This window comes from Pelobates fuscus, chromosome 2 (assembly GCF_036172605.1).
Source record: "Pelobates fuscus isolate aPelFus1 chromosome 2, aPelFus1.pri, whole genome shotgun sequence".
Classification (NCBI taxonomy): Eukaryota; Metazoa; Chordata; class Amphibia; order Anura; family Pelobatidae; genus Pelobates; species Pelobates fuscus.
In genome coordinates this window covers 53,993,223-54,281,580 of record NC_086318.1, presented here as the reverse complement: position 1 = coordinate 54,281,580, position 288,358 = coordinate 53,993,223, and the positions used below count along the sequence as shown (strand labels likewise).

At 42.8% G+C, this 288,358-nt stretch overlaps 3 protein-coding genes across 5 annotated transcripts in view; 1 reads left to right on the top strand and 2 right to left on the bottom strand.

The window, feature by feature from the left end:
• The window catches only part of ROCK2 (Rho associated coiled-coil containing protein kinase 2), a 176,085-nt gene extending 175,471 nt beyond the window's left edge, over window positions 1-614 (bottom strand). For all 3 annotated transcript variants that reach the window (XM_063442154.1, XM_063442156.1, XM_063442157.1), the window contains exon 1: window positions 174-614. In XM_063442154.1, the coding sequence (XP_063298224.1) occupies window positions 174-272 (99 nt within the window). In that variant the 5' untranslated portion in view covers window positions 273-614. The remainder of the gene's footprint in view (window positions 1-173) is intronic.
• Window positions 615-28,234: 27,620 nt separating this feature from the next.
• E2F6 (E2F transcription factor 6) lies at window positions 28,235-39,340 on the bottom strand. Its single transcript, XM_063440873.1, has 7 exons — window positions 39,199-39,340; window positions 32,691-32,736; window positions 32,180-32,396; window positions 31,541-31,699; window positions 31,109-31,223; window positions 29,436-29,583; window positions 28,235-28,325 (listed from the first exon to the last, which is right to left on the bottom strand). The coding sequence occupies exons 1-7, from the start codon at window positions 39,280-39,282 to the stop codon at window positions 28,318-28,320; spliced, it is 777 nt and encodes a 258-aa protein (XP_063296943.1). The 5' UTR covers window positions 39,283-39,340; the 3' UTR covers window positions 28,235-28,317.
• A 49,256-nt stretch (window positions 39,341-88,596) lies between these two features.
• Window positions 88,597-250,162, top strand: GREB1 (growth regulating estrogen receptor binding 1). The gene is made up of 33 exons (XM_063442160.1): window positions 88,597-88,666; window positions 150,154-150,310; window positions 154,185-154,298; window positions 160,309-160,485; window positions 174,969-175,151; window positions 175,556-175,699; window positions 176,062-176,172; window positions 177,971-178,096; window positions 179,095-179,235; window positions 181,508-181,693; window positions 181,868-182,218; window positions 183,603-183,731; window positions 188,146-188,253; window positions 190,843-191,040; window positions 196,697-196,877; window positions 199,799-199,991; window positions 201,785-201,921; window positions 204,425-204,764; window positions 204,963-205,078; window positions 206,149-206,348; window positions 207,484-207,573; window positions 208,263-208,858; window positions 213,588-213,690; window positions 216,876-217,037; window positions 233,070-233,212; window positions 233,408-233,569; window positions 234,638-234,842; window positions 239,051-239,225; window positions 240,667-240,885; window positions 243,675-243,810; window positions 244,040-244,240; window positions 244,845-244,983; window positions 249,455-250,162. Exons 2-33 carry the CDS (start codon window positions 150,154-150,156, stop codon window positions 249,616-249,618), a joined length of 5,787 nt encoding a protein of 1,928 aa, XP_063298230.1. The 5' UTR covers window positions 88,597-88,666; the 3' UTR covers window positions 249,619-250,162.
• The last annotated feature ends 38,196 nt before the right edge of the window (window positions 250,163-288,358 follow it).

Below are 288,358 nucleotides of genomic sequence, written 5' to 3'. Positions count from 1 at the left end.
AAGGAAGGGAGGGCAGTAGATCTCCTGTTCTTGTGAAACTACAACTCCCATGATGCTTTACTTGCCACTGGGCTAGGGCAGCATCAGAGGGGTTCTTCAGCAGCAGAGTGTCTACTTCCTGGCCACCCCTGTCAGAAGTTTGTTGGCCCTATGTGAGAGCCACACTCACTCACCATCAGGCTCTCCACATTGATGGGGGAGCGTGGGTTCCTCAGGATCCCCTCCAGCTTCTGCTGCCGGCTCATCATAGAGTCCTGGATGGAGGAAGACATCTTCCCAGCACTTTATAAAGTCCTCTGTAACAAGTCCTGATTCCTGCAGGAAAAGTCCAAGCAAAGGGGATCAGCAGGAGCCAACCTCAGCCCCAGCAGGAGAAGCAGACAGGGGGAGTGAGTGCCATGGGAGCCCCCCAGGGAGGCATAGACGGAGGAGGGTGTGTGCACTTCAGGAGAGGGTGACCTTCCTCCTTCTTATCATTATCCACCTCCGCCTCCTCCTGGGCTCCCAGCCGACGTGTGGCTCTCCGGAGAATGGAGCCAGCGGCTCTGCAATGTGTAACCCGCGGCTCTTCCCTTCCTGTTCAGGGCTGCCTGTCCCACACTCCGGGTGCGCAGGCGCAGGATGGAAGGCGTCCCGAGCGCTCTGTGCGCATGCACTGGAGGGAGCGCTGCGCTGGCTCAGTGCGCATGCGCAGGAGGGTAGCTGTCCGGGGCAGTAAGCAAATCTGCCAGGTAGCGGAAGATTCCGTGCAGCCACTGCGCATGCGCTGAAGGAGGAGTCCCTGGCTCCTAGAGTGAAAGACGGAGTGTGTGAGGAGGGGCGGGGCCAGCTTGTCCTTAGGAATTGGATCCTGGCGCCAAAAATGGTCCGGCGAGCAAACCCCCCTCTTGTTGATGATTGAATTGTTCCGGAGCGCTCTTCCACTGCAAGTCGGTCGCAGAATGTCTGTTCGCCAGGGGGAGCCACTGAGGCGGCTGCTGACCCCGCCTCTCGTTGTAGACCCACAGTGTTTATTGTAAAGTTATAGAATTATAAAATCTTCAAATAGGCTGCATTCCTCCCAGCATTTCACATAGACAAAGAGAGACACTTTAATGTTAGGGGTGGGGCTGCTCTAAGAAATGTTAGACTACTTGCTAATAAGTTGTACAAATAAAGTATTTAGAACAAGAACAATGTATCTAATTGACACAGACCGATTTCTAAACACATTTATTGCAGTTTAAAGACACATTACTGGGAGTATTATTGCTGTGGAGCTCTGTTATACACTCAGACACATTACTGGGAGTATTATCGCTGTGGAGCTCTGTTATACACTCAGGCACATTACTGGGAGTATTGTTGCTGTGGAGCTCTGTTATACACTCAGACACATTACTGGGAGTATTATCGCTGTGGAGCTCTGTTACACTCAGACACATTACTGGGAGTATTATCGCTGTGGAGCTCTGTTATACACTCAGACACATTACTGGGAGTATTATCGCTGTGGAGCTCTGTTACACTCAGACACATTACTGGGAGTATTATTGCTGTGGAGCTCTGTTACACTCAGGCACATTACTGGGAGTATTGTTGCTGTGGAGCTCTGTTATACACTCAGACACATTACTGGGAGTATTATCGCTGTGGAGCTCTGTTACACTCAGACACATTACTGGGAGTATTATCGCTGTGGAGCTCTGTTATACACTCAGACACATTACTGGGAGTATTATCGCTGTGGAGCTCTTTTACACTCAGACACATTACTGGGAGTATTATTGCTGTGGAGCTCTGTTACACTCAGACACATTACTGGGAGTATTGTTGCTGTGGAGCTCTGTTATACACTCAGACACATTACTGGGAGTATTATTGCTGTGGAGCTCTGTTACACTCAGACACATTACTGGGAGTATTATCGCTGTGGAGCTCTGTTACACTCAGACACATTACTAGGGGTATTATCGCTGTGGAGATCTGTTATACACTCAGACACATTACTGGGAGTATTATTGCTGTGGAGCTCTGTTATACACTCAGACACATTACTGGGAGTATTATTGCTGTGGAGCTCTGTTATACACTCAGACACATTACTGGGAGTATTATTGCTGCGGAGCTCTGTTATACTCTCAGACATTACTGGGAGTATTATTGCTGTGGAGCTCTGTTATACACTCAGTCACATTACTGGGAGTATTATTGCTGTGGAGTTCTGTTATACACTCAGGCACATTACTGGGAGTATCATTGCTGTGGAACTCTGTTATACACTCAGGCACATTACTGGGAGTATTATTGCTGTGGAGCTCTGTTATACACTCAGACACATTACTGGGAGTATTATTGCTGTGGAGCTCTGTTATACACCCAGACACATTACTGGGAGTATTATTGCTGTGGAGCTCTGTTATACACTCAAACAGGCCAAGATCATGGAAAAGAGGGACATTGGGATAGAAGAGAGGGATTTGGGCCCAAAATAGGGACTGTTCCTCCTAGATAGGGACACTTGGGACTTGGGAGGTATGATGCTCTGATATAAGAAAAGACGATGAAGTATGAAGGGTAAAGACAGCTTGGTTTTGAGAGGTGTAGCGTGAAGCTCATTACTCATAATTTCCACATGATTTCCTGACCTATAAATAACTGTTTATGTAATGTATTTTGAGCACATTCAGTGCAACAGATGAACAGACACGTGATGTAATGAGTGATGGCTGGCTGTTTATTTTGTACTCATGCTTTCTAGCAATCGCCGTCATGCTTCTGGGGTGCTTGGGTGTGTATATTAACATTTCCTGGGGGAGTTTATTTGCTCTCTGTAGGCGTTGTCACTATCAAAGGAAGGAAAATTTCAGGAAGGCCATTGCCCCCTCTTTCCACAATTCTTTGGACGCCCGTATTGACAAACCAGACTGCCTGGGTGCCAACAGTGGCCGACAGTATGGTAGGGATCATTTACCACTTTTCTAGGTATGTAGGAGTGACAGGACCTCGACATAGAATCAAGACTTGGTATACTATGTTCTCTGTTACACCATGTTGCCATATTGTGTTAAGCCCAACTCTTTGTCACAGTACCCCAATACCTTTGGGTCTTACACCATTTTTTTTACACGAGATATCAACATATCAACTGCAATACTTACTGCTTAAACTGCTTCCAGAGACTCCACATAATGTATGCTTTCCTCTGGTCGCTTTCAAAGGGGCATTCATAGTGTATGGGTAGGTTGCTCAACCCAATAGGAATCTCGTATGGATTCCAAATCCATACAGGGGATGGGGGGGGCATACAAGACTTTTTGTAGTATGGATTAATACTCAATAATATGTACATATCAAACAAACAGCATCCAATAGGTAGAATAATTTTTCATTTTAAGTCCTGCATCAGGTATATGACTAGTTCTAGAATATACTTTATAATAATGGTTTTTATATTGTATTCTAAAACATGTTGGGCGTGTGACAGCAGATTGCACAGTGTTTGACATTTATAGCATCTTATTCCTATAGATACTCGGATAATAAAAAAAAAAACTGCAGTTGAAAGCAGCCCAGCAAAGTCAACAATGCTACCAACAAGACTGGTGATGATGAAGCAGAAAAGGCTGAACTTGCCTTATGAGGAAAGAGTCCTGCAGGCACTGAATACGTTTAAGGTACTGGAGGCACCATTAATTGAATGCAAACCATGATTTTAATGTGTGACATGAGGTGCAAATTCACAATTCTATGTTCTTCATCCTACTTAACATAAAATAATGAAGTTGAGTGATGCCAGCTTCATGGCCAACAGGCAAGGATGAGCATCTCTGTTCACTGATGTCTGGTATATATAATAATACCACATTTCTCTCTATTAAGTCATTAGTACAAAATAGCAAACATATATCTGTTTATGTTAATAAATATATTTGAGTTTTGTGGCTTCGTTGTCGCTGTTTGACTTTTATGCCATGTTTTTGGAATGCCCTTCTATGTGTAAGTTATTTTGTGATTTTGCATGCTATATTTTGTTACGTGATTATTCACTATACCAACTCTTATGTCCTGCCGCAGAAGCTTTTAAGATTCACCTTGGTTTCCTGGACTTCCAACAAAAATATACGGGTTGGCAGGACCAGTCATGTACCTCCAGGCAGCATTTAGGAACATTATAATGTTAGGAATACAAACCTGTGTGCAAAACGCTATAGTGCCCCTGTCCATTTAAAAAAAAAAGAAATAAAGAAAAATCTAAGTTTTGCTTACAATTTTTTTCAGCGCAGAGGCAACCTTGTAGCTGCTCACCTCTCTGCCTCCCATGATATCTCAGATAAGGCATTGCCTCCTCCACCAAGGTCCCATCCAATGCTCGTCACGCACACAAATTTAACTTCCCCAAAGGAAAGCTTTGAGTCAATGCTTTGCTGCCGGGGGCTTCCACATCATGTTAACGAGATTTACTCGGTCAACCCTGCGGAAGCTCTCATACTGACAGCCACTAGATGCTAACCCTGCAATCTAAACATAGCAGCTTTTTAAAAAATCCATGTGTTACATTGCAGGGTTAAAAGTACAGGACCGAACCGCTTAGCAGACCAGACGCGCCTTACTAGGGCTCCTGCATCTGGGGACACAATCCGGGGTAATCCAGCCCCAAAAACGACATTTGCCTACCGCAACCTATCCCACAAGACCCGGGAGAGGCTGCCGAATCGGACGGTACCTTTCCCGACCAAATCGTTGCTGAAAAGAGGTTTGCGGCCTACACGTGGAAGAGGCCTGGGGAGACGGCCGCTCCCCGGACTCACTAACAGCGGCTGGACACCTCGGAGAACACCTCCCCCCCCCCCTGGACCGACCCGACGGGGGTTATCTCGGTCCGCACCAACACACCTCACCTACCGCACAGCCTGCTGATGGCTACATCTAGGGTCGTTAGCCGTCCAGTGAGCCCTCGCAACATGGCGGACGCATTTACCGTCAGAACCAGGCAACAGCCCAGTCTAGACGGGAGCACTATACTAGATGGCTTGCTACAACGCATCGATGAACACTTCACCCGATTCTGGGAGAAACTAGAGGAACATATGAGGACAGCAACTGGGGAACAGAAAAGTGTGCAACCGCAAGCGGGTAAGAGGGAGAAGGGGACCCCACAGGGCATTAACTCCCTCCACATCCCCAACCCACGTAAATATGGCCCACCAACGAAGTTGACCAAGCAAGCATACTTCTCAAACCACCCCCAAAGGGGACAGTGGTCAAGGGCTAACATACAACGCTCGACCGCCCAGAACCCCCTGTACATTACAGCGGCAAATGGCAAAGGCCGCCCCACAAGCCTTCCCGGGCCGAAGACCAATAGGAGCAACCCTCCCAAGCACCGACCACACCGCCGGAGAGCAAGCCACCGCAGGCGGTGGCGAAACACCCAAGCTCAACACAGCACCCGACTGAGGATCAACCCGGCCTCACAGAGTTACCGAGTTGGTGGATTAATGGTGCAGGCCTTCACGAAAGCCTGGGGCCGGCAGGCGGCCGCCACATATCCGCAACCTATTGCCACCAGAGGCGATCCCCTGACCCTGGGGGCCAACATATACAGCACCTTTGACCAGCATGCCTACACTCTGAAATCCCGGAACACAAAAACCTACCAGTCCACAGTACAGCTTCTTGCCGCACGCGAACAAATCGGAGTGGAGCTGTGGCCTTCCCCAGTTGCAGAGACTGTCTCTCCCACATGGCCCTTGTGCGGAGTCGGCTGACCCGGGACTGGAATTGATACACTAGTAGGAGACACTGGCGGACGGCCCAAGCTCGAGAACAAACCTGCATTCCTATAATCTGTCGTCGCTGGTTTACCTACACCAGGTCTGAAGCACCCACCTGCTGGCAACCACCCCTTTCGGGGCAATAACTGAACTATTTAAAGCTTGGACTGCATTTGACTTGCAGGTTTACTACACAACCCTGCAGCCACTATGCCGTACAGACCCTGCACACTGCTTTTCTTATTTTGTATAGTGACTCAGTTCCTATTTCTTTTTTGTCCTAAGCCTTCACCTAGCCTAATCAGCTCCTATTGATTTGCATGCCTCCCAGCCTGTTCGGCAGGTAAATGTATTACTTTACTGTAACTAAGCACCGCCTGAATGAAGCAGATAGGTGTAGATGAGCAGGCAATGACCCCTGCCAAAACCAAAATGTATAGTAACCTACAGCGACTGCTACTACTCACTTATGCAATTTATTATGAAAGATATAGTCATGACGTGTACCTAGCCTGTACAGTTAATTTAACTTTCACATGGGGCCTACTATATGTCACCAAACGTGTACCTATTCAGAACTGTCATACATATTCACAGTTGAACCCCGCTTAGCATGTAACCTACTCTTAACATCAACTCAAACGCTCTGTTAGCGATGTTTAGCCTATTTACTGTGACTCACGGAATTGTTGGTTTAGATTGCTTCTTAACACTGCTTGTTTACTAAACGTTTCGGTTCAAAGCCGCATAAAACTAAAAAATGAGGCACGTCTACTATGGAAATGTAGAGAGCATTGTTACAGCTGTATTGACCCTTATCTTTTGTGGAATATCTTTGCGCTTCCCTCTCTTTATTCTGTACCCTTCTTATTTGCCTCAATAAAATAAATATTGACAAAAAAAAGTACAGGACCACAGCACCCATTGAGATAGAGAGGCCCAGGTGACTATAATGTCATTTAATGTTTCTAAGAAAAACTGGTCATCTATTCTGACAGTTTACAAACCGTCCATAACTTAGCAATGAGATATATTAGGAGAAATCACCACCCCACGCTGTAATCACATAGTTTTAATATTGTGCTATTCAAGTAAACAAGGAGAATGGATTTAATAAAATATATAAACGTGTTGACATTAAAGTGTTAGAGCTGGTTTAGTATCACATAACCTTGTTGAACTTAATTAAACTTCCTGTTTTCCCCCCCTCATCTATACAGAGGCCTCTCTGCAATATCAAGAGAATGAAGAAAAATTCAAAGCAAAGGATCATTGTAATGGAACATCTGACTCTAGAATCCTCATGTCCATGCAAAACTTTCTTCCAGGGCTGGCATCAAGCTTGCTCTCAGTGGTCTTTTTTTCTGATAGACAGGGACATCTTATTGTACTCTTACAGACAAATATTGCCTACAAGAGGACACTAATTGAGATAATAAAGCGGTACAAAGGTTTTATGAAGTGTAAGGATTACCTTTTGGTGTGGCTGTCCTGTGTCAACAGTGTTCCAGATTATCTCACTCTTGTTGCCTTGAGTTTATTTATAGTGAACACTTAACCATGCTGAACTTGCCTACTTGTATGATTTTCTGGGTCTAACCTGCCATATTATCACTGCATTGGCCCTGGCTAGTTGTGTGATTCACTGTATCTCCTTAATCATGACCCTGGTAACAATTTTGTAAAACTACTCAAAAATGGTCTGACTAAAACAAGAGGAATTACACCCTAAGACTTCTTGCCACATAACCAGTACAATAAGCTGTTGTGGTTACAGTTCTTGGAGTATTCAACAATCGTGGACAAATCCCATTTCTCAAGAATATCACAATATCGTATAGTAACATTATTTATTTCATCTTCATTAAGATAATGCCTTACAAATACAAAACATATGACAGCCAACTTCAACCCTGAGGTAGCAGGAGGGCTCCTACCCCGGGATATGGCAGCCTTTGGCGGAGCGAGCCGAACCCACATACACCAATGGTGCACCACGGTTACCCTCAAACAACTACCGGACTTAATGGAGAACGAAACCCCAACAGGGCTAGAGAGATTTCGGTACATCCAAATCAAGACCTACTATAATACCCAACAAGGGAGACATCTCTTTCACAGACCCCTTACAGAGTTCGAGAAATATTGCGATAACGGGACGCTCATCCCCCGGGGGATCTCAGCCCTTTACTCTATGCTCAGATCGAAGGTCCCGCTCGAACCAGCGAAACACGCAGCACGGTGGGAGAGAGCGATGGGAACAGAGCTCTCCGATGACCAGTGGACCAAAATATATATTCTCACGCACCAGAGCTCCATGTGCTCCAAACTACAAGAATTAAACTACAAATTACTCATCGGCTGGTACCGCACCCCGGAAAGGCTCCACTGCATGCTGCCCGAAGTCCCAGACACATTCTGGAGATGTGGGGAGAGACCAGGAACAGACCTCCACATATGGTGGTTGTGCGAAAGGAGAGCCCCCTACTGGCGAGAGATCCACGGAGCTATCCGTGAGATACAGGGCACGGAGCCCCCATTTCAACCGCTCCAGATGCTGCTCCACCACACCCAGACGCCTCTCTCGCAGTATAAAAAATCCTTGACAAAACACCTCCTCAACGCGGCAAAGGCTCTGATCCCGAACAGATGGAAATCAGAACAGACACCCACACTCCAGCAGTGGATGGATAAAGTCGAAGAGATACACGAGATGGAAAGGCTCACGGCGGCAATAAGGAACAACATGGAAAAATATCAACAGTGCTGGACCCCCTGGATCCTCTATCTGGCCGGAAGGTAACTGGAGAGGATACAACACAGGGCGGACGGAGGTGGCGCGCCTGACCTGGGCTGCCTGGGGCCTGCGGGTGGAGATGGAGACCGTCAGCCCTCCCCCCCCACCGCTACATCCACCCGTGATCCTGCCCCCCCATCCACACAAGCGGCGAGCCGGGCAGTGGCGGCCGGAGGCAAGGCGCCAGATAGACACCAGGCTTAGGCGCGCAGGGGGGTTCATAGATAGGCATAATGACAGTATTCCCATACAGGAAACACTAGATTAGGAAGAGTCGACCCCCTCCCACGGACGTTAGAGAAACAAACCACACACGACATCTAGCGCACACCTAACATAAAGAGACAAAAACACAAAACAAAACAACAACCAGCTCGCAGACACGAAAGAACGAAATGGGACAACCGACTTCGTCAGGACACGGGCACCAACCACCACCAGACAGACAGACGGAAGACAAGCCTTACACTACCGACACGGAATATGTTTAGGGACACTAGACAGTCCATTGCCCCCGAAGGGATATCTTAACGACCAAATTAATGCAGAAACTCAGAGTAGGCTTTATAGTGGGAGTCACATCTCGACTGATTTCCACATACATCAGCTCACAACCCAGACAACGGAGCATGGGTATTACCAAGCTATTAAAACTGGGTTCAATACGAAATCCACAGCAATCTGACGAAAAGACCAATAACACTATGACTTTCTAAAGGACATTACAGAGGCCAACAAATCATACATAAGGCATTACGAAACTTCAAACACAAATAGTTATGACTCACTAAGCCGATCATTTTGTACAGCTCACGACATGTATGCGACCAAGAATATGACTAGGCAATCTCGGTATAAGATGTGTCAATAGGTTTTAACTTAGCAGTATCTCTGTGTTAACTACTGTCGACCTATATTGGTAACAAAAGTAAGCTGATTGTTATACGTTGAAACAAACATTCAATAAAAACAAAGTATTTAAAAAAAAAAAAAACGTATGACAGCCAAAACATTATTTTATTTATTTTTTCTCTCTTGTTTTTTGCTACCTATCCATTCCTCTTCCCTCCACTACCTTATCCATAATTTTTCCATACTTTTCCTAAATGCTTTCATTTTTTCAAACCAAGATCAACATTTTTCCCATCACATTTATGGCTTACAGAGTCACATGTTTTGTTTTTTTATAGGACTGATACTTTCTTATATTAGTGGAACAGATACTTTTCCTTGATTGATGATATATTTGCTTTAATCATGTAAATGCTGTTTTTAATGCAATTGTCAATAATACATATTACAAAAACTGACTCTATAAGTTGTAAAAACCTTTTTGTCTGAGTCTCTGTTTCCTATTATTTTGAAGGGCAGAGCCGGGTCATGCTATTTGTATGGGATGTTTGCTATTACTATTTGCATTAGACATTTCATACAATACACTGGCAATAGATATTGTATAGTCAATATTTAATTTACTTCTCCAGGGCTGTTGTTGACACACATCATTCCAAAGGTGGCAATGCTTGGTTAAAATGAAAATAATTCAGGAAAAAAACTATTGTAAAACTCGATAAATACTGCTTCTCGACAGGCCATTAGTTGGCTATACTGCTGCTTCTGTCCTTATAGAATACTGTCGGCTAGAATTGTGAACAGTGAAAATAAATGTGGTTTCAGCCAATTACTTTGTCCGAAAAAAATGTTTTATTCCGTCAAACGAATATTGTGCAAACCTGGTTCAGCTTGTATGAATTTCATCTATGCAAATTATTCAAAAAAGCCAGCTCAGACGAATAGCAATTCGGGACGAACTGAACGCACAAGCCTACTGTTTGCTAAGTTACTTTACTACCACAACTAATTATAGTAAAAATAATACCAGGGCACCACAACTCACCTCAATACCACTTGTATGTTTAATTCCTGACCTTAGTACATTTTTAGCTGTGAAGCCTTTATTGAATATTTGAATTTATATTTTTTTGATTCTCATTGATAATTATTGGATTCTTATCACCAAAACTAAAAAAAAAACCTAGAGACCACATTCAGCTGACACCATAAAATACAATCAGAAGCTCCATGAAAGGTGGTGATTTATTGAGAAATGATGCTATAAATACAAAGCTTTCTATTATAACATACATTTTCAATATATTATTACTTTTTATGAAGCTTCTGCATGGACTCTATGGTATCCGTGCTGAGTGCAGTCTGTCGGTTTTATGCTTTTTTTTTATGGTTTTGGCTGCTAAGAATCAGGCCATTATTGAGTAAGTAGAAAGTTAGGCACAACGCAGCACTTAGTGCTAGTCAAAACATTGATAGATCCCCCTGTAGGGCCATCGATAATTGACAGAGCTGCCATCAGTACTCTTGGGGCCCCTTATTAAACCGTTGTGTGGATCCTTCCCCATAGCACACTACCATCAGACACAAACATGCACACACACTCACTCACACAGATGTGCATACCTGCTCTCATGGATTGCGACATGCACACACTTGCACACTGAAGCTTCTGCTGTAGCTTGCTAAATGACCAAGCTATGGAAGCATCAAGCCTTTCAGAACCATGGAGTAGGCCATAACATGTACTTATTCCCTGTCTAAGCTTGGAAAGGGCTAACGGCACCTTATTACTGTAGGCCAGTAAGGAACTATACAACACTTAAGGGATCACTTAATGCTAATTTAACTCCTAAAGATAAAGATGCATTTACTGCATTATAATCCCATGGGTGTTATTTGTATAAACAGAAAGACTTCAATCTATTGTTTCCCGCTGGCACAAAGAATTAAATAAATTGAGTGGTTAATTAAACGTAACCACTCAGCGTATTTCATTCTTTCCATCTCATTGGCTGTCAGCATGGGATCAATACAGTTTAAGTTCATTTACGTGTTGAGATTACATTATGTGTGGGAATAGTCCTTCCCCCATTATGGTTTTTGTGGTCATGCACTTAAAGCACTTAAAGTGCAATTCCTGCCTGGTGATGATCACCTGGGAGTAACCTAAAATTAAAAGCACTCTCTGCCTGATAAGATGTGTTTGACCTTTAGGACATTTCTGTATAACTGTATCTCGCTTATTCTATTGAGCTATCAGTTCTATGCCTGTAGTGCTATCATAGAAAGGAAATCTGATAATGAAACTGTGTTTTTTCCAGGGTCAATGTATTCTATAAATCTATTATCATTCAGATGGAAGAACAAATGTATAGAGTTGAGCGGACACCTAAATTTAGAAAAAGGGGATAAGGGGGGCCTATTGTCCTCTCCCACGGCCCCCACCCTTGAGCGGTGGGTGGGGGTCCTAAGTTAGAATAAGAGGGGGGACCTATTGTCCTCCCCCTGGCCCCCACCCCTGGGCGGTGGGTGGGGGCCCTAAATAAAAATGTAAACCTCTTTGGAATTTTCCCACGCTGTGTAATTGGACTTATAACTCTCTTATTGGTTACTTTCAATCCACCAATCAGAGTGTTGTTATGAGTCAAATTACACAGCGCGGGAAAATTCCAAATAACCTTCCCACGCTGTGTAAAATGACACAGAGCACTCTGGCTGGATTTCAAGTTAACCAATCAGATTGCTGTGACAGGTAAATGTAGAGACTTACCTGTCAGTCTCTTCATTTACCTGTCAGAGCACTCTGATTGGATGGCTTAAACCCACCAATCAGAGTGCTCTGAGCCTAATTGCAGGGTGGGGCAAGGCTTTATAAGCTAAGTTTGCACGGAGCCCTCCATGTGTGAAAATTGATTTCCTTTTTTTGCGCTAGTTTTTAATTTTTTAAAAGTGTGTCGGTTATTATGGATTTTTATTTGGCCCTTTTTGGGGCTGAAAAAAGAGTTTACTAGAAAGAAGACATCAAATGGTAAGTTTATTTATTTTTATTTTTTTTACAGGTATTTAGATAAGGTTCCCCCCTCATTATTTTTAGGATGAGGGGGGTAGGTAGGGGTTATATGTTTTTGGGAGGGGGGTGACTAGGGGTTTGGGGACCCCTAGTCATCTGAGGGGGAGTAACATTTTTATTTATGGCCTCCACCCACCACTCAGGGATGGGGGCCAGGGGGGAGGACAATAGGTCCCCCCCCTTGTTAATATTTAGGGCCCCCACTCGCCGCTCAGGGGTAGGGGCCCGGGGGAGGACAATAGGTCCCCTTATTGATATTTAGGGCGTCGTGGGTGGGGGCTCAGGAGGGGGAATGTTTTGTTTTGTTTGTTTTTTAACAGTGAGCAGACACAGGCTGCTCACTGTTTAATAGACATGCCCCTACTCACGGTATAGCGAGTAGGGGCATAATTTAATAATACTAAGTAACCAGCTTATATAGAGGCTGGGTCTCATGCTGCACTGGCCAATCACAGCCATGCCATTAGTAGGCATGCAGGGCCGGTGCTAGGATTTTTGACTACACAGGCGAAGATGCATTTCGACGCCCCACCCCACACCTCCACCCCAAAAAAACAATGCATCTTCACCTCTGTGTCTCGTAGCCCCCTTTTGAATTTCTTACCCCCATTAGTGTTGCATATCCAACCTCTTCAATGTCTTACCCCTTTGGCCCCTTTGTGCCCCTTTGCGCCAGCCCCTTTCTGTCTCTTTCTTCCCCCCAGCCCCTATCTATCTCTCTTTTTCTTCCACATAGACATGGATACAGGCAAAAATACATACATGCACAAATACACAAACATACAGACACACAACCATACAAGCACACAGACATAATTATTCAGGCACACAGTCACAAAGATATTACAGACACACAGTCATAAAAGGCACACAATCAAACAAACACAGTCATACAATCTACACATACAGGTACATTGTCGTGCAAACACAGACATACATTCATACAGACACAGGCACACACAGAAATACAGACACAGACATAAAGAAACAGGCATATAGAGACATACATACACAATGATACAGACAGACATACACACATACACTGACAGTCATATACACACACACTGACAGACAGACATATACACACACACACACTGAGACATATACACACACACTGAGACATATACACACACACACACACACATACTGACAGACAGATATACACACACACTGACAGACATATACACACACTGACTGACAGACATATACACACACACACTGACAGACAGACATATACACATAAACACTGACAGACATACACACACTGACAGACAGACACATACACACACAGAGAGACACACACACACTGACAGACATATACACTCTCACACACACAGACAGACAGACACACATACACACTGACAGACAGGCACACGCACACAGACAGACAGACACACACACACACACACTGACAGACAGACAGACACACACACTGACAGAAATACACACACACTGACAGACAGAAATACACACACACTGACAGACATACACACACTGACAGACAGACACACACACACACTGACAGACAGACACACACACTGACAGACAGACACACACACACACACACTGTCAGACAGACACACACACACACTGACAGACAGACATACACACACACACAGACAGACATACACTGACAGACAGACATACACTGACAGACAGACAGACACACACACACACACTGAAAGATAGACATACACACACACACTGACAGACAGATAGACATACACACACTGACAGACAGGTTCAGGAGGGTGGCTTACCTGGGATCCAAAGTGCTGCCTGAGGTAGTTGGGAGTTGGAGGAGCTGGTCCTGCCCAGCCCCCCTCCTCTCTGCCTCCTCTCTGCTCTCTTCTTGGGAGGACTTCCTCCCATGCTGACGTGAGGGGGTCGGCGGTAGCTCCGCCCCTGCTGGGCGGCAGCCGCGCTGTGTGCTACAGAGGGAGCAGGGATATGACGTGTTCATATCCCCGCCCCCTCCACACAGTCCGCGGCACTGCCGGTTTGCGCTCGGCCTCGCTACAAGAAGTGACCGGCAGGAGAGGGGAGCTGTGCGCTTCCCTCCTGCTAGTCACACAGACTTTTGCGCCCCCGGGCCGGTGCACCCTAAGGGGGCCGCCTGAGCCGCCTTATGGATGCGCCGGCCCTGTAGGAATGGCTGTGATGGCTTCTAAGGGCACACGAGTCAAACGCTTGTTGATTGGCTGCCCTGCAGCCTTTCAAAACACGCCATTAAATCGCTGAACACAGAACTCCAACCCGAACATACACTGAAATGTCCATGTTCTGGACCGGGGTCCAAAAACCGTAATGTTCAGTACGAACCTGAACTTTGCGGTTCGGGTTCGCTCAACTCTACAAATGTATTCCCGATTTTACAAAATTATATCTTATTTTACTTCATAAATTGTTCAGTATGAATTTAGTCCAATCCCCATCATGTAAATCAGGAATTAAAACTGAGGCTAAATCACTAGTTAGATGGAAAATTTAGCAAAATTAACTATGAAAAATAGCATTGTGTTTATGATTCTTATTTTGTCCAGAATATGGTGTGTGAGAGTGCATGTGACTTCTTGTGTGCGTTTGTGCATGTGTGTGTGAATGAGTGCAGGGGTTTATATGTGTGGAAGCCCAGTGTTCCCTCATCATTAGAGAATGACCATCAGTGTTACAAAGGTTTATTATATGGTTATATTTTCACACTTATTTAACAACAATTTTTACCATAACTTATTTTTTTTTAAATAAAACTATTGCTTGTGTTAGAGATGAACTCCCTAGCCATCTCCCACAGGATCCCAATAAATCAAAGAGCCGAGTGTGCTTACTGTTATGGGCTGCAGAGATCCATGTGTGCTGAGGCATTAATGACCCTTTCATTATCTACCTCAGTGAATGGGTTCTACGTGGATATCTACCCCAGCACTAATTACCCTTTTATTATCTATCACAGTGGATGGGTTCCATAAGGATATCTACCACAGCACTAACTACCCTTTCATTATCTATCTCAGTGGATGGGTTCCATGTGGATATCTACCCCAGCACGACCCTTTCATTATCTATCTCAGTGGATGGGTTCCACGTGGATATCTACCCCAGCACTAATTACCCTTTTATTATCTATCACAGTGGATGGGTTCCATAAGGATATCTACCACAGCACTAACTACCCTTTCATTATCTATCTCAGTGGATGGGTTCCATGTGGATATCTACCCCAGCACGACCCTTTCATTATCTATCTCAGTGAATGGGTTCCACATGGATATCTACCCCAGCACTAATGACCCTTTCATTATCTATCTCTGTGGATGGGTTCTACGCGGATATCTACCCCCGCACTAACAATGCTTTCATTATCTATCTCAGTGGATGGGTTCCACATGGATATCTACCCCAGCACTAGCGACCCTTTCATTATCTATCTCGGTGGATGGAATTCACGTGGATATCTGCAGCTCATAACTCTACTAGCACTATAAAACCACAGCACACTGGAGTGGGTATGGTGCCGAGTGCCATGACATCCTCCCATGTTAAGTAGTCAAACCATTTGTAAATGGACCTGGGATCTACTGAGCGATTGTCACAACCTTCTTTGGAGCTGAAAGCACCTGCGTTGTGTTCCTTTACACCTGAAAAAAAGACAATGATATGCAACAGTTTATAATACAAGCTACATGTAGACCTTAGGCTATTTAGCAAAAAAAAAAAAACAACAAAACAGATTCAACACTTATCACCGTTTTATTATTATTATTATTATTATTATTATTATTATTAATGATGGAGATGAGCAGGTGTCAGCATTATGTCTTCCTTTTCTCCAGACTGACCTTTATCCATGTTTATCACCGTATTGACGTAATACATTCATATTAGATAAGCAAACCAAACAAAACAATAGGAATGGGAACTGTGTGTACTTGAGAATGTTATGAGGGGTACTCATTAACCCCTTCACTACCAAGGAAAAAAGAAAGAATCCGAGTATTTTGGGTGTGCTGAAAAGTAAGGTTTAAATGTACTAGGTAGCATATTATTTCATGGAAACAAAAAATGACCATTTCAGTTGGACAGAAAAACTTAAAAAAATTAAATAATTTATGAAATAATGAAGTTAAAGATAAGGAAACAGTATTGTAAATAAATATATACGTATTGTATAATTATAACATATGTTATTGCATTACCATAACATTACCCATACCATATAACCATCACGTTGCAGCCATCTTTCCTCTTTGGACACAAACACTAATACATGCACACACATACACACTGATACATCCATGTATGTGTGCTCTCTCTCTCTATTCGCTGAATGCACTGGAGGATGTAATGTCATGTCACATCCTCTCATCTCCATCTGTGAATACAGGGTGAGGAGAGAAGGTGCTGCTACAGCGCTCTCTGCCCACCCTTGGGAATGCTCATCACCAAGGATCAATGTATACAGAGAGGTAATCTTTCTGTGTTCAGCACCTCGATGCTCACAGTGTGGCTGCAGCACCAAGAGCTGTCAGACTGTTTTTAGTGGATAATTTGCAAACAAAATATGTTTGCAATAAGTTAATTTTGTGTGCAACTGCCCAGACCTTTTATAAATTATGTTGAGGTATGGATACATACTTAGGTAATCGTTTTTACACGATTCCCATATTTAGGGGTTATAGTGTAAATTGTTGGGAATACAAACTGAATTTCAACTTTTGAGGCCAAAATAGCTGCACTGGAAAAAAAAAATAATCGCATCAGCTGTGTTTTCATTTTAACTATTTTGATCAAAAAAATTAAATTCACTTAAAATTCACTTTCAGATGTTAACAATTCACATTTTAGTAAAAAACATTGTACAGCAAAAAACAAAAAACAAAAAAACATCCCGCATATAAACACAGTGTAAATATAATTATGAATGTCATGGTCTATTAATTTAATGAGGAATCGTGGAGTTGGTAAATGATACCTATGATGGCTTTACTGAACTATAAAATGCTTTGTCACTTCTTCACAGTTCTTTGTTTAGTGAATAAACCAATCTAGAGCGGAACATCTAGAGCAGCCATCAGCAGGAACTAAGGAATTGCAGTTGGCTACTCAGAACGTTCAGGAATAACAATGTATTTTCAGTGTTAGAAGTCATAACTGTATGTGGACTGCTGACTAAATACAGTAGCTATGGGGATGGAGTGACTGGGAGCCCTATATAATCTCAGACTATGCATCATCAGTCATAGCTGCCCCTCACGCCTGTTTTGGTGTCGGTTCCCCTCTGATTTCTTTTCCTGTCCCGGAGCAGTGAAGGGATTCATCTGTTCTGATCTATTTTTAGCCCAGATTCCCAACACTCTGCATTCTTTTCTCCTTTCAAGGGAGGAATTTGTCATTATTCAGCGCTCTGTAAAAAGCAATAGAGCCACTTAGCAAAGTATGGTGATGATGCAACAATGTGAAAGCTCTATATCAGACAGATCAGTCACTATTAGCAGCAATAACACTCAGAATGGAGAACTAAGTCTATTGATTTTCTTCTTTTTTATTTGAATATTTATAGGAACGAACACTCGTTTAATAATAACAAGTCGTAAAATGGGGCTGATGAGGCCAATACACTTAATGTCTCTGACCATCAATGCTTCAGACTTCCTGTCCTAGTACTAATTCGTTCTTTGGCATTACCTCCTTAGATCGACAGTCTAAGCACCAATATTACTTTATCTTAATAAATAACATTTTATTTTGGGGCATAGATGCTGCCTCTACAGCCTTACTGTTGTTATAAGTACCAGTACTCACAAACAACAATGTTTCCTCGGACCTGTGTTGGAGGTGTGGAGAAGAGAAGGGAACCATGATCCACGTATGGTGGGCATGCAGGACACTTTGCCATTCTGGAAACAGGTACCCAAAACACTGACAGACTTGACTGGAAATGACCTGGACTTTGCCCCAGTCAATATAATACTGGCCCACACAACAATGCCCATCTCCAAATACAAAAAGTCCCTGACACAACACCTACTGACGGCGGCTAGGTCCCAGATCCCGGCCCTGTGAGGGCTGCGCGAAGCCCCAATATTCCGAAATTGGGTGGAGCAGGTAGAAGAGGTCAGGGCGATGGAAAACAGCCGCCCTACATGATAGGTCAGTGACAGTTGTTGAAACGTGAACCACCTGGCTACAGCATGTAGCCACCTTGGAAGGAGGACAACTAAGTGAAAACAGCGAGTAAGACATAGGCAGTAGCTTGGTTAGCGGAGGGGTCTGCGCGCAGCCAGAATGAGAGTGGTAAGCAAACAGAAGGGGGCGCTGCATAGATGGGGGCACTGCCAGCGAGGGGACGGAACCAACCCAGTATAATAATTTATTTTTTTCCTTTTCTTCTTCTCTCTCTCCTCCCCTACAAAGCAGGGACCTGGTTAAATCCAGAGGGAACCACATATGGTTAAAATACACGGTTAAGGGGTTCATGGGAGGGGGGGGGGGGGGGGCAACAGTTGAGGGACTTATTGACAACAGCCTAACCACAGAAGATACGACTATACAGTTATAACTCGGTGTACGGTGTTTAAGCATGGGCATATAGCAGTTTCTTCGGATAGATTACAAGGTACACAAATAAGGAAAAAATAACATGACAAAGAAAGGGAAAGGACAGAGGAAAGAAGGGAGAAAGAACCAAGAGATAAAAAGGAAGAAGGGAGATGGAAGAAGGTAGATAGTGGAAGGATGGTAAAGGAAAATGGTAAAGATAGGCTACTATAAAGTTGAACTGTATCTAACACACACTTCTTAAACACTGTTCGAATTTTTGTTAATCCGATTTCCCAATAATTCGTGTTATTTAATTTCTTTATGTACGGATTGAGAGAAAATGGAATTGAACTGTTGTGCATATTGTATCAAAATAAAGATAGTAAAAAAAAAAGCCCCAAAAAACAATGTTTCCATTTTGCAATTTCCACAAATACTAAGGGCTATTAAACATATAGCTACTAGTACAGGGGTGCCCAAAATGTAGGTCCCTAGATGTTTTAAAACTACAGCTCCCATGATATTTTGTCGTTCTAAAAGCATTCTAAAGGCATGCAAAGCATCATGGGAGTAGTAGTTCTACAACATCTGGGGATCTACCTTTTGGGCACCCCTATGCTAGTGGCCTCTGATAGAAATAGATTCAGTTACTGAATCTCTGTGATGTTTGACGTCAGCATGCAATGTATATGCTGATTCTGGAAAGTGGCTGCAACAGCAATTTCGCCTCATGTGCTGTTTGTCCTCAAAGCTTCTCTATGGGAAGAATCTGGTTGGACAATAATGAGAGGAGGGGGATTGAGTCATACTGGGGAGATATAGGTAAGTACCACAGATTTTTTTTATGAGTTTTAATAAAGCAATTCTAAAAAAATAAGAATCACATTATACAGGCCATAAAAAGGCTATTATATATATATATAAAGGCCTTTGGTGTCCTGATGAAAGCTCCGATCGGGAGCTGAAACGTTGACCTAGCAGAACTAACCTACAATAAATTGGATGAAAGAAACCCAAGAGTGCCGGTATTGTTTCATATTTTTCATATTTTATATTTTGGGGATTTGGCACCTGGTACTACTTATTTGAGTAGGAGTGCAAGAGGCTTAAATTTGTCTTTATATATATATATATATATATATATAAACAAACAAAGAGAGAGCACTCACAGGATGAATTTCAGGATAAATATAACTGCATTATTGAAGCAGATTCTGTGTCATAGCAACAAGTTCAATGTTTCAGTCCTATAGTGTACTTTTATCAATATATACATTTCTTAAGCCCAACAAACAGGCCATAAAAATGCTTTAACTGCAACACAACTAATGCATTTTTTAAACATATAAAAATACCATAAATGAGTAAGAAGCTGCTCTTACTTAGTGAGACTTGCCTGGAGTTTGTCTTTTTTATTTTTTTTATCATTATGAGAACCAAGTGACTGGGCATTCCCTTCAGGACCCGCAGTTAGCTATCAGTCATTACCTTGATGTAGGAATGGGGGCCGGGGGAGCGAGCGGGGTGGAGGGGGGACGTGTTCTGCGACCTTGTGAATCCAGAACTTCCCAAAAATTCTGATGACGAATAACTTGGTAACATTACTGTTTATATGCTCCATTCTATCTCAGCCAAGCAGTTTCCAAATACAATTTTTTTTAAAAAGGATTAAAATATCACATTCTAAAAAAGCATATATTATAGTCTTACATCTTTAGATATCAGTGTCTTTTAATTGTCCTGACACAGTATCATCTTAAAGACAAGGAAGGAATGGACTTTAGATCCCTGAAACCACAAACAGCCTTATCAGTAGGCATGCACATATTGCAAAGTTGTGGTTACCATAGAATGCCTATAAATAGACACATGCAGGGTTATAACTAAAGTAGATTCAAAGAGAGTTTCAAATTTAAGGCCAAAGTAGGCAAACTGAAAGCATAGGTAACTTATGGAATTATTCCATTTTGGCTATTTCTACGTTAAATTTGAATTGACCCAGTTTATTGAAAAACCCAGTAATATACGAAATAAAGTATGGACGAACATTAATACACTTTCTTAGCGATGCAGCCTGTTAAAGGGACACTCCTGGCACCGAGACCACTTCTGCCCATTGGAGTGGTCTGGGTTCCAACTCCCACTACCCTTAGCCCTGCAAATGTAAATATTGCAGTTTTCATAAACCGCAATAATTACCTTGCAGGGTTAACTCCCCCTCTAGTGGCTGTCTACTAGACAGCCACTAGAGGGCACTTCCTGGTTTATAGCACAGATTTTTTTTATAGTTTAGCTGAAATCACTATAGGAAAGCATTTTCAATGCTTTCCTATGGGGAGGTCTAATGCGCGTGCGCGACATTGCGGTGCGTGCGCATTACGTCTCCCCCGTCGCCGGCAGCACATGCGCATTAGGTGTCCCCTGCCGAATGACGTCAGCGGGGGAGGAGCGTGGGCGGACCCTGAGGGACATCGGCGCTGGATAAAGGTAAGTCACTGAAGGGGTTTTAACCCTTCAGCACTTGGGATGGGAGGGAGAGGGGACCTGCAGTGCCAGTGTTTTCATGGCACTGGAGAGTCCATTTAATATCTGGTGTGTTATAAAAAGTCAGGAGAATAGTTTTGCAAGAACTTTTCATCTGTCCCTAGTCTTGCACTCCTTTACTAGCTATTAGATACAGGTGCGCGTCGGGACGTGTACCTGTATCTAATAGCTAGTAAAGGAGTGCAAGACTAGGGACAGATGAAAAGTTCTTGCAAAACTATTCTCCTGACTTTTTCTAGCTTAAAGGACCACTCTAGTGCCAGGAAAACATACTCGTTTTCCTGGCACTAGAGTACCCTGAGGGTGCCCCCACCCTCAGGGACCCCCTCCCGCCGGGCTCTGGAGAGAGGAAGGGGTTAAACTTACCTCTTTTTCCAGCGCCGGGCGGGGAGCTTTCCTCCTCCTCTCCATCTTGATCGCGACGTCATCGGCTGAATGCGCATGCGCGGCAGGAGCCGCGCTCGCATTCAGCCGGTCGCATAGGAAAGCATTTACAATGCTTTCCTATGGACGCTTGCGTGCTCTCACTGTGATTTTCACAGTGAGAATCACGCAAGCGCCTCTAGCGGCTGTCAATGAGACAGCCACTAGAGGATTTGGAGGCTGGATTAACCCTCATTATAAACATAGCAGTTTCTCTGAAACTGCTATGTTTATAAAAAAAAAAGGGTTAATCCTAGAGGTACCTGGCACCCAGACCACTTCATTAAGCTGAAGTGGTCTGGGTGCCTAGAGTGGTCCTTTAAGTAAATTTGGTTGTAACTTGTAACGCTTTGAGTTCTAGCAGCAGGGACAGACAGCCAGAAAGATCGTGTAGCTACTTTAGGATCTTGGAGTTAGATAGCGATCACTCTCTTCCTCTCCAGAGTTACGTTGTTTTTATTTAAAATTGTAGCTAACCTAACGATCTCAAGCAGCTTACACTATGAGGTCCTTTAGCCACTAGGACTCTAACTGCAACTAACAAGGGGATTTGGCGATTTTTTTTGCTATGTGCATTTTTCACTACAGTATCCCCGGGGTGGTGTAAAGATTGGGGTTTGAGGATCCCCATTTAGGGACAACGGACGCTTATACTACATTATTTCGGTATGGAAATGGTTCCATTACCTAATATTGTTTATTGATTTTGTTTTTTTCTCCTCTACCCAAACCATTTTTAGTTGCAATTGGACAAAGGCAATTCAGCCTCTTTACATATTTTATTTAAAACTCAGACGGCCTACTGATTGCAGCCCCTATTCTATAATTTATATTACTTAACACTTTCGATACATATACTTTTTAAGTTTTCCTATTAAAGGTTAGATTTTATTCACTACTGTTATATATGTGTATGTGAGGGTTGCTTCAATTACACTAGTTCCATGTTAGGAATTGAGAATGATATATCCTTTTGTGGTAATTCTCCTCCTAAATTATAGAGAACTAGTATTGTTTCGTTTCTTTTCTTTGTAACATATTTACACTTTGTTTTTTTACAGTCATGGAAAGAAGGGTTGTACTGGGAGTTATATTTTACATACAGTATCGCTTCAGATTCTGTAGGTATTCTTTTTACAAAGGCCTAGATGTATGGGTTTTTTTTTTTCTTCCAAAAACAGAATACTCAAGGATATGATAAAAATGATTATCCAGACCCCTAAAACAGTTTAGCCTGCTGAAATGCTTTATGAATGAAGAGTGTGTCCTAGTTTTTTCATTTTACAAACAATGTAGATGTCAATAGAAGTTGGCACTTTTATAAATTACCCTGGTAACACCCAACTGGCTGTCAGTCAGACAACTGGTCTTGTTACTTCCTGGTTGTTCAGCTCATTTAAAGAGGCAGGATTAGACCAGAGCACCTGACTTTTTATTGAGCTGTATTGGGAATTCTGTGATTGAATATCCACAGAAAGTCGACTGGGTTAGAAGGGGAAAGCTGGCAAAGGCTTCAGACAAGAGATTTTTTTTTTTTTATACACCCCCCCCCCCCCAAAAATAATCCATAATTAAATTAATGCAGATTTTAATTGTGGGTTGTTGATCAAAGTCAAAATTTGACTGCCATTATGGAAACAAGATGGAATTTTTTTGTGGCATAAATGGTGTGACAAACTCCACTGTCCTTGTGAGTTTGCCACGAGCTCCTGGAGAAGCCTGCTTGCCAGCCTACTGCACACAGACTATGGGCCCTGTAATATACACTCAAAAGACTCCGTTCTTGTATTTTGACTATATGGTTCGAGAACCAAACAGCCGCATGAACCGGAGACCTCCCTGGAGCCTGTTAAGCCTAACTGCTACTTTGTAGCAATTTCCACCGCAGTGTTCTAAGTGTTCGTCTGGATGGCCGCATTTCCTATGGACGACCATGAGGTGGGGGCCATCTTGTTCACACGAACACAGACAGCGGTGTTTGGTCGTCGAGTTCTTGGAACTGAAAACGACACAGAAACTCCCGAACAACTCTGGACTTTAGCATTACCGGTGTTCTGTTCTACAACACATAGGAAGACACTGTTCAGTGGAAATGTTTCCACGAACAAGGGAAACAAGCTCCAGGGTAAGGATATTGACTATGTTCAGTAGTTTGTTCGGTTTTAAACTACCGACCGCTAGCCCTGATTTTATGGAACTGTTTTGGGAAGTAGCCTCGTGTGCGGTCGGTCAAATTAAGACTTCCAGGAAATTTCTGAACCCGTGAACCGATCTGGGTGATTTTTGGATAGGTTAGTCACTTAGATCGGGACTATCAGGGGATGTAACTTTTAGGGTTTTTTAAATATATTTTTACTGTACGTTTGGGTTGTTTGTGAAATGTGTGTTTTTTGTGCCTGGAGATAATGGAGTTATGTACAGTTTCCGACTCAATTATCTCCCAGGCACAGGGGAGGGATTATCCTGTTTTGTGTGAGAGTGTCTTGGGCGGGTTTACTGTGACTCCAAATTGTATAAAAGCAGGCTATCTGGCCAGACTAAAAGCAGGAACGGATTTCAACCTTAGTCTTTCCAGGATTGACTTCTTCCTTATTTACCCTGAACTAGTTCACAGTCAGATGCACCTATTGACTTGATCTTGAATTTGGGTTCACCCCTCCCCTTTACCCCACAGTGGCAGTTCTGGCTTATCTAATGACACAAGACTCCTTCATTAACATGCTGCTGGGGGCCTGGGATACTGCTTAGGGCCATGGGCAGTCTTAATCCTGCTCTGATTAAATTGTCTGTGAGGAATTGTGGTACCCCTCATTGGCAAGAGCATCTGGACATAAAATGATTGTACTGAGACTTTGGGGTTTTGTTGTCACAAATCCCTCCATACCTGGGTAAAAAAAAAAACCTCCCTACATACAATACATTATGCAAAACATCTTATGGCTTCCCTTATGTGAAAAATTAAAGCATTATCACTACAGGGGGAAGACTTCATGGTGGAAACCAATCAATTTTTTACTGTGAACACATTAATAAACATCTGACTTCATAACACAATATTCAGTGGAAAACATTAAAGCTTGTAGAAATATGAAACAGAACAAGTAGAACAGATTTTAGTAAATACTATTTAATAGAGATTACAAAAAATACATCTGTACAAATACTGTGGAATATAAAGATGTAGGAGAAAAAAAAAAAGAAAATCAGAAAACTGCAAGACAGTCTTCACACTTTATTTAAATGAAAAGCTGCATAATTTAGGAGTGCATATTATCAGCTAAGTGAATCAACACTCTGTGAGACAGGTGTCTCCCCGCCATATGACCTTCGGCATACCAGTGCTTGTAGACATTTATAGTATGGCTAATCATTACATATAAAGTACTCCACACAAACTGGAGAGCTAAAAGGCCAACCATCATGGTTTTATTATATTTAAAACCAAGATTACTACTTCTTTCTGTATTACCCAGTGGACTGACCAGACAACAAATAAGTGAAAAATCTATATTTCTTGTCATGAATGATTGGTCTGTTTTTTTAACTATATATTTAAATTAATGCAATTTCTATCTGATATCACATCCACTTTCTAAAAAGGTACATTAAAGGGACACTATCATCACCAGAACAACTTTAGCTTAATGAAGCAGTTTTGGTGTACAGGTCATACCCCTGCAGTCTCACTGTTAAGTTCTCCGCCATTTAGGAGTTGAATAACCATTTTATACAGCCCTTGTCACGACTCCCTGCATGTGACTTACACAGCCTTCCTGAACACTTCCTGCAAAGAGTTATCTAATGTTTACATTACCTTTATTGCATTTTCTGTTTAGTTTAGAATTTCTTATCTCCTGCTCCGTTAATAGCTTGCTAGACTTTGCAGGAGCCTCCTGTGTATGATTAAAGTTCAATTTACAAAGCAGGTGATAAAAACGTCTGAAGTAAGTTACATCTTAATGAAAATAAGACAATTTTTGGTTTTATGCAGGTGTGTCAGTCACAGCCATGGGATGTGTAGCTAGGGTTGCATAAAGTGAAACAAAAGTGATCCTAAATTGAAGATTGAACAGTGAGACTTCAGAGGCATGGATCTATACACCAAAATTGCTTCACTAAGCTAAAATTGTTTTGGTCACTATAGTATCTCTTTAAGAGCATTTAATGCACAACACCATCATGTTTCCTTATCTGCATAATAACATTGAAGTTATTATGACGTAGGTCACATTGAAATCGGTCAGTCCAAAAGCAGGGGAATTAAAAAAAAATCAGCAAATGTAAGAATCTTCTATACAAGTCCCTTGATCACTTGACAAACTCATATTATATGTTAGTAGTGTTTACTATATATTACACAACCAAAAATATCACAGTTTCTCTCATTATATGTACACACCATTTCTTTTTACAGAATTGTTAATATTATGGAACACTTCCATTAAGACTGGGCAAGACCAAATTCAAAGAGTTTTTTTTATACTAACGAGTATTATTGTTACATGGTATTTTGCACTCATCCATTGTTTATTCTGCATAATTGGAATCTCGTAAACTTGCTATCGTTTAAATGTCTTCCCAGTGCCAAAGGAAAATACTTGTGCAAAGTTTAATACATGTTTTCAGACTCTGCATTACAATTCCTAATATCAGAAACATATTAATATTGTTATAATAAATACAAAATTTGTGGTGCATGTGATTTAATCTCACACGATTCATTCTTTGAACTTGATTTGGTGAAAAAAAAAAAACACACAAAAAAAACAAAACAAGACTGTTCCAGGACACACAAACTGTCCAGTATTGTATTACAAGAAATGAATACCACAAAAGGAAAAAAAGAAATAGGTTTTGCAAAGTGGTATACAAAACTAAAGCAGTTACCAGAAAGTCTACAATACTTTCTAAAATTAACCCCTTAAGGACACATGACATGTGTGACATGTCATGATTCCCTTTTATTCCAGCACTTTGGTCCTTAAGGGGTTAAACATACAGAAAGAAGGCTGAGACACTGATAAGCCTCTCTCAAAAAATAAAAGAGCACTGATTACTCTTCATAAAGAAATCTACAAACTATATTACATCTTTACAAAGCTGCCGGCATACATAATTGGGAACAATTAATTCCTTTCCATTTAAAGGACACCAGAAGAACTAATTTTCCAGCCCCTGGAGAAGAACATTAACCAAGATTTTAAATGCTTGATTCTTTTTTATACAAAGATCTCTTCGTTAGTGCAAATTTTTGGGAACTAGTAAGGTAAAAAGGCAGGTGTTCACTAAACAAATTCACAAACTCTACAGCAGGGGTGGTGAAAACTGGTCTTCAGGACTCCCGTCTATAAGAGAATGATGGATATATTGTCTGAACTGCTTGTCCAGGTGAAAAAAAAACAATACGGTTTGTAATCCAGACTAGTAATTATTCCCCTGCCAGATATTAAAGACCAACAATATTCCGGATTTTACCACTATTGTGGTTTGGAAGAAAATTGGTTAACAACCAACTCTGTGCGGTTTGGTGGTCCCAATGACCTGTTTAACAAATACAGCATGTTTACAATGGGAAACACATTAATAATTACATTGACTATCAGCTTGATTACAAACAAAACAAATCAAATATTTTCTGATGGTATGAAGGTTAATGTATCGGCATCCACTTGTCAATAATGCAGAATATTGGGAACTATGCTGTAATTACTTAGATTAAAAAAAAAAAAATCTATGTAGTTAAATGGTTTATGATTTGAATGTTTTAGAAAGAAAAATTGAAAACAAAATGGATCTATACATTAAGCTCGAAGGTGCTTGTATTTTGATTACAGAAGTTCTGACTGCAGTTTACAACGTTGTTATTTAACAACCTGTAATGTTTCTCTATGAATACTGCAGAGTAAATTCAGAGGGTTTATTTTTGTTGTTGCTGAAATCAGAGGATCTTGGTTTGATAGAGCAGGAAATGTAACCGTCCATTGCTGATTAGTAAACATATCCATCAGAACCAAGAAATCCACATTTCAGTATTCTTCTGTCAGTTGAAGAGGACAAGCAAATCATGATCACTCTACTGCTCATTATTATACAAAAAGAAGAAACAACGTGTCTTCCAGTTCCATAGCACACGTGCAACATACGGATTTAAATTCTGTTAGTCTACACAGACATTTAACTGTGTGTCTTTTCCATGATTTAAAAAGGTCATCTCTGTAAAGGACTTGATATTGTTTAAACCGAAGTTCAGAGGTATTTACTGCAATTGATAAAATAGTGTATCCAGGAAAGAGTCTGTGCAAAGCTCACTGCCCAAAGAAACAGATCTTCTACTTCTACTCGTCTGTAAAATAAAGAATGGAATGTTAGACATAGTATCATAGTAACATATAAAAGGAGTTATTCCCTAAAGTGAGTACTGGCAGGAAATTAAAGTAAATTAAAAAGTTAGATTAAAATAGCTGAATTGAAAACGCAATTGACTTGGAGAATTTTTCAAATTCAGTCTTTGAGGCTAAAATTTTTTTAAACTCGCTGAATATCGACAGGTTATATTTTGGTATAAAGTGAGTTGTGGTGCACTTACAGTTGCCATGCAGAATTCAATGTAAGAAAGAAGTGAAGAGTCTCAATGTGTTTTTTGTTTTACCAAAATTTAGCAACTCCAATGTCAACACACAATTCACTTTATTGAAATCTCCTGGAAGGCAGCTAAACCCCAGGTATCAAGGTATGACATATCGACTTCTGAAAATAACTTGTAGGGTGTTTTCCAAAACCCATTACCAGCAGATCACATCAAGAGAGTATGTTTTAAAGGGATATTCAAACTATGATAACCACTTACACTCCCTGTAGAGGTTATGGTGTAAAGAGGTACCCTAAAGCATTCATTCATCCTATTCATCACATTTGGTACAGTTTGCTACCAAACTGTACCAACTGTGATGAATAGGATGGTATGGCTAAGGCAGAGTATAACTTGACCTTAAACATGTCTCTAGTGAGGGCTAGAGACCAACATTCAGTGTTACACTGTTTGAAAATAGTTTAACATTAACGGTTCAGCAGGCACCAGAAGTCCTCCGGCATCATAAGTACTTCAATGGAACAAAGCGATTATTGTGCCTATAGTGTGCCTTTAAACAGTGCTAATTTGTTTATGTTCACTGCTTCCGTTGTGATCGCATAGATGACATGTAGCATTATCAATAATCAATATGCTTACCATGCATACTGAATTTAATATACAGGTTACTTGCAACATTTAATGTCCGACTCATTTAAATGTAGGCCTATCTATAGCTGCTCAAGTTAAAGAACAAGGACAAATCATGGTGCATAGTCTTTAAGGACAAAATTGTAAAGCAAATGAACATTATTGTTTCTTAAGGGGTTAAAGCCCAGACTTCAGCAGCTCTGTACAGATTTATGTGGTTCTTCATTTTTTTACCGTCGTCAATTAGAATTGGGTCTGGCTCCATTTTAAGGGTCTTCGTCAAGTGTTCGAAAGGTTTCTGGTTTGTGCTTTCCTGTTCCACTTCACATAAATACACATCGATGGGGCCCTTTCTACTCTTGATATGAATTTCTATGCATTCCTTTTAAAAAAAAAAAAAAATTAAATTGATTTTTTTTGGTGTGTGTGTTCAGGAACATAAGGTAGTAACATTTATTTTTTTAAAAAAACATGTACTTGCATGTTACCATATTTTGACCGTCTTTAAATATGGAAAGCTATAATTTTAACAATGCAATTAATTTTCTTTCGTTTAGTAGCAAGGAAGTGCCTCCTTACATTCTTCTTGTCCAACAATATTTTCAAAATAGATTTGAAAAACCCACAAGTCTAGTAAAACATTTTCCCCGCCATCTTCTTTTCCGGTCTTTCACAGTATCATACTAAAAACAGCATTGGAGCAATGTAAAACTACTGCCCCCTACTGGCTACATATATATAGACAAATTGAAAATGTAGGCTGCACTCACGGTCTTTTGATATCAATGGTGTTTTATTTCATCAAAAAAGCAGATCAACGTTTCGGTCCTCGCAGGGACCTTCCTCAGGATAAAGTAACACCATGTCACTTGATCCTGAGGAAGGTCCCTGCGAGGACCGAAACGTTGATCTGCTTTTTTGATTAAATAAAACACCATTGATATCAAAAGACAGTGAGTGCAGCCTACATTTTCAATTTGTCTATACAAATATCCCTAAAAGGACTGGCACCCGGCAAGCCTACTGGCAAAGTACAAGGAACTTTGTATTGTGTGCGCATATATATATTTATTTGCACCTAGTAACTGAAAAATAATATAGTTTGTAAAATGAGATTCCATATATTCCATTCCATATATTTACTTTTTTTGTCACATGACAAGTAGTATAAGGAAAATAAGATTAACTAGCAAATTTTGGTTAGATAAAAATCAAGAATGTGACCGCTTTTGGGTGATATCATATGCTTTATGTGAGCAGAATGCTAAAATGAAAGGAATGTATTAAAAAATCCTTAGGGAAATAAATGTAGAATAAGCAATGCAACACATGAGAGTGGATTAAATCCCACAAAAGTTACATGTGATGTTAGGCTGTCAATTGTTCCAGATATCGAAACACATAGACAGAACAGAGATGACGACAAACAAGTCGGTGATCTTTGAAGAGCGCGAAAATTGTATCGGCAGAACTGTATTACTAAAGCAGATTCATCAAAGTGCGTTCCGTGAGCAGCAGCCCGTTTTATCCTCGCACACGAGAACTTGGAAGAGGTATTTATTTTTATATGCTTTTATGGGTTGGAGTAAAATAAAAAAACTTTAATGCATGAAACATTATGTTCTGCGAATTCATATGTGATACTGAGCCCGTGCCTGAAAAGTCACTAACACATGAATATTAGAATGGATATCACAGCTCCCAGGACTGTGAGTGAAATTTCAATTGACTGATGACAGCATTGTTTTCTAAACAGAGTTGCACTATTATTTTAGTCTTTTATGTACCTTGAGATCATAGAGATGGCAAAAGTATATGAAAGCTATCAGAAAATGTTGATAATTATCCAATAACTGAATGTGATCAACCCCAGTGTTTGAGAAAATTGTGTCCAAAGAAATACCTACTTCATTCGGTGTTGGAACTTCTAATCTTGTTTCTTCAGGAGCTTTGACAGCCAAGACAATCTGTTCATGGTAGTCTTCAATTCTGTGGATATCTTGAAAAGACACATACGCAAATGTTTGACAGTTTAAGTTAAGGAGCATTAAGTTCTAAGTAGAATAAACGGTGTTATTTAATAGCAACTGGAATTTAAAATCAATGAAATAATAGAATTGTCCGAAATAAATAAAAACCTTAAATGTCTACAATTTTATAAAAGGCAATTGTTAGTACAAACTATCCACTGTTTCTGAATATGGAAATTCATATCTGTTGGAAAATATAAATATTCAGAAATTTATCAAAACAGCAGTACAAGGAATGCAAAAGATATTCATGAGCTAAAAAAAAAAAGAAAAAAAAGAAGAGATTTAAACAAAACAAAAAAAGGATATTTTTTGTTTGAACGGTCTTCTGCTAATTGAAATAACTGGTGTGCACAGTCCCGGATTAAATCATCCAAAGCTTCTTCCATGGCTGTGAGGTCGCTAATATCATTTCGAAGCCTCTGCTGCAAGGGTATCTCCGTTCCACTGTGATTGAAATCTGTTCCCCTGCAAATTAAATCCTAAATATCATATCGGTCAACAGAATATAGGCACAATCTACCCAAAAAAGAATATAAATATGGAACACCAATAACACAGAAACATATGCACTAAAGCACGGTTTGTAAAATGTTTTTCATTTTAAGAACTAGAGCCATGCACTTAGCAGAAAGGAGTGAAATTTATAGTCTGGGCCTCTTTGTGAAGCATTACCAAAACACAGATCACTTTATTAATGTACCTTTGAATGGACAGATGTGACCCAGGTTTGAATTCCAGCCACACTACCTTACCTGTAAGTGCCCTTGGGCAAAACACCAAACGATATACACCCATCTACTTTAAATTGTCATAGATCGTAACCTCATTTGAGCAGGGCCTTCTCCACCCTCAAATATTCCCTTTCTATAAATGTAAAGCACTTAAGTATATGGTGACACTATATAAATTATAATAACAATACAAATTGCTTTAGAATGCACTTACACCCACTGGACCAGGTTTTTAGACCTCTTTTGGATTAGCTGTATCCCGTCTAGCACATTAGTGATATCATATACTCGTCTTTTCCGCACCCCTAGAACTTTGGCAACCTCATTTAGATCCACAATTCCATCTGGGGCAGCCTTAATGATGTCCATGAATTTACGGGTCAAATAGAACAAAGACACATCAAATCTAGGTCTTGGCAACCTCAAAGACTCTGTAAAGTAGAGCAGCATAGAGACAAGTTAATGCACAACTAAGAACGAAGTGCAATGTTATGCAACAAAAGATGGAGACAAAAATAAATATCACTCTCACATCAGCGTTCAAAGACGTTTATCTTTCTAGACACATGTTGCTTCTAACAAGTGTGGGTACCCATTGCACCTCTTTAATGGCAATAGTTATTGGGGGTCTTGATACCAGTTGGAGAGTTCTGGTTTTCATAACTCTCAAATCACATATTTCTGACTATATGACTGATACAGCAAAATCATACAGGAGGACTTACTTTTCATCTTCATTTGAATTTCATCATTGGCAATGCTTGGCTTTCCCTACAAAAAGTAGAACGAAACACAAAAGTTAGAAATTGCATAACACAGTGAAGCGTGTATAGTGAGAAAATAATGCCATTTAGAGGTTCTGGAGACATAAATGTTGTGTGTGATCTTCCATTCAGCATTATTTAAAAATTTATATATACATATCCTGGCCTGCCAAAGATTAATGGGGTTCAGTTAGTATTTGAAACTGCAACTATTAATTCAGTCTTCCACCCCTTCCTAACTTGCTTGGAGAGGTGCTGGACAAGAGAGAGACAATATCTGTCTCTATCCCTATCCCCTCCACCAGCCTCTGAATACAAGGAAGGTATAATTCATTGAGGCAGTTACTGAGGCCTGAGATTATCACTCCCATCTATTCCGCGCAGAGCAGGAGAGTGCTACACTGTATCAGCCACATCTAAGCAATGCAGTTTTTGACATCATAAAAGGTGCACCATGTGAGTTGAAAACATGACTCGTCCAGTGATATAAAAGATCATGTAATATAGAAGAACAATACAACTATCATATCACTACAGAGAACTAGAACTAAGAAGGATGTAAAGTTATATAAAAATAGAAAGTGTTGCAATTGCAATTCACTATATATTTTATAGAGTTCTACAAAATGATACAAACCATAAAAACAATGCTTAGTAAAATACAATGAAGCATTCCAAATACAAAGAAAAGTATCATAGTATACACACAAAAAAGGAAATGGTGACATGTGCTCGAATCACAAGTAGGACAATAGCACACAGGTTATAATTATACAATATGAATCTCAGTATAGAAGAAGGTATCTAAACGCCACCTAGAGCATTAAGAGGAAATTGGTCCAGGGATATCAAACTTTGTCAAGCACTTTCTTCTAAGATAATGAGATATTTTTTCATAAGTATGAATAAAATTCAGTTTTTCCACCAACCACGAAAAAGATACAGCAGTAGTCTGTTTCCAATTAAAAAGCTATGAGGATATGGGCAGAGAGGAAAGATTCTTGGAATAACAATAGCATTTAAATGGTCAGATCAAATGAGATTTGAGATATGAGAAGATAAATAAAATCACTGTGTTACTAGCTACTAGATTGATTGAATTTTTTTTATTAAATTTGTATTTTATTAGTGTTTATACACTTAGTATACAGCTTTGTCAATATCAGAGAATGTTAATATCAAAATATACAAGACACGTTATGGGAATAGAGAATTTAAACATTATACGTGAATTGAGATTAAAGGAGATGGCTAACATTGCCTGTGGTAAGATGATCGGTAACATAACGTGCATACCAGAGATTCCAAAACGCGGGCTATAAAACTATATATAGTTGCCTGGATGTCATTGGTCCACTAAGGCCTTGTGGAAAGCCTGCATATGGTACCACCACCCAGTCCCTTAACAGGTCTTGAGCTGCCCTTTTCAGGATTTTTAGCCCTTGTTGGCGGTGTCTCTGGTGTTTCTTTTCTCTTTCTTGGTAGGGTCATCAGGCCAAAAGTACAAAAGAGCGTATTGCGTCTTCAGTGAAAGAGTGAGTGTTTCTGCACCGCGAGGGATCAGCGATATTTAATGGAATGGTCACGTAGACTCCTGGCAAACGGAGCAAACCATTTCCTTTTTTTTTGAGAAAGGTGAATGGAAGGTCACTCTAAAGCACTGCAGAATGCCCCTCAAAGTGCACTGTGCCCATTTCTCTGGAGCGAATCATTATGGCAGATCTCGCTGTTATGTGTCTAGTAACTACTATTATGTCTGTCTGCACCCGCAGGAGTGGTAGCGGGTTTGTGAATGAGGAACATGCTATGATACATGGCAGATCAGCATTCTCTCTGAGACCCATAGATGCTATCAACCTCTGCACAAACTGCAGCAATTCCTCCCCGCCCACCTCCTCAGGTATTCCTCTTAGGCATACATTTTGGCATTGGAGTCGAGTCTTTCTTTAGGACCACTGCCTGATTCAGCTGTCAGACCTGGTCTTTGAGGTATTCCCGCTGACTCTTAGTCTTCTGGAGTTGGGCGTCTTCAGAGGTTTCTCTCTCCTCCACTGCCTATACTCTAATTTTTTTTAATTTTTAGATTTCACCAATCTCTGCCTGAGTCTTCTGGAAGTCTGCTTTCCACACCTGACTCAGATCAACTAGCAGCCTTCTGATGTTGTCCTTTGTGGAGTGACAAGTGCTGCCAGGATCAGGTAAGCGACTAGGCTCCTCTTCCTCAGAGATCTCTGAGCTGTGTTGAGCCTCGGGCGCCATCTTGGAAGGCACCAGCAGGGTAGGCCTCTCAATGGAGAGCCTGATGTCCGGCTGTATGTTTGTCTCCAAGCGCGGGTGTCGTTTATGCTTACACCCCATGATATTCTCTATTGGAGGGGAGGGGGGGGGGGGGGGAGGGGGATGTGTGTGGTACCTGACAATGTATTATTTTAGACAAGCTTTTCAAATGATAAATTGACGAAGTATTACAAAGAAAAGGTCTTTGGTCAACTGGTATTCATCTGACTAACAAACATTGCTATTTCTCTATGTGATAATGTAACAAAATGATGTATGTTCCATTGATACTATATTATTATTTACCAAGTTACTGGATCTGTAACACTGGGACTACATCCTTTTTTTTCCCGGTCTATAATTCCAATAAAAAAAAAAAAAAAACATTTTTTAAAACATTGAAAGGAAAATATATACACTTTTTAGTAGTCTGCAACGTTTGCCTTCTTTGTACAGAAGATTCCCAAATATGAACGTGATTAAATCACATTATGCTCAGGTTTACTACTGAGAAAGGCCAGAGCTGGCTTAGAGCACTAGCTGGTCTAGTAAGAGCTCACATTTTCTTTATGTTTAGTAGCCCAATAAACTTTTTGGATTTCAAGTAACAGTTCATTAATGCAAATTTAATGATATTCTTGAGCTGAAAAGAAAGTTTTACATAAAAATATAGTATGCTTTATACCATTTCTATCAAATGGCCTTTAACATGTTCAACTCAAATATCCATGTAAAGTAATTCTACCATTGTGGATCTTTAGGTGGTATTTCTAGTCACAGCTAGAGTTGGGGCAGGTGTACGTTACTCCAGTAAAATGTAACGTATGCTAGCACATCAGCCTTTTATGCAGTTACCTTTTCCCCCCTTTAGTTCAGACTAGCATAATGTGTTAAACAATTAGCACAGAAGCAATTAATGATGTTTTGCATTGCGGATGGCTTCAGACAATAGACAAATTGAATGAAAGGAGCTCAGATACATCTTTACAACATAGCTTTGTTTACAGCAGATGTGCAGAACAAGGCTCTTCAAATGAAAGGACTTTGGGCAATGTGACCCGATTTATTAGATTAAATGCTTCGCTGGCAAGGACACTCACAGCAGCACCCCTGTGACGACTTTCACATTTCAAAAGTTAATAGACAGTAAAAGGAATCTGACAAACGCTTGAGAATTTTCATGAAGATAGAATCTTTATGAAAACTTCATTTAGACTGTTCAGGAATGTAATTGTTTTGCCAGTAGCAGAGCTTGAATTGGATTATCTCTGCCATTTCTCTCATTTACTTTTGCCATTTAGGCACTGAAATACAACTATTGCTAAACATCTCACAATGAGGTAGTTCAGATGGTCTCCTTGATGTTTACAGATCTATCTAATTATACCATTTCCCCACATCATTTTTTATAATATATATCACAGAACTTGCAAACTTTAATGGTCTTGGATCAATTCCAATGTGTTAAACAATCTCAGAGTAAAAAATAAATAAATAATAATTTTACTTCCAAGGCGGTATGCATACAATACTTGAAAAAGTCATGTGTGCAAGGAATTTTGAAGTGATTAAAAAAATAAAAAACAGAAATGGATAAATATACACACGTCCCAGGACATACTTGAAAACGAGAGAAACCTCAATGTATCCTTCCTGGTAAAATAGTTTATGAATAAATAAATGTGAACACATTTAAGAAAAACCAAAACAAAAACATAGCTAATTTTATTTTTATTTGGGAAAGCTATATTACTGAGGTAAACAGAATGATGCACGCAAGACACTCAATTAATAGCACTCTTCATTTGCCCACCCAAAATGACCGCTTCCATCTTCAGACTACCCAGCCAGTCAGGAAATGCACCCTGTTCAACATTAAGTGTTCCCTCCTATCCTAAAACAGTCTGGTCACAAATTACCTCTATTCACAACCAAGTTGCTCAGTCAGAAAGTGCCCATTCCCATCCTCACAGTGCCCAGCAGTCAGTAATTACCCGGCAATGAATACTAGAAAGGCAGGCAGTAAGTACCAGACAGGCAGTCAGTCATTAAGCGAATACCCGGCAGGCAATCAAGCAGTGTGTACCCGACCGGCAGTGCGTGCCCGGCAGTCAGGCAGTGAGTGCGTGCCCGGCAGTCAGTGAGTGAGTGCGTGCCCGGCAGTCAGTGAGTGAGTGCGTGCCCGGCAGTCAGTCAGTCAGTCAGTGCGTACCCGGCAGTCAGTCAGTCAGTCAGTGCGTACCCGGCAGTCAGTCAGTCAGTCAGTGTGTGCCCGGCAGTCAGTCAGTGTGTGCCCGGCAGTCAGTGTGTGCCCGGCAGTCAGTGTGTGCCCGGCAGTCAGTGTGTGCCCGGCAGTCAGTGTGTGCCCGGCAGTCAGTGTGTGCCCGGCAGTCAGTCAGTCAGTCAGTGTGTACCCGGCAGTCAGTCAGTCAGTCAGTGTGTACCCGGCAGTCAGTCAGTCAGTCAGCCAGTCAGTGTGTACCCGGCAGTCAGTCAGCCAGTCAGTGTGTACCCGGCAGTCAGTCAGCCAGTCAGTGTGTACCCGGCAGTCAGTCAGCCAGTCAGTGTGTACCCGGCAGTCAGTCAGCCAGTCAGTGTGTACCCGGCAGTCAGTCAGCCAGTCAGTGTGTACCCGGCAGTCAGTCAGCCAGTCAGTGTGTACCCGGCAGTCAGTCAGCCAGTCAGTGTGTACCCGGCAGTCAGTCAGCCAGTCAGTGTGTACCCGGCAGTCAGTCAGCCAGTCAGTGTGTACCCGGCAGTCAGTCAGCCAGTCAGTGTGTACCCGGCAGTCAGTCAGCCAGTCAGTGTGTACCCGGCAGTCAGTCAGCCAGTCAGTGTGTACCCGGCAGTCAGTCAGCCAGTCAGTGTGTACCCGGCAGTCAGTCAGTCAGTCAGTGTGTACCCGGCAGTCAGTCAGTCAGTCAGTGTGTACCCGGCAGTCAGTCAGCCAGTCAGTGTGTACCCGGCAGTCAGTCAGCCAGTCAGTGTGTACCCGGCAGTCAGTCAGCCAGTCAGTGTGTACCCGGCAGTCAGTCAGCCAGTCAGTGTGTACCCGGCAGTCAGTCAGCCAGTCAGTGTGTACCCGGCAGTCAGTCAGCCAGTCAGTGTGTACCCGGCAGTCAGTCAGCCAGTCAGTGTGTACCCGGCAGTCAGTCAGCCAGTCAGTGTGTACCCGGCAGTCAGTCAGTCAGTCAGTGTGTACCCGGCAGTCAGTCAGTCAGTGTGTACCCGGCAGTCAGTCAGTCAGTGTGTACCCGGCAGTCAGTCAGTCAGTCAGTGTGTACCCGGCAGTCAGTCAGTCAGTCAGTGTGTACCCGGCAGTCAGTCAGTCAGTCAGTGTGTACCCGGCAGTCAGTCAGTCAGTCAGTGTGTACCCGGCAGTCAGTGTGTACCCGGCAGTCAGTGTGTACCCGGCAGTCAGTGTGTACCCGGCAGTCAGTGTGTACCCGTCAGTCAGTCAGTGTGTACCCGTCAGTCAGTCAGTGTGTACCCGTCAGTCAGTCAGTGTGTACCCGTCAGTCAGTCAGTGTGTACCCGTCAGTCAGTCAGTGTGTACCCGTCAGTCAGTCAGTGTGTACCCGGCAGTCAGTCAGTCAGTGTGTACCCGGCAGTCAGTCAGTCAGTGTGTACCCGGCAGTCAGTCAGTCAGTGTGTACCCGGCAGTCAGTCAGTCAGTGTGTACCCGGCAGTCAGTCAGTCAGTGTGTACCCGGCAGTCAGTCAGTCAGTGTGTACCCGGCAGTCAGTCAGTCAGTGTGTACCCGGCAGTCAGTCAGTCAGTGTGTACCCGGCAGTCAGTGTGTACCCGGCAGTCAGTGTGTACCCGGCAGTCAGTGTGTACCCGGCAGTCAGTGTGTACCCGGCAGTCAGTGTGTACCCGGCAGTCAGTGTGTACCCGGCAGTCAGTGTGTACCCGGCAGTCAGGCAGTCAGTGTGTACCCGGCAGTCAGGCAGTCAGTGTGTACCCGGCAGTCAGGCAGTCAGTGTGTACCCGGCAGTCAGTGTGTACCCGGCAGTCAGGCAGTCTGTGATTCCGTATGATAGGGTATCCGCCCCCGCCCGGCTGTAAGGCCCACCCCTGGCTGCACACTGCCGCCATGTGGATCCAATGAGCTGACTGCTGGTGGTTCCTCCCCCTCCTGTGATCCCGTTGGGCCCCGCACCGGCTCCCGGCATGCTCCGCTCCCACTCACCGGCTCCGCTCCGTGCTCCTCCTCGCCCAGCTCCCCCAGGGCCTCGCTCTGCCCCTCCGGACTACAGGGCTCCGCCACAGACATGTTTACCGCACCCGGAAAGCCAGTCACATGACATCACTCCGGGACGGCCAGCAGCCAATCGCCGAGCTCGGCTTCCGGCGGCCGACACAAACAATCCCAGAATGCCGCGCTCCAGGCATGGTGTGATGCATACGCTAGAGACATAAGCTGTGGCGACATATTGCAGCGGCCATTTGTTCGGAGTCCTGTTTTGCTTGAGTGCCATAGATTTCATACCAGGCCGTATGTTTGAACTCTAGTGTGTAGAGCTGAAGTTATATTTCGCTCAGCCTGGCACTGTTACCACCCCCCCTTGAGTATGAGCATTTCATAAACAAAACATCTTTATTAACCCCTTCAGGACGGAGTCAATAGTACACGTTCTGATCAAAACAAAATGTAAACAAAAACTGGCATTTGCGCTATATGTCTGTTCACCCGTAGTTCCCCTCTTTCATATTAAATGCACCCACACTTATTATATATCATTTTATTCAGGGGAAACAGGGCTTTCATTTCATATCAAATATTTATATTTGAAACATAATTTATTATGAATAAAATAAAAAAACTGTGAGAAATTAAGATTTCTAAAAAAATTTGTAGACATTTTAGCTGTAAATGTCACAATACTGTTACCTTTCACTGCAAAAAAAAAAGCCCATATCTGGATTCAGCAAAGTCTCACAAGTACAACAGTACCCCCCATTAACAGTTTTCACTGTGTTTTGGAAAGTTAAAGGGTCAAATATAGCATGTTACATTTTTCAGTTTTTTCAAATTGAAATTTGCCAGGCTGGTTATGTTGCCTTTGAGACTGTGTGGTAGCCCAGGAATGAGAATTACCCCATGATGGCATACCATTTGCAAAAGTAGACAACTCAAGGTATTGCAAGTCAGGTATGTCCAGTCTTGTATAGTAGCCACTTAGTCACAAACACTGGCCAAAGTTAGCGTTCATATTTGTTTTTGTGTGAAAAAAAGCAAAAAAACTAATATTTGGCCAGTGTTCGTGACTAAGTGGCTACTAAAAATGACTGGACATACCCCATTTGCAATACCTTGGGTTGTCTACTTTTTCAAATGGTATGCCATCACTTTTATTAAATATATCATCGTTGTAATACAATTTATCATTTTGAAACACTAATATTTGTCTCCCGAGTAAAACAGTAACCCCCATGTACAGGTTTTATGGTGTCTTGGAAAGTTACAGGGTTAAATATAGCGCGTGCAAATTTAATTCTCTGCACTTGCTGTCTGGGTTGTCAGGCACGTCAATCAAATTTTAATTAATTAAATCACATATTATGTTAAAATATTACTTACGCATACACGTAGAATTTTTATATATATACATATATATGTATTTAAATTCCCGTGTATACTTATGTAGTTATTTATGTAATTATATATATTTATCTATATATAAATATTTGGAGTTCTTTGTATTTTATATATAGATAGATATATATAGAATGTCATTCTAAGTGTATTTTGTTACCAATATATATGTATTAATAACAAAATACAGTTAGAATGAGATTACATATGTATATATAATTTATTAAAACATTTTTAAAAATATTTTATTTATTTATTTTATTATTTTATTTATTTACTATTGTAATTATACATATATATATAAACATAAAATATACATAGATGTATTATATATAATATATATATCTTATATATATGTAACGTCATTCTAAGTGTATTTTAAGATTAATATAGGTACTTATATTAACATTAAAATTCCTTACGTGTCACCAGGCCCGGACTGGCCATCGGGCACACCGGGCAAATGCCCGGTGGGCCGCGGTGGCCATGGGCCGAGGCCGGCAGGGGAAGTCCCAGGATCTCCCCTGCCGGTCTATGCAGGGCCGGCACTATCCGAGCGCCGGCCCGCTGTGTGCCATGAAGGGCCGGTGGGGAGATCAAAGATCTCCCTCACCGGCCCACTTGAATAGATCTGCGGCTGGGGAGGGAGGGAGAGGACCCGGCGGAGCTCTATCTTGCAGCTCCGCTGGGTTCCTCTCGCGAGATCCGGCGCGTTGCCATGGCAACGACCGGATCTCGCGAGCGTGAACTCTAGCCTCGCAGGCTGGAGTTCACTCACCCACTGGACCACCAGGGATGGTGTGCGAGCGCCGGTCCCCCCTCCAAGATATGCCGGTCCCCCCCCTCCCAGGCTAAAGGTAAGAGGGGGGGGGGGGGGGGACATTATAACTGCTATTATAACATTATAACTATTATTTTTTTTTTTACCCCCCAAACATACACACACAAAATCCCTTCTAATATTCACACACATCAGTCTCAACCCATCACACCCAGCGCACTCACACCCAGCGCACTCACACCCAGCGCTCTCACACCCAGCGCTCTCACACCCAGCGCTCTCACACCCAGCGCTCTCACACCCAGCGCTCTCACACCCAGCACTCTCACACCCAGCACACCCAGCACTCTAATACCCCATCACACACAGCACTCTAATACCCCATCACACACAGCACTCTCTCACCCCATCACACACAGCACTCTCTCACCCCATCACACACAGCACTCTCACACCCATCACACACAGCACTCTCATACCCCATCACACACAGCACTCTAATACCCCATCACACACAGCACTCTCTCACCCCATCACACACAGCACTCTCTCACCCCATCACACACAGCACTCTCTCACCCCATCACACACAGCACTCTCACACCCCATCACACACAGCACTCTCACACCCATCACACACAGCACTCTCACACCCCATCGCACACAGCACTCTCGCACACAGCACTCTCACACACAGCACTCTCACACACAGCACTCACAGCACTCTCACACCCATCACACACAGCACTCTCACACCCATCACACACAGCACTCTCACACCCATCACACACAGCACTCTCATACCCCATCACACACAGCACTCTCATACCCCATCACACACAGCACTCTCATACCCCATCACACACAGCACTCTCTCACCCCATCACACACAGCACTCTCTCACCCCATCACACACAGCACTCTCTCACCCCATCACACACAGCACTCTCTCACCCCATCACACACAGCACTCTCTCACCCCATCACACACAGCACTCTCACACCCATCACTCTCACACCCATCACACCCAGCACTCTCACACCCATCACACCCAGCACTCTCACACCCATCACACCCAGCACTCTCACACCCATCACACCCAGCACTCTCACACCCAGCACCCTTACACACATCATACACAGCACCCATCACACACATCATACACAGCACCCATCACACACATCATAAACAGCACCCTCACACACAGCACCCACACACACATCACACACAGCACCCCTCAAACACAGCATTCATCGCACACACATACTGCACCCTTCACATACACACTACATCCCTCACAGACACCCACTGCACCAAACACACACACAGGGGGCGGGGCCGGGCCGCCGGGCCGACCAGACGCCATCTACATGAGCTCCGGCGTTGCTCAGAGCAAAAATGCTCAAAATACAGTTCCGAGGCACCCTAACGCCGGGTAACCTGTCAGCAGAGGAAGAGGAACTACCCCGGCTATCGTTGGAGGCCGACGGGACGACATACCGTAAACAGGGTGAGCTAGAGAGGCCATGCCAGGCCTACACGCGGCTGAACACCCGACCCGCCCGCAGTCAGCACCTGCGGCACAATGCCACAGCCCCGAGACATCAGCACGGGGGACAGAACTGCCTAATGTGGGCTATCCCGGCCACATGGCGGTGACCGGCGCCTCAGGGGGAGTTCCCACATGGGGCGCATGATGGCCGCCTATACTGGCAATAAGCTGTATGAAGAACAGCAAGCCAGCAGGAGTGGAATCTGGAGGAGAAACCGGAGATATCCTGGGGAGACACGCAGACCCTGAACTAGCAGGGACAGCTTACCACTGGCAATACAGCCCGCAGACAGCATGGGCGAGATGGCCCTACAACCAACACGAGGAACATCACCTGCACCTGCATAGAGCCACTTCAGCATACCACATCACATCCTGAGGGACACAGCAGAATTAAGCACAGGGGACTGACGTGGAAGGCTCGTGCAGACCCGGAGGATGCCGGACACTAGATGGACGATCCGCGCGGTCCACAGGCTGGCTAGAGCAGTGAGTACCCCAGTCTCTGGGTATGGGGGGTCCCCGGAGAAACATGTCCCCACTGCCGCGAGCCCTGTGAGGCGGGAGTGCGCTACCCACCCGGCGGACCGGTGGCCGGGGGGGCGGAGTACCAGCCTTAAGCGTGCGGCCAGCACTGGGAGAGACTTGGGGATACTCGTGTCAGGGGGAACAACGCGACGCTGGGGAGGTGCAGGGGGCAGGAGAGCTGCGGACTTTGTGGTGGGGTCCAATCACTGCCCCTGAGTGCCCACGGTGCCGCGGAGGACCCGGCCGGTGAACTGGGGCCAGCGCGGGGAGGACGGCGAAGGTTCGGCGACCTGAGGGCTGCACAATAGCAGAGACATGGCTTTAACCTGGCTTCATCCCGCCACTTTAACCCCGTATGTCATGGTATTGCTTTGGATATGCTGTACCTCAGTAGCCATAGCAGCAGAGCAGCATATACCTTCTGAGAAGCAGAGTATCTATGGTTATATGGAGTACATGAACGAGCAGCAGTTATACAAATACTCACCCACGTCTCTTGTAATCGCTCACGACAATCCCGAATCTAGTGAAGAAGCAGGACTCTCCCTGTAAAAGGGAACCTTTCACAGTCTGCTGGATAAGCTCAGTGGTTCAACTGCTTAAAATTTAGACCCTGCTCCGCAAGGGCCTACCATGTTAATGTTCCTTCGTACATGAGCTCATATACACGGGACATGATCTTTAATATGTGTACGTTTAAGTTAAGGCCACACTGCTAATAGCTAAGCTTTATTATAGCCTCATGCTACCAGATGGAGGCACCGCTTTTACCATAAAGGGATTTACAGTTCTCCCGTTTGAAACAGCAATCACCTGTTTATATATTCCTTCACTTACTTTGCATATTATTATCAGCTCAGCTTTTATTATGTTCCTACATTTGATGTTCATCTCTCCTGCGTAGATTGTTGTCCCAGGCCTACGCCATAGTTCGCTGGCCGTGACCTACCACAGCCTTGTGATGCTTCTACGACACATATACTTAGATATATTAAGTCAGGTCGCCGTACATTAACTGACATGATAGACGTGCTTATGCACGGGTGACAACTGGCCTAGGACAAGTGTTTACACCGCGCTCATGCAACCATGCTACTAGATATAAAAAGAGCTTTTGAGCCAGGCGCAATATTATCAGGCGCAGTACTGACATAAAGTAGGTGTTATCTGAAACAAAAAAAAACTTGGGAAGTTTCTATACTCTTGATTTACTTATTTGCATGTTTATTAAATTACATATGTGGCTACACACGCTGAAAGCGCCATCACACACGTAGTTAGACATGGGTATTGCCCAAATGACTAATAAGCCAGTAAAATGCATTAATATACATGTCTAATGCCTTTGATATACCATATGATGCAAAGTCAATGTACATCCAAATTATTCTTTTGCTTGATTACTCCGATTTATATGCCTCTGCGCAGGCAACCATTTGTTATTTTCAGATTCATAAAAAGTCTGCTCACGCCTTTTTATTTGCGACATCAATAAACATATTTAAAACAAACACACACACAATACTTCTGAATATATATATACACACACACACACACACACACACATACTGCACTCCTAAACACATTACGTCCCAGACACACACTAGATCCCTTACCCAACTCTGGATTATAAACGCACACTAGATCCATTTATACACTCTGAATCCTTATATACACACACTCACTAGATCTCCTACACATTCTGGGTCCTTCAAACACACACTAGACTCCTGTATACACACACACTGTGCCATCTACACACACACACTTCATTCCTAAAATACACACTCTGGATCCCTTATAAACACACTAGATTCATTGTAAACAAACACATACTACACCCTAAAACACACACTCTCTACAACCCCTACAAACACTACATCACCTATATACACACACACTTACTACATCCCCTATACACACATTCTCTACAGCCCCTAGCCATATATGCATTACATTACACCAAATACACAACACTACTAAAACCGACCTTGTTACACAATACCACACCACAATCAGCTCACTCTACACACACGCAATACCACAAGCAGGCTCCAAACACATGCACAATACTCTTTCCTGGCCCTTTTGTCTCCTGGTATCCATTTATAGAGACACCAGAGACAAATTGCAAGGAAACACAGTGCAAGCATGTTATTAAATTTGCTTGCGCTGTGCAGAACAAATACAGGGCTTTTTTCTCATGCTAGAGCTCTTTAGCAGAGCTCTGCACATGGTCTGCCCTGGAAGAGTATTGAACCAACATGCTCACTTTGAGAGGGGGCGTGTTTGTCATTGGTGATGACGAAACACACCCTCTCTGCCCCGCCCCCTTCTCAGTGGGCCGCTGTGATAAAAAAATGCCCGGGCCGAATTTTTCTCCCAGTCCGGCCCTGCGTGTCACGTTACATATATATAAGATCGCGGCGGAGGTAAGTACCGCGGATATCCAGGGGCTGCAAGCCGTTACGGCGTTCTATGCTGCCGCAACGGCTTTAAAGCCCATTTAATGCAGGACGGCATAGAACGCCGTAATGGCGTTAAGAGGTTAAATACACTGAGTCAAAAGATAAACAATCAACGAAACAGAGTATAAATCCTAGAGAAAGTAGTTACCAAGAAAATTAAACAACCTACATTGTTACTACTTAAAAGAGAATTATAATTTAAAAAAAAAAAAAGTTTCATGCTAGCAGCTATGGAAAAACAGATACAAAAAAATCTGTTGTGTATCTATAGTGCTCTTGATATAGAGTAACTCAGTGATAGTATACACCCTGTTCCAAATTATTATGCAAATTCTATTTAAGTGTCACAAAGATTAAATATTTTGTTTTTTAGTTTTTTTTTTTTTTTTTTTTTTTTTTAGACAATCTTAGTTTTTATTTCAAGTTTGAAACGTAACAATGACATCAGTAGTGTTAACAGATTCAACAGGTAGTTAGAGTATTCGAGGTTGTCTCGGTAGGCATAACATTCTTCGCGAAATCAGTATTGCGATTTAACAGTAAAACATGTGAACAAATCCTATCTATTATGCATTCGTGTATAAATAACTATGTCTTAGGAGTACAGATGAACCTGGGTCGCCTCCGCGGCCACCTTCGTTTGTCGTGCTACGGGAGCACCTTCGCGCTGAAGACTAGTGTGGACTAACCTCCCCTTTCTCTTCAGTCATCCATCCCTTCCCACCCATCCTTCATATTCTTTAGCTCGTTACTGCTTATCCTTAAGTCTTGCCTAACTATGCGTCAGGAAGCGGGTTAAGGTCGGTAGGTCCCTACATGTATGCTTGGTTTTATTAGGGTGACTGCCAGTGGTTACTCTACGGTCGGGGTCCTCGTGAGGTGTCCGCCGTCTTTGTTTGTGTGCGGTCTACGTCTTGTGTTATGGGGATCCGGTGCGGCAGAGTCTATCTCCACAAAGTCTGGGTCTTTGTGGCGCGTTCGGTGATCGCCCTATCCAGGTCTGGTGCGTCGAAGTTTGGTTAGCTGGGTCACAGTGTCCCGTGATCCATTATGCCTCTTTATCGCAGCTCTGCTGCCTCTGCCTGTCTGGCTAGGTGTTAATCTCTGTCTCGCTCAATCCTCGTGTTGTCGTCCTATGATCTGTCGGGATTTACTTCCCGAGTGGTCTGTGTCTAGTGTGTATTTGTGTGTGTGGTGGGCAGGGAAAGGGTGAAGTGGAGCGAGCGTGTGCTTGTATCCATGCGTTGAGTGGTCTGGATGTGAAAAGTAGCGGGGGCAGGGAGAGAGGTAAGGGTAGTAGGGCGAGGGGGAGGGGTAGAAAGAGACCTCCTCGTCTTCGTTCTCCCTGTAGCGGCCCATCCCGTCCCTCTCGGAGTCTCCCCAGCCACACGTGTGTCCGCGGATCCTCTGGGAGTCGCTGCCACGTCACTGCATTTAGTCGCTAGTGAGTCCTGTGGTAGTCATGCAGAGGCTCCATTTGCCTGGTGACTACGCTGTTCTACCCGAGATGAATTCGAGCCAGGGCGTCCAGGTCTGAAGATAGCGTTCCGTTGTTCCCCTTAATGAGGCAGTGAGCTGTTCCATGCCATGGATCTCCTCCACTTTTTCCATCCAATGTTGCAGCGTGGGGATTTGCGGGGTCCGCCAGCGGACCGGGATAAGCAATTTAGCCGCATTGAGGAGTTGTTTTGTGAGAGATTTTTTATACCTCGAGAGGGGCATGTCAGTGTGATGGAGGAGCATATGCAATGGCTGGAGAGGGAGGTCCGAGTCCACAATATTTTTTATCTGTGTGTGGATTTGTTTCCAGTATGGGGCGATGTGTCTACAGGACCACCAAATATGGAGGTCCGTGCCCACCTCTGACCCACATCTCCAGCATAAGTCCGGGATGTCTGGTAGCATGCGATGTAGGCGCTCCGGTGTTCTATACCACCCCGTTAGCAGTTTGTAGTTTAGTTCTTGGTGTTTAGAACTCAACGTGCCCTGATGTGTCAGTATATGGATCTTGTCCCATTGTGGATCGGTGAGCACTGTTCCCGTAGCTTCCTCCCATCTCGCCAGGTGTTTCAGGGGAGTATGTTGGGTAGAAGTTTGTAACAGAGCGTACATGGTAGATACTCCTCGGTGTAGTGGTCTCCGGGCTGTGCATATTTTCTCAAATTCAGTCATAGACCTGTGGAACAGGTGGCGTCCAGTGTGCGATTGGTAATATGACTTAATCTGGAAGTATCTGAATCTGTCTATGCCTCATGGGGCTCCTTCCCGTATGAGTTCCGGTAGTGGTTTCAGCGAATTCGCTGAGCACCATCGTTGTATATATGACCACTTTTCGTCCGTGAATGCACTGATGTCTTGGGGTTTGAGGCCCCCGGCCACATCGGGGTTGTGTGTTATCGGCGTCATTGGACCTGGTGTGGTGGTTAGAGAGAGCTTAGTCCGTACGGAGTACCAAACCTTCAGCGTTGCTCCGATGAGCGGATGGTTCCTGGCAAGTTGTCCTCCGTGGTGGTTGTCTAGCCATACTACTGCCGGGATCGAACCCTCCATTTGTGTAGTCTCCATGGTTATCCATGACTTCCCAGCTCTAGGGATATGCCAGTCGACAATACGGTGTAGGTGGGTAGCTCTATGGTAGTCCCGCATGGATGGGAGACCCACTCCACCTTTCGCCTTTGGTCTGCGAAGATGTAGTTTGCTCAGCCTCGGTGCTTTGGCCTGCCAAACGAACCTAGAGATCGCCTTGTCAATTTCGTGGAAAAAGGACGCCGGGAGGTTGATCGGGATAGTTTGAAACAGATATAGTAAGCGGGGAAGGAGGTTCATTTTAATTGCGTTTAGCCTCCCAAACCATGTAATACACAGACCCGCCCATCGAGCCAGGTCGCTTTTCAGGGTTTGTGCCATTGGGGCGAAGTTGTGGGCATAAAGCTGGGAGAGGTCCGTGGGGAGCCAGATTCCCAAGTATTTAAGCCTGGCTTGGCACCATGTGAAAGCGAACTGTGCTCTCAGGTGAGCGACGGAGTCCGAGCTCAAGGTTATGGGAAGCGCTTCAGATTTGTCCGTGTTCAGCTTTAGGTTCGATAACTGACCATATTCCTTGAAGGCCTTCAGAAGATTAGGGAGGGAGACCAACGGATTGCGAATGAAAAATAGCATATCGTCCGCGTATGCGGCCACCTTATGTACCTCTCCCCGTAGGGTGAAGCCCTCTATTCCCCCGTCCCGTCTGACCGCCCCCAGGAAAGGTTCCAGGGAGAGGGCAAACAGGAGGGGCGAGAGAGGGCACCCCTGTCGTGTACCATTGTGAATGCGTACCGGCGCGGAGAGAGCCCCATTAATTCGGACTCTGGCCGTAGGCGTGGTGTACAGGGATGTGATCCAGGTCATCAGTCGGGGGCCAAATCCCATGGCTCGTAGTGTTGCCGTCATGAATCGCCAATCCACGCGGTCAAAAGCTTTCTCCGCGTCCGTGGACAGAAGAAGGATTTTTTGTGTGGCTTGTTTCGCCGCGTGGATGACGTTCAGTGCGCGAGTGGTGTTATCCCTCGCCTCCCGTCCCGGGACAAATCCCACTTGGTCAGGGTGCACCAACTCCGGCAGTACACTACCTATGCGTGTTGCTATTATCTTCGTGAACAGCTTTAGATCTGCATTCAGTAGCGAGATCGGCCTATAGCTTGCGCAGATGGCCGGGTCCTTGCCCTCTTTAGGGAGAACTGTTATCGTTGCCGTCAGGGAGTCTCTCGGAAACGTTCCTCCGTCCAGTATCGAGTTGAGGCCTAGTAGAAGCCGTGGTAGGAGCACATCGCTAAACTCCTTCAAGTATCGTACCGGCAAACCGTCCGGACCAGGCGCTTTGTTCAGCTTCGAGCCTTTTAGAGTTAGTTGTAATTCTTCCAGTGTTATAGCGGCCTCCAGCTCCTCCGCCGCCTCCCGGCTTAGTGAGCTAGTGATATGTTGTTGTAAGTAGTCTGCGATCCGTCTGTCCTTACGAGGCCCTGCCTCTTCCGACTGTTCCGTGGGTAGGTTGTAGAGGTCTTCATAGAACCCTCGGAATGCTTCTGTGATTTTCTCTGGCAGTTGCGTCACCTGCTGTTCTTTGGTCTTGATTTTAGTGATGTAGCACATTCTCCGTTGTTTTTGTAAAGTCCTCGCCAGCAGCCGCCCGCACTTACCCGAGTATTCATAGAAGAAGCGTTGGGATTTTCGGATCGTGTACTGCAGCTTTTGGTTTAGGATATCACGCAGCTGTTTCCTGTTCTCCAACAGTTCTTTGAAGCTATCATCCGATTGTGTGGCTTTATGAAGACCCTCAAGGTCCGCTATCCGTTGCAGCAGTTCGTCCGTGCGTCGTTGCTGCTCCTTCTTTCTTCTTGTGCATACTTTGATTAGGTGTCCCCGAATGGCGCATTTATGTGCCTCCCAGATCGTCAGAGCCGGCACTTCAGGGGTGTCGTTCTCTTCAAAATATGTGACTAGCGCCGCCCGGATGTCCGCCGCCGTGGGCCCGTCGTTAAGAATGGACTCGTTCATCCTCCATTGTCGGTCTCTGGGTCGGAATAGTGGGGACTTGATGCTTGCCACGACGGGGGAGTGGTCCGACCAGCCCTGCAGTCCAATCTCCGTACTGAGAAGCAAAGGCAGGAACTCCTGGGCCATGAAGATATAGTCCAGCCTGCTATAGTGCCTGTGCACCGCAGAGAAATAAGAGTAGTCCCTATCTGTGGGATGAAGGACCCTCCAGCAGTCTGCCAGTCCGGCGCCGCGTAGGTCTATCCGGACAGACTGCAGACAGTGAGCCGAAACAGAACTTGTCCCCCGGGATGTGTCCACTCGTGGATCAAGGGCCAAGTTCAGGTCACCCGCCACGATTAGCAATCCCTCCCGGAATCCTTCCAGCTTACGGAGGGTCCCCCTCAGGAACTTATGCTGTCGGGTGTTCGGAGCATAGATGGTGGCTAGCGTGTAGGTGGTACCAACTATAGAGCCCTTGAGGAAAAGGAAGCGACCCGAGTCATCGGCCAGTGTATCCTTACATTCGAACGGAACCGTACGGGCAAATAATATTGCTACCCCCGCTTTCTTGGCTGTCGGGTGATTGGCAAAGTATCCTAAGGGGAAACCTGTGTCCCTGAGGGCCGGGGCTGAGTCTCCGCGGAAGTGAGTTTCTTCCAAAAACGCGATGGATGTTCTTGCGGCCCCCAGGGAACGCAAGAGATGCGACCTACGCTCCGGCACGTTCAACCCCCGGACGTTATTTGACCAGAGACGGAGAGGGGCGGGATCGAACCTCGAGCCCATGGTCTCTAGGGATGAAGGAAGATAGGGTGGGTGCAGGAGTGTGATAGGGGCGGGGAGGGGGGAGGGGATAGAAAGCGTGTGAGGTCTGTGTGTATGTGAATAAGTGTGTTGTAAGGTAACTGAGGTGACTGAACACCTAAGGTAAGGGTGGCGTGTGGGGCACCACAATAAGGCGGCCCACACCCTCCGTACCAAATTCACAGTGGTGTGTGTCACTGGGGTCGAGACCCGTGGAGCACTAGCAAGGTGCCAGTTGTGTCCGTATCCCTTGTTGTTGTGTGTACCCAAGGAACTACAGTGGGTGAACCGTCCACCTCGTCCACCCCAGGCCGAGGCATACAGAGTGCATTGGGAGGCACAAGGGAAACTAGGCTCATTTGTGCTGGGGGTCTGGGCTGTCTCCTCAAGGTTTGCGGCCTCATGGGGCCCCTGTCAGTGGGTATCGCTCTCTGATCCGGGTGTCGGTCGGGGTCAGGGGAAGGGCAAGGGGCAGGGGGGGGAGGAGTCCCAGGGGCAAGGTTTCCACAGGGCGTAGGCCGGTAGTCGGGACGGGTCAGTTCCGTAAGTCCGGGGGAGGGTGGGGAGGGGCGCCAGGCCTCTTTGTCCGGTCTACACACTGGCGCTAGGGCGTCGGGGGGTAGGGCCACCTCCATCATGGTGTCGTCTGCATCTCTAAGTGCATTGTGGGTGCGGTCTAGTACGTTTAGTGTGGAAGAGCATGGTGTCGTCTGCATCTCTAAGAGCATTGTGGGTGCGGCCTAGTACGTTTAGTGTGGAAGAGCCGTGCAATTGCTATCGCCCGCCATGCTGTCAGATGGATACGCTCAGACCCCGGGGGGGGGGGGGGGCAGAGCGTCAGCCGCATGCGCGTTGTGTTCCCCCATCCCCCTCCCTGTAGCGGTTCCCCTCCCTCCCTGTACAGAGTTTGTCCCGGTGATTCCTGGGTCTCCACCCCCCCACCCCACCCCCCCCCAGCGGTCCCGGGTGCACTGCAGAGGGACAGAAAGTTAGTTAGGCAAGTACATACAATCATACACAGTTTACAAAACCCTTAATGCAATATTCAAGACTTCCGCCCCCACCTCCCCGGCCCGCCCCCAAAAACCCCGGCACTGCAATGTTTATTATGCTTACAGTCACTAGGTTGGTGGGTGGCCTCAGATTATGTCCTGGATGTCCTTTTGGAGTTGACCCCCATCTGCACCTCCTTTGTTTGCAGGCTAGGGTCTGGGGCACTGCGTGGGAACTCAGGATGCGCCCTCCCCCAACCCCCCCAAATAAGCCGTCGCTGTGGTGTCCCAGTCAGGGCTTTCCACTATCCCACCCGTGCCTCTGGTTACAGATCTTTCAAATACTGGACTAGCCACCGTGTACCCATAGCCATGGTCCACAGGTCATCCCCTGGGGGTTGTTGCTCTTAGTAGGGGTATTGGTCCCGTGTTCCCCGTCTGGCTTGAGCCCTTCATCAGCTCCATAACCCTTGCTTTCCTCGCCCATGCCCCCCCTCCCAACAAAGTCCCGAAATCTCCCCCCCGCAGCCGTCTGTCCCTGCATGTGCGCTATCAGCCCGTCCCTAAATATTCTCTTCCCCGCCTTACCCATCACTTGGCGGTCTGGGCCATCTGCTAGAATGTCATTCTTCTGCGCCGTTTGGACCCCCCCTTCGGTGTGGCCGGGCGGCCCGTTCCGTAGGTGGGACCGCTGGGCTGGAGGCGTTCAGCGGGTCTCTCCGTGCTGCTATTGCTTCGTCCAGGATCCAATTACGCACTCTCACCTGTGGCAGGTTAAGGGTCCTCATAAGACGTGGGACCTCTTCTGGCCAGCGGGCTGTGAGCCATGTGTTGCCATGTTTCACCTGGAGGCTGAAGGGGAAGCCCCAGCGGTACGGGATCCTTTTGTCTCTTAACATACCCGTTACTGGGCGCAGCGCTCGCCTGGCATCCAGTGTTAAACTTGATAAGTCTTGGTATAGGGATATTTCCCCTCCGCGGAACGATATGGAGGGCCTATCCCTAGCCGCCGCCATGATCCTGTCTCTTTGTTCTTGCAGGGCCATACAGCAGATGACATCCCTGGGGCTGCCGTCTCTTCTCGCCGGTCCCAGAGCTCTGTGAGCACGTTCCATGCGGATTTCCTCAGGTGCAGCGTCCCCCAGTACCTGGGTGAATAGGGCGCGCAGGCAGGCGTGGAGGGGTTCATCTTCCGTCTCGGTTTCTGGCAGGCCACGTATTCTGAGATTCTTACGTCTGCTCCTGTTTTCCAGATCCTCTACCTGCCTGCGGAGGGTGATCAAGAGGTTACCTTGTCTAGTTACTGCAACCTCTGTAGCCCTATGTTGGTCCTCGCAGCCTTGAGCTGCTGTTTCCACCTCATCCACTCTCAGCTCTAATGCAGTGAGGTCTGTCCTCAGGCCCACCAGCTCCTCTCTCAGTGCTGCACGCAGCTCCTGAGCTATTGTGCCTGTGTCCGCCTTTGTAAGCATATTCGCCGAGATCCGGGTAAGCTCGGCTCGTATCTGGGCCAGGTCACTAGATTGGGTACCTGTTGCAGAGGTTTCTCCTGCACTCTCCGAGCCCGGAGACGCGGGCGCCATTTTGTCAGCCGGTCGCGGCCCTCTCTGATCCGACGGCGTGGCGATAAACTCGTCCATCGGTCCGGTATTGCGTTTCGGGGAGACAGTCCCCGCCGGTCCAGGGGTGTTGGGCCTCTTGGTCCGGACCATGTTCCACCTGTATGCCGCTGGTGATCGCTAATTTGTCGGCCTGGGGTGCGGAGCGAGTTTAGTCTGCGTCCTGCACCATGCTCGTCCAGGCCACGCCCCCCTTGTTTTTCAGTTTAACCCCTTAAGACCGTCTGCAGCCAAATGTACAAGTTGTGATTCAAAAAAAATGTAAACAAACCACAGAATTTTACTATATGTTGTTCAACAATAATTTACCTCTTTCAGGGGAAACAGAGCTTTCATTTCATATCAAACATTCATATATGGAACTCCATTTTATATGAATAAAATCTAAAAAACTTGAAAAAATTAAGAAATCTTGTTATTTTTCAATTTCAGCATGGCAATTTAACTGTTAATGTCAGAATACTGTTCGGTTTTCCTGCAATAAAACATAATATTTGTATTCAGAAATGTCTCACGAGTAAAACAGTACCCATTTATAGGTTTTATGGGGTTTGGAAAGTTACAGGGTCAAATATACGGCTTGTCCATTATTTTATTTTCTACATAGAAATTTGACAGATTGGTTTGAGTGGCCTAGGTTGCCTTTGAGACCGTATGGCAGCCCAGAAATGAAAATTACCCCCATCATGGCATACCATTTGAAAAAGTAGACATCCCAGGGTATTCAAAATGGGGTATGGCCAGTCTTTTGTAGTAGCCACTTGGACACAAACCCTAGCCAAATTTAGCGTTCATTTTTTTTGTTTGCATTTTTCATATAAAAACTGTAATTTCACTGATAATATTATTGTTAGTGTATCATTTAATGCCCTGAAACACTCCTAGTTCTGTTCAGTGATGTCTCACGAGCGCTATGGTACCCCCCATGTATAGGTTTTATGGGGTTTTGGAAAGTTACAGGGTCATATATACGGCTTATCATAGGCGTGCGCAGCCTATTGCATTAGGGTGTGCACCCTAAAGCACAAACACACGCCGCATGTATGTGTATGTGTGTGTGTATATATATATATATATATATATATATATATATACATACACACACACTGCTGTTTGTGCGCTGTGTGAGGGTGCTGTGTGTGTAAGGGTGATGTGTGTGTGTGTGTGTGTGTGTGAGGGTGCTGGTAGTGTGCTATGTGGGTGAGGGTGTTGTTAGTGTGTTGTGTGTGAGGGTGCGGTTTGTGTGTGAGGGTGCTGGTAGTGTGCTGTGTGTTAGGGTCCTGTTAGTGTGCTGTGTGAGGGTGCTGTTTGTGTGATATGTGTGTGTGTGAGGGTGCTGTTTGTGTCGTGTATTTGTGAGTGTGCTGTTTGTGTGAGGGTGCTGTGTGCTTGTGAGGGTGCTGTGTGTGTGTGACGGTGCTGTATGTGTGCTCTGTGTGTGAGGGTGCTGTATGTGTGCTGTGTGTGTGAGGGTGCTGTATGTGAGCTATGTGTGTGGGTGCTGTTTGTGTGCTGTGTGTGTGAGGGTGCTGTATGTGTGTGTGTGCTGTATGTTTGGAGGGATTGTGAAGGTGGGGGCAGATTAGTAAATATCCCCCCTCCCTTCTTACCTTATGTAGGGAGGGGAGATCCTTGCTGCCATGTGCCATCCCTGGTGGTCCAGTGTAGAGTATACTCTAGCCTGCGGGGCTAGAGTTCACTTTCGCGAGATCTGAGCGTTGCCATGGCAACGCTCAGATCTCGCGAGAGGAACCTGGCGGAGCTTCTGTCTAGAGCTCCCCGGGTCCTCTCCTGCCTCCCTCCATGCTACTGTGGGCCGGTGAGGTAGGTCTTTGATCTCCCCGCCGGCCCATGGAGGCTTAGAGCAGAGCCGGCACTCAAATAGTGCCGGCTCTGCATGAGCCGAGAGGGGAGATCCGGAGATCTCTCCTGCCGGCAGGGGTCAAGTCCTGGGAATAAAGTGTAAGAACTCTCCCAAGATTCCCAACCCCCCCCCAAAAATAATATACACTTGTGTGTATATATAAGTGCACACACACACTGACACACACATATATATACGTGTACACACACATACACTCACAGACACACACATACTCTGACACACACACCCACACATACATACACTCACAGACACACACACTCACAGACAAATACACATACACTCACAGACACACACACACATACACTCACAGACACACACATACACTCACAGACACACACACATACTCAGACACACACACACTTACAGACACACACACATACACTCACAGACACACACTCACAGACACACACACACACATACATACTTAGACACACACACACTCACAGACACACAAACATAATCAGACACACACACTCACAGACACACACACATACTTAGACACACACACACTCACACAGACATACTTAGACACACACACACTCACACAGACATACTTAGACACACACACACTCACACAGACATACTTAGACACACACACACACACACACAGACATACTTAGACACACACACACACTCACAGACACACACAGACATACTTAGACACACACACACTCACAGACACACACAGACATACTTAGACACACACACAGACATACTTAGACACACACACACACACACATACTTAGACACACACACACATACTTAGACACACACACACACACACACAGACATACTTAGACACACACACACACACACACACACACACTCACAGACACACAGACATACTTAGACACACACACAGACACACACACTCACAGACACACAGACATACTTAGACACACACACAGACACTCATAATTTTTTTTTTATTAAAAATTGTCCACCCAGCCTCCCTACCTGGAGTGCTGGCGTGGACTTGTCCCTGGGATCCAGTGGGTCGGGTGCCGGTCTCCATCTCAGCCGCGGCGAGGGAGCTGTGTGCTCTCTGCTCCCTCTCACCGCGCGGGCTGTCTGCTGTAGCTGGGAGCCGGAATATGACGTCATATTCCGGCTCCCGGCATAAGCAAACAGCGCGCGGCGAGAGGGAGCAGAGAGCACACAGCTCTCTCGCCGCGGCTGAGATGGAGACCGGCAGGGGGAGGTCCATTACCTCTTGCCTCCCCCCCCCCCCAAGACAGGGGGAACTCGGAGGTGGCAGAGTGCCTGCAGGAACAGTGGGAACATTGTTCCCACTCGTTCCTGCAGGACTCACAGGCGTGCCGCGGTGATTAGGGTGTGCCTAGGCACACCCGGCACACCCGGCACACCCCGTGCGCACGCCTATGCGGCTTATCCATTTATGCTTTTTCATCTTGAAATTTGTCAGATTAGTTTACAGTGTCCAGGCTGCCTTTGAGACCGTATGGCAGCCAAGAAATGAAAATTACCCCCATCATGGCATACCATTTGAAAAAGTAGACATCCCAGGGTATTCAAAATGGGGCATGCCCAGTCTTTTGTAGTAGCCACTTGGGAACAAACCCTAGCCAAATTTAGCGTTTGGTTTGTTTTTTTGCATTTTTCACATAAAATCTGTAATTTCACTGATAATATTATTGTTAGTATATAGTTTACTGCCCTGAAACACTCCTTGTTCTGTTCAGTGATGTCTCATGAGCGCCATGGTACCCCCCATGTATAGGTTTTATGGTTTTTTTGAAAGTTACAGGGTCATATATGAGGCTTATCCATATATGCTTTTTCACATTCAGTGAGTCTGCTGTGACAAGGCCGCCTTTGACACCGTATGGCGGCCACAAAATTAAATTTACCCCCATCATGGCATACCATTTGAAAAAGTAGACATCCCAGGGTATTCAAAATGGGGTATGGCCAGTCTTTTGTAGTAGCCACTTGGACACAAACCCTAGCCAAATTTAGCGTTCATTTTTTTTGTTTGCATTTTTCATATAAAAACTGTAATTTCACTGATAATATTATTGTTAGTATATCATTTAATGCCCTGAAACACTCCTAGTTCTGTTCAGTGATGTCTCACGAGCGCCATGGTACCCCCCATGTATAGGTTTTATGGGGTTTTGGAAAGTTACAGGGTCATATATACGGCTTATCATAGGCGTGCGCAGCCTATTGCATTAGGGTGTGCACCCTAAAGCACAAACACACGCCGCATGTATGTGTATGTGTGTGTATATATATATATATATATATATATATACATACACACACACTGCTGTTTGTGCGCTGTGTGAGGGTGCTGTGTGTGTAAGGGTGATGTGTGTGTGTGTGTGTGTGAGGGTGCTGGTAGTGTGCTATGTGGGTGAGGGTGTTGTTAGTGTGTTGTGTGTGAGGGTGCGGTTTGTGTGTGAGGGTGCTGGTAGTGTGCTGTGTGTTAGGGTCCTGTTAGTGTGCTGTGTGAGGGTGCTGTTTGTGTGATATGTGTGTGTGTGAGGGTGCTGTTTGTGTCGTGTATTTGTGAGTGTGCTGTTTGTGTGAGGGTGCTGTGTGCTTGTGAGGGTGCTGTGTGTGTGTGACGGTGCTGTATGTGTGCTCTGTGTGTGAGGGTGCTGTATGTGTGCTGTGTGTGTGAGGGTGCTGTATGTGAGCTATGTGTGTGGGTGCTGTTTGTGTGCTGTGTGTGTGAGGGTGCTGTATGTGTGTGTGTGCTGTATGTTTGGAGGGATTGTGAAGGTGGGGGCAGATTAGTAAATATCCCCCCTCCCTTCTTACCTTATGTAGGGAGGGGAGATCCTTGCTGCCATGTGCCATCCCTGGTGGTCCAGTGTAGAGTATACTCTAGCCTGCGGGGCTAGAGTTCACTTTCGCGAGATCTGAGCGTTGCCATGGCAACGCTCAGATCTCGCGAGAGGAACCTGGCGGAGCTTCTGTCTAGAGCTCCCCGGGTCCTCTCCTGCCTCCCTCCATGCTACTGTGGGCCGGTGAGGTAGGTCTTTGATCTCCCCGCCGGCCCATGGAGGCTTAGAGCAGAGCCGGCACTCAAATAGTGCCGGCTCTGCATGAGCCGAGAGGGGAGATCCGGAGATCTCTCCTGCCGGCAGGGGTCAAGTCCTGGGAACAAAGTGTAAGAACTCTCCCAAGATTCCCAACCCCCCCCAAAAATAATATACACTTGTGTGTATATATAAGTGCACACACACACTGACACACACATATATATACGTGTACACACACATACACTCACAGACACACACATACTCTGACACACACACCCACACATACATACACTCACAGACACACACACTCACAGACAAATACACATACACTCACAGACACACACACACATACACTCACAGACACACACATACACTCACAGACACACACACATACTCAGACACACACACACTTACAGACACACACACATACACTCACAGACACACACTCACAGACACACACACACACACACATACATACTTAGACACACACACACTCACAGACACACAAACATAATCAGACACACACACTCACAGACACACACACATACTTAGACACACACACACTCACACAGACATACTTAGACACACACACACTCACACAGACATACTTAGACACACACACACTCACACAGACATACTTAGACACACACACACTCACACAGACATACTTAGACACACACACACACACACACACACACACACACACACAGACATACTTAGACACACACACACACTCACAGACACACACAGACATACTTAGACACACACACACTCACAGACACACACAGACATACTTAGACACACACACAGACATACTTAGACACACACACACACACACATACTTAGACACACACACACATACTTAGACACACACACACACACACACACAGACATACTTAGACACACACACACACACACACACACACTCACAGACACACAGACATACTTAGACACACACACAGACACACACACTCACAGACACACAGACATACTTAGACACACACACAGACACTCATAATTTTTTTTTTATTAAAAATTGTCCACCCAGCCTCCCTACCTGGAGTGCTGGCGTGGACTTGTCCCTGGGGTCCAGTGGGTCGGGTGCCGGTCTCCATCTCAGCCGCGGCGAGGGAGCTGTGTGCTCTCTGCTCCCTCTCGCCGCGCGGGCTGTCTGCTGTAGCTGGGAGCCGGAATATGACGTCATATTCCGGCTCCCGGCATAAGCAAACAGCGCGCGGCGAGAGGGAGCAGAGAGCACACAGCTCTCTCGCCGCGGCTGAGATGGAGACCGGCAGGGGGAGGTCCATTACCTCTTGCCTCCCCCCCCCCCAAGACAGGGGGAACTCGGGGGTGGCAGAGTGCCTGCAGGAACAGTGGGAACATTGTTCCCACTCGTTCCTGCAGGACTCACAGGCGTGCCGCGGGGATTAGGGTGTGCCTAGGCACACCCGGCACACCCGGCACACCCCGTGCGCACGCCTATGCGGCTTATCCATTTATGCTTTTTCATCTTGAAATTTGTCAGATTAGTTTACAGTGTCCAGGCTGCCTTTGAGACCGTATGGCAGCCAAGAAATGAAAATTACCCCCATCATGGCATACCATTTGAAAAAGTAGACATCCCAGGGTATTCAAAATGGGGCATGCCCAGTCTTTTGTAGTAGCCACTTGGGAACAAACCCTAGCCAAATTTAGCGTTTGGTTTGTTTTTTTGCATTTTTCACATAAAATCTGTACTTTCACTGATAATATTATTGTTAGTATATAGTTTACTGCCCTGAAACACTCCTTGTTCTGTTCAGTGATGTCTCATGAGCGCCATGGTACCCCCCATGTATAGGTTTTATGTTTTTTTTGAAAGTTACAGGGTCATATATGAGGCTTATCCATATATGCTTTTTCACATTCAGTGAGTCTGCTGTGACAAGGCCGCCTTTGACACCGTATGGCGGCCACAAAATTAAATTTACCCCCATCATGGCATACCATTTGAAAAAGTAGACATCCCAGGGTATTCAAAATGGGGTATGCCCAGTCTTTTGTAGTAGCCACTTGAGCACAAACCCTAGCCAAAGTTAGTGTTTGTGTTTTTTTTTTTGCATTTTTCACATAAAAACTTAAATTTTACTGATAATTTTATTGTCAGTATGTAGGTTACTGCCCTGAAACACTCCTAGTTCTGTTCAGTGATGTCTCACAAGTGCCACGGTACCCCATGTATAGGTTTTATGGGGTTTTGGAAAGTTACAGGGTCAAATATACGCCTGTCCATTTTCGGTTTTAAACATTGAAAATTGGCAAGATGCCTTTGAGAGAGCATGGCAGCCTTGGTAATAACAGTTCCACTATTATGGCATACCATTTTCAAAAGTAGGCAACCCAGAGTATTTCAAATGGTGCATTTTAAGATGTTTGGTCTAACCACTTTATCAGAAATGAAGGGCCCACATAGCGGTAATAGATTTATTTGTGCTTTTTTCCCACACATGAACTCATTTTTTACAGGGCATTTCCTATTCCTGGTATGAGTTATTGCAACAAAGCCTCACTATTTTTTTTAACATTGTCTCCTGAATGTAACAGTACCCCCATGTACTAGATTTTCTGTTTTTTGGGGAGGTCACAGGGACAAATATATTAGATGTCCATTTCAAAGTTGGAAATTTGGCAAAGTGATATTCTGGGCCTATGTGGCTATTCAGAGAGCATGGCAGCCTGGGTAATAACAGTTCCACTATTATGGCATACCATTTTCAAAAGTAGGCAACCCAGAGTATTTCAAATGGTGCATTTTAAGATGTTTGGTCTAACCACTTTATCAGAAATGAAGGGCCCACATAGCGGTAATAGATTTATTTGTGCTTTTTTCCACACATGAACTCACTTTTCACAGGACATTTCCTATTCCTGGTATGAGTTATTGCAACAAAGCCTCACTATTTTTTTTAACATTGTCTCCTGAATATATAACAGTACCCCCATGTACCAGATTTTCTGTTTTTTGGGGGGTAGTCACGGGGACAAAATATTAGATTTCAAAGTTGGAAATTTGGCAAAGTGATATTCTGGGCCTATGTGGCTATTCAGAGAGCATGGCAGCCTGGGTAATAACATTTCCACTATTATGGCATACCATTTTCAAAAGTAGGCAACCCAGAGTACAACAAAATGCAGACCTTGAGATGTTTGGTCTAGCCATTTTAACAGAAATGCTGGGCCCATGTAGCGATATCTACTTTTAGTTTTGTCTTTTTAATCACATAAATTGGATTTTCACTAGAAATGTCATAATCCTGGTATTAGTTAGTGCACTAAAACCTCAGTATTTTGATTGAACAGGGTCTTCTGAATAGAACACATGTACAATGTTTCAAGGTTTTTATTATATCACAGGAATAGAACAGTACCCCCACATACACTTTGATCTGGAGGCAGAGAGATTTTTCATCTCACATAGAGAGTTACTGTGTGAAAAGCTGAGAAGTTAAGAAAAGAAAATGTGATTTTATTAACCCTTTCAGTGCTAATCGCAGCATTAACCCTGTGATAATTTTTTTTTTTGCTTTTTTTTTTGTGAAGGCACATTTCAAATACTACAATTGTAGTATTTTGATTTGTTTGGTGTAGCCACTTGGCTAGCGTAAACAGGGACAGGCCAAGGTCAGGGGAATCCAGAAGTTAGAGTAGTCGGTAAAGCAAGCCAATGGGTCGGTACAGGCAGCTAACAAAGCGTAGTCAGGACAAGCCGAGGTCAGTAATCCAGGGAAATCAAGCAAACAAACTGCCAAAGTCCCATACAGAGTGATTTAGTTCAGCTCTGTATGGTAGACTTTGAAACAGTCTGTTATGCAGAGGCCGGGTTGAGATGGGCAGGTTGGGCAATAATAACTAGAGTCCTTTCGGACTCCTTTCTTGTAGCAAACACGGCACTTTTTGGGGGAATTTCTTTTACTGGCGGTTTCAGGGATTCGGGAAGGGAAGTGTTTGCCACAAAGTCTTTGGAGATCTTCTGATCCCAAAGTGGGATTGGGGGGGCTGGGTAAATAATAAATGAGACAAAAGGCTAAGAGTGAAGTCTAGGAAAGGGCAGGGCTTACCTATGACCTCTTTTTTATAGAGGACATAGGCATTGAAAATTGCAATCTGGGTCACGTAGATTGCAATTTTCTTGTACCAGGTCCTAGTTTTCTGGTTCACTAGATAGGGCTGTATGCATTAGTCAGCCAAGTCTACTCCCCCCATAAACTTGCTGTAGTCTACAATGCACTTCGGCTTTTCCAGACGCTCAGTGCTACCTCTCAAAGACACTGGCACGGTACTTTCGTCATGCATTGTTTTGAATATTTTTATTGTTTTCACAATATAAACGCAGATATCAAACTGAGTCGTAGTAAAGCAAATAGTTGCCCGCGCAGGGGCATAAGCATCAGTAAATAAAGGTGCACACACATTGTCGCTTACGTAGAAGCAGATTTGTCATAACTGGTATAACAGAACATATTGGTTCATATTATCAACTGATTCATGTACTTAATTTGGATTAGCGCTTCATGAGCTGATTGTGTACTCTATGCAGTTAATCTAACTTATAAGATCCGTGCAAACATTATAGATCCTTACGTAAGTGAACGCTCCAGGGTATTCCTGTGCACTGTTAAACTAAAGGCTGCATGGTCCGACGTATAGCGCAGGTAATCAACTGAGCCTACACTCTGTATAATCGTTAGAAGCATAGTTAATTTCTGGCCGAGGCGTGAGGATGTAATTATCTATGTATTAACCATGCTATTTAATATGTAAAAAAACATAAGCATCATTTAGGATAAACAGTATGCTCCTCTGTTGGCTACATATCTAGTTAACCCCTTAAGGACACATGACGTGTGTGACATGTCATGATTCCCTTTTATTCCAGAAGTTTGGTCCTTAAGGGGTTAATTTAATTAGTGTTGCTCTGGCTGGGCCTCATCAAAGACTCAGTAAACAAAGATAAACTAATGAAGGAATTAAATAAAGGTAGGTCTCAATTTGCGTCAGAGAATTATAGTATAGCGCGTATTAACCATATGCTCCCTATAGAAGCTCAGGTAACCGCTGAAACGTGTAATACTGTAGTCATACATGACAGAAGCACGGTATTAGTCTAGCATCTTGAGGCATCAGTAAATCCCAGCTATTAACATGTTTGCAGCAGTTAGGCACGGGCAACGTAAGCACGCCATAAAATGGGAGTGCAATCACTTATGTAGCTATGGAGGCAGTTTATATGCTTAAAGCACGCCATAAGATGGGAGTGCAATCACTTATGTAGCTATGGAGGCAGTTTACATGCTTAACTAGCCAGCTATCGTTCCCTGAGTTCTTAAAGGACCTGTACAATGATGCTAACCGTTTAAAAATTAAATGCTTGCGTGGAAATAATAATATAAAGAAAGATACATAAATTTAAAAATGTAAATAGCTAATGACGTGTAGTTACAAGTGTACGTGCGTCTTCCTATTGGGATATGTTAGCATTGTAACTTACATCCTGTTTTACATCTGTCTGGCTATCTAGTCAACAAGAATAAATGGCCTTTAGCGGGGGCCCATAGGAGCTTTCGAAATGTGAACAGCTAATGACGTGCAGCTACACGTGGACGTGCGTCTTCCTATTGGGACATGTTAACATTGTAATTTACATCATGTTGAAATAAGCAAAAAACAAGGAAAAACCAAAATTAAATAGAGAACAGTTTCTCAAACATATTATCTAAATACTGTCCCTATATCCTTATCTGTCTTTCGTTGCGTTATTTATTCCTTGTTTGGGACAGAGCTCAGGCGAAGTAAATAATAATAAAAAGTCTCTCCGCTGGAGGTGGCATAGCTGTGCCTGGTTCGGAACGGTGCATCTGTGCAGGCCGCTCCCCACTTTGGCCTCTGGTGCGCTCTTGCCAAGGGTGCTCCTACGTGTCCAGTCGGTCGGTCGTTGCAGGGTCTCCCTAGCACCTCCGGTGCATCCGTCCCCCCCCATTTCTCCATCCAGGCCTGCTCTGGCCGTGCAGCCGGGTACACCGCAGTGCTGTGGGCACTCAGGGATGTCGGCAGTCCGGCAGACTCCCACCCCTGAAAAGTCCTCGGCCCCTTATCCCCTGCACCTTCCCAACTCCTGCAGTACCCCGTCGGAGCTCCAGCCCCATGGTGCCTCACCCTCCTCCGGTCACACGCTTGTCACCGGTGCTCGCCTCCCCGGCTACCGGTCTGCCGGGGGTCCAGCGCGCCCCTGCGACACAGGGCTCACAAAGTTGGGGGCATCCTTCCCTGGTCCACCACCAAATCCTGGGGTAAGGGCCGGCTCTGCGCCGTCCATTCTGCCGCCTGGAGGGGTCTATCTGTGGGATCCGTCGCCCCGGAGGCCCAAGCGACCCTGCGTACCTCCCTGCAGTTAGCACATTCTGCGGCCATCTTGGCTCTCCATAAGGAAGGGTTCCCCATAATGTAGGCCCCTCTCCTCCAGGCTCCGGAGATGTGACTTATGGGCCGGGATCACCCCCGTCGGCGCGAGGGGGGGGGAGCATGGCCGGGTCCCCCTCTCTCCCTCTGCCGTGTTGTCTCTCGTCGCCACATGTGCATGGGCCCCGTGGGCGGATTTTCAATCATGATCCGGCTGAGGCTCACGTGATGTGTTCCCGTTCCATCTCTCACTCGATGCCCGTATTTGTCTCGGGTCCAGGTGGGCTTTTAAAGCATTATTTTTTTATATTTAGGCTGCTCGTTGCCGGAGCTAGCTCGGATGGCTCGGATGGCATCCCCCCCCCCGACCGCGATTTGCAGCGGGAGATTACCGCCGGCCACGTGGGCGGCCATTATAGCGAGGGCGTACGATTACGCCCGCCGGCGTTTAGAGCCGGCTCCTGCAGGGCGTAATTGTACGCCCTCCGGATTTAAAGGGTTAACTCATGGATGGCATTGTGTCTCAGGGCTCTTTTGATCACTGAAAACAATCTCGGACACCTGTGATAGATTGCCAGATGAGCCCAATTTAAGGAAAAACTACTAAAGGAGGGTGTTCCACATTATTAAGCATAGCACCATTTTCATGCTATATGGGGAAGAAAAAGGATCTCTGTGTGAAATAGTTCAATGCCTTGGACGAGGTATGAAAACATTAGATATTTCACGAAAACTTAAGAGTGATCATCGCAATATTAAGAGATTTGTGGCTGATTCAGAGCACAGACGGGTTCGTGCAGATAAAGGCACATTGAGGAAGATTTCTGCCAGATCCATGCAACGGATCAAGAGAGCAGCTGCTAAAATACCATTACATAGCAGCAAAGAGATATTTGAAGCTGCTGGTGCCTCTGGAGTCCCACTGACATCAAGGTGTAGAGTCCTCCAGAGTCTTGCGACTGTGCATAAACCTTCTATTCGGCCACAACTAACCAATGCTCACAAGCAGAAACTGCTGCATTGGGCAGAAAAATACATGACTAATTTTCAAACAGTCCTGTTCACTGATGAGTGCCGTGCAACCCTGGATGGTCCAGATGGATGGAGTAGTGGATGGTTGGTGGACGGCCACCCTGTTCCAACAAGGCTGCGACGGAGTCATGTTTTGGGCCCGAATCATGGGAAGAGAGCTGGTCGGCCCCTTTAGGGTCCCCGAAGATGTAAAGATGACCTCTGCAAAGTATGTGGGGTTTCTGTCTGACCACTTTCTTCCCTGGTACAGAAGGAAGAACTATGCTTTCCGTAATAAAATCATCTTCATGCATGACAATGCACCATCTCATGCTGCAAAGAATACCTCTGCATCAATGGCTGCTATGGGGATAAAAGGAGAGAAAGTCATGATGTGTCCTCCATCCTCCCCTGACCTCAATCCTATTGAGAACCTTTGGAGCATCCTCAAGCAAAATATCTGAGGGTGGGAGGCAGTTTACATCCAAACAGCAGCTCTGGGAGGCTATTCTGACATCTTGCAAACAAATTCAAGCAGAAACTGTCCAAAAACTCACAAGTTCAATGGATGCAAGACTTGTGAAGCTGCTATCAAATAAGGGGTCCTATGTTAAAATGTAACGTGACGTGTTAAAATGTTTAAAAAGTTAAAATGTTGTTATAAGTTTGATTGATTGAAATAGCTTTTGATTTCAGTAAATATGCTGCAAACACAACAAATGACAATTTTCAGTTCTTTACAACCTATAAAGTGTTTTGAAACTTACTGTGCGTAATAATTTGGAACAGTGCATTGTAAGTTTTTTATGTTTAAAAAAAAATACTGTTGTCATTAGGAGGTTTGTTCAATAAAATTTGAATTGTACTCATAATAGATGATAACATGAGAATTATGCTTACTTTTATTTACATCAATTATTTAGGTATATGAGAAAAATATCATTTGCATAATAATTTGGAACAGGGTGTAGTCTGCTTAAAGGGACACTCGTATCCCTCTGAAACTGCTATGTTTACAGCTGCAATGTTAAAACCTGGGGGACCTGGCACCCAGACCACTTCATTGAGCTGAAGTGGTCTGGGTGCCTATAGTGGTCCTTTAAATATCACCAAAAATGTATTTCATGTGATGTTCTGTTTTCTTTTGGTTTTTTTTAGTTATGTTAAAGGAACTCTCCAAACATTATAACCATAACAGCATGCTGAGTCCGATTCGAACTCTGATGGAGTAACCATATCCTGATGTGAGATTGTTTCCTTTTGAACGTCCTTTTATATATTTCGATTCCTCGTTTTTTGTTTTATGCCAGAGATAAACATTTACTGTCTGATAATCATGGTGATCTCTTTGAAATTTAACTCCTTTCCTGTCTTCAATTTGCATTTGTAGAGATGCCACATTGCCTTTTCATTTATTTTGCAGTATTATTATTTAAATAGTGCCAACACATTCCGCTGTGCTTTACAATTAAAGAGTGGGGGTGTGGCGAAACCAACCTCGCCACTGGGTATTGGAGAAGCCTGTTTGCTCGCCTCCTGCCTGCTGACCATGGCCCCTGGGAGATTTGCCCCTTTAAATACAGTATTTGGGCATATTGTATTTTATTATGCTGCTGCTGGCCCTTTAAGAACCATCTGGGGACATACTGTGACTTTTGGGAACAATGCCCCTTTAAGACTATGGCCTGTTAAAGACTATTTTAGCAAATTGGATTTTAAAAGACTTGCTGCCCCTTTAAATTGAATTGGAGCAGTTCTGCAGCTTTAAATTGGCACTTCGGATGCAGCCGAAGTGCCGAAGTAGTCGAAGTGGCCGCCATTCGACAAACGAACACGTGGCGGCGGCCATCTTTGTTCATTCGAACGAGGTCAGCATTATGTGTAGCCAAATCCATGGAACTGAAATCGGCTTCACATTTCAACGAACACCGCTGACCCTTACCTTCTCCTACACTCCGTTTTCAGCTGCAGAGACTAAGTCCCATTCGGCAGTTGGAACTCACTGCTATAAAAGCTAAATGCACGAACGACCCCGTTCGTGAATTCAAATGGGACTTAGTCATTTTTCTGTGTAAAATAGACCGACCGCACAGCACAAATCTATGGAACTGTTTTGGGCAGGAAAATGTGCTTGCGGTCAGTCATAAAGGACTCACAGCTAACTTTTGATCTACTGGATAGATTTGTCTGATTTTTGAGAGTGTTTAAAGTTTATGAAGATCGGATGTATATTTTCAAAGTTATAGTACATGTATAAAAACTGTATTTTTCCTGCTTGTGATAAATATGTTAACCCATTGTGTACCATAATTAGATCACAGGCAGAGGGGAGGATTTTGTGTGTAATTGCTGAGAGTGTTTTCTGTAATGTACGTGTGTTATTGGTTGTTCTGTAAAACCCTGTGGGCAGTACTATGTGTGTAGATTGTGAATAAAAGAGGCTGTATGTGCCAGTACAGTCAGTTCTGCTTGACCTCAAAACGAAGTGTCGTCTCGTTATTGGGTGAATTGGATTGTATGCTGATTGCCAGGAGTGTAAGCTGATTGTATGCTTTTCCTGTTCAGCTGTTTACAGCATTCTCATGCTTGAGAGCATCCATATGCTTCTCTGGTTTGGTGGTTGTGGTGTCTGCTGCAGTGCTTGGAGTCCTCAGGAAGTGCTAGGAGCATCCTTCAACTGAGGTACCCAGTCTGGGTGCCCGTCAATCCGTTACAGGGGGTATTTGATAAGTAATTGACATATAACAATTAAAGGACCACTATAGGCACACAGACAACTTCAGCTCACTGCCAGGTCCCTCTAGGTTTAACCCTGCAGCTGAAAACACAGTTTTCAGAGAAACTGCTATGTTTACACTGAGGGTTAATCCAGCCTCTAGTGGCTGTCTAACTGACAGCCGCTAGAGGCGCTTCTGCGATTCTCACTGTGAAAATCACAGTGAGAAGACGCTGGATGTCCATAAGAAAGCATTGAGTAATGCTTTCCTATGGGTGGTTTGAATGCGAGCACTACTCTTGCCACACATGCGCATTCAGAGACTTCCCCAGCACAGAGGGAGCCCGGCACTGGAGAAAGGTAATTGGCTGAAGGGGTTTTAACTCCTTCAGCCCAGCGGGAGGGGGGCCCTGAGAGGGAAGGGGGGGGGGAGGGGGGGAGGGGGAACCTAATGACCCTATAGTGTCAGGAAACGAGTTTCTTTTCCTGGCACTATAGTGGTCCTTTAACAAGACAAGCCTGAGGTAAAAAGTTCCCCCTCAAACAAGCTTCCAAGCTATGAGGAAGGGATGCAGCTGCACAAGAGAAATAACAATGCAGAGAGGAGGATGGACTGATAGATAAGATGCCTGTGCCAAAACAGGCTGGTAAAAGTGGCGTGTGGAACAAGGGAACAGTAGAGAGTGAGCTAGGCTATGGATAATCTATATAAGGTACACAATAGCTTCATCCAGGAAATTGGCAAGCTTTCCTAACAAGATGTGTTTTCAGTGACTTCTTAAAGGCTAGGGGTAAGTCTGATGGCACCGTGTATGGAATTCCAAAGGGATGGGGTAGCCCTTGAACAGTCCTGCGGGTGAGAGTTGGCAGTGCGGGAATGAGCGGATATCAGGGGAAGGTTATTCACAGAAGGAAGGAAACAAGTAGGGGTATATTTGTTGAGTAAAGAGGGAATCTAGTGAGGAGTGGAGTTAGTGTGGGCTTTGTAGGTTAGTGTTAACAATGTAATGAGTGGCAGAGGGGTGAGGTGTGGTAGCAGCGGTCAGTCAGGAAGGTGATCATGGCAGCTGCATTCATTAAGGCAGATGATGAGTAGTGAGTGGCAGAAGTCAAGTTGGGAAATTATGATGTCATGAGCAAGTGCCTTAGCTGTGTCTTGAGTTAGAAAAGGGTGAATGGGGCAATATGTTTAAGGTTAAAATTACAGGATTTTGAGACAGACTGGATGTGAAGAGACAAGGTAACACCTGAGTTAAAAAGGGGGGATGAGGAACATTATGAAGTATATAATAATTTGTGGAAAGAGTAAAGCTTGTGTAGGAGAGCTGCTAGTGGTATGTGGGATTATCAATAACAGCATATCGGAAGAGGGCTTGTGTTTAATCCAAATTTGTACATATAAAAACCAAAGAACTGAAAAAAACTTGGGCTTGATGAAACAAATAAATATAAGGCCTGGTTAGAAGCTTAGGAAGCCCTAACCTAAAGCCCTCAACATGTCTGTGTGTGTAAAAATGTCTGTGTTTCTAGGTGTAGAGATAATTAAATATGTTTGCATGTCACTAATTAGGAATGTGTGTATTGAATACATACGGCTTATAAACAGTACATGTATCGTGAATTCCAAACAACTTTGATTAAAGAAATAACTCCAGTAACAGTGGATGTCGTTCACAATACACAATGTACAGAATTCTCAACACCATTTCTTCACATCAGTGAAGTAAAACTGACCCCTGGCTTGTAGGTCAGCAATTGTACAACCCATACCTTCTCTTGTAACCACGACACCGGAGAGTCTAACCTTTATTGTCGTATTCCAAAGACATCTTACAGAGCACAGGTGTTCTATCCACAGGATTCCTTATAAAAGGTGCTTCATGTGATAGTGGAATAACCTTTCATAGATTCCACAGATTCCGCAATGGCAGTAACCCATAGCTACTTCATTTTCAATGAATACAGAAAATTACTATTTTAATGTCTATTAATTGTTTTTAGACGATTTAAAAAAAATCTGATTTACATTTTAACTCAACACTGTATCTCATTATTATGATATTGTAAAACATTTGTCTTTGCAGCCTTTGGGGACAAATATTATCATTAAACGATTCGACAAAGGGAAACGTATTAAAGGAGCATTTCAGCTTTAAAAAAACGATATTCGATTTTAACATTTGGAGTGTTTGTTTAACTCTATCTATGCCTGGTGTAAGTTCTTCCTCGTCGCTGCTCTGCTCCACTCACAGGAGATTGTCAGTGATGACAGTATCCCCTTCCTGCCTGGAGGAAATTAGGGCTTACATGGTAATTGGGGCAAATGCACCAATCAAATTCTGTGATCATAGAGATTGCCCACTATAATTTGCTTGGAGCCCTCCTGGCTGTCAGCTTGACTGAAAGGGGCATACTCCTAAGTTAGTTTATATTATTTCAAGACACATTGGCACTTTTATGAAACTAGACAAAAGGAACCTTGCTGTTAACCCCTAAAGCACTTCAGAAAGATGGAGTATGTATTTAATTACACGTCTGCATGTACAGCATGTAAGCGCTGTAAATGGGAAGATCATGAAGCATACAGAATTTAAGGCTTACTCTAATGCCTCCATTACACAATATTGAAGACCACCAATAGGTTACAGGTAAAGAAATCAAGGTGCATTCTACTTTTATACCAGCAGATGGAGATCTTAGTCAGTAATGTTGATCACTCATGCTCACAAATGACTATTTTCTCAGGTAAGGTTTAACAAAACTTGTCTTTACTTGAAGGGTACAATTGCTAGTTCCTTCACCCCAACAAACACTATTAAAACGTTACTGGGATGAATATTGCAGCAGTGACCAGGGCAATTCTTACAATTTGCAGGGCCGGAGAAAGAGACACACACAAGCACATTGATAATTAGTGACATACACAACTAAATTCTCACGCACCCAAGCTAATTAGGAATACAATCACTATCACAGACAAATACACAGATATACTATATTGCACAGACAAACACTAGCACACATCAGTCAGAACTATCAGAGAGAGGGCCCTGGTGCAAGAATTATTTTTATTTTTTTTAATTCTTTATTTTTATTGTGCATAGGAGATATTTATTTATTTTATTTATTATTGCCATTTATATAGCGCCAACAGATTCCGTAGCGCTTTACAATATTATGAGAGGGGGATTTAACTATAAATAGGACAGTTACAAATAAACTTACAGGAACAATAGGTTGAAGAGGACCCTGCTCAAACGAGCTTACATTCTATAGGAGGTGGGGTGTAAAACACATTAGGACAGGAATTTACAATCAAATAAGGTGGGCTGCCCTTTCGGAGAGGGCAAGAGACAGGTATGTGAGGTAAGGGTTAGTCTTGGAGGCCATAAGCTTTCCTAAAGAGATGGGTTTTAAGGCACTTCTTAAAAGATGCAAGACTAGGGGAGAGTCTGATGGCGGTAGGCAGGCTATTCCATAGGAAGGGAGCCGCCCGCGAGAAGTCCTGCAAGCGCGAGTTGGCCGTACGAGTGCGGACAACGGACAGGAGGTGGTCACGGGCAGAACGGAGAGACCGAGAAGGGACATACCTATGGATCTGTGAGGAGATATAAGAGGGGCTAGAGTTGTTCAGTGCTTTATAGGTGTGAGTTAGTACCTTGAATTGACTCCTATAGCATACAGGAAGCCAATGTAAGGACTGGCAGAGGGGTGAGGTGTGAGAGAAACGACTAGAGAGGAAAATCAATCTAGCAGCAGCATTCATTACGGACTGTAAGGGTGCAGTACGGCTATTGGGGAGACCAATCAGGAGAGGGTTACAATAATCCATGCGGGAAATTACTAGAGCATGGACAAGCTCCTTGGTAGTATCTGGTGCAAGAAAGGGGCGGATGCGGGCTATGTTTTTAAGATGGAATCTACAGGATTTGGCAACATGCTGGATGTGAGGCTCAAAGGTGAGACCAGAGTCAAGTATGACGCCAAGACAGCGCGCTTGCAAGGATGGACTGATGTTGGTACCACAAACTTGGAGGGAGAGCGAAAGAGGAGGATCAGTATTAGGAGAAGGAAAGACAAGGAGCTCAGTTTTTGAGAGATTGAGTTTCAGAAAGCGGGAGGACATCCAGTCAGAGATGGAAGAAAGGCAAGCAGTGACACGTTGCAGGACGGCAGGGGAGAGGTCCGGGGAGGAGAGATATAGCTGGGTGTCATCAGCGTACAGGTGGTAGTGAAATCCAAAAGAGGTAATAAGTTTGCCAAGAGAGGCAGTATAAAGAGAAAATAGAAGGGGACCAAGGACGGAGCCTTGGGGAACTCCAACTGAGACAGGGCAAGGGGAGGAGGTATCATTAGAAAAGGAGACACTGAATGAGCGTTGGGAGAGATAAGAGGAAAACCATGAGAGGACAGAGTCACAGAGACCAAGCGATTGAAGAGTTTGAAGAAGGAGAGCATGATCAACGGTGTCAAAGGCCGCTGAGAGGTCAAGAAGAATTAGTATGGAGTAGTGGCCTTTGGATTTAGCTGCGATTAGGTCGTTAGTAACTTTGATAAGGGCAGTCTCTGTAGAGTGGAGAGGGCGGAAGCCAGATTGAAGAGGGTCAAAGAGAGAGTTGGAATTGAGGAAATGAGACACACGGGTGAAGACAAGTCTTTCCAGAAGCTTTGAGGAAAAAGGGAGCAGGGATATGGGACGGTAGTTAGAGGGGGTGGATGGGTCGAGGGATGGTTTTTTTAGTATAGGTACTACAGTGGCATGTTTAAGGTCAGCAGGGACGATGCCAGAGGAGAGCGAGCAGTTGAAGATGTGTGTTAGAGAAGGCACGAGACAAGTGGAGAGAGATCTAATAAGGTGAGATGGGACAGGATCGAGCGGGCAAGTGGTGGGGCGAGAGGAGCAAAGAAGAGCAGCCACCTCTTGGTCAGTAGCTGGGGAGAATGTCTGAAGGGTAGGAAAGGCATGATCTATGTGTGATTGAGAAACAGAAAGGCAAGGAGGGGAGAATTCTTTCCTTAGCTGTTCAATCTTGTCAGTGAAGTAACATGCGAAGTTATCAGCAGTAAGGTTAGTTTTGGGGGTGGCCACAGCAGGGCGAAGAAGAGAATTAAAGGTGTGAAAGAGACGCCTGGGGTTGCGGGAACATGAACTAATGAGAGTGGAAAAATAGGACTGTTTGGCAAGGGCAAGGGCTGCACTGTATGAACACAATATGAATCTATAATGGAGAAAGTCTGATTGTGTACGAGACTTCCTCCAGGAGCGTTCAGCACAACGGGAGCATCTTTGCAGGTAGCGCGTTGATTTAGTATGCCATGGTTGGGGGCGGGTCCTCCTCGAGGTGCTTGTTTGGAGTGGCGCTGCAGTGTTCAAGGCAGATGTAAGAGTAGAGTTATATATGGAGATGGCCTGTGAAGGACAGGAGAGGGAAGGGATGGACAGCAGTTGTGAATCAATGTCAGCTGACAACTGTTGGAGATCAAGAGAATTAAGGTCCCTCCTGAGTTGAGGGGGGTTAGGCTGAGGTTTTTGGGTGAGGGGGTACGCGAGAGCAAATGATAAGAGGTGGTGATCAGAGAGTGGATATGGAGTGTTGCAGATATTAGATACTGTACATGCATAAGTGAAGATTAGGTCAAGGGTATTGCCAGCTACATGGGTGGGAGAATCTGCCCACTGCGATAGCCCGAGGGAGGAAGTCATGGAAAGTAGTTTGGTGGCTGCAGAGGTCAAAGGTGGGTTTATAGGAATATTGAAGTCCCCGAGAATTAGGGATGGAATGTTAGAAGAGAGGAAATAGGGTAGCCAGGCAGCAAAGTGGTCAAGGAAGAGAAGAGGGGAACCAGGGGGGCGGTAAATAACAGCAATGTTAGCAGAGAAGGGTTTGAAAAGGCGAATTGAGTGTATTTCAAATGATGGGAAAGAGAGAGAAGGGGGGGGTGGGAAGAGGTTTAAAAGAGCAGTGAGGGGAGAGGAGAAACCCAACACCACCACCTTTACATTCAGAGTTTCTTGGGTTGTGGGTAAGTTGGAGACCACCGAAGGACAAAGATGCAGGGGTGGCAGTGTCAGAGGGGGAGAGCCAGGTTTCTGTTATGGCTAGTAAATAAGAAAAAACTGAGAATATGAGAATAGGCAAAAAAGTGTTTGGTCTCAAAACCATTTTTGCTCACTTGTGCAATCACAGCGAGAATATATACTGTTTGCATATCAGGCAGATTCCACTCATAAGAGCAGTCCAGGTGTGAAATGCTAGTATGTTCCCACTGCACGAGAGATTCAGCCACCCCAGACAATCATTGCGGCCTTCTTTAGGTCTGACCATTGAGGTGTAGCTGATTCCAGACCTGAATTACCCTCTTAACTTAGGGAGACTCTAAATCTAAGCAAATGTAACAACATTGCTTGTATAGCCACAACAGCCCTTACAAGCACGATATTCATAAAGTGATATACATATGTGGCATAACTAGAACTTGCACATTTTTAGCAATTAGATGTTTCATGCAATTGCGAACGCGTGTAGCGTGAGAATAGTGTAGGTAGTTGAACATAAGCTTAACATCGAATATGATTTTATCAATTGTGTGTCATGAGGATCAGTGCACTTTACCTGCTAGTGTGATAGAGTATCCTGCCGGCACATTTTTAATAAGGACGGGTGTCCCTGACATGGTTAGACTATAGTAGTGGTTTAGGCTGTGCAGGAGCATACGGTGGGTGCCTTAGTATTAGCGCGTAACAGGTCACGTCATGGTGAGGTAAACAGGTTTTAAACACTTCGTCCGCAAATAATATACCTTAAACTGATAGCGTAAGTGCGTATAGAGCCTAACATACAGTGCTGTAAATTATGGTAAGTACAGTGTTAAGACAATAACGAGCCGTTAACAGCCATGAATTACCTGCTGAGATTCTTATATGAGCCGCTGGGTAAGGAGGCAGGAAAGTTGCGGTAAGCGAAAAGTTTACCTAACTTAGGCGGCCACAGGTCGTATTCTATGTGACAAGGTCTCACAGGGTCTGGTAAGACAGGTGGTAAAGGTTATAACATGCTAGGCGTCCTAATGAGCCTATTAAGTGTTGTGCCACAGTGGAATGCTAGTGTCACCTAAAGGAATGCCAGTGTCACCTAAAGGAGCTGTCAAGTGCTTTGCCCTTTTGTCAGCCGATACCACACATAGTCCAGAATCGGTAGGGCAGCTTGGTACCGAGCTCCTCTTCCCTCTCTGCTCTCTTCTGGGCTCTCTCCCCAAAGGATCGTGGACTGTGGGGTCGTCTGCCGTCTGTAACCGATCAGCAGATCCAGGATTCCTTCCAGCCCCGGCTGGTATAGAAAGCCAGCTCCCGTGTTCCACTGACCTGAAGACCTTGTGGCGCCAAGTCTTTCCCCTGTTTGAGGTTGCTGTGGCGTCTGATAGGAGGTGTTCGCTTTTTGTGGGGGCTTTTCAGCCTACTTGGTCGACGTGTGGAGGCTATGCCTCGGATTGCTCTTGGCCCAGGTAAGGTGATCACATAGCGAATCGCCGCTTGTGATGGCTGTTTCTCCCGAGGGAGTCCGCTCTGCCCCTTTTTTGCGGGTGAGGTGGGTGGGCTGTGATGCGGTCTTGGAGTGTGCGCCAAAAGGCTTGGAAGATCTCATCCAGCCTCTGTAAAATGTTTGGGGTGGTGCTATGCGGATTTTTCCCTGGCGGGCCATGGTCCTCTGTGGTAGTTTGGCGTTCATCCGCCATTTTGGAGCGTCGCAGTAGCTTGGGAGCAATTGGTATACAGCGAGGAATAGGTGTCGGTTTAAATTGCTTGGTGACACGTCCAGGCTAGGACCGGGATATCCCCCACTGGTCCCGAGGGGGGTGGGGGGAACAGGGCTGTATTACAGGCTTGGGAGGGCACTAGGTCGCACAGAGCAGGGGATCGGCCGCCTCACCCGTCCGGCTATACTACTAGGCCTTACTCCCTGGACCCTCGACAGATGCTCCGTGCACCCGCGGGCGGCAGGCAAGAATTATTTTGCCCCTTAATTGCGAGGGTGGCCGAAAGGTAGATCCCCACTTGTACAATTCTAACAATACTTTGCCAGTTGAGGATCTATTATGTGCCCATCCCTGCAGAGTTGTCTTTAGCACTGAGCAGTGTTTGCATGTTGGATTGTAAGCATATTTTTGTATGGAGTATGTGAATGTGAATGTAGGGATGTGTTTGTATGTAGTTCTGGTGTTTGAGTGCAGACATGCATTTGTTCAGCATAACAGAGATCATTTACCAATTGGAACATTGATATAACAGGAATTTTGTACAAGGTAATGCAAAAGTGATATAAGAGCAGATACAGACAAATGAAAAATTGTCTGACATACACACACATACATGTTTTACTTCATGTTATCTTACCTTTGTGTCCAGGATCTGTTCTTATATCACTTTTGCAGAGTTGCTTAAACATTATACTATGATGCGGGTTGTCGTAATTCACGTATGACTTCAGCAGTAACATAATATAACATATTGGTTACATTTTTATACAGTGTGGTTTCTTTATTCAAAACATGGTTACATTATATATACGTGAGGTTTCCAGTATGGAGTCTTGTTTGGCCAGTGACAATGTCTAATCGCCATGGAAGAAAAACAGAGCCAATGAACTCACAAAAAATAGCTGACACTCTTAGCTCAGTGGGGTGATACGAGATGTGTCGGATACTTAACTTCTTGTGCGTCTTTAGATTGTTCTAAATATCCTAAAGTTTACACCCCCAAGTTTTATAATCGTGTTGTATGAACGTATTGTCTCAGGTTCCTGATGGGGGGCATTCTGTGCCTTCTCGTAGGAAGGTGTCCCATGGTTCCCATATTCGGGTGTAGGTGGCGTAATTTTTCACGATAGCATAGGTTATTCCCCCCATCTGTTTTTATCCATTCTACTCTATGCAACCATTCCCTTACGGACAAAATTCTCGTATGTTTCCAATTGAGAGGGATTAGAAAATTAGCGTCTGTTATCATGTGGGAAAGCAGAGTTGCTCCTTGTTTACCCAAGTGTGGAGGACATATGAGAAACAGAAACACTTCTAGTGTAAATGGGAGTCGTGTTTCCAGAATCGTTTGAGTTAATGTGTGGATGTGTCTCCAGTTTTTTTCTATCCTTGGGCATTGCCACCAAATGTGTGCTGTGTGAGCGTTTTCTACACCTCCAGCACTTGTCTTGACCGGAACTTTGTATCTTATGTATTTTAGCTGGCATGTAATTCCACCGTTTGAGGCGTTTATAGTTACTTTCCTGTGTCGCTGTCGTCGAGGTTGCTTTATACATTCTCTTGAAAATTTTCTTCCACTGGACTGCGGAGAGATCCAAATTCAGTTCCGCAGCCCATTTAAGTGCAAATGGAAGGATGTCCTGAATTTCGGCCCTTTGTATCTGGGTGTATATGGTGGAAAGCACTTTAGTTTTTAGCCGGTTAGATAAAGATAATTGTTCAAATTGCATGGGTTCCCGTCCCCCTGGTAGCAGTTTCATGCTACTGATAAAATGGGAGAGTTGTGAATATTGTAATTGCTGTATTCCTGAAGGTGTGTCCGTAGAGTCGTCTATTGGTATCAGTTTATGGTCTCTAGTAACGTCCTGTAATTTTAAATAAGTGGCTTTGTAGTGTTGTTTTAATGAGTACCCTGAGAATCCAACGGGGAATAGAGGGTTATGTGTGATAGGATACAGTGGAGATGGATAAGGAGATACGTCTGTGGACTGTGTGAGTTGTGTCCATACTCTAATAGTGGCTGCAATTGTTGGGTATTTTTTGCGTTCTAAAAACAGCGAACCCGATTTGTGCCATGCCTGGTCCATTCGTAAATCCTTAGTAAGTGAATGGCCTTGTGATAGTTGTCGATGTCTGGCAACCCTGCTCCACCCAATTCTCTGTGTCTGGTGAGTATGGAGTTCGCTAGACGGGGATGAGTGTTTGACCAGACAAAGGACATTAGTAGTGTCTTGAAAAAAGAAAAAAAAATTCTTTGGAAGCTCTATAGGGAGAGTTTGAAGTGGGTAGAGTATACGTGGCAGTATATAAAAAATGTTTATGTTGATTCTACAGAAGCAGCCGTAGCATGGTTTGTGCCATTGTTTGATATCTTTTGTAAGAGCTGCTATTAAGGGGAGGAAATTCAGTTCATATATGTGGTCTAATTTGGTTGGCAGATGCGTTCCTAAATATTCAATGGAGGTGCTGATCCAATCTTTGGCGCAATAGGGTGTCTATTTCCGGTGTGGTGTATAAAGGAAGTAGTTCACATTTGGTCAAGTTCGCTTGAAACTTGGACACCGTGGTATATATGTCCATTTCTTTGAGAATGTGTGGTATAGTATTAATGGGGTCCGCAATTGTGAAAAGAAAATCGTCTGCAAAAGCAGAGACCTTGTATTCTGTGTTTTTGATTGTGAAGCCCTGTATTTGAGGGTTTTCTCTAATGCCCTGAAGAAAGGGCTTGAGTACCAGGATAAATAAAAGTGGCAAGAGGGGACACCCTTGCCGAGTGCGTTGGATATCGGTACCGGGTCGGAAAGCTGGTTAATTTGCAGCCTTGCAGTGGGTGTCGAGTAAATCACTCTAAAGCATTAATGCCAACGAGGATTAAATCCTAGATATTGCATAGATGTTAGCATTAGGGACCAGCTTTATCGAAGGCTTTTTCTACGTCGATAGCCAACAGTGCACTTTGTATTTTGTTAGTTTGGGCCCAGTGCATAACATATAGAGAAATATGTGATAAATTAACCCAATGTTTGTCTGATGCCCACTGTATGTGATAGGGCTGTTGAATATTAGTGCTTACTATATACATTCCCCAGTTTGTTCTCCCCCTTTCCTTAGAGAGGAAAGGAAACTGCGTTTGTGCTGTTCCTGATGCCTGTTGAGAAGCCGGAAAGTCACGCACAATGCAGCACAATATTCTATCCTGCTTATCCTCTGATCTCTGTATATTAGAAAGGCATTGGGTGAAAATCACATACAATATCCCGGAAATCACTCAACATAATCCGATGTACGATGTATATTAGAATGTTTGTGCTTGTGATTTCCAGGATATTGTATATGATTTGCGCATTCCGCAAACAGTGGCCCAGTAGGGTGCCACGGACCTAAATAGCTGACCAGGCCCCTGTAATATTAGCTGGCAGGTGGAAGAGGGTGGACAGCTTCACAGAGAGCCGCCCAGGAGGAATGGAGGGAGCAGCTATGCAGGCAGCATTGAGTCAGAGGAGAGGCTGTAATGAGCTGCTGCTGTATGCACACTCCCATCAGCCTCAGCCATGACCAGGACTCTAAGCAAGCCACCCTCCTGGACACAAAGGTAAGATAACATGAAGTATAACATGTATGTGTGTGTATGTCAGATTGTGTCAGTGTATCTGTGTGAATGTCAGTATGTGCCAGTGTTTGTGTCAGTGTGTGTGTATGTGCCAGTGTGTATCTGTATGCCAGTGTGTGTATCTGAGTATGTGTCAGTGTGTGTGTATGTGCCAGTGTGTGTATCTGAATGTGTATGTATGTGCCTGTGTGCGTATCTGTGTGTGAATATGTATCTGAATGTGTGTGTGTGTGTGTGTGTGTGTGTGTATCTGAATGTAAGTGTCAATGTGTGTATCTGTGTGTCACTGTGTGTGTGTGTGTGTATCTGTATATTCCAGTGTGTATCGCTATGTCAGTGTGTGTATGTGCCAGTGTATGTGAGTGTGTGTGTGTATGTGCCAGTGTTGGTATCTGAGTGTGTATTGTAATGTGTGTATCTGTGTTTCAGTGTGTATCTGAGTATGTGTGTATGTGCCAGTGCATGTATCTGTATGTCAAGGTGTTTGTACATGTTTGGTGGCTGTGTGTGGTGGAGAGAGGGGGGCAGTAGTTTTTGAAGCCACCTCCCTGAAATGCATTGTTGCATGTTGGGGTGTCTTCTATATGAAATAACTATATACCTTTAAATAATATAGCACACCTAACAAAATTCCAAACTGACAGAAAGGGACACTTTAATCTTAAGGATATGAGTGGCCAGGAATAGGCTTTTCTGATAAATTTTAGGTGACACAATTTATGCAACAAAAATTAATCTAGAACACGAACAATGTATCTTACAGTTGTGCTCAAAAGTTTGCATACCCTTGGAGAATTGGTAGTATATGTACCATTTTAAAGAAAACATAAGTGAGCAGGCAAAACACATTTCTTTTATTTCTTATGGGATTCATATTCAACTGAAGTTATAACAAAATGGCAGAATCATAAAACAAAACATGGAAACAAAGAAAACAATGAAATGACCCCTGTTCAAAAGTCTGCATACCGTTAGTTCTTGAAACTGTGTATTGGCCCCTTTAGCATCAATGACAGCGTGCAGTCTTTTGTAATAGTTGTCCACGAGTCCTCTAATTCTTGCAGGTGGTAAAGCTGCCCATCCATCTTGGCAAAATGCCTCCAGGTCAGGCAAAGTCTTTGGTCGTCTTGCATGAACCGTATGTTTGAGGTCTCCCCAGAGCGGCTCGATGATATTAAGGTCAGGAGACTGTGATGGCCACTCCAGAACCTTCACCTTTTTCTGCTGTAACCACTAGAGGGTCAATTTGGCCTTGTGCTTAGGGTCATTGTCATGCTGGAAAGTCCAAGAGCGTCCCATGCGCAGCCTTCGAGCAGAAGAATACAAATTGTCTGCCAGTATTTTCTGATAACATGCTGCATTCATCTTGCCATCAATTTTCACAAGATTCCCTGTGCCTTTAGAGCTCACACACCACCAAAACAGCAGTGCACTACCACCATGCTTCACAGTGGGGATGGTATTCTTTTCACTATAGGCCTTGTTGATCCCTCTCCAAACACAGCGCTTATGATTGTGACCACAAAGATCTTTTTTTGGTTTTGTCACTCCAAATTACAGTGTGCCAGAACCTGTGAGGCTTGTCAAAGTGAGGCCGGGCATTTTGTAACCAGACTTTTTTGTGGTATTAGCTCAATATTGTTCAAGCATTGTTTTATTGTGCGCCTTAAAACCACCCCACAGTCTTTTTCAAGAGCAGCTTGTATTTCTCCTGAGGTTACCTGCGTTTTTTTCTTTGTATCCTGAACAATTCTTCTTACAGTTGTGGCTGAAATCTTTCTTGGTCTACCTGACTAGTGATGTCGCGAACACAACATTTTCGGTTCGTGAACAGCGGACGCGAACTTCCGCAAACGTTCATGAACCGGCGAACCGGGTGAACCGCCATAGACTTCAATGGGCAGGCGAATTTTAAAACCCACAGGGACTCTTTCTGGCCACAATAGTGATGGAAAAGTTGTTTCAAGGGGACGAACACCTGCACTGTGGCATGCCGGAGGGGGATCCATGGCAAAACTCAGTTTTACACAGTTGATGCAGAGACTGGATTTAATCCATAAAGGGCATAAATCACCTAACATTCCTAAATCACAATGGATATGGATTGACACCTGACATATGACATATTGACACCTTGACATATGGAGTGACACCTGTCCTCAGAGACCCTGATACACACTGACACAGAGCAGAATAGGGACTGTTCCCCCTACATAGGGTCACTTGGCAGATATGGATTGACACCTATCCTAAGGATCCCTGATATACACTGACACAGAGCAGAATAGGGACTGTTCCCCCTACATAGGGTCACTTGGCAGATATCGATTGACACCTATCCTAAGGATCCCTGATACACACTGACACAGAGCAGAATAGGGACTGTTTCCCCTACATGGGGTCACTTGGCAGATATGGATTGACACCTGTCCTCAGGGACCCTGATACACACTGGGGGGGACCTACTGTCCTCCCCCCGCCCCCACCCCTGCGTGGTGGGTGGGGGCCATAAATCACAATGGGGGGAGGACCTACTGTCCTCCCCCCGCCCCCACCCCTGCGCGGTGGGTGTGGGCCATAAAAATAATGAGGGGGGGGACACCTACTGTCCTCCCCCCTGGCCCCCACCCCTGCGCGTTGGGTGGGGGCCATAAAAATAACGAGGGGGGGACCTACTGTCCTCCTCCCCTGGCCCCCACCCCTGAGCGGTGGGTGGGGGCCCAAAAAAAAACAATAAGGGGGGGACCTACTGTGCCTCACGAGCCCTCACCCCTGAGTGGTGGGTGGGGGCCCTAAATAAAAATTCCCCCCCCAATCAAAGGTGACTAGGGGTCCCAGCGCCCCTAGTCACCCACCCCCCCACCCCAAAAAAGTTACCCCCTACCTACTCCCCTCACCCTAAAAAATAGTAAAGGGGGAATAAAATAACTAACCTGTAAAGAAAAATTCAACTTACCATTTGACATCTTCTTTTTTCTAAAATCTTATTTTTTCAACCCCAAAAAAGGGCAAATTAAAAGCCATAAGAACCGACGTAATAAAAAAAAAACAAAATAAAAACGAGCGCAAAAAAAAATAATCCATCTTCACCCATGGAGGGCACAGCGCAGACTGAGCTCTGCAGGGCGGGGGAAGGCTTATAAAGCCTTGCCACGCCCTGCAATTAGGCTAAGAACACTCTGATTGGCTGGTTTAAGCCAATCAGAGTGCTCTTTGTCATTTTTTTTTTTTTTTTTTTTTTATTTTTTTTAATTCTTTATTTTTGCAGTGCTTATAATGGTTACAGGCATACATATGGTACCCCAACGGCATTCCATACGTTGAATTCAAAGCATCAGTTACAGTGGGTAGTAGATAGACAATGCACCTTTTTTTTTTTTTTTGGTAGTACATAGATAACAAGCTGATAAGTATTGCATTATTGTTTATCATGCTAGGTTAAGTTTGCGTTTAAGATTGCGTGTAACTCAACCAGTCACCCATCGGGTTGTAGTTATGGTACAATGACGGCAAGTTATGACACAGAGATTGCTGATCCATGTATAGAGATAGTGTGAATAGGTTAAGCTTATGCTACTAGGTCTGGTCGTATACTAAACATAAGAATATCTTATTGTGATTTGTGGTTAGCAGAGTAACAGGCTCTGGTTGAGTGGTAGTATGTGAAAGACTGCTTAAAATTAGGAACGTGTTATGAAACAGGGAAAACAATTACAGTGTTCAAGACATCCAGCTATGCATATTGGTGTACAAATATTAAGAAAAAGTAGATAAAGCAAGAAGAGAGAAAAGAACAGAAAAATGTGAGGTATCAAGCATTACTGGTTCAGTCCAGTCCACCCCTCTCAGCCGATGCCGGCTCTGGAAGCTTGACAGGTGGGCCGGGGATAGTAGCAGTTCTTAGTGTGTACTGGAGTTGCCGCTACCCTGCCGTGGACATGGTGGTCGCCAAGCTTGGGTCGTATGCCGGAATTCCAACCCAGCTGTGGGGGAGCGTGGCGTCCAGTTGTCGGGTCTCCTCTCCTGCCCCGGAGCCTTGTGAGAGCTGGTGCCCTCCTGCCACGAGCCTGGGATCCGTATTGGTCCAGGGTCGTCCCTTTCGGGATAGTGCGGTGAGTTTTGGTCGCCCAGCTAGGTCGTCGTTTCACTGCTCTCCGCCTGTGTGGCCGGCACTTTTGGGTATTGTGCCCAGTTACTCTCGGCCCGGGAAGGCGTGTAGTGTGGGATTCAGTAGCGTGGAGCTTAGTAGTGCCCTGAAGAGGAGGGGGGTCTTGCTGGTGTGGGGATTTGCGCTGGGTCTTAGGGCGGCCTGCTTGGTTGTCTCGCTCCAGTGTGGGCGAAGGTGGGTGTGTGCACCCAGTACGTGTGGCCTTGCGGCCTGCCATACCGGCTATCGGTGGCTGCGCGGCCGCCTGAAAGGCCAGAGGTGGGCGCTCGTAGTGGCGTCGGCGGGTGGTTGGCCTAATCCACGAGGCCACAAGTTGTGCTGCTCGCTGGTAGGTCACCCCTCTGTCCAACAGTGTTGTGCAGAAAGTCAGACACAGCTGGTCTAGGGCTTCCAGAGGATGGGGTGTAGTATGGCTGACCTCTTTCTTTTTCCATGCTCCCCGCTGGACGGCCATTTTGGCTGGGCCTCAAGTGCTTTGTGGGATTGCGAGTTGTGTGGTCGGTACAGCTCGCTCACAGTTTTAGGGTGCTTGGTACAGTCGCTTGATTGATTGTGCCGGGATATCCCTCACCGGCCAGGGGGGGTGAACGGGGTCTTGGGGATTACAGCGCTTTCCGCCGAGCCGCTGGCGGGGAGGTCGGCCGCCTCTCCCGCGCCTGCACCCGTTGGTAGGCCGCAACCCTATCTCCGCAGCAGGTCGCCTCTCCGAGTCCGGCGATCCGGCTAACTGAGCCTCGGGGGTCTCACCGCTACTCTGCTGTGTCAGATTGGTAGGTTCGGTGGGATATTTTCAGGTACACGTCGTTTATTTGCCGGTTCTCGTACGGAGCTCCGGTTTGGTGCGACCAGTCTGTTCGGCGACCAGGCCCCGCCCCCCTGGAGAGTCTTTTAATCTCAATGAAGTGTTCTGGTGCAGTTGCCCTGTCCCCCTAACTCTGCAATGTTGCACTTTTTGAGACACTACAATGTTTACATTGCATGGTTAAGTCTACCTCTAGTTGCAGTCAGTTTGACTTTATTGACTCAATGCTTTCCTATAGGTAATTTTGAAATGCAGCACTTGTGCATTAGGCCCCCAAATGGTCCTTTGTGAGGTGCATTGGATTGGACTGTTATGGAGGAGGCCTTGGCAGAGACACAATGGCATTAGGAATACAGATTTGCACTTATAACACTATCGTATTCCTTAAAGTAATGCGTTTTCCGACTTTCAGACACCTGATCTGTTCATTTCTGGATTTATATGGGTCATAAACAGGGCAAGCACTGTTACAACGTGTTTAGTTCCTTCAAATAAAAACTGAAACATTATATAAACAGAGGAAAAAAGAATGTAAAAAAAGAAGGCTGTAGGATAGATGGAGCCATCAGAATTACGTTGGTGCCGAGTCCCAAAACCTCTGATGGAAGTTCAGAGAAGACATCTACGTTTTCCCTGTGTAGCTAATACCGTTCTGTTGTCCAATGCTCCAGGGCTGCAGAGAGATCTAATACATCTTCTTCTAACAGATAGGTTATGTCATCACATTCTGTTGCCAGAGCTATTTTGACCTAAACTGGACTGGAGAGAGAATCTGGGATGGTATGGTTGGACAACCCAACAGGAATACACAAGGCACCCAAGGCTGGAACAGGTAGTAATGGACAGATACGGTGGATTGCAAGCCCTTTGTATGGTTGTGTATGGTTGTGTATGATTGTGTTTAAAAGCACATCTAAGAAAGCTGAAAATCTGAGTGGTCTGACAAAATTAGGGACAGGCAGAAGTGAGGGCAGGCCAATCCTTGAGCATATATTGGCAAAGTCCCTGGACCAGGCCCGTGCCCATGCTTTCAGGGGTTGAGAGGTCTGTGCATCAGGAAACAAGCCCCTCACAGAGGAAGAAGGTAGCCAAATGGAGGGGAGATTGTGATAAGACATGGGTTTAAAAGGCTCTACAAATACCAGGGAAGGAATTGAGTCAGGGAATCCCAGCATAATCATAAACATGTCAAGGGTCAGAATAGGCAGCACACGGAATATTAGTCATGAAAGATGAGGTCAGCATAACAGAGGTGACAACAAATTAGAATACAAGTCAAATAAACAAACACAGTGAGTTAGCTATCTAGGAGGCAAGATCGAAATGGGTGAGGTTGGGTCTAAGGGTTAGGCTTATATAGGTTGTTTGATTAGGAGTATAAAAAAACAGTGCCATTGGTGCCGACATGACACTCGTGCGTCATAAGTACTAGCATGTGTCTGCTGATCATGTGCTATTTGTTGCCAAATGTTGTTGATAACAAAACAAGAAGATACTCTATAGGCCATTGATCTATACCAACTTGCTGCTAATAAATATTATTAGAAAGTAAAAATTTGCTCTGCAATATTTTCTGATCTCTACATCCACTCATTGGTGTGAATGGCAGATATAATGGGCAGAGGCTATGTGCCTGCCCTGCGGCAACCCTTTATGCGTTTGGATGGGGATAAAGAGTTTCAACAAAAGATTAGGGCTTCTCTAAGAATCCTGATGTATAAAATGGTTCCAATTAATTGAAACCAATGTTCTACCTGAGTATTCCCTCTGATGTTCCCAAAAAGTACAGCTTGCGCGGTGCTCTATGAATTGCCAATCCAGAATGGCTTTCAAGAAGGGTTTCATAAATGCCATTAATGCTTAGTTGGCAGACATTCGTTGTTTTTCTTGCTCCACACACTGTGTCACAGGTTGCCCCCCTCATCCCATAGGGAGTTGTGCTCATGCCCTGAATGCTAATTCTCCTTGTACATTGCTAGGACCAGTGATCAAAATTTCACCACTGGCAAACAGAAATCCACCTCTGTTGAGTATGACATGAACCCTTTTGAGGCTTGTTTAGTATCATAGGACTTGAATTTTTAAGCCCTGGCTAAGATCAGGGAGTTCTCAAGCTCTCTGGTCCAAAACCTGCATACCCAAACAGGATTGTTTAAATAACCTGACTTAATCTGTGGCCAAACGGCTCTGAATCATAATGTTAAAATAAATAAATAAATATATATATATATATATATATATATATATATATATATATATATATTGACACTACCTTTAACTTGACTGCTGCACAGGTCCTCGCAGCCACCCATGGTCACATTGGTCCCTTCAACCAGAAAAACACCATAGAACAACAAGTGATGACTCCCTTGCAGACACCATTCTACACCACTTGCAATAGCTGTAGTGTTGTGGCATTGTTTTCAATGAATGCATATTTTACTATTATATACTCTTTTGTTCATTACAAATGTCTTAAATACATTGAACAAATGTCTTAAATACTTTTAAGAGGAGAGCATATGTGTACTTTAAAAAAGTTAAATATTAAAAGGTGTTAACTTCTTTCTATTTTGTACAATTATTTCCCTTGATCATTTGTTTATTATTGTATAATTATTGGTACACACACACACACACCAATGTGCCATTGTTTAATTTTATTTCTTTATTTTTTTTTAAAAACATACTATTCATTCATTAATTTTGGGCAAACCAGTGGTAGCAAAGGAATGTATCATTCTGAAATAGTTGTGGTGTCAGTGCATTCTGCTTTAAATGAAATGTCAGCAGCTGTCTGTGGTCCTTACACTGAGCACTCTGCCTCTTTTTTTCAGGATGCAGACCCCAGAGTGCTGACCTTGTTCCCTTGCTGTGTGAAGCCAGGTGGTCACTTTATATATCCTCTTTTTTTTCTTCTAATGATAGCCCCTTGTCTGGCTCTTTTCACTCCTCCAGTTTCTAATGGTGGGAATGGCTGGGCTGTCTCGTATTATGCTGAGAATACTATTGTCACACAGTAGGATGTGTCACAGCCTCCCCTGACCCCTGGCTGCAAGGTCTCAGCCTGCCCCTGGGGGCAGCCCTGTTCTGGCCTCTCTCTTTATCCCTCTTTACACCTTTCCAAACCCTACCTCCTCCCTCTCCTCCACTCCCCTTACAGACTACTGCATCTTAAAGAGCAAACAAGGCTGGCAGTTGGGGAGGGGGATATCCTGGGCAGGAGGGGATGTGTCTGTAAAGAACATGAGGACAAGGGGGAGGGGAGACCCACAGCAACAGGAGAGGAATCATCTACTGAACTGGAAGCTCAGATCACCTCTGCAAACTAGGGTCTGACCCAGCTGCAACAAAGTATCCCCTTTACCTAAGGGATCAGTCCAGCCAGGATACATCCCAGAGGTAAGTTTTCTCAGTATGTAACTAGGTTCTTTTAGATGGTCTCTCTCTCTCTCTGTGGGAGTTAGCCTTGGTTGGATTGTGCTTTATATAGTTTCTGTGATAAGGGATACCTTAGCTCCTGTGCTGGGAAAGTCTGCAGCTCACATGTGCTGTGCATAATAGCAGCTACAGGCACAATTTGGGGGAGTTTAGGACATCCTGCAACTGAGCAGGATATAGCTTAAATTTAAAATATATATATATTTTTTGTTCATTATAATATAGTAAGTATACCCCTCCTCCCTTTGGAAAACTTATCTGATGTCTTTTTATGTGCTGGGAAAAGGAAAATGTTTGATTGGGAAGTATATTTTAAATATGATTGGTAGAAAATAATTGTTAATATGTAACAGCACTACGGAATTCGCTGGCGCTATATAAATAATGTAATAATAATAATAATAATAATAATAATAAAGGTTTTAGCGTAAATTCAGGGTTAACCATTTCAGAGCCAGTGACATGTCAGGACTGTCACTGTAGCCAGAGATGAGCCTCACCCGTGCTAGAAGGTGAAACATGCAATATGTTAATTGCTAGCTCTTCTGTGCTGTCTTTTGTTTTGTTTTTTGTTTGTTTTTTAATAATACTTTTAGAGTTATGCACTAAGCTGCAAGTTGCAAAATGTGATATTTTATGTACTGAAGGTGACGTGGATACTAATTTTGTGATTGCCCACTGATTTGTAGATTTAATTTAAGAACTGCAGCAATTTCTGTTTATGAACATAAGAATAGCAATGAATTCAATGAATTACCCTTGATTTCATAATCTAGGGATTTTTTTTACTTTTTTTTAGGTAACAAATTGAACTTCCCCAAAAATGAATTTGTTCCACTGACTAGCTAAGGAAGCAATGCAAATAAATACACAGAAAAGATAATTAAGTACCATATTTTTAAATAGAAATTTAGAATATATAAAAAAAAAAGCAACCGGCTGAATGTCTTACCCCCTTTTGTGTATCTTATCCTCCATTTAGTTTTTCTTATGCCCCTTTTTGTATATTATCCCACTTTAGTGTTTCTTACCACCTTTAATGTCTCTTCTTCCCTCTTTAGTGCATCATATCCCCCCTTCAGTGTCTCTTGTGCTCCCTTGTATCGCTTACCCCCTTGTGTCTCTTGAACTCCCCCTCTTGTGTCTCTTGAACTCCCCCTCTTGTGTCTTTCTCTCACTCCCTGTGTGCCACTATCAGACTGATTAAAGGGTAGATATCCTCACTTTAAACCGTGAGTCCATGCCACTTGGAGTGACTTTTGGGAGGACTCACGTCAATTGATGTCTGTGTTATAATAATTATTGGAATTTATATAGCGCCAGCTTATTCCGCAGCGCTGTACAATAATTCCCCTAAAACATTACAAAGTCACTCTAAGCACTACAGCCACTACATCTTTACAGCCTCCCCTTAAATAAAGTGTCAGCAAACACACCCCAGTTACAGTGTTAATTGGGTTCCTAATACCCTACAGTTTTTAGTGCCCACTACTCACCAATATAGTTCCAGGGTTTGCCCAATCCTCCTGAATTAGTTGCACCAACTGCCCCCATGCTGTGCTAATATACATTTTTAACACCTAGGGACCACTGTCCTGTCTTCATTTATTGTTGCCTTCGGACCTATTTCTTTTATTTGTTCATTCTGGTTGATTCGAGTATTGAATTCTGGAGTTAATTGGACCCCGTTAATCCTGGCATTTTAAACTGATGATGATCCAGTTTGGTTTTGCTCAGTTTCCATTCAATTTTGTTCAAACTGTGTTCATTGTAGATGATATAAAGGTATCATGCATTTTAGCTTTATTGGAGGAATCGTATTGATCTAATTGAAAATACTTTTTCGTTTTGTACAAATGCAATAAATAATGTAAATAGTGTGTATATCAATAGCTTTAGCATGTAAGCTCATTGAGCAGGGCCCTCACCCTCTCTGCTCCTGTGTGTCCAACTTGTCTGGTTACAAATACATGTTTGTTAGTCCATCCATTGTACAGCGCTACAGAATTTGTTGGCTCCATATAAATAATAATAATAATAATAATAATAAAGATGTCCAGAACCATGCGGAAGGTTATTGGGAAGTTCAGTACATATTAGATGCCAGCACCAATATAACGTTAAAATATACATTATAGACTAGAATGTGAGTGAACTGTGTGCTGAAAGCCAGAGATATCTCTACGTAATCTTCCTGTTGAAACACTTAATAAATACTTTTTTTTCTGGAAGCGTATCTATATGGTTATTAAATATATTACTGGGATTTTTAAAATGCTAACATGTAATCATGAATATGACTCATTCTACTTGGCTCTTGTGAATACTAGCCTTTTCCCTCCGTGAAGCAGATTCTGACCCTTGTCATCAGCAGAGGAGATGTAAAAACAGCTTTTATAACCTTCCATACGTGGCCTTTCATGTTCTGTTTGATACATTTCTTCTGCACTCTGATGACATCTCAATGGGGTACACAAAAAAGGCAAAAGAATCCCACACAAAATGCAAATGAAATGACCTTGTGCCTTTTTTCTTTCTCATTATAAACTGTTCTCTCTGTGTCTCAATGTCGTTTGTTTATTTTTTTTTTGCAAATCCTTATTTAAGAATTTTAAACTGTGTAATACAAAGTTATACGAATAAAATACAAGTGTACAGTAGAGAATAACAACAACTTGGGGCGAGTACACCCCCACACAAGCCATGGGCCCCGCAATTCTACATCAAAATCCAGAACATAACCATGCTCCCAGTGGCTATATACCAAGAGCTGTGTCTCTTTCTAACCTGTCTATCCATTCATAATTTTTTTTTAAATCCAGCTTAGTGACCTATTGACTAACAGGTATTCATTGCAAATAGTTTGCTGATTTGGAACCGACTTTTAGCATATTTGATGCTAATTGGCAGCTGAGTAATTCTCATTAACAGACTGCCTGTCAAAGATAGAGGTTAAGGGTCACTACTCAGCAGTCACTCAGCATCAAAGCTGCCATTACCTGGGTGAAAGCAAGAAGAAAGGCATGGATCTGTCAGTGGGGAAAAGTTAAAACATTTTGTTACTGGGTTAAAGGGACCTAGCATGGTGCAAGTGACCATATAATTCAGGAGGCAGATCACTTTCAGACCAGGAAGAGTCTTCTTCAATTGGAAGTCACTAATTCTGGCTTATAGTTTTTTTTCTCTTGTCCCAACTTTAGCTTAATGAAGCAGTTTTGGTGTATAGACCATGCCCCTGCAGTCTCACTGCTCAATTCTCTGCCATATAGTTGCTTAATCACTTTGTTAATACAGCCCTAGTCACACCTCCCGGCATGTGACTTGTACAGCCTTCCTAAACACTTCCTGTAAAGGAACCTAGATAGTTTAAGTACCTTTATTGCATTTCCGGTTTTATTTAGAATTTCTTCTCTTGAGTTGTTAATATCCTTGTAGATGCTGCTGGAGTCTCCTGTGTGTGATTAAAGTACAATTTACAGAACTTCTAAATTAAGTTAACATCTGATAGAAAAAAACAAGAACATTTTTTATTACAGGCTGTGTATCACAGTCAGGGGAGGTGTGGCCAGGGCTGCATAAACAGAAACAAAGTGATTTAACTCCTAAATGACAGTGAATTGAGCTGCAGGGGCATGATCTATACACCAAAACTGCTTAATTAAGCTAAAGTTGTTTAGCTTAATTAAGCCTAGGGTATTATGGTGCCTTTAATATTTGTTATGGTTAGATGCATACCTCCCAACATTTCAAATGGACAAAGATGGACACTTTAATTTTAGGGGGTTGACTGGGGATATGGCCGGGGCAACGTTGTTCTGAGAAATATTAGATGACTTACTGATAACAATTGATGTAATTTGGAAGAAGAGCAATGTATCTTACTTACACAGACTGATTTCTAAACACATTTGTTGTAGTTTAAAGACACATTACTGAGTATTACAGCTGAATTGTGCAAGGAACTATACTCCACTTCCTGTGAAAAATTAGTGAACATGTGCGCTTACTATTTCAAATAGTAGCATATTCTTAGTGATCCTATCATATAAAGATATGGGAATCCATGGATTGGTTAAAATGTCACCTTGTTCCTGGTTCAGATTGTTCGGAAAAACTGTTAGAGAAGTGAGTTATTTTTTAAATGTATTTATTCAAAAGTAAATGCATGCATTATCTATTTAAAGGAACTTTATAGGCACCCAGACCACTTCATCCCATGGTCTGGATGCAGTGTCCCTATATCCCTTGGCCCTGCAATGTAAAACATTGCTGTTTTAGTGAAACTCCCAGTGAACACTAAGACTGCCTCTAGTGACTGTCTATCAGAGTTTTACTCCATGAAACGATGCTGGACTTCGTCACACTTTGCATTAGGTCGTCCATCTTCTTCAAATCCCCCATAAGAAAGCATTGATTCAAGGCTTTTCTCTGGGGAGAGTATAATGCATGCGCAGTGCTTGACGCACACTACGTTCCCCCATTACCACTCACGTCGGAGGAGGTGGAGACGTAATGTACATCAAAAAAAAAATATATTCAGTTTAATTTTCCTTTTTTTTTTTTTAAATGTTTAATTTTTTATTTTTTATTTTTTTCACTGTTTTCTGTTTTTGGGCAACTTGTTCCACTGCAAGAGTAGTTTCATAGAGTACTTACTCTGCAAAATCTATATGGTGATTCTACTAAACAATGTTTTATGCATAGATCATGCTAGCTAACATACCAGCAAACATATAGCTATTCCTATTTATACCGGTATGAAACACGTGCACTGAGAACCATTGTTTATCTATAGTTGGTAATAGATCCCCAAGAGCCTTATGTTGATTTTGATGACCTAGTTTAATCAAATTCACTTTAAATACCTTCTCTGATTTTATAGCCGTAAAGTAAAATGAATGTCTCACTGCTACTTAAAATTCTGGTGAATATTTTCCATGTGAATTTGGCCAATATTGGTATCTTAGTGACTATAATGTAGAATTCTCAAGGATGAACCAGCAAATCATACACTGTTTTCTTTTTCGGCAACTTGTAAAGTTAGGAAAGTATGAAGCAAGTTAATGAAATAAAAGCTAATTAGTTTAACCGCTTCCCCTTTATATATGATTTGTTCCTCTATTTTTTTGGAACGTAATTATTAGGACAGTCTTAGCGAGGGTCTCTCAGAAAGTGAGGGGTGCATGACGGCTGTACTTATTAAAATTAAGTGTGAATGCACTTCTTTCAGCCACTTCAACTAAAAAGCGATCGTGGTTCTAAATCTTATGTATTGTAATTTATTGCTTTTGGCAAAACAGAGCTGGATTGGGAAAACGCAAATCCTCTATTGTGATACATTTATAATAAAGAACTATAACATCTTATTAAATCTCAAAGTATGGAATTAAATCAAAATATATCTGTCTATCTATCTATCTGTCTATCTATTATTGTTATTATTGCCATTTATAGATTCCGTAGCGCTTTACAATATTATGGGGGGTGGGGGTGGATTTAACTATAAATAGGACAATTACAAGAAAACTTACAGGAACAATAGGTTGAAGAGGACCCTGCTCAAACGAGCTTACAGTCTATATATCTGTCTGTCTGTCTGTCTGTCTGTCTGTCCATCCTTCCATTGTTAAATTAATTATTGTTAATTGCCACATTAAATTAATGCTAATTATAAGTACTCTATAAAGTTCCAAGTCAGTGAATTGAACTGAACAAGGATCATTTCTCATTAAGAAAATGTTTGAATTTAAGCCCAATTTCTATCTTTGCATGATTACTGTCTCAGTGTGAGTTGTAATGAGAATGAGGTGTCCCTTAAAGTTATTTAGCATTTTAGGATTTTACTGTAAAACTAAATGACACATCTTTGATGTATCTTTAACCTCTAGACACACATTTCTAGAGGCAATTTTTCCTGTTTTGCAAACTCTTTATACAAACTCGTTACTTATCTTCAAAATCTGAGAGTGAGGAATGTTAATGGTTTGTTTTCTTATTTAATATATACATGTCTAATATTTCTTCTTATCATTTGATTGAAGTATAACAGCAGACTGCAGAGCTAGGTATATATGGAGTAAAGGGATTAACGCAATTTAATGTGAGCGAATTAAACTGAGACAGTAGTTTATTACCCTTATGAGACACAAGGTGCAGATAAGGGTGTGTGCAAAGAGACTAGTGCCGTTGGTGAAAGGGAAACTTTTTTTGACTAGATTGTAGATGATATGGGCTCGGAGTTAGTAGAATGATTAGTATTCATGTTTAAGGAGAGGAAAATAGTGAGGGATTCAAAGATCACATTCAAATGGACACTCATCTCAATAAAGTGGTCTAGATGCAATGCCTCTGTACTTTTGTCTCTGCAACGTAAAGAAAACATTGTTTATACTGCAGGGTTTAAATGCCTCTACTGGCTGTCACTCAGTACAGCCACTAGAGGCGCTTCCCACCACCTCTATTTCAATCAAATGGTCTCAGAGTTCATCCGATTGAGATCATTGATATTGATAATCTCAGACAAGAGGCTGGTCATGCCGTAGAGAGAGAGCATCGTGGTGTGGGAGTAAAGATAAATAAAATACTTTTTTTTACTTCTTACAGGGAGGGGGGGGGGGGGGGGGGTCACATGACCTAATGCTATAGTGTTCATTTAAGTACTAGAGATAAGGGACAGTTTGTACAAACTTGTAAGTGAAAAAATTTTCTTTTTCTTTTTTTCTAACAAGAGATATGCCATGAGCTACCCATTACTTGGTAACAGGGACTGAGATGTCAGTGGGAGTAGAGTTATTTGGGAACTTGGTGAGTTAAGGTAACGGCATGGTTTGTGAGGTGAGCAGTAATATGTTATATAGACTGGGCTTGATTTAGTTTGGAGTCAGAATGACTTAAGAATGAAAATTGCCATGTTTGAGACAGTAAAGAATTAAAGATTTGTAGTATCTTGAGTGAGACATTGATTTATAGCACGTTGAATGTAGAAGTTGCGTGATTTGGATTTTCTCACAGTATCTGTTTAGAATGTTAGTTCAATATGAGATCTTTTAATAATTCAATCTAGAATGTCCGTATCAATGTTAGAATGGTGCTTCTTAGTGTCATGAAAGGGATGAGTAACATTCTTTGTGCAGCTGGTGTCCATTAAATACTCAGCATGTTTTTCGGTCTTGGTTTGATCATTACACTCCCTTGTGGTCAAGGCAGCCTGAGTATACTGGGAGTTATATCCAATGCCAGTTTGAAATACAAGGATGCTTGACGAGAATGGAACTAGTGTGGATGTTTTACTTTTTGTGGTGGAGAAAAGCACATTTTATCACTAATTAAAAAAATAAATAAATAACGAGCTACATTGAATGGATTTCAATTCTAATAATTTCATTAATTGCAGATACAATTTGGTTTGTGAATAAGATGTGGACCAAAGTGTTTTATATTCTTTGTCAGAAATGCCAGTCCCAAAAAGCAATAAAAGGACTGATTTTATACCTGGCGTTTGCTTTAAACCGGCTAGAGACTAATGATATGTCATTGACACCTCATCACAATCCAAAAAGCTTGTTCATTTCCTGACCACTTGTAGTTTCTGGGGATAATTTCTTACTAGCGAAATGGCATTCACTCTCACTAACACATGATGTCAATAGAATTCAACAAACACACTCACAGCACAGACCAATTTGTGTATATATATATATATATATATGTCTAGTGGTGGACGGTGCTATACAAATATACTCATTACTTATTTACATAGATTAGACTATAAATCAAAAGAAAAGGGTAACTGTGTTCAAAACGAATGTTTATTCGATTAATCAGATATTGTAGAAACAAGATATAGATCAAATATTATAAAGTAGACAGTTTTTCAAAACACTTTATTTTTCTGCGGGGAGGTGAGCTAATAAATATGTTATAAAAGTAGATTAGCCTATTCCATCCATTGCCTACATGTGTGTGAAATAAAACAGTGGCTCAATAATTCTACGGTATGTTTCAGTACAACGGGCCCCGTCCCCTGTGATTGGAAAACTTTCTTGAAAGCAAGTGAGCATGTAAAAAATGGACAGGTAGGAATTAGTCCTGTTTCACCAGATTTTGCACTTGCCCAGTATACCCTGAGATGAGATTTTAGGGGTCTTCCATTAAGTTGTTATTTGAGCCACAGAGCCAGCTGCCCATGAGATTAAGCATGGTATTGGCCTCTCTATCCAGGGGCCATAAATGGCTCGTCGAACCAGGCAGTGCGTTTACAATGCCCACAGGAGAGAGAGAAGCAAGAAGCCATATTGGCAGATGCTCCTGTAAAGGACTGTTTAAACAGGGGGATTTATTAAAATCTATAATTAATATCTATAATGTCAGAAAACCCCAGAGAGTAAAAGGGAATCAAGGAAAGTCGTGCTGTCTGTTACTAATAGTTTAATAACTCCTACTGCACATTGCATAGTGTAGGCTTAGCTGCCCGGTTCCCACCAGTCACTCTGTAGCTGAGACCTGAGATACTCATGCTGTGGCTAGTTGAAAAGTTGTGAAGCTTCCAACCGCAGGACTGGGGCTGTGACTCTGATGACTGATCTGATTACAGATTTCAATCTGTAATGGTTGTTGCTTTTGGCAAAGCAACTGTCTCACCTCCCTCATCCAAAATTAAAATTGAATTAAGATAAAATTTCACTGAAATTCTAACCCAGTTAAGAGATATACTAACATAAAGTAGGGACTAGAAGAGATTAGTAGCATTTTTCTTGTGTTTGAAAAAGCTTGGCAAAATGGTGGAGCTACATTTTGTCAAGGCCTATTTATGCCCTCTGCTGTAACTAGTTGGTAGAAAGACCATATTAAAGGCCAAGTATGATACGCTGCCTGTTGTATGGTTATCTCTGTATTCTACCCATCTCTGTATATTCTATAGGTATCTTTGTATTGTGTCCAGCTCTGTGTATTAAACGGGTATCTCTGTGTTATGCTCAGCTCTGTTGTATTGGTATCTCCTAATTTTACTGGATTATTTGTATTGGATGGGTATCTCTGTATTGTACCTGGCTCTGTGAATAGAGTATTTAATATGGGTATCTCTGCACACAGAGTTTTGTATGGGTATCTCTGTGTTGTACCTGGCTTTGAGTATTGTATGCATGTGTCTATATTATACCTAGCTCTGAGTATTGTATGCAGCTCTACAATGAGGGGTTGAGTACATGAGGTTAAATGGTTACTAAAACTCTTTACTTTTCTTTATCTTTTAAAAATAATATTTATTCTGGTCTATTGGGAACTATTGATTTTGTCTTACCCCCTTATTTTATTAAATACATCTATTAAATAGATTAAAACTTACCTTGAATGCGATGCTGAGTGAGGTCCTCCTCTTTTCATTTCCACGCCCCATCTGTTATCACATCGCGTCACCCGTGGTCCAATCAACGTAATTTTTGCACAGAATTGACAATAGTGTGCCAGCATTGAACTAGCCCCTGGCATAAAAGTATAGACTTCTCTCTATGTGACCGTTCCAAGCAGAAACGCTGCATATACAGATTCCTACTGCCATGACCATTTCTAAAAGGTGGTTTGTATGACAGACAGGTGCCACAGGTCAGAAGTTATTTACTACAAAGTAAAAAGGTTACTCCAACGTCCAGAGTACTTCTGCTTTTTTAAGTAGCCTTGGAGGACGCAGTGTGTGTAGAGTGGATGCAATGTGTTTGTGTAGTGAATGCAGTGTATATTTGTGAAGTGGATGCAGTGTGTGTAAAGTGGATGCAGTTTGTGTGTAGTGCGTGTGTAGTGGATGCAGCTTGTGTAGTGGATGCTGTGTATGTCGTGGATGCGGTGTGTGTAGTGGATGCAGTGTGTTTAGTTTTTGCAGTATGTGTAGTGGATGATGTGTGTAGTGTTTGCAGAATGTGGGCGTATATATGTGGGGTAGGATAGGGGCTGCGTTCTGTGGGAACATGTTTTTTTAAATTTTCTTTTATTTTCATCATTAATTTATTCATTTTATTCCCTCCTCCATACATGTAGCCAGGGAGGAGGTACATTACATTCCCTTGTGGTCTGGTGTAAAGAGGGGGCCCAGCCACCATGATATTCAGCTTTCGGCAGCACCTCTCTCCAACTCTCGCAAGTCCAGTCTGCATGTTGCGAGGAGCTTTGCCATGGTAACCCGCGGCAACGCCCTGACAGCTGGGGGCTTGCTAGAGTTAGAGAGAGCTTCTGGAAGCTGACAATCGCGTGAGCTTGGCCCCCTCTTTACTATACTGGCTGCCAAGGGCCTGCAGGGGCAGTGGTGCAATAATTTGGGGGGATTGCAGGGGCAGTGGTGCAAGAATAGAGCAAGCATTTTTTTTTTGTAGATCCCCTAATATTGTACAAGTTCCACAATGCTTTGTCAGCTGTGGATCTACAATTTGCCCATCCCTGCAGGGTTGTATCTAGCACTGAGAATGTTTTTGTATGGAGTATGTGTGTGTATGAATGTTGGCATTTGAATGCAGGTGTGCACTTGTGTGTAGTGTATACACTGCCACACATACTGATACACACACACTCACACGAACACACACTGACACACATACACATACAGATACATAGACAAACACACCAACGTACATGCAAATATACAGACACACAGATACACACACTGGCACATACACACACACTGATACATACACACAATGACACACAGATACACACACTGGCACATACACACAGCTTGACACAAAGACACACCAGGACACACTCTGACATACACACTGACACACACATGTCATAACTGCTATATTTGCAGTCACACTTCTGTTAGCATACCTTTTGTCTGCATGAGGCTAGCTCCGCCAGTCTCCCCCTCCCCTCACCGGCACACTTGACATCAGACGGGGGCTACTGATTTAAACTTTATTCGTTTTTTTAGCGTATGAGGGAGGTGGCTAAAGAATATTACCCAACAGGGCATTACTCATTTTGAAAAAGTTATGTAAGAAGGGTTGGAGTTACCCTTTGAAGGGGTTTTGTCAAATTGCAAGAGAGGAGTCTTACAGACCACCATTTTACAACTTCACCAGCGGTCATTGATCAAGTAATAGTCCATAATGTGACTTTGCAAATGGTAAATGTCTTTCAACTTTTTTTCAACTCTTTTTTTTTTGTGATTATTAAATGTGCGCACCGAGGACACAGCTGTTTGACTATTACTGAAATGTACACTTTTTATGGATACAAATGTAAAATCAGCTTGTATTGTTTTTTCCTCAGTGAATTTGCCGTATCACAAAGGGAGTCTTTTTCATTGGACAGGCAGAAGGAAACAGACTTTTGACTTGTTTGGTTCTCACGCAAACAAGGGCTTTGTGTGCGGGTTAGAGGTCGCTCTGTGAAAACCCCACAGTATATTAGGAAGATGCAGAGAAGAATTGCATCCGTTGTCATGAATGATCCCTGCCAGACATCAAAGACATAGACTTAACACTTATCTAAGAATGTCCTATGGCCTATGTCACGTAGAAGGCCTTTTGGTACCAAACAGAGATGTTTCAGTGGTGAGCTTTTAATAAACATTAAAACATTAAAAAAAATACTTTGTTGATAAAACATCAATTTTCTGTTAAATCACCAAATCCCTTTTAGTATACATAAACCAAATGAGCATTGCAATAAGGACTATGTATTACTTTTATTAGAGTCTCCCGTCTATAGAGTAATCTGACAGTGGCCTCGATGTATTTTTTGGAGACGTTTTTCAAGTGATTTAATATATTTGGCTAAACTTTTTAAAAGATGTAATTGGCCTGGATTGGCCGTGATTTTTTCTATGGAGATATCTGACTTTTCCTACAGGAGAAGACTAGTTGTCTGCAGGCACATGGGGGACCCAGAAAAGTTGTAAAAAACGTACTAAAAGACTTTGACTATTTACTGTGGGACCATGCTATATTACGACGCCACTACAGACTATACTACTATAACAAAAACCAAGAAATCAGCTTTGAGCAATATTACCTTTGGAGTCAGATCATGTAAACTAGAAGATACGCCAATATATTAATGATGTGAAAGTTGTTACAGGGGAAATAACAGGAAAAAACCGCAGAAGCCACACATAGAGATATGGACACAGGTCTTCAGGAAGTATTATTCACATACCGATCGGGTCTCAGATGAACTCCTGTTCCAAAATATCTGAGCGGCAGAAAGCATTGTGTACAGGACTTTTGTTAACAGCAAATCCCCTCCCATACAGTCAGCACCATTCACATTCCAATTTGGATCGACATTTGGATAATGGGCTGCAGCCCATGCAACTGGATTGGCCTGATTTTGAGTCCGGGCCGTTTCCTCAAGCACTTTAATAGCCGCTTGATTAATCCGGGTCCTTTCCTCACAATTAAATAAAGTTAATAATAATTGCTGGCAATCGGCCCAGGTGGGATTATGTGTTTGGATAATAGAAGTAACCAAATCTGTCATGACTTGAGGTTTGTCAGTATATGAAGAGTTATGAGTCTTCCAGTTAAATAAATCAGTCGTAGTGAAGGGGACATATACAAACACTGGATCTACCCGTTGTATTTGGCCATTTTCATCCACGTGTGTTGGGCCCGGTGTAAGTCGGAGGGGCATTTGGTAATGTCGGGGTTGAAGGGCACCAGTCATCTGTCGGGTTAATATGGGACTTCGGCAAGACTGTTTTATAATAAGATCCGGTCTAGGGGTAGTAAGGTAAGGGGAGTGAGGCGGATTAATTTTACCGGACGGAAGTTCAGTCAACAGGATATTGCGGGCCGGGCTGGGAGGAGCCTGACCAGGGACCAGAAATGACGTTAGTTCCGGATATATAGAACTAGTGGAGGTAGGTACCGGAAGGGGAGGACTCAGAGCGAGTGGGCTTGGCTCTGAACTAGATGCATGAGTGGGCAGGGACAATGGGAAAAGGGGAGTGGCAACTCCAGTAGCACCTCCTCTAACCTTAGAGGAAGTGTAAGGGGGTGGGGAGGGAAGTTCAGTCTCAGAGGGAGAGTCTAAAATGGTCGGGGTTGCGGCCCTGATGGAGAGACGAGTCCTAGCCACCATGAGGCGACATTGCTCCTCGTGGCATACCTTAATCCATTTAGGCAATTCTTCCACAATCTGTTTCCAACAATCAATATACGGAAACTGATCATAAAATTCAGGCCTACTAGATACAGCCGCGTGCACACATTGTACCAAAATTAGATCAAGGCTACCACGTGCTGGCCATGCGGTCTCCAAGATAGGCCACTCTCTACTACATAATGTAGTCAAACGTTTTGGGGACAATTTTACCCCCAAATCACAAACATTATATCCCTTTGCAAAATTGTTTAGCATACATGACAAGGGATCAACGATCTTTGAATCAGACGCACCCATACTTAGCAACGAAGTGTTGAATACAAAGAAACACAATACTCCAAACACACTTCCAACAGTCACACTCGTTTCCCTGGCAACAGCACCACGTGGCATAGTTGCTAGGCCAAACACACACACACACAGGATCCTCACACGCTCAACAATATCACGACGTCGCACACACAAGTAAAATCAAGACCCACCAAACACTATGTACTAATCAATGCAACTATTAAGCAAACCATACAATTATCCACACTATTAATCCACATAAACTAACTGATCACATAACATTCCAACAATTTTGTCACTACATTCAGTGGTTATGGTATTTTGAAGTAGTTATGGTATTATATAGTAGTTATGGTATTATAAAGTGGTTATGGTATTTTGAAGTTATGGTATTATAAGTGGTTATGGTATTATAAAGTGGTTATGGTATTTTGAAGTAGTTATGGTATTATAAAGTAGTTATGCTATTATAAAGTGGTTATGGTATTACAAAGGGGTTATGGTATTATAAAGTGGTTATGGTATTTTGAAGTAGTTATGGTATTATAAAGTAGTTATGATATTATAAAAGGGTTATGGTATTACCAAGTGGTTATGGTATTATAAAGTGGTTATGGTATTTTGATGTAGTTATGGTATTACAAGGTGGTTATGGTATTATGAAAACAGAGTAGTATACAAAATAACCACAGATAATAAATCTGCTAAATTGAAAGGGTCCCAGGTGAACCTCACTAATCACCCAAAATAGTGAAACAAGAAACAACAAAGTGGAGACCACATTCAATAAGCATACAATATATATATACAACCTGGAAATATAACCAGAGTAGAAATATTCTATATAAGAATATGGTAGAATCTAGAAAGATAAAAATATACAGATCATAGCATAACACTGTGATATGATGTAAGTGAAATTGTGATGTTGGTAATAAACTCACAAACAAAGGTGAAAATCAGGCCTCTCACCCCCTTGGGGTATGTGAAGTATAAAACTTGATAGTAGATCCAAATATTGGGATTCAGATAGGTATATGTCTTCAAAGAAATGGATAAAGAAAACCATACATGGTGAAGTATGTAGGAAATATACAAAAGAGATTTATTGGTTACACTTACAAACATAAAGATGTTCTGAGCATGTCTCCACTCTCAGTGGAACTGGAAGGCAGCATGGAAAATACAGCACAATTCCAACTTTGAAGCAGCAGAGCAAGTGGAGGCAATAAAAGAAAATACAAATAAAATAGATACTAAAAACAATCAGAGTCCAATATCCAATGCGTTTCGTCCAAAATAATGTGTGAGGGACTTCTTCCTGATGGACAAAGAAGTCCCTCACACATTATTTTGGACGAAACGCGTTGGATATTGGACTCTGATTGTTTTTAGTATCTATTTTATTTTTATTTTCTTTTATTGCCTCCACTTGCTCTGCTGCTTCAAAGTTGGAATTGTGCTGTATTTTCCACGCTGCCTTCCAGTTCCACTATTAGCGAACTAGTGGGCGGAATTTACACCAATATCCATTTAGTCTATCTACTCTATCAATAATCTAGTGGCTGGATTTACAAAAGAGCACACTTAGCCAAGATAGGGTGAGATCTAGCGGACGGAATATACACCAATATCCGCTAGTCTTGCCGGCCTCCCCGACCTAGCAACCAAAATTTACACCTAGCATGCTAGTCAAGACAGGACACCGGTGTCCGACATGAAGTATGTACACTAAGTTTCAGTCTGACCCAATACCACCTATATTAGACGGGCTGACTACAGAGCGTCTAATGTCCAATAAGCAGTGCGCCTTTGCTTCTTCCTTCCAGAGGGAAGGGGCCAATTCCAATAACCGGTTCCAAATATAAAACCCCTTGTGGGTCTACCGCTCTAACAGTATTAATCTTACCTTTTAGTTTCTGGACCTGGGCTTCACACTCATTGATGGGGCACCCCGGTACTCACTGCGCAGAAGCCGATGATCTCCTGGACAAAAGGCCAGTGGTGCCGAGACGAAAGGAGGTCCACCAAGTAGAAGTCCAGGGGTGCAGCATAGAGGATTTGGTAAAAGATTACAGTCTCAAATCTCTACACAGGCTTCCATGCAATGAGGTTCCCGGCCAATGCACCAAATGTTACAGGGGAAATAACAGAAACAAACCACAGAAGCCACACATAGAGATATGGACACAGGTCTTCAGGAAGTAAAAGGCCTTTATTCACATACCGATCGGGTCTCAGGTGAACTCCTGTTCCAAAAATATCTGAGAGGCAGAAAGCATGGTGTACAGGACTTTTGTTAACAGCATATCGCCTCCCATACAGTATAAGCCCTCCTATATTCCTCAGACCAATTAGCACACAGGACATTCAGGATCACCTTATATGGCAGACCACATGGCTTGTTGAAGACAAAGGATTTTACTATCCACTTCCACACATGCTCAGTATACTGATGACTCATCCACTGTTTGTAACCAGATACTAATTACATATGCCATGTGGAGATTTCGGCCTACTAAATTTTGACCATGCTGGATTCCCATCACAAAGTGTGTTTCCTGCTTTAGTGATGTAGACATAGGTGGGCAGGGATCCACTGTATCAAAATGGTTTGATAAATAACTAGGAAGAATGCACCAGGGGCACCATAACCACTACAGAGAGTGGTAGTGGTAGTTGTTGGATGTGTTTAAATCTAAATCTCGTAAAATCGTACAGACAAAGCCGAGTGTCACATAACAAAATTTAGTAAATGAGTTCTACAGTCTGGCTATAGATAGAACTCATATTAACGAAGGGGAGTGGTCTAACTGTTTAACCTGTGTATACTGATAAAGATTAATAAACCATTGTGAATTGGACACAAGTAGCTAGCATTTTGAAAAACACTATTCTATGCGCTACATAAAGACCACTGAAAGCCCGCCTCCTCAGTATTAATAAAAGTATGTGGACACAGACCAGGAAAAAAAAACCTATTTCTGAGTAAAGGGTCTAAGGGAGCGTCCAATGTATATAACTTGTATTTTTCACATAGTACCTTAAATAGCTGTAATGATTGAAGTAACTCTGGACATGTAGGGTGTAGAAAGGGGTGCTGTTTGTAGCTAGCAAAAAATTAAACATCAGGGAAATAGTTTAATCGACCCACCTGTGCTTTTTAGGAGGGGGATATAGGTCTCTGAAATGGGACGGTTATGCAGCATGATAATATATCTTTATCGAAGGAGTTTTAAACCCCTTCCACTTCTGGGACCATAAAAACAGGCCTCCCGATTTTGGCAGGGCAATCCTGATTTTGGGTCCTGACTAGTCACACCTGGAGTTACACCTCAGGTAGCTTAGGGGTTAATTGCCGTATGTGCAGTGTTTCAAAGTGAAGTGTACGCCAGACACCATGACCACTTCAAATCATTGAACACAACACAATGGCTTTTGGACCTCAATATAAAATATCTACATCTTGTGGTAGAGGAAGAGCCCGAATCAGTAAGAAGCTGGGATGTTCGTTCATCTTAATACTCTGGATCCATAAGATCAGGAGAATTAATCGCCCGATATTCTGTTCACATCATTTCTGATCTCCATTTGTCTCAGTAACCATGTGTGATGCATTATGCTTTTCTTTTGTTCCCTCTATATATTGATCTGTCGGTTCAGAGGGTCAGTCTGTTAACAATAGAATTAGCAGACTGAATCTCTGGGGACTTGTGCCAACAGGGCACCTGGGGGCTAAGTTGTTATATTTGTCATGTTAATGGTTTTCTTTATTCTGTTTGTGGTGAAAGTAACAGGACCAAATATCACATTTCACGTGGAAGGGGTCTATCTGCTCGTTCCCACGTATCAATTAGAGACCAACTGTCTGCTCCTGTCTTTCCCATGAGCAGTGGATTAGATATAGCTTTAGTCTCTGCAGTTATTGAAAGCCGTCAGCACACATGGGAATATGTAAATACAATTATCAAATGTGGAGCAGTCACTATGGAATCAGCTTTGGCTGTGAGATTTTACCAGATCTAGATGTAAAAAAATCAATAACTACAGCTCTCTGTAGTTGTTATGGTGCCAGGATGCCCCTGGTTATATATGAAACTGTTTTGATGCAATGTAGGGGTTCTCTGGGGGACCACACCACGGCCTTTCTATGCCCATGTCTCTAGAGAAGTAACGCTTTCACAATACGTATTTTGTCCTGTTAAATTCCTTGTAGTTTGTTTGGTCTGATTTTATAAGAAATATTGCTCAAAGCTAATTATTATTTTGGTCTTTATCATATATTTTTGTTGTAGTCAAATATTTTTTTTTCTCTGTTGTATTTGGACCTGCTTTGCACTCTACAAAAACGATGGCCAGTGTTGTTCCTGCATGTCTCATGATGCTTAGCCATTCACATGCCTGGGAACCATATTTCCCGTATGCAGTCGCCAAAGGATAAATAAAAGATAGAAAGACCAAGTTATTCACTAAAGTGAGAATTGTTGGGAATTCAAAATTGATTAAAATTAAATTTCAAATTAAAGGCCAAAGTATATCACTTGAGAATTTTTTCAGCCTAACTGCTTTACATACTCTCTAGAAGGGGGCAGAATAGTGATGTCAATGGCGCCAACCAATGAACTGGCATGCCGTGAACACACACCGCGCTGCCTATCAATCTTTCAGCCGAGCGTGGAGGGACAATGCGCTGCTATAGTGCTCTTTGCAGGTCCTAGTGCCCTGAGCGTAGCACAAGTGTTCCCTGGTGTCCCCTATAAATGGGACACTCTAAAACAAACTCTGGACGACAGGACAAACTCACCTTTTAAACCCTCACAGGAGTTGGGGCACTTTGAATTCCTGTAGAATTTTTGACAGTTCTTGATTTATTTAATAACCCTGTAATATTAAAGTATGTTATTGTAGGATTGCCTCAGCACACTGTGTGACCTCTGCCTCTGATATTGATATTCATTTTCAGAAATTCAGACATAACAATTAATACTGAAGACATCACAGCAGTTTACATACCCAGCTATTTTTAGTGTTTTAGCTGTGATGCAGTATACCCTTTGCTAAGGATTACCGGATACAGGATAACTTGAAAAAAATCGAACAGTGTATTATAGCAGCAAGTAAGGAAAGCAGACTTTTAAAGGAACACTCCAAACACCATAACCACTTCAGTAGTAGTTATGGTGCCAAAAGTCCCCTGGTGGCCCCAATGTGAATAGTTAAATTATTCTAAAACTTACATGGGCTCCTCTGATAGGTGCTCCCCGCCTCTCTGCAGCCCCCAGGAGTGCCGTAAGCTCTTAGTTAGGAGCTTCCTTTACCTCTCCTGAACTAAGCCTTGCTAAGTCTCAGCCAATGAGCTCAGACAGCTAGAGAGGAAGCAATGAGAGGTACCGGCAGGCCCAGATAAGAAGTCAAACCATTTTAAATTGGTTTTACTACTTACATTGGGATGGTGCCAAGTCCCCACTGGCACCATAACTAGGGTCACCATATTCACCATGTTTTCAGGGACAAGTATTATTTTGTCATTCATGGGTGCACATGAAAAGGGCTGCCATGCAGTATGTATATTCTGCAGGATCCTTTATTGCTTAATTATTTAATCTTATACAACATCTTCTGAGTTATACATACTACAGGGCAACCCTTTTCATGTGCTGCTCATCAATATGTATATGTAATATGTGTCCCTGAAAACATGGTGGATATGGTAACCCTAACCATAACCACTGCAGCATGATGTAGCTGGTTTTCCTGCGGTTGCTTATCTTCCATTTTTATTCCTCACAGAAATCTTGTACTGGCTAGATGATGTCAAAGTTCCTGGATTTTCATTTTAACTGTTAAATGGAAAGGAAAAAAAAAACATAACCACAACGCAAAACAATAAATGCAACTTCGTTCCACGATGTCTCTGTGCAGAATGAGAATTCAAGGAGGAAAAAACTTTATAAAGGCTATCCCGCGCTTTGAATTCTCATTAGATCGCTCTGATTGGTTGGCTTGGAATATTCCCATGGCAAGTCTTGAGAACAGTGAAGTTTGCCTGTCAAAGCGCTCTGATTGGTTGGCTTAGAAGTCAACCAATCAGAGCGCTGTAATGAGAATCAGTGTGCTCTGACAGAGAAGTCTCACTTCGTACTTGCTGTCAGAATAGTCTCCAGAAAAATTAGACTTTCCTGTCAGAGCAACTAATTGGTTGGCGACTGCTGCAAATACGGACAGACAGATAAAATTCCTATCGGATTTGTCTGCAGTAAACATGAGAATTGCCATAATGGTCATTTCAGTCATTTTAGTAAATAACCCTGAATGTCTATTATTGGCCTATGGCTATTAACGAATTGAAGAAAGGCCAAGGATAAACATATGTCATAGCCGTTTCAGTTAATATCCTGCACTAGATGCTGCATACATTTTTTAATTAAAATGGATTGGTTTTATTAGAGGCTTACAGTAATGTAATAAAGAAAGCAATGCACTGTAAACTAATAAATCAATGAATACACTGCTTGACATTGACTGCTGTATTACGTAAGGGAACATGTTGATTAAAAAAAATAATACAAAAAATATATATATTTAAAGGACCACTCTAGGCACCCAGACCACTTCAGCTTAATGAAGTGGTCTGGGTTTCAGGTCCCTCTAGGATTAACCCTTTTTTTTTTTTATAAACATAGCAGTTTCAGAGAAACTGCTATGTTTATAATAGGGTTAATCCAGCCTCCAAATCCTCTAGTGGCTGTCTCACTGACAGCCGCTAGAGGCGCTTGCGTGATTCTCACTGTGAAAATCACAGTGAGAGCACGCAAGCGTCCATAGGAAAGCATTGTAAATGCTTTCCTATGAGACCGGCTGAATGCGCGCGCAGCTCTTGCCGCGCATGCGCATTCAGCCGAAAGGGAGGATCGGAGGAGGAGAGCTCCCCGCCCGGCGCTGGAATAAAGGTAAGTTTTAACCCTTTACTCTCCCCAGAGCCAGGCGGGAGGGGTTCCCTGAGGGTGGGAGCACCCTCAGGGCACTATAGTGCCAGGAAAACGAGTATGTTTTCCTGGCACTATAGTGGTCCTTTAAAAAAAAATAAAAAAATAATTAGGCATTAGTTCACACAAAGTTTGATGTGTTCCCTTTCCCTGTTAGATCGCTGCCCCCTTTGTTTTAAATAAATGCAGGTGCCGCTCCTCCTTTTCTGAGACTATCAGTGATTAATCTTAGTCCAAGTGAGTGTGCGCCACAGAGAAACATTGAGGATCTACGGCGCATGCATGACTTTTGCTGCACTGCACCAATCCGATGCATTTTTTTTTCGAGAATTGTTAATTGCGTTTGGAGCAATTATGCCGTGCATGATACAGAATGTGGAGACCTTTCAAAAGCGAACATTGATTCCACATCGGTTACCGGTTGGCTGTTTACTGTTTCCAGCATTCACCCTTCGTTTTTTTTCTTTCTATCTCTGTTTTGTCGGACTCTTTTTTTTTTTTTTTGTTAAGCGGTAAAGACAAAGTACAGACATGTCAGTAATAAATTAATAAATTAACAGTGCTTTCTTCTGTCCGTACTCCCACCTCTGATGCTCGCCTTCAAGACTTCTCGAGGGCTGCACCGTTCCTGTGGAACTCGCTTCCCTCCTCCGTTAGATGCTCACCCAGTCTCCACTCCTTCAAAAAATCATTAAAAACCCACTTCTTCATAAAAGCGTATCAATTAAACTCTTAATAGCTCCCAACTGATTCCTCTTCTGCAACTGTCACTAGTCTAATACTATCCTTACCTTTTGTGTCATTTTACCCCACTCCCTCTAGCATGTAAGCTCATTGAGTAGGGCACTCAACCCCTCTGTTCCTGTGTGTCCAACTTGTCTGGTTACAACTACATGTCTGTTCATCCACCCATTGTAAAGCGCTGCGGAATTTGACGGCGCTCTATAAATAATATAATAATAATAATAATAATAACATAACATAGTATATTATAGCCTGAACATGAGAGATACTTTTTTTGTCATTCTTAATTTTTTCAGTGCTTAGAGTTACAAACAAGCTTGTATTGCCACAACAGCAGGTACAAGCAAATAAAAAAGATACAGAGTAAACAATAGCATGGCATTTGATAATGGCACAATTTTTAGTTAAAGCGGCACTGTCATGCCGAATCCCGTTTTTTTTTAACCCCCCTCCCGCCTCCACTACATCCAATTGACCCCCTAGTCACCCCCAAATGCCCCTAAGCCCCCCAGATTACCTATTTTTAAATCTGTATCTTCTGCCCCGATCTTTATTCAGGGCGCCGCCATCTTTGTGTGGGTAGGTGAAGTCCCTGTGGGACACGTCATCTACCCACACTAGACAGACTGTGAGATTCCCGCACATGCCCAGTGAAACACCTGGACATGCGAACGGGAATTTCATCTATTCATTCATTCATCAGACAGACGAATGAATGAATAGAAAAAATCAGACGAACAAACTAACACTGAGTATCAGTGTTCGTTTGTTCGATCAGTTTACAACAAGGAGGGAGCTACCGACGTGCAGCTCCCTCCTTGTAATATGTAAAGACAGAAGCGGTGGGGAGCTGTGCTCCCCACCACTTCATAAGCCCCCCAGGTCCCCCCCTCACTCTATGGGGGTCAATATGACCCCCATAATAGCACAAGGGAGATTAAAATCTCCCCAATGCCCCTACTCGCTATACCGCGAGTAGGGGCATGTCCACTAAACAGTGAGCAGCCTGTGGCTGCTCACTGTAAAATCATAAATGGTAATAAGAGGGGGGGGGGGACCTACTGTCCTCCCCCCTGGCCCCCACCCCTGCGCGGTGGGTGGGGGCCCTAATAAAACAATAAGGGGGGGGACCTACTGTCCTCCCCCCGGCCCCCACTCCTGCGTGGTGGGTGGGGGCCCTAATAAAACAATAAGGGGGGGGGACCTACTGTCCTCCCCCCCCCTGGCCCCCACCCCTGCGCTGTGGGTGGGGGCCCTAATAAAATAATAAGGGGGGGGACCTACTGTCCTCCCCCCCTGGCCCCCACCCCTGCGCTGTGGGTGGGGGCCCTAATAAAATAATAAGGGGGGGGGACCTACTGTCCTCCCCCCTGGCCCCCACCCCTGCGCGGTGGGTGGGGGCCCTAGTAAAATAATAAGGGGGGGGACCTACTGTCCTCCCCCCCTGGCCCCCACCCCTGCGCTGTGGGTGGGGGCCCTAATAAAATAATAAGGGGGGGGACCTACTGTCCTCCCCCCTGGCCCCCACCCCTGCGCTGTGGGTGGGGGCCCTAATAAAATAATAAGGGGGGGGACCTACTGTCCTCCCCCCTGGCCCCCACCCCTGCGCGGTGGGTGGGGGCCCTAGTAAAATAATAAGGGGGGGGACCTACTGTCCTCCCCCCCTGGCCCCCACCCCTGCGCTGTGGGTGGGGGCCCTAATAAAATAATAAGGGGGGGGACCTACTGTCCTCCCCCCCTGGCCCCCACCCCTGCGCTGTGGGTGGGGGCCCTAATAAAATAATAAGGGGGGGGACCTACTGTCCTCCCCCCTGGCCCCCACCCCTGAGCGGTGGGTGGGGGCCCTAAATGAACCCCCCCCCATCAAGGTGACTAGGGGTCCCAAGCCCCTAGTCACCCCCCCCCCCACCCCAAAACATTCTAACCCCTACCTACCCCCCTCACCCTAAAAATAGTGAGGGGGGAATAAAATAACTAACCTGTAAAAAAAATAATTAAACTTACCATTTGACGTCTTCTTTTTTCTAAATTCTTCTTTCTTCAGCCCCCAAAAAGGCCAAATAAAAATCCATCATACCCGTCGCACTTTAAAAAAAAAAAAAAAAAAAAACGAGCGCAAAAAAAAAATTAATCCATGTTCACCCATGGAGGGCACGCCGCGTACTGAGCTCCGCAGGGCGGGTCAAGGCTTATATAGCCTTGCCCCGCCCTGCAATTAGGCTTAGAACACACTGATTGGTTGGTTTAAGCCAATCAGAGTGCTCTGTGTCATTTTACAAGCGTGGGAAAATTCCAAAGAACCTTCCCACGCTTGTAAAATGACACAGAGCACTGTGATAGGATGGTTTTCAAGCCATCCAATCACAGTGCTGTGTGTAATTTTACAAGCTTGGGAAAGTTTTTCCCACGCTTGTAAAATGACACAGAGCACTGTGATTGGATGGCTTGAAATCCATCCTATCACAGTGCTCTGTGTCATTTTACAAGCGTGGGAAAGTTCTTTGGAATTTTCCCACGCTTGTAAAATGACACAGAGCACTGTGATTGGATGGCTTGAAAACCATCCAATCACAGTGATCTGTCATTTTACACAGCGTGGGAAAGTTCTTTTGAATTTTCCCACGCTGTGTAAAATGACACAGAGCACTCTGATTGGCTTAAACCAACCAATCAGTGTGTTCTAAGCCTAATTGCAGGGCGGGGCAAGGCTATATAAGCCTTGATCCGCCCTGCGGAGCTCAGTACGCGGCGTGCCCTCCATGGGTGAACATGGATTAATTTTTTTTTGCGCTCGGTTTTTTTTTGTTTTTTTTTTTTAAAGTGCGACGGGTATGATGGATTTTTATTTGGCTTTTTTGGGGGCTGAAGAAAGAAGAATTTAGAAAAAAGAAGACGTCAAATGGTAAGTTTAATTTTTTTTTTTTACAGGTTAGTTATTTTATTCCCCCCTCACTATTTTTAGGGTGAGGGGGGTAGGTAGGGGATAGAATGTTTTGGGTGGGGGGGGGGGTGACTAGGGGCTTTGGACCCCTAGTCACCTTAATGGGGGGGGGGGGTTCATTTAGGGCCCCCACCCACCGCTCAGGGGTGGGGGCCAGGGGGGGAGGACAGTAGGTCCCCCCCCTTATTATTTTATTAGGGCCCCCACCCACAGCGCAGGGGTGGGGGCCAGGGGGGAGGACAGTAGGTCCCCCCCTTATTATTTTACTAGGGCCCCCACCCACCGCGCAGGGGTGGGGGCCAGGGGGGGAGGACAGTAGGTCCCCCCCTTATTATTTTATTAGGGCCCCCACCCACAGCGCAGGGGTGGGGGCCAGGGGGGGAGGACAGTAGGTCCCCCCCCCTTATTATTTTACTAGGGCCCCCACCCACCGCGCAGGGGTGGGGGCCAGGGGGGAGGACAGTAGGTCCCCCCCCTTATTATTTTATTAGGGCCCCCACCCACAGCGCAGGGGTGGGGGCCAGGGGGGGAGGACAGTAGGTCCCCCCCCTTATTATTTTATTAGGGCCCCCACCCACAGCGCAGGGGTGGGGGCCAGGGGGGGAGGACAGTAGGTCCCCCCCCTTATTATTTTACTAGGGCCCCCACCCACCGCGCAGGGGTGGGGGCCAGGGGGGAGGACAGTAGGTCCCCCCCCTTATTATTTTATTAGGGCCCCCACCCACAGCGCAGGGGTGGGGGCCAGGGGGGGAGGACAGTAGGTCCCCCCCCTTATTATTTTATTAGGGCCCCCACCCACCGCGCAGGGGTGGGGGCCAGGGGGGAGGACAGTAGGTCCCCCCCATCTTTAACCCCCGCGCAGGGGGGGTGTTATTAGGTGTTTTTTTTTACAGTGAGCAGCCACAGGCTGCTCACTGCTTACTAGACATGCCCCTACTCGCGGTATAGCGAGTAGGGGCATATTATTTACTAATACTAAGTAATCTTTACTTAGTATTAGTACATTTGGCTGAAAGACCAATTCAGGTCTTTCAGCCTTTTAGTAGATAGCTCCCTGATACCGTGGGAATTAGGGAGTTATCTACTAAGCGGCTGCAAGATGCAGCCACAGCAATGAATAGGATCGGAGTTTCATTCATTAGAATGAAATTCCGATCCGAACAAAGTACCGAATTGCATCCTAACACCAATGGAGACACTCTTATCATTCTGTTAGGATGCAATTCGGCAGTTTTGCCGGCGTTCTGTCTAAGTGACAGGACTTTCGGCAATACTGACAGGAAGTATTGTGGGAACTGGGAGGAAAGCTAGGGATCATGGGAAAATTGCTCTGACCAGCGGAAATGAAGCACACTTTGCTCCTCCGCTGGTCAGAGCTGGTCAAGCGGAGGAATCCTCCATAAGGCAAAGAGTCCCTACTTTGTCTTATAATTTTAAAGAAAACTAAAGAAGAATGGAAGAAAAGAATAACAGATCCTGAGAGAGGCGGAGAAGAGGAAGAGATTGAGGAAAGGTAAGTTCGGCATGACAGTGCCGCTTTAAGTAAACATGCTAAAACTAAGTATAGCTACGTAGACGAGTTATGCAATCAAAAATATATATGTATAATAAGTATCTGGTAAGTTACTTTAGTAGGTAGGCAGAAACCTTACACTCAAGCTGTCCAAAACAGAACTTGTGGTCTTTCCTCCCTCAAGTGTTACTACTCCCGTGTCTGTCTCCCTCCAAGTCGACGGCGCTACCATCTCCTCTACCTCGCAGGCTCGCTGCCTGGATGTTCTTTTTGACTCCAACCTCTCCTTCACCCCACATGTCCAAACAATCGTCAAGTCCTGTCGCTTCCATCTCAAAAACATAGCCCGCATCCGCCCCTATTTAACCCCGGATGTGGCTAAGGTGCTGGTCCATGCTCTTGTTCTCTCTCGCCTGGACTACTGCAATACTCTTCTCAGTGGTCTTACGTGTTCCCAGATTGCACCGCTGCAATCTATAATGAATGCGGTGGTGAGGCTCATTTTCCTGTCCGCTCGCACCTCTCACGCCTCCCCGCTCTGTCAGTCCCTGCATTGGCTTCCAGTTAGATATAGAACTCAATTTAAAATTCTGGTGCTTGCTTACAAGTCCCTACATAATGCTGCTCCAACCTTCCTTTCCTCCCTAATACACAAGTATGTCCCGTTGAGGCCCCTACGCTCTGCCAAAGACCTACGTATAACCTCTGTCCGTACTCCCACCTCTAACGCTCGGCTCCAATACTTTTCCAGGGCTGCACGTCTTCTGTGGAACTCCCTTCCCTTCTCCGTAAGAATTTCACCCAGTCTCCACTCATTCAAAAAATCATTGAAAACTCACTTCTTCAAGAAAGCGTATCAATTAAACTGTTAGCAGGTTTTCATCCCCCACCCTCCATGACTCCTCTCCTGCAACTGTCAAAAATTACCTACTAAGCCCTCAAATAATACTTTTCTAACAACCTACTTCGTACCCCTACTTTTACCCTCTGTGTCACTATACCCCTCTCCCTCTAGAATGTAAGCTCATTGAGCAGGGCCCTCCACCCCTCTGTTCCTGTGTGTCCAACTTGTCTGGTTACAACTACATGTCTGTTCATCCACCCATTGTAAAGCGCTGCGGAATTTGACGGCGCTCTATAAATAATATAATAATAATAATAATAATAACATAACATAGTATATTATAGCCTGAACATGAGAGATACTTTTTTTGTCATTCTTAATTTTTTCAGTGCTTAGAGTTACAAACAAGCTTGTATTGCCACAACAGCAGGTACAAGCAAATAAAAAAGATACAGAGTAAACAATAGCATGGCATTTGATAATGGCACAATTTTTAGTTAAGTAAACATGCTAAAACTAAGTATAGCTACGTAGACGAGTTATGCAATCAAAAATATATATGTATAATAAGTATCTGGTAAGTTACTTTAGTAGGTAGGCAGAAACCTTACACTCAAGCTGTCCAAAACAGAACTTGTGGTCTTTCCTCCCTCAAGTGTTACTACTCCCGTGTCTGTCTCCCTCCAAGTCGACGGCGCTACCATCTCCTCTACCTCGCAGGCTCGCTGCCTGGATGTTCTTTTTGACTCCAACCTCTCCTTCACCCCACATGTCCAAACAATCGTCAAGTCCTGTCGCTTCCATCTCAAAAACATAGCCCGCATCCGCCCCTATTTAACCCCGGATGTGGCTAAGGTGCTGGTCCATGCTCTTGTTCTCTCTCGCCTGGACTACTGCAATACTCTTCTCAGTGGTCTTACGTGTTCCCAGATTGCACCGCTGCAATCTATAATGAATGCGGTGGTGAGGCTCATTTTCCTGTCCGCTCGCACCTCTCACGCCTCCCCGCTCTGTCAGTCCCTGCATTGGCTTCCAGTTAGATATAGAACTCAATTTAAAATTCTGGTGCTTGCTTACAAGTCCCTACATAATGCTGCTCCAACCTTCCTTTCCTCCCTAATACACAAGTATGTCCCGTTGAGGCCCCTACGCTCTGCCAAAGACCTACGTATAACCTCTGTCCGTACTCCCACCTCTAACGCTCGGCTCCAATACTTTTCCAGGGCTGCACGTCTTCTGTGGAACTCCCTTCCCTTCTCCGTAAGAATTTCACCCAGTCTCCACTCATTCAAAAAATCATTGAAAACTCACTTCTTCAAGAAAGCGTATCAATTAAACTGTTAGCAGGTTTTCATCCCCCACCCTCCATGACTCCTCTCCTGCAACTGTCAAAAATTACCTACTAAGCCCTCAAATAATACTTTTCTAACAACCTACTTCGTACCCCTACTTTTACCCTCTGTGTCACTATACCCCTCTCCCTCTAGAATGTAAGCTCATTGAGCAGGGCCCTCCACCCCTCTGTTCCTGTGTGTCCAACTTGTCTGGTTACAACTACATGTCTGTTCATCCACCCATTGTAAAGCGCTGCGGAATTTGACGGCGCTCTATAAATAATATAATAATAATAATAATAATAACATAACATAGTATATTATAGCCTGAACATGAGAGATACTTTTTTTGTCATTCTTAATTTTTTCAGTGCTTAGAGTTACAAACAAGCTTGTATTGCCACAACAGCAGGTACAAGCAAATAAAAAAGATACAGAGTAAACAATAGCATGGCATTTGATAATGGCACAATTTTTAGTTAAGTAAACATGCTAAAACTAAGTATAGCTACGTAGACGAGTTATGCAATCAAAAATATATATGTATAATAAGTATCTGGTAAGTTACTTTAGTAGGTAGGCAGAAACCTTACACTCAAGCTGTCCAAAACAGAACTTGTGGTCTTTCCTCCCTCAAGTGTTACTACTCCCGTGTCTGTCTCCCTCCAAGTCGACGGCGCTACCATCTCCTCTACCTCGCAGGCTCGCTGCCTGGATGTTCTTTTTGACTCCAACCTCTCCTTCACCCCACATGTCCAAACAATCGTCAAGTCCTGTCGCTTCCATCTCAAAAACATAGCCCGCATCCGCCCCTATTTAACCCCGGATGTGGCTAAGGTGCTGGTCCATGCTCTTGTTCTCTCTCGCCTGGACTACTGCAATACTCTTCTCAGTGGTCTTACGTGTTCCCAGATTGCACCGCTGCAATCTATAATGAATGCGGTGGTGAGGCTCATTTTCCTGTCCGCTCGCACCTCTCACGCCTCCCCGCTCTGTCAGTCCCTGCATTGGCTTCCAGTTAGATATAGAACTCAATTTAAAATTCTGGTGCTTGCTTACAAGTCCCTACATAATGCTGCTCCAACCTTCCTTTCCTCCCTAATACACAAGTATGTCCCGTTGAGGCCCCTACGCTCTGCCAAAGACCTACGTATAACCTCTGTCCGTACTCCCACCTCTAACGCTCGGCTCCAATACTTTTCCAGGGCTGCACGTCTTCTGTGGAACTCCCTTCCCTTCTCCGTAAGAATTTCACCCAGTCTCCACTCATTCAAAAAATCATTGAAAACTCACTTCTTCAAGAAAGCGTATCAATTAAACTGTTAGCAGGTTTTCATCCCCCACCCTCCATGACTCCTCTCCTGCAACTGTCAAAAATTACCTACTAAGCCCTCAAATAATACTTTTCTAACAACCTACTTCGTACCCCTACTTTTACCCTCTGTGTCACTATACCCCTCTCCCTCTAGAATGTAAGCTCATTGAGCAGGGCCCTCCACCCCTCTGTTCCTGTGTGTCCAACTTGTCTGGTTACAACTACATGTCTGTTCATCCACCCATTGTAAAGCGCTGCGGAATTTGACGGCGCTCTATAAATAATATAATAATAATAATAATAATAACATAACATAGTATATTATAGCCTGAACATGAGAGATACTTTTTTTGTCATTCTTAATTTTTTCAGTGCTTAGAGTTACAAACAAGCTTGTATTGCCACAACAGCAGGTACAAGCAAATAAAAAAGATACAGAGTAAACAATAGCATGGCATTTGATAATGGCACAATTTTTAGTTAAGTAAACATGCTAAAACTAAGTATAGCTACGTAGACGAGTTATGCAATCAAAAATATATATGTATAATAAGTATCTGGTAAGTTACTTTAGTAGGTAGGCAGAAACCTTACACTCAAGCTGTCCAAAACAGAACTTGTGGTCTTTCCTCCCTCAAGTGTTACTACTCCCGTGTCTGTCTCCCTCCAAGTCGACGGCGCTACCATCTCCTCTACCTCGCAGGCTCGCTGCCTGGATGTTCTTTTTGACTCCAACCTCTCCTTCACCCCACATGTCCAAACAATCGTCAAGTCCTGTCGCTTCCATCTCAAAAACATAGCCCGCATCCGCCCCTATTTAACCCCGGATGTGGCTAAGGTGCTGGTCCATGCTCTTGTTCTCTCTCGCCTGGACTACTGCAATACTCTTCTCAGTGGTCTTACGTGTTCCCAGATTGCACCGCTGCAATCTATAATGAATGCGGTGGTGAGGCTCATTTTCCTGTCCGCTCGCACCTCTCACGCCTCCCCGCTCTGTCAGTCCCTGCATTGGCTTCCAGTTAGATATAGAACTCAATTTAAAATTCTGGTGCTTGCTTACAAGTCCCTACATAATGCTGCTCCAACCTTCCTTTCCTCCCTAATACACAAGTATGTCCCGTTGAGGCCCCTACGCTCTGCCAAAGACCTACGTATAACCTCTGTCCGTACTCCCACCTCTAACGCTCGGCTCCAATACTTTTCCAGGGCTGCACGTCTTCTGTGGAACTCCCTTCCCTTCTCCGTAAGAATTTCACCCAGTCTCCACTCATTCAAAAAATCATTGAAAACTCACTTCTTCAAGAAAGCGTATCAATTAAACTGTTAGCAGGTTTTCATCCCCCACCCTCCATGACTCCTCTCCTGCAACTGTCAAAAATTACCTACTAAGCCCTCAAATAATACTTTTCTAACAACCTACTTCGTACCCCTACTTTTACCCTCTGTGTCACTATACCCCTCTCCCTCTAGAATGTAAGCTCATTGAGCAGGGCCCTCCACCCCTCTGTTCCTGTGTGTCCAACTTGTCTGGTTACAACTACATGTCTGTTCATCCACCCATTGTAAAGCGCTGCGGAATTTGACGGCGCTCTATAAATAATATAATAATAATAATAATAATAACATAACATAGTATATTATAGCCTGAACATGAGAGATACTTTTTTTGTCATTCTTAATTTTTTCAGTGCTTAGAGTTACAAACAAGCTTGTATTGCCACAACAGCAGGTACAAGCAAATAAAAAAGATACAGAGTAAACAATAGCATGGCATTTGATAATGGCACAATTTTTAGTTAAGTAAACATGCTAAAACTAAGTATAGCTACGTAGACGAGTTATGCAATCAAAAATATATATGTATAATAAGTATCTGGTAAGTTACTTTAGTAGGTAGGCAGAAACCTTACACTCAAGCTGTCCAAAACAGAACTTGTGGTCTTTCCTCCCTCAAGTGTTACTACTCCCGTGTCTGTCTCCCTCCAAGTCGACGGCGCTACCATCTCCTCTACCTCGCAGGCTCGCTGCCTGGATGTTCTTTTTGACTCCAACCTCTCCTTCACCCCACATGTCCAAACAATCGTCAAGTCCTGTCGCTTCCATCTCAAAAACATAGCCCGCATCCGCCCCTATTTAACCCCGGATGTGGCTAAGGTGCTGGTCCATGCTCTTGTTCTCTCTCGCCTGGACTACTGCAATACTCTTCTCAGTGGTCTTACGTGTTCCCAGATTGCACCGCTGCAATCTATAATGAATGCGGTGGTGAGGCTCATTTTCCTGTCCGCTCGCACCTCTCACGCCTCCCCGCTCTGTCAGTCCCTGCATTGGCTTCCAGTTAGATATAGAACTCAATTTAAAATTCTGGTGCTTGCTTACAAGTCCCTACATAATGCTGCTCCAACCTTCCTTTCCTCCCTAATACACAAGTATGTCCCGTTGAGGCCCCTACGCTCTGCCAAAGACCTACGTATAACCTCTGTCCGTACTCCCACCTCTAACGCTCGGCTCCAATACTTTTCCAGGGCTGCACGTCTTCTGTGGAACTCCCTTCCCTTCTCCGTAAGAATTTCACCCAGTCTCCACTCATTCAAAAAATCATTGAAAACTCACTTCTTCAAGAAAGCGTATCAATTAAACTGTTAGCAGGTTTTCATCCCCCACCCTCCATGACTCCTCTCCTGCAACTGTCAAAAATTACCTACTAAGCCCTCAAATAATACTTTTCTAACAACCTACTTCGTACCCCTACTTTTACCCTCTGTGTCACTATACCCCTCTCCCTCTAGAATGTAAGCTCATTGAGCAGGGCCCTCCACCCCTCTGTTCCTGTACGTCCAGTTGTCTGGTTACAATTACATGTCCGTTAGTCCACCCATTGTACAGCGCTACGGAATCTGATGGCACTATATAAATAATAAAATAATAATAATAGCTATGGCAGACAAAACTTATGAAGTATGATTACATAAAACTTATGAAGTATCGATTACATAAAAGGCATTGGTATAATGGCTAACAAGAGTCACCATCACCCGATTCCCATTGTTGGGCGGTAACTGGAATCTGCATGGAGGTAATGGAGGTTATGTAGAGGAGTCATGGGTAAATCCGGGTAAGTCATGAATAGTTCGTGGGTAAATCCGAGAAAGCACAGCCGGTCAGGGCTCTCCGCCAGTCCCAGGCCTGTGTGGAAGTCGGCAGCACTGGAGCACGGGCTTGGATGTTCCCTGGTTTTGTGTCCCTCCCTTGTCTTGGATGAGTAGAGGATCGAGGTGAGAAATGCCGTTTGCGATGGGTGATCCTGCACCTGCGTGGCTGATACATTGTGGCAGTGCCTCGAAAGACTCTCAGCTTAGGCATGCTGACAACAGGGTGAGTAAGTCCCTTCCCAGTACAGGCGCCCATAGTGGCCCCACTCTTTCCCTCTGTCATGCTTTCCACGGTTCCTGCTAACCGGGGTTTTTATGAGGGCTCATTCAGTTCGGCAGAGCACTCCCGACATGGGTAGTACACCGTGGCGTTTGTGGCAGCTTGATGTCCAGGGATATTCCCAGTAAACCGGCAAGAGTTGTGGGAATCTCTGTAACACGTGTCTAGCTGTCACGAGGGATACTTGTCTAAGTATAGTGTGAAGTTTCCAACCACTCTTTTTGAAAATATGGAAAGTTAAGTCTATAGGTAGAAAACAGTGCTCAAAATTAATGTAAGAACCTGAAGTGCAACAAATGCACTGTATAGCTAGTTGGAAGCATAGATAAACCGTATAGATTAGGACAAGGCATATTGCCTGAACTAGGCCTCCTCGCGGCCCATGCTTCCTTCCGCGTGAGTCAGGTCAGTGTACCTGTAGGAACCGGGATATCTCCCCAATGGGAGGGGATTGGGTAATGGGGCTTTACATAATTAAACAATCCCATGTGGGTCGCAGGAGAGTGACTGCCTCTCCCACACCTCAAACTTGTGTAGGCCACCAAAGGAATGGAACTCCTGAAGGTTAGTAGGTGCCGCTCGAGTGGTATTGGTCTGTTCCCCAGGTTGACCCTGATAATACCAAGACAAGTGCATGCCGATTAGATCTGATAGCTCGGTTATATTATGCCTCGTTTCCACTGAGCGGTATGATTCAAGTCGGTACGGAAGAGTTAGAATGGTCCAGCCTATTCAGGTGAGCGTTTCCACTGCAAGTCGAACCGCCAGGGATATACTATGTGAAGAAGAAGACAGGCTGGTGGCCTGGAATTCATGTGGATGTTACATGTACCATCTACCTAGAGATTGTTACAGACCACATACACCCCTTCATGGCAACGCAATTCCCTGATGGCAGTGGTCTCTTTCAGTAGGATAATGCACCCTGCCACATTGCAAAAAATGTTCAGGAATGGTTTGAGGAACATGACAAAGAGTTCAAGGTTTTGTCTTGGCCTACAAATTCCCCAGATCTCAATCTGATTAAGCATCTGAGGGATGTGCTGGAACAACAAATAAGATCCATAGATAGCCAACTTTGCAACTTGCATGGTTTAGAGAATCTGCTGCTAATGTCTTTGTGTCAGATACCACAGGACACATTCAGAGATCTTGTGGAGTCCATGCCTCAATACATCAGAGCTGTTTTGGCAGCATAGGGGGAACATACACTATATTAGAAAGGTGGTTTGAATATTGTGGCTGATCAGTGTATTGTAATTGGAACACTAACCACTGAGTTCCCTTGCCAGAATTCCTTTTTAATATATTTTAGATGCAATTGAAAGAGAATTCTATTTCCAGCATACACTGGGGATCGACCAATTATCGGTTTTACCGATATTATCGGCCGATATTCGTTATTTCGGCAATTTCGGTATCGGCCAATAAATATATTGCCAATAATACATACCAGGACCACCAGGGCCCATTATAAGCCCGGCGGTCCTTGGGGGGGCCCAGCAGCAAGCTGTTACTTACCTTCCCAGCAGCTCCCTTCAGCTACCTGTGAAAATCTTGCGAGTCCCGCGGCCACAGAGCATTGCCACGGGTTACCATGGCAACGCTCCGCGCGGCACGCAGGCCGCAAGATTTACATTATATTCACACACTCTGCATTACATACACCCACTACACAAACACACACACTCTGCATTATATACACACACACTACACACACTCTGCATTATATACACACACTACAGAAACACAAACACACACACACACACTCTGCATTATATACACACACTACACACACTCTGCATTATATACACACACTACACAAACACACACACACACTCTGCATTATATACACACACTACACAAACACACACACTCTGCATTATATACACACACTACACAAACACACACACTCTGCATTATATACACAAACACTACACATATACCGCATTATATACACACACTACACAAACACACACACACACACACTCTGCATTATATACACACACACTACACACACTCTGCACTATATGCACACACTACACAAACACACACACACACTCTGCATTATATACACACACACTACACACACTCTGCATTATATATACACACTACACAAACACACACACTCTGCATTCATTATATACACACACACTACACACACTCTGCATTATATACACACACTACACAAACACACACACTCTGCATTCATTATATACACACACTATACAAACACACACTCTGCATTCATTATATACACAGACTACACAAACACACTGCATTCACTTTACGCACACTGCATTCACTATACACACACTGCATTCACTTTACGCACACTAAACACACACTGTATTCACTTTACGCACACTACATTCACTATACACACACTACACAATACATTCACTATACACACACTACACAAACACACACTCTGCATGCACTATATATACACTACACAAACACTCACTGCATTCACTATACACACTACACACTCACTGCATTCACTATACAGAGTGGCGTACATACCAGGGTCACAGTGGCGTACCCACCAGGGGGCCCGGCCGACCTGCGACCCAGGTATGTATGTCACTAGGTCAGCCTCCTCTCCTGGGGGGCCCAGGAGCCAGCCACCTCAGGGCCCCCCGAGGCTGGCCCTGCTGTCACCCGGCTGGCGGGTGTGCGAGGGAGCACTCTCCCTGGCTGAGTGCTTCCTCTTCAGCTCCCTCGCGCACCGCACTGAAACCAGAACCGGAAGATGACGTCATCTTTCGTCTCCGGTATCAGTTCGCGGTACGCGAGGGAGCTGAAGAGGAAGCACTCAGCCAGGGAGAGTGCTCCCTCGCGCGCCCGCAGGACCAGCCAGCCGGGTGACACCACTGGACCCCAGGGAATCCCCTCAGCTCTCCCACAGGTAAGGAGGCTGGGGGGGATTAAATTTAAAACAAAAAACATGTGTGTGTGTATGTTAGTGTGTGTGTGTGAGTGTATGTTAGTGTGTGTGTGAGTGTGTTAGTGTGTGTGTGTGTGAGTGTATGTTAGTGTGTCTGTGAGTGTATGTTAGTGTGTGTGTGAGTGTATGTTAGTGTGTGTTTGTGTTTGTGTGTGTGTGTTAGTGTGTGTGTTAGTGTGTGTGTGTGTAAGCGTGTCTAAGCGTGTGTGAGTGTGTGTGAGCGTGTGTGTTAGTGTTAGAGTGTGTGTGTGTTAGTGTTAGAGTGTGTAAGTGTGTGTAAGTGTGTGTAAAAGTGTGTGTGTGTTTGTTAGAGTGTGTGTGTTAGTGTTAGTGTGTGTGTCTGTTACTGAGTATGTTTGTGTTGAGTGTATGTCTGTCACTGAGTGTGTGTCTGTCAGTAAATGTGTGTGTCTGTTCATGAGAGTGTGTGTGTGTCTTAAGCACTTACCTTTCTCCTGCGCCGGACTCCCGTGGCGCTGGGGATCTCTCAGACCCGATCCGCCTCTCAGCTCTGAATGCGCATGCGTGGCAAGAGCCACGCGCGCATTCAAACCGCCCATAGGAAAGCATTACTCAATGCTTTCCTATGGACGTTCAACGTCTTCACACTGTGATTTTCACAGTGAGAATTGCAGAAAATCCTCTAGCGGCTGTCAATGAGACAGCCACTAGAGGCTGGATTAACCCTCAGTGAAACATAGCAGTTTCTCTGAAACTGCTATGTTTTCAGCTGCAGGGTTAAAACTAGAGAGACCTGGCACCCAGACCACTTAATTGAGCTGATGTGATCTGGGTGTCTGTAGTGGTCCTTTAAGTGTATGTGTTTATGCATGCACTGACGTACATACCATGGTCGCACGGGTCGCAGCCCTGCGACCAGGTGCCCGCCGCCATGTGTTGGGGCCCCAGCTCGCGCAGAGTAAGTGCACGCGCAGGGGGCCCACGGATCAGTTTTTGCACCGGGGCCCCTTAGGTTGTGTGTACGCCACTGACTATACACACTACACAAACACACCCTGCATTCATTATATACACACTACACAAACACACACTGCATCCACTACACACACACACAGCTCCCCTGTCTAAACACACTGCATCCACTCCATGCGGCATGTATTATTTGTGCATTTACCTTTAGAAATAGTTTATTTTTTCAAAATGGAAAAAGTACAGAATATCGGCAAGTTATCGGCTATCGGCCTGAAAAGTTCCCAGATTATCGGTATCGGCTCTAAAAAACAAATATCGGTCGATCCCTAACATACACATTGAAAAATTAAGTATCAACTACTAACCGCCCAGCATTCCCAGGTACAAATTATTTGGAAAGAGCACTTAAATACAAAGCCTGTCACCATTAAGAAAAAAAAAAATAGTCTCCAGCAGCCTTTTGTCCATCACAATGACATTATGTAGGTGGCTGACCAGGTGCATCTTGACCCAGCCAAATTTTTCAGTGTTAAGAAGACTTTAATTCTTCTTATTAAGCAGACAAAGAATCACGTACTCACATTTACAGAAAACATTTCTCAGCCCGTTAGCGGTGCACTTTTTTATTTTGTTGTTCTTCCTTTTGAATAGAGATAGCTTTGAAAACGTCTTCTGTTGTGCAGTGACGAGGGTACATTCATGTCATGTCGACCTGACTGCATATTTAGCAGCACAATCTGCTCAACAAGCTGCATTACGTGGTTGTAGGCACAGTACCCAGAACAGCACGCTGTACCATACACAATAATATGTAGTGCTAGATGAAATAGTCAGCTAATTGGGGTTGTGCATGGTACAGTGCTCTTATTGGCATTGATGTTAAGATGACCATACTACCCTTTCTAAAGAACCACTAAACTTTAAAAATAACTCTAGCTTATTATATAGAAGCAAGAAAAAGTTATATTTGCCATCTTAGAATTGTGGAAATTTAAAAAAAAAAAAAAAGTGTTTTGTCTCTGCTTGCTTCACAGAAGACCAGTTTTGACAACAACTCATCCCACGAACTTCACTCACTGGTGAAACAGTGAGACAACTTGATTTTTGTGACATGCTCAGGGTTTTTCACTAAATTGAGAATTTTCAGGAATTTAAAGTGAATTCAAAGTGAATTTCAAATTCTAGACCAACATAGGCATACGGAAAGCATAGCTGACTGTGAGATGTAAATTTGAAATATTAACATAGTGTTAAATTGTGGTTTATTCTAATTCAAAGATAATTGTTTTAGCCAAACTGACAGCAAACATGGGATTGAATTATCTCCAGTTTAATATTGTAGTCTAAAATTAGGAATTCATTTAAATTCACTATGAATACCCAACAATTCATGCTTTGGTGCAGGGCTCAACAAATCCCAGGTGCCAGGTCGCCATGGCGACTAGGAAATTTGTCCTGGCGCCTGGGATTTGAGAGCCTGTTCAGTCCCCAAGGTGACCGGCTGCCTGAGAGCAGAGGCGGGCAGTCGGCTCACTGAGGGCTAATGCAGGCAGGCGGCTGACTGAGGGAGAGGGGTGGCAGCCTCATTTAGATCAAAGGTAGGGAGGTGAGTGTCTGACTGAGGGAGGTAGGGGGTGGCCGGCTGGCTAATGTGGAGATGAGGGATGCGGGTGCCTGACTGACGGATGGTGGGGGTTTCCGGCTGGCTAATGGAAAGCTGAGGGAGGCGGGTGGCTGACTTAGTGGAGGTAGGGAGCTGTAATCTCCCTGCTCTGCGCGCCTTGTAATGATGCTGGGAGCCAGGTTGACGTCACTCTGGCCCCTGGCCCACTAAACAGTGCGCGAGAGCGAGCTGACTAGGGAGATGACAGCAGCCCCGCTGGACCCCAGGGAAAGCCTATCCACTCCAGCTCTCCAAAGGTAGGGAGATTAGGTGAATTTAAATTAAAATAAAAAAGTAATTATTTGTAAGTATGTCTGTCTGTGAGTGTGTGTGTGTGTATATGTCTGTCTGTGTGTGTATGTGTCTGTGTGTTTGTCTGTGTGTCTGTGAGTGTGTGTGTGTCTGTGAGTGCATGTTTGTCTGTGTGTGTGTGCAGTTGTCTGTCTGTGAGTGTTTCGGTCAGTGAGTGTGTGTTCCCTCCAAACACATGGGAAAGGTATCTTTTCTCACCATTTTACCCACGCTATGCTGGTGACGCCGCGGCTGGCCCCACCTCTATGGCTGAGAACATTGACAATCTTGACAATCTCAGCCAATCCAATGTTTCCCCATAGGAAAGCTTTGGGAGACTATTGTGCATGCCACTGCACCAATTTAACTTCTCATAGAGATACATTGAATCACTGCATCCCTATAGGGAACATTAACGTAGGTGCTGCACAGTGTGAATCACTGACCCAGGAAGCATCTCTAGAGGCCGTCTCACAGACTGTCGCTAGAGGTGTCACCAGGCAGCAATGTAAACACTGCCTTTTGTCTGAAAAGTCAGTGTGTATATTGAAAAGTGTTCAGAGACAGACAGACTTCTATAGGAGGTGGGGTGTAAAACACATTGGGACAGGAATTTGCAATCAAATAAGGTGGGCTGCCCTTTAGTAGAGGGCAAGAGACAGGTATGTGAGGTAGGGGTTAGTCTTGGAGGCCATAAGCTTTCCTAAAGAGATGGGTTTTAAGGCACTTCTTTAAAGATGCAAGACTAGGGGAGAGTCTGATGGCGGTAGGCAAGCTATCACATAGGAAGGGAGCCGCCCGCGAGAAGTCCTGCAAGCGTGAGTTGGCCGTACGGGTGCGGACAACGGACAGGAGGTGGTCACGGGCAGAGCGGAGAGACCGAGAAGGGACATACCAATGGATCTGTGAGGAGATATAAGAGGGGCTAGAGTTGTTCAGTGCTTTATAGGTGTGAGTTAGTACCTTGAATTGACTCCTATAGCATACAGAAAGCTAATGTAAGGACTGGCAGAGGGATGAGGTATGAGAGAAACGACTAGAGAGGAAAATCAGTCTAGCAGCAGCGTTCATTATGGACTGTAGGGGTGCAGTACGGCTTTTGGGAAGACCAATCAGGAGAGGGTTACAATAATCCATGCGGGAAATTACTAGAGCATGGACAAGCTCCTTGGTAGTATCTGGTGCAAGAAAGGGGCGGATGCGGGCTGTGTTTTTAAGATGGAATCTACAGGATTTGGCAACATGCTGGATGTGAGGCTCAAAGGTGAGACCAGAGTCAAGTATGACGCCAAGACAGCGTGCTTGCAAGGATGGACTGATGTTGGTACCACAAACTTGAAGGGAGAGCGAAAGAGGATCAGTATTAGGAGGAGGGAAGACAAGGAGCTCAGTTTTTGAGAGATTGAGTTTCAGAAAGCGGGAGGACATCCAGTCAGAGATGGAAGAAAGGCAAGCAGTGACACGTTGCAGGGCGGCAGGGGAGAGGTCCGGGGAGGAGAGATATAGCTGGGTGTCATCAGCGTACAGGTGGTAGTGGAATCCAAAAGAGGTAATAACTTTGCCAAGAGAGGCAGTATAAAGAGAAAATAGAAGGGGACCAAGGACGGAGCTTTGGGGGACTCCAACCGAGACAGGACGAGGGGAGGAGGTATCATTAGAAAAAGAGACACTGAATGAGCGTTGGGAGAGATAAGAGGAAAACCACGAGAGGACAGAGTCCCAGAGACCAAGCGATTGAAGAGTTTGAAGAAGAAGAGCATGATCAACGGTGTCAAAGGCCGCTGAGAGGTCAAGAAGAATTAGTATGGAGTAGTGGCCTTTGGATTTAGCTGCGATTAGGTCGTTAGTAACTTTGATAAGGGCAGTCTCTGTAGAGTGGAGAGGGCGGAAGCCAGATTGAAGGGGGTCAAGGAGAGAGTTGGAATTGAGGAAATGAGACACATGGGTAAAGACAAGTCTTTCCAGAAGCTTTGAGGAAAAAGGAAGCAGGGATATGGGACGGTAGTTAGAGGGGGTGGACGGGTCGAGGGATGTTTTTTTTAGTATAGGTACTACAGTGGCATGTTTAAGGTCAGCGGGGACGATGCAAGAAGAGAGCGAGTAGTTGAAGATGTGTGTTAAAGAAGGCACGAGACAAGTGGAGAGAGATCTGATAAGGTGAGATGGGACAGGATCAAGTGGACAAGTGGTGGGGCGAGAGGAGCAAAGAAGAGCAGCCACCTCTTGGTCAGTAGCTGGGGAGAATGTCTGAACCGCAGGGCGTACTATTAAGCCCTATTTTAAGCGGCTCTAAGCGCCGCCGGGCGTAATAGTACGCCCTCCGTTTTTTTGCTACTTACCCGGTCGCCGGCGATCCCATGCCGGCGAACGCGGTTAGGGGGGACTCACCTGGGATCCCAGGGAGTCCCCCGCGGCAGATCCTTCTTCCTGCGGCCCCCCCCCCCCGGCCATGTGAGAGTGAGGTCCTTGCGAGGACCTCACAATCACATGGCCGGGTTAGCTGGCTGCTGCATTGCCAGCAGGGGGACTGCCTGTAATGACAGTTAGTCCCCCTGCTGGCTGAATTAAAATAAAATAATGTTAAAATCAGTGTTAAAAAAATAATAATATGCCTTTGAGACCCTATGGTAGCCCAAGAATGAAAATTACTCCTCTGATGGCATACCATTTGCAATAGTAAGTATATATATATACACATATACATACACACTCATACATTGTCTAATTATATATATATATATTAATATCAAATTACACGTAGACTGATACTGATTAAATATATATAGAATTATTGTTATATATATATTTATATATAATATAAAAAAAATGTAAATACGTAAAAAAAAAAAATTAAAAAAAATAATTAAAAATAAATAATTACAAAATATATAGATGTGTGTTATTTCGTTCTAACTGCATTGTGATATTAATATATATATATATATATATATATATATTTATATCAAAATACACGTAGAACTAAATAATATATATATCTATATACATAAAAATATACTTATATATAACTATATATATACCTATATATAAATAAAAATATTGAAAAAATTATATATATATATATATACATATACATATATTAATTCTACATATATATTTATGTAATATTTTTACATAATTTATGTAATATTTTTACATAATTAGGTATCTTAATTAATTACAATTAACGGGACCTGCCTGACAACCCATGCCGAAAGTATAGGGAATTTAATTTGCTAGCACTATATCTAACCCTATAACTTTCCAAGACACCATAAAACCTGTACATGGGGGTACTGTTTTACTCAGGAGACTTCGTTGAATACAAATATTAGTGTTTCAAAACAGTAAAATGTATTACAACGATGATATCGCCAGTAAAAGTGAAGTTTTTTGCATTTTTCACGCACAAACAGCACTTACACGGACAATATTATTGCTGTGATACTTTTTACTGTTTTGAAACACAAATATTTGTGTTCAGCGAAGTCTCCCAAGTACAACAGTACCCCTCATGTACAGGTTTTATGGGGTTTTCAAAAGTTACAGCGTCAAATATAAGGCTTGTGTTTCATTTTTTTCACATTAAAATTCGCCAGATTGGTTACGTTGCCTTTGAGACCCTATGGTAGCCCAAGAATGTAAATTACTCCTATGATGGCATACCATTTGCAATAGTAGACAACCCAAGGTATTGCAAATGGGGTATGTCCAGTCTTTATTAGTAGCCACTTAGTCACAAACACTGGCCAAAATTGGCGTTTTTTGCCTTTTTTTTTAATTCTTTATTTTCATTGTGCATAAAAAGACAATAAGGCATACAGGGCCACAACAGCTGCTGCGTGCATTTTCGAAACAAGTTAACATAGTATGGCGAAGTAGATCAAAACAGCACTTTTTTTAAAATGAGAATTCATACAGAGATAACAGGTAGCATTGGTATAATAAGTATAGTAAGTTAGGTGTACGTTGCTCGTCACGGCTATAGTGAGTGCGATTCCGTTTGGGGTCAGTTTAGCACCTCGTCGTGGGAAGAATATGCTGGGTAGGCTACGTATGGTATGACAGTGACCCCCTTTACATATATTGCAAGGCAATTGTTCGGATCAGGAGTAATGACCCTGATGTGTGTCAGTTTGCCCTGTTAGAGTGAGCCGTTTGTTAAAAACTATGATGACAGCAAGTGTTTAATTAAAACAAAGAAGTTATGTCGCTAGTAGGAGCAAGTGGTAAAGTATGTTGTGCGTGGCTAGGTCAGCCGATTCTTAAGGCGGGGGGAGGGGGAATATATGTGCCTCGTGTACCTAGTGTGTGACTTCTCTCCCTACTATCTTGCCTGAAGTATGCTATGTCTCCCGGTACAGGTTCCGTGCCGCCGAGTGGTACACCCCGGATGCGTGTGCCTACATTTACTCCCCGCCTCGTTGAGGACTTCGTGGGTGCACTTTATGTAGGCTGGAGACACAGTTATTGTAGGGGCTAGACCTATATGTACTTTAGGTGAATAGTTGCGCAGCTCAAAATCTGAGAGTCATGACATTAATGATGGTTTACACATATTAAATAAAAGATAAATAAATGAAAAATAAACAATAAGGAGAAAAAAGGGGGGACAAAACTCAAAAAATGCGAGTTGAGAAAGTAACGTATGTGTAGCTATGGTTTCAGTGTCAGTCAATCAGCACATTTTGCCGCATTGCGGACTGGTGCAGTATCCACAGAGTACGTATGGGTATGAGTCCATCCTCAAGTGGTAGCCCTGGCGCTGGATTCCGAAGGCCTCCCGCGGGGGACAAACTCTGGGGCATTCACAGCATTACCTCCAAGTGTGGGCGTGCAGTCTGTTGGGTGCGGCGCGATTGTGAGTGAGCCTGCGGGCAAGTTGAGAAGGCCCAATATCCCCACCGCCTCTTGCATGTCACGTATGATGTGTTTAGAGTCCCCTTTATCAATATGTATGGTGAGGCTGGGTCCCCAGCGGTACCTGATTTGGTGTAGCCGAAGCAGGGCCGTAAATGCCTGCATGGATCTTCTCCAGGCTAGTGTCCCGCCGGACAGGTCTGCAAAGAAGGTGATGTTCATCTCTTCAAATTGGCAGGTGTCTCGCTTTCTTGTGGCTTCTAGCACCGCTCTCTTGTCTTTGGCGGACTGAAACTGGACTATCACGTCCCTCGGGGCAGTCGGCGGGGCCTTCGTTGATTTCGGAGTGCGGAAGAGACCTTCCGGTGCGATTGCTTTCGCCGTTTTAGGGGTCAGCAGATCGGCGATGAGCCGTCTGATAAAATGTGGCAGTTCTTCGTCGGGTATGGAGTCGGCGACTCCTCGAATTTTTAAGTTGTTCCTGCGGTTCTTGTCTTCCTGTGCGGAGATTTGTTGTTCATGCCGCCAGGATTGTTGTTGGAGTACCCGGACCGCCGCTTGGAGGTCTGCAAGTTGGGTGGTGTGGTCAGTGTGGGAGGCCTCCACCGCTCTCAGCCTCGCCGTTATGCCCTTTATGTCTCCTCTTATGAGGGCCACATCGGCCGCGATCCTTTCATGGTGGGTCGCCATTAATTCCCCAATCGCCTCCATAGTTACTGGTGTGGGGGTTTTCGCACGAAGCGGCGCCTGTGTTGTCGCTATGGCTGGTTTAACCACCATGGATGCGCTCCCTTCCTCATCTGAGGAGCCCTCTGTAAAGTCGGAGCAGCCCCCGTGTAGATACGCCATCTTGGCCTCTGCTGCCTCGTGCGCTTTCCGCCACAGCTCCCCAATATCCCTGTTCTGGAGGGGGCTATCGGGTTTAGCCTTTTTATTTTTGCGACCCATCTGGTTCTTGTAGAGTTTAGGCACACTTTCGGCTAGTTTTTGTTGGGTGTGGGAACCCGTGAATCTCGGTTGTTTAGTTTTCAGGCCCGGAGGTCTGCGGCCATGCGACCGTCCGCTTCAAGCTCTTGGCCACGCCCCCGTTTTTTGCATTTTTCACACACAAACAAATGCTAACGCTAACTTTGGCCAGTGTTTGTGACCAAATGGCTACTAAAAAAAGACTGGATATACCCCATTTGCAATACCTTGGGTTGTCTACTATTGCAAATGGTATGCCATTATGGTTGTAAATGTAATTCCTGGGCTACTATACAGTCTCAAAGGCAACGTAACCAATCTGGCGAATTTAAATTTCAAATGTAACGTGCTATATTTGACCCTGTAACTTCCCAAAACACCATAAAACCTGTACATAGGGGGTACTGTTTTACACGTGAGACTTTGCTGAATAAAAATATGTGTATTTTATTGCAGTAAAAGAAAACAGTATTATGACATTGACAGTTAAAATGTCATGTAGAACTAAAAAAATAACAACATTTCTTATTTTCTTCAATTTTTTTCATATTAAATTATGTTTCATAGCTAAATATTTGATATTAAATAAAAGCCCTGTTTCCCCTGAATAAAATGATATATAATGAGGGTGGGTGCATTTAATATGAAAGAGGTGAATTACGGTTGGACAGACATATAGCGCAAATGCCAGGTTTTGTTTACGTTTTGTTTTGTTCACAACGTGTACATTTGGCTCAGTCCTTAAGGGGTTAACTTTGCTAGCTGGATCCTAGATTCCAAGCAAATTTGTCCAGCCCTGCTTTAGTGAATAGCACTTTAAGGTATCATTTATTTATTTGAACTGAAAATGATGTTCCCGCAATGAGAGGGGGTTATGTGTTGTCTTGAGGAGCCTCTCACTGTTAAGGTCAAACCATTTAGTTGCAGTTTGAGAAAAAACTGGCGCACTCCCAGCACCTAATTTTATTGTTTAGTTGCCCACATTGTTTAGGGAAAGCAACCCATTTATTATATTATAAGGACAGTTTAGGCACCATAACAACTTTGTCTAAAGGAAGTTGTTATGGTGCCAGGAAACACCTGGGCACACTCTTACCACAATTAGTGAAACCTTTTTTGAACCATTTAGTGAGCCTTTAGCTCCGATCTGGCTGAAAAAAGCGAAGTTTCTTTTCAAGCCACTTTTATGAATGCAGAGTCACTGATTGGCTGAGAGGCTCAACTGACATTCTCAGCCAATCAGCGGCATCCCTGCCTGGCAGTTTCCTTACATTGAGATTTCAGAAGCCAAATGCTGCCTGGGGGAGTTGGAGGCTGACTTTGGGGTTAAACAGTTCAAGAACGGTTTAACCCAGTGAGGTAAGAGTGACCCAGGGGCCTTCTAGCACCATAATAACTTGTGGAGCCCCCTGTCATGGTCCTTCCATTCTGCATTAAACCGTTTTAAAGCTAAATGAGTCCCCAGCAGCCCATCGCCTCATCGCCTGTTATGCTTGGACTAGTGAGGAAGCATTAGCCTGAGCAGCAATGGGTGTTTGTGACTGGCTGAGGGTGCCAGTTAAATGCTGTGACTAAAAGGGTGTGTGTAATTTCTACCGTAGCCATGCCTGGAAATGGTTTAGCACTGAATGTAGGGACTGCGTTGGGGCACACCAGGCACTATAACCAATTCAATGATATGAAATAGTTATAGTGCCTACAGAGTCCCTTTAATATAGAGTCCCCAAGCACTCTCAGCCTGTCGGCCTGAGTCCAAAAAGGACGGATTAATCTGGATGTTCCTTTCTTCTTTGGATAAATTGCTGCAGTAGGTGCTGGTAGACCCCACATATTGTCAATTTAAAAATGGCTATCCAATACTTTTTACACCATGACCACTGTCATGAGCTATAGTGGTTATGGTGCTTAGATGACCTCTTCAATGTAATAGATTAGCAATGGAAGCATGTATGCACTCCACAAGCCCTGTCCAGCAATTCATAGAACATGCTAATCTTTCTTTCTAGCAGAGCCTACCTGTAACCACAATGTGTTACCCTTTTATTTATTGTAACGCAGTGTGGGCAACTCAAAACAAAACAATCCTAAGAACTCGAGCCGAACCAGCTATCTGGATACAGAAACACATTCATCGCCACTCAAACAGGAATGTGGAAGAGTCTGTGAGCCTGGTAGCCATGATACTGGTATTAATGGAATCAATATAGAGGCTAACTAGTCAGTCTCAAACAATGGACTCACAGCTTTTGAATATCAATTGCTATTTTCAAGGTAACAAGCTATCAAATAATAAATGTGTGTTACCTTTAAAATGGTGGTGGAATGATGAAATGGATGAGATAGATTTGTGTGTGTACTTTGCAGTAATGATCAGAACTAGAAAATTGAGGATGGATTTCTCAGTTACTTGTGATCAGCTGTAAGTGTAAGACTTGCTACGTTGTATCTATATTGATTTCACTAATGACACTTTGGGTCATTCAATAAAGTGTGAATTGTCTGGAATTCAAAGTAAATTCAGAGACAATTTCACATTTAAACTAATATAGCTAAACTGAAAAAAAATCCATATGAGCTATATCTTCAGTCTGTATAGTTTGGGCTAAACATTTAAAAATACTTTGAAGTAAGTTTGAATTCCCAAAAAATTGCAAATCTGAATGGCAGTAAATTGAAATCATAATAGCAGAAGTAATGCTAAAATAGCCAAACTTTAAAGCGGCACTGTCATGCCGATTTTACCTTTCCTCATTCTCTTCCTCTTCTCCCCCTCTCTCGGGATCTGTTATTCTTTTCTTCCATTCTTCTTTAGTTTTCTTTAAAATCATAAGACAAAGTAGGGACTCTGTCTTATGGAGGATTCCTCCGCTTGACCATCTCTGACCAGCGGAGGAGCAAAGTGTGCTTCATTTCCGCTGGTCAGACCAATTTTCCCATGATCTCTAGCTTTCCTCCCAGTTCCCACAATGCTTCCTGTCAGTATTGCCGAACGTCCTGTCACTTAGACAGAACGCCGGCAAAACTGCCGAATTGCATCCTAACAGAATGAGCACTGTTTCTCCATTGGTGTTAGGATGCAATTCGGTACTTTGTTCGGATCGGAATTTCATTCAAATGAATGAAACTCCGATCCTATTCATTGCTGTGGCTGCATCTTGCAGCCGCTTAGTAGATAACTCCCTAATTCCCACGGTATCAGGGAGCTATCTACTAAAAGGCCAAATTTACTAACACTAAGTAAAAATGACTTGGTATTAGTAAATAATATGCCCCTACTTGGAATTTTCCCACGCTTGTAAAATGACACAGAGCACTGTGATTGGATGGATTTCAAGCCATCCAATCACAGTGCTCTGTGTCATTTTACAAGCGTGGGAAAGTTCTTTGGAATTTTCCCACGCTTGTAAAATGACACAGAGCACTGTGATTGGATGGATTTCAAGCCATCCAATCACAGTGCTCTGTGTCATTTTACAAGCATGGGAAAATTCCAAAGAACTTTCCCACGCTTGTAAAATGACACAGAGCACTGTGATTGGCTTGAAATCCATCCAATAACAGTGCTCTGTGTCATTTTACAAGCGTGGGAAAATTCCAAAGAACTTTCCCACGCTTGTAAAATGACACAGAGCACTGTGATTGGCTTGAAATCCATCCAATAACAGTGCTCTGTGTCATTTTACAAGCGTGGGAAAATTCCAAAGAACTTTCCCACGCTTGTAAAATGACAAAGAGCACTCTGATTGGCTTAAACCCACCAATCAGAGTGTTCTTAGCCTAATTGCAGGGCGGGGCAAGGCTTTATAAGCAAGGCTTTATTTTTACAGGCTAGCAATTTTATTCCCCCCTCACTATTTTTTAGGGTGAGGGGGGTAGGTAGGGGCATTTTTATTTGGGTGGGGGGTGGGTGACTAGGGGCTTGGGCACCCCTAGTCACCTTGATGGGGGGGGGGAATTTACTTAGTGCCCCCACCCGCCGCCCAGGGGTGGGGGCGGGGGGAGGACAGTAGGTCCCCCCCCCATTATCGTTATGGCCCCCACCCGCCGCCCAGGGGTGGGGGGGGGAGGACAGTAGATCCCCCCCCCCTTATTACTATTATGGCCCCCACCCGCCGCCCAGGGGTGGGGGCCGGGGGGGAGGACAGTAGGTCCCCCCCCCCATTATCGTTATGGCCCCCACCCGCCGCCCAGGGGTGGGGGCCGGGGGCTGGAGGACAGTAGGTCCCCCCCTTATTACTATTATGGCCCCCACCCGCCGCCCAGGGGTGGGGGCCGGGGGGAGGACAGTAGGTCCCCCCTATCACTATTATGGCCCCCACCCGCCGCCCAGGGGTGGGGGCCGGGGGGTGGAGGACAGTAGGTCCCCCCCCCCATTCCCATTATGGCCCCCACCCGCCGTCCAGGGGTGGGGGCCGGCGGGGGAGGACAGTAGGTCCCCCGTCCCCCCTTATTACCCTTTTTTTTTTTTTTTCAGTGAGCAGCCACAGGCTGATCACTGTTTAGTGGACATGCCCCTACTCACGATATAGCGAGTAGGGGCATTGGGGAGATTTTAATCTCCCTTGTGCTATTATGGGGGTCATATTGACCCCCATAGAGTGAGGAGGGGACCTGGGGGGCTTATGAAGTGGTGGGGAGCACTGCTCCCTGCCGCTTCTATAGTTACATATTACAAGGAGGGAGCTGCAAGCCGGTAGCTCCCTCCTTGTAATAAAACGAACAAACAAACGAACACTGATACACAGTGTTAGTTTGTTCGTCTGATTTTTTCTATTCATTCGTCTGTCTGAATATAGATCGGGGCAGAAAATAAAGAATAAAAAATAGGTAATGTGGGGGGCATAGGGGCATTTGGGGGTGACTAGGGGGTCGATTGGATGTAGTTGAGGCGGGAGGGGGGTTAAAAAAAATACGTAATTCGGCATGACAGTGCCGCTTTAACTATGGATTTGCTACAATTTGGACATTTTAGTAAATAAACCCTGACATGTGTCAGTTTAAAACACTATGCTTGCAAATCTTTCTGAACTTTTTTTTGCAATGGTAAATGGGGCGTCTATTGATTAAATATGTTGGTGTTTGCAAATTTTGTTTTGGACTATATGGGATAGTCATTGCATCCATTGTACAGCGCTACGGAATTTGCTGGCGCTATATAAATAATAAAATAATACTAATAATAGTTTATATAGTGAATTAGTCAATGTTGCACTTTGTTTTTTATTCATTTTATTAACGTGCATCTGAGATCGGTTAGGGATTACAGCTGGGGTGTCCAGATCTAGACCCTGGCCGTTAGAGTATATTTCCCATGTTGCTTTTTCCAGACATAAGACTGACAAAGCATCATGGGACTTGTAGTTCTGGAATGGTCGTGGATCTATGATTTAGCAACTCTAATAGTTTGACCAAGTAGCAGATTTCCTCCGCCAAACATCTGTGGACTGTTTGTTGTGCTCCTGCGTACTCTACCTATACTATTACTAGAGGTAGTCTTTTTAAAGCCTCTGTCATTCATTTTCACTCTATATACCCTTTATGGTCACATCTGTCTCCAAGCAGAAACCCCTTTATTTGATGTATGTCCTTCAACAGAAATCATTTTCTGGAGCTGAGCTTTTATCTGATTAAAGGCTATGATCCATGGATACTTAGGTAACGAACAACCTCCCACAGTGTGTCTTCAGTTTATTATTCAACTAAGGAATGTCCTTCAGACACACATATTCTCTTGGAATTTGACAATACTCTGGTATCTGTCCAATATAATGGGAATAGGATATTTGAAAACACTCACTGAGTTGTTTTTTGCATATATATATATATATATTTTTTTTTTTAGTTAATTATGATCATTTCTGAGATATTTGGTGACCCTAGCCCATATATCAGTTCACGGTTTTTAGATCAATTTAGATGAGGGACATATACAATGCAGAACATATTTTGTGGCTTGGACTTGTGGGACTGACAGATCCATTGGGTCGGTTGCACCAATATTGCTGGTGTTTATTGCTGAAATTTTCAGTGGGGCCATTAATGGAAAAAGTAAATATTTTTCTTCATGTTTGTCCTTCGAACTGCAATATATTTTCACAAATAAGGCTTGGATTTAAATTGGCTGTGGACTTATAATAACTTCACTAAATCTTTACTTCAGGCTTCCAAAATGTTTTCAGTAATTGCTGCTTTTTTCAACCAGAATCCCACAGTCTTTGTCTTATTCTTATGTTCCTCTTTTCTGAGAGTTCCAATGTTTGGGTTATACGACTGGACTGCCAGAATACCGACAGTAAAATAATTATCAGGAAATATGTTTTTTTTTTTACAACCTGTGATGCCCCTTAAAGACTTGAGTTCTAGGGTCTGCCATTAATTTACACATTTTAAACTTCCTTTGATCTGTGGGTTTCTCTGCAAGTTTTGGCATAACTCACTCAGTTCATTCGATGAGGATACCTGATGCTAAAAAAACGATAGGGAGATCTAGTTGCCTTGAAATCTTTTTCCTGGGTGCCGCCATTTTCTTCCTCCCTTCTGGCATGCCATATGCACGTACCACACACAGGTTGAAATTTCTAGGGCAGCCAAAGCAATTTTAGGTGAAGGAAATTCCACTTCAACTTGGCAAGAGTTAATAAGTGCTTTAACCCTTCACATACTAGTAAATGTCAGTTTACTGCTTTCATACCAACTTTTATTTATAAAGCACCAACATAATCTACAATAGGCGGACTAATTAACAAGCTGGATGTATAGGAAGAGATTGCGCTCATGGACCTGTCCAAATCAGCAATTCACAAACAGCAGCCTTGTTTATTTCTATGGGGGAAGCTGCATGTGCAGTGCTACACCTCTTGTTTATATTGTGTGCAATTGGGTGTTGGTAGGAACTCTTGGCAGATATCTCAAGAGGTGCATCAAATTTCTACACGCAAGGACTTACTGAACGGAAGAAGATGTGCAGAAGGAGACCCCCAGCTTTAACCCCTTAAGGACACATGACATGTGTGACATGTCATGATTCCCTTTTATTCCAGAAGTTTGGTCCTTAAGGGGTTAATGGATTCTCTAGATAATTTATAAAAAAAAAACATGTACATAAATAAATAAATATAAATCACAAAAGAAAAAAAATCCTATGTCTCTAATTAGTGTAAAGGCAATCATACCAGCACTCAAAAGGCTAATGTTTAAAGGACCACTCTAGTGCCAGGAAAACATACTCGTTTTCCTGGCACTAGAGTGCCCTGAGGGTGCCCCCACCCTCAGGGACCCACTCCCGCCGGGCTCTGGGGGGAGGAAGGGGTTAAACTTACCTCTTTCTCCAGCGCCGGGCGGGGAGCTCTACTCCTCCTCCTCTTCTTCCTCGCGACGTCATCGGCTGAATGCGCATGCGCGGCAGGAGCCGCGCTCGCATTCAGCCGGTCGCATAGGAAAGCATTCATAATGCTTTCCTATAGACGCTTGCGTGCTCTCACTGTGATTTTCACAGTGAGAAGCACGCAAGCGCCTCTAGCGGCTGTCAGTGAGACAGCCACTAGAGGCTCTGGAGGCTGGCTTAACCCTCAGAATAAACATAGCAGTTTCTCTGAAACTGCTATGTTTATAAAAAAAAGGGTAAAAGCTAGCTGGACCTGGCACCCAGACCACTTCATTAAGCTGAAGTGGTCTGGGTGCCTAGAGTGGTCCTTTAAGCGCTAAGCTCACAACTTGGTTCTTTTGGACCAATTGTGAATTTCATTGTCAATTCTCTATAATTCCAAGTTCCACAGTAAAGAAACTTCTGCAAAGTCTTCTGTGCTGCACACATTTCATACTTGTTCTAGATCTTCGATATCTGGTGCAGGCCTGATAGTCCTTGTTTTGTTTCATTGCAGAAAATACTCAGACAAAAGCAAAACGAACTCTGTGTTCTTCTAGTGATGATAGCACAGTACATTCACTGAGTGGTGTATGGAGAGGAGATCCCCCCCACCCCCTCTGTAATTCAAACAGAAAACTGTGCTCGTTCCCAGAATTCTTCTTTATTTAGATGCACAGTACATCTAAGCACACATAATTAGGATTTCCCTGTTCCGAACCAAGTTTTAAACTGAACATCCAGTATTAAGCCAATTAATTCAGGAACACAACTGAGCTTTAGCAAGACATTTGGACGATGAAAGAAATACATTTGTGTCTATCTGTATCGTCTTTGCATAGTTGACCAGAAACAAAATCTCAATGGGTTTATTATTTGCAAAAACAGATATCAATAGAAAATCCGACTAGCAGAGAATTATGGGAATTGTAGTTCAACAGATGGAGAGCCAAATTTAAACAAAACCTAGGCACGGTAACCTCATTGGTACACTTCTGATTTGCTGTTGGCATTGTCTATATACGGTTGTAGAACATGTAGTTTTTAAATGCCTTTGATATTATTATTGTTTGTAGTTTGCTTAAATATGCAGAAAAAAAATTATTAACAAAATTACAAATTGGAAATATTTTACAATTTACTTTTCCAGCTGGTCTAGTTTGACATAACATTTGCCATTTCCTGTAAATTTTCGATGTAGAAATAGGCTGCAATTTAAAGTTTAGATTTAAGAAATAAATCGGCAAATTATTTGGAAATCAGGATCATGAAATAAAAACAAAAATAGATATGATCACACAAACACAATACAAATAGAGTTGCCAACTTTTATGGAAAAAAAAATACTTGCCATGCTAATTTGCATAATGATTGAAATAGGCATGACATCACAGGATGTTTGCTAACATTACAGGAAGTGACATAAGAGGAATATTCCCTAATCATTAAACCTACTAACAATGCATGCACTTTGTCTGGTAGTGCATGTGTCATTATGTACACGTAGCAGTGTATACAGTATATATATTTTGTGTCAGTGCATGTATATTGTGTCTGAATGTGAGTGTAGTATAGCAATATGTGTATATTGTGTGTGAGTGTGTGTAGTATAGCAGTGTATTTGTAGTGTATCTGAGTGTGTGTAATATTGATGTGTGTGTATACTGTGTCTAAGTGTGTGTGTGTGTGGTATAGCAGTGTGTGTATACTGTGTCTGAGTGTGGGTGTAGTATAGTAGTGTATGTATACTGTATCTGAGTGTGTGTGATATAGAAGCGTATGTATACTGTGTCAAAGTGTGTGTGTAGTAAAGCAGTGTACGTATACTGTCCAAGTGTGTGTAGTATAGAAGTGTGTTGTATACTGTGTCTGAGTGTGTGTATAGTATAGCAGTGTTTGTATACTGTGTCTGAGTGTGTGTATAGTATAGCAGTGTGTGTAGTGTCTGAGTGTGTGTAGTATAAAAGTGTGTGTGTATACTGAGTTTGTGTGTGTGTTCATAGTGGTGTGTCATTGTGTGCATACTTTGCCTAAGTGTGTCTGTGTCAATGTGTGTATACTAGGTGTGTTGCAGTGTGTGTCATATGTATTCTGTGTTTGAGTGTGTGTATGTGTGTCATTGTGTGCAATCTGTGTCTGAGTGTGTGTGTGTGTGTGTCATTGTGTGCATCTTATGTCTCAGTGTGTGTGTTATTGTGTGTATTCTGTGTCTTAGTGTGTGTGTGTCATTGTGTGTATTCTATGTCCGAGTAAGAGAGTATGTCATTCTGTGTATTCTATGTCTGAGTGTGTGTGCTATTGTGTGTGTGCTATTGTGTGTATTCTGTGTCTTAGTGTGTGTGTCATTCTGTGCATTCTGTGTGTGTGACATTGTGTGCATTCTATGTCCGAGTGAGGGTGTGTGTCATTCTGTGTATTCTATGTCTGAGTGGAGGTGTGTGTCTGAGTTTGTATTCTGTGTCTTGAGTGTGTGTGTGACATTGTGTGTATTCTATGTCTGAGTGGGGTGTGTGCCATTGAGTGTATTCTGTGTCTGAGTGGGGTGTATGTCATTGTGTGTATTCTATGTTCGAGTAAGAGTGTGTGTCATTCTGTGTATTCTATGTCTGAGTGTGTGTGCTATTGTGTGTGTGCCATTGTGTGTATTCTGTGTCTTAGTGTGTGTGTCATTCTGTGTATTCTGTGTGTGTGACATTATGTGTATTCTATGTCCGAGTGAGGGTGTGTGTCTGAGTTTGTATTCTGTGTCTTGAGTGTGTGTGTGTGTGACATTGTGTGTATTCTATGTCTGAGTGGGGTGTGTGACATTGTGTGTATTCTATGTCTGTGTGTGGGGGTGACATTGTGTGTTTATAGCAATGTGTGTACCCGCCATGTGTAATAGAGGTTTATAGTCTGACTCCATTTCTCTTATCACTCTCGCAGAGTCCTATCAGAAAAGAATGCTGGCCTTCGCATTGCCTTTATTTTTGTAATACCGCCCCGGTCAGAAAACCTCAAGTACCGGCTGTGCCGGTAAAATAGTGACCAAGTGGCAACCCTAACAAGGTATAATAAAGGGCTGAAAACAGGTTAGGGCAGGCAGGTTAGCAGTCCGCCTTATCTGCTAATCACTGTGTGCTGTCACAATGTCTGCTCCCTCAGCTGAACAAACAGGTTTCCTTATAGTTATATTTCTCAACGGAACGACTTAGGGGAGTGGCAGTTAGTTGGGTTTAAAGGAACACTCAAAGCACCATAACCACTATATCTCGCTGTAGTGGTTATGATGTTCAGTGTGTGATAGTATTTAGTGTGTGACAGTAATGGGAGCTCTGTATGTAACAGTGCATGGAGCCCTGTGTGTGACAGTAATGGGAGCTCTGTACATAACAGTGCAGGAAGCCCTGTGTGTGACAGTAATGGGAGCTCTGTATATAACAGTGCAGGGAGCCCTGTGTGTGACAGTTATAGGAGCTCTGTATGTAACAGTGCAGGGAGCCCTGTGTGTGACAGTAATGAGAGCTCTGTATATAACAGTGCAGGGAGCCCTGTGTGTGTGACAGTAATGAAAGCTCTGTATGTAACAGTGCATGGAGCCCTGTGTGTGACAGTAATGGAAGCGCTGTATTTAACAGTGCATGGAGCCCTGTGTGTGACAGTAATGGGAGCTCTGTGCATAACAGTGCAGGAAGCCCTGTGTGTGACAGTAATGGGAGCTCTGTATTTAACAGTGCAGGGAGCCCTGTGTGTGACAGTAATGGGAGCTCTGTCTATAACAGTGCAGGGAGCCCTGTGTGTGACAGTAATGAAAGCTCTGTATGTAACAGTGCATGGAGCCCTGTGTGTGACAGTAATGGAAGCGCTGTATTTAACAGTGCAGGAAGCCCTGTGTGTGACAGTAATGGGAGCTCTGTATGTAACAGTGCATGGAGCCCTGTGTGTGACAGTAATGGGAGCTCTGTACAAAACAGTGCAGGAAGCCCTGTGTGTGACAGTAATGGGAGCTCTGTATATAACAGTGCAGGGAGCCCTGTGTGTGACAGTAATGGGAGCTCTGTATATAACAGTGCAGGGAGCCCTGTGTGTGACAGTAATGGGAGCTCTGTCTATAACAGTGCAGGGAGCCCTGTGTGTGACAGTAATAGGAGCTCTGTATGTAACAGTGCAGGGAGCCCTGTGTGTGACAGTAATAGGAGCTCTGTATATAACAGTGCAGGAAGCCCTGTGTGTGACAGTAATGGGAGCTCTGTACATAACAGTGCAGGAAGCCCTGTGTGTGACAGTAATGGGAGCTCTGTATATAACAGTGCAGGGAGCCCTGTGTGTGACAGTAATGGGAGCTCTGTATATAACAGTGCAGGGAGCCCTGTGTGTGACAGTAATGGGAGCTCTGTCTATAACAGTGCAGGGAGCCCTGTGTGTGACAGTAATAGGAGCTCTGTATGTAACAGTGCAGGGAGCCCTGTGTGTGACAGTAATAGGAGCTCTGTATATAACAGTGCAGGGAGCCATGTGTGTGAAAGTAATAGGAGCTCTGTATGTAACAGTGCAGGGAGCCGTGTGTGACAGTGATAGGAGCTCTGTATGTAACAGTGCAGGGAGCCCTTTGTGTGACAGTAATGGAAGCGCTGTATTTAACAGTGCAGGAAGCCCTGTGTGTGATAGTAATGGGAGCTCTGTATGTAACAGTGCAGGGAGCCCTTTGTGTGACAGTAATGGAAGCTCTGTATGTAACAGTGCAGGAAGCCCTGTGTGTGACAGTAATGGGAGCTCTGTATGTAACAGTGCATGGAGCCCTGTGTGTGACAGTAATGGGAGTTCTGTACATAACAGTGCAGGGGGCCCTGTGTGTGACAGTAATTGGAGCTCTGTATGTAACAGTGCAGGGAGCCCTGTGTGTGACAGTAATGGAAGCTCTGTATGTAACAGTGCATGGAGCCCTGTGTGTGACAGTAATGAGAGCTCTGTATAAAACAGTGCAGGGAGCCCTGTGTGTGACAGTAATGGGAGCTCTGTATATAACAGTGCAGGGAGCCCTGTGTATTACAGTAATGGGAGCTCTGTATGTAACAGTGCAGGGAGCCCTGTGTGTGACAGTAATGGGAGCTCTGTATGTAACAGTGCAGGGAGCCCTGTGTGTGACAGTAATAGGAGCTCTGTATGTAACAGTGCAGGGAGCCCTTTGTGTGACAGTAATGGAAGCGCTGTATTTAACAGTGCATGAAGCCCTGTGTGTGACAGTAATGGGAGCTCTGTATGTAACAGTGCATGGAGCCCTGTGTGTGACAGTAATTGGAGCTCTGTACATAACAGTGCAGGGGGCCCTGTGTGTGACAGTAATTGGAGCTCTGTATGTAACAGTGCAGGGAGCCCTGTGTGTGACAGTAATTGGAGCTCTGTACATAACAGTGCAGGGGGCCCTGTGTGTGACAGTAATTGGAGCTCTGTATGTAACAGTGCAGGGAGCCCTGTGTGTGACAGTAATGGAAGCTCTGTATGTAACAGTGCAGGAAGCCCTGTGTGTGACAGTAATGGGAGCTCTGTATATAACAGTGCAGGGAGCCCTGTGTATTACAGTAATGGGAGCTCTGTATGTAACAGTGCAGGGAGCCCTGTGTGTGACAGTAATAGGAGCTCTGCATGTAACAGTGCAGGTAGCCCTGTGTGTGACAGTTATAGGAGCTCTGTATGTAACAGTGCAGGGAGCCCTGTGTGTGACAGTAATAGGAGCTCTGTATGTAACAGTGCAGGGAGCCCTGTGTGTGACAGTAATGGGAGCTCTGTATATAACAGTGCAGGGAGCCCTGTGTATTACAGTAATGGGAGCTCTGTATGTAACAGTGCAGGGAGCCCTGTGTGTGACAGTAATGGGAGCTCTGTATGTAACAGTGCAGGGAGCCCTGTGTGTGACAGTAATAGGAGCTCTGTATGTAACAGTGCAGGGAGCCCTTTGTGTGACAGTAATGGAAGCGCTGTATTTAACAGTGCAGGAAGCCCTGTGTGTGACAGTAATGGGAGCTCTGTACATAACAGTGCAGGGGGCCCTGTGTGTGACAGTAATTGGAGCTCTGTATGTAACAGTGCAGGGAGCCCTGTGTGTGACAGTAATGGAAGCTCTGTATATAACAGTGCAGGGAGCCCTGTGTATTACAGTAATGGGAGCTCTGTATGTAACAGTGCAGGGAGCCCTGTGTGTGACAGTAATGGGAGCTCTGTATGTAACAGTGCAGGGAGCCCTGTGTGTGACAGTAATAGGAGCTCTGTATGTAACAGTGCAGGGAGCCCTTTGTGTGACAGTAATGGAAGCGCTGTATTTAACAGTGCAGGAAGCCCTGTGTGTGACAGTAATGGGAGCTCTGTATGTAACAGTGCATGGATCCCTGTGTGTGACAGTAATTGGAGCTCTGTACATAACAGTGCAGGGGGCCCTGTGTGTGACAGTAATTGGAGCTCTGTATGTAACAGTGCAGGGAGCCCTGTGTGTGACAGTAATGGAAGCTCTGTATGTAACAGTGCAGGAAGCCCTGTGTGTGACAGTAATGGGAGCTCTGTATATAACAGTGCAGGGAGCCCTGTGTATTACAGTAATGGGAGCTCTGTATGTAACAGTGCAGGGAGCCCTGTGTGTGACAGTAATAGGAGCTCTGTATGTAACAGTGCAGGTAGCCCTGTGTGTGACAGTTATAGAAGCTCTGTATGTAACAGTGCAGGGAGCCCTGTGTGTGACAGTAATAGGAGCTCTGTATGTAACAGTGCAGGGAGCCCTGTGTGTGACAGTAATGGGAGCTCTGTATATAACAGTGCAGGGAGCCCTGTGTATTACAGTAATGGGAGCTCTGTATGTAACAGTGCAGGGAGCCCTGTGTGTGACAGTAATGGGAGCTCTGTATGTAACAGTGCAGGGAGCCCTGTGTGTGACAGTAATAGGAGCTCTGTATGTAACAGTGCAGGGAGCCTTTTGTGTGACAGTAATGGAAGCGCTGTATTTAACAGTGCAGGAAGCCCTGTGTGTGACAGTAATGGGAGCTCTGTACATAACAGTGCAGGGGGCCCTGTGTGTGACAGTAATTGGAGCTCTGTATGTAACAGTGCAGGGAGCCCTGTGTGTGACAGTAATGGAAGCTCTGTATGTAACAGTGCAGGGAGCCCTGTGTGTGACAGCAATGGGAGCTCTGTATATAACAGTGCAGGGAGCCCTGTGTATTACAGTAATGGGAGCTCTGTATGTAACAGTGCAGGGAGCCCTGTGTGTGACAGTAATAGGAGCTCTGTATGTAACAGTGCAGGGAGCCCTTTGTGTGACAGTAATGGAAGCGCTGTATTTAACAGTGCAGGAAGCCCTGTGTGTGACAGTAATGGGAGCTCTGTATGTAACAGTGCATGGAGCCCTGTGTGTGACAGTAATGGGAGCTCTGTACATAACAGTGCAGGGGGCCCTGTGTGTGACAGTAATTGGAGCTCTGTATGTAACAGTGCAGGGAGCCCTGTGTGTGACAGTAATGGAAGCTCTGTATGTAACAGTGCAGGAAGCCCTGTGTGTGACAGTAATGGGAGCTCTGTATATAACAGTGCAGGGAGCCCTGTGTATTACAGTAATGGGAGCTCTGTATGTAACAGTGCAGGGAGCCCTGTGTGTGACAGTAATAGGAGCTCTGTATGTAACAGTGCAGGTAGCCCCGTGTGTGACAGTTATAGGAGCTCTGTATGTAACAGTGCAGGGAGCCCTGTGTGTGACAGTAATAGGAGCTCTGTATGTAACAGTGCAGGGAGACCTGTGTGTGTGACAGTAATGAGAGCTCTGTATGTAACAGTGCAGGGAGCCCTGTGTGTGTGACAGTAATGGGAGCTCTGTATGTAACAGAGCATGGAGCCCTGTGTGTGACAGTAATGGAAGCTCTGTATGTAACAGTGCATGGAGCCCTGTGTGTGACAGTAATGGAAGCGCTGTATTTAACAGTGCAGGAAGCCCTGTGTGTGACAGTAATGGGTGCTCTGTATGTAACAGTACAGGGAGCCCTGTGTGTGACAGTAATGGGAGCTCTGTATGTAATATTGCAGGGAGCCCTGTGTGTGACAGTAATGGGAGCTCTGTATATAACAGTGCAGGGAGCCCTGTGTGTGACAGTAATAGGAGCTCTGTATGTAACAGTGCAGGGAGCCCTGTGTGTGACAGTAATGGGAGCTCTGTATATAACAGTGCAGGGAGCCCTGTGTGTGACAGTAATGGAAGCTCTGTATGTAACAGTGCAGGGAGCCCTGTGTGTGACAGTAATGGGAGCTCTGTATATAACAGTGCAGGGAGCCCTGTGTGTGACAGTAATGGGAGCTCTGTATGTAACAGTGCAGGGAGCCCCGTGTGTGACAGTAATGGGAGCTCTGTATATAACAGTGCAGGGAGCCCTGTGTGTGACAGTAATAGGAGCTCTGTATGTAACAGTGCAGGGAGCCCTGTGTGTGACAGTAATAGGAGCTCTGTATGTAACAGTGCAGGGAGCCCTTTATGTGACAGTAATGGGAGCTCTGTATATAACAGCGCAGGGAGCCATGTGTGTGACAGTTATAGGAGCTCTGTATGTAACACTGCAGGGAGCCCTGTGTGTGACAGTAATGAGAGCTCTGTATATAACAGTGCAGGGAGCCCTGTGTGTGACAGTTATAGTAGCTCTGTATGTAACAGTGCAGGGAGCCCTGTGTGTGACAGTAATGAGAGCTCTGTATGTAACAGTGCAGGGAGCCCTGTGTGTGACAGTAATGGGGGCTCTATATGTAACAGTGCATGGAGCCCTGTGTGTGACAGTAATGGGGGCTCTATATGTAACAGTGCAGGGATTCCTGTGTGTGACAGTAATAGGAGCTCTGTATGTAACAGTACAGGGAGCCCTGTGTGTGACAGTAATGGGGGCTCTATATGTAACAGTGCATGGAGCCCTGTGTGTGACAGTAATGGGGGCTCTATATGTAACAGTGCATGGAGCCCTGTGTGTGACAGTAATGGGGGCTCTATATGTAACAGTGCAGGGATTCCTGTGTGTGACAGTAATAGGAGCTCTGTATGTAACAGTACAGGGAGCCCTGTGTGTGACAGTGTTGAATACATTGTTGTATTTGTTATAATACACTATGTATTGAGCAGTGTGTGTGCAGGGTATGGTGCACTGTCTGTCTGAGTGTGTATTAAGTGTATGACAATGTAAAGGATGATGTGCATTGAAGTCTTTGGCATTTTGTTATATATATATATATATATATATATATATATATATATATATATATATATATATATATATAATCCCCCTTTTGTAAACAATTTCACATTTTGTGACACAATTAAGATATTTCAATTACAATTAAAGAATGTCTGAGGAAAGCCTCATTATTACAGTGAGTGTTCTATTGCTCCTGCTGGGAGTAGGTTGTGAAGTTGTCTGTCCATCCAGTGTGTGAGATCAGACATTTTAGCTGTGACTGCCCATATTGAACAATCTGAATTGTTCTGTTCAGCACAGACAGGACTTCCTTTCACACTCACTGTACTGGGATGTGCCTGCACAGCTTGTAAACCATGGGGGACTTGGGAGATCACAGACGTTCTAACAGATTTTATAAGGTGTCAGGTTGTGGCCACTAGTGTCTTCAAAACAACTATTGACTGGAGTGCTTCCTGCAATATATCAGATCACCCATTAAAGCAGGACGAGTTCCTTGCTTCAATGCAGACATTCAGTACTGTGTGCTCCCACAGCAGTGGGGATTTAACATGAATCCCAGAGCCTGCAGTTCTCTAGGAAATGCTGATTGTAAGGGGGGATTTCTTGGAATACCGTGATTATTTTCTAAGAAAGCACATTGCTCAGGACATCTTCCAAAAGTGTTTCTTTGCTACGCATTATAATGGAAATCTAAGTTTTTACATTTTTATTTTGTTTTCTCTTAATCTTATGGAAGATGGGAAATTCGTATGCTGGTCAACTGAAGACAACACGATTTGAAGAAGTTTTGCATAATTCCATTGAAGCATCTCTGAGGTCTAACACTTTGGTACCCCGACCCATCTTTTCTCAGCTGTATTTGGAAGCAGAGCAGCAACTGACCTCTCTGGATGGTAAGTCCCTCTCCAGGCTCTTTTTTACTGAATTTGAACCTTTTGACGGATTAATCATTTCTGGCATTGTAGGCAGGGAAGATGTAGAAAGGAGCCTAATTCACCAAAGTGCAAATTGTGGTGAGTCTACAGACAAATTTGAAAGTGGAGGTTAAAATTGCACCAAATTAGCTATGTTAAAATCTTGGTTATTTTTAGTCTAAATTTTTAAATTTGCTTCTCGATTTAATATAATTCTATCATTTTTTTAAAAAAACGAAATCAGTTTAAATATGTAAGTTTTTTTTCCTCCAAACAAATGCTTCTTTGAATCTCATACATAGATTTGATAGTAAAGTTTATGAAACATTATTTCTTATTAGATGTGTTGAATACTTATGATACAGGCTCCTTACATGCCCACAATAATTGTGTTATATTATCTATACTAGTATTTTATAAAGACACTTAACCCTTTGCCTGCTGGCTGTTTGAGGTGCCATTGTGCATAGGGCATTTCTAAAGGTTTGCCTGAATTTATTTTTAAAATTTACCTTTTATAGAATTTTGTCCTGAGTGAATTCAGTCAAAATTCTGTGTCTAATATATATGTGAATATTATACAGATTTTGCATGTGAGAAGCTCTGATTTCTTAAGGCGACACTGGATGGTACTAATTGAGATGTTCTCATTCAGTTGAAGTTACTGAATTGCAAGAAGTTACCGAATTGTAATTATATTAACTGGACTGAATTCACTCCTAAAGGATTAACCTGATAAAACAGAATTTTCAAGGATTCACCATGAAAATTCATACTTAAGGTTTAAATAACTGAGCAGCAAATATAATTGACATGGACAAGGCTGATTTGAAATAATTCCCTGTCTCACCTCACACGTTATATTAGCATTTTGCTAATCAGTTTTAATTCATCTACCCAAGTAAGCTGTGTTTAACATGTAGATTAAATGCATACCTCCCAACTGTCCCTATTTAGGAGGGGCAGTCCCTATTTAGGGCTCAAATTCCTCTGTTCCTCTTTTTTTATCCTAATGTCCCTCATTTCTAGGAGCTTGATACTGTTGGTGTGTCTGAATGTATAACAGGGCTCCATAGCTATAATACTCAACAGTATTTTGTCTTTAAACTAAAATAAATGTGTTTAGAAATCAGTCTGTGTAAATAAGATACATTGTTGTTGTTCTAAATTACATTTTAGTTGCATAAATTATTAGTAAGTCACCCAAAATTTATCAGAACAGCCCGTCCCTGACCACGCCCCACATTCATATCCAGACAATTAAAATCCTCATTATGTCCATTTAAAATATTGGAAGATATGACTCTGGGACTGTGTCTTACAGAACATTTTAACAGATTATAGAGACCATTTGCTCTTATGTATAACTTAACAGAGCTGCACTATGATCTACTAGTGTTTAACATTTATTTATATAATTTTGGCTGCCCGCACCTTGATTCACCTCCTGTAATTGTCTTAAAAAATAAATAATTGTATAAAACACTAAGCTGTCAGTGAATACTATTCTACCAACCTACTTTTCTACCCTACCCTTACCTTTTGTGTCACTTTACCCCACTCCCTCTAGCATGTAAGCTCATTGAGCAGGGCCCTCAACCCCCCTGTTGCTGTGTGTCTAACCCGTCTTATTAAAAATACTTGCCTGTTAGTCCTACCATTGTACAGCGCTGCAGAATTTGTTGGCGCTATATAAATAATAATAACATTTACATTGATTTAGTCGTATGCCATTGGCGAGCAATGTATGGATTTAAAAGGTGTAGGACAAATACTTAGTTGACATGCACTTCTAGGCATAACAAAAGTATTTTTTTAAATATATAGCCCAGTATTTTTTCTCCTGGAATGGATGCTAAGTAAATAATTTATATTTTACGATGGATTGACTTGAGAAAATATAGACAAAAATTCAAATTGAGAAAACATTTTTTTCCTAAATGCCGAGATTTAATCTAATTTAAATAATCTAATTTTTCACCTGTTTATAATAAAATAAAATAAATTATATATATTTATGATACACAGTTAATTAAGTAGTAGATAAGTTAGATTGTATTACACTGATACTCCCTTAGCTCTTCGTGTGAATTACCATGTCATCTGGTTGTAAAGGATCTGGTTAGTCAGTCACATAGGGCATTATTTAGAATTTACTGAGCCATTAAAACACCATTATAGGAAGCCTTTTATTAAATACTCTCTGCAGGGTCTGTTCCTTTAGGAGTCGAGGTTAAATTAGCATTTTCTTTTCACAGCCCTGAGCTGCTGATAAAATAGCACGGTTTATTATGCGAAGATTCTTTCACGCTGCAGACTCTGCGATGTGATAGAATGTATCCAAAGAAAACGCATGGCATTACAGAGACGTGCATTGCTGCAGTCGTTCTAAATGTTTGAGCTCCGTAATATCGCACTGTTTCTTCTTTATTTTTCTATTCCTTATGTTAACCATTACGACTCTGCCCCGTAACAAGAATCATGAAGTATTTTACTCCTAGCTATGCATCTTTGTGGGTATGACCTCTGCGTGGGCTTCTACTGCAAAAAGAAATAAATTCTAGTTTTTTTGTTGTTGCATGGGCTATTTCTATAGTAGTAGATTTTGTGAGTGAGTGAATGTTTAGTGCACAGTGTGGGGTAGACACAATGGAGTTTATTGAAAACTGAATTGCAACATGTAGGCAACAGAAAACAATTGTAAACAAACTTGAGCAATCCCCCAGCTTAATGATAGACTGATGACAGAAAAGATTGATAGATAGAAATACAGACAAGATAGATAGATAGATAGATAGACCGACAGATAGACCAAGAGATAGATAGACAGACCGACAGATAGATAGATAGACAGACAGGTAGGTAGGTAGATAGAGAGACAGATAGAGAGAGAGACAGATAGATAGAGTTAGAGACAGACAGATAGAGAGACAGAGGAACGGACAGAGACGGAGGAATGGATAGATACAGAGAAAGACAGACAGATAGAGAGACAGACGGACAGACAGATAGAGAGACAGACGGAGGGATGGATAGATAAAGAGAAAGACAGGTAGATTGTGATAGATAGATAGATAGATTTATCTAGTCATAATATACATATCTGTCTGCCTGTCTGTATATCAGTCTACCATTATTATTACTATATTTATTAACGTTATGTTTTCACACCCTTCCTGCTGGGCACGTTCAATACAAAACATAACCGATCAATTTATATCAAACACAGTAATTATAGCTTTCTCATAAATGAGCAAACACACAGATTGCTGTTCAGGGGCAACATGACAGCTATATAAGGCATACATACTGTATATGGAAAGAATGTGCTCATGATTCTGCACCGTGTGAGTCTGTATACAGAGATCCAACTTACAGCAACTTGCACAATGTTATTTGAAGTTGGAGATAATTAATCATAGATTGTTACTGAGGTCTGAAGGTGAGCAACTGGTGAAAACATGCAGTAGGAAATGATATCTGTCTGTGTACAGTGCATCCTTTTAGATTTTTATGCAGATTTTTGTTATTGTCGTATTTTGTTACACAATATAGTATTATCATGTACAATGCGTTATAAATGACAAAGCATTTGGTATACAACAAGCACGATAAGCTACAGAGTATTCTATACAGTAATTGTGTAAAACAAACAAGAAACATTTTAAAGTGAGCACGATTTCTGCGTAACCACGTCAGAAATGTATCAGCATCATCACCATTTTATTTATTAATAACAATAAAAAACAACGAACAGTTTAATTATTTAAATAAAGCTAGTAATGTTTTTCTCTTAGTTGGATACCCTAACCTGCAAATAAATTCTATTAAAACATGTTCTATGACTTTTCAGGGGGCCGGGTAGACAATGACGAAGATGATGACGATGACGAAGGGTCTGGTTCCAATAGCCCACCTCTCTTGTATCAGAATAAACCTCCCCCGGAAGGCTGCTGCACAACTGATGGTACGGAAAGCTTTTTTTTTAGAAAATAGAAGAAAAAAACAATAATATTATAAAATATTTTTTTGCTTAATATTCTACAGCTAACAATCAGCAGTACAATCGATGTTAAAAAACAACAAAACCATACAAAAAAAACAAAAAAATCCACCTGGTTTAAAATAATATGATAATTCTCAAATGTAATAATATTATACTACTCATAGCAGCACTGTAGTTGCTGTGATTATTCCTCTTCTTGTGCTTTGCTAGAGAGGAATAGGAATTGAGAGACAGATGCTTTTCTGACGCTGGTGTACTGGCAGGAAAATAATTTTAAGCAAAGCCAGGCAGTGGCGTACACACAACCCATGGGGCCCCGGTGCGAAAACTGATCCGTGGGCCCCCCCGCGCGCTTACTCTGTGCAGTCTGGGGCCGCAACACATGGCGGCGGGCACCGGGTCGCAGGGCTGCGACCTGTGTGACCGCGGTATGTACGCAAGTGCATGCATAAACACATACACTTAAAGGACCACTACAGACACCCAGATCACATCAGCTCAATGAAGTGGTCTGGGTGCCAGGTCTCTAGTTTTAACCCTGCAGCTGAAAACATAGCCGTTTCAGAGAAACGGCTATGTTTCACTGAGGGTTAATCCAGCCTCTAGCGGCTGTCTCATTGACAGCCGCTAGAGGATTTTCTGCGATTCTCACTGTGAAAATCACAGTGAGAAGACGCTGAACGTCCATAGGAAAGCATTGAATAATGCTTTCCAATGGGCGGTTTGAATGCGCGCGTGGCTCTTGCCACGCATGCGCATTCGGAGCTGAGAGGCGGATCGGGGCGGAGAGATTATCAGCGCCAAGGGAGTCCGGCGCTGGAGAAAGGTAAGTGCTTAAGACACACACACTCTCATGAACAGACGCACACATTTACTGACAGACACACACTCAGTGACAGACATACATACACACTCACTAACAGATGCACACAAACATACTCAGTAACAGACACACACACTAACACACTCTAACACACACACACACATTAACATACACTCACACACACACTCTAAGACTAACACACACTAACACACACAATCTAACACTAACACACACTCACACTCACAAACACACACTAACATACACTCACACACTAACATACACTCACACACTAACACACTCACACTATAACACACTCACACTATAACACACTCTAACACACTCACACACACTAACATACACTCACACACACTAACACTCACAAACACACACTAACACTCACAAACACACACTAACATACAAACACACACTAACATACAAACACACACTAACATACACTCACACACACTCACAAACATACACTCACAAACATACACTCACACTCACAAACACACACTAACATACACTCACACTCACAAACACACACTAACATACACTCACACACACTAACACACTCACTAACACACACTCACACACACTAACATACACTCACACACACTAACATACACTCACACTAACATACACTCACACACTAACATACACTCACACACACTAACACACACTCACACTCACAAACACACTAACATACACTCACACACACTAACACACACTAACATACACTCACACACACTAACATACACTCACACACACTAACACACACTCACAAACACACTAACATACACTCACACACACTCACAAACACACACTAACATACACTCACACACTAACATACACTCACACTATAACACACTCACACTATAACACACACACTATAACACACACACTATAACACACACACACTATAACACACTCTAACACACTCACACACACTAACACTCACAAACACACACTAACACTCACAAACACACACTAACATACAAACACACACTAACATACACTCACACACACTCACAAACATACACTCACACTCACAAACACACACTAACATACACTCACACACACTCACAAACATACACTCACACTCACAAACACACACTAACATACACTCACACTCACAAACACACACTAACATACACTCACACACACTAACACACACTCACACACACTAACACACACTCACACACACTAACATACACTCACACACACTAACACACACTCACACTCACAAACACACTAACATACACTCACACACACTAACACACTCACTAACACACACTAACATACACTCACACACACTAACATACACTCACACACACTAACATACACTCACACTCACAAACACACACTAACATACACACACACTCATTAACACTAACATACACTAACACTCACAAACACATTTTTTTTTAAATCCCCCCAGCCTCCTTACTGTCAGGGCTTACCTTGGTGGGAGTCCAGCTTGCAGAGATATGCTTACCCTTGCAATTAAACACAGGCCAAGGTGGTCAGGGAAGAACTCACCTGGCCTGTGAGTCTGTGCACGGGGGCTGTTTCAGGATAACCAGGTCGAAGTACAGACAAGGACAAGAGCAGGAGAATCGTCGAGGGTAAGCCGGAGGTCAGAGGATGCCAGAATACAGGATCAACAGGAACAAAGCCAAGGTCAGAAGCCGGAATCAAACAGGAAACAATGGAACGTAGATACGGAGAGACAGGAACAAAACAAGTGAACCAGAGTCAATGAACTGACCCTGCCTTCTGGGAGAGGCAGGGTTATATACCTGGCTAACGGCCATCAGCTTCAGGTGTGCAGAGAATATTGGACCAGCCACAGATAACGGCCAGCCCCCAGTGCTGGATACAAGGCAAGATGTACTTCTGGCTATCTCTAGAGCTGATATGGTGGCTCAGAGGCAAAATAGCAGGTTCAGGATAGCAAGGTACCTGGGTTCAAATCCCTCATCGGGTATTTCTGGGGCGACCTCGACTTGCAGTCTGGATGTCGCGGCGAGAACCGTGACAGTACCCCCCCGTCAAGAACGCCCTCCGGGCGTGAACAGGCTCTTCTTGGAAATCGTATTCATCTTCGGTCTCAATCTCACTCAGGTAGTCTTTATCATTCAGGTATCCAGAGCAGAGTCTTTTTACATCCTGGGATTTTATGGTACCAGACTTGGAGCAGGCTGTAAGTACCTTGATCCCAGGAGTCAGTATCTCTGTACCTTTTTCCTTAGGTGCATTGGTAGGTAATTCTCCTCTGGGCAGGTAGGAAGTGGTGCTTGCTTGAACAGCAGTTTCTTCAAGAAGAGGTACAGATGTTTCCGGGGCTGGAGACAGAGATACTTCAGAGGCACTGGTAGCTGATTTTAGAGAAACACAGGTAGTATTAACTACCGTGGTCTGAGTACTCATATGTGTCACGGAGCGTGGACCAGACTGACAGCGACTTTGGCGTTTCTCAGGCAGAGGTGCAGACTTGGCCGGATGGGTATGCACAACCCCAACTTGAACGGTTTCTGGCCGATGTGGGCGAATTGGGCAGTGTGAGATAAGGTGCCCTCTTTCACCACAATAAAAACAAAGGCCATGATTTCTCCGCCGGTCTCTTTCTTCAGTAATCACCTTGCGCTGGACCAATCCTATTTCCATAGGTTCATCAGAGTCAAGAGGAAGGTAGGATTGCTCTGGGACCTCCCTAGAAACAGGAGCATAATGAGGCAGCACGGGGTTGTGGTAATGGTATAGGTTCCCTTTGTTTCTGGGAATCTGGGATCCTCTGGGACGTGGTGCTGGTTTAGGTACAGCGGTCTTGCTAGAAGTCTTGCACTGTGCTTCCATGGCAGTCATGAAAGCATCCCATCCAGCAAGGACAGGACTCTGAGACTGCAACATTTCATGAGCCCATTGTTTAATTTTACCAGACAGCAGGTTAATAGCTGCTCGGACCTTTATGAAGTCATTAGCATAAGTCCGAGACTTCAGGGAAAACACCAATTCACAATCCACTTTAAAGCATAGGAAGGAAGCACGGTTACCATCAAATTTCTCCGGCATAACTGTAAACGGTTCAGGATAACCAGGTTCCAGGGCTGGGCGTACCGTGTCTTTAAGAAAACGAACTTCTCGCTGCAGCTCCAAGACAGTCTGGGCCAGACTGGATACTTGCTGGGTAAGCAATTGAGACATCTCTGCAGACTCCATTATGGTCAGTTCATTCTGTCAGGGCTTACCTTGGTGGGAGTCCAGCTTGCAGAGATATGCTTACCCTTGCAATTAAACACAGGCCAAGGTGGTCAGGGAAGAACTCACCTGGCCTGTGAGTCTGTGCACGGGGGCTGTTTCAGGATAACCAGGTCGAAGTACAGACAAGGACAAGAGCAGGAGAATCGTCGAGGGTAAGCCGGAGGTCAGAGGATGCCAGAATACAGGATCAACAGGAACAAAGCCAAGGTCAGAAGCCGGAATCAAACAGGAAACAATGGAACGTAGATACGGAGAGACAGGAACAAAACAAGTGAACCAGAGTCAATGAACTGACCCTGCCTTCTGGGAGAGGCAGGGTTATATACCTGGCTAACGGCCATCAGCTTCAGGTGTGCAGAGAATATTGGACCAGCCACAGATAACGGCCAGCCCCCAGTGCTGGATACAAGGCAAGATGTACTTCTGGCTATCTCTAGAGCTGATATGGTGGCTCAGAGGCAAAATAGCAGGTTCAGGATAGCAAGGTACCTGGGTTCAAATCCCTCATCGGGTATTTCTGGGGCGACCTCGACTTGCAGTCTGGATGTCGCGGCGAGAACCGTGACACTTACCTGTGGGAGAGCTGAGGGGATTCCCTGGGGTCCAGTGGTGCTGCTGGGCTCCTGGGGGGCCGGTCACCCGGCGGGCAGTCAGGCTGGCCGGTCCTGCGGGCGCGCGAGGGAGCACTGTCTCCTGTGTGCTTCCTCTTCAGCTCCCTCGTGCGCCGCACTGATACCGGAGCCGGAAGATGACGTCATCTTCCGGCTCCGGTATCAGTGCGGTGCGCGAGGGAGCTGAAGAGGAAGCACCTAGGAGACAGTGCTCCCTCGCGCGCCTGCAGGACCGGCCAGCCGGGTGACAGCAGGGCCAGCCTCGGGGGGCCCTGAGGTGGCCGGCTCTTGGGCCCCCCAGGAGAAGAGGCTGGCCCAGTGACATACATACCGGGGTCGCAGGGCGGCCGGGCCCCCTGGTGGGCCGGGCCCGGTCGCAGCCGCGACCCCTGCGACCCCGGTATGTACGCCACTGAAGCCAGGTAATCCTGCTGGTACGAGGGAGACAGTGGTACATAGGTTGGAGCAAGGGTAGAATTTTACTTAAGTTTCATCCATAGCCTTGCCTGATGGCATCGTTGGGAAGGAGGTGTTTTTTTTTTCAACTTTACACGTTTATTGAAATTTTTAAACAAGTATTTTACTAACATTTCTTTAAGCAATACAATACTGTCTTTATCGCAATTATATATTTATTGAATAAGGAGACGCTAGTGCTTGACGTCAACATGTGGTGAGAAGTTCTCTTTAAATAATGTTATGGTTTTTGTTACATGTGAATACTAATACTAATGACAGCTGTGTTTTTTCATGTTTTTATTCCTTTTATCTAAAAATAAAATTAAAAAAAATAACCATTTACAGAGAATCTACAACATACCATTGCCCAAACATTAAAATACATTAACCCCTTCAGTGCAAATGACTTTGTGTATTAAAAATGTTAGCATAAGATTTACATGAAAAAAGGCACACATAGCTAGCACACAGACAGAGGCTAAAATATAAATTTGGTCTATAGATTTCTTTTCAGGGATATATAAAAATGACATAGTTTTACATAATTTACATTTGAGAATTAGGTGTTCATCCTTTGCAGGTATATTAAGGGAATAGAACTTTTAGAGACTATTTGGTATCTCTTATCTTGCAATATTTTCACACAAGGTGTGAAAGAAAATAGAAGCACAGTTTTGGTCGCTTGCAAATATTGGAGCATGTGTGTAATAGGTATTAATAAAGAATATTATGAACTTAATGATCTATAAATAATGCCTCTTGCTAAATAATCCTGATTTTTAAAAAAAAATTAAGTTCACCTTGTTTTGTATTCCAGGTTTTTGCCAGGCTGGTAAAGACTTGAGACTGGCCTTCATTTCAGGCGATCAGTTTGAAGTGCCTCCTGGGTTTTTACTGATTGGCGCCAAGTCTCCCAGTTTACCAGATCACATTCTAGTGTGCGCCGTGGACAAGAGGTTTCTACCTGATGACAATGGACGCCATGCACTTCTAGGTACGTTTTTAACTTTAACTTTGTTTCCTCTCAGTTGTTAGTGATGGGATATGGAATTTTAAATTCTGTCCCTGTAAATACTGCCATCATCATGATACATTAATGGTTCTTTCACACCTGACTCGGAACCCACAATTGGGTCTTCAATTCATTGCAGTGGGTTCTCCATTTGTCAGAACATATACATCAGTCCGGTCAGTCCAAAGGCCACTTCCCACAATACATTATTTACTTTAAAGCAGCTTTAATGGATCTGCAACGTTTCGACCTGTCTTTATCAAACATTATTTACTGTCATGATGGCGACCTTCAAAAATGGGCAAAGTTATGAAGGAGTTTTGTTGAATTAGTTTTTTTATATTTTTAAGAATGGGTCACTATTCTGAAATGATTGGTCAAGCTATTGCCATGAACACAATTTATGTCTGAGTCATAATCAGTAACAAATATTGCAAAAAGTCTGTATCATTGCTGGGACTGTCAGTTATCACGATTTGACTAGTTATTGTAGTGCATGTTTTGGCTTTTTTGGGGCGATTAGCTCGGTAGGAATATATATATATGTGTGTGTGTGTGATTGTGTATACACAATACAGTTCAAATGATAGCACTTCTTCTGTGGTTATAAGTAAAATTGAACTTTTATTTAACTTTTACAAAAATAAAGAATCAACTTTTTTCGGTTTATACACTAAACTTTTATATATATATATATATATATATATATATATATATATACATATATATGTGCTATGTTTTTATCTTCTGTTTTATACTTCTAAAGTATAAAACAGTAAAAAGTAACATACATTCTTAATTCTTAAGAATCTATTATGTAACAAAGCTTATAAATTAGGGCTTTTCGTAATAAATAATATGGAATAGTTAAAGCCAATTTCTTTACAAATAGAAGGGGGATGTTTAATGGTGTTTTTACAGGGATCATGGAAGTTATAGTCTAATGACAGATAATTGGCATCCCTGATAGAAATTGTTCGAATATTCTGTAGGTTTTAAAGCTTCGATATTTGTAAGGGAAGTGGCCCCATCTCCCTCACCTAGACATAGGGCTGCACGTCATACACACCCATGTTATAGATAATGTATGAGGCATAGTCCCTCTGTATTACACACTCAACAAAAACACTGGCTCTCTCTCTGCCACCAGACACCACATTCCAAGGAAAGACTTAAAAGCTTAAACAATTAGCGCAAAGGAAGTGTTTAGCTCAATTGCACGCTGAACAAAAGCACAAAAGAGTCATAAATGATAGTTCTAGGAAGGAGACCACCTGTTGGGTTTGTATAAGTTAGGTTTTATCCCTTGACTGCTTCCTGTAATAAAGTTGCCTGCCCGAACTCTTTAGACAGACAATGCTAGGTAATGGCTAAGCAATGTACGCAGACTGTCGTCTGATAAACAAATATATCCAGGGTCTGTATAGATCAGTGTCCAGCAGTGTGAAGAATAGAAATCACATACCTTGCAGCATCTGCTTTTTTGGAATTTTAACTGAATTTGCAATTCTTTGAAAATAAATATTACAAAGCTAAAACTAAAATAGATGAGTTTGTGATTTTTTCTCTCCTGCTCGGCTTATTTTAGCCTAAAATCAGCAAGTTCAACGTCAGTGCCCAACAATTCACATTTTAATATATACACAGGACTGGATTAACATAGGGGCTGATGGAGCTGCAGCTCCAGGCCAATGCCTACGGAATATGCCCATTGATTTTTTGGGGGGGATTTTTTGGGGGATTTTTTTTACTACTCTTCACATGCTCTTGCTTAAGTTTGGAAATTTAAGAGGGATGTAGGGGAACAAAACTGGTATGGACTGGCTGACAATGAAATTAGTTAAGGTAAAGCTGACTGGGGGGGCGTGGTTTAGGTGCCGACCAAGATGGACGCGTGAGAGGAGAGCTCCGCTCCACCATCCCTCGTAACAGCTCTTAATAACGCTTACCAAGGCTAAATGGGTCGCACGAAGCGACCAGATAACCCCCAGACTCCGAGGAAACAGCTTCAAAGACCCCTGGACGGTTATCTGCACCCGCATCCTACCACGAGCGGGGAGCCGAGCAGCCCCAAGATGGCGTCGCCGCCCACGGCGGACTCTGGCACTGCTCCCTTCGAGAGGATTGAAGAGAAACTGCAGAACTAAAACCGACCTGCAGACCCTTACCACATCCATCCAAGAGGCGGTAAGGACAGAACTGGCGGGGCTCCGCGCGGAAGTAGCCGCACACACAGGCCGCATTACCGCCGTGGAGGAGTCTGCTGCGGCCTTCACAGCGCGCCTCCAAACTACAGACACAGCTGTGGCACGCCAGGGTGGGATGCTCCTGTCCATGAGGAGGCACCTTGAGGACGTAGATAACAGGGGCAGGAGGTGTAATATCCGAGTCCGTGGCGTACCGGAATCGGAGGGCACTGAGAACGTGGAGGGGGTGCTGACGGAGTTATTCCACTCTATACTCCAGACACCCACCCCACGCGTGATTGAATTTGAAAGAGCCCATAGAACACTACGACCGCGAACTGTGGAGGACGGCCCGAGGGATATCCTCTGTTGCCTACATTCCTTCCCAACGAAAGATGCCATCATGCAAAAGGCTCGTGACCGACCGGCATGGCCCTACAGGGGGGCACAGGTGTCATTATTTAATGACTTATCCCCCTTAACCTTGGAAGCACGCCGCGCACTCCGCCCGGTCACTAATGCCCTCCGGGACCGCCACATCACATATAAATGGGGGTTCCCATTTGCCCTCATGGCACGGCAAGGTAACCACTGGGTATCTCTTAGGGGGCCAGAAGACGTACCGGGTTTCCTGGAAGAACTCGGCCTCCCCCCGCTGCCAGTGCCAAATTGGATATTAGGCCCTCCAAGCCTGCCTCCAAGACCGCAAAGAGGGAGCAGACGCAGGGAAGCAAGATCCCCACCACCTGAGCTCACAAGGCGGCGCAGAAACCCAACTTCGCCTGAAGAATAATAATCCTACCCTATGACGGCTACCAAGGATCATCCTGGGTGTCCTCACTTGCCCCGGCCTGCTCTTCGCTCAGTGTCACCTCAACGCCATTGCTGTTCCAGCTTGCCTTGAAGGTACCTCACTGTCCTGCCATGGGAAGGTTGTTTTCCTCCATACGTCCGACGATGAAGACGGAAAACTCACAGCTGACACCCTCAGGTACAATGGGGTTATTTTTTCTGAATGGGGACCCCTCCGGGACTGTGGACTCATGGCACTATGTCTGATACGATGCCCGCTCCCCCCCTACGTTACCCTCCCCGCCCACCTGACTCCGCTGCTATCGGGGCTCTGGAAATACATGTGGGGTGGGGGGTACCGGGTTGGGGACTTTGGGTTTTGGGGCCAGTCTCCGAGTTGCCAGCCTATACATGTCTTCGGAAACCAGTTCAGACTGCAACACAGCAGAACACGTGAATATGCAATTTCAATGTTAATTGTATGAACTCTATATTGACTGATTCATGTTTGCACACTGTTTCCCATTTGTATGCTACCTGACTCTATCACCGTTACATTGCTGTTAGGTCCCAGGCACGAGTTCTTCAGAATTTCACCCATGTCATCCATGCCACATGCTGCAATGAACTGTAGATATTTATAGACATATACCCCTCAGACCTCTATGAGCCTCCCCTGTGATTGATGTCTCATCCTAACTACGGGAAGTTCCACGCACACACTGCCCACTTCATGACCTCAACGTATATGACAACTCATAGGCATACTTACCATCGGGTGGGTAGGGGAGACAATGACCCTGATCTCGAGGTTCACACGAACCCACACTCATATGGAGGGGTGACATGGGGGGGGGGCGGCCTCATACCTAGGGAGCGAGGGCCGCATATACGCCGCGAAGGTGACATGGCTCGGAGGGGGGTAGGGACACGGAGAAAAGTGACACAGGAGTTCATTGGGTGACGCATAGCCTAAGGGGAACTGAATCAGGACACAGGGGTAGTCTTTAATCTTTAATATTCAATGATTAATACTTAGTATTTCATGTTTCATATCTTGTATTTCATATTTTACGTAAAGTGTTGATATGTCTGGTTGAGAAACAAAACTGTAATGTTGAAAGTTAATACAATATTGCATTTAATGTCTGTACACGTTTGACACATGTGACCATTTGCATATGACGCATTTGTAAGCCCAACACTCAACATGGTTAGGAGGGAGGAGACGGGCGACCTCAAACTCCCTACATTTATTAACACCTTTCGTTATCTCCTCTACCACTACATCTGGTGCGGACCCTGCATCACGCTACCCACATCTTCACTAGTGCTCAGGCTTCACAGCCAGGCTGTAGGCTCTCCCGACCTCTGGGCAGGTCCCAGGTCTGGTGCTTATCGGCGCTGGTTGCAGCACTTGTACCTCCCCCCTCCCCCCCCCCCGAGGGAAGGGACCTAGTTTCCGTTAATTTGCCTAGACCCAGGACGTACCCGAACACTAAAGACGACCACTGTTCGTAGTTGAGACCTTCCCAACCTTACTCATTACACTCATTGACCGACTCTCTTCCCAGTCGCCTCGAACTCCTGAGGAATCCCCCCCCCGGTACCTCACAGGCTAACCCATCCCTTCCCTGCCTCCCTCCCCTTCTCCCACTTCCTGGCACGGATCTGTATCGTGGGCCCTGGACCTGACTGACGCTTGAACCGCATAGACCGCGATTTGGCAATGGCATACCGCTGCACACCCCTGAGGGTCCTCACACAAAACTGCAGAGGCTTAAATGCTCCGGAACGCAGGTCGCATTTACTTAGAGCACTGAAGAAACAACAGATCTCGATTGCCATGCTCCAGGAAACCCACTTCAGGGAAGGTTCAGCACCCAGATTGCACAATAGGCATTACCCTGACGCCTATTTCTGCAACCACCCATCGGCCCACAGGGCAGGAGTAGCTATTGTCGTGGCGGCCGAGCTGTCGTTCCGGGAACTAGAGCGAGAAACTAACCGCAAGGGCGATACCTCTTCTTAAAGGGCATTATAACCGACAAAGTTTACACTTTAGCGACGATATACGCCCCCAATAAGAAACAGGCCCCCTTTTTACGTAACGTTTTACACAAACTGGAAGACTTCACGGAAGGGATCCTTTTGGTAGGAGGCGATTTTAACGCTCCATTGGACCCGACATTAGACTCCTCATCAGGGCATAGCTGCCTGTCACAACGCAACATTAAAAGCATCCGAGACTCTCTGGGCTCTATGAGGCTGGTCGACTGCTGGAGAACCCTAAATCCCACGACTAAAGACTATACGTATTACTCGGCCTTACATGACCGATACTCCCGTATCGATTACCTCTTTATTACACAGGAAGGCTTATCTAGGCTACGTAAAGCTGATATCGAGCCGGCTGCATGGTCAGATCATAGCTCAGTGACGATGGAATTAGAGTCCCCTCTATTCCGGCCATCTAGGTGGACATGGCGACTTAACAAAACTCTCCTGTCGGACCCAGGAACCAGAACACAAATCACTCAAGAGCTGGAACAATTTTTCAGGGACAATGATACACCCGGGATATCCCCAATCACCATTTGGGAAGCCCATAAGAATGTCATCCGAGGAGTACTCATACGCACTGCCACGATCAAGAGACGAGAAGCGATGCGGGAAATGGCCGACCTCTACCAATCTGTAGCGCACCTAGAACGCCAGCACAAAGGAACCCATCTTAACGCGGTATATGGCGAATTGATGGAAAAGAGAAGAAACCTTAGAGAACTCATCCTGAAACGGCACCTCAGGACGCTACGGCACTCAAAGGGCTTCTACTATGCACACGCGAATAAAGGGGGCAAATACCTGGCAGGAATTCTCAAGGGCCCTTCACCTCACAGACAGATACACAAAATACGGCTCGCGACAGGTGAAGTGTCGCCCCTCCCACAAAAAATCGCGGAGGAATTTAGGATATACTACCAAAACCTGTACAACCTGCATCCACCGGCGGATAGAGAATCTCCGACACGACAGTCTACGCGGATCCAAGAATACCTACACAGCACCATCACGAACACAATTACCCGAGACGCGGCCTCGATACTGGACTCCCCAGTTAGCACTGAAGAACTCACGGCAGCTCTTAAATCATCCAAAACCAGCAAGGCCCCGGGACCGGATGGCTTTTCGGTCGGGTATTACAAAAAGTGGGGGAAGGGGGAAACCTCGGACCGGAATCACTGGCAGCCACCATCACGGTACTATTAAAACCAGGGAAAGACCCGCTGGCCTGCGCTAGTTACCGCCCGATCTCGCTGCTCAATGTGGACGCTAAACTATTCACCAAGGTTTTGGCAACTAGATTGAAACAACTCCTTCCGGATTTGATACACGTGGACCAAACAGGTTTCATTCCGGGCAGGGAAGCTAGAGATAGCACTCTCCGACTCTTCTCCATTCAGCACCATGTAAGGCGAACGAAAACTCCCCTAATGCTGTTGTCGACGGACGCTGAAAAAGCGTTCGATCGCGTTAATTGGAACTATATGTTAACAACTCTTCAACAGATGGGTTGCGGACAAAGGCTACTCACCTGGATAGCGGCATTGTATAGCAGACCCCGGGCCACGATCAGAGTTAATGGAGCCACGACAACCGACTTCGCAATCAATAACGGCACCCGTCAGGGGTGTCCGTTATCGCCTCTGCTGTTCGCAATAACGCTAGAACCACTACTACAATCGATCCGCTTGAACCCAGATATCCAGGGATACGAATGGAAGGAGAAGTGTCATAAGGTAGCCGCGTACGCGGATGATCTGCTTTTCTTTATACGCAACCCCAGAACCACCCTACCTTGCCTCCTCTCTGAAATTGAAAAATACGGGAAACTATCTGGGTTCAAGCTCAATCTTGCGAAATGCGAAGCCTTGAATCTCACGTTATCCTCTTCAGAATATGACTCACTGAAACCACACTTCACGTTTCGATGGTGTCATGACAAAATGAAGTACCTCGGCATCTGGATACCCACTGACCCGTCGGACATATACAGGTTCAACTTTCAACCCATGTCACAAAAGATAATTGCTGACCTGACCAAATGGTCATATCCGCACATCTCCTGGCATGGCCGTATTGCAGTTCTGAAAATGAACATACTTCCGAGACTCCTCTACCTAATGCAGACCATCCCAGTTGCTCTACCAACAACCTTCTTTTCTCCCCTGAAATCGGCAGTTATCCGATACGTTTGGCGAGGCGAAAGATCCAGGCTGCGGTATGACATACTTACCCGACCCAGACAGCAAGGAGGCCTGGCACTGTCGGATTTCAAGAAGTACTACCAAGCCACGGTACTACAACGTATCCTGGACTGGCACACAAAAACAACATGGAAACAATGGGTAGAGCTGGACAGAGGCCTTACACGCCCTACGATCGAGGCTAAGATCTGGGGAGGCGATGGGCATACTGTCTCACAACACCGAGAGGAAGGGACAGTCCTGCAAACGATCCAGGGATGGAGGACCATGAGAGACCAAACTCACATCTCTCCCATTCCTAGCCCAATGACCCCTTTAACTCATAACAAATCGGTGGGTGGAGGGCTCCCACCTGGCGCATGGCCTATCACAACCACTGGGACATATATCCCAATATACAGAGTACTAGGGGCTGGGAGACTTCGCACGCTAGACTCGCTGCTGGAAGGTGAACCTAAGACCCCCCTCGTCGTCATGAGATACATACAACTGACACACTACTACAATACCATGCCCCTCAAGGATCGCCTACACCGGAATCTATCTTGGTTTGAGAATCTTTGCTACGGGGGCGACCCCCTGGACCATGCAATCTCGGTACTTTACCAGAACCTTATAACGGCCGACATACCCACCACCAGTACATTCCAACGACAATGGGAAGAACAACTGGGAATGACCTTCACAGCCCCTCAATGGGATAAGGCACTCATCTGGCAACAGAAGAGCTCTATGAGCTCGCATTATCAAGAGGTAAATTATAAGTTGATCTCATCTTGGTACAGAACACCGACAAGATTGCACCAGATCTTCCCATCCATCTCTCCTACCTGTTGGCGATGCAATACGGACAGGGGCACCATGGCTCACATTTGGTGGTCGTGCAGGGACATCACCGCATATTGGATAATGATAAGAGATGAGATAGCATCCATCCTGGGGGACATAACAGACTGGAATGCAGGTCTAGCGTTACTTCATATCTCGACGCAACCAATCCCGGTATATAGGAAGTCGATACTCCGTCACCTCCTGAACGCAGCTAAAGCTTCCATACCGGTTCACTGGAAAACAACCAGGATACCCACTAAGGAGGAATGGATACAACAAGTCGAGGATATACAGGCAGTTGAGGCGGCACATGCCTCCCTGATGGATCGTGGAACTAAACACGCAGAGATGTGGTTCCCGTGGTTTCAATATATATCGCGATACCGGCGAGACAATGGTAATGCCGGGGCAGCGGAGGGAACGTCTGCGGGGACGGGTCCCGCGTGATAGACCGTGACCAACCCTACCTCCCCCCCTCCCTACCCTGCCCTCTCGCCTTGCCCATCTTCTTACCGTTACTTCGTATGACATGCCTGTGAGGTGCTAGTCTAGGGGAGAACGGGAGCAGAGACGACGGTGGTGGAACACTTGCACAGCGTTACACACTACCCACTCCTAACACATAGCACATGAGGCATTGTGCCACTACTACCTACCTCCGACGCCTGATCCCTAAAGTCTCAAGATAAAAACTGACCGCTACACTACATACAGTAACATACAGAACTACCATGACAGACCACGGTCCCTACACCTCTCTCCCCCTCCCCCCACCCCCCCCCTTCCCACCACCCCCCCCTCTCCCTAATAACCCAAGCGCATGCAACACAGCTTATAATCTCGAACTACCTGCACCATAGCAAATATGACAAAGCCTTCTCTACCATGACCTTAATATTACTCATAACACAATTAAGCAGTAGATGGGAAGGAGATGATCACCTATTTAACACGCACTATACCCCATTAGTTCGCACATGACCTCTGGCTAGGGGGACTATGATACAGTGGAACGATACATCAACGAACTTATACTTCATAATGGGACTGATCACATCCACAACCCATGAACCACTACATCCGAGCACTGACAGCCCCAAGACAGAAACACACCTGGAGCGGACACAACCATGAGGACCGAATTTGGTTACTGACTTTAGACGGAAGGGATACCCCTGCTTCCTACCGACAGGCTAGGGGTAATGATAATCACTGCTCCCCCGTGGGGCGGTTTTGCTGAGATCTGCGAGACCTAAGATAAGGCCAACCTCAGAACTCAATTGCTATGGCTCGGCTCTAGGGGGTAATGGCTGGTTAAATGTCATGGATATCTGGTCTATCCTACTTATTTACTATGGAACACCAAGTGGATCCTCCTATGCTATGTCCTACACTTGAATGATGGAATTATTCTTAATTGCACTAGCAGGTATCGTTAGACTAATATTTATTGCTGACCGTGTGCCACACCCATACCCTTCAAACTTCCGACTATGCAATTCATTGTGATATAATCGCCCACAAACTCTTATTACGTGTATAGAAAAACAATGAGAGAACACAAAAAAAAACAAAAAAACCCCACACATATGGAAAGTTAAGTTGTAGCAGTGTTTATTCGCAAACTCAATGTTCAGATGTACTGTTGATTTGTTCATGTAAAACCTAAGTCTATTACTGCTGTCGTGGCAGCATAAGTAATGTTACACTGATGTCTTTACTACAATAAAGATTTACAAAAAAAAAAAAGGTAAAGCTGACTATGCGCACTGTGCGAATGCTCTTGCTGCTTCAGTCTCTCTAACACTGTGGCATGTTCCCTTTCTTCTACACTCACTACATACACATTTTCTCTGTCCCAGACTGTATAACAGGAGCTCCTGCCTGCTAATAAGAAGGTTAGGAGAGGAGTGGACCAGCGAGTGCTTAGAAAGCATAGAGCAAGCGCATCATTAGACGCATTCATGCCAAGCTCAGGGTGCTGTCTGCACAGTATGCCCTTGGTTGGTCATCTTGCATGATTGGCAGGCAGCCTGATATGGATTCACGCCAGGAAGACCATCTAATTCTTTGTGCAGACAAGCCTCCTTTTTGAGCACGGTTCTGGTTAAGTGATTCACATCCTGTTTCACCGGACACTGCTGTTAGGGGGCTATGGATTTACTTCAAAATTGAAAGTGAGAGATTAGTATAGGGTATGTGTTTTCTTACAGCTATATCCTGTGAGTTTCCCTCCAGCACCACCTCCATCTGATACATGACGTTTGGGAGGTATAACTGTTTTAGTGTTTTCTGTCGATAAGATTCTGTAATTAAGCCCATCATAATTGTCAGCACCAGGCCCGATGGGCTCTTAATCCATCCCTGTATATACACCTTATTTATCTTTAAGAACAGTACATCGGAATATAACGTCATGAATAATTTCCGGACAGTCTTTTAGTAGAAGAAAAAAGCACAAGTGAACATTTCTAAAGAAAATTTGATTTACAATTTAAAACATTTTGAAACCGACCCTCACCATCACAGCTGATTAGATTTTTATGAAAATATGTATTTTTTTCCAATTGGAGTCTCGAAAAATCAGGGGGAAACCATTACAATCCTTTTGGGTTGATAGGCTGATTTATTATTACAATAGCACCAACCAGTATGCCAAAGCTAGTGAGGGATTCTTAAAGAATTGAAATGGATACTTTATATATTAATTGATTTATTTCTAAAGATGAATCTAAACCTCATTTGATACCTCAGTGAGATAATTGTTGGAAGAATGAAACAAAATAATCTCTAGCAGCGAGTTTGTCCTATAAAATGGGATTAAAGAGAAACTCTCACAATTTTTGATTGTACATTCTCTTTAACCTTTGCAGTGTTATAATATTTGGGACCTTATTCACTAAACGCCAAATGTCATGAACTGAAAACTGAAATAAAAATTCAAGCTACATTTCGCAGTTCGGTTTTCTAGTCGGTGCGGTTCTGAGTTTAGCGAATAAAGACCCTTTCATTTTACAATTATGTGTTCCATGCATTTTATAATTTGACATTTCTTTGCAATGATTCGATAGAGACTCTGTTCTACATTTTTTTATGGAGGCTAACCAGATGGCTGGCAAATATCTTGATTACCAGGGTGGATTGTTTGGAGTTCTGAGTTGTCTTGACCTCAAAAGTCACTGTGACCTTTCGCAGCCTTTATCCCGGAGCATGTGATGTAATCGACTACCTCCTACCGCAACACATTTATAGAAAGGTTCTTGGTAGCCATGGGAACCAGACAGGCTGCCGGATGAATGAAGTTTATTAAATACTGTAGAACTGAGGAAGGACATAATGTGTTATTTTTGTTCTTTTTCTGTTATGTTTCAATATTTATTTTCCTATGAAAGGACTTTTTTATTTATTTTTTACAATTTATATTGATTGAAATCTACCAAAGCCATGCCATTCTCTTATTTATTAAAATACACTTGTCTGTGCATATAAAGCACTTTGCTGTTTCTTTTATAAAACATTATAATAATGACTAATAATAATATTGGTTTCTATGGTAATAATGTTACCCAATACGTCTCTCATTATGCCATGCATCCTCTTTCATAAAAGGAAAACGTTTTTATATTATAATGTTCCTTCCTGTACAAAATCCATTTAAATGATTCTCCATCTTTTTACCTTCAAAGAACATAAGGATAAAGACTGAGTCTACTCCGAATCAGGAAACAAACTAAATGCTTTCACCTATTTATTTGTTTTATGATTCATCCATATAGCATTTTGGCATTTGGGATTTCAGTTGAATCACTGATCAACCAAAATTCGGACAAATAACAATTCAACTGTGCATTAGAATGGTGCACTATTCTAATGCACAGTTCTCTGAGTACTGGTGTCACATCATAGTGTGGAGTCTCCTCAAGACTAAAAGGGTAACTAAAATAAATCAGGTCCAGGCACTCAGGATTGCTGCAGGAAGGTAGGTTTATTGGAACAAAAAGTGCAACGTTTTGGCCTACACAGAGGCCTTTATCAAGCTCATTCTACTAAACTGGGTTTTGCCAACCCTGGCCCTGATAAGCACCTAGATTCCTAAGTGTGAGTGCGGTATCCTCCGTTTGTGAATAACTACAGTTAGAAGGGTAACTAAGACATGGATCGCTGTGCCGCTAGAGGTATCAGCTGTATTTTACTGATCAATCCTATACGATGTCAAAGCTAACAGCAATGAAATTGTATTTTTGTTCTGGACTCCTATATGGGTTGGATCAGTATTATATTTTTATTGGAACAGCTTCCTTCAGAATTCTTTAGATATTACTTGTTTGAGACCCCCTATCATAACTGGGAACTGACCATAGATCAAGCTATTTGCTTTTTGTAACTTATCAGTATGTATGTTATGCTCATTTTTGCTTATTTTTTTTAAAAGTAACTTGAAATTCCACCCAGTTTCCAGTTATGTTGCTCCTTTTAGTCTGTGTAGCAGTAAGTTGATGATTAAAAGATCACCTATTGGGGGGCGGAGCCTGACCTGGTCCTGGAGTAGACGCCATTTTTCATAGCTTTGCATTAATCCCTGCAAAACACTCAAATTCTGGGAGCAAAACTACTATCTAGTCTACTAGACCTGATCTCATGTCTAAGAATCCTACAACGTCGACCTATGCTGTTTTTTCACAACCTTTTGGCAATATGGGAAAAACGCAGAACCAGGGCCTACCATCTACTCCCGGACCTCGCGCTCACTGATGTGTACAGCGACCGGGGTCCCGCATCCAACACTCACCACGCCACAGCTCAAGCAGATATGGGAAGGAAATCACAGAGAACGCAACCCAACCTACTTTCAGGGTTCAGGGACATAGGGACCCTTCTTCAATGGCAGCTCCAGCCCAGGATGGCGGAGCCAGAGGGCCTTGTGGCATCGGAAGCATCAAGGAGCCTCACTCAGGCCGAATATCCCCCGCAGTTACTGGGACTTGAACAAACTATACCAAACACCCAAAGTGGACCAGTACCTGTCACTAAACAGGACTTCCACAACCTAGTAGTGGAAATAAAATAAATTCTGGCAGCTGATGTGGCTATCATGAAGGCTACAAGCGGTCACAGATAAAGTGAAGACCTCGGAGTAGGAAATTGCCACCCTCAAGCAGAGACTTTTACTATTGCAGGACTCTGTCCACCACTTACAATCATCTCACTCTGCCTAGTCACTCCATTACACCACGCTCAACGACAGGTCCCGACGCAACCACCTAAAGATCAGGGGTATCCCCGACACTATCAAGCTGGAGGAGATACATTAGGCGCCTAGTGGCCTCTGTCCTTACCGCCAACACAGGATAAAAAGTTCACCTTGGATGAGACCTCTCTCTCCTCTGTAAATCTGGTGGGGCACCGGCCTCTGCGGTGCGAGATGTTATCGTCCGCTGTTCGCTATACTAGGACAAAGGAATATTGTTATCAGCACTGAAGGGCAAGACACCATATTCTTTTGAAGGTTCCACCATCACATTCTCCCAGGACCTCACTTGCTCCACTCTGCAATGGCGACGGACTCTAAACTCTGTTACTAGCCAACTGAGAGCAGCTGGAATAGAATACCGGTGGATGTCACCAAGATTCCTCGTGGTCAAGCCGAATCACTGGCCCTCCTCCAGGCCTCAGGCCTACCGGTACCTCCATCTGGCCCAGATGGACAGCAGTACAATCATCTCAGGGATCCATCTCGCATTGTCCCCTTTTCCCCTGCTAACAGGATGACCCCAACATTTGGGACTTGAACTTGCTACGGAACACGGGACCTAAATGCAGTTTTAGTTTTTATGTTTATTTAGCCATTTTGGTTTATGTCTGTGTTCACTATCACGCTCTTTATGTTATTAGCTACCTATAATAGCCGTAACCTCGTAAAAGGTCTCATAACACCTAGCTCCCTACCCTATGAAGCAATGATGATTAGGGCCTAGCCCCTCTTAGTGGGCGTTTAGCTCCACACCTTCCCTCCCCTCCCCGGTAATCCCCCTTGGTTAGGGGCACATTAGCAGACCTGATCCCCCGCCCAAGAAAATGTCATTCTTGATGCTTGATATGCACCTTTCCCAACTCACTATACTCCATTTTACCTCTCAGGCTGCTCTTCATGTACAGTTGAACCCTCTTGCTTTAAAAAATATTAATGATTGGCTTCCATTCTCGGAAACACTTAACTTTGCCAAATGTGACCTGTAATATGTATTAATATGTCTGTTTCATGATCACTTCTTAAACAAGCATTGATATGAAAAATGAAAAAAAGAATAATAATAAAAAAAAAAAAAAGGATCACCTGTTAATGGTTTCTCTTCAAATATAACAAACATTGTCCCTTTTTTACTCTTAGGGTTTTCGGGCAATTGTGTTGGATGCGGAGAAAAAGGTTTCCGGTATTTCACAGAATTTTCCAATCATATTAATCTCAAGCTGACCACTCAGCCCAAAAAACAGAAACACCTGAAGTATTATCTTGTCAGGAATGCTCAAGGGAACTTGACCAAAGGAGCCCCAATTTCCTGGAAAGTCACAGGTGAGATTATGGTTATTTACTGGGTAATATAAAGCATTTGTCTTGCCGATGATCTTTGCAGGTGGCACACCTTATATTGTGGTGTCAAGGAAAGACTATCTGCTTGTATTGTCTGTGTTTACTTGGGTTGGGGACATGGTAAATCCACAATTTTGCCAATCAGCACTGATTTAGCATCAACTCTTCTCAGTAGACATTAAGTAAGAAACACAATAGGGCAGTTTGAGAAAACTCGCTGCACTCCATGTGACATCTTGAAAGGTAGGTTTGTTGATGCACACTTGTTTGAAGTGATGAGGGAACATCCAAAAATGAACTCTATGAAAATCCATTTTCTCTATGCAAATTATTTTTAAAAATGACTTGCGTCTTATTGGCGAATAACACTCAGTGTTTCCTCATAGAGGTGAGGAGCCGCCATTCATCTTCCAGCTTGTGCTCTAGTACTGGAGTCACCATTCAAGATGGTTCTGGAACCGGAATAAACAAAGTAGTTGATCCTGCTACTGCAAACAGTCTACATGTAAATGGTGGAAATCCCTTGACAGGTAATGGAACACATCATCCCGTCAAATCAATATATGGAATAATACCATTACCCATTATTATTAATAATATTTGGTTATTTATAAATTGGTGAAGTAACATTCTACAGTGTTACAGAAGGAACAGTCTAAGAATAAACACAGCCTAAGAAAACTATAAGGACTAGAAAAAGGAAACGTTCTTATTTGCTGCAGTAAATTGTAGCTTTCACTACAATATAACAATTCAAGCACAAATAAACAGCTGTTTTAGGGCCCGTTATATAGAACTGTCACTTCTCTATAATTTGTACCAGGGAAGGTAAAGTCAAGTCTCAATGTCAACGTCAAATCATTTTATTAATATTTGTTTACGCTTTTTTCAGCAGAGGGATTTTCACCGGCTCTGACATCTCAGCCCAATATGACTGGAACGCTCTGCTCACAGCAATCTGCAAAGGCCAACCCGTCTCTACCAGTCAGATCTTCTGTTTTAGGTAGGATTTGATATACTGACAAAAGAGCCCCAGCTGGTTCTACCTCTCTGACATGTCGGAAGGTCATTCTGAAGCTCAGGGATAGAAATGCTAAATTCCTTGATAATACACAAATGAAGTGCGGAGCATATTCTCGTAACTTTCCCAGTGGTGAACATCTCACTGGAAGAAAAAACGGCAAAGCATAGAGCAGTGTTTTACAAACTTTTTTGAGTATAAGTTCCAACTTTTAACTAACTTGAAAACATTTTACAGACTTACAGTCTGCTGTTCTCTTACCTTCTCTAGACCAAGACTTTTAATCTGAGTCCCCTGGTATCTTAGTGTGAGCCTATTTCCAAGATGTGGTACACTAATTTCAAGGTCATCTGGTCTCTTACCTCCAACCTATTTTCCCTTAACCTCACTATCAACCCTAAGGTCTCTCCCAGTACTCTAAGTTCCAAGCCTTCTCACTGTACAAGACATAGGTCTTGTAACCTCACTCCCCTGTTCCTTCAACGTAAGTCACTCACCCTCAGTTTCATCGGTTTAGCGTGCCAGGTTGAGGTTGGATCAGCAGCTTCCATGACTTCCATGACTTTTTGCATGGTTATAATAGACACATCATATTCATCACTAATTTGCCCAGTATAAATGATATTCTACAGGGGCACACTAGTAGGAGTCTAATGAAAATAATTTTTGTAAATTTTATTTTTGCACTGTTTTAAGATGCACTTATTAAGCGTGTCTTCTGCCACCTACTGGCAATTCTAGTAATCACAATGTTTGCATTTGTGCAGTGCTCACTATATTTTATTAATGCCAGATGAAAGTGTGTATAAAACTCTCTAGTATAAAATACACTTTAATGTCAGCATTTTTATTGATGGTTAGGGCCAAGCGGCCGCAGATAGATATACTTTAACACAGTAAATTGTCCTGACCAAAGTGTCAGATATAGTAATTGATGTACGCTGGGCACGCTGAAATCAATATACTAATTGTCGTATTGAGTCAGTAACTGCTTTATGTTCCTAGATCAGTCACAAAATAATATTTTTTAGTGTTGAGGAATGTCCTTCGGTTGTAACTTGACACTTTTAGCTCAGTGGGGTAATGCATCATCAGTAGTATCTGTTCAACACTTTGTGGTCGCTGGTTCCAATCCCGGCAGGGTTGACTCAGCCCTTCATCCTTCGGAGGTAGATAAAAAGAGAACCAGGACCCAGGATGTACTTGGAAACCAGAGTAATCCATTTGAATGTACCTTTCCGTGTTAAATACTCTGTTATTATTATTAGGATATTTTTGGCGTACGTGCTGCGGTAGCGCTACACTGAAACGAAACATTGCGGAAACAATCATTTATGACCACAGGCCCCTTCCTCTAATAAAAAAAAATAAAGCCTGGTGGTTACAAGGGAGCTGATTAATTTAAATAAAGATGTTTTACTGGATTCTAAGGGTAACCAGAAGGGGCATAATAATATTTTGAGGGGTTGAGGGTAGGATATTGGGGTTAACGAGGTTGAAAAATAAGCTTGTACGTTGTGCTTGGCAGCACCTCTAATCTTATTTCTAAAAAAAAAACTGCCCCTCTCGTAGAGGAATTTTTGAGAGGTATTGTGGCATGTATGGAAATACTGTACATGTGTGAACATTACTTATTGTACAAGGTGAGCCATACTTATTGTAAAGTAACATTTTCCATGCTTGTAAAAATTATTCAGCCAACAGACCATTTAATGTTTTATTTTATTTCTAAATTTGAATTGTATTATTGTTTTTGTTTGTTTTTGTTTTTTTACTACAGGTAACTTAACAAATTCTGGCCCTCCGAAAAAACGTCACAAAGGCTGGTCTCCTGAGTCCCCCACTTCAACAGACAACAGCTATCCCCAAAATAGCTATTTGAACTCAAACACTGGTGAGAAAGCCTGTAAGTAAAAATGTGAAGAAATGGCCAATGCTCTTCTAATAATAAGTAGCCATATAGTATAATGGATGTTCCATGCTCTGTATTGGTACTTAAGATTGATTAATTTTAATAATTACCTTTAATTTTTTTTTAATGGTTTTCATGGTTTTAAAGTAATGATGTACTAAGTAACGACTATGAGTTTCCTTAAGTGGACCTGTCATGGCAGGTTCGATTTATGTTTTTAATATGAACCGTGAACCTTGATAATCACATAAAACATGTGTTAACCTTTTTCACGTGATGCTTTTTTTTCTTTGAAATTTAAATAAAGATTTAGTAAAGTGCATCACGATTCAGTTCAGTTCTGGCATAGCCAGGGCACATTTTGCAAATGAGGAAAAGAAACATACACATTATCTCATATCCTTTCCATGACATTAACATTCAGGTATAATATACAGTATATCGATGTGAAAAAAAGGAACACCCGTCATCTGTCATTCCATTCAAGTGCCAGATACTATTGCCAGAGGAATATATATATATACATACACATAAAAAACTACTACACATGCACTGTAGCTGCTGTGATGGATGGCAGGAGAACCACCTATAGAAGGATTCTTCCACTCTCTCCTGTCACTCACTTATTGGTATAGAGAGCTATACCTTTCTGAAAATGTATGACCTTTGTAGACATCACTGCAGTAGGAGTAAATCCTAAATTGTTAAGTGCATTTTTTGTATGTTTTTATGCATTAAAAAATGGTGATCAGCTACAGCTCAGAGTGTCCTCAGATGATCTAATCACCTTGCCGTGAATCTGGACAGATGCAAATCTTGCAATATTTTCCATATAAACAGTTGCACTCCCTATCATTCCTTACCCTTACATCAACATATTGATCCAAAAATGTGTAATATTGGTCACAAATATAGCTATTTATATATGCCATTGATATACAATATCGAAAATTGAAAGTTTTAATGGTATCAAATTTTTTTTTTCCATACAGATAATTTAACTCAGCTGTGTGCACCCCAGTCCATGCCTGTCACAGGTGTTTTGCCATCTGCTGTGGTTGCCACTGGAGAACCGGTTTCTGTACCAGGCAACTTGCTTAAAACATGCATGATGAAACTGGTCATTTTTAAAGGTAAAATACCACTGACTATGTTATTATAATTCTTATTATTGGCATATATAAAATTCCGTATCGCTTTACAATATTATAAGAGGAGGAGATTGAACAATAATTGAGACAATTACAAGAAAACTTACAGGAACAATAGGTTAAAGAGGACCCTGCTCAAACAAGTTTACAGTCTATAGGAGGTGCGGTGTAAAACACAATAGGACAGAAGATAGCAATCAAATAAGGTGGGAGTGAAGCAGAGCTGGAGGAGAGAGTAAATTGCTGCCTTTTAGGAGAGAGCAAGGGACAGGTATGTGAGGTAGAGGTTACTCTGGGAGGCTGTTAGCTTTCCTAAAGAGAGGTTTTAATGCACTTCTCAAATGATTGAAGACTAAGGGAGAGTCTGATGGTGGTAGGCAGGCTATCGTTCAATGCTTTATAGGTATGGGTTAGCACTTTGAATTGACTCCTATAAGATACAGGAAGCCAATGTAAGGACTGACAGAGGGGTGAGGTGTGAGAGGACTGACTAGGGAGGAAAATCAGTCTGGCGGCAGCACTCATTACAGACTGTAGCAGGGCAATACGACTTTTGGGAAGACCAATTAGGAGAGAGTTACAATAATCCATGCGATTACTAGAGAAGATTACTTCTTGTGTAAGAAAGGGGTGGATGCGGACAATGTTTTTCAAGCTGGAATCAACAGGATTTGGTAATAGGCTGGACGTGAGGCTCAAAGGTGAGACCAGAGTCAAGTATAGTGCAGAGACAGCGCATTTGCAAGGACTGCTGTGGATACCACTAACTTGAAGGGAGAGCGAAAGAGGGGGATCAGTATTAGGAGGAGGAAAGACAAGGAGCTCAGTTTAGAGAGATTGAGTTTCAGAAAGCAGGAGGACATCCAATCAGAGATGGAAGAAAGGCAGGCGGTGACACGTTGCAGGACGGCAGGGGAGAGGTCCAGAGAGGAGAGATATATCTGGGTGTCATTGGCAGTGGTAGTGGAATCCAAATGAGGTAATACGTTTGCCAAGAGAGGCAGTATAAAGAGAAAATAGAAGGGGACCAAGGATTGAGTCTTGAGGGACTCCAACCGAGAAAGGATATAGGGAGGAGGTATCACTAGATTTGACTACTATTTCAGTAATCATGTGGATACACTGCAATACCCACTCTGCATAAACGTTTCAAGATGGTAAAGGGGCTTGTGTGTAATCTTTATAGTCACTGGTTGAGTTCTGAAGGCATGATATAGCCTTCCTGTAGATGTGACAGAAACAAATCCACCAAGCAAGGCCATCTAGCAAGTACCTTCTTGTAAGTGAGCGTTGCAGTTTTCAGTGTTCCGATGCTTTGGGACAGAGGTGAACAAAATCAAACACAGAATTTAACCAGCAATTTACCCAATCTCAACAAAATTTGTATTTTTTGACCTTCACAAAAGATGGAATTTGTAGGAATTTTTATGGAATTTGATGGAACATCTTGATGGAACATCTTATCCATTGGATCCAATTGAGCAGACACTTGACATATTGCAAGGTACACAAGTCTTGGGACTTTGAGCAATGAAAAAAAGTAATTATTTTCTGATGAGCTGTCTTTCACCACGTTTTACACACCAAAGGACATCTTCACTTTGCAATATCCTTTATCAATATCTATTTAATCCTAATGTTTTTAAGATTGTTTAACAAAGAATGAGGTCACCAGGTTGACAAGGATCATATTTACCCTCTTGTGCAAATAAACAGTTCTGGTCCTCCCATATTTCAGAATGATAATGCCCCAATAAACACTGTTCTCGAGGGAATTCACAAACTCCATAATAATGTCAGATGCCTTCCATGGCTTTCATAAAGACCAATTCTAAAGATCATTGAAGAATATTTTCACCTCTTTAACCCCTTAAGGACCAAACTTCTGGAATAAAAGGGAATCATGACATGTCACACATGTCATGTGTCCTTAGGGGTTAAACTGTCAAGCAACTAAAGACCTTTTCCATGTCCAGCATTTCAAGAAAGAAGAGGTATCATCCTAAAAATGTTTGTACAGCTCACAGATAATCTAAAAACAAATAGATTCTCACGAGTGAACCCAGTTTGTCACCAGGCTATGTGTGGATCTTCTTTGTATAGGTATTTATATCAGTTTCGTATTGATTGAGAATGTCAACATATTTTAGATTAGATATTATTGTTGACATGTTTGGGACTGTCAAATGTTTGATCAATTACACGTCAGATATTTATATATATCAAATATATCGAATTTATTGTCTTCTGCCAGGTCATGGAAACTTCCCTTACCTCTGCGGAAATGTCAGTGATGTCATCGTGAGCCCTCTCCTGTACAACCTCTACAAAAACTCTCAGGCTATCCCTAAAGCATATGAACAGTATGGGCCGAGTACTTTACAGCCAATCTCGGAAGAAATGCAAGTTCTGCTAACTGTGTACTACCTTGTTCAGCTCGGTAGGTCACAGCAATGATTTACTGACAACTATTAATTAAGTCTGCTTAGTTTGTTTAGAAACTGTCAACATGTTCTGTATTTTTTTCTGTATCCAAACATGTATTCCTGACCCTACAGTCATCTGCATATTTGCTTATTTTGGATAAATTGTGAAGTGAGTTGTGTTCTTTTAGCTCCAGATCAGGTGCCTCTGATTGAAGATATGGAACAGATATTCATGCGTTCATGGAGAGAGACTCACCTCGCTGAAATTCGTCAGTATCAGCACAATATGTCACAGGCTATCCCTCACTTCCCCAATCCTGTAATGCCCGTCACTGCAGCCCAACTCCCCTGGTTGGCAGGCCTCGCAGCCAGTTCTTGCAGCGAAAGCGTCAAGATCATCGAATGCAGCTATTCATTAGCAGAGGGCCTGTCCGAAATGTTTAAACTGCTGACGGAAGGGAAGTTATCACAGACAAACTATGTGGTGATAATCTGTACATCTAGACACAGTGGCATCGATTCCTGCGTTGTAGTAACAGGTAAACTGCTGGCATAGTTTGCATAAATACACGTTTTTCTTCTCAGCTGTAAAACGACTTCAGGTAATGATATAAAAATATGAGCATTGTTCATGTCTTGCTGCACATCCTCATCTGATTGCTTGGGCTACTTTTTTGAGTTTATGTAATCCAAGTGTAGAATCTCATATAACACATTTGAGTCGGTGAGAATCAGTGTTCATATCAGATTTCAATGCTTAGCTTAAAAAAATTCAAATAAATACCTTGATTTAATATTTTTAGATAAACTTTTTAAATTTATTTTTTTTCAAAATTTGAAACTATCAAATGATATTTCAGATTATAACATTGAATATAAAACATATATATCAATATATAAACCAATAATGAAAATATTAACCTTTCTTTTTTAAATATTCAATTATTTTAAAAGTATGTAAAAAAAAAAAAAAAAAAAATATTCATAATCTTATCGAAATATATAAAATTGTGGCATTAATAAGAACATGAAGGTATTACCCACCGCCAGGAGCTGTGAGCATCTGTGCTCACTTTTGGACAAAAAAAAACCCAAAAATATTTTTGGCACTCTGTGAACAAAAAGTCAAATATAGTGACTCCACAGTTATTAGGGGTGACCCGCTTGTGTAAAAAAATGGCAACACAACATGTAAATGCAAATTTAGTTAAAGTACCAAAGCATCAACCCCTTTTTCGCTGCCCAAATCTAGCAATGGCTGAATCACAAGTTAAACCAAAATTTCTATTGAAATGTGCTCTTCTAGATTTTACTGAAGGTATTTTTGATACAAAATATTTTTGGGCGATATTTTAGATCCAGCTGTTGTCACGTTTTGCCGAGGCATGGTCGCCGCTTTAGTATATCTTTCCCACTGACTTTTGAAGCTGTTCTACATTGCTTTTGGAATTGGCAGAATTTGTAAATGATAATGTAGTACTAGAGATACTGAGGTTCTACTCAAACCTACAGTTTCCTTCAACAATGTACCGTAACCGTACATTTGATTTACAATCGTCAAAAAAAACCCAAAAAACACTGGTGCCTTTGGAACTTATCTACAGGGATCCTCCTTAGTATCTAATGTAATATTTGCCTCCTTGTTTTTAAAAAAAATATTGTGACATTAAAGATTTTTATACAGTAGTTTTCAAACTGAAAGACGTCTAAATACTCAAACACGTACCTTGTTAATTACTTTATGCAAAATCTAGTGCATGTCAAATTTCACAAATTCTGACCTGATTGTGAAAGAATAGGTGATTAACTCTAGAATAACATTTATTTTTAACTGGTTCTATTTGTGCATGTTGTTGTATACAAGGATTACACACTGATTATAATATTGTCATATGTCTTATATATATTGTTCTTGTTCCTTAGGAAAATTTCAGGCACGGATTTTGGTTGAAAACATGTACTCCCCAGCAGAATGCCTAAAAGAAGTTAACTATGAGTTAGTCAGTGGGAAAGTGGAGTCGCTGGGATCATTTTTTAGTGAGTTGTGTCCAGGTATTTACTTAGAACTAGTTTTCATTTTTATACATCTTGTTTCACCCATGTTTAAAATGATCTAGATACAACTCTTTCAAGATTCCATGAATTTTATGCCAAATTAGCAGAATTTCCATTTTTTCAGTTTGACCATATTGCCCTAGGATTTGAAATACACGTTTACGCTGAAGATGAACTGCATTAAATGCCCAGACTGTACCTTTTTCAGAAGACAGTATTTAAGTCGGACAGAAATGCTATTCAGTTATTTTATTATAGACGAAAACATATACAAAATTATTAATTAAGTCATGTAATAGCAAATGTTGTTAGAACAAATATATTGCAAAGGTTGCATAGATCACACATACTAGTATTGGTATTTGGAAAAATCTACATCATGCAAGATTACTTTTTCCTCTGAATCATAGTTTATTTTTATACCCACATGCCTTTCAGTTTTCATTGTTCATGTACTGAAATAGGGAAATCAATTAATTAAAGGGACTATTAGTCATAGAAATACTATCTTCATTCTTATATACAGGTATAAAACACAAAAAGTATATAACCACCACTTATACACAGTATATAACACCCACTCAAAACAATGTATCCTCTATACACCAACAAAAGCAATAAATAACCAAAATATAAGTGGAGTGTATATGAGAGGTGAATATCCCCTAAAAATAGGAAAACAGATACCACCTTAATAATGGTCCAGATATCTATGAATGGAATAAACTTGGCATAGGGTAATATTGTAAGATATAGCTTCACCCTCTAGATATAAATTGCACTCGCAATCATTAGGATGATTTCAAGCTCATCAGAGTGTTAGGATGATCTCAAGCCCATCAGAGTATATGGAGGTGAATCCCACATCTGGCGGAGTATGTTCAAGCTTGTGGCAACAAATAGTGCAGATAGTAGATATAAAAAATATAATTTATTAGATTGCATTTACAAAATAGTGGTAAAAGCCAACATGTCTCGGCAAGCAGCGGATATAGATGGTATAGATGAGACCAGGATCAATGTAGTATAGCAGGTAGAGTCCCAAGACAAAACCCAAGTCTCTATGGTGTGAATCCGTTGCGTTTAGTCTAAGTAGACTTCTTTAGGGATGTATAGTCTTGCTGGATAACACCCCCAGCCCCTCACTGCAGGTACAAACATAGTTCCCTCCTAGATCATTAACAATGTGGGCTGTCAATGATCTAGGAAGGAGCTCTGTTATTTATTTGCTTATATACAGGTATATGAAATATTTTATGTAGTATTTGTTTGTTTTGATTTCTTTATTCCTGAGGTAAAAACATGGTACTGTAAAAGACATATTTTCATTCCCATGCTCTCCTCTCAGACAGCTGATGGCAAACTGTAGATGTTTAAAAAAAAAAAAAAAACTCCATGTGTTTAATTCGGGTCAAGGAAATAGTGCTGTACCCTCTGACCTCGGGAGATAGCGCTTTACCGTCTGAACGTGGGAGATGCCACCCTGACCTGGGGAGATACCATTCTACCTTCTAACTATGGTAGTTCCCATTCTACCCTCTAACCCTGGGAGATATCTCTCTACTCTCTGACCTGGGGAGATATTACTCTGACCTTGAGAGATAGCGCTCTACCCTCTGACCCTGGGAGATACCACTCTACCCTCTGATCCTGGGAGAAGCCACTCTACTGTCTGACCCTGGGAGACAGCACTCTACCCCCAGATCTGATAGTTCTCTAGACTCTAACCCAGAGAGGCAACACTCTGCCCTCTGACCCTGGGAGATACCACTCTGCAGTCTAACCCTGGGAGATAGTGCTGTACACTCTGACCCTGGGAGATAGTGCTGTACATGCTGACCCTAGAAGATAGTGCCGTACACGTTGACCCTGGGAGATACCACTCTACTCTCTGAGCCTGGGAGATAGTGCTGTACACGCTGACCCTGGGAGATAGTGCTATGTACTCTGACCCTGGGTATTACCACTCTACCCTCTGACCCTGGGAGATAGTGGTCTACCCTCTGACCCTTGAAGATACCAATCTACTCTCTGACCCTGGGAGATAGTGCTATACACTCTGAGCCTGGGAGATAGTGCTGTACAATCTGAGCCTGGGAGATGGTGCTATGTACTCTGACCTTGGGAGATACAATTTTACCCTCTGACCCTGGGAGATACCACTCTACCCTCTGACCATGGGAGATCTAACCACTGACCCTGGGAGATACGACTCTACCCTCTGACTCTGGAAGGTAGCATTCTACCCACTGACCCTTGACGATACCATTCTACTTTCTGACCCTGGGAGATACCATCTATCCTCTGAATATAGGAGTTAATGTTCTACCCTCTAATCCTGGGAAATGGCTCTCTACTTTCTGACTCTGGGAGATACAACTCTATCCTCTGACCCTGGGAGATAGCGGTCTACCCTCTGACCCTGGGAGATACGACTCTACACTCTGAACCTGGGAGATAGCGGTCTACCCTCTGATCCTGGGAGATACGACTCTACCCTCTGACCCTGGTAGACAGCGGTCTACCCTCTGACCCTCTGTCTGGCAGATCAGTGTGCAGTGTATACTGTGCACTAATACTGATCTAAACTGAACTGCCTGAAAGATTGCAGAATACTAGACAGGGTGTAATATTTTAAACAATATATTTGTCAAACAAGTTAAAAATACAGACTACTCCCCTTATGAGAGGTCGGTCTGGGAGAATAAAGGATAATCACCAGGATTGAGAGCAATGTTTAGGTGATAATCCGGTTAGTTTGAATATTATAGGGAAAATCCAGAAGGTTTGTTAAAGTTCAATCCGGTTTAGCAACAGTAAATCAGTCCACAGGAATATCCAAGAGAAGGGTCAAATTCAGTCCGGTTCGGCAACAGTAAATCAGTTCATAGGAATATCCAGGAGAAGGGTCAAATCGAATCTGGTTCGGCAACAATTAAAGGACCACTCTAGGCACCCAGACCACTTCAGCTTAATGAAGTGGTCTGGGTGCCAGGTCCAGCTAGGGTTAACTAATTGTTTTATAAACATAGCAGTTTCAGAGAAATATCAGATTATAACATTGAATATAAAACATATATATCAATATATAAACCAATAATGAAAATATTAACCTTTTTTTTTTAAATATTCAATTATTTTAAAAGTATGTAAAAAAAAAAAAAAATTATTCATAATCTTATCGAAATATATAAAATTGTGGCATTAATAAGAACATGAGGGTATTACCCACCGCCAGGAGCGTAACATATTCATGTTTATCAATTAGTTAAGCCTTCCCCTATTTCCTCTAGTGGCTGTCTCACTGACAGCCGCTAGAGGCGCTTGTGTGATTCTCACTGTGAAAATCACAGTGAGAGCACGCAAGCGTCCATAGGAAAGCATTATGAATGCTTTCCTATGTGACCGGCTGAATGCGCGCGCAGCTCTTGCCGCGCGTGCGCATTCAGCCGACGGGGAGGAACGGAGGCGGAGAGGAGGAGGAGAGCTCCCCGCCCAGCGCTGGAAAAAGGTAAGTTTTACCCCTTTTCTCCTTTCCAGAGCCGGGCGGGAGGGGGTCCCTGAGGGTGGGGGCATCCTCAGGGCACTCTAGTGCCAGGAAAACGAGTATGCTTTCCTGGCACTAGAGTGGTCCTTTAATAAGCAAAGTAAGGAGAGTCCGAGAGAAGTGTCAAAGTCCAATCTGGGTCGGTAATACGCAATAAGCAAATAATTTTAACTGGGAATTAACATAAGGTGAATTGGAAGTCACTTGGACTTGGTAGAAATGTACCTGTATCAGAGTAAATAGGTGTCAACTGCACACAGGTACATTAATTGTGCACTGAGACATTGATTTGAAGGTTTAAATAGGTGAACCATCCATGAACTTCAATTAGATTCTTAAAGTGATAGATTGGAAAGTGAAGTGAACCATTTAAAGGAACCGTTACACATGATCCTAGAATAGGAGTCAAAAAGGACTGTCCCTGCAAAAATGTGACAGTTAATACCACACCAGGGGATGACTGATGGTGATGGTGGGCTATTCATCCCCCAAGCCACTAGTATACAGGAGATTGTGGTCTGTGGGTTCACATCGCAATATTCCTGCTGCTGACTAAGTGCAGAGGGCTGGCATTCAGAAAACCAGCAACATTTTTGTTCTTGGACTGTCGGCCTGTGGTATAAATATTACTGAATACGTACAAAGCCCCTTCAGTGGAGGTGTTTGCCCCTGGGCTATTTGTTTGTCAACACACACACCGCAGTGAGACATGACTGCATACATGCACTGCACATTTTACTAAAGAGAACAAAGGCAGCCTTCACCAGGCTGGGGCCACAAAGCTATTAAACAAACTTCACCGAGTAAAACCACACATGATACATAATAACCATCTGTTCTAATTTACTATTGTTTTTTTTGTAGATGGAGATATAGATTTTCTTCTGGATAATTTTCACCAAGAACACCAAGGGATTACCTCTTTATCACCAAAAGCCACCAATGTAGATGCCCGGTCACCAACATGTTTGAGTAAGTGGAAGGATGGGTGGATTATGCATTTAGTGGAGGGTTATGTGTATATCTTCTCCATCCCTCAACTTTATCCTTTTTTTAACCTCCTGCTATACCTCTTTTATTTTTTTCATTTGCTCTAGGGTTCATTCTATATTGAGGTGCAACTTTGTGGCTCCTGCACCTATTCAGTCTTTTGACACTTAATGATCTTCTATCGTGGGACACTGTTGCCAATGTTCCCCTGAGCATTATTTAGTCTCTCCCCATCATGGCTGTATTATTTTGTTTGTCCTTTTTAATATTTTAATTACTCCCTAGAATTATTAAAGTTTGGCTTCCCTTCCCTGTTACTCTAGTCGTCCTATTTAGGACCCCCTCCTATTGAGGGTCCTTAACCCCCTATATGTGTTTATAATGGCATTGTTTCTTGTTTCACATGCCAAACAATCTATTATTAAATTTGGTATTGATAATAAATTGGGTCTCCTTGAATAGCACCATCTTTAATTGTTAAAAAGAAACAAACCACAAAACATCACATCGTGCAGAACACTACAGAAAGGGTATTATTCTATGCTAAAAAGGAGAGAACTAGCATCTCTTTTATTAATCTTTCTCTAATATTGAAAGTCTCTCTCTCTCCCTCTATATATATATATATATATATATATATTATTTTTTTTTGTTTATTTTTTTAAACAAATTCAAAATACACTAAAAGTTCCATAACAACCCATTTTGCATGTGTTATGGTGTACACCCTATGTCAGGATCTGCAGTGTGTAGAGTCTTAATTCTTTAAAGATTTGATTGTTAGAACATCATCACTGCTCCTTAGAGGATAACTCGCACCTCAAAACTATTTTTTATTTAGTCTCTCTGATCTTCCCTGTTCTGTGCAGAAAGTGAAGCAAGGAAGATCATAGAAACTAACTGAGGTTTTCAAACCCTATCTGACCCAAGGTGACTGTATATGGCATACGAATCCTGCCAAATACTGAAAGTAGGGATTACCTTTTCTCGTTTTTTTACATATTTTTTCACGTCTCACTTTTTGGATTAGATCCTTTAGCTCCATGAACCTCACTTTTTCTCATTACAATCCTGCCATTTGGGCTAAAATGGGTATAGAGTTTTAAACACATTATTAGATAAAAGTAGGATTCACCTCCCTTGAAGTAGGACTCCGAGCTATATCCTGTGAACAAGCAATGGAACTAAACCCTCATTATATTTGTTCAGATAACTCTTAGTTCTGTTTGTTCGATGTGGATAAATAATGTAACCAGTACAGCCACACATATGGTTATGGGGTCTTATTGCAGGTCTTTTATGTTTTTCCACCCGCTCTACGTCCCATTAAACTATGTTATATCATTAGCAAAAGAAAACTTGGCAAAAATTATTTAAATGGTGAATTATTTGCAGTGTGCACAATTTAGAAATGTGGACAAGAACAATTGATTTTTATATATTCTTAGACTCGGCTTTTGTATAATAAATTGTGTAGCTCGGTTTTTAATTCACTCTAAATACGTGCTTACAGAATAATATGATTATATGCTTGTTACACCACTAGGTGGCATCAACACACAAGCAAAGGGATGAAATGTTTTTTAATGCGTGAGGGTTTAATGCAGGATGCATAAAAGAAAATCTATCTCCCCCCACCCCGAAAAAAAAGATTTTCAATGTCTCGTTCTAATCTTGATGAGCATTGGTTAAAAGGAAATTAACAGATGGTTGTGATAATGCTTTTGAGTGGATAGTGACAAGCATGGTTGCTGGATTGCTTTGCAGGTGTCAAATATTAATCAAGGGATATCACCCATTAGACTTCAGTGACTTTATGCAATGGGGAATCAAGATGCATCTTTAGAATTAATTCAACATTAATGTAAATGTGCTTCTGTCCTAACTAAGCATACCGGTTTGACATATTTATTTTTTCATTTTCTCATGTAAATTACATTGTCCAAATAAATAATTGACATCGTTTTCCGAACAGATATTATTTCATTATATTATCCTTCACTGACAAATCAGTACTAATCAGTGATATCCAATGAACTACTATACCGATCTGACTCCTAGCAGTATTATTGGTTGACTTTTCTGTCAATCATTACCTCCTCTGCTGTGATTGGATAACCATTCTCCAATCACATCTGGCAGCCAGCTATTTAAAACCTCTGTTTTCAGAGGCTCCTTTCCCCCTGAAGAGCCGCCTTACTGGCGAAACGTGCGTCTAGCATTCTCTGTATACAGTTGTAATATACCTTTTCTTTTCCTTTATATACATTTGTGTACAACTTATATATATTTTTTTGTTTTGTGTTGTCAGACTCAACATTTGGTTGATCACCTATTTTGTTTTCCACTATCTATGGATGCTATATTAGCAACTAGCATCCGTATACAATGATTATTCAACTCTCAGTTGATTTATGATTCCTCCAGGGGACATCTCTACATATCCTTTTTTATTATTTTCTATCAAATGGTTTTATACCAATTTTCTTACCATACCTGGACAATAAACCATTCTCTCCTCTCTTCTATATAAGTATATAGATATATTTTTTCACATCTTTTTCTTTCCAGGTTATAACGTTGAATGGCACCAAATCCGTCCCACCCAACTTGCTGTGGCTCAAAAACTCCTGTCCCATGTCTGTTCTATCGCTGACTCCAGCACCCACAACCTTGATTTGGGCTCTTTTGAGAAAGTGGATTTCCTTATCTGTGTTCCTCCGTCTGAGGTTACGTACCAGCAAACCCTGTCTTATCTCTGGAGCTCAGGTATGGCATTCCATGACGGATTTCTAAAAATAAAATGTACTAAACAAAACTAATGCTTGCAGAACTGTAAGTGTGTTTTGCATTCCTCATCAGTAAAGGTTCAAATGGCCTAAATCTTACTGAAAGAAAATACTTTTTTTTACTATTGCTGTTGCGTTTTAGAGAATAATGGTTCTAGAATGCTAGAATTGAATGAATTAACAGTATTCCATTGCTTAAAATCCCTAAAAAATCATAATTTACTTTACCTGCCAAATCACAAGCAAATGTTTATATTAAAGAGTGCTTACATCCACATTGTGATCCCATGATACATTGCTGAAAATCACCCAATGCATCGTGGGTAGGTGTGCAGTAAACCCACTCGCCATATAAAAGTAAGGATGAAATTTGATCCATATATCCAGTTTGTAAATTGACTGGCACTGTGTATTGGGACTTTTCCTAGTAAATTTTGCCATCTGTAGCCGCTTGTTTATTTAAAGATGAGTTTATCACTTTAATCTCACAACTTTGTCATTGGGGATATGATCTGAAGACTGTGATGAAGCCACATTGTTCACATCAGGGATGCCGCCTGTTCAAGCAATGCAGTGCTTTTAGTGTCATTCTAAAATAGAATGAATTAAAAAAGGTGATGTCTTCATAAAACAGCATCATTAAAAAGCCATTAATTTCAAATTCTTCTCATTGCGTAGTACACAGGCTCATTGGATATGTTTATGCTATATAACTAACAATCATGATAAAAGTACCAATATTTATAATTTAAACACAAACTCGATGATCTGAATATTCATTATATCTGCTTGACGTAAACCACTCTCCCTGCCAGAGGGGCCCTTTTTTATTTAATACAGGAAACACTCTAAACACATTTATATTATTTCAGTAATTATCTTAACATGGTGGGATGCACTTTTTACACTCTCCCAAGCCATGGAATGCTAAGGGACAGGGTAGAGGAGTAGGGTTTCTACGCTCCACTAATTGTTCATTTAAACCTTTGCCCCCTTGTCCTTTCTCATTTTCCTCATTTGAAGTCCACTCCATCCGTTTTTAATCCTCTCTGAGCTCACATTGCCAATATCTACCACCCCCTGGATCTCCTCTACTCTTCCTTCATCATTTGGCTGCTTGGATTCCTTACTCTCTCCTCTGACAGTCCTGCCCTCATTTTTGGTGACTTCAGCATGTTTATTAACCAACTCAATAGCATCTAGATTTGTATTTATCACCTCCACCTTTGGCAGGGCGGATTAACATAGGGGCTGATGGAGCTGCAGCTCCAGGCCCAGGCCCAGGCCCATGGAATAGGCCCATTGATTTAAAAAAAAAAAAATAATAATCATTTTTAAAAAAAATAAAAACATTTTTACACACTACTCTTAGGGATTCCACCTGACTTTTATTGTATTGGCCAGTATTTGAGGCTGCCTGGCTGGTGCCAATATTGCAGTCAAATGCTGGTATTTTTCTCAGTATAAACAGATTACGATGCAATACCAGCACTGGCCAGTAGGGGTCGCTGTGTGTGTGTAAGTTCCAGCATATCCCTCCCTGCCTATCTCTACTCACTTATCTGTAGGGGAGCATCTACAGAGAGTCCAGACAGCAACTCCCACCCTGCAGAGACCGCCTACAGCTCAGGGAAGTGAGGGATGGGGGGAAAGGCTGCAAGGAGACATGGGGACACTGAGACACTAAGGGACATTGGGAGACATTATGACAGACACTTGGGGACACAGAGACACATGGGGACACAGTGCCCCTATATCTCCCAGTGCCCCCTAGTCTTCCAGTGCCTCACTGTCCCCATGTCTCCTAGTGTCCCCATGTCTCCAAGTGCCCCAAGTGTCTCAATGTCCCCATGTCTCCAAGCCAGTGTCACTAGTGTCTGTGGCCCTGGTGTCTCAGTGTCCCCATGTCTCCCAGTGCCCCCATGTCTTAATGTCCCTATGTCCCCAAGCGTGTCCCCTGTGTTCCCATGTCTTCAAATGTCCCCTATTTTCCCAGTGCCCCATATCTCCTAGTGTCCCTGGTGTCTCCGTGTCCCCAGGTCTCCCCGTGTTCCTAGTGTCATGGGGACCCTGGGAGACATGGGGACATAGACACATGGGGATACTGGAGGACACAGGGAGACATGGGGCATAGGGACACTGTGATACATAGGGACACTGGGAGACCTGGGGACACGACACTATAGGACACTGGGAGACTAGGGGACACTGGGAGACATGGGACACTGAGACACTGAGACATAGGAACACTGAGATCTGGAGTAATCAAACTGAGTCATGGGGACACTGAGTCATGGGGACACTGAGTCATGAGGTCACTGGGAGACATGGGGGCACTTGGAGACATGGGGACTCTGGGAGCAATCCATCTATACAGCAGAATGAAACCAAGTAGTTTTTTGGTGATTCTACAGCATTTTCTCTTATGTTACTCCTTGTGATTTACATCATGTGATGTCACCCATACATAATTAATTATGCAAATTAGTAAGACTGGTATGTTTTTCCAAGAAAGGTGGCAACCCTAACTACTTTTCACATACTCTTGCTTAAGTATGGAAACTTAAGAGGGATGTATGGGAACAAAACTTGTGTGGACTAACTGACAATGAATATAGTTAAGGTAATGCTGACTTTGCTCTCTCACACTGTGGCATGTTCCCTTTCTTCTACACTCACTACATACAGCTTTTCTCTGTCCCAGATTATATACCAGGAGCGTCTGCCTGCTAGTAAGAAGGTAAGGAGACAAGTGGACCAGCAAGTGCAAGGGGACAATCCTTAGCGAGCGTTGAGCGAGCACATCATTAGACACATTTATGCCAAGCTCAGGGTGCTGTCTGCATAGTATGCCCTTAGTTGGCCAACTGCATGATTGGCAGGCAGCCTGACATGCATTCATGCCAGGCTGGCCTTCCAATTCTTTGGGCAGACATGTCCTCTTTTTGGGCATGTTCTCCCCTTGTGGCAGGTTTCGTGATTTGTGGCACACCCTTTTACCATGCCCATTGACTTCCTGCTTGACTGGACACTGCTGTTAGGGGTTATGGATTTACTTGAAAGATGAAAACATAAATTAGAGAGAGATTAGCGTAGGGTATGTATTTTCTTATAGCTGCTGTTTTCTTTCTCTCCAGCACATCTCCATCAGATACATGACTCTTGGGAGTGTTTTAGTGTTTTTGGTCGATAAGATTCTGTAATTAGGCCCGTCATAATTGTCAGCACCAGGCCCACTGGGCTGTTAATCTGGCCCTGACTTTTGGCCTTACTCAATGGATGAACTCCCCTACACTCATAGCTTGCTATATTCTTGACCTTTCCCAGCCTCTCTAACTTCTCTAAAATACATTTCTCTCTGTCTGACCACCATCCTCTCACCTAAACTGTCAATATATCCCTTAGTTAACATTAACCCCTTAAGGACACGTGACATGTCATGATTCCCTTTTATTCCAGAAGTTTGGTCCTTAAGGGGTTAAATCTGGCTTATCTCAGGCTATCAGACATCTGAGCTCACTTGAACTACTTCACTTATCCTCCTCTCTCCAGTCTCCATTTTCTCCCCCTCTCAGCTCTCTCTGTCCTGTGTACCACTTTAGACATGACCGCACTTTTTAAAGCACACTCTAAGCGCCAGCTGCCTCTTGAGCCCTGGCTGGCACAGCGACCTTTGTCTCCCGCTGTCTCCAAAAATGTTCCCGTACTGCAGAGTGTTGTTGGAGAACCTCTCACACCACATGTGGCTTCCTATATTACAAATCCATGCTACAAGCCTTTACTTCTGGCCTCTCCATTGAAAAGGAAGAGCATTTTACCTCTCTCATCTCCACTTACTCTCATGATCCTAAATGCCTTCTTCATACATTTAACTCCCTTCTCTGCTCGACTGCAACCCCAACATTAATGAACCACATGGCTAGTGATTTTGTATGTTACTTTACTGGCAAGATTAACTTACTCCAGAATGCTTAATGAAGCAGTTTTTGTATATAGATCATACCTCTGAAGTTTCACTTCTCAATTTGACTAACATAGCTTGCATGAAAAAAAAATGGTTTAATTTTCAATTACATGTTAACTTACTTTAGAAGTTTTTACCTCTTGCTCCATAAAGTGAACTTTAATCACACACAGGAGGCTCCTTCAAGGTGTAGCAAGCTAACAACAGAGCAGGAGATGTGAAATACTAAATTAAACAGAATTTGCCTTAAAGGAAGTGTAAACATTGGATCTCACTTTACAGGAAGTGTTTAGGAAGACTGTGCAAGTCACATGTGGAGAGTTATGACTAGGGTTGCTAAACTTACTAAATGGCAGAGAATTGAGCAGTGAGACTACAGGGGCATGATCTATACACCAGAACTGCTTCATAAAGCTAAAGTTGTTTTGCTGACTATAATGTCCCAAGAAACACTATAACAGAGAACCCTGCAACCGCGGTAGTTCCGCCAGTGCACTATAGTGTCAGGATTAAAAACAGGTATTCCTGACACTATATTCCTGAAGTGGCTGTTTAGGTCCCCCAAACCCCCTCCGATTACAGTTAAAAGGTGATTTTATTCACCTTTTCTCCCATGCCACGCTGGTCACACTGCAGTGGCCCTGCCTGGCCCCTCCTCCATGGCTGAGATATTTGAATGTATGCACTCCGAACTGTGCTGCACTGTACTAGGAAGCACCTCTATTAGGCAGCAATGTAAACACTGCCAGTTTTTGGAAAAAGACTTAAGGGACATGCTATAGACACTAGAAACACTACATTAAGCTGTAGTGTACACTAAACTAAAGTGTCCGTTTAAGGGACATTTATTTTCTCTCCTAATGACAGGTTAGTTTTCTAGCATACAAAGTCTCAATTACTCCACTCCTCAATACATTATCTCTTCACTCAACAAATACACCCCTCTCATTCCCTTCACTCTGCAAGTGACCTTCACCGTCACCTGACAAATCCTGACAACTCTCACCTGCAGAATTTTTCAAGGGCTGCCCTGTTCCTTTGGCATTTGCTACCCCTTGCCACCCAACTCCACAGCCTCCAGTCCTTGTTAGGGAATCCTACCATCTTCCTGGAGGGCACACATTACAATTTCCCAACTCAGTTACCTCTCTCTCCTCCCACACGCCACTATTGCCAGCTTATTCGGACACAGGCATCTTATCCATCAGTCCTCCCTCCATCCTGACATGATGTTATTCCTCTTGTGGGTCTACACCTTTTCCTCTTAGCTTGTAAGTGTGTGTGATCAGGGTATTTTTCACCTCTTGTGTCTGTTAGATTCTGTAGGTCCTTTACTTGTTTTCAATTATCTCTATTCTATAATTGTAAAGCACATCGGTATATGTTGGCGATATATAAATAATAATAAAAATCATATAAATAGTAATCACTCAATGGGGAATTATAGTGACTTAAAAACTGAATTCTAAAATTTAATTTAGAATAGCTGATTTATAATGAATTATAGTCGCAGCTTTATTATTATTATTATTATTTTATTATTTTTTTAGCGATTAAACCCTTTAATTACTATAGGATTTGACTTTGAATGTTTGTAAACTATTTACTTACTTTGCTGAAAAGCATAGTTCATGCTGGATATTAATTGCCTTTTAATTTGCCGTATTCACAGGTGTTCTTTTAGAAGTTGGATTAGAAAAAGATCACCTTACAAAGGAATGTATGGAACAGTATATCATGAAACTAGACTCTGGAGCGCCGGGTAAATTCAAAACCTTCCTTCAAAGAGCCATACAGAACCCACACACCTTGTTTGTGCTAGTTAATGATCACGCACACTGGGATATGAGCAGGTATTTTTTTTTGTAATAAAGTACACTTCTAGAAGAAAAAAAAAGTACTTCTGTTTAAATCCACTTCCATCCACAAAGGTCACCAAGCCGGCTACATGGTTTAGTATTTGTTAGGAGGGGGAACAAATCAACATTTATGGTCAGGGGACGGCTGGCTACATGTGGCTGGGTGGCAATTAAAAACAAATTGCTCAATAATATTTAGTATTATTTAGTATTATGCTGATGCAGCAGCTCATAAACCTCTATACTAGTGTCCTGGAGGGCAAGTGCCCCTCCCTTCCTTCCCCCCTCCCGGTTGCCCTACCTTGGTTGTGGTTATATCGTTTGAAAAGTTCAACAAAAAAAGTTATTTTCTGCATTGATTAGAATAGAACAAACAGCCTCCCTCGTCTCCAACCCAAAATTAAAAGTGGGAAAGATTAATCTCTGGATCATTGATCATTTCCATTGGTGTGTCATTAAAATTCCACCTTTGCAAAATATGTCTGTCCACCACATTTAGAAGTCTTCCTTAGTACAAACAGTGGCCATTTATCGAGAGTGCATTCTAGAGCTTTACTGCCCTCACATTGGGCCCACGTGACCTTTTTATTGTATCTAGTCAATATAACCAGCATCTTGTCATTTGATCAGTCAGTTGTATAGTGTTCACTGCAAAGGGACTACAGCAACATGTTTTGTACATAATGCTGAGTATTGGTTTGGTTTCACTAACTAAATTCTCCCTGTTTAGATTGCATTGACAGCCCCTGCTACTCGCTGTTACAGCTATCTTTTAGTCTCTGACATATTTTTAGTCCAGTTATATCTCCAACAAGAATTGTCAGAATCTGACCACGTTCAATTAATATATGGGTTTTTAATTTACAATTGCCCAATCACCTGAGTTAACCTAATAAAATCACTCTCCGTTTTAAAACCTCATACAATTTGGTGTCATTGGAAGATAAACAGATTGTGTTTTGATACGTTTTTTTCACTGTGCGATTACACACCTGCTATTAACCATGACATTAGACAGCTCTCTGTTTTTTTTTTTTAAAACTAGTCTCTTAATCAGGAGTCATCATGCACGAACAGGAACACGTTAGTCAAGGATAGCGTAGTATATGGCTACAGGAACAGTGGATCATGAGAGTCGGGTCACCAGAAACACAGAATTAAGCAATGGCAGAGCCGGGAGCTAACAGATGTTGAACAATGCAGCATTAAGAAAATAGGACTGTCAACACTTACAAAAACTGCTGCATAGTAAGAGAAACACTGGTACCCGGCAGTTGGATGGGCAGGAGATAGCAGGAGCTGGTACATCATAGTTGCAGTATGAGACATTTGGATAGTCAGGAACCAGCAGAGAACACAACAGAAACCCTGGATTAGTCTATCACATTGTCTATAGATGATCGGAGTCCGTATTGTCAGGGTACCTGAGGTCTCTACCTCCGAAAGAGGTAGAGACTTAGTAGTTTATCCTTCCGGCAGGTCTGCTTCTCCCATCCCTCGCGGCTCTCCTAGTCACTCACACGCCGGCCGCGAGGGATCCGTCCCCTTTTATAACGTCACGCACAGTGCTCGACGTCATGACGTCAGTCCGGACCGACCTGTCACTCAATTGACTGGAAGCCAGTCAGGACTCGTCGGAGGCGGGTCTACTCACTGATCCAGGGTATTTAACGTTGTTTCTCCCATTCACTCATTGCCCTGTCGTGGTTCTAGTCAGCCTAGTCACACAGTGCTCTTGTATTCTCTTGTCTTTTGGTTCTGACCCGGCTTTGTTATCACTTACCTGTCTTTCTGTTATCCTTGACCCGGCTTGTCTCTCGCTTACCTGTCTTCCCGTTCCCTCGACCTCGGCTTGTCCCTGACCATTCTATACATAGTATTACGTTAAGTCCGGCCATTCTAAGGTCCGGTATACGTATCTGCTACTCTTTGTACCCTGCGTGTTGGATCCCTGACCCGATCCTGACACGTATTCAGTCAGGCTGCTAGGCAGTTCATAAAATATATCGTCATATCAAGGAATGGAAAACATGCAAATGGTATGGTAACACCTGGGCACACTTTGGAAAGACAACACTACAGTGACGGTCTTAAATTTATATAGTAATTTTTTACAGATATATAGTGTGGCCCATTCCTGGGCAAACAATATGAGGCTATCTGCCCCAATATTGGACTCCCCCAAATATTGTGAGGCAGGGGTTTGTGATGTAACACATAAACCCCTGTCTCTCAATATTTGGGGGAATCCAATATTGGGGAAGATTGCCTCATATTGTGTGCCCAGGAATCGGCCACACTATATATCTGTGGCACTGGCTCCGGTGAAAGCTGTTAATAAAGCCTGTTTGTTGAGATCTACATTATCAACAAGAAGGTTCTGGTGGTCTGCAGACACAGCCTCAGTGTCAGTGACATATGTGATAGACAACTTGTAAATAGCAAAGTTCCAAACAGTACGAACATAAGCACATTTTCTGCAAGAATATGTTATTGTGTCAAAGAAGGCAAACGTTCAGAATGATTTGATATTTCAATTATTTGTCTAATAAAATAAAACAGAAACACTGATGCACACGGCACTCTAGGAAATATATAACTTGAGAGCCGCTGCTCCTATTTTATATATTTATGCCAAGGCACACACTGACCTTCAGAGCGAGAAAGGAAGAATCAATCATGCGAGAGACACTTCACATCTGCAGCTTACATCTGACCATAGCCAGCTACCTTGAGGCAGTGACACGACTAGGATCATTCTTCGATTTCGGGGAATAACTTGTTGTGCTGTGTGTCTTTTTGTCTGCCTGATATTAAAGGCATTTATTTACTGAATACCTTCTAGACGTTTCATGAGCTGTGCTTTATTATTTGTGTGTGTGTGTGTGTTTATTAATAACTCTTTGTCTTGGTAGTTCCTTTTGCAGTCCTTATCCTCCAAACGAATCTACAATGGGTCTGGTTGATAACCTTTTGAACTGCAGGGAGGTAAAAGATGCCCCCAATATTCTATTTCTCCATGTGACCTCCTTTCCTTATGCTCTGCAAACCCAGAACACCCGCATTAGCCCATATAATGAAATCCACTGGCCATCTTCACACAGCCATGTATGTATTAAACATTCAGAGAACATTTATATTGCTGAAGTTATTACAGAGGGGGACATTTGTATTTGTTTTGTTTTTCTTGTTAATAAATGCTATTTTGTGTTTTCTACCAAGAGTGGTTTTGCTGTTACAATGTATCGATTAAACCGAGGCATTTTAAGATCAAAGAGAGAGTTAGAGATTTTGCTTTACGTCTTACAGATCCTGGTAGAACACAATAGATAAAACAACAGTGATACAATGTAAGGCTAAACAAGTTAACGTATCTGTCGAGCAGCAAGTACCTATCATATAGCAAATAGCAGCATAAGACAGTGCTTGTCTGCTAGAACTGTCTAAAAAGCACGTAAAATATCATCATGGTCAATCAAGTAAAAGAAAAAGTACTCATCATCCAAAACATCCTTAATAGATTTATTGTTGGTGATGTTTTATTCATGTAATCTCTTGCTGTCTGAAAATAATCTATACTCTGAGTTACAGTATGAAAACATTTAGATAGCCCCTTAATGGGGTACTATAGTGAAGTACAGATTGAGGGGTGGTTCCCGTAGACACAATGGATCCCTAAAAATATGTATTCAATATGTGACAAATACACTTGGTACCAGAGCAGGATTAAATGTAAGGTGATTTTAGGTGGCTGTCTAGACTCCAGAGGTTAGAAAGGGACTCTGAAACCATGAATTTGCTTGGCCCTATTTACCATCCCAATGTGATGAATGAAGGGGGCTCCAAATCAGTAATTTACTAAATTAATCCTTCTATGCTTAGTCCATTTTTTTTTTCCCCCCTAAGTAACCAAGTAATTCATTCTATTCTATTTAGAAAAAAGATACAGATGGGATATTGTGCATGCGCGGTAAATCGTCTCACTGCACCAATCAACATCTCCTTATAGAGATGCATTGAATTAATGCATCTCTATGGGGGGCATTCAGCATCTCAATGCAGTGCATGGAGACACTGTCCCAGAAAGCACTTCTAGTGGCCGTCTGAGTGAGTGCCATTGTAGGTGTCCCCAGGCAGCAATGTACACAATGCCTTTTCTCTGAAAAGACAGTGCTTACATTAAAAAGCCTGCACGGGCATTTTATACATACCAGAAGAACTTGTTGTGGTTCTGGTAAAAACAGTGTCTCTGTAGATTTCTAACCTAAATATCCCTCTTTAGGGAGTTGTTGTGACTGCAACCTTCTGGGGTCATTCATACCTCATTTGGATTAACGTTAAACTGTATTACTACCTTGCGGTACAGTCATACACAGCACAAAATTATAAAACAGCAAGGCTATTTTTCTGGAGGGAATTCTTTTTGCCATTTTTGGAGGCTTTTAATAATTAAAACCACAAGACAAATTAACGAACACATCGTCTAGAAAATATTTAGTAAAATTGCTTATGTGCCTCTTCTAAACAATATAAGACAGAGAAAGTGCAATTAAATTTTACTTTGGATGTTTTTTTTTTATGATCTGACGTTCCATTCAAAAATTGTCTTCTTTAATATTATTGACGGGGAACAAAAAGCAACAAAACCTTTTGAAGAATCAGAAGAAGAAAAAGTCACTGAAGTGTATGAATTCCACAAGAACAATACAATAAGGTTTTGTTCCTCTGATCAATGTTTCAGGGCCTTCAAAGAAATGCAATATCTGTGAGCTAATTGTACATGTAAATGGATAATTTTGCCACAACCATAAATTGATGAATAAATGAAAGCACAATTTCAGATGTCAAAACTACATCAAACATTGGATGCCCATTATTCTTTAAATGTGTCTTTGTTTCAGGGAGTGGAATTGTATCATGAAAACAGGAAATACTTTGGACTGACAGAGCTAATTGAAGCAACAGTATCAGGGCACAGCCTGCCCTTGTTACGCCATGACAGCTCCTTTGAAGCTATTGTCATAGCGCTAGGAAAAAGGTAATCACGATAAAAAGAAAATGTCATGTTTCTTTTTATGTCTATAGTTTATTTGTTCCAGTAAATTGTCCTGTTGAATAGCAAGCAGATCTACATGTAAAATCAACGTGCCTTTGTCTATATAGAACCATGTAATAAATGCCGCCATTTTCAATATTGAATTCTGATATGTTCCCAAGATGTTTCCCGGTTCTTATATTAATATCAACCAAGAAAGATTCAATTTATGTTTATGTAATTTATTTGACAAATTTGTTTCAACTTTCTGATGAAATGTTGAAGTAATTTTAACGTGGTAGTAAAACATTTTTACTTCTGGAAAGGTATTGGCAAATCTTCTAAAATGATGGCTCTTTGAGACAATTGGTGCTCTGTAAAATTAATATCAGTCTCTAAAATGGAATGGTTTAGTGGCCTTTACAGCATAGAAAACACAGGAAGAATTGCAGGTTTCCTTTAAGTCTCAGGCCTGGTGTGTGTAACAGTTTAAAGAAGGCATGAGTGAGAAGTGAGCTATATATTGTCCTATTTATAGTTTAATCCCCCCTCTCATAATATTGTAAAGCGATGCGGAATCTGTTGGCGCTATATAATTGGCAATAATAATATATCATGTATCTAGTTGTACCTGAGTAGGCTTATGGGTTCAATGTAAATCCCAAGTCAGTTTCAAGTTTTAGGACAAATTAATAGTCGAATTGGAAAATAACTTGGTCATCTATGCTTTCTTTACAAAGCCATTCCTTGTTGGTTTTCACAATTCAGTTCGGTGATTATTTACTAAACTGGACATTGTGAAATACCTACAGGAGAACCGCTGGTTTTAGGCAAGTATAGGCAAGATGATCTGAAAAAAACAGCTGCTTTTAAGATTTTTTTCCATTTGACTATTTTGGTTAAAAAAAAAATGACCTTGTCAATTATCCACAATTCCCAATATACCAAATAAATCTGCATGTGTAACTTGTCTGTTGGCTCAATTTAAAGCTGGCCTTGGCTTAATCTAGTTAAATAGCAAGAGCGACTAATTAACATTCTAAAGCGTCATCCCATTCCCTGCATTTGTACAACAAGCAATGCACAATGAAAAAAAATCATGCACTAAAAGGGAAATATGTTATTATGCAGAAACAAACCGATAACATCTCTACAAATTGTCTGTAGTTATTAAAGTAATTCTCTTTAAAAGAACACTTACACCTTTCCGTTTACTGTACCTGATTGTATGATTTCATGTTGCGTGTAACATTGGATCATGTTGATATCATTGTTTAGATGCCAAAATATCCACATTGGACACAATATTCTATAACTTGCCTATATCCCAGCTTGTCCATTTTGACCTTAAATGTGAAATTCCGAATTCCTGGTCAATTTACCATTTCAATTAGTACAATAAACTCTTATTATACTAAGTGATGAGATAGATATTGCCCATTCCTCCAAACCCCCATGTCTACATTTATACTTGTGTCTTTGAAGAAAGCAAATTGGTTAATTTTCGCTCCCAGCTGTAGATAGTTGAAAGCATGTAAATCAATTTTAGATGATGAACTCTTCATAAACATATATTGACTGCCACTGCTAATATTTAAAATGTAATGAAGACATTTATTCTTTAGTAACCATTTAACCAAAAGCACCGCACTGTACTGTCCTAGTTGACATTATATTCTTATTTCAAATTTTCGCAGCATACTAGAAAAATGAATTAAAGAAATGCACAAAGCACCACAACCACTACTGCGCGGTGTTGTGGTTAAGTTCTAGGCAGCTGTCCATGATAACCTAACTGTTATAGCTTAATAATTCTGGGAAATTCTGATCTTCATTTTGGAGGCCCAGGCTCCATACCACTTCCCTATTGAGCCCTCCAAGTATTTGAATGGGATGATCACGTATGTCCTGATCACAGGTTCATGCCAGTCTCCTAAGCTTAAAGAAGCTATGCTGTGAGCAGGCCCATAGTATTACTGTCAATTCTTTGATGGCTCAACGGGGATTTTAGAATTCCCTGTATGATGTCATTGGAAAGATGGACAGATTTAATAAGATGTAGTTATGTGCAATGTCCTTTTAATTAAAAACTGTATGTGTGACTCTGTCTCTATCATGCGAGCTATGGCACTATCCACATATATTTTCTATTGTATATTATCAACTGCCTCATTAGTTGACTCTTCTGTTCTCATGCCCAGCACATTGAATTTAATGCATGCAGGTGCAGTATTTAAAGTCATATCCTCCATTCTGTGGTATAGCAATATCTAGAGGTCTCCCTGCTCACTAGACAACCAGATATTTTGACGTTGCGTTGTCCAGACATAAAATAGACCTTACTTGCACACCATGGGTGGAAAGTTTATTACTTTTAGGTGACTTGTTGAGATGTATTGTACACTGAACAGACATGATATATATTTATTTTCTGTTAGATATATATTTTTCTGTTACCATTTTAAATAATCTAATTGTGGTATCATTATTGTTTGTGTTAATTCAGATTTCCAAAGCTTCACAGCGCAGTCATTAGGACGTTTCTCCTCATTCAGCATTATTCAGCTGGTATGATGGCAGTATGTGGTCTATCTCAGATGAAGAATCATACATCTGTTGAAACTCTGGAAATTGTACAGAACCTTCTGAACTCTCCAAAGCAGTGTTCAAGTGGGCATGGGATTATGGTTCTGCTACGGATCCCATTTATTCCTCTGGCCACATTGGCCTATGAACGCTTGTGTCATGTGAGGGAGCGACTTGGTCTGCAATGCCGCTTCGAAATTATATTGGGAACATCCAGCTCTGCAATAACCATTGGGAAGCATTTTGTGGATCAGCTAAAGGTATTGGAATTTTTGTATACTTGATAAATTTACAACCCCAGTCTAAACGTCTTTGGACGAGAAATGTGTCTGTCCATCTGTCCGTCCTAGCAATTTAGAATGTTTGTGTATGCATACATATATTCATCTGTCATATATTAGTCGCCTGTATAACTATTAATTCATCTAGTTTTGACATATCTCACAATTGATTGACAGGTCTGGCAGAAAATTGAGGATGGAGACTGGCAACCAAATACTTATCTGGACCTGGAAGGGTTGCCCTGTATTCTCATATTGAGTGGAATGGACCCTCTTGGAGAATCTCTGCCAAGGTAACCCTGAATTGGCAACTAATACTGGAGTCAAATGGCAATGACATTAATGTCAGGGATAAAGAAGGCAGAATTGAGTTGGTGGGTTATAATTCTTGCAATACACAAAATATCCCATGTAGTTACTGTGCAGACCTGCTGCGAGCTTTGGATGTAAAATGTTTTTCTTGCCTATTTTTGAGAGGTCACCAGGAGACCTGAGATGTTATTGTTATTTTTGCCACAATGAGAGAGGTACCTGGGACATTCAAGCCCATCTAAGTTTTCTAAATTCTTTTAGCTAAGTTTCTACTAGTAGCGGGTCCTTAGATGTTGTTCTTAGTTCTCTAAAACAACAAAGCTAAAGGTTAAGGGAAAACAGACTACCCTATTCCATTCAAAATACAGGTTTTTATTAACCATAGATTGGAGGGAATGGACACAAGATAAGAAGACTTATTATACCAGAACAAATTAGGGTATGGTGCCAATACAACCTGTTCGGACAACTGATCTCCTATTGGGCTCTTGGAGGACTCAGATAGGAGAGGGGTAAGAGCACCCAGTTGTAATGTGAACATGCACAAGACAGGATAACTTATGCTGAATCTAGACTCCCCTAGAAATGTACTCCTTTAATCATGTCTCAGAGTAGTCGGTACTCAGCACAGCTAAATTAAATCAATAACATCATGTGTAGTTAGTCAGCTCACTTCTCCAGTAACCAGTTCTACTCTATGTTTAAAAAATTCAAAATTTCATAGCAATGAGAATAAAATGACTCACCTAGCACACGATGAGGGTGAACGCACAATATTCCATATGGTCAATGTATTCAGAGTAATTATCCACTTAATGAAAAGATAATTTTGTGCTTCACGCCTTTAGATGAACATGTAAATTTCCACAAGATCAAAGTTATATGTGCTAAAAGATTTAAAAAAATAAAAAAATAAAATATGAATACTGCCATAGTTATTCTAATTTTGTTTTGGTGTATTTAAAGGCGTGTACTTCATTTTCTAAATGTGTTAAACATTATATAGGCTACATTTTACCTTTGGATACTTAATTGTTTCTGTATATTGTAGATCATTAAGGTACTGTGACCTCCGATTACTACAGTTCTGCACATGGGAAAGGACTACTATCGAACAGGAGCTAGGATTAGCCTCCTGCTTTATTGATACGACAGTATCAGTGGACAAAGGAGTAGGCAGAGATGTCCTCGACAGTGACCCAGAGAAGCTAAGCAGTACGGACAATGAAGACGAGGAAATGGCAATTGATGGTATGAAGATTTCTTAACCATTTTCGTTGGTCATATATTTCCATCATTTTTTTTTACATTTTTTTTTTGAAGGGGATTAGCAAACACTTGTGGGTGGTGACAATTTATAACGTTGTTTAAGGAGTAAGTAATAGGTTAAGATCTCCAGCGTAATATACACCAGAGTAATCTCTTTCAAACTCTAGGCCAAATAACCTCTAATGTTTCTATTACATTTATTCAGTGGTGATGCGGTTGAAATGGGTTAAAGGGAAATTCCAACAATTGTTAGAAGACCAGTAAAGTCACCTAGACAACTTCATATGAATGAAGTGGTATGGGATCAGTGTTCCTGTAATGTTAGCATTGTATACACTGCAGTGTTTACATTGCAGGATTAAACACACCTCTAGTGGCTTCTGCTCCACTAAACGTAAGTAAACAAGTAAAACTTGGTCATGTGACACGGCCGGTCATTGGAAATTCAATGATGTCCTATGAGTTGCAATAGATGCGCAGAGCGCTCAAAACCATGCATATCAGGTCCCCGGTTCTCCTCTTTGAGGACTGTTGGATTGGACCATAGATGGAGGAGGCAATGCCTCCTTGGTGATGTTGCGGAAAGTGGAGAGAGGCTCCTCTGGCAATAGAAAATGGTGAAGAAAACCATTATTTGATTTATTATATGGCGGACAGAGGGAGGGGGTATGGCACTAGGGTCAGGGACCCAATAACATTAGGAATACGGTTTGTATTTGCCATTGTGTTCCTTTATGTGTAGGTTAAGTAACAGTTAGTCAATGCTGCTTAATTAATTATAAAACATTTCTAAACAACATAGAAAGTGTTATTTAATAAAGTGGGATAGAAATTCTAAGTGAATTCTAAATGTTAAACCAAAGTAGCTAAACTTAAACCATAGCTGACTTGGAGAGCTTTCTGATCCAACCATTTGAAATTCTCTTTCAATTCCCTTTGTATACCTGATAATTGACACATTGGTGACTAACCCTGGCATAATTAGTTTTGAATGTTCTTTTGACTTCTGTAGTATATATTTAGGTGCTATGTTCACCCTAGTTGTGGATTATTTATTTATTTTTAAATTATATTATAAATTATATTTATTTGTAGCTATGGCTCTATTATTTATTAGGCTCTATTTCTGAAAAAACAAGTCCCAACAAAAGACATCGCTCTGAGTCGCACGATTCGGCATCATCATCTCTGTTTTCGAAAGCATCAGGTAAGATTCAAACTTTTTCTGGTCAGTGCGCAATACGAAACTGATCTGAGTGGTTATTACATTAAAAAAGTGTTTTGTTGGTGAGATGCATCTTGGTCCAACTCATTGCAAAACATTTTCCCCCATGACTATATTTATCAAAATGTTCCAAATTCATTGTTAATTTGCCTCATTTCACTATTTAATGGATTAGCCATTACATAGGAATTACACAGAAAGTAATATAGAACAACTATTATGTTGTTAAAGGTTTAATCCAAGCACCATGACCATTTCGGTATTTTAAAGTGGTCATGGTGCAAGGACCCTGTATGTGCAATGTTTCAGCAGAGTTACAGACAGAGCAATATATATAATTATACATACTGGTAGAAAGGTGAACTCTGCTTGTGGGTTTTCATCCAACATTTGTAGAACGATGTAGCATGATAACTCATGAGCTTACAGTATGTAGCGATAATATGCATTAGCAAACGTTAGATGGGGAGAAAAATACGAAGGGCCCAGAAAGGCAATTATGAATAATTGGGTTTTCAGGAGTTTGCTAAATATATTCATGCTTTGTAAATAAACGTGTAATGATGACATGATGTGAATATACAATAAAGCTCACAGATCATCTGTGATCATTAAATGAGTGACTTGTTTGTTCCTATTGCAATTAGCTCTATTCGTTATTTACGATGCAGGATCAGCATTTTCTGGTGAAATGTCAACATCAGCTGTGGGAGAAGATACTGGGAAAAAAACGTCACCACAATTTCTAGGTTCAAACATTGGAGAGTGCGCCACCAGTTCCGAAACTGGAAAACCTACAGCAGATACAAATATCAGGAAACCCCTCCAGCAAACGCCTGAGCCATCGGAGGGGAACAGCTTAAATAGTAATGCCAAGAAATCTCCATGTTCCATTTCTACATCTTCGTCATCATGTACATCTGCCTACTTTCACAATGGAACAGGCCTACAAATATCCCAGTGCTCTATGGCCAAGACATATAAGCAGCCGCCTATAGTCTTTCTTCCCAAACTGTTGTATGACATAATTATTAACACTGACAGCAGTGGACTGTCCAAGTCATCTTCATTCCTGCCCCATTGTGATGTCTCGTGGGCCAGTTCTTTCCGGCCCATGTTGAGCAAGATGATGACTTACACAGAGCAGTCTTTGTATTACCGCCAGTGGACGGTCCCCAGACAAAGCCATATGGACTATAATAACATTAATGATGGTAGGATGGATTCCTTCCATCCAAGAAGATTGCTGCTCAGTGGACCACCTCAGGCAAGTAAACATTGTCAACCTGTGTGATGTTTCATGCAGTAGTGACTTTAATCCCTTAAGGACCAAACTTCTGTAATAAAAGGGAATCATGTCATGTGTCCTTAAGGGATTAAAGGGACACTGTGAACCCCTAGAGCACTATAGCTTGCTGAAACACTTGTGTGTGTGAAGATTGTTTCCTTTTTATGCTGATTTTAATAATAATTGGCACTTTTAGAAATTAATTTTGTTACATCCCTTTGGCTGTCAATCAGACAACTGGTCCTCTTACTTCCTGGTTCAGGGATCTGTATTTCGACCCATTCTCTTTAATATTTTTATTAGTGATATTGCAGAAGGTCTTGGTTGCAAGATATGTCGTTTTTCTGATGATACTAAGATTTGCAACATGGTTGATGTTCCAGGAGGGATAAGCCAAGTGGCAAATGATTTAGGTAAACTAGAAAAATGGTCTGAGCTGTAGCAACTGATATTTAATGTGAATAAGTGCAAGATAATGCATCTTGGGAGTAAAAACCCAAGGGCAGAGTACAGAATATTTGATAGAGTCCTAACCTCAACATCTGAGGAGAGGGATTTAGGAGTAATTATTTCAGATGACTTAAAGGTAGGCAGACAATGTAATAGAGCAGCAGAAAATGCTGGCAGAATGCTTGGTTGTATAGTGAGAGGTATTAGTAGTAGAAAGAGGGAAGTGCTCATGCCATTGTACAGAACACTGGTGAGACCTCACTTGGAGTGTTGTACGCAGTACTGGAGACCGTATCTCCAGAAGGATATTGATACTTTGGAAAGAGTTCAGAGAAGGGCTACTAAACTGGTTCATGGATTGCAGGATAAAACTTACCAGGAAAGGTTAAAGGATCTTAACATGTATAGCTTGGAGGAAAGATGCGACAATGGAGATATGTCTAATACTATCCTTACCTTTTTGTGTCACTTTATCCCTCTAGCATGTAAGCTCATTGAGCAGGGCCCTCTAGCATGTAAGCTCATTGAGCAGGGCCCTCAACCCCTCTGTTCCTGTGTGTCCAACTTGTCTGGTTACAACTACATGTCTGTTCATCCACCCATTGTAAGACCACATATTGAATATGCTGTGCAATTTTGGTCACCTGTTCTAAAGAAGGACATCATGGCACTAGAAAAAGTGCAGAGGCGGGCTACAAAATTAATAAAAGGAATGGAACATATCAGCTATGAAGAAAGGTTAACAAATTTAAACCTATTTAGTTTAGAAAAACGTCGCCTGAGAGGGGATATGATAACATTATACAAATATATTCGGGGCCAATACAAACCATTGTGTGGAAATCTATTCACAAACCGGACTTTACATAGGACACGAGGCCATGCGTTTAGACTGGAAGAAAGAAGATTTCGTCTAAGGCAAAGGAAAGGTTTTTTTACTGTAAGAACAATCAGGATGTGGAATTCTCTGCCTGAAGAAGTGGTTTTATCAGAGTCCATACAGATGTTCAAACAGCTACTAGATGCATACTTGCAAAGACAGAATATTCAAGGATATAATCTTTCAATGTAGGGTAATAACTGCTTGATTCAAGGATAAATCTGACTGCCATTCTGGGGTCAAGAAGGAATTTTTTGTCCTAGCTTGTTGCAAAATTGTGCTTCAAACTGGGTTTTTTTTTTTTTTTTTTTGCCTTTTGGATCAACAGCAAAAAACAGGTGTGAGGAAGGCTGAACTTGATGGACGCAAGTCTCTTTTCAGCTATCTAACTATGTAACTATGTAACTGCGGAACTTGATGGTGCTATATAAATAACATAATAATAATAATAATGATAGAAACATTTAAATACACAAGTGGAATCAACACAGTAAAGGAGAAGACTATACGAAAAAGAAGAAACTACCACAACAAGAGGACATAGTCTGAAATTAGAGGGGCAAAGGTTTAAAAATAATATCAGGAGGTATTACTTTACAGAGAGGGTAGTGGATGCATGGCATTACCTTCCAGCTAAAGTGGTGAAGGTTTACACAGTGAGGGAGTTTAAGCATGAGTGGGGTAGGCATAAGACTATCCTAGCTATAAGAAAAGGCCAGGGACTAATTATTTAGAACATTTGGCAGACTCAATGGACCAAACGATTCTTCTCTGCCATCACATTCTATGTGTTTATGGTTTGGTTAGCTCAGTGGAGCTAAACTCAAGAGGAGCACCTATAAGGAAGAAGAGAAAGGTGGCGCCACAGAGATAATAATAAAATGAAATATAAGCAAGTAGTAATATAGAAATAAACAATGATATACAATATATAGAAACATAGAAACATAGAATGTGATGGCAGAGAGAGAACAATAAAAAGAATAGGTATATATATATATATATATAAACAATATATATATAAATATATAAAAAAAAATATATATTAAAATATATATATATATATATATATATATATATATATATATATATAAAGAGCAGTCCAGAAAGAGTCCAGTAAAACCTTTGGATGAGAGAACAATCACAGTTCTATCTGAGGTAGAGACATCTATGGAGTAGTGGGATCGAGGGGTTTGTGAGATCCGTATGAAAGAGAAAAGAAAATCTAATGGTGCAATAAAACCCAAATTGCAGCTGATAAAAGAGGTCTACATGGTCCTACTCACGTTTTTGAGAGCTAAAAACTAGCTCTTGTATAAACAGCGTACAGTGGTATAGTCCCCACTTATGGGATACGTGAGGGAGTGTTGTAAGTAGATATCTCGTCAAATGGGGACCAGATGTAATATAAAAAACAACAATAGTGCTCACTGTGATAAAACCAGGAGAGTGTATAGAAATACAAAATGGTTACTTACATTTAATTGGGCATGCTTTGGAGTAGTATCTCTCTGGAACAAGTAAAACTTAGATGCCAGGTAGTAAAATAATAAAAATGGTAAAAAAAAAAACAAATTACTAACTCACAACAAAGAAAGTGGCCAAAATACCTTTATTAAAATACAGTTAAATTTTCCACTACGTGTTTCTCCCATTGAGAAAGCCCCAAGGGGAGAAACGCGTTGTGGAAATTTTAACTAACTGTATTTTAATAAAGGTATTTTGGCCACTTTCTTTGGATATCCACTTAAGAAAGCCCTAAGGGGAGAAACGTGTTTTGGAAATTTTAACTAACTGTATTTTAATAGAGGTATTTTGGTCACTTTCTTTGTTGTGAGTTAGCCATCTTATCCTTTTTGCCATTTTTATTATTTTACTACCTGGCATCTGAGTTTTACTTGTTCCAGAGAGATACTACTCCAAAGTATACTTTTTGGGGATTATACCACTTACGCCCTATCATTGAGCAGTGCATCTGCTCAATTAAATGTGAGTAACCATTTGGTAATTTTATACACTCTCCTGGATTTATCACAGTAAGCACTAAGATATCTACTTACAACACTCCCTCTCGTATCCCATAGGTGAGGATTATACCACTGTACGCTGTTTATGCTAGAGCTAGTTTTCAGCTCTCAAAAACGTGAGTAGGACCATAAAGACCTCTTTTATTGGCTGCTACCTATTTGGGTTTTATTGCACTATTACATTTTTTTTCTCTTTCATATGGATCCCACGAACCCCTTGATTCCACTACTCCATAGATGTCTCTACCTCAGATAGGAGTGTGATTATTCTCTCATCCAAAGGGTTTACTAGACAATTTTTGGACTGTTCTTTATATATATATTTTTCTTTTTTAATTATATCTATCTATTATTATTTTTATTGTTCTCTCTCTGTATTATATGTCATTGTTTATTTCTATATTACCACTGGCTTATATTTCATTTTATTATTATCTCTGTGGCGCCACCTTTCTCTCCTTCCTTATACCTATATACCTATAGGGCCTGTGAGGGAGCGCTATCATTTAGGCGTGCTGCCTTTATTTAAGTTTTTAAGCACTGTTTCTTCTGTACACTTTTCAAGAGGAGCACCTGCCTAGCAAAGACTTCTCATTGAGCTGCATTAGGAAGTCTGTGATTGGACAGCCACGCAAAGTCTGGGCAGGGTTAGAAGAGGAGGGATTGGAAAGGCTGCAGACAAGAGAACTGCAACTTTTGCAAGCTGTTTTTATATATACTTCCAATGAAAAAATCCATACTTAAATGCATGCAAGTTTTCATTTTGGGTCTGTCTACTAAACAGTGATATATATATATATATATATATATATTTATATTTGGGCAGTGGAGTGTCCCTTTAATTACTTGCAAAGCTCTCTTGTCTGATTCATTTCTGCTAAGAACTGTGACTTGACTTCATTTTGTGTGTTTGTTCTATATAGTTTACTTTTTCCATAGATGTTACGAACCCAAGAAGAAAAGCAACGTATTAGTTTGAATTATATTGCAATGTTTTTATTACATTTTGTGAAAGAGCCAAGTGGAATAGCAGTTTTTCTATTGACATTTTTCTGTTTCCTCCTACTGTTGCCAATTTTTTGTGATTTTGTGCTTGTACACTTTTTCTACCTCGTTATTTGGTTTTTACCATGAACTCAAATAATCAAGATTTTTTTTTATGACTGCCTTTTAGTCACTCCTTAAATTGGTACACGTCATAAATAATCTCAAAAATGTATCTTTACTAAACATTTTGTCAGGTGATACATTTGTGTTTCATATGTTTTTAGTTTATAGTGTCTGCAAAGATTGTAGATTTCTGAAGAGCTAAAGAAACCTAATATCGATGTTTGATGAATTCCTGTTACAGGTCGGGAAAACCGGAGCGTATCTGCAGTTTCTTAGCATCTTGTCCAGAATGCTCATCAGATTGACAGAAGTAGATATCTATGATGAACAGGAAATAAATATCAGTAAGTGGTTTGCTAATTACTAATGCCAATTGTGTTCACCGTTATCGTATTGTGCCCTTGTTCTGGTATCTACGGCTGTCTCTCTCCATTACATGTATAAAATGGGTAGGGGAATCATACCATTAGTATTAATCCCTGGTACTGTCATTCTATTGTTGACCATTTTTAAAAACTAAGCTTTATGGGGGAAGGCTCTTAAGAATTGTAACGAGGAGGTAGATAGCAATTACTTACTGTTTATAAGGATAATCTGTTTGATATTTTACAATTGTGTAGAACTGATACCAAAAAATGGCAGAACCGTCAAGTAATAATTTTTATTACTATGTAACTGTGCATAAATCTTTCAGAGAAGAAAATCGAATAATACAAATGGCCAACATAACAAAGCAAATAATGGTTAGGAGGGTCCCACAGCCCCGAACGTAAGGAGTCAAAATAAAGGTTTGATTTCTTATCTGGGTTCTGCTGCATAGGAACAAAGAAATGGGGGGGAAGGGGTGGTAGAGAACTCACTAGAGGCCTGGGAAATCAGGCATGTCTCCCTTATATAGGGTAGCGATGTAAGCTGATGAAGCTCTTCCTGCACATAGTGCAGATTGTATAAAAAGTTATATATTTACAAGTACAAATGCGCACTTACAAGATTTCAGACAGAATATCAGCATATCTCCAGTAGAAGTGGTGTCAAGATGTGTCAGCTGGATCTCCAAAAGAAATTTCCATAATCCAGAAAGTGCCAAATACAGTGCAGAACACAAACATGAAATAAAACACAAATGGATAAAAATCCTACGCGTTTCGTCCAGCTGGACGTCTTCAGGGATATGTACATCTCAATGATGGTACTCCTCTTATATATCCCCTGTAATCGATTACCGTTGCCGGCACCTGGGATGGCGTGCGTCTCATGCTAAAACGCATGAGATTTCTGGGTTGTTATGCCGATACATCATATCCCCGCAGAGAGCAGGCGGGGAGCAGTGCTCGACAGACGTTAGGTGCCTTGTCAAACAGTTAAAAAAGGGTTTTCACCTTACATTGTGGAGCATTCTAACAGCCAAAAACATTATGGTTGATGTAGTCCACAACATCTGGAGTGACGAAGGTTACTTACACCTGCTATATGGTATATGAAAATGTCCTCACTTAAGTAAAAAAAAAAAGGCAGAGAATAAAAATGGAAAAAGTTAGAAAGGTTTAATATAAAAATTATTTGTTGCCATCACCTTAATGATCACCTTTCATAAAAGTGGAAATGATCGAACAGTTTTAGAAAGAATACTGAAAATAAAATAATTTACAAACAAAGGTGCAAAACGACAATAATGTAGCGAGGTTTGCAAAACTAATGCGTTCCTAACTAATAAAAACATGAATATTTCTCAAATTATCATTAAAAAAACAACAAATTACAGTCTGTTTCTGAATGGAAACTAAACTGAGTAAATATAAATATTTAACATTAATTTATTTTAGGATAATTAAATATATCATGACATACACCATGGAGACACACTGGAGCAAAACCGGATCTCCCATGCTTCCCATTAGAAGAGTTCAATTATATACAAAGTTAATTAAATGATATTGCATATTTAGGTTATATTGTAGCAGATGGGAGACATCCTTGTTAAAAGATTATGCCTAATATATTAGCTACACATTATATGCTAATCGACCAACAAAGCCTGACTACTTGCATTATCACCCTAGCAACATAAATTAAACATTCGTGTTTAAACTAATAATTAAAAGAAAAATATTCACAAAGCAAGATTGCATAGATTTAGGAGAATACATAAACAGATGATATATAAAATCAGTATTTGTAGATGTTCTTAGAAATTAGCATAGATTGATGGCACACACTCTATGGATGTATGACGCAAATATACCCTTCGGGGATTTAACATGGGTGCAATATTTCAGTTATGTAGTTGTGACGTCAATAAGCATCTTAATATGCATGATATATCTGGAGGATAATTCGGTATTATTACTTGATATTATTCCAGGAAAATTCTGAGAAGATTCACACCAGTGAATCAAAACAGAAATCTATGTATTTTATTAAAGACATATTTTCCGACAGAGGTGATTAATCTTTGGAACTTTGTTTGTCATTGTTTTGTATTTACCATAATGTTCAGCCAGCCAAACAGATATACTCTGGAAGCTATGGCAATAAATATCAAACACGTGTTGTTACTTATTGTGACATAGGGAGGATTTCTCATTTCAGTGGTACCGAAGGTGTAAAATGGTGATTGAGCATGGCTCAGTCCTGCTAACTTTTTACAGATAGTTATACCAGATTATGAAGATGCTAATTTTTTTTTTAAAGTTCTTCAATAAGACCAGATTTGAGCAAATGTAGGAATTCGGGGTGGACAGAGAGATATAAAGTCCCAGGCACACCCAGTAGTTTTCTTGGATGGACAGACTTTATTTAGGAACAGAGCAAAAACAACGTTTCGACACTCCAATGGGCCTTTGTAAAGCCTTGACAAAGTCCAACTGGAGGCCCGAAATAGGGACCAAAACTTTGTTTTTGCTCTGTCCATCCAAGGAATTTACTGGGTGTGCCTGGTACTTTATTAAAATGTTCCAGTTTAATTTAGGGATTTTGCCTTCCCCGAATCTCCCACTACTCATGCAACCAGTGTGCAATGGGCTACCTAGGTTACATGTGCTGGGGGTCTAATTAGCCCCTGGCAAAAAAGTACAAATATCTCCTATATGTGCAATGTTTCAAGCAGAAATGCTACACATACGTATTCCCTCCTCCATGACCACTTCTGAAAGCAGAAATAGCAGTAGATGTTGTAGTAGCCCTTTAACTGTAATGGGGTAATAAAGCATATGGATGTAGAGGTTGTAACTTTGGGGGGCCAGGGGTGTACAGTGGTGGTATGTGGCTCTGAAGACTTGCTATGACAAAAGGCTTGGGAACTAGCTGTGTAATGAAGAAATGGCTATCTGCAGGGGTTGGGCTGTTAGCGTGAAGAACTGTGTGGAACATTTTATCATGTCATTAATGTGTTTTGTACCTAAATATGTTGAACCTCTACAGGTGATATTTCTGCTATAATCTTCTGCTATAATCTTTATTACCTGCACAGTAATTTAGCTGATGGTATTCCTAATGGCGGATCTTAATTTGTATTTGTTTGTGCATGTAGGTGTCAGGGAGGAAACTGATCACTGCTTTCATCAGATTACAGATAAATGGCCAAATGTGGAGATTTTCAAAAAGATGGACTTTGATTACACATTACATGATCCCAAGTACGAAGAAGCGAGTGTTATTTGTTCCGAAGTTCTGCAAAGTATCTGCAAAGAAGGTAATTCTCCTGATAGAACTGCCTTCCACTCTGGTTATCATGGATGGGTTGAAATGTTATTCCTAAGGTTAAACAGATGCTCACACTAACTAAAACAGTCAATGTACGTTCTAGGATATAAGAGGCTCCCAGATATCATTTGTGCAATGTGTAGTTTAGGTTATTTATTATCTTTAGTTATTCATTTTTTTTTAAAATAATTTTTGTGTTTGCTTTTTTGCTCTAGAATGACTGCGGTTCAGGATGCCATGACTGGCAAAGTTTTTGGTAGCTGTAGTTTAACCTGTTAGCTTTGTACTATAGAAGGCTAAACATTTCTGTATTTAAAATTAATTTATATATGCATTTGGCATTTTTAATTGTAATTGTTACTGTTCTCTATATTTACCCTGTAAGCTCAAAGGAATTGGTAGAACGATTGTATTTATTTCTGATCATTTGTCATTTTTGTGTATATATTGCCTGGAAAATGAAGATGTTAAAGGGACGCTCTAAACACTAAAGCATTTTAACTTGCTGAAGTGCTTTATGTTTGAAGTGTGTTCTCTTTTTTCTTTTTACAAAAAGTGCAGATTTCAATAGAAATTAGCATTTTAATGAATTAACATTGTTACCCCTCCTCCCTCTCCCACACTGACTATGAAAAAGACAACCTGCCCTAGTTGTTTAGCTCAAGAGGGAGGCTTACAGTCTTATAGCACCTGCCCTTTAAAGACTTCTCATTGAACTGCATTGGGAAGTCTGTGATTGGACAGCCACAGAAAGTCTGGGCTGGGGAAGAAGGGGAGGGGTTGCAAAGGCTGCAGACAACAGACCTGCAGCTTTTGCAAGCTGTTTTTTTTTTATATATGAACACAACGCACAATTAAATGCATCCTTGTTTTTATAGGTGGTATATCTTTTAAATAGAGAGGGGAGCTGTGAATGTTGGATATAAAAGTAAGCAAGTTTCTCTCAGAGTCTCCAGTCCTTAACCCCTTAAGGACCAAACTTCTGGAATAAAAGGGAATCATGACATGTCACACATGTCATGTGTCCTTAAGGGGTTAAAGTTCCTGGGTGAAACTCTGCACATTCTTGGATATGCGCATACATGAAATATCTCTAATATAATAAAAAAGATCAGTGAAAACCCCATAAAATCACCACAAATAGCTGTATATATATAATTGCAAGATATAGCCCAAAGCAGAAAAGATATGGGCATTCAGGGGACATTTTTAAAGAAAGCACCCATTTATTCCATCATAACGATTCCATTCAGCATCGATCTTTCGGAGCACTGATTTATTTATTTATTTATTATTGCCATTTATATAGCGCCAACAGATTCCGTAGTGCTTTACAATATTATGAGAGGGGGATTTAACTATAAATAGGACAATTACAAATAAACTTACAGGAACAATAGGTTGAAGAGGACCCTGCTCAAACGAGCTCACATTCTATAGGAGGTGGGGTGTAAAACACATTAGGACAGGAATTTACAATCAAATAAGGTGGGCTGCCCTTTAGGAGAGGGCAAGAGACAGGTATGTGAGGTAAGGGTTAGTCTTGGAGGCCATAAGCTTTCCTAAAGAGATGGGTTTTAAGGCACTTCTTAAAAGATGCAAGACTAGGGGAGAGTCTGATGGCGGTAGGCAGGCTATTCCACAGGAAGGGAGCCGCCCGTGAGAAGTCCTGCAAGCGCGAGTTGGCCGTACGAGTGCGGACAACGGACAGCAGGTGGTCATGGGCAGAACGGAGAGACCGAGAAGGGACATACCTATGGATCTGTGAGGAGATATAAGAGGGGCTAGAGTTGTTCAGTGCTTTATAGGTGTGAGTTAGTACCTTGAATTGACTCCTATAGCATACAGGAAGCCAATGTAAGGACTGGCAGAGGGGTGAGGTGTGAGAGAAACGACTAGAGAGGAAAATCAATCTAGCAGCAGCATTCATTACGGACTGTAAGGGTGCAGTACGGCTATTGGGAAGACCAATCAGGAGAGGGTTACAATAATCCATGCGGGAAATTACTAGAGCATGGACAAGCTCCTTGGTAGTATCTGGTGCAAGAAAGGGGCGGATGCGGGCTATGTTTTTAAGATGGAATCTACAGGATTTGGCAACATGCTGGATGTGAGGCTCAAAGGTGAGACCAGAGTCAAGTATGACGCCAAGACAGCGCGCTTGCAAGGATGGACTAATGTTGGTACCACAAACTTGGAGGGAGAGCGAAAGATGAGGATCAGTATTAGGAGGAGGAAAGACAAGGAGCTCAGTTTTGGAGATATTGAGTTTCAGAAAGCGGGAGGACATCCAGTCAGAGATGGAAGAAAGGCAAGCAGTGACACGTTGCAGGACGGCAGGGGAGAGGTCCGGGGAGGAGAGATACAGCTGGGTGTCATCAGCGTACAGGTGGTAGTGAAATCCAAAAGAGGTAATAAGTTTGCCAAGAGAGGCAGTATAAAGAGAAAATAGAAGGGGACCAAGGACGGAGCCTTGGGGAACGCCAACTGAGACAGGGCAAGGGGAGGAGGTATCATTAGAAAAGGAGACACTGAATGAGTGTTGGGAGAGATAAGAGGAAAACCATGAGAGGACAGAGTCACAGAGACCAAGTGATTGAAGAGTTTGAAGAAGGAGAGCATGATCAATGGTGTCAAAGGCCGCTGAGAGGTCAAGAAGAATTAGTATGGAGTAGTGGCCTTTGGATTTAGCTGCGATTAGGACGTTAGTAACTTTGATAAGGGCAGTCTCTGTAGAGTGGAGAGGCGGAAGCCAGATTGAAGGGGGTCAAGGAGAGAGTTGGAATTGAGGAAATGAGACACACGGGTAAAGACAAGTCTTTCCAGAAGCTTTGAGGAAAAAGGGAGCAGGGATATGGGACGGTAGTTAGAGGGGGTGGATGGGTCGAGGGATGGTTTTTTTAGTATAGGTACTACAGTGGCATGTTTAAGGTCAGCAGGGACGATGCCAGAAGAGAGTGAGCAGTTGAAGATGTGTGTTAGAGAAGGCACAAGACAAGTGGAGAGAGATCTAATAAGGTGAGATGGGACAGGATCGAGCGGGCAAGTGGTGGGACGAGAGGAGCAAAGAAGAGCAGCCACCTCTTGGACAGTAGCTGGGGAGAATGTCTGAAGGGTAGGAAAGGCATGATCTATGTGTGATTGAGAAACAGAAAGGCAAGGAGGGGAGAATTATTTCCTTAGCTGTTCAATCTTGTCAGTGAAGTAACATGCAAAGTTATCAGCAGTAAGGTTAGTTTTGGGGGTGGCCACAGCAGGGCGAAGAAGAGAATTAAAGGTGTGATGCTCCTTTCTCAATACGAAGTTATTACATATATACCCGCTAGTGCATATATAATGACATTAACGTCAGAGAGTGCGGCATAATATTATTTGTCGAAAGAAAATTCAAAGCCACAAGAGCTGTCAAAGTTGTCATTTCTATGTACTAATTAAAGTAATTAAGTTAATACATCCCTCCTGTTATGATTGTTCATCCATCAAAATAAAGATTTGAAGAACAACAAGCACAACAATGTATTGTCACCTCTACAGAAGAGAAAAATGAGGAGCAGGAGAAGTACCCCACCCTGATCAGATTTTACAGATTAGGGGCTGTACGTTTTTTTAAATACATTTCTTAGATGCCAGTTAGTTTGTGTATGTGTGTTGCATAGTTTATTCCTAATATCAAGATAAAATGTAGTTTATGCCAAATCAATAGTGACTTCTAACCTATCAATACTAGAAAATATAATACAACAGGTAATATTAAAGGAACACTAAAGGGTTAGGAACACAAACATATATGTATTAAAACACTATCTAGCCCCCCGCCCCGGAACCCCTTCTCCCCCATCAGAAGTGATGATCATAGCCAAGGAAAGCATTGGATTGGTTGAAATTGTCAATTTTGATTATCTCAGCCAAGGAGGCGGGCCAGAGGGCACAGCCAAAAGCCGCCCGGGCCAATCAGAATCTCCTTATAGAGATGCATTTAATCAATGCATCTCTATGAGGAAAGTTCAGAGGGTGCATATACCGAGTGTCAGTGCTGCACAGTGTGTAGCACTATCCCGGGAAGCACCTCTAGCAGCCATCTTAGGAGTGGCCACTGGAGGTGTCCCTAGGCTGTAATTTAAACACTGCATTTTCTCTGAAAGACAGTGTTTACTGCAAAAGCCTGAAGGGAATGATTCTACTCACCAGAGCAAATGCAATAAAATGTAGTTGTTCTGGTGACTATTGTGTCCCTTTACAGAGAATAAATCAATAGTTAATGGTTCAGCTTTAATCTGCTGGTGGAAAATACTTTTCCGTTATCTCTTGCGATCACATCACATAAATTAGCTTCGCTTTCTCCAGAAATTCAAAAAAATATCAGAATCTTTAAAAACATGTTGTTGCATTTTTTCCTCATTTAGAAAAGGTATATACTGCGTTATTAAAAAAAAGCCAGGTTTAGAATCTAATGTTTTCTGTCTTTTTCCACTGATTTGTCTTTTTAGTCTTGTGCTCTGTGCAATGCGTCAATTCCAATTCACTGCAGCATGTCATCTTTATTTTCTGCAGAATTCAGCAAGTGAAACCATTTCCTTTTTTTTTTTTTTTTTAAGTTACATTTGTTCATGGGGTGTTCTAAGAGTGCCACCCATGCTATAAGACTTGCTGATCCTACTCCCTACGCTTAGTTTTGCACTGTTGCAAATCCTTGTATATGGATTACTAAATGTAGCGTAAGTGGTCAGCTGTAGATATTGGTGTAAACCCTGCTCCCCATCTCCACGCACGTCGTTACAGCAAGCTGAAAACCTCAGAGAAATTGAAAGTATGCGAACGTAATCCCTGCAAACACAGTAAAATGAACCCAGAGATGGGTTTTTTTTGTTACAGTTTCTAGACGTATTGACCTTCAGTTATTAGACTAGCTAAATAGTTATATATGTCTTTCTTTGTTTACTGCTCTCAGTACTCAATACACACATTACCATACATTATGCTTACACGGCTGAATAATGCGCCACCCGGGCCATGCAAACTCTCTGTGATTAATTATCACTTATTACTGTATAAATTACATTTTTTAATAAACTTGTCTTTATTTTAAAAAAAAATGTAAAAATGTAAAAGTTTCCCAAAATGCTCACAGAATGTAAAACATATGCCTCTACATGGACATAACACCATAATAAATACAGTTGTATAATTAAGCTCTGGAATCTTAATTTCTAAGTTCATCGTAAGCTAACACCCAGGTATGTGCCCAAATTCCTGCTTATCTCTCCTTTATGCCGCTCGCTGCTCTGTGAATAACTATAATGGTAAAAACCTGTATTTATTCTCTTATCGTCTCCTGCCTATACTATTGCAACCGTCTCCTTACTGACTTTCATCTGAATGTCTGTCTCTACAAAATGCTGTTTGCCTGTTCATCTTCCTTGCATGTTGTTCCTCTTTTGTTAATTCGCTAACAAAGCATCCTTTCAAAAATGACTTTAAAACTCTTTATCCTCACTTGCATCATTGAATGTTCTTTGAAAGCTCTCACCAATCAGTCTTCCAATCCAAACACTGATTATTCCTGCAAGCTAACTGTCACTTTCTTTATTCTTTTTAATTCTACTAAATGTGTCATCCACCATGTCCATTTTAACTGACAGCGCTCCCAGCAAGCTGTTTAAGGTTTTACTCCATTTCCTCCTTGTATCGTAGTGCAGGTTATTTATCAGTGCTCTGTAAGGAAATGATAATAACCTGTAGCAAGTTACAATATTTTATTTCGTATACCAAACAGTGTTTTCATTTGTCCAAGAGAAATCCTAATCTTTAGTTAGCAACATATTCTGAAAAAAAAAATTGTAACTTAAAATAAAGAATACCTTTAGATTTAACTTATTTTTAGGCTTTACACATCCATATTCAGCAATTTTACTTTAGTAACTTGGAGGGGTGGGGTGGGCGGGTAAATGGGCAGGTGTTAAATGTTATCCAGAAGGCTACCTTGCTTATTGCAACTGGATCAGCTGAAGGTGGGCGGACTGCTGTTCTGATGTGAGGCAGGGAAGTTTAAATTCAGACTGTGGGAGTGATAGGTAAGAGCGTCAAATAGGCCGTCAATAAAGCTAGGGAATAGGAAGATTCACAGATGATGATATGAGAGTTATTCAAATAAAAACAAACATACATTTAGGTATGTACCAATAAAAGGGGGGGCAGATATCACAGAGGAAAGTCTTTTTAGATATATAGATATAAACACATGAACGATACTTTAATTTTGAGTTTACCTCCTTTGCATTTCTGGGGTTTTCACTGTACACTCACTTATACACTTACCCTGAATGCTTGTACTTGGATGTGCTGACACCTAGCCTCCAATGCTGTTGAATCACTAATCATTTCCTAGGTTTCAACAAAAAAATTTAATTATAATAGGCTGCCTCCTATGCTTTCCATTGGAATATCGTTAATACTCTGTGGAGGTGACACCTTTTGGTTAAATAGATTCATTAGCATCTTTATGGTAGTGTAATATTATCAGGCACACGGCAAAATGTGTGCTAGGCTCATTTTCCACAAAAGAGTATACTTTGAAATTCTCTTGTGTTTAGGCACATTCTGTTATCACCTAGGAAATGGCCGCTCATAAGCTTTGACAGATAAAACCTTTATTGTCAATGTATCGGTTCACACGATCATCGTGAGATAACACACATCTATATCAAGCAATCACTGTATGTGGACAGGATAGTAAATACATCAACGTACAATACAATTAAGCCTCTGTATTGTTAATGAGTCAAATTACCGACAATATCACAGAGAAATGTCACTGAGTTAACATTGTATAGTTCAGCCTGTCAGTCTGTCCGTCAAATGTAAAACTAATAGGAGGTAATTGAAGGACTAATTATAGTTGACTGCAATTCTTAATGGCCAATTACTGAGCCTTTCAGGAGACGCAAAAAGGTAAAACTTCAGAAACCTGATAAATATATCACCTCTTTATTGTAAGATTAAACAGAAACCTGCCAATTCCAACCAATCTCCCATATGTACTTTTTAAATAATATAAATAGACCTAAATGTAATTAAGCTGACATTAACTAAGTTAATTACAAAAAAGTGATGTGTTGTCAAACTAAAACAGCACATTGTATGTGCCACAAAGTCACATCGCACTCAGCAACTTACCATTTCTATGGTGTACTCCTTCAAAGGAGATCAAGTTAAATTATCAAGCTAAAATTGCTATCTAAAAGCTCTTATATAAATCACTTTCATATTTTGTCATATCCAGATATTCTGTCTCTTTCTTCTTTGATACAGCCCTTTTTAGGGAATATAACATAGAGATTAGATGACTCTTTGGAAAGTAAAATTACTGGTTGTTGTATCTAGGATACACTCAAGACACCAACAATTTTAGGTAATTTTGACCTAAATTTTCAGTATTTTTGAAAGCTCAACGCTGTATATTCTCTATTTTAACCCTAACTCTCCTCACTCCAAACCACCAATTCCACCTCTCTAACCCTACCCCCATGATTCCACTCAATACCTCTATCAGCCCCCTACCGTTGGGACAAGCTCTCCAAATCCAATCTGCCATATCTTTCCAGAAAATCATAAATGGTTCACTGAAGCCTTTCTAGTCATTTCCTAACCCAGTTACTCGCATGTCCCTCACATCTCAACATATCTTTTATTATTATTATTATTATTGTCATTTATATAGCGCCAACAGATTCCGTAGCGCTTTACAATATTATGAGAGGGGGGATTTAACTATAAATAGGACAATTACAAATAAACTTACAGGAACAATAGGTTGAAGAGGACCCTGCTCAATCGAGCTTACATTCTATAGGAGGTGGGGTGTAAAACACATTGGGACAGGAATATGCAATCAAATAAGGTGGGCTGCCCTTTAGGAGAGGGCAAGAGACAGGTATGTGAGGTAGGGATTAGTCTTGGAGGCCATAAGCTTTCCTAAAGAGATGGGTTTTAAGGCACTTCTTAAAAGATGCAAGACTAGGGGAGAGTCTGATGGCAGTAGGCAGGCTATTCCATAGGAAGGGAGCTGCTCGTGAGAAGTCCTGCAAGCGCGAGTTGGCCGTACGAGTGCGGACTCAGCGTATCACTCTCCCATTATTTTTTGATCCCCCTCAGTGCGGCCACCATGAAGCCTTCTTCTGGTCTCCCAGATGCAACTCTTCCATACAAAGTAAAATTGATTTTGGTCATGTGACCACACAAGGTCAATTATCTTCTCCACTAAACACTTTCTCTTCATCACCCTTCTTTGCAGGTCCACTTGACCAAGGGTCCCTCTTGTGATTTTTCTCATCCTATCCCTTTGTTTCTATTCTATTCTATACTTTACTTAATGTATACTGAATTTGTCTTCTATTTTCTTCACATTCAATGCACAGTGATTGTAAAGCATTGCTTCTAGATTCTGTATTCATCATACTCAATGTGTACGGTATACTGAGTGGTTACTCTAGATTGCAAGCTCACCGGCAGGGTTTCTCTACTCCTTGTGTTTCAGTGTGCTTAATTTTTTATCCATTGTTTGCATAATTACCATTGTTATTTATGTAGAAATTGCCAGAGTGCTTAATATTATAAATAAATATTAAAATAAAAGAATTGTATGACGAGTAGAACACAGGTGCAAAACTGAGGCTGTGCATTATAGAGCTCCGTCGCACACCTTCACACATAGACAGATTTATAGGTGAGGGTGTCACAGATGTTATCTCTGTGGGCAGTCTGGCTGTCACACTGTCACTAATTAGCACAGAGAGTTAAAGTGCTATTGCTGAACGGCACTGTAACCCTTGCAATGCTGGGTTAAATATATCAGTTACATAGAAACTTTGAATGTGACGGCATATAAGAACCGTTTGGCCCATCTAGTCTGCCCAATTTTTTTTTTTTCCGAGGTGGGCAAAGCCAATTAATGTTATGAATTGACATTTTTATTTTCCTGTTTGCATCGTTATTCGCTGACAATTCTCAATTAATTTTTTTTTTTTTAAATTCTTTATTTTGTCGTGCATGAGTCAACATAACAAGCTTTCATGCTATGCCCCAACAGCCTTAGCATGTTTCGAAAAAGACAAAGTTTAACAGTTGTGGCATATAATAAAGGTGCACATTTTTTTGAATAATGGTTATCAAGAGAAATCAAGCTTAGTATAAGTATTTTAGCGTGCGTTCGTAGCGGTGGTGTGTTATAAGTAAGTTAGGTACAGGCTTTGTAATGAATTCCTGTTCGGCTATCCTATGATATAGGCAGGAGTACAGCACCTCCAATATGGTGTCTTGTGTAGCGTTCCAACATGGTTAGTGCGTATCTAGTGTGCGTTGTGAGGGAGGCTTTGAGGTGAGCCGTGGCAGTGTTGCAAGCTAGGACGTCTGAGTGTGCTAGAGTGGAAGGGAAGAGGGTGGATATTACAACAGAGCGGTACAGGCTTAACCTCAAAGATTGCTGTCAATTCTTGAAGTATTAAGCAGGGTGTACAATCCTGTCTAAATGTTAGGCTAATGCAAAATAGTATAACTTGTAAGAGATATAGACATGGTGAGTATTAGCTTATTCTTTCCTTGGCATAACAGGCTAGACATGGATAAAAGGATAATAAAAGGAACACAGTATACTATGCATCAATAGGCTATATCGAGTAGGCTGTTAATTATTATTAAGAGAGGAACACTGGTGGCATGACATATTCAGCAACAAAAACATAGAGATTGGTAGCTAAGGGGAGCTGGGTCAGCCGTGGAAATAGCTTGTACTAAAATATAATACTATCAGCCTATCCCCTTAACTGGTATCGAACAGTCCCACATTGCTTGACTTTGTAGGCTTGTTGCTGGAGTTGGCAGTGATGGGTTCTGTGGCTGCAATTGCTTCCCTTCTTCCTCTCCTATTTTCCACCTGAACCGCAGTGAGCCATCCGGTAATCCTTCCGTAGCAGATGGGCTTTTGGCTGGCTTGGTTGGTGGTTGCTTCCAGCGGTTCCTGGACTTACGATGTCTGTGTGCCACGTGTCTTCTGCCTGAGGCCTTAGAGGGAACTCTCGCCGTCTTGCCATCAATCCCGGTTGGAGGATTGTGGGCCCAGGGCATCCCCGATTCACAGGTGGCTCCCCGGGTGTATGGCTGGCATAGGAGGGATGCCTCCAGGTGAGTGCCCAGCCCAGAAGAAGGGTAAGTGGCTGCGACTGTAGCTTCGTCCATGTGAGTGGCTGGGCTTATTATATTGGTGGTACCGGTCGCTGTCTGGATCTGTGAGGCATGAGTAAAGGGTGGGTGCGCCCGCCCTGCTCGGGCTGCGATCCGGTCCCAGAACGCTGCGCATAGCTTGTCAAAGTCTGCGTTAAATTTGGCTTCCCAAGTTGTTGCAGGGTGGTCCCTTTCTCCGTCCGCCATGTTGGTTGCGGCCCCGGAGCGGGAGGCTACGGCGTTGCTTAATGTGCCGTTCTCGGCTGCCTTTTTCTTAGCAGGGACCGGGATGACCCCCACCGGTCCAGAGGGGCGGGAACGGGTTGCTTGCTGTAGCCCTGCGGCCTCAGAATGGAGGATCGGCCGCATCCTCCCCCCATGAGTATCTCCGCGTCAATAGGCCTCAGAAGCCGCGTTCAGCCGCAGATCGGCGGGCGAGTCTCCGGAATCGTCTGAAAATGTGCCCCATCGTTTAGGTACAGTGTGCACTCTCGGTGGCTGCTGTTTTGGGGTTAACATCCCGTTTTGTGCCCGGTTTGGCTTGGTTTGTGTGAGGAGCTCACCACTTGCACGTCTGTCGGCCATGCTGGTCAGGCCCCGCCCCCCTAGTCTGCCCAATTTTTAAATACTTTCATTAGTTCCTGGCTTTATCTTAAGTCTAGGATAGCCATTGGATCAACTAAATAACCTCCATTTGTTTGAATATGCACAGGGATTTGGGAGAGAGCGCAGGTAACTTTTTTCTTTGGTTTTTACTGTATGTATTTGGGGCTGATGTGTACTATGGTCGTCGCTGCCGCCCAGGAATGATGGGAGTTTGAGCGCAGGACTTGATTTTTTGTATTTGTATTCACTTTTGTATCACACTGCTATGTTACAATGATGCTGCCCATCCCATGCAGGGCCGGTGCAAGGATTTTTGCCGCCCTAGGCAAAAACAATTTTGCCGCCCCCCCCATATGTCCTGCCCACCATGTGACATCACAATGCCCCGCCCATATGCTCTGCCATATGGCCCAACGCCAGTCTTCACAAAGTGTCTTTTATCTGAAAAGACAGTGTGTTTACATTAAAAAGCCTACAGGCATAGGCTATAGACACCAGAACCACTACATTATGCTGTAGTTTTTCTGGTGACTATAGTATCCATTTAATGTGAGGTAAATTAGAGATTAGTGCCACTAATAATATATTGGATTGCCTACTTACCACCAGATGAGGACAAGAGGCTGATGATGGGCTCAGTCTGGCTCCACAGGTCTGGTGTAGAAGAGGCTCTCTGAAGACTGTTTTTAACAGTGTTCACAACAATTAACGAACAGGAAGCAGCTCCATTTTTTTAGGGCCCCTTACACAGCTCAAGGTCTGGGCCCCCAGGGGGCATACGCCTACAATGCCCACCCATAAATCCACCTACATGGCCCATCCATGAGTTGGGGATTTTTTATGTGTGCAATTTGTGTAAGGGATGTAGTGTGTTTATATGGGATGTAGTGTGTGTTTGCGTGTAAGGAATGCATTGTATGTGTGTGTGTGTGTGTGTGTGTGTGTAAGGGGTGCAAGGTTTGTTTCTGTGTATGTAATTGAATGCAGTGTGTGTCTGTAAGGGGTGCATTAATTATGTAAGAGAACGTAAGGGATGTATTGTGTGTGAGTAGGAATGCATTGTATTTTTCTGTGTGTGTGTGTGTCACTTAGTGCTCTCCCTTGGCCCCCTGTCCCTCTGCAGTCCCCCCTTGGTGGTCTTCTCACTCCCCTCTCCCCCCCCTTAGTGGTCCTCCCTCTCCCAAACCCCTTAGTGGTCCTCCCTCTCTCAAACCCCTTAGTAGACCTTCCCCTACTCCCACCAACCCCTTAATGGTAATCTCCCCCCCCCCCCCTCAGTGGTCCTTACCCTCCTTCCCTCTCCTTAGTAGTCCTCCCTCCTTACCCCCCTTTGGTGGTCCTTCCCCCCCTTAGTGGTCCTCCCTCTCCCAAACACCTAGTGGGCCTCCCCTCCTCCTCCCTCAGTGGTCCTTACCTTCCCACCCCCGTTCCCCCTGTGTTCCTTCACCCCTCCCCCAGTGGTCCTGACTCACCCCTCCCCTAGTGGTCCTTACCCTCCCCTCCCCTAGTGGTCCTTCCTCCCTCCTCCCCTCCCGTAGTAGTCCTTACCCTCCCTCCCCTCCCCTAGTGGTCCTTCCTCCCCCTCCTCTAGTGGTCCTTACTCTCCCCTCCCCTAGTGGTCCTTACCCCCCCCCTCCAGTGGTTCTTACCCCCCTGGTCCTTACCCACCCCAGGGGTCATTATCCACCACCCTCCCTCCCCTAGTGGTCCTTATCCCCCCCTCTCCCTCCCTCCCCTAGTGGTCCTTATCCTCCCTCCCCTCCGCTAGTGGTCCTTACCACCCCCTCATGGTCCTTACCCCCCCCCCCCAGTGGTCCTTACCCACCCCAGTGGTCCTTATCCACCCCCTCCCTCCCCTAGTGGTCCTTATCCCCCCCTTTCCCTCCCTCCCCTAGTGGTCCTTATCCTCCCTCCCCTCGTGGTCCTTTCCCCCCCTCATGGTCCTTACCCCCCCCAGTGGTCCTTAGCCCCCCCCCTGGTCCTTACCCACCCCCAGTGGTCCTTACCTCCCTCCCCTCCCCTAGTGGTCCTTTCCCCCCCTCATGGTCCTTATCCCCCCCCCCTGGTCCTTACCCACCCCCAGTGGTCCTTATCCCCCCCTCTCCCTCCCTCCCCTAGTGGTCCTTATCCTCCCTCCCCTCCCCTAGTAGTCCTTTCCCCCTCATGGTCCTTATCCCCCTCCCCAGTGGTCCTTACCCCCCTGGTCCTTACCCACCCCCAGTGGTCCTTTCCCCCCCTCATGGTCCTTATCCCCCCCCCTGGTCCTTACCCACCCCCAGTGGTCCTTATCCCCTCCCTCTCCCTCCCTCCCCTAGTGGTCCGTTATTCCCCCCCCTCCCCTAGTGGTCCGTTATTCCCCCCCTCCCCTCCCCCAGTGGTCCGTTATTCCCCTCTCCCCTAGTGGTCCGTTATTCCCCCCCCACCCCCCCTCCCCTAGTGGTCCGTTATTCCCCCCCCCCTCGTGGTCCGTTATTCCCCCCCCCCCAGTGGTCCGTTATTCCCCCCTCCCATAGTGGTCCGTTATTCCCCCCTCCCCTAGTGGTCCGTTATTCCCCCCCACCCCCCCTCCCCTAGTGGTCCGTTATTCCCCCCCCCCTCCCATAGTGGTCCGTTATTCCCCCCCCACCCCCCCTCCCATAATGGTCCTTACCCTCCCCTCCTGCCCATGTAGCGTGGCCGGGCGGCGCGGAACCAGGGACAGGAACCTCTGTTTCCTGTACCCGGCCGCCGGCAGACTGACAGGAAGTGCTCACTCAGTGAGCGCTTCCCTTCAGTCCGCCGGCGGCCGGGTACAGGAAACAGAGGTTCCTGTCCCTGGTTCCTCGCCGCCCGGCCACGCTACATGGAGAGACCGGCAGGAGGGAGCGCTCTGCGCTTCCCTCCTGCCGGTCACTGAAACCCGGCCGCCCTCGATGCAGCAGTGCTGCGCCGCCTGGGGCTTGTTAAAGCGCTCAGGCGGCGCAGCATGAGGAGGCGCACCGGGGACAGGGATCCGGCGCCCCCTGATACGTTGCGCCCTAGGCGGCTGCCTAGGTCGCCTTACAGGTGGCGCCGGCCCTGATCCCATGTGTTCCTTATTAGGGGTTAATAAGCATGCAGGGGTGTATATAAAAAAAAATACCCCTCATTAGAGATGTCTTTGCCAGAAGCTTAAGGAATCAAGGTGAATGAATGGTTAGTTTAGGACCCACTTGAGAGGTTTGCCTTGACGTGGCAGGTGGGCTAAAGTCTCATGGCCATTGGAGTAACTAAATGACCTCCATTTGTTTAAATATGCATAGGGATTTAGGAGAGCGTGCAGGTAACTTTTTTCTTTGGTTTTTACTGTATGTATCTGGGGCTGATGTGTACTATGGTCGTTGCTGCCGCCCAGGAGTAATGGGAGTTTGAGTGCAGGTCTTGTTTTTTTTTATGCCTATCCCACGGATGCTTAAACTATAACTCCATAACAGTTCAGGCTCAATAGGGATTACATATTTAATTCAGCCATATTGTAAAGCTACCTTTTTGGGTTGTGTCAAGCCTTGGTTCTGAACCTATGAGACATACATCTACCGTTTGGCTTCAATATAGCACCCAATTTATTTTCTTTAGATAACTTTTCAAATGATTTCAGATTTTAAGATGAACTTTTAAAATGAAATATTTGCATATTGTTTTATATAATTGTTTATAAATGATATATTTTTTGATATTTTAATATTTAATAATTTTTTTTTTTAAAACGCTTATCCAGAAGTATTAAGTCATTTGAATAGCTTATCTAAAAGTATTAAATTGAGGTCCAGGTTAAATTGGCTATTTCCCCCCTGCAAATCCACAGGAACATTCCAAACATCATAACCACTACAGCATGTTATAGTGGTTATGGTGCCAGTACTGCCTAAGTGCCAACCCAGTGTATGTAGTCAAACCATTCGCCAACATTTTGACTTCTTACTTGGGTCTGGGTGCTATTCCTAGCTGCAGGGATAATTGTGGGGCAAAATAAATAGTATTTTGTGAAAATTAAAAAAAAAATATATAATTGTATTAATAATAAAATATTAATTTTTATTGACATGAATACTAATATGAATATTAATATGACGAGGTCTGACACTGGCTCTATGAGATACGTCCCGCTGATGCTTTCTGGAGTAGTTACAGTAGATACTAGTGGCAGCTTTTGGCACTTATAACAGGAGAGGCAGGGATTGGTGGTGGCATTTTCAGTTAATGATAAACCCTATGTTTAAGACCTCGATTTAAGATGTCTGGATACAATTTTTAAATAAATTTATATTATGAAAAATATAAAAATATATATTTCGATATATTTTTTATATATTGATTTATATATATATATATATATATATATATATATATATAATATATTTGTTTATATTATAACATTTTGAAAAAAAACGATTTTAAAAGTTTATCCCAAGATATTAAATAATTAGAAGATATGATCCCAAACTATTAAATTGAGGCCTAAATTAGCAAAGACTATTCTTGTCAGAGACTTACCTGCACCAGGTCGCTCCCCTCATTGAGCAGCTGAACACTACATGTAAACATAGAATAGAGTATTCTGACCATTTGGTCCCACAAACAGCTCCTTCTGCTGGTTCGCATGGGCCCGAAATCCATGCTTCTGCTTCTTGACTGTACATAGTAGAGACACTGCCCGCTGTATTGGTGCATCTTTTATGTATTCAAATCGTGTGACGTCACTCCCATCCTTAAAGTGACCACATCATCTAGGCAACCTCATATTCTATAAATTTGGAGTCACAGAGATGACATTGACCAATCAAAAAGTGTGTTACCATATATAAAGTTAATTTGGGCCCTTGCTCATTGCCCTATTGTGGTTTCTGCCCTGATACACGTTGGTGCTCATAGTGAGTCTCTCTTGTTATAACTAGATATTGTATTTAAGTTTGTGAAATTCTGGTATCCTGATACAGCTTAAGTATTTCTGGTATCCTGACGTGGCTTGTTATTCTGTTATTCCGCAATTTCTAAATCCCTAACCATGGCTATTCTTGACTGTCTTTATCTTAAGTTCGATCACCCTAAGGCCCGGTAATACGTCTATCTAGAACCTCTGTTTGTGGGATTCGCCATTCCTGTAAGTTGGGGTACGTCCCCTGTGACAGTTTTAAAAAAAGAATTATCATGTGATATTTTTTGTATTATTATGTTTGAATAGAGGGGACAACCTCCAAGAAACCTGATGAAATATATGTTCGCCGTCCAACCACTCGAATGAGATTGTCCAAGTACGCTTCCTATAACACTTATCACCACTGTGAACAATGCCACCAGTACATGGGTTACAATCCCAGGTTTCAGGTAAGCTCAGAGAATGCTAGACATGCATGTTATAAGCGTGCATGTGTTTTATATCCTTTACTGTTAGTGGTTCCCTGCTTGTGGTAGACTAATTGTCCTAGAGTTCCTCTCTTATGGCTGGTTACAAATTGATGCGCATTCTTATTATCCTACATTTCGTTGAGCATTGTTTTCTGAGGTGTCTGTTTGTTTTAGATGTATGAGTCAAGTCTACATGCTTTTGCCTTTTCGTATTCAATGCTTGGAGAGGAAATACAGCTCCACTTCATCATCCCCAAATCCAAAGAGCATCATTTTGTCTTCAGTCAACCAGGTGGCCAGCTGGAAAGCATGAGGTTGCCACTTGTCACAGATCAGGTAATTTATATATTTTCCAAAATATTGATATCTGTTCAATTTTCCTAATTGATTGATTTTTTTTTTTTCTTCTTTTGAATTTGTATTTGTTTAGAAGACATTGTTTAGAAGACATTTTTGTTTCTTTGGAAATTACATAATAGAAAATAAAACATTTAAAATCACCCATAACATTTGATTTTCTTTTAAATGTGGTGTAAGGATTTAGTAAGTGACTTCTCAATCCAGTTCTGCCCTGGCACAGTCAGGGCACAGAATGCAAATGAGGAGGAGAACAGAAACACTGTTGCTGTTTCTTCTCTTCCTTTAAAGGATCACTATTATGTCAGGAAAACAAAGCGGTTTTCCTGACACTATAGTGTCCTGAGGGTGCCCTTCAGGGTCCCCCTCCCGTTGCGCTGAAGGGGTTAAAACCCCTTTAGGTACTTACTTTAATTCAGCGCCGGGCTCCATCGGCAGTGGTGACCTCTCCTCCCCGTCTGACATCAGCTCCCCCGTCCGACGTGAGGGGAGCCGAATGCGCATGCGCGGTAAGTGCCGCGCGCGCATTCAAAGTGTCCATAGGAAAGCATTTCTCAATGCTTTCCTATGGATGCTCTGCACGATGGATGCAAAATTCGCCTCCAGCGCCGCAGATGCGCCTCTAGCGGCTCTCCGGAAGACAGCCACTAGAGGCTGGATTAACCCCAAATGTAAACATAGCAGTTTCTCTGAAACTGCTATGCTTACATCTGAAGGGTTAAAACCTGAGGGACCTGGCACCCAGACCACTTCATTGAGCTGAAGTGGTCTGGGTGACTATAGTGTCCCTCTAACTGTGCTAAATAGCAGAACAAAACTAACTAAGAATGACAGGGAGCCAATATGGAGGTGCCCATTTCAGGATAGAGAGAAGGTGGATTTCGACATTTAATTTTATTTTTCAGACTTTCATATCTGTTAAATATTACATTACAAATCCTGGGAAATTACATATTCCCTTTAAATTGAAATAATTTATGCTCTCTAACTTTTAAGAATGTTTTCGAGCAATTGATAAAACATGTGTTTGTTTTTTTTCCTAACTAGAATGCAGATTGTGTGAAAAGTCCTATTTTCACTTCTACCACCGGCCGTCACGAGCATGGCCTATTCAACCTTTACCATGCCATGGATGGAAGCAGTCACTTACACATTCTGGTTGTTAAAGAATATGAGATGGCAATCTATAAAAAGTACTGGCCAAATCACATTATGCTGGTTCTGCCCAGCATCTTCAACAATGCCGGAGTGGGTAAGCAGAATGTATGAAACCAAAGATCTGTATTTGTTTTGATCACAAGTTCATTTCACCTGATTTTTTAATGTTTTTTTTTTCTTTTCTTAATTGTGTATTGTTTGTGGTATTCTTATAAATCTGCGTTATCAGTGCTGCTGAGATGTGGCTTCCCCTGGGCTCAGTGAAGAGCCCTGGTTTGTTTAAAACAATCCTAATTTGGGGAATGGCGCCAATGAGCTAACCTGCTTGGTATCTTCCCCAGGGCTGAATTTCTCTTAAGGTTGTCAATGCCTGTGGGCAATGGGCAAGAGAAGGGCTTCACGGCTGGTGGGAAAATCAATGATCTCCCTTAACATGCTGCCCATTCTCATGCTGGTTACCAAGGTAATGCTCTGCCGGAAGGAGCAATGCAAGTGGTCTGCACCTGCAGAAGGTGCAGACCAAACGATGCACCCCTGGATCACAGAGGATTACTATTGCCCCTCACTCCCCCAACATACACTAAAACACCTGTCTACACTAACAAACAACAGTACCTATCACCACCTACACACAAACTACAGTCCTTATTCCCCCTGCACACATACACTAAAGCCCCAATTTCAATACACACATTAACTGCAGCCTTGGTTTTCTCCACAGACGATGTAGAGAAAATTCCTCCACATACACACCACAGTTCAAATTCCCCCGACTCTCACTATAGCCCTAATTCTCCCCCATACACTACACCTCCAGTTTGCCCCCACCAAACAAATCCTACAACCTGTTTCCATTCAAAAAACACCCTACAGACCTTCTCCCCTGGCTTACGAACAAGCAATAATCCCAGGCACAGTACCCACAGTGAGAGAATAATCCAGCAGTATAACAAGCACAATCAACCGTAAAATCCAAAAGTATCCCATCACCTTTCCCAATAACTAGACGACACACAGTATCAGGAGCAGAACTTCACTTTTATTCCACAACCCCTGCTTTTATGCCTCTCTCCCACTGAAAGGGAGACACCCACAATACTTAGTACAGTCACCAATCAGATACATGTTACCTCCCACACATCTCCTCCCCTCTGCCTGTGATACAATTATCTCAACACAATAGACTAACTTAATTATCACAGGCAGAAAATATATAGTTTTTACACACATGCTGTAACTTTAAAAATATACATCAAATCTTCCTAAAATACATTTTCAGAATCAGCATACTTAAAATATAAACATACTCAAAAATTAAGTCAGTCAGTTCAGGGGTTAAAAAGTTAGGTGGAGGTCCCTTTAGGACAACTAAAGCATGGCTTTCCAGCCCAAACCAGTTCCAACTAGTCTGGCAGTGTGCCTGGGACAACGCCCTGCCGGAGAACAATGGGATAGGAAACGGGGGAGGGGTACACCTTCCTATACACAATCTATACACAGTCTAATAGAAGTCCATACCCTTTGCTTAAAGGACCAGTAGCCGCATAATAAAAATCCCTTATGCCCAAATATGTTCTTAAAAGGCAATACATCCCAGTGGCCGTAGTCACAGGGCAGGAGGCGGGCAAGCAGCCCCCTCCAAAAACTCATGGCAAACTCCTTTAGAGGGGCGAGTTTGTTACATATCTCCCCTTTCCCGTTGAGACTATCCAGACCCCAGACCTCCAATCAGTCTGGTGCTCTGATAGTCGGCTGGCCTTTCTCACAAGGTGTAGTTGTCTAGATGGCCTCCTGCCACATGTGCCCAGTTGTAGATCCATTGTCTGGTGGGAAGGCAACCAGGGCACCCTCTCCCCTGGTTGGACAAAGTTGTTGCTGTGGGTAGCGAGTGCTGTTTCCCCACTCTGGACCTGGTGGGTAGAGGCCAGCGGCACTCTGCCCTGTAGTCATTGGCTCCACTGGTTTGGTTCGTGGGTCGTCAGGCCCCAAAACAAAGCGGTAAGGAGGGCAGAGGCTACCTGCGCTCTGCCCAGATGCCAGCTCTTCTGCTGGGATGGGATCAGCGGGCGCTACCCCCAGGACTGGGTTGTGTATTGGCTGTGGAGAGGAGAGATCTGTTGCCTCCCCCAGGCATTCCTGTGAGGTTGGTTGGGAATCTGGACCGGCCGTCCAGCATCCCTGTGGGTCAGGTATAGAGACCTCGGTCCCATCTGTACCGTCCGGGGGTTCTGTATCTCCCCTTGGTGGGATAAGCTGACGCTGGGGAAAAGGGATAACAGGCTCCTCTCCCGGAAACACTCTCTCGCACTGGAGAGGGAGACAGACAGTCCCCCCTTCCTACAAATTGTCCTGCGGGGAAGTGAGATTGTCCGTCTCCCCTTCCAATAACATATTCAGCCGCTGGGGAGTGAGTCCGGTTGTCTCCCCTCCCTGTAAAGCACTCTGCCGCTGGGGAGGGGGACCACCTGTCCCTTCTCCCAATTACACACTTGGCTGCTGGAGATGGAGGACAACTGGGTTGCACGCTGTGGAGAGGGACAGACTTTCCCTACTCCTAACATATCCATCTGTGGTTGGCGATCTGGGCCGGCTGTCCAGTATCCTTGTAGGGCCGGTGGAGAGACCTCGGTCACTGCTCCACCTGCCAGCTGGGGTTCTTCCCAGGACCAGTCGATAAGGTCTCTCATCTCTGGAGCTGGTTGGGGAGTAGGTGGTACAGAACCTAGGTCTCCGGATGACGGGCTTAGTTGCTGGGGAGGAGGGATGAAACTCAACGCTCCCGATGGTGTACAGTCCATAACCCCCATCATGTCAGAGACAAGCGGTGTCACTTGATCATATAGGCAAGCATAATCCTGTTCAATCTCCCACTGCTCTAGTGGTACCTGCAGGGTATAGGGTGACTGACTGGAGCTGATCAGGTGCTGGTGATCAGGTGCTGGTAATCCTGCTCCAGTTCCAATTCCTGGACAGCCAATTCAGGTATGGCCTTCATAATTATATATGAAGGGGCGGGGGAGCTGTTTTAAGGAAAATGGCCTTGGGACAGCAAAGAGGGTAAACCCGACCCTAATACCCCCCACCACCCTTGGATGCAGTATTACTCACCCCCCCCCCCCCCCCTTTTTTTCTATCATTTTTTGCTCAGCATTTGCATCATGATCTTTTTTTTCTTTCGGTAACTTGGTGAAACTATAATAAAACATTGTCTTAGCAGTAAAGCAAGCAAATCCTATCCTTCCACAAGGAAACACTCCATCATATGCAAACTTGACATTCTGCCTCTTTGCTGCATAATCCTGTAAATAAAATACATAATAAAAGGAATATGAAGTTTGTTTCCCTAAATAAGCATGACGTGTGTTTATATGAAAATACTGCCCCTGAAGGGTTCTAGAGACATCGTAAAGGTTTATAAATACCTTCGCAACCTGTATGTGACCGGATAATGATTTCTTCTCTACATTACCTGACTACTTATTTATTTTATGGAAGTTTTGTTGCATAGCAGCTGCTGTGCCATAGCTTGTCAATTCTCTTCTTTATAATGCAGCTCTTGGATGTTTGTGTCCCAGGCTGCCTGATATCGATGGGAGTTAAACAAATGCCATATGCAACAACCATCATCCACCCCCCCCCCCCACGCCTCTTAGTGATATGCTTGTCACGGGAATAGGGAAAGAGACCCAATGTCACGCTTCTCTAAACCCCTCAAGGAGAGAAGGACAGAATTCTTGAAGGTTTGACACTGCTGAGTGTGACTTCTATCAACTTCAGGCAGATCATATATTTTCTTGGCCTGCACAGAGATTTTGGCCACCTGTTTCACAGTATTCCGTAACTGTAAGATGTTGTACATAAGTATACCCCCCCCCACCCCCCCCCCCATCCTGTGTGGTATATATCAGTTTAATATACTTTTAACAATTTGGTGTTTATGTGTCTGTATTCACATTAAATGGACCATAAAATAAAATGTATTACAAAGTTTAAAATGTACCCAGGAACGCATAGAACTGAGTCAACCACCTCAACCAAGGACACAGTAAAATACTGGGAGGCTTGCTTGAGATATGGACACAAAGTGACCTTTTACACTCATTTTCTATCGTCTTTTTAATTAAAAAGTATTATATATTTTTGTATTTTGAGGACAAAGAAAACTTGTTTTAATGTGATTGCTAATTATATTATGTATGTGTTTATTTTCTTCGTGTTTTTGTTTAATCGCTGTTCTTTACCAGAGTGCCTTGTAATTACAGCAAAATAATATCTGTTTGCCTTACTTCATTTTCCTCCCAGGGGCTGCCCATTTCTTAATTAAAGAGCTGTCTTACCACAATTTGGAGCTGGAACGCAGTAGACAAGCGGATCTGGGAGTCAGGCCTCAAGACATCTGGCCTTTCGTAGTCATCGCCGATGACTCTTGTGTAATGTGGAACACAGTAGACGTTAATGTGACAGGAGATCAGTCGAGGTAAAGTCTAACATTTTCATCTCATTAGTATTCCTGTAGGACTTTCACAATGCCGGCCGATGCACTTTTTAATTGGAGTGATGATTAGAAAAGTTGTTTTTGCTATTTGACCTTCTACAAATTGTTCATTTCAGTTTTTATTTAAAAGTCTAATTTTTTTTTTTCTAGTTAAAATTTTATGTCCACTGCAGCATGTCTTGAGCTGTAACCAAACACAACTTTAGGCTCTTGTATTGGAAAGTCAGTATTTTTCCAATGTATTACTTACAGGACTGCGAGTTTTGGCTCTAAAGGTACAAAGGGTCACATGACTACTGACACAGTCTTTAGAAGTTGTCATTGTGTTTAATTGCATTTAAAGGGGCATTCAAAGCACCAAAACTGCTAACTGGGTTATCCATGGAAAACTACCGAATTCCGATGGCAATTCTCACGTTTACTAAAGCTTAAATGAGCTTCAGCCGGTCCAAACGATTCTGTAACATCGGTTTGGATTAGTTTGTTCCTTGAAGCACACCCAATGGTTTCTTAATAACAGGCATATTTTATTTGGAGTTCAGAGGAAAAGAGAAAGTTTCGGCACTATCCTGCACCTTTGTCAGGAACTATGTTTTCGTTCTATTTGGATTGTTTGGGAGTTGGCCCTCCAGGTTTGGAGAACTCCTAAGGGAGTATTCCCTTAGTGAGTGTATACATTGCCTCTATATATATTCATGTGCTGCCTGAGATTAGTAGATGTTACAGGAGTCTTGGGCAGCAGCCTCATATATACGTCCCATTCTTGCTCAGGAATTGGTCTCCTAGACCGCACAGAGGTGATTTTTGCACTATTTCATTCATTACGTGAAATTGTTGCACAAATGGTGTCACCGTCCATAAGGTGCACAGTTTGAAGACACGATCTGCCTAGATACATAGATATTATAAGTATAAAGTACTTATTCAGCAGCTTTGAATACTAGTTTCCAGACAATGTAAATGGGTAAAGTAGCATGGTCACTATATAGATCTCCTGTCTGTCCTTAATTCTGTAGGTTCCCTTGACAACAGCCTTAGCGTATCTTTGTGGCCCAGAATTTAAATGAGCCTCGTCCCAGCAATAAACAGATGTGTTGCCCTTTTGATATGCAGATGTTACATTTCAAATTATTATAAATTTAGCATATACTGAAATTAATTCAAAGATTTTGTTTTTGCCACACGTTTATTGAGGTTTAAATAAGGAGCCAGACATAGAGAAACACAGATGGAGGCAGACGACAAAAAACAAGACAGACATGTTTGTTTTTCCATGTAGTGCTTATTTTTCCCATTTACTTGAAAGAGATATTTTAAAGGTCAGCTTCTAAACGTGAAAGTGTTTAAAATAAATCAGTTAGAATTTTTATTTATTCATCTGATTGCAAAAATGATTTGTTTTCAATATTTTTTCAATATTTAGAGAATATTCTTGGTCTGAAAGAAACATTTCTTTGAAATACATTCTTCAACATATGGAAGCGTCCCAGAACATTACTCAGTATGCTATGATTGGGATGAGAAAATGGACAAGTAAAATAAAAGCCTCGGACTTGAAAGAGCCATTCTCGCGTTGTCACATGCATGACTTCATTCTCCTCAATGTTGATCTCACTCGGGATGTACAGTACAACCAGAACAGGTTAGCAAAGGGATTAGCAGATAAGGAACAGAAAAATATGTCAAGTTAATTTAAATTTAAAAAAGCACATCACGGCCAATATGTTGCCTACCCTGGTCTACTGTATATCTATATCTGTAATTTCCTATCAATTCTCAATACGGAAACATTGCACATATTCTTAAATCATTTTGCACAAACAAAATAATCCAAATCTTGGAAATATATATTGTTGCTGTTGCTTCAGGTAGTTTCTTTAAAAGAATGTCATACCATATTAACATGAATACCAATGATTTAGATGACAGTCTTTCTTAACCCCTTAAGGACCAAACTTCTGGAATAAAAGGGAATCATGACATGTCACACATGTCATGTGTCCTTAAGGGGTTAAAGGGTTACTCTAACCAAAAAAACAATGGTTTCATTAAACAGTGTTTTTGGTTAGAGTAACCCTTGGGTGCTAGTCTGCCCAAGCCAAGCTTGTTAAAACATAAAGGTAAAATGTATCTCTGTTCCAGCACTGAGGCCAAATTCGACCTGCAGCCTGATATTCCTTGGCTGACATCACTCCCGCTCGCTGGGGGAATGTTAGGGAGGGCAGGCCAAGGTTGGGCATGTGCGGCAAGGGAGGGGTGGGAGAGGGGGGCAACATGCTGCCAGCATGCTGTGTGTACTGACACTAGACTCCAGTATGGACAGAATTCATAATAGCCAGTCCAGTAATCTTGATTTTTGCTGGCTAATGACGTCCCAGTGACGCTGTCGGAGGTTTAGTTACACCTCCAGCAGCAGAGGGGTTAAACTCTGTATGTGCAATGTTTCGTAGAGAAATGTTGCACTTACAGACTCCAGGCACCATAACCACTTCAAATCACTGAGGTGGTCATGTCGCTACATTTAGTCCCATTAATGTATGTTTTCAATCAGATTAGTTGGAGCAACTATATGACGCATAAAATAAACATTTTTATTTTGAGTTTTATGTTTTTAAATGTAACTGGTAAAGGAATACATTGAAGGGTCTACTTCTTATTTTTCTTTACACCAATTGCTACAGTACTTTGTCAGATGTATATATCCACTGTGTAGGTGGAACGGAACCTCGTATACATAGGAATCCAGCAATTCTTATGATATGGAAAAAAATATCTCTGCTATAATTATCAATATGATAACACCCTAATGTGAGTAAATAGCTGTTTTACGTCAGTGTTTTGGGATGGACAGTGTTAAGTCAAGCACATGCATGCACACTCCTAAAGTAAATTGGCAGAGATTATTACCTGGGTGGCCATAGAAACAACACTGGTCGATAAAGGCATTAATGTGACATAGAAACTCGGCTGTCAATGAGGAGTTAGATAGCTGTAGTTTAGGCAGCAGAGAAAGGATCATTACTGATGGCTATCACAGAGCAGATCTTGCCGAGCCAGTCATTACAGCCGGACAAGAGATCCCCACGAATATTGGTGAAATTGTTTTAATGTGATGATGGGAAAATGAATATATAACTTATGGCTAGATAACCTAAGATACAGGCCTTGCTGTATTAATATCCGCAATAATCTACGGTAGGTTTAGGTTTAGGACAATGGAACTCCGAGGCTGATGTACTTAGTCTACAGGTGGGTTGATGTTATTATAAACTGTAGTGGGGAATTTCATGGTTGACAAAAAGATAACATTCCCATTATTTATTAAGTGCCTGTTTTTCTTATAAAATTTTATTAGGTTAACTAACTAGAATAAAACTATATAAAAAAAGGCTTGTACTGGATAGAATATGTATTCCAATGTTAAAAAACCAAAACCATTTGCATATAATATTGCTAAAACATTAGCATTAAGCACAAGGAGACGGCAATTAAATGCTCTATTTAACCAAAGCAGAGAGGACAATTCTAAAAGATAAACCAACGGGCTCCATTACACATGTTTAAATAGGGGATGTTTTACATCCCATCGGTCACTGTGGCATAAATGTGTAAATGCCACTTTTAAGTCCCGGATACGTAATAGCCCCATAGAGCCAGGATATAATGTCATTCCGGTAGTAGTCTGTTTTGATCTTAAAGGAACACTCAAGACACATGAAGCATTTCAACTTGCTGAAGTGCTTTATGAGTATGGAGTCTGTCATATTTGTGACCGTTTATAAAAGTGCAGATTTCAATAGAAATCCTCACTTTCATATTTAAAAACAGAAACACCTCCCTGGCTTTCAATTGAACAGCCAATGATGCTTTCTTCCACTTTATTTAGTTCTTCAGAACTAACAGAACTAACAGGTGCACTAGCCTATGGGAATTTGATTAGCTGAGATCATCAACACCGATGATATCAGCCCGATGATATCAGCCAAAGGGGCGGAGCTTGAGCAGGTAGACCAGCACTGTGATGGAGAAATGAAACGTTAATTGCCTTGTTTAACCCTGTCTGATGACTAGGGTACTATAGTGTTGGGAAAAACACATTTGTGATTCTTTAAAGGATTCAAAATGTTAAAATAAAATAAAAAGACTCAAGCATTCCTCACAATTAGAAGGTGATTTCCATTCACTGTTATGGGGTTACGTGTTAGTGGAGGAGTCACTGTAATACTACGTTTTATCATTCATTTACATCAGTCATGACTAACCTTCATACACCTTATGTTTCCCACCTGGGATATATAGTCCTCAATCAGCTATGGTGCCAACGTAAGCCGCTGGTAGTGTGGGACATTGTCGAACCATGATTACATAGGTAAAGAATGTTATTGGTGAGTTTGTATCGTACATTGAAAAAGTGATGTTTTCCTTTTCCAGGTTTACGTGTGATGATGTTGACTTTAATGTCCGAGTGAACAGCTCAGGACTGCTGATTTGCCGATTTAATCGGTTCAGCGTAATGAAGAAGCAGATTGCCGTGGGAGGCCATAGGTCACTGCATATCAAATCAAAGGTAAGAATAAAATCATAAATCAATGTGGCAACTCTCAAAGGGACACAATCGAAAAATCGAATACTTTGCTAGTATATATTGTGCTTTCTATGTTGTTGCATTTATACAGAAATACCATGACTTTGTTCAGTTCTCCATTTAACTTTTTGTATTTGACAATTTATTAACTTGTTTGCACTCAGAATATGTTTTCAGTTTTTTATCATTTTTTTTTTCTTCCAATTCTCAGGTGCTTGACTCATCCGTGTCGATTTCGTCCGCTCATTATATCTGTGCTCCAGACAGCAAGCACACTATCCTGGCTGCCCCGGCCCATCTACTGCTAGAGAAATACTTACAGTTCCACAGCCACAGGTTTTTTCCTCTGTCGGTGAAAAATGTCCGTCATCCGGTGCTAATCGTGGATTGCTACCTGAATCTGGGGCCACAGGTTAGGAAATAAGAAAACAGCCTTGAAATATTACATTTATCCTCTGTGTACAATTTCCATAAATTCATACTGAAAACTAAAAAAAAAAAAGTGAAAATCCAAACTGAATTCAAAACGGATTTCAAATTTAAGTCCAAAGTAGCCAAACTGAAGGCATATTTGAAAGCATATACTTTTTCCAATTCAGCCATTATGGCCTTAAATTTCAAATTCACTTTGAATTCTCAGTGGTTTTTTTTGAGCCATACCATTGTATTGGGAGATATGGTATAGCTTTTTTATAACATGCCTTAAAGTGCTTCTATCATGAGAATAATTTGAAAGCTCTTTAATAAAATGCTATTTTTTCTTAGAACTGTATTGTAACTTAGAGTTGTATGGGGTGTATTTTGAGTGTCAGATATACCCCACTCGATGTTGTGATTTCATCCTTTTTTTCTCAATTTTATTTCACCAGTAGGGGGTGATTTTTTTTTTTTTTTTAATATGAAAAAAATTATAGTTACTATAAAAATCTAATTTATCAGTTTGATTTTGCAAATGCTAGCCCTAGGAGAAGCCTTTCTGTTTAGATAAACGTACATCTTCCTGTTTTTCTTTTCAGATTAGCGTCTGCTATATGAGTTCTCGCCCACACTCAGTCAATGTTAACTGTTTCAACGTCACGTTTAGCGGGCTCCTTTTGCATCTTTGTGATTCCTTTGTGGTTGCAAGTTTTTTGAAAAAGTTCCAGTTTCTAAAAGGTAAATTATACAGTCATATGATAGCAATGGAAAAACAAAAATTACTTCCCAAAGGCCGATGATGTCCTTGCAGTCATCACTAAAAGGGCTCATGGTGGAAATGATGCTAAATAATAAACAATTATTGCTGTGCATAAAAAAGCAAGTTTTATAAAATTCTAAATGACCAGTTTACCATTGTAGTGTTTCTCTAACACTCTCCACCCTGCAACTCATGGGGTGTAGAAAGAGAAGAGGCCACTCGCTGTGCACCCCAGTTTTATATTTTCCAAATAGATTTATTTTTCTCAGCGATAAAGTGTCACTGCAGTAATAATTGACAGGCTTACCTCTGGTATTTCCCTAGTATCATGCTTTCTTAGCACTTATTCTAGGAAAATAGATCTAAATATCTCCATTACTCTCAAAAGTCTGCCTGCAAGGGGTGATAGTACAAATCACTGATCTTTAAAGGACCACTATAGGCACCCAGACCACTTCAGCTTAATGAAGAGGTTTGGGTGCCAGGTCCACCTAGGATTAATCCTTTCGCTGTAAACATAGCAGTTTCGGAGAAACTGCTATGTTTACTTTAGGGTTAATCCAGCCTCTAGTGGCTGTCTCGTTGACAGCCGCTAGAGGCGCTTCCGCGCTTCTCACTGTGAAAATCACAGTGAGAAGATGCCAGCGTCCATAGGAAAGCATTGAGAATGATTTCCTATGGACTAGCTGAATGTGCGCGCATGCGCATTCAGCCGATGACGGGGAAAGGAGGAGGAGAGTCCCCCCCCCCTTCCTCTCCATCCAGCCCGGCGGGAGTGGGACCCTGAGGGTGGGGGCACCTTCAGGGCACTATAGGGCAAGGAAAACAAGTATGTTTTCCTGGCACTATAGTGGTCCTTTAAAGTGATGTTCAAGCCTAAATGGACACTATTAGTCACCAAAACAACTTTAGAGTAATGAACCAGTTTTGGTGTATAGATCATGCCCCTGTTGTCTCACTGCTCCATTCTCTGCTTTTTAGGAGTTAAATCACTCTGTTTATGCAGCCCTAGTCACACCTGCCTGCACGTGACTTGCACGGACTTCATAAACACTTCCTGTAAAGAGAGATTTAATGTATAAACTTCCCTTATTGCACATTCTGTTTAATTTAGTATTTCTTATCTCCTGCTCTGTTAGCAGCCTTCTAGACCCTATATGAGTCTCCTGTGTGTGATTAAAGTTACATTTACAGAGCTTTACATAAACTTCTAAAGTAAGTTAACATCTGATTGAAAAACAATTTTTAACATGCAGTCTTTGTCAGTCACAGCCAGGGGAGGTGTGGCTATGGTTGCATTAACAGAAACACTAGTGATTTAACTCCTAAATGGCAGAGAATTGAGCAGCGAGACTGCAGGGAAGTGATCTATACACATACAGTTGCAACAAAAAGTATGTGAACCCTTTGGAATGATATGGATTTCTGCACAAATTAGTCATAAAATGTGATCTGATCATCATCTAAGTCACAACAATAGACAATCACAGTCTGCTTAAACTAATAACACACAAAGAATGAAATGTTGCCATGTTTTTATTGAACATATTGAACCATGGTTTTATTGAACCATGTAAACATTCACAGTGCAGGTGGAAAAAGTATGTGAACCCCTAGACTAATGACATATCCAAGAGCTAATTGGAGTGAGATGTCAGCCAACTGGAGTCCAATCAATGAAATGAGATTGGAGGTGTTGGTTACAGCTGCCCTGCCCTATAAAAAACACACACCAGTTCTGGGTTTGCTTTTCATAAGAAGCATTGCCTGATGTGAATGATGCCTCGCATAAAAGAGCTCTCAGAAGACCTACGAATTGTTGACTTGCATAAAGCTGGAAAGGGTTATAAAAGTATCTCCAAAAGCCTTGCTGTTCATCAGTCCACGGTAATACAAATTGTCTATAAATGGAGAAAGTTCAACACTGCTGCTACTCTCCCTAAGAGTGGCCGTCCTGTAAAGATGACTGCAAGAGCACAGCGCAGACTGCTCATTGAGGTGAAGAAGAATCCTAGAGTGTCAGCTAAAGACTTACAAAAGTCACTGGCAAATGCTAACATCCCTGTTAGCGAATCTACAATACGTAAAACACTAAACAAGAATGGATTTCATGGGAGGATACCACAGAGGAAGCCACTGCTGTCCAAACAAAACATTGCTGCACGTTTACAGTTTGCACAAGAGCACCTGGATGTTCCACAGCAGTACTGGCAAAATATTCTGTGGACAGATGAAAGCTGAGTTGTTTGGAAGAAACACACAACACTATGTGTGGCGAAAAAGAGGCACAACACACCAACATCAAAACCTCATCCCAACTGTGAAGTTTGGTGGTGGGGGCATTATGGTTTGGGACTGCTTTGCTGCATCAGGGCCTGGACGGATTGCTATCATCGAAGGAAAAAATAATTCCCAAGTTTATCAAGACATTTTGCAGGAGAACTTGAGGCCATCTGTCTACCAGCTGAAGCTCAACTGAAGATGGGTGTTGCAACAGGACAATGACCCAAAGCATAGAAGTAAATCAACAACAGGATGGCTTAAACAGAAGAAAATATGCCTTCTGAAGTGACCCAGTCAGAGTCCTGACCTCAACCCGATTGGGATGCTGTGGCATGACCTCAAGAAAGCGGTTCCCAAGAATATTGCTGAACTGAAACAGTTCTGTAAAGAGGAATGGTCAAGAATTACTCCTGACCGTTGTGCACGTCTGATCTGCAACTACAGGAAACGTTTGGTTGAAGTTATTGCTGCCAAAGGATGTTCAACCAGTTATTAAATCCAAGGGTTCACATACTTTTTCCACCTGCACTGTGAATGTTTACATGGTGTGTTCAATAAAAACATGACAACATTTCATTCTTTGTGTATTATTAGTTTAAGCAGACTATGATTGTCTATTGTTGTGACTTAGATGATGATCAGATCACATTTTATGACCAATTTGTGCAGAAATCCATATCATTCCAAAGGGTTCACATACTTTTTCTTGCAAATGTAAACTGCTTCATTAATCTAAATTAGTTTGATACCTATAGTGTCCCTTTAATTGATTTTAGCATGAATGCAACTATTTATGTGGCTTTGTGACTCAATGCGAATATGGTTTCTATCTATCTATCCACAAATATATCAACAGACATTTTTTGCAATCCTTAAAGAAATAAATACAAAACTGTACCCATTAAAATTATGATGTAAAATAAAGCAGCTGTTCTCATGGTCCAGATAATTTTACTCTACAACTAGAGTGTTATTCAAAACAGGATGTAGTAACAAATACTATATAATATGCCAATCACAGGTGTTCATGGATGGTCCCTGCTCATCGCAATAATTCTCCTGTTTATCTTGAAACAACAAGAAATAAAAGTAACAGGAGCAGATCAGAACGGTGGTTATATAAATGTTTTATTAACCACTAACTTCAACTCTTCAGGCCAAAAGAGGAAAATAAAAATCTCTAAATACTTTATTGAATTATTTTATCCAAATTAGCTATTTTAGAAAAAAAATAAGTCAATTTGTTTTCTCCTTTCCTCAAGTGGATGTTTAAAGGGACACTATAGGAATCAGAACCACTACAGCTTAAAGGGCAACTGTCATTAAATTGTCGTTTTACATTTTATTTTTTAAGTATATTGATTTTATCTGTCTGAGCAACCATTTTGTATCAGACTGTTATCTGACCAACTACTGCTCAACCTAACTTATTAGTTTCTCCAGTTTCACAAGGATCAGTCACAGCAAGCTAGATTGAGCAGCAGTTGGTCAGATAAAAGTTGAGTCTGGCTCATCATGGCTGCCAGATAAAAAGTAATTTTTTTGCAAAATAAAAATCAACATACACAATTTAAAAATACATTATGAGGTTTCATAAAAACTTTCTAATCACTAGAAGTGAAAATTTGATGGCAGTCAACCTCTAATGATGTAGTTGTGGTGCAAACAGCCTGTCCCTGGAGGTTGAACAATGCAAATGCTGCCTTTTCTTAGAAAAGGAAGCTTATACACTGCTGCCTGTGACCACCTCTAGTTGCTGTCACTTCAATAGCCACTAGAGGTACTTCCTTGGTTTTGGTCATGCAAAGATTAAAGGACCGATGTTCAGTGTCTTCACATTATTCATAGAAACATAGAACACTCCCCACTGAAATAATGCATGCTGATTGTCTTGTGGGCACAATAGTCTTCCATTGCTTCCTTATGGGGAAGCATTGGATTGGCTGATATCATCAGGATTGCTCAGCCAAGGAGGCTTATTAGGGAAATGAAGGTACGTAAATCTCTTTTTTTAATTTATTCGTGGGGGGGCTGAACCTAAATAGTTACTGAAACACTATTGAGTTAGGAATATATGTTCGTATTCCAAACTCTTTAATGATCTTTTAAATCAGAACATTCTTTGTCTTGATAAAGTCGGATTAACTATCTTTCTTCCTTACCCAGGTGCTACCCTGTGTGTCATATGCCAGGATCGCAATTCTCTACGTCAGACGGTAGTTCGGCTTGAGTTAGAAGAAGAATGGCAATTTCGGTTGCGCGATGAGTTCCAAACCGCCAACGCTAAGGAAGACAAGCCTCTATTTATCCTGACTGGCCGCCATGTTTAAACATGTGTCGTATATTTTTTACTTTCACTATTATGTACATTATCCATCTACAAAATTCTGATAAAGAATATGACCCATTTTTCTGCACTGGATTAAAACGGTATTATTATTCAGAAGCCCGGAAATATTTTTCAGCGGACATATGGACAATGCTAGAATTCTTTCTGGTGAATGTTAGCCTATCTTGTATTTAATATATTTGTATATATTTTCAGCACTAAGGAATATTTGTATTTTAACTGTATTTTATTAATTTTTTTTAGCTAAGTATTTGTGTTATTGATGGCATACCTCATACTCTTTCACTGTGTTCATACCTGTCTGTGTCATGGTTTTCAGATTCCACTTTATTTCATTTTTTTTATGCCTTCAAGAAAATGAAACGGCTCTTAAAATATACATACTTTGCACTGTCAGAACTTTATTAGAACATATTATTAAATGTCTACTTTAATTACAGTTTATTGAAATTTAGTGACTATACATGGCTAAAACATGGTATATTGAAAAACAGAAACAATGGAATTCACAAACAGGAGAAAAAACAAACTTACCTTTTTTTTATTGAGAATAATAACTGCTTTAGATATGTTTTTATTCAATGTGTATAAATATTAAGATTTTAATCCAAATTGGATAACAATAGTTTTTTTTACCAATCACACACATTTTTCTGCAAACATTTACATAACGAAGGTAACAGTTTAAGCAGTCCAATTAAAGTCCTGATCGTTAAAGTATGAGAAGCAAGAAGCAACAGCCAAAAAGCACCATATGGACTGAAAAAATGCAATCCCTTATGTCCTTTGTGAAGAAGGAAATTTACTAGCCCGGAGAGAAGCAGCAAGCCAACTCAGTGTTATTGATATACAAAAAAACCCTACTGCTACTACTTACATGTTTTTGATTTGTTAGATTCTATAATAGAATTTTTGGATTAAAAGATACCTCTCGATGTATTTTCACGTACGCTCTTTTGATAGAGCATACAATTCTGGCTATACATCGTGCTAGCAGTTTTGCTAGCAAATGTATAGTTTGGGAGAAAAAACTAGTTACATTTGCATTATTTTTCTCCCTTTTTTCAGTCAAATCTTTGACATAGACTCTATGCCAATGATTTGACTGACAAGGGAGATAGCAGAAAAGACTTCCCATCCTAATGCTTTCCCAAGCATAGCAGCCACAGCACATGCTTTGCAGTTGCTATGGAAACTCCCTAGCAGGTGCTGCTAGCGCTGACTACGGAGTATAGGAACAGAGTGAGTGACGACACTCCATTTAGACACCCTGATGTTGACAACGAGGTTAGCGTGTCAACGTCATTGAAGAGCTTTGGCCTGTGTGGGGAAGCATTCCAAGCAGCACAAATCAAAAAAGACTGGAGGAGGAGCCCAGAACGGGCAGGGGTTGGTGTTACATGAAGAGTAATACCCACAAATCTGAGGAAATGGCTGTGCTGGAACGGTATGGTATGGTGATTAAATCACAGTATTTTACATTGAATACAACATGGATCTCTATGATATATGATGCATTCAATATATTTGGGGATGATTTAGCCAAAATTAGATTTCACTGTACAGGTTGACTTTAAGGGAAACACACAACAGTTTCAGTTGGGTACGTTCATTATACAAATATATTCGGGGCCAATACAAACCATTGTGTGGAAATCTATTCACAAACTGGACTTTACATAGGACACGAGGCCATGCGTTTAGACTGGAAGAAAGAAGATTTCGTCTAAGGCAAAGGAAAGGTTTTTTTACTGTAAGAATAATCAGGATGTGGAATTCTCTGCCTGAAGAAGTGGTTTTATCAGAGTCCATACAGATGTTCAAACAGCTACTAGATGCATACTTGCAAAGACAGAATATTCAAGGATATAATCTTTCAATGTAGGGTAATAACTGCTTGATTCAAGGATAAATCTGACTGCCATTCTGGGGTCAAGAAGGAATTTTTTGTCCTAGCTTGTTGCAAAATTGTGCTTCAAACTGGGGGCTTTTTTTTGGTTTTTTTTTGCCTTTGGATCAACAGCAAAAAACAGGTGTGAGGAAGGCTGAACTTGATGGACGCAAGTCTCTTTTCAGCTATGTAACTATGTAACTATGTAACTGAGAAGACATTAGGTGATATGTTGGGGGATTCCATCATAAGAGGTGTGGAGATGGACAATGGTGGTCTTGTGAGGTGTCTTCCCGGAGCTACTGCTCACAGAGACAGGAGACGTATCTGTAATATTGTTAAGCAAGCAAAGCAGGAAGGGGAATTGGATGTACTTGTCCATTTAGGGACAAATGACTTGGCTTGCAATGAGGTTTCAGAGGTTAAGGAAGTTTTTAGTGTTTTTGCCAATGATATACGGCAGGTTGCTTCCACACTGTCATTCTCTGAAGTTCTGCCTGTGCATAACACTCAGAATGACAGGCGGATGCGTATTAGGGACTTTAACTTGTGGCTTGGTGAATGGTGTCGGGAGCAAGGATTTGGCTTTATTGCTCATGGTAGCTCTGTTTGGAACGGAAATAAACTGTACAAAAAAGATGGTTTGCATCTTTCTCAAAAGGGAACAAATGTTCTCAGTGAGCAGTTCAGAGGTTTTGCTAAGATGTATTTAAACTAGGAGGGGGGGGGCAAAAGGGTGATAAAACATCAATCCAATTGTCCCCCAAAACAAGGACAGAAGGTGCCTGTAGCAAGTGTGTTAAAAAAATGATAAGCTTAGAGTCATGTCTACAAATGCTCGCAGTTTAGGGAATAAGATCCATGAACTTGTGGCAATAATGGCAACTGATAGTGTAGATTTAGTCGCTGTTACTGAGACATGGTATAATGAAAAAAATGACTGGGACATAGCAATACCAGGGTACTCTTTATATAGAAAAGACAGGGAAGGCAAGAAAGGGTGGCCCTGTATGTGAAGGATAGCATAAAATCTAGCCTAATAAAGGTTAGTGAGACGAACATAGAGTCCATTTGGGTTACGTTAGAATTTGGTAATCACACAGTAGTTCGTGTAGGTGTGATTTATAGGCCCCCAGGACAAATTGAAGAGTTAGATAATCTACTAGTTGAAGAAATAGCTAAAATGACAATGAAGGGGGAAGTTATCACCATGGGTGACTTTAATCTTCCTGATGTAAATTGGAAAACAAACATAGCTACTTGTGCTAGAAGCACACAAATTCTAAACTCCCTACTGGGATTGTCTCTAAAACAAGTCGTTGAGGAGCCAACTCGTAAAGAGGCCATACTAGATTTAGTGTTAACAAATGGAGATTTGGTATCAGATATTACTGTAGGTGAAAGTTTAGGATCCAGTGATCATCAGTCAGTGTGGTTTAATATAAGAACAGTGACTGAGTCACACCACACAAAAACAAAAGTTTTAGACTTTAGAAAAACAGACTTTTCTAAAATTAGAATATGTGTAAAGGAGTCATTATCAGACTGGAGCAACTTAAATGGAGTCCAAAATACATGGGATTATTTAAAAGCTGCACTACTGAAGGCAACAGAAAATTGCATTAGGCTTGTCAGTAAAAGCAAAAAATTCAAGAAACCACTGTGGTACTCCGCAGATGTGGCCAAAATAGTAAAAAACTAAAAGTTAGCATTTAGTAATTATAAAAAAACCCAGAGTGAGGAAGACAGAATGACCTATAAGATTAGGCAGAAAGAGGCTAAGCAAGTTATAAGAGCTTCCAAATCACACACAGAAGAGAAAATAGCACAGTCAGTAAAAAAGGGGGACAAAAATTTTTTTAGATACATAAATGAGAAAAGAAAAGTAAAACAAGGATTAGTTAGATTAAAAACAAAAGAAGGAAGGTATGTAGATGAGGATAAAGGTCTAGCTGACTGCCTCAATGAATATTTTTGTTCGGTATTTACAGCTGAAAATGAAGGAAAGGGACCTCTGTTAAAAAAAAGGATAAATGAGTCATTTATTACACGTGAGTTTACAGAGGAAGAGGTTCTATTTCAACTGTCAAAAGTAAAGACAAATAAGTCAATGGGACCTGATGGAATACACCCAAAGCTATTAAAAGAGCTTAGTGGTGTACTAGCAAAACCTTTAACAGATTTATTTAACCAATCATTGTTAACAGGAGTAGTCCCAGAAGATTGGAAGTTAGCGAATGTTGTGCCCATTCACAAGAAAGGTAATAGGGAGGAGTCGGGCAACTATAGGCCAGTAAGCCTTACTTCAGTAGTGGGGAAAGTGATGGAAACCATGTTAAAGGATAGGATTGTTGAACATCTAAAAACACATGGATTTCAAGATCAGAGACAACATGGGTTTACTTCAGGGAGATCATGCCAAACTAATCTTATTGATTTTTTTGATTGGGTAACTAAAATTATAGATCAGGGTGGTGCAGTAGACATTGCTTACCTAGATTTCAGTAAGGCTTTTGACACTGTTGCACATAGAAGGCTTATCAATAAACTGCAATCTTTGAGTTTGGATTCCAATATTGTTGAATGGGTAAGGCAGTGGCTGAGTGACAGGCAACAGAGGGTTGTAGTCAATGGAGTATATTCGAAGCTTGGGCTTGTCACCAGTGGGGTACCTCAGGGATCTGTACTTGGACCCATTCTCTTTAATATTTTTATTAGTGATATTGCAGAAGGTCTTGATGGTAAGGTGTGTCTTTTTGCGGATGATACTAAGATATGTAACAGGGTTGATGTTCCAGGAGGGATAAGCCAAATGGCAAATGATTTAGGTAAACTAGAAAAATGGTCAGAGTTGTGGCAACTGACATTTAATGTGGATAAGTGCAAGATAATGCATCTTGGACGTAAAAACCCAAGGGCAGAGTACAGAATATTTGATAGAGTCCTAACCTCAACATCTGAGGAAAGGGATTTAGGGGTGATTATTTCTGAGGACTTAAAGGTAGGCAGACAATGTAATAGAGCAGCAGGAAATGCTAGCAGAATGCTTGGTTGTATAGGGAGAGGTATTAGCAGTAGAAAGAGGGAAGTGCTCATGCCATTGTACAGAACACTGGTGAGACCTCACTTGGAGTACTGTACACAGTACTGGAGACCATATCTTCTGAAGGATATTGATACCTTAGAGAGAGTTCAAAGAAGGGCTACTAAACTGGTTCATGGATTGCAGGATAAAACTTACCAGGAAAGGTTAAAGGATTTTAACATGTATAGCTTGGTGGAAAGACGAGACAGGGGGGATATGATAGAAACATTTAAATACATAAAGGGAATCAACACAGTAAAAGAGGAGACTATATTTAAAAGAAGAAAAACTACCACAACCAGAGGACATAGTCTAAAATTAGAAGGACAAAGGTTTAAAAATAATATCAGGAAGTATTACTTTACTGAGAGGGTAGTGGATGCATGGAACACAGTAAAGGAGTTTAAGCATGCGTGGGATAGGCATAAGGCTATTATGTATTTAGAAAACTATAATTTAGAAAGTATTTAGAAAACTGGGCAGACTAGATGGGCCGAATGGTTCTTATCTGCCGTCACATTCTATGTTTCTATGTTTCTATGATATTACGCAACAACGTCATGCTTTTTTTAAAGCAGTTGCAAGAACTTGGCTCAATGTATTTTAATTTATCAATCTGAATCTCAGAATCTGTTAACATCTTTCACAAGAAAAAAAATAAATGCTCTCCACAACCTTTTTAGTCATTAAACTGCTAAACTACAAATCCAGGCAGACTTCACAATAGCCGCCAACTCGCCCACATCAGAACCGGTGGAATGGAGAGTTGGAAGAGGTAAGGAGAAAATGCTTAATGGATTTCTGGCTATGTAAAGCTGATAATAATACTTAATTCTCCACTTTACCAATGTGAAAGGTGATGGACATGCATTCACTGCCAAGTTGCAGACAAAATCCAGGATTAAATACTGTGTAATAGGTAAAATAATTACAATAATGTAATCATTACTTATAAATGAAGTAAAACGGAGAGAATATGACTTAGAATGCAGACGTATATGATTAGCAGTTACTTAGTGGGTGCCACTAAAGTCTCAGGGGGTGCACTAAGGTATTTCTTGCCAGATCTGTAGGGTAAAAACTGTATATAGTTTTTATATAACTGGTAGGCAACAGTTGCACTAACAAATGCTCCAATGGTTTAGATAAGGTATTGATGAATCCAACCAAAACCACAGCGCAGATTGTCAGGAAAGACAAGGAAGATTTTCTCTACACTCGTAGTGGGTAGTGGGATAACAGTGGATTCTGTTGGGACAGAGGCACCATAGCATGTACACCATTTCATCACATTCAACAAGATGGCTTCCTCAAGGTCATACTATCCAAGACAAGGACATTGAGCATTGACCTCCAAGGTGTTGCTGAAACGCAATCCTTTTAAGTCTCTGCAAGGTTGCCTGTGAATATCCATCATTTCGGTGCATTGTGGTACAGCATTAACTGCAGACACCCTGCCACTTGGTTATAGTATATGTACTAAGCATAAAAGGCATTATAATATGTATGGAAAGTCAAGTCATCTGTCTTTACAATCTGAAAATTCAAGAAGATGAACAATAATTAGAATTGTGAGAGTGACATTTTAGTTTAATAGAAACATTTCTAATAATTAGTAGTTTAACCAGCAACCCCCAAGTTTCTGAATTGATTAATAAAATTAAAGGAACATAGCATTAGGAATACAAATCAGTACGCTTAACGCTATAGTGTCCCTGTCCGTAGATCTATATAGGAACCCCCAGTTTGAAAAGAATATTGTTAAAAGAAATATTACTTTATCAAGCATTGAGACATGTTTGGCATTGCTCACGTCTCCGCCTCCCATGATGTATAACTAAGTGATAGGAATGGTCCATTTCAATGCTCCATTATGGACCGAATTTTAGAGTGGGCTAGTTACCCCGAGGGGAGCTCGCAAGTGTGTGTAGGGACAACCTGAAAGGGGGTAACCCCCACAAACATGTGAAAACTAAAGAGCAAATGACGCCTAGAGAAAAAAAAAACCAGGGGTCACAAAGAAGGAAGTCCCTGGGGGACCTGTTATATATTTACAAATGTGTTTAAAAAATAACTTTTATTGAGAAACTTGCAATAAAAACATTTATATGAATAGTGTCGTTAGAAGGAATCCAGACAAAATTAATAAACAAACGAAACCTCTATTGGATAGGTGCCCGAGTGATACTCTAAGAACATGTCATCTGCTACAATAGTTGGGCATAACCTATCCAAATAACCGTTGCTCTTATTGGGGAGTCAAATTTCAGACGAAAAGTTTACTAATTTCGTCTGGATTCCTTCTAACGACACTATTCATATACATGTTTTTATTGCAAGTTTCTCAACAAAAGTTATTTTTTAAACACATTTGTAAATATATAACCGATCCCCCTGGGACTTCCTTCTTTGTGACCCCCAGGTGTTTTCCTCTAGGGGTCATTTGCTCTCCATTATGGACCGGCAGGAAGTGCCGTGCACACATTCAAGCTTCCCCATAGGAAAGCATTGCATTCAGTGCCCATCGATACACTTCTGCGTCATGTGATCAAGTTTTATGCCTCTAGTGGCTGTCCATATGAGAGTCGCGAGAGGTAGACTTAACATTTCCCATTGCAGGGTTAAAAGGTCAGGACCGCTGCAAACAGACCACATTGAGATGAACTTGTCTGGGTGACTTTAGAAAATGGTCAACGAGCAGGAATGCCGGATGAATGTATGTTTGATGACTGTTCGCAATATCCCTTGAACAGAGTATAATGCATATTAGTTCACACTCAACTTTGGAGTTCAACAAGAAGTCTCCCCAGACTCAACGACTCAGAGAACAATTCCATCCATTAGGCACTGTCCAAGGTTATATGGGATCATTGTGAATTTTACCAGACATGAGTGTACTAGGGCCCTCAGTCCACCTTAGAAAATACATCACAACAAAAACATACATTTTACAAATTTCTACTAAATAATGTTTTATAATGAATTCATGTAATCTTTCACGTTAAAGTAGATCCTTGCACATTCCACTTTAAATGTCCTTCTAGGTTTCATAAAACACATATTATTCAAGAATAAGATAATATACCTAGCGTCATTTACCAGGTAGATCTTTTTTTATATATTGAAATATTCTTTAAGTAATTGTTTTTATTAGAAAACAAATTTGTTTACTTTAACTTAGAATTCAAATTTTGAAATGTGTTACACTTTGTAAATAACACGTATGTGCTATTGACAGGTTTTTTTTAATGTCTTGTTTATTTAATTTTCTTTCTTTTTTTTAATAAAATATATCAGTCAACATAATGTGGTTATGTTTTTTGTTTGAAAATCAGAGCTTTTTTGAGTCACAAATGCAAACAGGACTCATGTCAACATGTTTCGTATTATGAAGAAGACTCGCAGGTCTCAGCACTAGATAATGACAACGCAGCCACGCAGGGCTCATCAAAACAATGACAGACAATGACGCAGCTTAGATCAGGCATAGGCAACCTTCGGCCCTGCAGGTGTCTTGGACTACACCTCCCATGATGCTTTGCCAGCATTATGGGTGTAAGAGCATTATGGGGGATGTAGTCCACAACATCTGGAGTGCCGAAGGTTGCCTATCCCTGGCTTAGATAATGCAGACAATGACACATAGCTTAGCGTTAGAAATATGAAATAAAACTTTAAATGTTTCATGGAATGAGAAGGTATATAGTACCTCGGAAGATGGTATTATAGGTAAGAAAGGATACGTAAGATAAAGGAAGGGTAGAGAGGTGTAATTCTATTGCAGAACACAGTGCAGGAGCACCATGCTGGTGCTAGTATCGTTATGAAACATGGAATGATAAGGCCATTCTTGGACAGTAATATTGTACCATTAGTATTGCTAACCTATTTTATTCTAAATCAAAGCATTAGTAAGTCACGAATGTAAACTTGAGTCACGTCAATATGTTTTGCAATGTGAATAAGACTCGCAGGTCTTAGTATTAGACAATTGCAACGTAGCCACGCAGGGCTCAGCAAATAAGATGCAGTATAGTTCAGACAATGTCACATAGTTGAGCTGTAGAGATTGGTAATAGAACGTTAAATGTATCATGGGGGAGGAGGTATACGATACCTCAGGGGATGGTGTTTTAGGTTAGAGGGGGAAAATACGATAAAAGAGGGATATGGTGGCATATGTCCATTGCAATGCACATTGCAGAAGCGCCTCGCTGGTGCTGGTATCGTTATGAGGAAAGTGATGTGAGGCCATTCTTAGACAGTAGTAATGTATCATTAGTGTGAACAATGCTGTGATGTGTTATGTTACTGTACAATAAGTCTGTTGGTGGTGCATGTGAGGTTCTCACTAACTGGAAGAGCTGTAGCCATGTGAGGTTGCACTCCATGTGAAGAGTATGACCAAGCAGAGTCCGCCAATTGCATCAGGAGCAATTAGGATATTGGGGTATGTGCGATTATGCAGTTGGGATACATGGTAATTCAGATAGATGAGGCAGTGTCAAGCTAGGGAGATGTGTACTGCACGGATCACCCCCCACTAAAGGACCCGCCCCCCCCCACCCGCCTGAACCGTGTCGCCCTGCGCCAGACACTCAAACTACGGTCGCCAGCGCTCTAAGTGGATTGCCTCCCGCCCCATTAAGGAAGCTTGTATGGCTTCCACCGCCTGTATTTAGCCTACCCTGTCTAACCACCGCTGCACTGTGGGGGTCTTGGCTTGTCTCCAGAGGGCAGGCACCAGTGATTAAGCTGCGTTCAGGAGGTGTCTGCATATGGATTTCTAATAAGTAGCAATCATGGTCAGGATTGAATGTATTAAGACATTTTCCATCACGAAGGGTGGAGTTTCACCCAAGATTTCCATGGACTGAGTCTTGACCGCCTCCCAGAATGGACGTATCTGGGAGCAGTCCCACCAGATGTGCCTCACCATGCCTCTGTCATCTCCGCATCGCCAGCATGTGTCGGGGAACACCCGGTGCAAGTATTCAGGAGTCCTGTACCAGGATGAGAGTCATGCTTTTATGGGACATGATGAGAATTTTGTCCCATTGTGCATCCGAGAAGACTAAACCAAGGATGGTTTCGCACGTGCCCTTGAAGTTATGATTGTTCTCGATGTGTCCAGTTAGAAAGTGTTGATATAGGGTTCAGTTGGGAATATCGGAACTGATGCATGGGTGTGGGAGGTGTGCCTGCTAGCATTTCCAGTAATGGTTTTAAGCACGCGTTCTGCAGGGCTTTGAGTAGGGGTTTGTATGCCGCATCGCATAGGAAATTGATTGTGATATGTGGCAGCCTTCCCCAGGAGTTGGTTATTCGTCACTGGTATCAACGGTTTGGGAGAGACGTGTGGGGTATCCCAAGTTCGATTCCAAAATTTTAGAGTCTGAATTGCCGGACATGTTGGGTCATGCCTCTCCGGCAATGTATGTGTTGAGTTCCATATTGGCGCGATCAGCGAGAATTCCATGCTTCCTTTATCCAGCGCCACCCATTGCTTCCATTTGGGCTGTCAGTGCCATTCCACTACTCTCTGTAGAATGTGGTTATGTTTTAAAACACATAATGGAACATAAATATTTTCTATCTTGCAAATAAGGGCTCATTCAATCTAATTCTGGGACATACATTACATTTATTTTTATTAAATTACCTAATTTACCACTATACATTTATTATTTTTTAACACTAAGTGGTTAACATTGCTATAGTAATATGATGACTAAAAGCCATTAAAAATCTCTTTATTGCGTTTTAGACAAGATTGCTGCCATTCAATACATGGTTTCCGGGATTCTCTAACTAAATGTAAAGGCTTATAGGAATCTTTATTTTAGTTAAATTGCAAATATTAGGTAATCAGAATTACCAGAACTAAAAACACAGCATATTTTGACAGAGCAAAATGTGCTTAAAACAACAACCCAATATATTATTTGTGGGGATACCTCAAATAAAAAAACAAAAAAAAAAAACATAAAAAACATTAAAAATAGTGTTTCACTCAAGACAGCAAAGAATGGCTAAAATCTATTTAGTACTGGATCGGGTCAGATTTAAAAAAGACTCAATAGCAGAGGGTTTAAGATGCGTTTGTGCTGCTATGGCAACAAGGCCCTTTAACCAATCAGAGCCAAAACTTTGTGTCTCAAACCAATAATTTAGAAATAATTCAGACTGGAGAAAATATAAATGATTCAGACGTCCTATGATTAAAGAATTAGTTACAGTCAGGGATCTAAGATTAAAAATAGTGGGTGGTGTTATTAACATAGCAAGTTATAAAAGTGTTATGTTCAGCAGAGCAGATGGATAACATCATGATTGTCAGTGTTTGTATTTGTACATGGGTAATAAATACGTTTAACTCTGGTAACTATCATACCGCTCTCTTATGTTCTAACAGTTAGAGATAGTCGCAGCTTTAGTCGCAGTGTTACAAAATTATCATGAAGAATGTTTGATTTGCTGTGAAATGTATGTGTATTTATATTATTTTCCATATAGTTCTAATATGAAGTGGTGTACACATGCTTGTAACCATATTTTTCCTGGCTTTGTATTTTTTAACCCCTTAAGGACTGTTTTTGCGATGTTGTACATTTGCGACCAGGCATCTTTTTACACTTTTGTGGTAAAATTGTCCGCTCTCTCATTTACTGTTCCCATACAAATTATATATTGTTTTTTTCAGGACAAAGGGGGCTTTCTTTACATACCATTATTTATATAATCTCATGTAATTTCATTTTAAAAAAATGAAAAAATATGATGAAAAATTGAAAAAAATACATGTTTTTTGACTTTTATGTGAAAAATCTTTTACTCATCTACAAAAGCGAATGAAAAAAACTGCTAAATAGATTAAAAATTTTGACCTGAGTTTAAAAATACCCAGTGTTTACATGCTTTTTGCTATTTTTTTGCATGTTATAGGGCTATAAGTACAAGTAGGATATTGCGGTTTCAAAACATACATTTTTAAAATGTATCAATAGTGACATTGTAACATTATTATCTGTCATAAATCGCTGAATAACACCCCACATGTACATATTTTTTTTTAAAGTAGACAACCCAGGGTATTCAATATGGGGTATGTCCAGACTTTTTTAGTAGCCACTTAGTCGCAAACACTGGCCAAAGTTAGCGTTCATATTTGTTTGTGTGTGAAAAAAGTAAAAAACTAAATTGAATGCTAATTTTGGCCAGTGTTTGTGACTAAGTGGTTACTAAAAAAGACTGGACATACCCCATTTGCAATACCTTGGGTTGTCTTCTTTTGCAAATGGTATGCCATCATGGGGGTAATTCTCATTCCTGGGCTACCATACGCTCTCAAAGGCAACGTAACCAACCTGGCCATTTTCAATGTAAAAATATTTGACCCATATATTTGACCCTGTAACTTTCAAAAACGCTATAAAACCTGTACATGGGGGGTACTGTTATACTCAGGAGACTTTGCCGAACACAAATATTAGTGTTTCAAAACTGGAAAATGTATCACAACAATTATATCATCAGTAAAAGTGCTGTTTGTGTGTGAAAAATGCAAAAAAGGCACTTTCACTGACAATATCATCGCTGTGATATGTTCTACTGTTTTGAATCACTAATATTTGTGTTCAGTGAAGTCTCCCGAGTAAAACAGTACCCCCCATGTACAGGTTTTAGGGTGTCGTAGAACGTTACAGGATAAAATACAGTGATAGCAAATGAAATTCTCTGGACTTTCGGCCTGGGTTGGCAGGCAGGTCCCTTAAATTGCAATCAATAAAATAACTTAATTATGTAAAAATATTACATAAATACGCACGTAGAATTTAAATATATATGCATATTTATATATTTGAAGTCTACGTGTATATTTATATAATTATTTATGTAATTTTGTATATGGACATATGAATAGTTCGTATTCTTTTTATTTATTTATATATACATAGATATATATACAATTTCATTCTAAGTGTATTTTGATATAAATATATATATATTAATATCAAAATACAGTTAGAATAACATTTTGTATAGATATATAATTTTTTTAAAATTTTTATTATTATTTTTACATGTTTAATTTAATTTAAATTACTTATTATTTGTATTTTATAATAATATATATATATTTACAATATATATAGTTATTATATATATTATATATATACGTGTGTAATTTAATTATAAGTGTATTTTTATATTAATATATGTACATATTAATATAAAAATACACTTAGTATGACATTATATATATATGATATATATATACATATATTATATAGGTATAATATATGTCTATATATCATTTATATATATACACATTTGTGTTAAGGGCTCATGATAGTACAGAAGATACAAACACTGATGGTATTAAAAGAGCAAGTCGGTTGTGGTGTGCCGGAACCGACGATGAGGTAGGCCTGTAAATAAAGAGGGCCCACCAAGAAGAAATGTAAAGAGAAAAGGAGTTAATAATGAGGAGTGGGTGGGAGGGTGATGCAGCGCTGACCTCGAACGATATGGAGTCAGGTAAGGGGTGTCCCTTAAGTAGGGAAGAGGTGTGTCATACGCCCCTCCCACAATTACAGGCCAAAAGGCCTTAATACTTGTGTTAAGGGCTCATGATAGTACAGAAGATACAAACACTGATGGTATTAAAAGAGCAAGTCGGTTGTGGTGTGCCGGAACCGACGATGAGGTAGGCCTGTAAATAAAGAGGGCAAAAGTAGAAAATCAAATTTATTACATACCAGCAATATACATACTTTAACCAGACATGTCTTGAAAGGCATTTCTTACTTCTTGTACCGGGTTAGGTATGTATCTAGAGTAAGCCGATGATTTCCAGCGCCCTAGTGACTTGATAACATGAACTGGAATGTTTGCACTGGATGCTGTGGAGGCCGCTCCTATGCGGAAGGAGTGGCCCGAATAGTTAGCTGATTTGAGGCCCAGCTGTGCAAGTAAAGACCTGACGTGTGTCATAAAGGTGGTGGTAGTGAGTACCGAACCTTGTAGACTGAAAGTGGTTGAGATGGTGGTTCGTTGTTATGCTGGGTATATGAGTCCAGTAGTTTGACGGGGCTCCACCTGTTGTGAGTAGGATAGTACTTAACCTCTACTGAAAGTGCATGTTGACTGGTTTTGGAGTGAGGCAGAGTCAAGATATAATAGTCCATGTGTTTTGTTAAGTGTGAATGAAGTAGGATGTGAGTGGACTGTGTTGTGCTGATGGCGGTAAATTCTCTTGGTCTCAAGAAACCATAAACAAGGCTACGTATATGGCGGTTTTAACGATGAGGTTTGTGTTGTTGGCAAAGGGTTTAAATCTAGTGAATTGTATAAGTCTTTAAAAATATGGAAATCTATGGGTAGCCTCTGGGCCGTACGTGGGGGTTCGGATCTCTGAATACCCCTAAGGGTGTTCTTAATTGGTAGGAGGACACTTGATTTGTCTGGTTGTAAAGTTAGCATGTGATGTTGGATGCCTGTCAGATATGGTTTGATTGTGTTGTTTGATAGTTTGAGTTTGAGGTGGCAAAAAGAAGCAAAGCCCAACCAGGATGTCACGATGAAAGGTTGTAAGATGTTGTGTTCAGAAAGGAATCTTTAAATCAAATGAAAGCTCTATCGTAAGTTTCCCGGGTATTAGTAGACAGTGCTAATTGGGACAATGTTCTGCTATGTTGCATAATAGCATCTAGTCCATTACTAGATGGTGGAATAGTGGGGTGTTCATGGCTGTGAGTGCGGCTGACGGGAGTATTTGACGAAAAGCCTGGAAATTAAAGCGAGACAAATTGTCAGCAGCAGTGTTACATACACCTGGAACATGAATACAAAACAAGAGAAAATTATGACATGCAGCCAGCCAAGTGAGTTTCCTCAAGAATCTCATAATAGTCAGTGATTTGGATCGGCCTTGTTTATAATGTGACAAGTTACTTGGTTGTCTGAGTAGCAACGTACAGACGAACCAGCCCATAAATGCACCCATGCCACGGCAACCGTCATGATGGGATATATCTCAAACAGAGCTGAGGTAGTGTAAAAACCCTCCAGGTCCTGAACTTCTGAAGGCCAGCTGCCCCAAAGCCATTCGTTCCTGAAAAAATGCTGTAACACCTGTGGTAGACGCCGCGTCTGACCAAATGGTAGGTGAGGAGTCAGACAATTTTGGAAGGAACATGCTTTTACCATTCAAGGTGGTTAAAAATTTTCTCCACATAATTACGCCTGCCGTGGCTTGGGTATCCAGGGGTGACCTGTGTCCATCATGTCTAAAAGTGGGAAACATGAAAAGGAGTTGTGAGATGAAAGCCCGGCCTTGAGGTATGATGCGAATGGCAAAATTCAGTGACCCAAGCAGAGACTAATTCTTGCGGTTGCAAGTACCGAGTTGTATGTAGAGATTATGTTGATCAGAATGTTTTCTACCTTGGGCGTGGCAGGCTAGCTTGCATGGTGGCTGAGTCTAGTATGATACCCAGGAATGTGATGAAGGTATCTGGTCCTTCAGTCTTGGTGGAGGAGACTGGGACACCCACCTGTTCGAATAGACTGATGGTTTCTTTTAGGCTACTGGGAGGGGAAATATTCTCCTCGACCAGTAAGAAATCATCCAGATAATGTATAACTGTAGGGCATCTGGCTATATTTAATAAAACCAGCATAGGGTTTCGGCGAATACGTCGAAAATGGCCGGACTACTTTGGAACCTAAATGTTAAACGTGAGCAAAATAGTAGTTCCCTGCCCACTTGATACCATGCAGGTGACACAGTGTAGGGTGGATAGGCAGTAACTTGAAAGCATTGTGATATCAGTCTTACTGAGCCATGCTCCGGCCCCTGCCTGCATGATAGCCGTAATGGCGTGATCTATGGTGGAATATTGCAGTGAAAATTCCTCAGAGGGTATGAGGGAGTTCAGACTAGGAGTGGCAGAGGTGTGAGGTGTTGATAGATCAATGATAAGTCTCTGTTTGTGAGAAGATTTCCCCGTGACAATACCGATGGGGTTTGTCCGCCATGTGGTGAACGGAGGGGACTGGAAGGGCCCCCATAGGAAGTCCTCTGCCACTTCCTGGCTATGAGTGCCTCCACCGCTGTAGGGTTTGTTGTGCGGATTGTAAATTAGGACATTCCAGGATTCCGGAAGGCATGTGTATGAGGCCTGTGTGAATCCTTCTGATAGACCCGAGATAATGAATTCCACCAAATGTCTAGATGGATGATGTGGCAGTAATGTCGTAAGTACAGAAATGTTTATTGATGTTAAGTATAGTTTTGGGATACATTTTATTTGGACACAGATTTAGCATGTGCCCTGAAACAGATGGCTGGAGAAAGTGATTGCAACTCAACCAGTGCTGGAGGGGTCGCAGCGGCCGACCCAGCCATGGTAAGGGGTGTAGTGACCGATTCCCCAGGGGTGATACTGGCAGGCTAACTAGGCCTGAAAGGCGAAAAATTAATCTTGTTTGTGACAGGTGAGGCCCTGCTAGTTGCCAAGTGGCTATGAGAGGCTCTGTCTATGAGTTGGCGCGAGGGGTTATTGAGGCCACCCGTCGTAGTGGCAGGAATCGTAGGCCTCTCAGTGATAGTAAAAGAAAACAGGGGGAGGGAGTGACAGGTGAGGCCCTCTCTATAATATTGCGAGGCGGCTAACTCACGTGTGGCCCGATGGCGTTTGCCTCCGAAACGTTGAGGCGGGGTGTTGGCCTCGCGGACCACTAAACGATAGGCAGAAATGCCAAGAAGGGAGGTACCTATTTGGGCCTATACCCCTAACTTGCCAGTACTCTATGGCCTAGAAGAATGAAACGTATGTGAACTACAACGTGAGCAGGCTTACGTACCTGGTAGTATGTATGAAGTTTTGAGATTCGACAGGTATGAAAACCTGGATAAACCTAAAAAGGGATCGAGTGAGAATGGATCCTGTGACACCTGTGTAATCTGTATAGGCTGGGATTAGGCTTCTAGCAGTATGTGTGGGAGGTGTAAAATCTATGAGTATGATAGTGACATGACTGCCCATGCTTGGTGACAAGCGTTACGCTGAGTCCGATACCTGGCAGCAGGGGATTGGCCGTGTAATGTGTATATATGGAAGGTGATCAGATGATATGCATGTCACTAAACTGATCTGGGAATGCAAGGGACTTTTTAATGTGAAGTGACAATATGCAGAATCATAAATGTTGCTGTAAAGTGACGTATGAATGTATGAACCAGAACGTGTGATTCAAAAACCGAAAGTCTTGTGAGACGTATATGCCGTGTTCTTGAATACTCGTGTTACGTCGCCTGAGTGTGTCAAGAAAAGGCCTGAGTTTGTAAATGCCATGTGAAATTATGTGAAATGACAATCTATGCAGAAAATGTTGTAACGTGACGTATGAGTGGTTGAACCAATGCGTGTGATTCAACCCGAAACCCTCTGTGGAAGGTAGGACCGTGTTCTTATATACTCGTGGTATATCGTATGAGTATGATAAGAAATGGCCTGAATAGTTAGTGCCATGTAATCGTAATGTACATGGTTGTAATAACATCATATCTCCATTATACTCTTTGAAAATAGGACCGTGTCCTTGAACTCGTGGTATGTCGTACGAGCATGACAGAAAAAGGAGCCGTAATGTAGGCTAACCATAACAGTAATATACATGTAATATCTGCATTGTAAAATAAAATAACTTATTATTAAAACCATATATATATAATAAGCAAACTGAAACAAAATAGACAACCTAAGATCGTGTAAAATAAGTATTTTAAAGTTTAACCGATAACTGTGCAGGAAACGTATGATTGGTTGGATCAGTACGTGTGATTCAACCCGAGTATGCATGAAAAGGAATTAAATCCTTGTGTCATGGTTAACAACAAAGAAATGAGGCCTGTAACGTAGGCTGATTTAATTGTAATGAAATGGATAATTATAAAAAAAACTCCAGTAAGCGTGGGAGTCCAATGTCTATACAGAAATGTTAGCTGGTTTCATACCCTTGATGTAATAAGTGATACCTTAAAAATAGCATGAAAACGGTCTGTCTATTTAACCAAGCAACTTTTTAACCAAATGTAAATATGTAAAGATAAAAGATCTATGTGAATACATAGCAGAATAACCGAATCTTAGTATGAAGGGAAACAGAAGTTAGCATGAATAGCTTAACCGTATGCATTTTAATGCGAACAGCAATCGTGCATAGAATATACTATGAATAAGTGCCGACCAGAAAACACAAACCGAAATGACAATCGTTTAAATGAAGCAAGGTTGTTTTTTACATGAAATGCAATAATGTCTGAGAAGCCTGTAGTACACTGAATGACCGGTAGGGGTCAGTGTGTAGGCGAAAATGCAGTGGTTCGATGGTTTGTACATGAAATGCAATAATGTCTGAGAAGCCTGTAGTACACCGAATGACCGGTAGGGGTCAGTGTGTAGGCGAAAATGCAGTGGTTCGTTGGTTTGTACATGAAATGCAATAATGTCTGAGAAGCCTGTAGTAGACTGAATGACCGGTAGGGGTCAGTGTGTAGGCGAAAATGCAGTGGTTTGTACATGAAATGCGATAATGTCTAAGAAGCCTGTAGTACACCCAAAGACCGGTAGGGGGTTTAAACGAATGATATGCATGAACATGCAATGGTTTTAGAACAGACTTAGACAAAATGCAGCCGTAAAGTGAGGACCTGACCCGTGCATGGTGCCGTGGGACTGATGCCTGGCATAACGGGTAGGTTGACTTACAGTTTGTGAGTCACTTGGACACCATCCACGGCGATGGATTGAAGAAAGAAGGTGGTAGGCCGGAAAAGCCTGTGGCTGGATTCCTGACACAGCTCTGCTTAAAAAACCTCATGGAGTAATCAGGTAAAATGGCGTCTGGATGACCCGGAAGTGGAAATGATGCAGCGCTGACCTCGAACGATATGGAGTCAGGTAAGGGGTGTCCCTTAAGTAGGGAAGAGGTGTGTCATACGCCCCTCCCACAATTACAGGCCAAAAGGCCTTAATACATATAATTATTATTTTTTTATTAACTTTAACTTTATTTTTTTTATGATTTTACACATGCAGGGAGATTGCCTGTCAGCACAGACAGTCCCCCTGCAGGCAGACACATGGACACCTATTGTGACCATGTGGTCGCCCTGTTGAGCGATCACATGGCCCCAGGTGTCCTAATCTGCCATGGGGAGACTGTCTGGGCTGCAGGCAGTCTCCCCACAATTGGAGCACCGCCGATCGCCGCCGGGGGAACGACGGCGATCGGGTAAGTAAATCTTAAAGATTGGACGGTTCAGGACCGTCAGCGGTCGGCAATGGAAAAATGCCGATGACGGTCCTGAACCGTCCTCCGTCCTTAAGGGGTTAACTTATAAAATTACAATTTAAATGGTCACCCAAAGCAAAAGAGTTCTCATTCGCCGCACGAACCAGAGATCACATGGGAGCTTGTTAAGCCTAATTGACAGTTTGTAACAATTTCCACCGCAGTGTTCTAAGTGTTCGTCTGGGTGGCCGCATTTTGTATGAACGACTACGAGGTGGCGGTCATCTTGTTCCTGTGAACGCAGACAGTGGTGTTTGGGCATCGAACTCCTGGAACTAAAATCGGACACGGAAACTCCCGAACACCGCTGGATTTCCATAATCGCCTGCATTCGGTTCTATAAAACTTGGAAGAGCACTGTTCGGTGGAATCATTCATCTTTAGGAAGGGAACAAGCTCCATGGTATGAATATTGACTATGTTCGGTAGTTTTCTCGTTTTTAAACTACCGAACTTGACCGACCGTTAGCACTGATTTCATGGAACTGTTTTGGGCATAGGACCATGTGCAGGGTCGGTCAAATAATTGACTTCCATAGAAAACCCCAACCCCGTAACCGATCTGGGTGATTTTTTTGATATGTTGGTCACCCAGATCGGGGCTATCAGGGGATGTGACTTTTGTGGGGATTTCATGTGTTTTTTAAGGTATTGTTATATTGCATGGTTTCTGTACTGGGAGGTAATTTAATATAGATGTGTACTTTGTAGCAGTCTCCTCTCAGGTCCAGCGAGGAATGCCCCTGGAATGTAATTTAGGAAACCCCTTGCCGGGGAGTTGCATAAAAGCCTGTGTGTGGCTCCCAATAAACTAGTTCATCCACAGCATAGAGCCTCACCTCATGTGTGTGGGAGAAAGCTATACCAGCTATAATCACTTGCTATACTGCTCTTTGGGTTGATATACAGCTATACTCTGTTGGAGGAGAGGTCTTCCCACTGGGAGCTGGATCAAGGTGTTAGTCCAGGGTGGGAAGGTACAATCATACCCTAGCCAAGTTGCATGGCTAAGGGGTCTACTGTGCTTATGGTGTCTGGTGCGGTGCTTATGGTACTCGGTGATACTAGAAAGCAGCGATTGGCGGAGGTACCCAGTCGGGGTGCCAGGCGGTCCGCCACACTATAAAACACACACTATGCTGCTTTTTCTTTAAGTTATTCTTCACCTATAGGAAAAGAAAAAGGGGTTAAGGGCTGCGCTGTTAGTAGAAGAATATATACCATAAAACCTTAACCTATGGGTTAGAGTATATAAACAGTAAGTAGTAGAACCTGAATAGGGTTATTTCTATGCAATAATATATATACAATATTAAAAATATAAAAAATATAAAAAATTAATCCCTCCAAATATTCATTACATGGTTTGTAAATTGTGTAAATTATGTATTTTAAACAATAACATGTTTTTTTGGTTACCTTTTTTATAGGACCAATTTTATACATTTTTTTTATTCTTTATTTTTCACGTGCAAAGAGGTGACAAACAGGCTTGAAACGCCACGATATACACTAGTTGCGGTCGTGAATTAGAGGATAAGTTAGCGTAGGACTAGCGTGTGGGCTTATCTTGCTATCGTTTCTTGTCGAAGCTTAGTGTTACTGCGGGACATGACCTCTCCTGTGCATGTATAGTGATGTTATCATGTGTTTAGTGGCCAGTAGGGTAGTTTAGTATCCCCGGTTACCCTGGGGGGGGGGGGGGGGGAGGGGTGGGGGGAGAGTGAAAATCGAGTTCTCTCAATGGCCCTGTGTCTGTCGGGCAGATATGTGGTTGTGGGTATGACTTCTGCAGCGGGACACCCTTCCCTCAGACTTTAAAAATGAAGTATAGCCTGTGTCAATATAATGTGTCTAAAATAAAAGTAATAATGATAGTAAACAAAATACAAGGAAACAAATAACTAATGCACTGTAAACCATCGTGTGTTTAGAGTTCCTCAGTGTATGCCCTCGGGGCATGTCTTTGGGCCTGGAGACCCGTGAAGAACGAGAGGCGGCCTTATTAGCCATCAAAGTCCTGTCAGGTTGCGGCTGCTGTGCCTTTCCGTGATTCAAGCCGTCGGGGGACAAATGGTAGAGTCGTCGCTGAGTCCCCGATCCCTGGTGTAGCCGGTATGGTGAGTTGTCCCGTCGCTGGTATGGAGTCCTGTCTGAGGCCCAGTGTGGGAAGTAGGTCTCTTGCGCCCTGCATATCTTGAATAGTGTACCGGGAGTCTCCGTGTGAGAGTTGTAATGCGCGCAGGCCCCTCCAATTGTACGAGATGGAGTGCCGTGAAGGGCTGGAGGGAACGGCGCCAGGCCATTGTGGACCGTGAGAGGTCCAAGTAAAATGAGAGCAGTGTTGCGTTCAGCACTGCTGTTTTATCTCTACTGTTCGGAAGCCATACCAGTAGGTCCCTGGGTTGTGTGGTAGGGGCTGTGGTAGGCCTTGGGAGTCGGAACATCCCTTCTAGGGTTATCTGCTTAGCCTGTTTGGTTGTAAGTAGGGTCGTGAGTAGCCGTCTTATGAAATGAGGTAATTCCTCTACCGGCATCTCCTCCGTGATCCCTGGGATCTTAATGTTTTGGCTGCGCCTCTGGTCCTCCAGGACTGCAAATTGGTGCTCAAATTTAAGATTCTGGTGTTGCAGATCAGTAACCAGTTGCTGCAGCTGCTTGGTGTGCGTGCTGGTGTGCAGGCATATCCGCCTGAATAGCGTGTTGAACCCCGGCCAGCAGGTCCTTCATGACCGCTATGGTGACCGGGGGTGAGTCGGGTCACGGGGGAGTGGAGAGATGGGTCTTAGGTGTGGGTGGGGGCTCTACCTCCGTTCCAGTTGTAAAATCATTGGACATGTCGGAGCTGTCGTCGTTGAGGTCAGCCATGTTTGGGCTCCCCGCAATCCGGGCCTGTCGATGCTAGGGTTTTGCCGTGGCCTGTCCGGTTTGGTCTTTTTAGTTTTTCGCCCCATCTCTTCTGCCACATTCAGCACTGCTATTTGGTGGTTGTTGTGCAGAGTTTGGATGCTGGAAATAGGGTATAAATGGCTGTTTTGTCCGGAGCTCAGACAAAATGCGCCCATTCAGCTCCGTGGCTTAGCTCCGCCCTCCTATACTTATTTTTATTGTATCCTATATACACTACTACTATTATTCCTGGCATTTTTTATTCTATTTTCTTGCATCCTGTTTAAAGAAATCCATAGGTGGGCATAATGCCACCAGCGCTGTGAAAATAGAGCAGTAATTTCTGCTCTACTTCTGTGAGTAGATTTTATTTCTATTTTATTTATTTTATTGTTCTTACTGAGAGCACTATTTGCTGTTTCTTATACCTTGATATAAACGAAGGAAACCAAGCCGGACGGACGGACCTACCCCTCCAGTATATCCTATAGTGGGGATTATACCACTAAGTGCCCTTCATCCTAGAGCTGGCCCTAGCTCCATCAAATGTGAGTGAAAAATCCTCCTTTTTATTTACACACATCTTATCCATATATCAGTGAGAATGATTTTTTTTTTTTACTTTATTTTATATTTTTATCCATTTGATTTCTACTGAATATTTGGATCGACTCTGTTTTTAATTTTTTATATTTTTTATATTTTTAATATTGTATATATATTATTGCATAGAAATAACCCTATTCAGGTTCTACTACTTGCTGTTTATATACTCTAACCCATAAGTTAAGGTTTTATAGTACATATTCTTCTACTAACAGCGCAGCCCTTAACCCCTTTTTCTTTTCCTATTCTACAAAGGGTCCTGAGGGATTCCCTTCTCTTAGGGTTGCTGCTCTTATCTTTGTTATTAAGCGCAGATTCATCCCCTTCATTTTCACTATTCTTCACCTATCATTGAAGGGTGACATTCTTTTACTTTATTCTGCTAATAAACAGAATAGGAAATCATTAGGCATGTGCATGGGAAAAAATTTCGGTTCGGTTCAGCATTCCGAAATTCATGACTTCGGCAATTCGGCACTTTTGCAATTCGGCACTTCGACACTTTGGAACTTCGGCACTTCGGCACTTCGGAACTTCGCCACTTCGGAACTTCGGAACTTCGGAACTTCGGAATTTCTGAACTTCTTTGCAACCGCTTGGTAGATAACTCCCTAATACCACCCATGGAGGGCTCCGCGCAGACTGAGCTCTGCAGGGCGGGGCAAGGCTTATAAAGCTTTGTCCCGCCCTGCAATTAGGCTCAGAGCACTCTGATTGGTGGGTTTAGGCCATCCAATCAGAGTGCTCTGACAGGTAAATGAAGAGACTGACAGGTAAGACTGACACTTTGGAACTTTGGAATTTCTGAACTTCTTTGCAGCCGCTTGGTAGACAACTCCCTAATTCCCACGGTATTAGGGAGTTATCTACCAAAAGGCTGAAAGACCTGAATTGGTCTTTCAGCCAAATTTACTAAGACTAAGTAAAGGTTACTTAGTATTAGTAAATTATGCCACTACTCGCTATACTGCGAGTAGGGGCATTTCTAGTAAACAGTGAGCCCCCAACTGCGACGCGCGAATGGGGGCTTTTAAACTAAAGGGGGGGCCTATTGCCCCATGGGCCCCCACCCCTGAGCGGCTGGTGGGGGCCCTAAATTAGAATAAGGGGGGGCCTATTGCCCCCCCGGCCTCCACCCCTGAGCGGTGGGTGGCTGCCCTGAATTAGAAAGAGGGGGGGACTTAATGTCCTCCCCCTGGCCCCCACCCCTGAGCAGTGGGTGGGGGCCCTAAATTAGAATGAGGGGGATGACCTAATGTCCTTCCCCCTGGCCCCCACCCCTGAGCGGTGGGTGGGGGCTCTAAATACTAATTAGGGAGGACCTAATATCCTCCCCCCTGGCCCCCACCCCTGAGCGGTGGGTGGGGGCCCTAAATTAGAATGAGGGGCAGACCTAATGTCCTCCCTCCTGGCCCCCACCCCTGAGCGGTGGGTGGGGGCCCTAAATACTAATTAGGCGGGAGGACCTAAGCGGCGGGTGGGGGCACTAAATAAAGAATTAACCCCCCCCCTCCCCAGATGACTACGGGTCCCCAAACCCCTAGTCACCCCCTCCCCCCAAAAATGAACCCCTACCTACCCCCCTCACCCTAAAAATAATGAGGGGGGACCATTTAACTAAGTACCTGTAAAAATATAAACCATTTGATGTTTTCTTTCTTCTAAAATCTTCTTTTTTCAGCCCCCAAAAAGGCCAAATAAAAAGCCAGGAGTGGGGGCCAGAGGGGAGGACATTAGGTCCAACACCCCGCCTAATTAGTATTTATGGTCCGCACCCACCGCTCATGGGTGGTGGCCAGGGGGAGGACATTAGGTCCCCCCTCATTCTAATTCAGGGCCCCCACTCACCGTTTAGGGGTGGGGGCCAGGGGGGAGGACATTAGGTCCCACCCAATTAGTATTTAGGGCCCCCACCCACTGCTCAGGGGCGGGGGCCAGGGCGGAGGACATTAGGTTGCCCCATTCTAATTTAGGGCCCCCACCCACCGCTCAGGGGTGGGGGCCACGGAGGAGGACATTAGGTCCCCCCCTAATTAGTATTTAGGGCCCCCACCCACCGCTCAGGGGTGGGGGCCATGGGGGAGGACATCAGGTCCCCCCCTCATTCTAATTTAGGGCTCCCACTAACCGCTCAGGGGTGGGGGCCAGGGGGAGGATATTAGGTCCCCCCCTCATTCGAATTTAGGGCCCCCACCCAAGGCTCAGGGGTGGGGGCCGGGGGGCGGGGCAATAGGCCCCCCCTTCAGGTTAGAAGCCCCTAGTCGCGCGGCACGGGTGGGGGCTTGGGAGGGGGGACGTGTTTTTTTGTTGTTGTTTTTTTACAGTGACCAGCCATAGGCTGCTCATTGTTTAATAGACATGCCCCTACTCTCGGTATAGCGAGTTGGGACATAATTTACTAATACTAAGCGTGGGGGCCCTAAATAAAGAATTACCCCCCTCCCCAGGTGACTAGGGGTCCCCAAACCCCTAGTCCCCCCCTCCCCCCAAAAATTAACCCCTTCCTACCCACCTCACCCTAAAAATAATGAGGGGGACCATTTAACTAAGTACCTGTAAAAATATAAACCGTTTGATGTTTACCGCTCAGGGGTGGTGGCCAGGGGGGAGGACATAAGGTCCCCCCTCAATTAGTATTTAGGGCCCCCACCCACCGCTCAGGGGTGGGGGCCAGGGGGAGGACATTAGGTCCCCCCCAATTAGTATTTAGGGCCCCCACCCACCGCTCAGGGGTGGGGTCCAGGGGGGAGGACATTAGGTCACCCCCATTCTAATTTAGGGCCCCCACCCACCGCTCAGGGGTGGGGGCCACGGAGGAGGACATTAGGTCCCCCCTAATTAGTATTTAGGGCCCCCACCCACCGCTCAGGGGCGTGGGCCATGGGGGAGTGCATTAGGTCCCCCCCTTATTCTAATTTAGGGCCCCCACCAAAGGCTCAGGGGTGAGGGCCGTGGGGCGGGGCAATAGGCCCCCCTTCAGGTTAGAAGCCCCCAGTCGCGCGGCACGGGTGGGGGCTTGGGCGGGGGGGACGTGTTTTTTTTTACAGTGACCAGCCATAGGCTGCTCATTGTTTAATAGACATGCCCCTACTCTCGGTATAGCGAGTAGGGACATAATTTACTAATACTAAGCGTGGGGGCCCTAAATAAAGAATTACCCCCCTCCCCAGGTGACTAGGGGTCCCCAAACCCCTAGTCCCCCCTCCCCCCAAAAATTAACCCCTTCCTACCCACCTCACCCTAAAAATAATGAGGGGGACCATTTAAATAAGTACCTGTAAAAATATAAACCGTTTGATGTTTACCGCTCAGGGGTGGTGGCCAGGGGGGAGGACATAAGGTCCCCCCTCAATTAGTATTTAGGGCCCCCACCCACCGCTCAGGGGTGGGGGCCAGGGGGAGGACATTAGGTCCCCCCCAATTAGTATTTAGGGCCCCCACCCACCGCTCAGGGGTGGGGTCCAGGGGGGAGGACATTAGGTCACCCCCATTCTAATTTAGGGCCCCCACCCACCGCTCAGGGGTGGGGGCCACGGAGGAGGACATTAGGTCCCCCCTAATTAGTATTTAGGGCCCCCACCCACCGCTCAGGGGCGTGGGCCATGGGGGAGTGCATTAGGTCCCCCCCTTATTCTAATTTAGGGCCCCCACCAAAGGCTCAGGGGTGAGGGCCGTGGGGCGGGGCAATAGGCCCCCCTTCAGGTTAGAAGCCCCCAGTCGCGCGGCACGGGTGGGGGCTTGGGCGGGGGGGACGTGTTTTTTTTTTTTTATTTTTTTTTTTAATTCTTTATTTTTGCAGTGCATATTATGGACACAAACTGGCTTGAGGTACCCCAAAGGCAATCCTCGAGCTGCTTAGCATAAGTAACAAGTAGGGTAATCGCTAGGCAATGCACAATTTTATATTATATGGTAGCAGTAACGTTGGTGAAACATGAGAGTAGTAAAAGTAGATTAAGTAACAAGCATGACATGACATAACATATCCCCTTACTGATAAGAGAGAGGTACTGTGTGTAGATAGACATGGTAAGGTAAGAGATACAGTAGAGTTTACCACCCCAGACAGCCCCAACCCCCCATCAGAATAGGTTGTAGGAATGGCAGCAGAATAGATTGCATTACCCTCTGGACCTGGTAAAGCAAAGAAAGTGTGAGGCACAACTCTAGTAGATTATACAAGTATGGCAAGTATGAAGTCCAGTACTGCCCAGGTACCCCAGGCTGGGTAGGCGCTGGGGTCAGAGGCCCATCTTGGTGATCATCCTATCCCTCTTATAGGGAATTTAGTGTCCCAGGGTGCTTGTCTCCTTAGACTGTCAGCCAGGGGAGACTCCTGCATAACGTGAAGCTGCACTTGAATTCTACTCCTCTCCCTGACCCTGTGCTTTTCCTGCTGCATGTTGCTGGGGTTAGGAAGCCTTGCAGTTTGCCAGCCGGCTGATTTTACTGCCTTACGTCGCTTAGGTCGTCGTCGCTGTCTCCGGTATGTCGGACTCGTGGTGTGTGCAGTAGGACGCTTCGGGTAGTAGCGGGGTGGTTCAGGAGGTGCTTCGGTGGTCTCCTTGGGTTTCAGCCTGCTTTCCAGCTTTCTCCAGAAGGCGTCGAAGATTGCCTCTAGGCGCCAGCATGGATCAGGTATCTCCCCTCCAGGAGTGTGGGGACACGTGTCGTCCGCCATCTTAGATGGTGCTCCGCCATGTTCGCGGGTGTTTGCGGCTCTGGTGCTGCTCTTAGATAGGGTTTGGGAGCCATCAGGGTAGGGACCGGGATAACCCCCACCGGTCCAAAGGGGGGGGTAGCAGGGCTCCAGGCGCATATTCCGCACTCCGGTCGCGCCAGGCTGGGAGAGCGGCCGCCTCTCCCCTCCTCAGCGCTCACTAGGCCTCAGTGAAGCTCGGTGTCTGGAGTGCTCGAAGTGACTGGTGGAAGCATTCGCAAGTCGGGTCTTCTTCACATATAGTTAGGGGTAAGTCGCTTGATGCCCGGTTTTGGCTATTTCAGTCAAAATAGGAGATTTCCTTAGTGTGTTCCTGGGAGCTCCCCAGAAACACAACCAGTCGCCATGATTGTCAGGCCCCGCCCCCCGGACGTGGTTTTTTTTACAGTGACCAGCCATAGGCTGCTCATTGTTTAATAGACATGCCCCTACTCTCGGTATAGCGAGTAGGGACATAATTTACTAATACTAAGTAGTCTTTACTTAGTATTAGTAAATTTGGCTGAAAGACCAATTCAGATCTTTCAGCCTTTTAGTACATAGCTCCCTAATACCGTAGGAAATAGGGAGTTATCTACCTATTCATTCCTGTCATTCCATTGACAGGCTAATTAACTTACATTTTATATGAATGTATGTTACTTGATTGTTGTAAGTGTTGCAAATGCTTACAGCTGAATTCTGTTTGTATACTTTTTATTTAAACTTGTATACAGTGTAACATTCTTCTTCTTCCACTGGGTAAGTATATTAGTACTTAGGCAATACTGTGCTTCGGAACTTCGGCAACTTCGGCACTTCAGCACTTCGGAACTTCGGAAATTTGCTAATTTCGGAACTTCGGGACCTTGGCAATTCGGCACTTCGGCTATTCGGACATTGGGAAGTACCCGAATGTCCGAATTGCCCGAAATTCGTCCGAATTCATATACGAACCGAAACGAATTGCACATGTCTCTAAATCATTTTATAGGCCTTCAATATAATTGTATGTAATTGTATCCTCAGTAAAACACCTCTGTTCACTAAAAGCAAATGTAACTTTTTAAAGCATTTTATCATTACTAAAATGTTGAATTCCTTTCCAGCTGCTGCCCACAGCGACACCAAGGCCAGCACTTAGGGCGTCCAGATAGGTATTACTGAACAGGGGACAATAGGGTGCAGTGGCTCATGCGCGACCGAGCCTCTGCAGTATCTGTGATGCCGGGTGGCAGTGAGAGCTGGTCATTTCATTCCATAAACAGAGAGAGCTGCGTGGGAGGAAGAGGAGACACAAGAGTGGATAGAAGCAAGTAGAATGCCAGCTCCAGCCCCACACTACCATCGGCCTCAGCCAGCAGCAGCAGGACCCGAAGGAAGCCACCCTCCTGCACAAAAAATATATGTTTATAGTAGGCAGGCTACAAATATAGTAACTATGTGTTAATGTGTATATATACCTGTGTAAGTATGTATGTATGTGGCAGTGAATGTGTGCATGTGCATGCATTACAGCAATCAAACACCAACTCAACATGCAAACACACCCCTTCAATCAAACACTAATACTACAAATATATTCCCACCAGTGGTGTATGTTGGATATGTGCTGCCCTAGGCATGTCAATATTCAGGCCCCCCCCCCCCCCGCATCTAACTTTGCCCCACCCCTACCTGTTTAAGGCAAACATGCAGTTTGACTGACAGACACACTCTGACACACCCATTCACTGACAAGCACACACTCTCAGATTCACATATAGTGACATATGTTCTCTGACATACACACTGGCAGACACACACGGTCACTGACAGACACACACTCACTAACAGATACACACTTACTCACAGACATACACTGACAGACAAACACACACTCACTCGGAAACACAGTGACAGACATGCACACATTCACTGACAGACACACACACATTCACTGACAGACACACACTCACACACAAACACATTTACACTGACAGACACACACATTGACTGACACACACACACTCACACACACACACACACACACACATTCACTGACAGACACACACACACACATCTAAAATATTCATTTTAATCCACCCAGCCTCCCTACCTTTGCGAAAGCTGGAGTGGATTCTGTCCCCGGGGTTCAGTGGAGCTGGCTTCTAGTCTGGCTGATGGGCTGGTGGCTGGCTGGGCGGCAGGGTGTGCAGGCAGGCATACAGTTGTGGCAGCGAGGGAGCTGTATTCCTCCTGCTCAGCTCCCTCGTGGGCCGCACAGTGGATGCCAGGAGCCGGGTGACATCATATCCCGGCTCCCAGCATCACTGCGGGGATGCTGATCAGGAAGATCACCGCAAACCCCCCCCCCCCCCGGCAACACTGGGAGCATTTTAAAGCCTCTGAGGGCAATGAGGTGGCCAGAGGGCCAGCTCTTGAGCCCCCCATGAAAGAGGCTAACAGGGAATCTGCCAGGGCGTTTAGGGGGTGGCTTTTCTTGCTACCCCCCTAAAAGTGCCGGCAAAAGCAAGTGAGTTGTTAGCCTCGTGGGAAATACACCACTGATTCCCACATTTAAAAGCCAACACTATGTACATGCACAACGCTGCAATCAAATGTAAACATCATATACAAACACACCCCTGTATTAGAAAACTAAAATTATATACTAACACCTTTCATTCAAACACCAACGCTATATATGAAAGCACACCTGCATTTATAAGCCAACACTACATACAAACACATCCCTGCATTGAAACATAAACACTACAAACAGGTACACCACTCAGTGGAGTACACATGACCTATGGGGCCCCGGTGTGAAAATTGATCCGTGGGCCCCCCCCCCGCATGCTTACTCTGCGCAGGCCGGGGCCACAACACATGGCGTCGGGCACCTGGTCGCAGGGGTTGCAGGGTTGCGACCCCTGCGACCGCGGTATGTACACCAGTGCATGCAGATGCACACACACTTAAAGGACCACTACAGACACCCAGATCACATCAGCTCAATGAAGTGGTCTGGGTGTCAGGTCCCTCTAGGTTTAACCCTGCAGCTAAAAGCATAGCAGTTTCAGAGAAACTGCTATGTTTCACTGAGGGTTAATCCAGCCTCTAGCGGCTGTCTCACTGACAGCCGCTAGAGGAGCTTCCGCGATTCTAAGACACTGAACGTCCATAGGAAAGCATTGAGTAATGCTTTCCTATGGGCGGTTTGAATGCACGCACGGCTCTTGCCGTGCATGCGCATTCGGAGCTGAGCGGCGGAGGGATCCCCAGCGCCAAGGGAGTCCGGCGCTGGAGAAAGGTAAGTGCTGAAGACACACACACACTCTCATGAACAGATGCATACACACTAGCTAACAGACACACACATTTACTGACAGACACACTCAGCGACAGACAGACATACACATTCATTTACAAAACATACACTCTCACTGACAAACACACACTCACTAACAGACATTAAACAGACTCACTAACACAAACACACTCAGTAACAGACACACACAGTAACACACTCACTGCCACTCACTAGCAGACACACACTCACTGGCACTCACACTAACACTCACAGTAACACTAACACACACAGTAACACACACTAACACTCACAGTAACACTAACACACACACACACTAACACACACAGTAACACTAACACACACACACTCACAGTAACACTAAGACACACACACACTCACAGTAACACTAACCCACACACTCACAGTAACACTAACACACACACACACACACACTCACAGTAACACTAACACACACACACACACACACACACACACACACTAACGCATTTTTTTTTATTGAATCCCCCCAGCCTCCTTACCTTTTGGAGAGCTGAGGGGATTCCCTGGGGTCCAGTGGTGCTGCTGGGCTCCTGGGGGGCCGGTCACCCGGCCGGTGGGCAGTCAGGCTGGCCGGTGCGCGAGGGAGCACTCTCCCCTGAGTGCTTCCTCTTCAGCTTCCTCGCGCGCCGCGTACTGATACCGGAGCCGGAAGATTACGTCATCTTCCGGCTCCGGTATCAGTGCGGTGCGCGAGGGAGCTGAAGAGGAAGCAGTCAGAGGAGAGTGCTCCCTCGCGCACCGGCCAGCCTGACTGCCCGCCGGGTGTAAGCAGGGCCAGCCTCGGGGGGCCCGGAGGTGGCCGGCTCCTGGGCCCCCCAGGAGAAGAGGCTGGCCCAGTGCGTACATACCGGGTCGCAGGGGGGCCGGGCCCCCTGGTGGGCCGGGCCCGGTCGCAGCCGCGACCCCCGCGACCCTGGTATGTACGCCACTGACACCACTGCATTCAAATGGCAACAGTACATACAAATACTCCCCTACATACTCTGTTCAAAAAAACATGCTTACATTCTAAAGCACAAAACCTGCTCTCAAATACAACCCTGAAAATAAATCCCCATCTGGCAGCATAGCATCATGGGATTTTGACAGATGGGGATCTTGTGCTAGAGGGAGCCCCAAAATAATTTGGGGCCTCTAGTCCTGCCACTGTTCCTTTCAGATCCAGAATATCCTTCCTAATGACAGGGGCCTAAAAGTGTATCAGATATCCATAGGAAGACGTACCATTGATTTCCAAAGTCTGGTTTGAAAAACGCGTTGATGCGGCCTACCCACGATATGTAGTGAGCGTTCCAGGTTTGGAGTTCCGCCTGCGCGGCCTTGAGGAGTGGTAGGAAATTGAGAGTGTATAGGTTTGCCAGGTGTGGTGTGAGCCACACCCCTAGATATCGCATCTTGGTGGTGCACCAACGGAAGGGGAAGTGGCGCAGAGAACAGATTGGAACAAAAGTCTAGGGTTTATTTTCAACAATTTAAGCTGGCACAAAAAATAAACAAACCCCAATTTTTTAACTGTACAAATGCAAAAAATTGTACTTTCTTTTAATTTATGTAATGTAAATGTGTTCACGTGAAACACTGCAAGAGACAATACGTTAACTTAAATTTACTTGTCTGCAGTAATTATATTAAACACCGGCAGATGTATACATTTTAAGCAACGATTAAAAACAAGGCAAGTTTACAATCTCCTGGGTAAAGAGCCCATTGCATTAATATCGCAGATGTTATTAGACAACAGTGCCATTAAAAGACCATGAAAATTTGGCTGCATTACAAAGAATGATATATCAAAAAGCAGAACCATCATATTGGAAGGTATGTTTGGGAATGGAGTTTAGGTATTGGTACCCTTCTACTATTCGTTTTAGGGGATAATGTGGCTCTTTGTGCTAGATAAATGAGGTTAGGTCACATAAGGATGGAGTTAGGTGAGCACTATGCTACATTTTAGGGTAGAATTAAGGGGACCTAGGTTTGGGGGTATTAACAAATGTGAAGCATCACTTGATCTTAACATAGTTGTACCACTATTGAGATAAATCTTATGGCTTTTTAACTTTTCAAACGATTTTATTACTGAAATGAAAAGTTCCTGTTCCAAGTATTACAACCTTTGTTAAAAAGAAAAACAATTATCCATTCTTTCAGTGAACAAACAGATTTTACTGAATTATTACAAAGGAAAACTGAGGACACTGCTCACAAAATCCAACAAAGTATGATGTGCGACATTCGGCCGAGACGGTAAAGGAACCGATTGAAACAAGCATCCTACATTGTTTGAAGGTATCAACCTAAAATTGACCCTAACAGAATTGTGTTTAACAATTAACTCCACGTTTTAACTGTATTGACTGTAAAAAAAAATATGATTTTTCTGTTCAGAACAAAATATCTGATTTTATCTCCACCACACGATAATTATATAGCTGTCTGTGTAAGCACTGACCTGTGTAGTCTAATTTCATAATTGAAACCTTAAATTAATACATTGTTCTTTTTTCTCACTCTTTGTATTTGTAGGAAAGTTTTGACATGTACTGGAATAATTCTGTCAATAATTTATTAAAACAGATTCATTACACCTGGACACTTGATAATACTTTATAACAACCATATAGGAAGCAAGGCCCTGTAGCGCAGTCCCTCCGCTTGTGAGGCCGATGTCGACATTCCTAGATAGACCATCTTGTATGATCGAGCTAGTTAGATATTGTTAGTTAGATATCCCTCTGCTGTTCTATGTTCATTTGCACCTGCTACCGCTACAGCGGAAGAGGTTTCTGCTCTGCTCCACTCCTCCCGCCCCACCACCTGCTCCCTAGATCCAATTCCCTTGCATCTCATCCGTACTCTGTCTTCTTCTCTTTCTCTACCTCTCACTAAAATTCTCAATCTCTCTCTCTCTCTCTCTCTCTCCTCTGGGATATTTCCATCGCCCTTTAGACATGCAACTATAACCCCAATTCTAAAGAAGCCCAACCTTCACCCTAACTCCCCGTCCAACTACGTCCTATCTCGCTACTGCCTTTTGCATCCAAGATCCTTGAAAGAGTTGTGTATGCGAGATTGACAGACTTCCTCGAGTCCAACTTTCTGCTAGAACCCCTTCAGTCTGGTTTCCATGCTAAGCACTCTGATCAACGTATCCAATGATCTAATCGCTGCAAAATCTTGTGGTCACTACTCTATCCTAATTCTCCTTGACCGTTCTGCAGCTTTTGACACTGTTGATCATCAACAGCTTCTTCTCATCCATTCAATATCGGTCTACAATATATTGCTCTCTCCTGCTGCTCCTCCTATCTCTCCCAGCGCTTTTTCACTACTTCTTCTCCCCAAATCCTATCTGTTGCTGTCCCCCAAGGTTCAGTCCTTGGTCCCCTACTGTTCTCTATCTATGCTGCCTCCCTTGGTAAGCTCATTAGCTTCTAATATCATTTCTATGCGGATGACACGCAAATCTATCCGTCTAACGTCTCTCCGACCCTCTTGACTAGTGTCTCTGACTGCCTCTCTGCTATTTCTAACTGGATGGCTGCCCACTTCCTTAAACTCAACTAGACCAAAACTGAAATTCTTGTCTTTCCTCACTCAAGTGTTGCTACTTCTGTGTCTATCCCCCTCCAAAGTCAACGGTGCCAACATCAGCTCCACCACGCAGGCTCTCTGCCTAGGTGTTCTCTTTGACTCCTCATGTTCAGTCTATCGCCAAATCCTGCTGCTTCCATCTCAAAAACATTGCGCACATCCGACCCTTCTTAAAGCCAGATGCGACTAAGGTGCTGGTCCATTCCACTGTCCTTTCTCGCCTTAACTACTGTAATCCGCATATCAGTGGTCTTATGTGCTCCCAACTTGCGCCGTTACAGTACATAATTAATGCGGCGACGAGGCTCATCTTCCTGTCCGCCCGCACCGCCCACGCCTCACCTTTCTGTCAGTCCCTACATTGACTTTCTGTAAGATATAGGGCTCAATTTTAAATTCTGGTTCTTGCTTTCAAATCTCTACATAATGCTGCTCCCACCTATCTATCCTCCCTAATACACAAGTATGTCCCTTCTAGGCCCTTACGCTCTGCTGAAGACTTACATCTATCTTCTGTCCGTACTCCCACCTCTGATGCTCGCCTTTAAGACTACTCAAGGGCTTCCCTCCTCCGTTAGATGCTCACCCAGTCTCCACTCCTTCATAAAATCATCAAAAACCCACTTCTTCATAAAAGCGTATTAATTAAACTGTTAATAGCTCCCGACTGATTCATCTTTTGCAACTGTCATTAGTCTAATACCATCCTTACCTTTTGTGTCACTTTACCCCACTCCCTCTAGCATGTAAGCTCATTGAGCAGGGCCCTCAACCCCTCTGTTCCTGTGTGTCCAACTTGTCTGGTTCCAACTACATCTTTGTTCGTCCACCCACTGTAAAGCGCTGCGGAATTTGTTGGCGGTATATAAATAATAACATAATAATAATAATAATAATAATAATTGTCCATGATAGTGTTATACATAGGTTTAGCTATGATGATGCCTATGCACAACAGAATATAATCAATGCAGGCAGTGTTTGGTTTTCAGGTACAATGTACTCTACGTGGATTTATTGAACATAACTAATCTTAGAAGACACATAAAAGTTGCTATTTGATATGTTTCACCAAAATGGTAGCCTTTGCCACCAGACGTCTTTTGGAGGGGTACATTGGACCTGTTAATTTGATGGAAAACAAAGCATAAATTGTGAAATCGATCTCTTCTAGCAGAGCGTAGTCATGGTTGGATTAGCTTTATTTAGAGTAAAATTAAAATAAATTGTTGAGCACTGACATCAGCCTGTTGCAAGCAGAAGATAAAGAATGCCAGTGTAAGAATTGATCATCTGGTGTGTAGATAGAAACCAAAATTAAAGCATTTACATGCCAATAATTCTGATATATTTTTCTTAGTTCTTGAATAAGTATAGTGTAAGTGTTTCACCGGTTGAGTTAATGCCTTCTATCTGAAGAGACAGGCAAGGAAAATGGAATTTTGTGTGACGGATATCATTTTCCAGAAGCCCTGCCAATTGATGATACAAAATGAATTGCTTTTTTTATTAAGCTGCTCTATTTTGTTAAGATTAACTCAATTAGTTCTTAAGGTATCATGTTCTAAAACAGTTGTACTGAACCAAAAACGTTATTCTGTTTTTAAAGACTGTGAACTTCACTTTTATTGTAAATTAATATTTTCAAGATAATTTTATATGCAGATAAAACAAAATTGTACATTGCAGCATGTATATATTATAATATCATATACTATATTATATATATACGGTACTTTTTTTGTTGGTGGCATAACTACTAAAGTGCAATAGGTCTCAGCAGAAGTGGTGTAATCTAAACTGAAGATTTACCATTGTCTCCAAGTGAAGTGGAACGATAGCTGCAATCGTTCCCATTGAAATTTAAATAATACTGTCTGGGACATTGCCATGTGTGACCTTGGGATAGGGGCCCTGGTGATGACACTGTATACAATGAAATTAATATATTTTTCAAGATATACCGTATATACTCGAGTATAAGCCGACCCGAATATAAGCCGAGGCCCCTAATTTTACCCCAAAAAACTGGGAAAACCTATTGACTCAAGTATAAGACTAGGGTGGGAAATGCAGCAGCTACTGGTAAATTTCTAAATAAAATTCGATCCTAAAAAAATTATATTAATTGAATATTTATTTACAGTGTGTGTATATAATGAATGCAGTGTGTGTATGAGAATGCAGTGTGTGTGTATGAGAATGCAGTGCGTGTGTATGAGAATGCAGTGTGTGTGTGTATGAGGGCAGTGTGTGTGTGTATGAGTGCAGTGTGTGTGTATGAGTGCAGTGTGTATGAATGCAGTGTGTGTGTATGAATGCAGTGTGTGTGTGTGTGTGTGATGCAGAGTGTGATGCAGAGCCTTGGTGGGGGGTTATTTTTTAATTATTATTTTAATATTGTTTTTTGTTTCATTAATATTTTGTTTTATTATTATTTTTCATTTTATTTTTTTATTTTATTATTTTTTTATTATTATTATTATTTATATATATACATTTTTTCGTCCCCCCTCCCTGCTTCCTAGCTGGCCAGGGAGGGGGGCTCTCACTCCCTGGTGGTCCAGTGGCATTGGTAGTTCAGTGGGGGAAGAGGGGGGCTGGCAGGGAGCACTTACCTCTCCTGCAGCTCCTGTCAGCTCCCTTCTCCTCCGCGCCGGTCTGGTCAGCTCCCCTGTCAGCTCACAGTGTAAGTCTCGCGAGAGCCGCACTATGACCCCGCAGCTCTTGCGAGACTTACACTGGGAGCTGACAGAGGTGCTGAACGGACTGGCGCAGAGGAGAAGGGAGCTGACAGGAGCTGCAGGAGAGGTAAGCGCTCGCTGCCAGCCCCCTGTCTGTATTATGGCAGTGTAAATTGCCATAATACAGACACTGACTCGAGTATAAGACGAGTTGGGGTTTTTCAGCACAAAAAATGTGCTGAAAAACTCGTCTTATACTCGAGTATTTATAAAAAAGGAGAGAGGAGAACGAGATGGAAGACCACTTACACATAGTAAATGGGATCCATATTTATTCCCAAGATCATATACCTCTTAAAGTAAACGTCACATGAAAAAAGGGGAAAAAAAGGGGGGAGGGGGGTTAACAACCTTTATTAGAATAGACAATTAAATTATAAATTGGTTTAAAATAAGTAAAGAAATAACCCAAAAATGTGTGAGTGCTGTGAGATAAAGTGCTCAAGAAAATATCTGGAGTAAATAGGTCTGCGTTACATATAATAGTCTATAGATAGTATTCTATTGGATTTCAATAGATACACTGTATGCAATACATATGCTACAATATTAGTGTTTAGTCAGAAAAATAAATATTGGTAGGGATAAAAGGTGCCTGGCAGTGGTTGTAGTGCCATTAATGGCAGAAGACTGCAATCACTTTAACAGGCAGTATATATAAGTAAAGTGCCTGGCAGTGGTTATAATACCATTGGAGGCAGACAAAATTACAGTCACTAGTATAGGCAATAGTGTATGAAGGGAAATAAAACCGGAGGAAAAAGAGTAAGATTGTCTCTATAGAGTATATAAATGTAGCCACTTACATACAAAAGCTAGGGGTATATAGATGTATTTACAAAAGTAAATGTCCCTGTTAGTAGTCAGACACCCTCCAGAGTGTTAAATACACATATCAGAAACGGAATGGAGGTGCTCCTGCTTGGTGGATCCCACCAAATATCGCCACAGAGGAAACCTAGCTAGCCCTGGACTGACTGTCTAGCTCCCACGGTAGAAAAAAACTAAAACCACTGCTGCTTTAAGGCAGCCTCAATACTGACCCTACTCGAGTATATACGGTAATTGAAAATATATACCCAGAGTTTTATAGCTCACATTAAAATCTGTTTAAAGCATTTGACCATTTTACTTGCATTTTCAATATTTATACATTTCATTATTGATGAAGATTTCTAAACTGGGAGGCACCAAGTACAGTGCACGAATTTTAGAATTTTTTTTAAGGTCCTTGGTCAATACTCCAGAAATAGTTTTCCCTTTTTATCTTCTAGATATGCCTTTCATCATTCTAGTTTTCTATCTTTTTGTGCGAGCGCTCCCTTTTCCCATTTCTGGTATTTCTGGTTCCTCTTCTAGTGCTGGGACTTTCTCTTCTTGTTCCGGTAATCCCTCTCTTGGTTCTATATTTCTCCTTCCTTGTCTTCTGTATCCTGAAATTCGGTGTTAATATGGCAGACAGAAATGGGAACGATAAACCTAGAAGCTCTTCT

Bases quoted from the DNA above. Each gene is read 5' to 3' on its own strand.
- E2F6 (XM_063440873.1), bottom strand. From the start codon at position 39,282: ATGTCTGTGGCGGAGCCCTGTAGTCCGGAGGGGCAGAGCGAGGCCCTG. The intron at 32,737-39,198 runs GTGAGTGGGAGC...TACTTTTTGTAG, and splicing joins AGGAGCACGGAGCGGAGCCG to GGAAAGCCAAGCATTGCCAA. The intron at 32,397-32,690 runs GTAAGTCCTCCT...TCTACTTTACAG, and splicing joins AATTCAAATGAAGATGAAAA to AGTCTTTGAGGTTGCCAAGA.
- GREB1 (XM_063442160.1), top strand. From the start codon at position 150,154: ATGGGAAATTCGTATGCTGGTCAACTGAAGACAACACGATTTGAAGAA. The intron at 176,173-177,970 runs GTAGGATTTGAT...TTTTTACTACAG, and splicing joins AGTCAGATCTTCTGTTTTAG to GTAACTTAACAAATTCTGGC. The intron at 213,691-216,875 runs GTAAGTGGTTTG...TTGTGCATGTAG, and splicing joins TGAACAGGAAATAAATATCA to GTGTCAGGGAGGAAACTGAT.